At 46.6% G+C, this 288,358-nt stretch overlaps 1 protein-coding gene across 2 annotated transcripts; it reads left to right on the top strand.

The window, feature by feature from the left end:
- Positions 1–57,576: 57,576 nt before the first annotated feature.
- IFNGR1 (interferon gamma receptor 1) lies at positions 57,577–228,035 on the top strand. Of its 2 annotated transcripts, XM_063917412.1 has the most exons (7): positions 57,587–57,866; positions 161,263–161,377; positions 166,203–166,372; positions 187,114–187,271; positions 192,792–192,945; positions 195,885–196,009; positions 222,860–228,035. In XM_063917412.1, the coding sequence occupies exons 1-7, from the start codon at positions 57,752–57,754 to the stop codon at positions 223,334–223,336; spliced, it is 1,314 nt and encodes a 437-aa protein (XP_063773482.1). In that variant the 5' UTR covers positions 57,587–57,751; the 3' UTR covers positions 223,337–228,035. The 2 variants fall into 2 exon arrangements, with proteins under 2 accessions (XP_063773483.1, XP_063773482.1); XM_063917413.1 differs by lacking the exons at positions 195,885–196,009; positions 222,860–228,035 and adding an exon at positions 193,243–193,845 and having other exon boundaries at positions 57,577–57,866.
- The last annotated feature ends 60,323 nt before the right edge of the window (positions 228,036–288,358 follow it).

Below are 288,358 nucleotides of genomic sequence, written 5' to 3'. Positions count from 1 at the left end.
TCTCCAGCCCAATCCCACACTTTTACAAAATTCCCCTCTCTGCCCCCCTCACCCTCTGTGTCCCTAAAAATCACACCACCACCATCACCCTATAATTCCTTAACCCACTCTGAAAGTACCTCCCCCTTACATCCTGTCACACAATTGGACCCTCCTTCCCCCATCCTGCCTCCTTCCCCCATCCAGCACCCATCCCCCATCCAGCCAACCTCACCCCTCCAGCCTCCATCCCCCAGCCAGCACCTATCCCCCATCCAGCATCCATCCCCCAGCCAGCACCTATCCCCCATCCAGCCTCCATCCCCCAGCCAGCCAACGATGCCTACAGAATGGGCAGCAGAGGCCCCAGAGCCACTAGAGGGAGGTTGCCAAGTGTCAGAGGATAGTAAGTTCGCACACATTCCTTAATTTTTATTTTAAACAACAACAAAACAAAAAAAAAACATTGTTGTACTGTGGATAATCTTTTGTCTAGGTTAAATGCTTGTCTTCTTCATCATGGTATGGATGATGCATTCACATTTGTGTGCGGGACATTATATGTACAGTGTCTACATCTGGTTGTAAATCACTATGTCGACAGGTTTGCCTGCACAACAAGCTTTGTATGTGAAACATTATCTGCAACACATTTAGACCTGAGTGATATTTTTTTTAATATGTTTTTTTTTTGTTATGAAAGTTACACTCACAAAATGCTTATTTGCTTTATTAAAATCTGTTTGACCTTACTTATTTTGTAAGGCAGGCTTTCAGGGAGTGTGGGCATGCTAGGATATGTTGTCCTCCTGAAGATGTTGATATGCAGTGTGATGATGCAGGTCAAAACAGCACAAAAAAAACGTCTGCTTCACTACAGATGTGAATGAAGACCAGTATGGGGTTACATGTACTAATTTGGGGTTGTGATTCAAGATTGGATGTTTACCATAGCAAACAAACAAAAACAAAGTTACAGTTATTTTCCACCTTCGAGAAGAGAAGTAGAATGTGATTTGTTGCTATGGACAACATCACACCCTAAATAGAACTTCCATCTTAGTAAATGTACATCATGGTGTGGTAGACTTTTACACATTGTAATTTTGCTATGTCAAACATTGCTGAGTATGCTTGTGTGTTGGTATGCTACTGTTTAGTCATTTATACATACATGATGTATATCATTTGATATGAAAGTGTGCTTTGTGGAATTGTGATGTAATAGGAAATGTTTTTTTTTTTAAATTAATCATTTTTACTCTGCATTTCAGATGGTGCCATTGGAGATCCCACAAGCCTGGCAGGCATCGTTGTGCGTTTGAAAATGCAATTGGAGGCCATGTTGGCCGAAGTCAATAATTTGGCAAATTTAATTTAAGTTTTAAAAAAAATAAAAAAATTGTTATAAAAAATGGAAAAAAATTTTTGGACAAAATAAACAATCATTATTTACTGTTATGCGCTTGTGATGTTTTTTAAGCAACAATCTAAAAGCATATTGCAATGCAGAAATTGGTTACCTAACAAAAAAACAAAAACAACATTTATGAGTTTAATTCTTATTTATTACATACAAATTAGGTTAGTTAGGTTATTTTAGTTTTTAAAAAAGTAAACACATACATTCACACACTACACATACACACCAAATTATGCTATCTACATTTCTGTCAGGCACAGTTTATACATCTCTTGCACTTCTTTAAAAAAAAACATGGGGGGTCATTCCGAGTTGGTCGCTCGGTAAAAATCTTCGCATCGCAACGATTTTCCGCTTAATGCGCATGCGCAATGTCCGCACTGCGACTGCGCCAAGTAAATTTGCTATGCAGTTAGGATTTTTACTCACGGCTTTTTCATCGTTCTGGCGATCGTAATGTGATTGACAGGAAATGGGTGTTACTGGGCGGAAACAGGCCGTTTTATGGGCGTGTGGGAAAAAACGCTACCGTTTCCGGAAAAAACGCAGGAGTGGCCGGAGAAACGGGGGAGTGTCTGGGCGAACGCTGGGTGTGTTTGTGACGTCAAACCAGGAACGACAAGCACTGAAATGATCGCAGATGCCGAGTAAGTCTGAAGCTACTCGGAAACTGCTACGAGGTGTGTAATCGCAATATTGCGAATACATTGTTCGCAATTTTAAGATGCTAAGATTCACTCCCAGTAGGCGGCGGCTTAGCATGAGCAAATCTGCTAAAATCCGCTTGCGAGCGAACAACTCGGAATGACCCCCATGGTAATGACCAATTATGCCGACAAACTTTTCTTAAGGTATTCTTTGCAGACTTAACTGGTCATGCACATAATCAATTATTAGACTAATTGGATTTATAATTGAGGGACGCTTGCTGAGTTAGAATTGCAAGGTGTCATCTAAATTAGGTTTAAAAAACCATTGCTGTGCGTTTGTTTGCACAAAACTTAGCATATTTAAGAGGAATGCGTAAATCTACAATGACATCGTATTTTTGCGATGAGGTTTGTGTGTATGCGTTGGATTCGCTATAATGCGTTGTAATATGGGCCCTCATTCCGAGTTGTTCGCTCGCAAGCGGATTTTAGCAGATTTGCTCATGCTAAGCCGCCGCCTACTGGGAGTGAATCTTAGCATCTTAAAATTGCGAACGATGTATTCGCAATATTGCGATTACACACCTCGTAGCAGTTTCTGAGTAGCTCCAGACTTACTCGGCATCTGCGATCATTTCACTGCTTGTCGTTCCTGGTTTGACGTCACAAACACACCCAGCGTTCGCCCAGACACTCCTCCGTTTCTCCGGCCACTCCTGCGTTTTTTCCGGAAACGGTAGCGTTTTTCCCCACACGCCCATAAAACGGCCTGTTTCCGCCCAGTAACACCCATTTCCTGTCAATCACATTACGATCGCCAGAACGATGAAAAAGCCGTGAGTAAAATTACTAAGTGCATAGCAAATTTACTTGGCGCAGTCGCAGTGCGAACATTGCGCATGCACATTAAGCGGAAAATCGCTGCGATGCGAAGATTTTTACCGAGCGAACAACTCAGAATGAGGGCCATGGCATACGCCTACCTTGTGTAATACTGCGTACGAAATAGCAAAAATACGTTGGGGGCGGACGTTCGCAATTTTACAACGTAATCGCAACTTTGCGATTATGTTGTGCGAACGAAAATCTTAGCGACCAACTCGGAATGACCTCCATGAAGCGCTGCTGCTGGATGAAGCTTTTTGCTCACCTGGTCCTGAAGACGAGGGTGCCTGGCTGACCTTCTTCGCAGTCCCCGTCTGTCCCTCGTCGAGCGGCGCTCGTCCGCTACTTGATCCGACGATGCCCCCTCGGCCGGTTGGTTGCATCCTTCGCTGACTGGGACCTGCAATCTTGCAGAGGGAACATGTAAAGTATCCAGCGCTTGCGCCTGGGGCTGCTCTGCGGGGGGCTGCTGTTGCTGAGCAGCCCGTGGAGTAAGGGCTTGCGCCCCTCGGTTTTGCTCGCGGACTCCTGCCCCGGCCACTCCGTCGGCCCCTGCCTGATCTTGGTATGGCTGCGGGACGAGCACTAAGGGGTTGGCCGGAACGCTTGGCTGGGGGGGGGGGGGGGGGGGGCTGGGCTGGCTGCCGGACGGATATGGGTATGGGTATTGGTTGGTGTCGGCGTAGCCTGGGGGGTATGGTGGGGGTTGGTACCAGGTGGGGTGGGCAGCGGTGGGCCAGTAGTTCACCCATAGCGAGTAATGGGCTGGGGGGAAGTGCTGCCCTGCCTGCCACCATGGGGGGGGGAAAGCGCTGCCAGCTGCTGCCCCCCAACTCAATTGCGGTGCTTCTGCGTCTGCTGGCTGCGCAACTGCAGCCTGAGATGCCTGTGTGTGAAGGGGGTGGCCGCTGCGGGTAAGCTGCGGGGAACTCCTGCCTAAGTTGCGCCATTCTAGGTGGCGTGGGGAGCGTATGTGCGGGCTCCGGCGGGGGGGCCAGTCCTGCCGGAGCTGGGGTCTGCGGCTGCCGCTGGCCGGCGCCGGGCGTGACGCGATCGCCCGGCACTGGGGGGGGGGCCGAGGGATGCTGCTGCCGCTGGCCAGCGCCGATCGTGACGCGATCGCTCGGCACCGGGAGGGGGGTGGTGCGGCATCCGGTGTGCTGTGGGCTAGTGCGCCGGAGCCTGGCTCAGGCCCGGCACGCGCTAGCCCAGTGTGGAGGGGGAACCCGGCACTGGTCCCGCCGACCGGAGCCCATGCGGGGGAGCCGAGCCGCGCGCTGGCGTGGACGGCTCGCAGTCCGCTTGAATGAGCCGCTGGGGGGGGGGAGCAAGCCTCTTGGGCCTGGGCATGGTGGGGATGAGCCGCAGCCGGTACTGAAGCTGCAGTTATGGGGATGCCGGGCTGGCCTGTGGTGGAGGGCGCTGAACTTGAGATGGGGGGGAACAGGGCCGCAGGGTGGCTAATCCCAATGGTGCAGGAGAGGGAGATTATAGGTAAAGTACTTAATCCTTCCTTGAATCCTGGAGTGCCTTCTTGGATCCTTGTCCAGCGTGGAAGAGGAAGCCTGCCTGCCTTTCCTGACCTTTTGTACCTCACAGGTAACTCTCCTCCCCCTTGTCCTACAGGATGTGCTTAGGAATCTCTCTGTTCTCCCTCCCCTTCCCCCTCCCCTCCCCCCTTCCCTAATTCCCAGCTCCAGGCTTCCCTCCTTAAAAAACCAGGACGCTTATTTATTCTTCCGGCCTATTTGGCCCTTGAATTCTTAAAACGTTATACTGTAAAACACCCATGCAACTCATCCCACCACCCCACAAAAAAAACAAAAGACACTTACCAATATTTGTGGTCCACAACAGCCTGTAATATGATTGAGTGTCAGCCTTTCCTGTTAAAAAAAAGTCTGCAGGGTTGTCACGTAGGGCAATAATGGGGATGTGTGTCACATCAATTGCTCCTGCACACTGCGGATAGCCTCGCTTCACAAATCCTTTTATGGTATCCTGTAAGCGCTGTCCTTGTGGTAAAGATATGAAGCGCTTGTATAAGGTAGACACCATTGCCTGAGTCACCTAGTGGACTATGACACAGACTGTGGAGATCCCAACACTGAATAAGCACGAGATTGTGCGGTACTCTCCACGGGGTAGCATACCACCACAATGCAGTGGCTAGCCTTCTGCGTTCCCCGATGGGTCTCCTAAGCCTGGTGGTCTGCATGTCAAGTGCTGGGGTAAGTCCAGGATGTAATCAAAGGTTGCACGAGACATACGGAAGTTAGCCATCCACTCATCATCCTGGTAAGCTTCCACGGTCCCCATAAAGGCTTCTCCATGCCGGCGATCTCTGGACCACAATGATCGATTGGTCCCCATGTTAAGTTTCAGGATGGTACTTATTCTGGATGATATGAGGCCTCTCCTCCTGTGCAAATATTGGCGGCGACTAGCAGCCCTCTCCACCATAAATTGCGCCCTCCTCCTCATAAAACACATGTGCAGTATAGTGTGACAAGCTGCATCATGCTCTCACTGGCTGCATGAAGCTGCTGTAAAGTGCAAAGAATCACGAGCTCCAGCATACACACCGGTACTCCATTGGCCACGACTGCAGCAATGCTGTGAGCAGGCCCCACCCCTCCCTTTGCTTGCCTATTGTGACCTCATCTATGTGAGCCAGAAAAATGTCAATTTCTAATGACATACATATGCATTTGCAGGGATTTCCCGGGATCAGTGTAAACGGGGCTATCCCGGGTCGATCCCAGGTCTAAGTGCAGTGTGAAAGGGGACATTCCTGGGTTGTGTCCCGGGATGCGTCTGGGAACACATTCCTGGGTGTGACCCGGCTCTGTCAGTCTGAAAGGGGTATTAGTAAATCTAGGGATTGTATGCTTGGGTAAATGTGGAAAGCAACAGAAAGTTTTTAAGTCAATAAATTACTTTTTCACCATTGTGTTAATTTTTTTTTTAACAGGTGGACTGCTTTTCACAAATGTGACAGACTCCTCTGCTATGACCGGGATCATAGGTACATCGGTTATCGCTACCGCCATCCTTGCGAGTTACAGTTAGTACATAACAAGTCTGTCGTGAGACAGACTATTAAAAATCATGGCATTGCCGCCATAATTAAATCATAGACTCTTTTGGGAGCTTTTTTTTAAAAGCCCTTTTTTTCATAAATTGTTGTACAAAAAGCAGTTTCTGCATAATATTATGTACAAATGTAGCTATGCTTATCTAACCTGTAGCTTGCCGTATTCGGGGCAAGCCAGGCGCGGCATGTGTGACCATGACTAGGACATGCGCGTGCATCTAAGTACGCCACCCATAGGAATACATAAGTTTTCGGGGGCTAACCGCAAATACTAGGTATCCCCTGAATGTATGAAGGAGGGATCGCAGCAGGTATCGGAGCCTGCCCTCCATTTTCGCCTTCAGCCAGCCCAATGTATCAGTATTGGGAATGCGCAGCTACCACATTCTCCTGATTGCGGTAGCCCATTGTAGCCTATGGGATACATATCGCAGGATGTAGTTCCGGCAGGGTTCCCCAGGAACCCGCTGCCTGAAATGACCCCTGTGCACGGCTGTCACTCTGACTGCGCATGCGCAGAGGCCCGAACACTCCGCTCGGCACTGTCCCTGCATGTGCAGGGTGATACATGCCGCCGATAGGATCGCATAATGCAATGCGATCCTGGGTGGTAAGATGATGCCCAGATCTCATGCAATATGCAATCCTTGATAAATGAGCCCCTAAGAGAGAGTGTCAGGGAGATAAACAGGTAGAGAAAGAGAGGGAGAAAGAGAACGAGAGAGAGGGTTTTGGAGAGAGAGAAGGGGAAGGAGCAAGGAAGGGAGGGTAGTGAGAGGGAGTGAGAGAGATAGAGTGTCAGAGAGGGAGAGAGACTGTCAGGGAGAGAAAGAGAGAGAGAGAGAGAGAGAGAGAGAGAGGGGGGGTGTCAGGGAGAAAGTGAGAGAAAGAAAGAAAGAAAGAAAGAAAGAAAGAAAGAAAGAAAGAAAGAAAGAAAGAAAGAAAGAAAGAAAGAAAGAAAGAGAAAGAAAAAGAAAGAAAGAGAGAGAGAAAGAAAGAGAAAGAAAGAAAGAAAGAGAGTGTCAGGGAGAGAGAGACAGTCTCAGGGAGAGAGAGAGGGACAGAGACATTATCAGGGAGAGAGGGAGAGAAAGAGAGACAGTGAGAGAGAGAGAAATAGGGAGAGAGACAGTGTCAGGGAAAGAGAGAAACAGGAAGAGAGACAGTGTCAGAGAGAGGGGGAGACAGACAGTGTCAGGGAGACAGGGAGAGAGAAGGTTTCAGGGAGAGAGAGGAAGAGAGACAAAGTGTCAGGGAGGGAGAGAGACAGTGAACCTCTTCAGAGATGGACGCAGATCGTTGCATCCACAGCAAGATCTGCGTCCATCTCCTCACATGCTGGGGTCGCCCAGCACAGGGCAAGGCTGCCCAGCATGTGTGGCGCTGCCTCACGATGTGTTTCCAATTTAATTGCGGACACATTAATTTAAGGTCGATCCCTGCCTGCGCAGCCTGGCTGCGCTGGCAGGTGGTCCACCGCCATTTTCTTTATCAGAGTGGCTGAGTGTGACCTCACGCAGCCACCCCAAAAATGCTTGCAACATGACCACGTTGTGCCCGCCACACTCCGCAATGCCAAAACCCTGCCCCCGAATGCCCGCTGCAGACAATCAACTTGAGGCCACATCCTACCAGGATGCAGCCGCAAGGAGAAGGGTCACATGCGCACTGCGGCCTGTGCATGTGTGCAGACCAGATAAATGTGGCCACTGTGTACAGACGCGCAGCTGTGTCCATCTCTGAATCGCCCCTTGTGTCAGGGAGGGAGAAAGACAATGTCAGGCAGAAAGAAAGAGAGACAGTGTCAGGAAGAGAGTGAGAGAGAGTGTTGTCAGAGAGAGGAGAGAGAGTGTCGAAAAGAGAGAGAGAGAGAGACTGGGAGTGAGCAATACCTGACTCCAGTCCAGCAGAGGTCTCTAATGGGGCAGGTGAATGGGTATCCTCGGTAGTTATGCCACTGTAAGCAATGCAAATGCAGGAGGAAGTGCATACTACCTCCTCCCGACAATTGCGATGCTATTGCATGTCAGAACTCGCTACGCAGTCCTTGGCCACGCCTCCATTTTCCCAAAAGCCATCTGCCTGTGCCCCCTCTCCACGATTGACTCTGCCTGTCAATCAGCCAGAGGCGTTCACATACCTGTGCACCAGTCGCAAGGCCCCTTGTGCACAGGTATGTGAACGGGTCCTGTGTGTGCACTGGTGTCTGAAATCGGGGAAATGCAGTAAGGATCACTTATGCGATTCTTACTGAATCACCCCCATAGTTAGCTCCTTCTATCTATCTGGGGGGCGGGGGGGAGTGGAAGGAGAGCTGTAAGAGGGGAGAGAAATAGAGATGTGCACTTGAAATTTTTCGGGTTTTGTGTTTTGGTTTTGGGTTCGGTTCCACGGCCGTGTTTTGGGTTCGACCGCGTTTTGGCAAAACCTCACCGAATTTTTTTTGTCGGATTCGGGTGTGTTTTGGATTCGCGTGTTTTTTTCAAAAAACACTAAAAAACTGCTTAAATCATAGAATTTGGGGGTCATTTTGACCCCAAAGTATTATTAACCTCAAAAACCATAATTTCCACTCATTTTCAGTCTATTCTGAATACCTCACACCTCACAATATTATTTTTAGTCCTAAAATTTGCACCGAGGTCGCTGGATGACTAAGCTAAGCGACCCTAGTGGCCGACACAAACACCTGGCCCATCTAGGAGTGGCACTGCAGTGTCACGCAGGATGGCCCTTCCAAAAAACACTCCCCAAACAGCACATGACGCAAAGAAAAAAAGAGGCGCAATGAGGTAGCTGTGTGAGTAAGATAAGCGACCCTAGTGGCCGACACAAACACCTGGCCCATCTAGGAGTGGCACTGCAGTGTCACGCAGGATGGCCCTTCCAAAAAACACTCCCCAAACAGCACATGACGCAAAGAAAAAAAGAGGCGCAATGAGGTAGCTGTGTGAGTAAGATAAGCGACCCTAGTGGCCGACACAAACACCTGGCCCATCTAGGAGTGGCACTGCAGTGTCACGCAGGATGGCCCTTCCAAAAAACACTCCCCAAACAGCACATGACGCAAAGAAAAAAAGAGGCGCAATGAGGTAGCTGTGTGAGTAAGATAAGCGACCCTAGTGGCCGACACAAACACCTGGCCCATCTAGGAGTGGCACTGCAGTGTCACGCAGGATGGCCCTTCCAAAAAACACTCCCCAAACAGCACATGACGCAAAGAAAAAAAGAGGCGCAATGAGGTAGCTGTGTGAGTAAGATGAGCGACCCTAGTGGCCGACACAAACACCTGGCCCATCTAGGAGTGGCACTGCAGTGTCACGCAGGATGGCCCTTCCAAAAAACACTCCCCAAACAGCACATGACGCAAAGAAGAAAAAAAGAAAAAAGAGGTGCAAGATGGAATTGTCCTTGGGCCGTCCCACCCACCCTTATGTTGTATAAACAGGACATGCACACTTTAACCAACCCATCATTTCAGTGACAGGGTCTGCCACACGACTGTGACTGAAATGACGGGTTGGTTTGGACCCCCACCAAAAAAGAAGCAATTAATCTCTCCTTGCACAAACTGGCTCTACAGAGGCAAGATGTCCACCTCATCATCATCCTCCGATATATCACCGTGTACATCCCCCTCCTCACAGATTATCAATTCGTCCCCACTGGAATCCACCATCTCAGCTCCCTGTGTACTTTGTGGAGGCAATTGCTGCTGGTCAATGTCTCCACGGAGGAATTGATTATAATTCATTTTAATGAACATCATCTTCTCCACATTTTCTGGAAGTAACCTCGTACGCCGATTGCTGACAAGGTGAGCGGCGGCACTAAACACTCTTTCGGAGTACACACTTGTGGGAGGGCAACTTAGGTAGAATAAAGCCAGTTTGAGCAAGGGCCTCCAAATTGCCTCTTTTTCCTGCCAGTATAAGTACGGACTGTGTGACGTGCCTACTTGGATGCGGTCACTCATATAATCCTCCACCATTCTTTCAATGGGGAGAGAATCATATGCAGTGACAGTAGACGACATGTCCGTAATCGTTGTCAGGTCCTTCAGTCCGGACCAGATGTCAGCATCAGCAGTCGCTCCAGACTGCCCTGCATCACCGCCAGCGGGTGGGCTCGGAATTCTGAGCCTTTTCCTCGCACCCCCAGTTGCGGGAGAATGTGAAGGAGGAGATGTTGACAGGTCGCGTTCCGCTTGACTTGACAATTTTCTCACCAGCAGGTCTTTGAACCCCAGCAGACTTGTGTCTGCCGGAAAGAGAGATCCAAGGTAGGTTTTAAATCTAGGATCGAGCACGGTGGGCAAAATGTAGTGCTCTGATTTCAACAGATTGACCACCCGTGAATCCTTGTTAAGCGAATTAAGGGCTCCATCCACAAGTCCCACATGCCTAGCGGAATCGCTCCGTGTTAGCTCCTCCTTCAATGTCTCCAGCTTCTTCTGCAAAAGCCTGATGAGGGGAATGACCTGACTCAGGCTGGCAGTGTCTGAACTGACTTCACGTGTGGCAAGTTCAAAGGGCAGCAGAACCTTGCACAACGTTGAAATCATTCTCCACTGCGCTTGAGACAGGTGCATTCCACCTCCTATATCGTGCTGAATTGTATAGGCTTGAATGGCCTTTTGCTGCTCCTCCAACCTCTGAAGCATATATAGGGTTGAATTCCACCTCGTTACCACTTCTTGCTTCAGATGATGGCAGGGCAGGTTCAGGCGTTTTTGGTGTTGCTCCAGTCTTCTGTACGTGGTGCCTGTACGCCGAAAGTGTCCCGCAATTCTTCTGGCCACCGACAGCATCTCTTGCACGCCCCTGTCGTTTTTTAAAAAATTCTGCACCACCAAATTCAAGGTATGTGCAAAACATGGGACGTGCTGGAATTTGCCCATATTTAATGCACACACAATATTGCTGGCGTTGTCCGATGCCACAAATCCACAGGAGAGTCCAATTGGGGTAAGCCATTCCGCGATGATCTTCCTCAGTTGCCGTAAGAGGTTTTCAGCTGTGTGCGTATTCTGGAAACCGGTGATACAAAGCGTAGCCTGCCTAGGAAAGAGTTGGCGTTTGCGAGATGCTGCTACTGGTGCCGCCGGGGCTGTTCTTGCGGCGGGAGTCCATACATCTACCCAGTGGGCTGTCACAGTCATATAGTCCTGACCCTGCCCTGCTCCACTTGTCCACATGTCCGTGGTTAAGTGGACATTGGGTACAACTGCATTTTTTAGGACACTGGTGAGTCTTTTTCTGACGTCCGTGTACATTCTCGGTATCGCCTGCCTAGAGAAGTGGAACCTAGATGTCTAACACCAACATAGTTGTCAAGGCCTCAGTTATCCGCTTTGCAGCAGGATGACTGCTGTGATATTTCATCTTCCTCGCAAAGGACTGTTGGACAGTCAATTGCTTGGTGGAAGTAGTAAAAGTGGTCTTACGATTTCCCCTCTGGGATGACCATCGACTCCCAGCAGCAACAACAGCAGCGCCAGCAGCAGTAGGCGTTACACGCAAGGATGCATCGGAGGAATCCCAGGCAGGAGAGGAATCGTCAGAATTGCCAGTGACATGGCCTGCAGGACTATTGGCATTCCTGGGGAAGGAGGAAATTGACACTGAGGGAGTTGGTGGGGTGGTTTGCGTGAGCTTGGTTACAAGAGGAAGGGATTTACTGGTCAGTGGACTGCTTCCGCTGTCGCCCAAAGTTTTTGAACTTGTCACTGACTTATTATGAATGCGCTGCAGGTGACGTATAAGGGAGGATGTTCCGAGGTGGTTAACGTCCTTACCCCTACTTATTACAGCTTGACAAAGGCAACACACGGCTTGACAAATGTTGTCCGCATTTCTGTTGAAATACTTCCACACCGAAGAGCTGATTTTTTTGGTATTTTCACCAGGCATGTCAACGGCCATATTCCTCCCACGGACAACAGGTGTCTCCCCGGGTGCCTGACTTAAACAAACCACCTCACCATCAGAATCCTCCTTGTCAATTTCCTCCCCAGCGCCAGCAACACCCATATCCTCCTCATCCTGGTGTACTTCAACACTGACATCTTCAATCTGACTATCAGGAACTGGACTGCGGGTGCTCCTTCCAGCACTTGCAGGGGGCGTGCAAATGGTGGAAGGCGCATGCTCTTCACGTCCAGTGTTGGGAAGGTCAGGCATCGCAACCGACACAATTGGACTCTCCTTGTGGATTTGGGATTTCGAAGAACGCACAGTTCTTTGCGGTGCTTTTGCCAGCTTGAGTCTTTTCATTTTTCTAGCGAGAGGCTGAGTGCTTCCATCCTCATGTTAAGCTGAACCACTAGCCATGAACATAGGCCAGGGCCTCAGCCGTTCCTTGCCACTCCGTGTGGTAAATGGCATATTGGCAAGTTTACGCTTCTCCTCCGACAATTTTATTTTAGATTTTGGAGTCCTTTTTTTACTGATATTTGGTGTTTTGGATTTTACATGCTCTGTACTATGACATTGGGCATCGGCCTTGGCAGACGACGTTGCTGGCATTTCATCGTCTCGGCCATGACTAGTGGCAGCAGCTTCAGCACGAGGTGGAAGTGGATCTTGATCTTTCCCTAATTTTGGAACCTCAACATTTTTGTTCTCCATATTTTAATAGGCACAACTAAAAGGCACCTCAGGTAAACAATGGAGATGGATGGATACTAGTATACTTATGGATGGACGAGCGACTGCCGACACAGAGGTAGCTACAGCCGTGGACTACCGTACTGTGTCTGCTGCTAATATAGACTGGATGATAATGAGATGAAATTAATATATATATATATATAATATCACTAGTACTGCAGCCGGACAGGTATATATATTTATTATGTAATGACTGATGACGGACCTGCTGGACACTGTCAGCTCAGCAGCACCGCAGACTGCTGCAGTAAACTACTATAGTAGTATGTATCAAGAAGAAAGAAAAAAAAAACCACGGGTAGGTGGTATACAATTATGGATGGACGAGCGACTGCCGACACAGAGGTAGCTACAGCCGTGGACTACCGTACTGTGTCTGCTGCTAATATAGACTGGATGATAATGAGATGAAATTAATATATATATATATAATATCACTAGTACTGCAGCCGGACAGGTATATATATTTATTATGTAATGACTGATGACGGACCCGCTGGACACTGTCAGCTCAGCAGCACCGCAGACTGCTACAGTAAGCTACTATAGTAGTATGTATCAAGAAGAAAGAAAAGGAAAAAAAACCACGGGTAGGTGGTATACAATTATGGATGGACGAGCGACTGCCGACACAGAGGTAGCTACAGCCGTGGACTACCGTACTGTGTCTGCTGCTAATAAAGACTGGATGATAATGAGATGAAATTAATATATATATATATATAATATCACTAGTACTGCAGCCGGACAGGTATATATATTTATTATGTAATGACTGATGACGGACCTGCTGGACACTGTCAGCTCAGCAGCACCGCAGACTGCTACAGTAAGCTACTATAGTAGTATGTATCAAGAAGAAAGAAAAGAAAAAAACCTCGGGTAGGTGGTATACAATTATGGATGGACGAGCGACTGCCGACACAGAGGTAGCTACAGCCGTGGACTACCGTACTGTGTCTGCTGCTAATATAGACTGGATTATAATGAGATGAAATTAATATATATATATATATAATATCACTAGTACTGCAGCCGGACAGGTATATATATTTATTATGTAATGACTGATGACTGACCTGCTGGACACTGTCAGCTCAGCAGCACCGCAGACTGCTACAGTAAGCTACTATAGTAGTATGTATCAAGAAGAAAGAAAAAAAAAACCACTGGTAGGTGGTATTCAATTATGGATGGACGAGCGACTGCCGACACAGAGGTAGCTACAGCCGTGGACTACCGTACTGTGTCTGCTGCTAATATAGACTGGATGATAATGAGATGAAATTAATATATATATATATAATATCACTAGTACTGCAGCCGGACAGGTATATATATTTATTATGTAATGACTGATGACGGACCTGCTGGACACTGTCAGCTCAGCAGCACCGCAGACTGCTACAGTAAGCTACTATAGTAGTATGTATCAAGAAGAAAGAAAAAAAAAACACGGGTAGGTGGTATACAATTATGGATGGACGAGCGACTGCCGACACAGAGGTAGCTACAGCCGTGGACTACCGTACTGTGTCTGCTGCTAATATAGACTGGATGATAATGAGATGAAATTAATATATATATATATATATATAATATCACTAGTACTGCAGCCAGACAGGTATATATATTTATTATGTAATGACTGATGACGGACCTGCTGGACACTGTCAGCTCAGCAGCACCGCAGACTGCTACAGTAAGCTACTATAGTAGTATGTATCAAGAAGAAAGAAAAAAAAAACCACGGGTAGGTGGTATACAATTATGGATGGACGAGCGACTGCCGACACAGAGGTAGCTACAGCCGTGGACTACCGTACTGTGTCTGCTGCTAATATAGACTGGATGATAATGAGATGAAATTAATATATATATATATATAATATCACTAGTACTGCAGCCGGACAGGTATATATATTTATTATGTAATGACTGATGACGGACCTGCTGGACACTGTCAGCTCAGCAGCACCGCAGACTGCTACAGTAAGCTACTATAGTAGTATGTATCAAGAAGAAAGAAAGAAAAAACCACGGGTAGGTGGTATACAATTATGGATGGACGAGCGACTGCCGACACAGAGGTAGCTACAGCCGTGGACTACCGTACTGTGTCTGCTGCTAATATAGACTGGATGATAATGAGATGAAATTAATATATATATATATAATATCACTAGTACTGCAGCCGGACAGGTATATATATTTATTATGTAATGACTGATGACGGACCTGCTGGACACTGTCAGCTCAGCAGCACCGCAGACTGCTACAATAAGCTACTATAGTAGTATGTATCAAGAAGAAAGAAAAGAAAAAACCACGGGTAGGTGGTATACAATTATGGATGGACGAGCGACTGCCGACACAGAGGTAGCTACAGCCGTGGACTACCATACTGTGTCTGCTGCTAATATAGACTGGATGATAATGAGATGAAATTAATATATATATATATAATATCACTAGTACTGCAGCCGGACAGGTATATATATTTATTATGTAATGACTGATGACGGACCTGCTGGACACTGTCAGCTCAGCAGCACCGCAGACTGCTACAGTAAGCTACTATAGTAGTATGTATCAAGAAGAAAGAAAAAAAAAAAACACGGGTAGGTGGTATACAATTATGGATGGACGAGCGACTGCCGACACAGAGGTAGCTACAGCCGTGGACTACCGTACTGTGTCTGCTGCTAATATAGACTGGATGATAATGAGATGAAATTAATATATATATATATATAATATCACTAGTACTGCAGCCGGACAGGTATATATATTTATTATGTAATGACTGATGACGGACCTGCTGGACACTGTCAGCTCAGCAGCACCGCAGACTGCTACAGTAAGCTACTATAGTAGTATGTATCAAGAAGAAAGAAAAAAAAAACCACGGGTAGGTGGTATACAATTATGGATGGACGAGCGACTGCCGTCACAGAGGTAGCTACAGCCGTGGACTACCGTACTGTGTCTGCTGCTAATATAGACTGGATGATAATGAGATGAAATTAATATATATATATATATATATAATATCACTAGTACTGCAGCCGGACAGGTATATATATTTATTATGTAATGACTGATGACGGACCTGCTGGACACTGTCAGCTCAGCAGCACCGCAGACTGCTACAGTAAGCTACTATAGTAGTATGTATCAAGAAGAAAGAAAAAAAAAACCACGGGTAGGTGGTATACAATTATGGATGGACGAGCGACTGCCGACACAGAGGTAGCTACAGCCGTGGACTACCGTACTGTGTCTGCTGCTAATATAGACTGGATGATAATGAGATGAAATTAATATATATATATATAATATCACTAGTACTGCAGCCGGACAGGTATATATATTTATTATGTAATGACTGATGACGGACCTGCTGGACACTGTCAGCTCAGCAGCACCGCAGACTGCTACAGTAAGCTACTATAGTAGTATGTATCAAGAAGAAAGAAAAAGAAAAAAACCACGGGTAGGTGGTATACAATTATGGATGGACGAGCGACTGCCGACACAGGTATCTACAGCCGTGGACTACCGTACTGTGTCTGCTGCTAATATAGACTGGATGATAATGAGATGAAATTAATATATATATATATATATATATATAATATCACTAGTACTGCAGCCGGACAGGTATATATATTTATTATGTAATGACTGATGACGGACCTGCTGGACACTGTCAGCTCAGCAGCACCGCAGACTGCTACAGTAAGCTACTATAGTAGTATGTATCAAGAAGAAAGAAAAAAAAAACCACGGGTAGGTGGTATACAATTATGGATGGACGAGCGACTGCCGACACAGAGGTAGCCACAGCCGTGGACTACCGTACTGTGTCTGCTGCTAATATAGACTGGATGATAATGAGATGAAATTAATATATATATATATAATATCACTAGTACTGCAGCCGGACAGGTATATATATTTATTATGTAATGACTGATGACGGACCTGCTGGACACTGTCAGCTCAGCAGCACCGCAGACTGCTACAGTAAGCTACTATAGTAGTATGTATCAAGAAGAAAGAAAAAAAAAAACCACGGGTAGGTGGTATACAATTATGGATGGACGAGCGACTGCCGACACAGAGGTAGCTACAGCCGTGGACTACCGTACTGTGTCTGCTGCTAATATAGACTGGATGATAATGAGATGAAATTAATATATATATATATAATATCACTAGTACTGCAGCCGGACAGGTATATATATTTATTATGTAATGACTGATGACGGACCTGCTGGACACTGTCAGCTCAGCAGCACCGCAGACTGCTACAGTAAGCTACTATAGTAGTATGTATCAAGAAGAAAGAAAAAAAAAACCACGGGTAGGTGGTATACAATTATGGATGGACGAGCGACTGCCGTCACAGAGGTAGCTACAGCCGTGGACTACCGTACTGTGTCTGCTGCTAATATAGACTGGATGATAATGAGATGAAATTAATATATATATATATATAATATCACTAGTACTGCAGCCGGACAGGTATATATATTTATTATGTAATGACTGATGACGGACCTGCTGGACACTGTCAGCTCAGCAGCACCGCAGACTGCTACAGTAAGCTACTATAGTAGTATGTATCAAGAAGAAAGAAAAAAAAAACCACGGGTAGGTGGTATACAATTATGGATGGACGAGCGACTGCCGACACAGAGGTAGCTACAGCCGTGGACTACCGTACTGTGTCTGCTGCTAATATAGACTGGATGATAATGAGATGAAATTTATATATATATATATAATATCACTAGTACTGCAGCCGGACAGGTATATATATTTATTATGTAATGACTGATGACGGACCTGCTGGACACTGTCAGCTCAGCAGCACCGCAGACTGCTACAGTAAGCTACTATAGTAGTATGTATCAAGAAGAAAGAAAAAGAAAAAAAACACGGGTAGGTGGTATACAATTATGGATGGACGAGCGACTGCCGACACAGGTAGCTACAGCCGTGGACTACCGTACTGTGTCTGCTGCTAATATAGACTGGATGATAATGAGATGAAATTAATATATATATATATATATATATATAATATCACTAGTACTGCAGCCGGACAGGTATATATATTTATTATGTAATGACTGATGACGGACCTGCTGGACACTGTCAGCTCAGCAGCACCGCAGACTGCTACAGTAAGCTACTATAGTAGTATGTATCAAGAAGAAAGAAAAAAAAACCACGGGTAGGTGGTATACAATTATGGATGGACGAGCGACTGCCGACACAGAGGTAGCTACAGCCGTGGACTACCGTACTGTGTCTGCTGCTAATATAGACTGGATGATAATGAGATGAAATTAATATATATATATATATAATATCACTAGTACTGCAGCCGGACAGGTATATATATTTATTATGTAATGACTGATGACGGACCTGCTGGACACTGTCAGCTCAGCAGCACCGCAGACTGCTACAGTAAGCTACTATAGTAGTATGTATCAAGAAGAAAGAAAAAAAAAAACCACGGGTAGGTGGTATACAATTATGGATGGACGAGCGACTGCCGACACACAGGTAGCTACAGCCGTGGACTACCGTACTGTGTCTGCTGCTAATATAGACTGGATGATAATGAGATGAAATTAATATATATATATATAATATCACTAGTACTGCAGCCGGACAGGTATATATATTTATTATGTAATGACTGATGACGGACCTGCTGGACACTGTCAGCTCAGCAGCACCGCAGACTGCTACAGTAAGCTACTATAGTAGTATGTATCAAGAAGAAAGAAAAAAAAAACCACGGGTAGGTGGTATACAATTATGGATGGACGAGCGACTGCCGACACAGAGGTAGCTACAGCCGTGGACTACCATACTGTGTCTGCTGCTAATATAGACTGGATGATAATGAGATGAAATTAATATATATATATATAATATCACTAGTACTGCAGCCGGACAGGTATATATATTTATTATGTAATGACTGATGACGGACCTGCTGGACACTGTCAGCTCAGCAGCACCGCAGACTGCTACAGTAAGCTACTACAGTAGTATGTATCAAGAAGAAAGAAAAAAAAAACACGGGTAGGTGGTATACAATTATGGATGGACGAGCGACTGCCGACACAGAGGTAGCTACAGCCGTGGACTACCGTACTGTGTCTGCTGCTAATATAGACTGGATGATAATGAGATGAAATTAATATATATATATATATATAATATCACTAGTACTGCAGCCGGACAGGTATATATATTTATTATGTAATGACTGATGACGGACCTGCTGGACACTGTCAGCTCAGCAGCACCGCAGACTGCTACAGTAAGCTACTATAGTAGTATGTATCAAGAAGAAAGAAAAAGAAAAAAACCACGGGTAGGTGGTATACAATTATGGATGGACGAGCGACTGCCGACACAGAGGTAGCTACAGCCGTGGACTACCGTACTGTGTCTGCTGCTAATATAGACTGGATGATAATGAGATGAAATTAATATATATATATATATATAATATCACTAGTACTGCAGCCGGACAGGTATATATATTTATTATGTAATGACTGATGACGGACCTGCTGGACACTGTCAGCTCAGCAGCACCGCAGACTGCTACAGTAAGCTACTATAGTAGTATGTATCAAGAAGAAAGAAAAAAAAACCACGGGTAGGTGGTATACAATTATGGATGGACGAGCGACTGCCGACACAGATAGCTACAGCCGTGGACTACCGTACTGTGTCTGCTGCTAATATAGACTGGATGATAATGAGATGAAATTAATATATATATATATATATAATATCACTAGTACTGCAGCCGGACAGGTATATATATTTATTATGTAATGACTGATGACGGACCTGCTGGACACTGTCAGCTCAGCAGCACCGCAGACTGCTACAGTAAGCTACTATAGTAGTATGTATCAAGAAGAAAGAAAAAAAAAAACCTCGGGTAGGTGGTATACAATTATGGATGGACGAGCGACTGCCGACACAGAGGTAGCTACAGCCGTGGACTACCGTACTGTGTCTGCTGCTAATATAGACTGGATGATAATGAGATGAAATTAATATATATATATATATATATAATATCACTAGTACTGCAGCCGGACAGGTATATATATTTATTATGTAATGACTGATGACGGACCTGCTGGACACTGTCAGCTCAGCAGCACCGCAGACTGCTACAGTAAGCTACTATAGTAGTATGTATCAAGAAGAAAGAAAAGAAAAAAACCACGGGTAGGTGGTATACAATTATGGATGGACGAGCGACTGCCGACACAGAGGTAGCTACAGCCGTGGACTACCGTACTGTGTCTGCTGCTAATATAGACTGGATGATAATGAGATGAAATTAATATATATATATATATAATATCACTAGTACTGCAGCCGGACAGGTATATATATTTATTATGTAATGACTGATGACGGACCTGCTGGACACTGTCAGCTCAGCAGCACCGCAGACTGCTACAGTAAGCTACTATAGTAGTATGTATCAAGAAGAAAGAAAAAAAAAAACCACGGGTAGGTGGTATACAATTATGGATGGACGAGCGACTGCAGACACAGAGGTAGCTACAGCCGTGGACTACCATACTGTGTCTGCTGCTAATATAGACTGGATGATAATGAGATGAAATTAATATATATATATATAATATCACTAGTACTGCAGCCGGACAGGTATATATATTTATTATGTAATGACTGATGACGGACCTGCTGGACACTGTCAGCTCAGCAGCACTGCAGACTGCTACAGTAAGCTACTATAGTAGTATGTATCAAGAAGAAAGAAAAAAAAAACCACGGGTAGGTGGTATACAATTATGGATGGACGAGCGACTGCCGACACAGAGGTAGCTACAGCCGTGGACTACCGTACTGTGTCTGCTGCTAATATAGACTGGATGATAATGAGATGAAATTAATATATATATATATATATAATATCACTAGTACTGCAGCCGGACAGGTATATATATTTATTATGTAATGACTGATGACGGACCTGCTGGACACTGTCAGCTCAGCAGCACCGCAGACTGCTACAGTAAGCTACTATAGTAGTATGTATCAAGAAGAAAGAAAAAAAAAACCACGGGTAGGTGGTATACAATTATGGATGGACGAGCGACTGCCGACACAGAGGTAGCTACAGCCGTGGACTACCGTACTGTGTCTGCTGCTAATATAGACTGGATGATAATGAGATGAAATTAATATATATATATATATATATAATATCACTAGTACTGCAGCCGGACAGGTATATATATTTATTATGTAATGACTGATGACGGACCTGCTGGACACTGTCAGCTCAGCAGCACCGCAGACTGCTACAGTAAGCTACTATAGTAGTATGTATCAAGAAGAAAGAAAAAGAAAAAAACCACGGGTAGGTGGTATACAATTATGGATGGACGAGCGACTGCCGACACAGAGGTAGCTACAGCCGTGGACTACCGTACTGTGTCTGCTGCTAATATAGACTGGATGATAATGAGATGAAATTAATATATATATATATATATATAATATCACTAGTACTGCAGCCGGACAGGTATATATATTTATTATGTAATGACTGATGACGGACCTGCTGGACACTGTCAGCTCAGCAGCACCGCAGACTGCTACAGTAAGCTACTATAGTAGTATGTATCAAGAAGAAAGAAAAAAAAAAACCACGGGTAGGTGGTATACAATTATGGATGGACGAGCGACTGCCGACACAGGTAGCTACAGCCGTGGACTACCGTACTGTGTCTGCTGCTAATATAGACTGGATGATAATGAGATGAAATTAATATATATATATATAATATCACTAGTACTGCAGCCGGACAGGTATATATATTTATTATGTAATGACTGATGACGGACCTGCTGGACACTGTCAGCTCAGCAGCACCGCAGACTGCTACAGTAAGCTACTATAGTAGTATGTATCAAGAAGAAAGAAAAAAAAAACCACGGGTAGGTGGTATACAATTATGGATGGACGAGCGACTGCCGACACAGAGGTAGCTACAGCCGTGGACTACCGTACTGTGTCTGCTGCTAATATAGACTGGATGATAATGAGATGAAATTAATATATATATATATATAATATCACTAGTACTGCAGCCGGACAGGTATATATATTTATTATGTAATGACTGATGACGGACCTGCTGGACACTGTCAGCTCAGCAGCACCGCAGACTGCTACAGTAAGCTACTATAGTAGTATGTATTAAGAAGAAAGAAAAAAAAAACCACGGGTAGGTGGTATACAATTATGGATGGACGAGCGACTGCCGACACAGAGGTAGCTACAGCCGTGGACTACCGTACTGTGTCTGCTGCTAATATAGACTGGATGATAATGAGATGAAATTAATATATATATATATAATATCACTAGTACTGCAGCCGGACAGGTATATATATTTATTATGTAATGACTGATGACGGACCTGCTGGACACTGTCAGCTCAGCAGCACCGCAGACTGCTACAGTAAGCTACTATAGTAGTATGTATCAAGAAGAAAGAAAAAAAAAACCACGGGTAGGTGGTATACAATTATGGATGGACGAGCGACTGCAGACACAGAGGTAGCTACAGCCGTGGACTACCATACTGTGTCTGCTGCTAATATAGACTGGATGATAATGAGATGAAATTAATATATATATATATATATATATAATATCACTGGTACTGCAGCCGGACAGGTATATATATTTATTATGTAATGACTGATGACGGACCTGCTGGACACTGTCAGCTCAGCAGCACTGCAGACTGCTACAGTAAGCTACTATAGTAGTATGTATCAAGAAGAAAGAAAAAAAAACCACGGGTAGGTGGTATACAATTATGGATGGACGAGCGACTGCCGACACAGAGGTAGCTACAGCCGTGGACTACCGTACTGTGTCTGCTGCTAATATAGACTGGATGATAATGAGATGAAATTAATATATATATATATATAATATCACTAGTACTGCAGCCGGACAGGTATATATATTTATTATGTAATGACTGATGACGGACCTGCTGGACACTGTCAGCTCAGCAGCACCGCAGACTGCTACAGTAAGCTACTATAGTAGTATGTATCAAGAAGAAAGAAAAAAAAAAACCACGGGTAGGTGGTATACAATTATGGATGGACGAGCGACTGCCGACACAGAGGTAGCTACAGCCGTGGACTACCGTACTGTGTCTGCTGCTAATATAGACTGGATGATAATGAGATGAAATTAATATATATATATATATATATAATATCACTAGTACTGCAGCCGGACAGGTATATATATTTATTATGTAATGACTGATGACGGACCTGCTGGACACTGTCAGCTCAGCAGCACCGCAGACTGCTACAGTAAGCTACTATAGTAGTATGTATCAAGAAGAAAGAAAAAGAAAAAAACCACGGGTAGGTGGTATACAATTATGGATGGACGAGCGACTGCCGACACAGAGGTAGCTACAGCCGTGGACTACCGTACTGTGTCTGCTGCTAATATAGACTGGATGATAATGAGATGAAATTAATATATATATATATATAATATCACTAGTACTGCAGCCGGACAGGTATATATATTTATTATGTAATGACTGATGACGGACCTGCTGGACACTGTCAGCTCAGCAGCACCGCAGACTGCTACAGTAAGCTACTATAGTAGTATGTATCAAGAAGAAAGAAAAAAAAAAACCACGGGTAGGTGGTATACAATTATGGATGGACGAGCGACTGCCGACACAGGTAGCTACAGCCGTGGACTACCGTACTGTGTCTGCTGCTAATATAGACTGGATGATAATGAGATGAAATGAATATATATATATATAATATCACTAGTACTGCAGCCGGACAGGTATATATATTTATTATGTAATGACTGATGACGGACCTGCTGGACACTGTCAGCTCAGCAGCACCGCAGACTGCTACAGTAAGCTACTATAGTAGTATGTATCAAGAAGAAAGAAAAAAAAAACCACGGGTAGGTGGTATACAATTATGGATGGACGAGCGACTGCCGACACAGAGGTAGCTACAGCCGTGGACTACCGTACTGTGTCTGCTGCTAATATAGACTGGATGATAATGAGATGAAATTAATATATATATATATATAATATCACTAGTACTGCAGCCGGACAGGTATATATATTTATTATGTAATGACTGATGACGGACCTGCTGGACACTGTCAGCTCAGCAGCACCGCAGACTGCTACAGTAAGCTACTATAGTAGTATGTATTAAGAAGAAAGAAAAAAAAAACCACGGGTAGGTGGTATACAATTATGGATGGACGAGCGACTGCCGACACAGAGGTAGCTACAGCCGTGGACTACCGTACTGTGTCTGCTGCTAATATAGACTGGATGATAATGAGATGAAATTAATATATATATATATAATATCACTAGTACTGCAGCCGGACAGGTATATATATTTATTATGTAATGACTGATGACGGACCTGCTGGACACTGTCAGCTCAGCAGCACCGCAGACTGCTACAGTAAGCTACTATAGTAGTATGTATCAAGAAGAAAGAAAAAAAAAAACCACGGGTAGGTGGTATACAATTATGGATGGACGAGCGACTGCCGACACAGAGGTAGCTACAGCCGTGGACTACCGTACTGTGTCTGCTGCTAATATAGACTGGATGATAATGAGATGAAATTAATATATATATATATATAATATCACTAGTACTGCAGCCGGACAGGTATATATATTTATTATGTAATGACTGATGACGGACCTGCTGGACACTGTCAGCTCAGCAGCACCGCAGACTGCTACAGTAAGCTACTATAGTAGTATGTATCAAGAAGAAAGAAAGAAAAAAAAAACACGGGTAGGTGGTATACAATTATATATATATTATATACAATTATATATATATATATATTAAACTGGTGGTGATTAATTAAACTGGTGGTCAGGTCACTGGTCACACTATCAGCAACTTGCAAGTAGTACTCCTAAGCAGACAATCACAATATATACTGGTGGTCAGTGTGGTCACAATGGCAGTGTGGCACTCTGGCAGCAAAAGTGTGCACTGTACGTTAAAATATGTACTCCTGCTCTCAGACTCTAACTGCTCCCCACTGTCTCCCCCACAAGTCAGATATACAGTCACACTATCACTTCAGCAAGTAGTAGTACTCCTCCTAATGCTCCCCAAAATTACTAAAGTAAATACTGTGTCTCTCTCTACTCTAGTCTCACTCTCTTCTCTATAAACGGAGAGGACGCCAGCCACGTTCTCTCCCTATCAATCTCAATGCACGTGTGAAAATGGCGGCGACGCGCGGCTCCTTATATAGAATCCGAGTCTCGCGATAGAATCCGAGCCTCGCGAGAATCCGACAGCGGGATGATGACGTTCGGGCGCGCTCGGGTTAACCGAGCAAGCCGGGAAGATCCGAGTCGCTCGGCCCCGTGTAAAAAAACCTGAAGTTCGGGCGGGTTCGGATTCCGAGGAACCGAACCCGCTCATCGCTAGAGAGAAATGATGAAGGGAGAGCTGAGTGGTAAGATAAGAGGAACATGTGAAGTATGAGGTGGGAAGGGTGCAGGGTTGGTCCCAGAGGGGTAAGCCCATAGTAATAGTGATACACTGTAGGGGCTGGAGCTGGGTGCAGGGCAGAGACGGAAAGGGGGAGGCATCCGGAAAGGGGATTATCTTCATCCCGACACTGTCCGTGGTGAGTCTACATGACCACACTGCACCCTGCGACCCAGTAAATTGAATAGCACCTCTCAAATATTTGGGGGCGGGAGCCACCCCTTGCCCCACTCCGTTCCAACACCTATGAGTACAAAACTAAATTTAAAAAAATCCCATTAAATTTGGGTAAATGATAATTGCACTATGGGCCTAATTCGAGTTGATCGCAGTAGCAAATTTGTTAGCAGTTGGGCAAAACCATGTGCACTGCAAGGGGGGGGACAAATATAACATTTGTAGAGAGAGTTACATTTGGGTGGGGTGTGTTCAAACTGAAATCTAATTTGCAGTGTAAAAATAAAGCAGCCAGTATTTACTCTGCACAGAAACAAAATAACCCACCCAAATCTAACTCTCTGTGCAAATATTATATCTGCCCCCCCGCCCTGCAGTGCACATGGGGGGTCATTCCGAGTTGATCACTAGCTGCCGTTGTTCGCAGTGCAGCGATCAGACTAAAAATCGGCATTTCTGTGCATACGTATGCACCGCAACGCGCACGCGCGACGTATGCGTACAAAGCCCTTTGTGGTTTTGTACAGGTTCTAGCGAAGCTTTCAGTCGCACGGCACAACGCAAGAAGATTGACAGGAAGGGGGTGTTTCTGGGTGTCAACTGACCATATCCTGGGAGTGTTTGGGAAAACGCAGGCGTGCCAGGGAAAATGCAGGCGTGGCTGGGTGAACGCTGGGCGGGTGTGTGACGTCAAAAACCATCCCATCGACATTAGAATCAACGCACACGAAGAGTAACTACAGGGCTGGTCTTGTTCTGCACAAAATGTTTTTGCAGGCGCTCTGCTGCACAAGCGTTCGCACTTCTGCAAAGCGAAAATACTCTCCCCGGTGGGCGGCGACAATGCGTTTTCATGGCTGCTAAAAACTGCTAGCGAGCGATCAACTCAGAATGACCCCCATGGTTTTGCCCAACTGCTAACAAATTTGCTGCTGCAATCAATGCTGACTTACCCCCAATGTACTGTCTGAGCTTTTAGGTGTACGATTTATGATACAATGATTTAGGAATTACTGTAAAGCAGGAGGTTATTGAACTACACAGGAGATATAGTGGGACCAGAATAAAATATATACTAGGCCTTGGAGAGTGATGAAATGGAGAGGTCACTGTTTCAGTCATTAATCTCCTGCTGCCATGCATTGGTCTTCCTCAGCATGATGACAGCCATAGGCATTACGGGGGAGGGACAGGGGCGGCCGGTGTTTCTCTCCGTTTTCCAGGAGTGGTGAGGCCAAGGACTGTGTAGCGAGACGAAGTTTGCTTGGCCTCGCAAGCTGCCCTGCAACATAAAGCCTGAGTAAGTTTCACCTTGCCATCGCAGATAAACATAGCAACTGATGGTCGCAATGTTTGATCCCGGGGCTGCAATGCCTGATACTACTTGATAAAGTAGCATTTAATACACCGAAAGCATACTTATATGCTTAGGGATGAAGTCATATAAGGTCAAATTGAGGGATGTGCTGTGAACTAAATGGCTCAGGAGGCACTGGCTAACCCCAGAGCCAGATTTCCATGCAATATATGAGCCAAAGCGTACATCTGGTCGTTATACACAGGTGCAGCAGTATAAACTCCTGAAAATTTGATGAGTTTTGATTAGAGATGTGTGGAAAGGATACACAGATGAGGCACTGCCTCACCTGCCATAGACTTTTTACTCCAGAGTTTGGGCTATAAAAATTATTAGAATAATGCAAAGAAGATATTTCAAACAAATTATTAGTATTTTTCATATACTTTATTCAAAACTCTGGTTTAAACGTAAGTATAACAGGAAAGGATCTGCCTCACCTGCCTTACCCCACTGCACGTCACTGGTCAAATTGCACATTTGGAATTTATTGCATAACCATCACATGTATTATGTATATTGTGCTGAGTGAGAAGAAAATAAATATCACAGCGAATATATAGTTGCAAACAAGAAACCTTATATTACAGACAGCAATTTTAGTATCACCACTTGCAAAACTTCCCAAAATATGTTGTTATTAATGTTATCTAGAAATATTTCACAACAACAAGCATTTAAGCATATACACGCCCATATGTGGACCTAGACATGCCCCCTTGACAGCATCGGGATGCCGTCATTAGGTCGACAACACTTAGGTTGACCATTAAAAATGGTGATCACCAGCGCTAAGTTGTATAAAGTATATATAATACACTAGTTATATCAATAAAAAATCTAGGACGGTAGGTTATGTTGAAAAAGTATATATAGTATATTTAATAAGAACAATATCTTAAAATCGCAGATGTCTTTACAACACAATTAAAAATTAATTATTCATAGGAAATGACACATCCACACATCCCCTCAATAAGATATTATATCATACCCCGGCTAGGACTCCCTCTGGAATTATGTCCATAAAGATTGCTGGAGAATTGATGAAAACAATGGAGTTCAGAATGTCCCTTTTAAGCATACCAATGCAAGCGTTTCCAAGCAGATAGGGAAAAACTCCAATTCCTCCACAAATCCCCTCAACACCGTTGGACATTCTCTTTTTCATTAGCCATACGGCATCAATTGGACAGCATTTCCCTTGGACACTACCATCTGTGGTATGTGGTATGTGGTATGTGGTATGTATCCGTTTTATGAATTGGTATTATTTTGTGGCCACACCCCTTCCCCACGAAGCCACGCCCCTATGTATTTTTGCACGCGCCTACGGCGCGCACTGCCCTTGTTTTGTATGCAGGGGTGGGGCTCCGATGCCATTTCTTGCACACAGTGCTAAAATGTCTAGTTACGGCACTGTGGCTAGGTATCCATTTCTCTGGCCCTGAGCAGGTCCCCCTCACCAGATCCTCTCCAGGGGGGAGGGAGTGGACTTGAACGGGATGGGGGGGGGGGTCCAGAGTATTTTGTCGCACCTGGGCCCCCCTGCTCGCTAGTTCCGCCACTGTCTGTCAGTATAAACACACCTTTTCTGAAAGGCCCCAGAGGCTGCAATACCACTAAGCAAGAGGCATCACACCATGAAGACCAAGAGCTCTCCAAACAAGTCAGGGACTAAGTTGTTGAGAAGTACAAGTCAGGGATGGGTTATAAAAAAAATATCCAAATCTTTGATGATTCCCCGGAGCACCATCAAATCCATCATCTTCAAATGGAAAGAACATGGTACCACAACAAACCTGCCAAGAGAGGGCCGACCACCAAATCTCGCAGACCGGGCAAGGAGGGTATTAATCAGAGAGACAGCACAGAGACCAAAGGTAACCCTGAAGGAGCTGCAGAGTTCCACAGCAGAGACTGGTGTATCTGCGCATGTGACCACAATAAGCTGTACACTCCATACAGCTGGGCTTTATAGAAGAGTGGTCAGAAAAAAGCCTTTACTTAGTGTTAAAAATAAGAAGGCATGTTTTGAGTTTGCAAAAGGCATGTGGACGACTCCCCAAATGTATGGAGGAAGGTGCTCTGGTCAGATGAGACTAAAATTTAAATTTCCAGCAACAAGAAAAACGCTATGTAAAAAAATAGTTGGAAGGAATATGGCTCTGGCGCTATAAATTGTGTCAATGTATAGATGATCGACTAAAGTATAAAGGAGAACATGCATATAAGTATATACATATGTATTATGATGAATACAATATGTCCCTCCTAATTGATTTCCATGAATATTCTTTTCTTCTTCCAATATTCATCCTGTGGTGTTTCCAAATATTGCGAATAATATGAAAAAAAATAAAAAATACACATGTGTAGAACAGTCTCATTTTCACAATCTTTCCTGTTCGTTATTAATTATTGATTATTTCTTTCTTAAATAAGTGCAGAAACGTGATGCGTGCGTACCCCAACTCACACATTGAAACGTGAAGACATGTGCATAAAGGTATCTTTAAATTTCGCCACCCAAATATAATATTTATGATGTGCTTAAGTTAGTGTACCCCACTCACTGAATTTATGGAGTGGGAAAAGCTCATAAAGGTATCTTTATTCTCTATAGTGCAAACAGATGCGTACCTTACTCACAGGGTTGAAGGCGGAAGGCTGCCTAATACTGAAGCACCCTCAAACATCAAACCATATGCAACAACTAGTACAAGCATTCCTGGGGAAAGGTCTGCAGCAGACGGATTTGCATACGGTGATGTGCACCGTATGCAAAGGTATGTAGGTACATCAAGGTTTCTTTTCCATTGACTATCCTATGGAAGGTACTTGTCTCCCTCTCCTCGATCTCAGCAAGAGATTCGGTGCCGGATATGTGAAAAAATGTAAAAATCCCAATGTGTAGTATATACTAATGTACATGTAAATGTGTGTTATTTAGTAAACCCCCAAAACATAAACCCTCTCTTTAATCACTGATGGGGATATATGTGAAGAAAATTCTTAAGTGGAAACCGGAAGAACGTATCAACTTGTGCATGTATGTGACAATAAAATTGGTGACAATGCGTTTCGGTCTGTATTTGGACCTTTATCAAGATGACGTGATAAAGGTCCAAACACAGAGCGAAACGCGTCGACAGACGAGTGTGGACAGCCTTTTTTACTTTTTGGACTTTGTTTAAGGTAACACCTTAAGTTTTAAAAATATTTTCTTTTTATTTTAATTTTTTATCTGAGGAGGAAAGTTTTATCCGTGTGTTTTTGTATACATCTGGATGTTTTTCTTCAAATTGTACTAACATAGTAACATAGTATCTAAGGTTGAAAAAAGACAATTGTCCATCGGGTTCAACCTATTTGTGGTCTCCTATGCATGATTATTTTGTATAAAATTTTGACTAAAGTTGCTGACTGCCGTTCCGATTAACCCCTCTTTTTTATAATAACCATAGTGCGTGACTATGCCCCGTAACCCTGGATATCCTTATCCATTAGGAATTTATCTAACCCATTCTTAAAGGTGTTGAAACACTCCCATGTCGGGGGTTGGTTACACTCCTATGTTGGGGGTTGTTTGGAATAAATATATTTTTTATCTTCACGTGGATTTTTGACAATTTATGGAGTTACATATATGTGTCTGGAAGTTACACAGATGAGTTGCCTGTGGATGACAAAGGATAAAGAAACCTTGATGGGCGTGGATAGAATCCTCTTGACTGTGAGTGGGGTACACCTGTTGGAATAATCCATTCTTCTTTCACAAAGATACTGCTACGTGCAAGTTACTCCACATACTTGGTGTGAGTGGGGTACGCTTACCTCAAATTAATACCTCTGGCCTATAGGATTGAATTGGTTTATTCATCTTTTATAAAGATACCGCTATGTGAATGAAATTATACATATTTCTGTGAGTGGGGTACGCTAATTTTAGATCTATACCCCTGGGATTGAAAAAATAAGAATTTACTTACCGATAATTCTATTTCTCGTAGTCCGTAGAGGATGCTGGGGACTCCGTCAGGAACATGGGGATTAGCGGCTCCGCAGGAGACAGGGCACAAAAGTAAAAGCTTTAGGACTAGGTGGTGTGCACTGGCTCCTCCCCCTATGACCCTCCTCCAAGCCTCAGTTAGGATACTGTGCCCGGACGAGCGTACACAATAAGGAAAGATTTTGAATCCCGGGTAAGACTCATACCAGCCACACCAATCACACTGTACAACCTGTGATCTGAACCCAGTTAACAGCATGATAACAGAGGAGCCTCTGAAAAGATGGCTCACAACAATAATAACCCGATTTTTGTAACAATAACTATGTACAAGTATTGCAGACAATCCGCACTTGGGATGGGCGCCCAGCATCCACTACGGACTACGAGAAATAGAATTATCGGTAAGTAAATTCTTATTTTCTCTGACGTCCTAAGTGGATGCTGGGGACTCCGTCAGGACCATGGGGATTATACCAAAGCTCCCAAACGGGCGGGAGAGTGCGGATGACTCTGCAGCACCGAATGAGAGAACTCCAGGTCCTCCTCAGCCAGGGTATCAAATTTGTAGAATTTAGCAAACGTGTTTGCCCCTGACCAAGTAGCAGCTCGGCAAAGTTGTAAAGCCGAGACCCCTCGGGCAGCCGCCCAAGATGAGCCCACCTTCCTTGTGGAATGGGCATTTACAGATTTTGGCTGTGGCAGGCCTGCCACAGAATGTGCAAGCTGAATTGTACTACAAATCCAATGAGCAATCGTCTGCTTAGAAGCAGGAGCACCCAGCTTGTTGGGTGCATACAGGATAAACAGCGAGTCAGTTTTCCTGACTCCAGCCGTCCTGGAAATATATATTTTCAGGGCCCTGACAACATCTAGCAACTTGGAGTCCTCCAAGTCCCTAGTAGCCGCAGGCACCACAATAGGTTGGTTCAGGTGAAACGCTGACACCACCTTAGGGAGAAACTGGGGACGAGTCCGCAGTTCTGCCCTGTCCGAATGGAAAATCAGATATGGGCTTTTGTGAGACAAAGCCGCCAATTCTGACACTCGCCTGGCCGAGGCCAGGGCCAACAGCATGGTCACTTTCCATGTGAGATATTTCAAATCCACAGATTTGAGCGGTTCAAACCAATGTGATTTGAGGAATCCCAGAACTACGTTGAGATCCCACGGTGCCACTGGAGGCACAAAAGGGGGTTGTATATGCAGTACTCCCTTGACGAATGTCTGGACTTCAGGAACTGAAGCCAATTCTTTCTGGAAGAAAATCGACAGGGCCGAAATTTGAACCTTAATGGACCCCAATTTGAGGCCCATAGACACTCCTGTTTGCAGGAAATGCAGGAATCGACCGAGTTGAAATTCCTCCGTGGGGGCCTTCCTGGCCTCACACCACGCAACATATTTTCGCCAAATGCGGTGATAATGTTGTGCGGTCACCTCCTTCCTGGCTTTGACCAGGGTAGGTATGACCTCTTCCGGAATGCCTTTTTCCCTTAGGATCCGGCGTTCAACCGCCATGCCGTCAAACGCAGCCGCGGTAAGTCTTGGAACAGACAGGGTCCTTGCTGAAGCAAGTCCCTTCTTAACGGCAGAGGCCATGGGTCCTCTGTGAGCATCTCTTGAAGTTCCGGGTACCAAGTCCTCCTTGGCCAATCCGGAGCCACGAGTATAGTTCTTACTCCTCTCCGTCTTATAATTCTCAGTACCTTGGGTATGAGAGGAAGAGGAGGGAACACATACACTGACTGGTACACCCACGGTGTTACCAGAGCGTCCACAGCTATTGCCTGAGGGTCCCTTGACCTGGCGCAATACCTGTCCAGTTTTTTGTTGAGGCGGGACGCCATCATGTCCACCTTTGGTTTTTCCCAATGGTTCACAATCATGTGGAAGACTTCTGTGTGAAGTCCCCACTCTCCCGGGTGGAGGTCGTGCCTGCTGAGGAAGTCTGCTTCCCAGTTGTCCACTCCCGGAATGAACACTGCTGACAGTGCTATCACATGATTTTCCGCCCAGCGAAGAATCCTTGCAGCTTCCGCCATTGCCCTCCTGCTTCTTGTGCCGCCCTGTCTGTTTACGTGGGCGACTGCCGTGATGTTGTCCGACTGGATCAGCACCGGCTGACCTTGAAGCAGAGGTCTTGCTAGGCATAGAGCATTGTAAATTGCCCTTAGCTCCAGTATATTTATGTGGAGAGAAGTCTCTAGACTTGACCACGTTCCCTGGAAATTTCTTCCCTGTGTGACTGCTCCCCAGCCTCTCAGGCTGGCATCCGTGGTCACCAGGATCCAATCCTGAATGCCGAATCTGCGGCCCTCTAGTAGATGAGCACTCTGCAGCCACCACAGAAGAGACACCCTTGTCCTCGGAGACAGGGTTATCCGCTGATGCATCTGAAGATGCGATCCGGACCATTTGTCCAGCAGATCCCACTGAAAAGTTCTTGCGTGAAATCTGCCGAATGGAATCGCTTCGTAAGAAGCCACCATTTTTCCCAGGACCCTTGTGCAATGATGCACTGACACTTTTCCTGGTTTTAGGAGGTTCCTGACTAGCTCGGATAACTCCCTGGCTTTCTCCTCCGGGAGAAACACCTTTTTCTGGACTGTGTCCAGAATCATCCCTAGGAACAGCAGACGTGTCGTCGGGATCAGCTGCGATTTTGGAATATTTAGAATCCACCCGTGCTGTTGTAGCAGTACCCGAGATAGTGCTACTCCGACCTCCAACTGTTCCCTGGACTTTGCCCTTATCAGGAGATCGTCCAAGTAAGGGATAATTAAGACGCCTTTTCTTCGAAGAAGAATCATCATTTCGGCCATTACCTTGGTAAAGACCCGGGGTGCCGTGGACAATCCAAACGGCAGCGTCTGAAACTGATAATGACAGTTCTGTACTACGAACCTGAGGTACCCTTGGTGAGAAGGGCAAATTGGGACATGAAGGTAAGCATCCTTGATGTCCAGGGACACCATATAGTCCCCTTCTTCCAGGTTCGCTATCACTGCTCTGAGTGACTCCATCTTGAATTTGAACCTTTGTATGTAAGTGTTCAAAGATTTCAGATTTAGAATAGGTCTCACCGAGCCGTCTGGCTTCGGTACCACAAATAGTGTGGAATAATACCCCTTTCCCTGTTGTAGGAGGGGTACTTTGATTATCACCTGCTAGGAATACAGCTTGCGAATTGCTTCCAATACTGCCTCCCTGTCGGAGGGAGACGTTGGTAAAGCAGACTTCAGGAACCTGCGAGGGGGAGACGTCTCGAATTCCAATCTGTACCCCTGGGATACTACCTGTAGGATTCAGGGGTCCACTTGCGAGTGAGCCCACTGCGCGCTGAAACTCTTGAGACGACCCCCCCACCGCACCTGAGTCCGCTTGTAAGGCCCCAGCGTCATGCTGAGGACTTGGCAGAAGCGGTGGAGGGCTTCTGTTCCTGGGAAGAGGCTGTCTGCTGCAGTCTTTTTCCCTTTCCTCTACCCCGGGGCAGATATGACTGGCCTTTTGCCCGCTTGCCCTTATGGGGACGAAAGGACTGAGGCTGAAAAGACGGTGTCTTTTTCTGCTGAGAGGTGAGTTGGGGTAAAAAGGTGGATTTTCCAGCTGTTGCCGTGGCCACCAGGTCCGAAAGACCGACCCCAAATAACTCCTCCCCTTTATACGGCAATACTTCCATATGCCGTTTGGAATCCGCATCACCTGACCACTGTCGTGTCCATAAACATCTTCTGGCAGAAATGGACATCGCACTTACTCTTGATGCCAGGTTGCAAATATCCCTCTGTGCATCACGCATATATAGAAACGCATCTTTCAAACGCTCTATAGTCAATAAAATACTGTCCCTGTCCAGGGTATCAATATTTTCAGTCAGGGACTCCGACCACGCCACCCCAGCGCTGCACATCCAGGCTGAGGCAATCGCTGGTCGCAGTATAACACCAGTATGTGTGTATATACTTTTTAGGACATTTTCCAGCTTCCTATCAACTGGCTCCTTGAGGGCGGCCGTATCAGGAGACGGTAACGCCACTTGTTTTGATAAGCGTGTGAGTGCCTTATCCACCCTAGGGGGTGTTTCCCAACGCGCCCTAACTTCTGGCGGGAAAGGGTATAATGCCAATAATTTCTTAGATATCAGCAATTTTTTATCGGGGGAGACCCACGCATCATCACACACTTCATTTAATTCTTCTGATTCAGGAAAAACTACGGGTAGTTTTTTCACACCCCACATAATACCCTTTTTTGTGGTACTTGTAGTATCAGAAATATGCAAAGCCTCCTTCATTGCCGTGATCATGTAACGTGTGGCCCTACTGGAAAATACGTTTGTTTCTTCACCGTCGACACTGGGTAATGGGCGCTTTAGAGCCCCTGACGGTGTTTGAGACGCCTGGACAGGCACTAACTGACTTGCCGGCTGTCTCATGTCGTCAACAGTTTTTTGTAAAGTGCTGACACTATCACGTAATTCCTTAAATAAGACCATCCAGTCAGGTGTCGACTCCCTAGGGGGTGACATCACTAATACAGGCAATTGCTCCGCCTCCACACCATTTTCCTCCTCATACATGTCGACACACGCGTACCGACACACAGCACACACACAGGGAATGCTCTGATAGAGGACAGGACCCCACTAGCCCTTTGGGGAGACAGAGGGAGAGTTTGCCAGCACACACCAGAGCGCTATATATGTATAGGGACAACCTTATAAATAAGTGTTTCTCCCTTATAGCTGCTATATATGTTTTTATATACCAAATCAGTGCCCCCCCCCCCCCCCCCCCTCTCTTTCTTACCCTGTTTCTGTAGTGCAGGACTGCAGGGGAGAGTCAGGGAGACGTCCTTCCAGCGGAGCTGTGAGGGAAAATGGCGCTTGTGTGCTGAGGAGATAGGCTCCGTCCCCTTCACGGCGGCCTTTCTCCCGCTTTTTATGAGGTAAAATGGCAGGGGTTAAATACATCCATATAGCCCAGGAGCTATATGTGATGTATTTTTTACCATAAATAGTGTTTTCATTGCGTCTCAGGGCGCCCCCCCCCAGCGCCCTGCACCCTCAGTGACCGGAGTGTGAAGTGTGCTGAGAGCAATGGCGCACAGCTGCAGTGCTGTGCGCTACCTTTCTTGAAGACAAGATGCCTTCTGCCGCCGATTTCTGGACCTCTTCACTCTTCTGGCTCTGTAAGGGGGCCGGCGGCGCGGCTCCGGGACCCATCCATGGCTGGGCCTGTGATCGTCCCTCTGGAGCTAATGTCCAGTAGCCAAGAAGCCCAATCCACTCTGCACGCAGGTGAGTTCGCTTCTTCTCCCCTTAGTCCCTCGATGCAGTGAGCCTGTTGCCAGCAGGACTCACTGAAAATAAAAAAACCTAAGTCTATACTTTTATTCTAAGCAGCTCAGGAGAGCTACCTAGATTGCACCCTTCTCGGCCGGGCACAAAAACCTAACTGAGGCTTGGAGGAGGGTCATAGGGGGAGGAGCCAGTGCACACCACCTAGTCCTAAAGCTTTTACTTTTGTGCCCTGTCTCCTGCGGAGCCGCTAATCCCCATGGTCCTGACGGAGTCCCCAGCATCCACTTAGGACGTCAGAGAAATATAGATGTTAAAAGGGTCTATTCTAATAACTCACCAATTTTATTGTCACATACATGCACAAGTTGATACATCCTTCTGGTTTCCAGTTAAGAATTTTCTTCACATATATGCCCCTCAGTGATTAAAGAGGGGGTTTATGTTTTGGGGGTTCACTAAATAACACACATTTATATGCTCATTAGTATATACTACACATTGGGATTTTTTTAATTTTTTCACATATCCGGCACTGAACCTCTTGCTGAGGTCGAGGAGAGGGAGACAAGTACCTTCCATAGGATAGTCAATGGAAAAGAAACCTTGATGTACCTGTCATCACCTTCAACCCTGTGAGTAGGGTACGCACCTGTTTGCACTATAAAGATAATAGAGGATAAAGATACCGTTATGAGCTTTTCCCACTCCATAAATTCAGTGAGTGGGTACGCTAACTTAAGCTCATCATAAATATTATATTTGGGTGGTGAAATTTAAAGATACCTTTATGCACATGTCTTCACGTTTCAATGTGTGAGTTGGGGTACGGCCGCATCACGTTTCTGCACTTATTTAAGAAGAAATAATCAATAATTAATAACGAACAGGAAAGATTGTGAAATTGAGACTGTTCTACACATGTGTATTCTTTTTTTATTTTTCATATTATTCACAATATTTTGAAGCACCACTGGATGAATATTGGAAGAAGAAAAGAATATTCATGGAAATCCATTAGGAGGGACGTATTGTATTCATCATAATACATATGTATATACTTATATGCATGCTCTCCTTTATACTGTACTTTAGTCGACCAGCTATACATTGACACAATTTATAGCGCCAGAGCCATATTCCTTCCAACTATTTTTTTACATATTGTTTGTTCGAAAGTGTGGTGACACTTTAGGAAGGGACGTGACTCAGGGCAGCTTATTTAGGCGCCAGTGTGATAGGAGTCCCCCATTTTTTCTTGTTTTCAAGGAAAACGCTATGTCTGGTTCAAACCCAACACATCCCATCACCCCAAGAATACCATCCCCACAGTGAAACATGGTGGTGGCAGCATCATGCTATGGGGATGTTTAAACTGTTTCGAGTCAAGGTGGATGGTGCTAAATTCAGGGATATTCTTGAGCAAAACCTGTTTCAGTCTGCCTGAGATTTGAGACTGGGACGGAGGTTCACCTTCCAGCAGGACAATGACCGGCAGCATACTGCTAAAGCAACACTCAAGTGGTTTAAGGGGAAACATTTGAATGTGTTGGAATGGCCTAGTCAAAGCCCAGATCTCAATCCAATTGAGAATCTGTGGTCAGATTTGAAGATTGCTTTTCACAAGCAGAAACCGTTCAACATGAAGGAGCTGGAGCAGTTTTGCCTTGAGGAATGAGCAAAAATCCCAGTGGCAAATTGTGGCAAGATCATAGGGATTTATCCAAAGCGTTTTGCAGCTGTAATTGCCGCAAAAGGTGGCTCTACAAAGTACTGACTTTAAGGGGGTGAATAGTTATGCACGCTGAAGTTTTCTGTTATTTTGTCCTATTTGTTTGTTTCACAATAAAAATTAAAAAAAAACCTCCAGAGTTGTAGGCATGTTCTGTGAATGAAATGATGCAAACCTTCAAACAATCCATTTTAATTCCAGGTTGTGAGTCAACAAAACATGAAAAATGCAAAGGGGGTGAATACTTTAGCAAGGCACTGTAATTGGAGGTATAATATCCTCTACTATCCACTTCAATGCAAGGGTAATACTCTATATTCAGTTGTACTGAAAGGTTATACAGCATTGGTGTTTGTATCATGGGTGCAATGTGCGCTGTGCACATGTGCACCCATGTTGTTTTATTACTTACCAGCCACAGCAGCCATGGCAAAAATCACTGCCAAAATGGCCACCGTGCATGCGCAGTAGGTAATTAGAGGTCTATTTACTAAGCCTTGGATGGAGCTAAAGTGGATGGAGATAAAGTACCAGACAATCTGCTCCTGTCATTTTTCAAACCCAGCCTGTGACATGGCAATTAGTAGATGATTGGCTGGTACTTTATATCCATCCAAGGCTTAGTAAATAGACCTCTAATTAGTTTCTTGACCATGGCAGGCGCCTTGTTTCCGGAGACCTGCACATGCGCAGTAGACTCCGGCACAATGCACTACTGCACCATGGAGAGAAGGGGGCCCTCCTAGAGTCTGCCTACAGGCCCCCTCCTCTTTTAAAATACCCGTTATATAGTACATGTGATATCTGGGGATGCCGATAATTTACCAGCTGACGGGATCCCGACGGAATCCAGACAGCCGGTTAAATGCCGGCGGTTGGAACCCCATCAGAAGCCTGGTATTCCCATTTGGGTGGTGGTCCACGGCACCACCCGAGGGGAATATAATAGTGTGGTGAGCAAAGCCAACGGGCCCAAAGTGTGACATGCGCAGCGAGCCCGCGAAGGGACTCGCTGCTGGGATTGTTGTTCTCCTGACCGCTGGGATCCCGACCTCCCCCATTTCATACCGAATCCAAAATTTGTGTCATGAGACAAAGCTCAAGTATATAATTGAATCATTAATAAGCCGGTAAATTTAGGTGAAATGCGTGAAAAGTCACCTGTTTTAGTGCTCAAACAAGACTTTTCGCGTTGCGTCCCTTAGTTTGGTAGGGTGTAGCCACTCAACCTCTATGGGCGCAGTGTCGGACTGGGGCATGTAGGGCCCACTGAGGGAATGCAGTGGTTACGATCAGGTCAGAATGACCCCCTATGTCCTGCTGCCAGTCCGCCTGCCCCCTCCGTCATCAACAATCCCCACTCCCTAGCAGGTGGAACAAAAGCTGCTGCGGCCATCGGCATAGATGTGTATGAAAGCGACGCAGCGGTAGGCTTTCATAGCCCTCCCTGCGCCTCATACTCTCTGAGCCCCGGAGCCTCCTCTGCACGTGATGTCACAGAAGTGCCTCCCTGCCACAGCCGCGCACAGATCCCCAGAGGCCCTGACTCCGCAACACAGCACTTGGGCTGCCACCCTGGAAGCCCCGAGATGGCTAATGTAATGGATAGAGTGGGTGATATCGCGGAGGGTAATGTCTGGACGCTGAATCAATGTAAAAGGTGACAGTGATGTGCAGTGCAGTGGGTGTGCAGTGTCACTGACAATGCACAGCACTCTCACCTTTTACATTGGTTCTGCGAGTCAGTCAGTTCTGCCAGCCAGTCACTATTGTTAGCGCCGATGTCCCAATGCACCGCATTACAGGGAAGTAGACGCACTAAACTACAGCTCCCAGCAGCCCTTAGCGCCAAAGCATTCCATAAGTGCATCTTCTTCCCCGTAATGTGGCACGTTGGGACACCGGCGCTAACAACAGTAATTGGCTGCTGTGTGAGTCTCCGGGAGAGCCACTACCAAAGGGAGGACAGCGGCCTAGCTGCTTCCAGGAGGAGAAGCAGGAGAAGCATTACCCACCCCTCCCCCACTCGCAGTACCTCCGGGCCCCATCCGCGGCACCCCCCCCCCCAGTGGCTCCGGACCCCCTCCCCCACCCACAGCACCCCGCGGTGGCTCCGGACCCCCACCCGCGGCACCCGCACCTCCCCCACACCAGCCCCTCCCGTGTTCTGATAGGCATGCACGGATACATGCACGGATCCGTGAGATCCGTGCATGTTTATCAGTGGTAAGGGGTGTGAAAGTGTTAATTTTTTTTAAAAAAAATGCGTGGGGTCCCCCCTCCTAAGCAAAACCAGCCTCGGGCTCTTTGAGCCGGTCCTGGTTGACAAAATATGGGGGGGAAAATGACAGGGGTTCCCCCATATTTCATCAACCAGCACCGGGCTCTGCGCCTGGTCCTGGTTCAAAAAATACAGGGGACAAAAAGCGTAGGGGTCCCCCGTATTTTTAAAACCAGCACCAGGCTCCACTAGCCAGGTACATAATGCCACAGCCGGGGGACACTTTTATTGTGGTCCTGGCATTACATACCCAACTAGTCACCTCTGGCCGGGGTACCCTGGAGGAGTGGGAATCCCTTAAATCAAGGGGTCCCCCCCCAGCCACCCAAGGGCCAGGGGTGAAGCCCGAGGCTGTCCCCCCCATCCAAGGGCGGCGGATGGGGGGCTGATAGCCTTTTGAAAAAAATTAGAATATTGTTTTTAGTAGCAGTACTAGAAGTCCCAGCAAGACTCCCCCGCAAGCTGGTACTTGGAGAACCACAAGTACCAGCATGCGGTGGAAAACCGGGCCCGCTGGTACCTGTAGTACTAGTACTAAAAAAATACCCCCCAAAAAACAGGACACACACACCGTGACAGTATAAGTTTATTACATACACGCACACCTCCAAACATACATACTATGTTCACACGAGGCTCGGTCCTCTTCTCCATGTAGAATCCTAGGGGTACCTGTGAAAAAAATTATACTCACATAATCCATTGTACCTTCAGTTCTTTGTATAATCCACGGTGAGGTTACTTTCGGTCAACCGCTGACCACAAAGTTCCCACCATTGGATAAAATGGAGCGCATAGGCACTACACTGTATCTCTGCCGTGTGCTGCCTCACAGACACTACAGGAGCACACAGCCAATCAGGAGGGTGCCACGACGTGGCGCTCCCTGATTGGCAGAAGGGACCCTCTTTGACAGGAGTCAGGGGGGGTCCTGGCAGTCGGGGAAAGGGGTCCCATGTGTAAACATGGGGCCCCTTTCAGGGCGTGGTCGGGTTTCCGTTTTTTTATTTTGCCAAGTACGTGGATTATACAAAGAACAGAAGGTACAATGGATTATGTGAGTATAATTTTTTTCACAGGTACCCCTAGGATTCTACATGGAGAAGAGGACAGAGCCTCGTGTGAACATAGGTAAGTATGTATGTTTGGAGGTGTGCATGTATGTAATAAACTTATACTGTCACGGTGTGTGTGTCCTGTTTTTTGGGGGGTATTTTTTTAGTACTAGTACTACAGGTACCAGCGGGCCCGGTTTTCCACCGCATGCTGGTACTTGTGGTTCTCCAAGTACCAGCTTGCGGGGGAGGCTTGCTGGGATTTGTAGTACTGCTACTAAAAACAATATTCTCATTTTTTACACAAGGCTATCAGCCCCCCATCTGCCGCCCTTGGATGGGGGGGACAGCCTCGTGCTTCACCCCTGGCCCTTGGGTGGCTGGGGGGGGACCCCTTGATTTAAGGGGTTCCCACTCCTAAAGGGTACCCCGCCCAGGGGTGACTAGTTGGGTATGTGATGCCAGGGCCGCCAGGACCACAATAAAAGAATCCCCCGGCTGTGGCATTATGTACCTGGCTAGTGGAGCCTGGTGCTGGTTTAAAAAATAAGAATTTACTCACCGGTAATTCTATTTCTCGTAGTCCGTAGTGGATGCTGGGAACTCCGTAAGGACCATGGGGAATAGACGGGCTCCGCAGGAGACTGGGCACTCTTAAAAGAAAGTTTAGGTACTATATCTGGTGTGCACTGGCTCCTCCCTCTATGCCCCTCCTCCAGACCTCAGTTAGGGAAACTGTGCCCGGAAGAGCTGACATTACCAGGAAAGGATTTGGAATCCAGGGTAAGACTCATACCAGCCACACCAATCACACTGTACAACTCGTGATAACCATACCCAGTTAACAGTATGAACAACAACTGAGCCTCAGTAACAGATGGCTCATAACAATAACCCTTTAGTTAAGCAATAACTATATACATGTATTGCAGAGAGTCCGCACTTGGGACGGGCGCCCAGCATCCACTACGGACTACGAGAAATAGAATTACCGGTGAGTAAATTCTTATTTTCTCTGACGTCCTAGTGGATGCTGGGAACTCCGTAAGGACCATGGGGATTATACCAAAGCTCCCAAACGGGCGGGAGAGTGCGGATGACTCTGCAGCACCGAATGAGCAAAGGCAAGGTCCTCCTCAGCCAGGGTATCAAACTTGTAGAACTTAGCAAACGTGTTTGAACCCGACCAAGTAGCAGCTCGGCAAAGCTGTAAAGCCGAGACCCCTCGGGCAGCCGCCCAAGAAGAGCCCACCTTCCTTGTGGAATGGGCTTTAACTGATTTAGGATGCGGCAATCCTGCCGCAGAATGAGCTTGCTGAATCGTGCTACAGATCCAGCGTGCAATAGTTTGCTTTGAAGCAGGAGCACCCAGCTTGTTGGGCGCATGCAGGATAAACAGCGAGTCAGTTTTTCTGACTCCAGCCGTCCTGGCTACATATATTTTCAAAGCCCTGACTACATCTAGTAACTTGGAGTCCTCCAAGTCCCTAGTAGCCGCAGGCACCACAATAGGTTGGTTCAAATAAAACGCTGATACCACCTTAGGGAGAAATTGGGGACGAGTCCTCAATTCTGCCCTGTCCATATGGAAGATCAGATAAGGGCTTTTACACGACAAAGCCGCCAATTCTGACACCCGCCTAGCCGAAGCTAAGGCCAATCGCATGACCACTTTCCACGTGAGATATTTTAGCTCCACGGTCTTAAGTGGCTCAAACCAGTGGGATTTCAGGAAATCCAACACAACGTTAAGATCCCAAGGTGCCACTGGAGGCACAAAAATAAGAATTTACTTACCGATAATTCTGTTTCTCGGAGTCCGTAGTGGATGCTGGGGTTCCTGAAAGGACCATGGGGAATAGCGGCTCCGCAGGAGACAGGGCACAAAAGTAAAGCTTTCCGATCAGGTGGTGTGCACTGGCTCCTCCCCCTATGACCCTCCTCCAAGCCAGTTAGGTACTGTGCCCGGACGAGCGTACACAATAAGGGAGGAATTTTGAATCCCGGGTAAGACTCATACCAGCCACACCAATCACACCGTACAACTTGTGATCTAAACCCAGTTAACAGTATGATAACAGCGGAGCCTCTGAAAAGATGGCTCACAACAATAATAACCCAATTTTTGTAACTATGTACAAGTATTGCAGATAATCCGCACTTGGGATGGGCGCCCAGCATCCACTACGGACTCCGAGAAACAGAATTATCGGTAAGTAAATTCTTATTTTCTCTATCGTCCTAGTGGATGCTGGGGTTCCTGAAAGGACCATGGGGATTATACCAAAGCTCCCAAACGGGCGGGAGAGTGCGGATGACTCTGCAGCACCGAATGAGAGAACTCCAGGTCCTCCTTAGCCAGGGTATCAAATTTGTAGAATTTAGCAAACGTGTTTGCCCCTGACCAAGTAGCTGCTCGGCAAAGTTGTAAAGCCGAGACCCCTCGGGCAGCCGCCCAAGATGAGCCCACCTTCCTTGTGGAATGGGCATTTACATATTTTGGCTGTGGCAGGCCTGCCACAGAATGTGCAAGCTGAATTGTATTACACATCCAACTAGCAATAGTCTGCTTAGAAGCAAGAGCACCCAGTTTGTTGGGTGCATACAGGATAACAGCAAGTCAGTTTTCCTGACTCCAGCCGTCCTGGAACATATTTTCAGGGCCCTGACAACATCTAGCAACTTGGAGTCCTCCAAGTCCCTAGTAGGTGCAAGGCACCATAATAAGCTGGTTCAGGTGAAACACTGACACCACCTTAGGGAGAGAACTGGGGACGAGTCCGCAGCTCTGCCCTGTCCGAATGGACAAACAGATATGGGCTTTTTTGAGAAAAAAACACCAATTTGACACTCGCCTGGTCAAGGCCAGGGCCAAGAGCATGGTCACTTTTCATGTGAGATGCTTCAAATCCACAGATTTGACTGGTTTTAAACCAATGTGATTTGAGGAATCCCAGAACTACGTTGAGATCCCACAGTGCCACTGGAGGCACAAAAGGGGGTTGTATATGCAATACTCCCTTGACAAACTTCTGGACTTCAGGAACTGAAGCCAATTCTTTCTGGAAGAAAATCGACAGGGCCGAAATTTGAACCTTAATGGACCCCAATTTGAGGCCCATAGACACTCCTGTTTGCAGGAAATGCAGGAAACGACCGAGTTGAAATTTCTTTGTGGGGCCTTCCTGGCCTCACACCACGCAACATATTTTCGCCACATGTGGTGATAATGTTGTGCGGTCACCTCCTTTCTGGCTTTGACCAGGGTAGGAATGACCTCTTCCGGAATGCCTTTTTCCCTTAGGATCCGGCTTTCCACCGCCATGCCGACAAAACGCAGCTGCGGTAAGTCTTGGAACAGACATGGTACTTGCTGAAGCAAATCCCTTCTTAGCGGCAGAGGCCATAAGACCTCTGTAAGCATCTCTTGAAGTTCCGGGTACCAAGTCCTTCTTGGCCAATCCGGAGCCATGAGTATAGTTCTTACTCCTCTACGTCTTATAATTCTCAGCACCTTAGGTATGAGAAGCAGAGGAGGGAACACATACACCGACTGGTACACCCACGGTGTTACCAGAACGTCCACAGCTATTGCCTGAGGGTCTCTTGACCTGGCGCAATACCTGTCCCGTTTTTTGTTCAGACGGGACGCCATCATGTCCACCTTTGGTATTTCCCAACGGTTTACAATCATGTGGAAAAAACTTCCCGATGAAGTTTCCACTCTCCCGGGTGGAGGTCGTGCCTGCTGAGGAAGTCTGCTTCCCAGTTTCCATTCCCGGGATGAAACACTGCTGACAGTGCTATCACATGATTTTCCGCCCAGCGAAAAGTCCTTGCAGTTTTTGCCATTGCCCTCCTGCTTCTTGTGTCGCCCTGTCTGTTTACGTGGGCGACTGCCGTGATGTTTTTCCCACTGGATCAATACCGGCTGACCTTGAAGCAGAGGTCTTGCTAAGCTTAGAGCATTATAAATTTACCCTTAGCTCCAGTATATTTATGTGGAGAAAAGTCTCCAGACTTGATCACACTCCCTGGAAATTTTTTCCTTGTGTGACTGCTCCCCAGGCTCTCGGGCTGGGCTCCGTGGTCACCAGCATCCAATCCTGAATGCCGAATCTGCGGCCCTCTAGAAGATGAGCACTCTATAACCACCACGGGAGAGACACACTTGTCCTTGGATATAGGGTTATCCGCTGATGCATCTGAAGATGCGATCCGGACCATTTGTCCAGCAGATCCCACTGAAAAGTTCTTGCGTGAAATCTGCCGAATGGAATTGCTTCGTAGGAAGCCACCATTTTTACCAGGACCCTTGTGCAATGATGCACTGTTTTTAGGAGGTTCCTGACTAGCTCGGATAACTCCCTGGCTTTCTCTTCCGGGAGAAACACCTTTTTCTGGACTGTGTCCAGAATCATCCCTAGGCACAGCAGACGTGTCGTCGGGATCAGCTGCGATTTTGGAATATTTAGAATCCACCCGTGCTGTTGTAGCAGTATCCTAGATAGTGCTACTCCGACCTCCAACTGTTCCCCTCGACTATGCCCTTATCAGGAGATCGTCCAAGTAAGGGATAATTAAGACGCCTTTTCTTCGAAGAAGAATCATCATTTCGGCCATTACCTTGGTAAAGACCCGGGGTGCCGTGGACAATCCAAACGGCAGCGTCTGAAACTGATAGTGACAGTTCTGCACCACGAACCTGAGGTACCCTTAGTGAGAAGGGCAAATTTGGGACATAGAGGTAAGCATCCCTGATGTCCCGGGACACTATATAGTCCCCTTCTTCCTGGTTCGTCATCACTGCTCTGAGTGACTCCATCTTGATTTGAACCTTTGTAAGTGTTCAAAAAATTTTTTTTTTTAGAATAAGTCTCACCTAGCCTTCTGGCTTCAGTACCACAATATAGTGTGGAATAATACCCCTTTTCTGTAGTAGGAGGGGTAATTTAATTATCACCTGCTGGGAATACAGCTTGTGAATTTTTTCCCATACTGCCTCCTTGTCGGAGGGAGACCTTGGTAAAGCAGACTTCAGGAGCCTGCGAAGGGGAAACGTCTCGACATTCCAATCTGTACCCCTGGGATACTACTTGTAGGATCCAGGGGTCCTGTACGGTCTCAGCGCCATGCTGAGAACTTGTCAGAAGCGGTGGAACGCTTCTGTTCCTGGGAATGGGCTGCCTGCTGCAGTCTTCTTCCCTTTCCTCTATCCCTGGGCAGATATGATCTTATAGGGACGAAAGGACTGAGGCTGAAAAGACGGTGTCTTTTTCTGCAGAGATGTGACTTAGGGTAAAAACGGTGGATTTTCCAGCAGTTGCCGTGGCCACCAGATCCGATGGACCGACCCCAAATAACTCCTCTTCCTTTATACGGCAATACACCTTTGTGCCGTTTGGAATCTGCATCACCTGACCACTGTCGTGTCCATAACATCTTCTGGCAGTTATGGACATCGCATTTACTCTTGATGCCAGAGTGCAAATATCTCTCTGTGCATCTCGCATATATAGAAATGCATCCTTTAAATGCTCTATAGTCAATAAAATACTGTCCCTGTCAAGGGTATCAATATTTTTAGTCAGGGAATCCGACCAAGCCACCCCAGCTCTGCACATCCAGGCTGAGGCGATCGCTGGTCGCAGTATAACACCAGTATGTGTGTATATACTTTTTATGATATTTTCCAGCCTCCTGTCAGCTGGTCCTTGAGGACGGCCCTATCTATAGACGGTACCGCCACTTGTTTTGATAAGCGTGTGAGCGCCTTATCCACCCTAAGGGGTGTTTCCCAACGCGCCCTAACTTCTGGCGGGAAAGGGTATACCGCCCATAATTTTCTATCGGGGGGAACCCACGCATCATCACACACTTTATTTAATTTATCTGATTCAGGAAAAACTATGGTAGTTTTTTCACATCCCACATAATACCCTCTTTTGTGGTACTTGTAGTATCAGAAATATGTAACACCTCCTTCATTGCCTTTAACGTGTGGCCCTAATAAGGAATACGTTTGTTTATTCACCGTCGACACTGGATTCAGTGTCCCTGTCTGTGTCTGTGTCGACCGACTAAAGTAAACGGGCGTTTTAAAAACCCCTGACGGTGTTTTTGAGACGTCTGGACCGGTACTAATTGTTTGTCGGCCGTCTCATGTCGTCAACCGACCTTGCAGCGTGTTGACATTATCACGTAATTCCCTAGCCATCCATTCCGGTGTCGACTCCCTAGAGAGTGACATCACCATTACAGGCAATTGCTCCGCCTCCTCACCAACATCGTCCTCCTACATGTCGACACACACGTACCGACACACAGCACACACACAGGGAATGCTCTGATAGAGGACAGGACCCACTAGCCCTTTGGAGAGACAGAGGGAGAGTTTGCCAGCACACACCAAAAACGCTATAATTATATAGGGACAACCTTATATAAGTGTTTTCCCTTATAGCATTTTTTATATATATTTCTAACGCCAAATTAGTGCCCCCCCTCTCTGTTTTAACCCTGTTTCTGTAGTGCAGTGCAGGGGAGAGCCTGGGAGCCTTCCCTCCAGCCTTTCTGTGAGGGAAAATGGCGCTGTGTGCTGAGGAGATAGGCCCCGCCCCTTTTTCGGCGGCCTCGTCTCCTGCTCTTAACGGATTCTGGCAGGGGTTAAATATCTCCATATAGCCTCCGGAGGCTATATGTGAGGTATTTTTAGCCAAAATAGGTATTCATTTGCCTCCCAGGGCGCCCCCCTCCCAGCGCCCTGCACCCTCAGTGACTGCCGTGTGAAGTGTGCTGAGAGGAAAATGGCGCACAGCTGCAGTGCTGTGCGCTACCTTTAGAAGACTGAGGAGTCTTCTGCCGCCGATTCTGGACCTCTTCTTACTTCAGCATCTGCAAGGGGGCCGGCGGCAAGGCTCCGGTGACCATCCAGGCTGTACCTGTGATCGTCCCTCTGGAGCTGATGTCCAGTAGCCAAGAAGCCAATCCATCCTGCACGCAGGTGAGTTCACTTCTTCTCCCCTAAGTCCCTCGTTGCAGTGATCCTGTTGCCAGCAGGACTCACTGTAAAGTAAAAAACCTAAGCTAAACTTTTCTAAGCAGCTCTTTAGGAGAGCCACCTAGATTGCACCCTTCTCGGCCGGGCACAAAAATCTAACTGGCTTGGAGGAGGGTCATAGGGGGAGGAGCCAGTGCACACCACCTGATCGGAAAGCTTTACTTTTGTGCCCTGTCTCCTGCGGAGCCGCTATTCCCCATGGTCCTTTCAGGAACCCCAGCATCCACTAGGACGATAGAGAAAGGGGGCTGAATATGCAGCACTCCCTAAACAAACGTCTGAACTTCAGGCAGTGAAGCCAGTTCTTTTTGAAAGAAAATAGATAGGGCCAAAATCTGGACCTTTATGGATCCTAATTTTAGGCCCATAGTCACTCCTGACTGTAGGAAGTGCAGGAATCGACCCAGCTGGAATTCTTCTGTAGGGGCCTTCCTGGCCTCACACCAAGCAACATATTTTCGCCATATACGGTGATAATGTTGTGCTGTCACGTCTTTCCTAGCCTTTATCAGCGTAGGGATCACTTCATCTGGAATGCCCTTTTCCGTTAGGATCCGGCGTTCAACCGCCATGCCGTCAAACGCAGCCGCGGTAAGTCTTGGAACAGACAGGGCCCCTGCTGTAACAGGTCCTGGCTGAGAGGCAGAGGCCATGGGTCCTCTGAGAACATTTCTTGTAGTTCTGGGTACCAAGTTCTTCTTGGCCAATCCGGAACGATGAGTATAGTTCTTACTCCTCTCTTTCTTACAATCCTCAGTACCTTGGGTATGAGAGGAAGAGGAGGGAACACATAAACCGACTGGTACACCCACGGTGTCACTAGTGCGTCCACAGCTATCGCCTGAGGGTCTCTTGACCTGGCGCAATATTTTTTATTTTATTTTTAGCTTTTTGTTGAGACGGGACGCCATCATGTCTACCTGTGGCCGTTCCCAACGATTTACAATCAGCGTGAAGACTTCTGGATGAAGTCCCCACTCTCCCGGGTGGAGGTCGTACCTGCTGAGGAAGTCTGCTTCCCAGTTGTCCACTCCCGGAATGAACACTGCTGACAGTGCTAGCACGTGATTCTCCGCCCATTGAAGAATCCTTGTGGCTTCTGCCATCGCCATCCTGCTTCTTGTGCCGCCCTGTCGGAGTACATGGGCGACCGCCGTGATGTTGTCTGACTGAATCAGCACCGGTTGGTTTTGAAGCAGGGGTTCTGCTTGACTCAGGGCGTTGTAAATGGCCCTTAGTTCCAGAATATTTATGTGAAGGGAAGTCTCCTGACTTGACCACTGTCCTTGGAAGTTCCTTCCCCTTGCATGGAACCTGCCGAAGGGAATTGCTTCGTAAGAAGCTACCATCTATCCCAGGACTCGCGTGCAGTGATGCACCGACACCTGTTTTGGTTTCAGGAGGTCCCTGACCAGAGATGACAATTCCTGGGCCTTCTCCACCGGGAGAAACACCTTCTTCTGTTCTGTGTCCAGAATCATGCCCAAGAACAGCAGACGCGTCGCAGGAATCAGCTGCGACTTTGGGATATTCAGAATCCAGCCGTGCTGTTGCAGCACTTCCCGAGATAGTGCTACGTTGACCAACAACTGCTCCTTGGACCTCGCCTTTATAAGGAGATCGTCCAAGTACGGGATAATTATAACTCCCTTCTTCCGAAGGAGTATCATCATTTCGGCCATTACCTTGGTAAATACCCTCGGTGCCGTGGACAGACCAAACGGCAACGTCTGGAATTGGTAATGACAGTCCTGTACCACAAACCTGAGGTACTCCTGGTGAGGTGGGTAAATGGGGACATGCAGATAAGCGTCCTTGATGTCCAGCGACACCATAAAATCCCCCTCTTCCAGGCTTGCAATAACCGCCCTGAGGGATTCCATTTTGAACTTGAACTTCCTTACATAAGTGTTCAAGGATTTTAAATTTAGAATGGGTCTCACCGAACCGTCTGGTTTCGGCACCACAAACATTGTGGAATAGTAACCCCGTCCCTGTTGAAGGAGGGGAACCTTGATTATCACCTGCTGAAGGTACAGCTTGTGAATAGCCGCCAGCACTACCTCCCTTTCCCTGGGAGCCGCTGGCAAGGCTGATTTGAGGTAACGGCGAGGGGGAGTCGCCTCGATCTCCAGCATGTATCCCTGAGATACCACTTGTAGAACCCAGAGATCCACCTGTGAGCGAACCCACTGGTCGCTGAAGTTCCGGAGACGCGCCCCCACCGCACCTGGCTCCACCTGTGGAGCCCCAGCGTCATGCGGTGGACTTAGTGGAAGCAGGGGAGGATTTTTTTTCCTGGGAACTGGCTGTCTGGTGCAGCTTTTTCCCTCTACCCCTGCCTCTGGGCAGAAAGGATGCGCCTCTCACCCGCTTGCCCTTCTGAGGCCGAAAGGACTGTACTTGATAATATGGTGCTTTCTTAGGCTGTGAGGAAACCTGAGGTAAAAAAGTCGACTTCCCAGCTGTTGCTGTGGATACGAGGTCTGAGAGACCGTCCCCAAACAATTCCTCACCCTTATAAGGAAAAACCTCCATGTGCCTTTTAGAATCAGCATCACCTGTCCACTGCCGAGTCCATAATACTCTCCTGGCAGAAATGGACATTGCATTAATTCTAGATGCCAGCCGGCAAATGTCCCTCTGTGCATCCCTCATATACAAGACAACGTCCTTTATATGCTCTATGGTTAGCAAAATAGCCTCCCTGTTGAGGGTATCAATGTTGTCTGACAGGGTATCAGACCATGCTGCTGCAGCACTACACATCCATGCATCCATGCTGAAGCATTAGCAGGTCTCAGTATAGTACCTGAGTGTGTATATACAGACTTCAGGATAGCCTCCTGCTTTCTATCTGCAGGCTCCTTTACTGCGGCCGTATCCTGAGACGGCAGTGCCACCCTTTTAGATAATCGTGTGAGCGCCTTGTCCACCCTAGGGGATGTCTCCCAGCGTAACCTATCCGTTGGCGGGAAAGGGTACGCCATCAGTAACCTCTTAGAAATCACAAGTTTCTTATCAGGGGAACACCACGCTCCTTCACACAATTCATTTAATTCATCAGATGGGGGAAAAGTCACTGGCTGCTTTTTCTCCCCAAACATAATACCCTTTTTAGTGGTAACCGGGTTAATGTCAGAAATGTGCAACACATTTTACATTGCCGTAATCATGCATCGGATGGCCCTTGTGGACTGTACATTTGTCTCATCCTCATCTACACTGGAGTCAGACTCTGAGGGGTATATTTACTAAGCTCCCGATTTTGACCGAGATGCCGTTTTTTCATCAAAGTGTCATCTCGGTAAATCTCGGTCATTTACTAAACACTAATCACGGCAGTGATGAGGGCATTCGTAATTTTTTGCTAGTTCAGGTAAAAAATTACGAATGAATACACCATCGGTCAAAACGCGGCTGTTTAAGTATGAATCTCGGTCATTTACTAAGAAGTGCAAAGCAAAAAAACACAAAACACTGCCGTGAAAAATTACAACTCGTAAAAAAGTCCTAAAAAAAAACAGACCTGCTTTTTTTATCCGTGATTTGAGATGCATGCAGGGATCCATGAGATCCGTGCATGTATATCAGTGGGAAGGGGTGTGAAAGTGCTTATTTTTGCTAAAAAAATTGCGTGGGGTCCCCCCTCCTAAGCATAACCAGCCTCGGGCTCTTTGAGCCGATCCTGGTTGCAGAAATATGGGAAAAAAAATGACAGGGGTTCCCCCATATTTAAGCAACCAGCATCGGGCTCTGCGCCTGGTCCTGGTCCCAAAAATACGGGGGACAAAAAGAGTAGGGGTCCCCCGTATTTTTAAAACCAGCACCGGGCTCCACTAGCTGGACAGATAATGCCACAGCCGGGGGTCACTTTTATACAGCGCCCTGCGGCCGTGGCATCAAAAATCCAACTAGTCACCCCTGGCCGGGGTACCCTGGGGGAGTGGGGACCCCTTCAATCAAGGGGGGTCCCCCCCCCAGCCACCCAAGGGCCAGGGGTGAAGCCCGAGGCTGTCCCCCCCCATCCAATGGGCTGCGGATGGGAGGGCTGATAGCCTTTGTTGTAAAATAAAAGATATTGTTTTTAGTAGCAGTACTACAAGTCCCAGCAAGCCTCCCCCGCATGCTGGTACTTGGAGAACCACAAGTACCAGCATGCGGCGGAAAAACGGGCCCGCTGGTACCTGTAGTACTACCACTAAAAAAATACCCAAAAAAAGACAAGACACACACACCGTGAAAGTATAATTTTATTACTTACATACACACATACATACATACTTACCTATGGCCCCACGCAGGTCGGTCCTCTTGTCCAGTAGAATCCAAGGGTACCTGTTGAATAAATTATACTCACGAGATCCAGGGGTCCAGGCTCCTCGGCAAATCCAGGGTTAATCCACGTACTTGCCAAAAATAAAAAACCGGTGTCCCGACCACGAACTGAAAGGGGACCCATGTTTGCACATGGGTCACCTTTCCCCGAATGCAAGAAACCCACTTTGCCTTCTGGCTAAGTGGGTTTCTTCAGCCAATCAGGGAGCGCCACGTTGTAGCACTCTCCTGATCAGCTGTGTGCTCCTGTCTTCACTGACAGGCAGCACACGGCAGTGTTACAATGTAGCGCCTATGCGCTACATTGTAACCAATGATGGGAACTTTCTGCTCAGCGGTGACGTCACTTTAGGTCAACCGCAGGGCAGAAAGTTCCCATCATTGGTTACAATGTAGCGCATAGGCGCTACATTGTAACATTGCCGTGTGCTGCCTGTCAGTGAGGACAGGACCACACAGCTGATCAGGAGAGTGCTACAACGTGGCGCTCCCTGATTGGCTGAAGAAACCCACTTAGACATCAGTCAGAGTGGCTTTCTGGCATTCGTGGATAGGAGTCCCATGTGAACACATGGGGCCCCTTTCAGTTCGTGGCTCGGCTTTCCGTTTTCTTATTTTATGCAAGTACGTGGATTACCCCTGGATTTCCCGAGGAGCCTGGACCCCTGGATCTCGCGAGTATAATTTCTTCAACAGGTACCCCTTGGATTCTACTGGAGAAGAGGACCGACCTGCGTGTGAACATAAGGTAAGTATGTATGTATGTTTGTGTGGATGTATGTAATAAATCTTTACTTTCACGGTGTGTGTGTCTTGTCTTTTTTTGGGTATTTTTTTAGTAGTAGTACTACAGGTACCAGCGGGCCCGTTTTTCCGTCGCATGCTGGTACTTGTGGTTCTCCAAGTACCAGCATGCGGGGGAGGCTTGCTGGGCCTTGTAGTACTGCTACTAAAAACAATATCTTTTCTTTTACAACAAAGGCTATCAGCCTCCCCATCCGCAGCCCATTGGATGGGGGGGGACAGCCTCGGGCTTCACCCCTGGCCCTTGGGTGGCTGGGGGGGGGGACCCCTTGATTGAAGGGGTCCCCACTCCCCCAGGGTACCCCGGCCAGGGGTGACTAGTTGGATTTTTGATGCCACGGCCGCAGGGCACTATATAAAAGTGACCCCCGGCTGTGGCATTATCTGTCCAGCTAGTGGAGCCCGGTGCTGGTTTTAAAAATACGGGGGACCCCTACTCTTTTTGTCCCCCGTATTTTTGGGACCAGGACCAGGCGCAGAGCCCGATGCTGGTTGCTTAAATATGGGGGAACCCCTGTCATTTTTTTCCCCATATTTTTGCAACCAGGATCGGCTCAAAGAGCCCGAGGCTGGTTATGCTTAGGAGGGGGGACCCCACGCATTTTTTTTTATTATTTTACAGTGTTTAATTAAAAAAAAAAAAAAAATAAACCCCAGCACGGATCACACAGATCCGGCCGAGATTGATTGTAAAAAAAGTCGGCAGTGTTTTGCTAATCACTGCCGTAAAAATAGGTAAAAAACCACGAATGACATCGACATCGGAAGAAAAGAAAAACCCGAATACGACAGCTTAGTAAATCCATCGTAATCAATTCAAAAAGTTGCAGTTTTACACTGTCGATGTCATTCGTGATTGAACTTTGACCTTTTTTCGGAAATTACGAATCTTAGTAAATTTACCCCTGTGTCTGCCATCTGAGCTAGCGGGCGTTTTTGAGCCCCTGATGGCCTCTGAGACGCCTGGGCAGGCGCGGGCTGAGATGCCGGCTGTCCCAAGGCTGTTACGTCATCAAACCTTTTATGTAAAGAGTTGACACTGTCGGTTAATACCTTCCACATATCCATCCACTCCGGTGTCGGCCCTGTAGGGGGCGACATCACACTTATCGGCTCCTGCTCCGCCTCCACGTAGCCCTCCACATCAAACATGTCGACACAGCCGTACCGACACACCGCACACACACAGGGAATGCTCTGACTGAGGACAGGACCCCACAAAGTCCTTTGGGGAGACAGAGAGAGAGTATGCCAGCACACACCACAGCGCTTTATAACACAGGGATTTTCACTTTACTGAGTGATTTTTCCCAATAGCTGCTTATTAACACCAATTTGCGCCTAAATTTATGTGCCCCCCCTCTCTTTTTTACCCTTGTTGTACTGTATACTGCAGGGGAGAGCCTGGGGAGCGTCCTTCCAGCGGAGCTGTGAAGGGAAAATGGCGCTGGCTGTGCTGAGGAAGATAGCCCCGCCCCCTCAGCGGCGGGCTTCTCCCGCTTTTTATAATGTTAATGGCGGGGTTTTTTGCACATATACAGTGTTATACACTGTATTATGTGCTATTTGTGCCAAAAGGTAAACTAATTGCTGCCCAGGGCGCCCTGCACCCAACAGCGCCCTGCACCCAACGCCCTGCACCCAACAGTGACCGGAGTGTGTGGTGTGCTATGGGAGCAATGGCGCACAGCTGCAGTGCTGTGCGCTACCTTAATGAAGACAGGAGTCTTCAGCCGCCGTTTTTCATCTTTATCTTCCATCTTCTGGCTCTGCAAGGGGGACGGCGGCGCGGCTCCGGGAACGGACGATCGAGGTCGGGCCCTGTGTTCGATCCCTCTGGAGCTAATGGTGTCCAGTAGCCTTAGAAGCACAAGCTAGCTGCAAGCAGGTAGGTTTGCTTCTCTCCCCTCAGTCCCTCGTAGCAGTGAGTCTGTTGCCAGCAGATCTCACTGAAAATAAAAAACCTAACAAATACTTTCTTTTCTAGTGAGCTCAGGAGAGCCCACTAGGTGCATCCAGCTCTGGCCGGGCACAGATTCTAACTGAGGTCTGGAGGAGGGGCATAGAGGGAGGAGCCAGTGCACACCAGATATAGTACCTCAAACAAACAAATAACTTGGCGCTAGCAGCTAAACAGAAGGTGTGTGCATCAATTATTTATAAATTCAATTAAAGAACACTCTGTTTCAATCGCAGCTGTTTAATTAAGGGAGAGTACTCCACCCTTTAAAGTTTCATAAAAATAAAAACACACCAAAAACAGCGCTGATTTAAAACATAAGCGTGCTTTTTATTTAACACAATTAAAAACAACAATAAAAATCCCATTAATAGGACTAAATCCTGGATACCGGTTGTACTTACAAAGCATATCATAATTAGCACAGTTGGTATAGTGCAATTCTAAACCTTTATATTAAGGTTTAGTCCAAGAAATCATTCAATTAAATCTATTATGTAAAAGCTCTATCTAGCGTGGCAGTCTCTTGAAAAGCAGCAATTGATTATTGTTAGTGAGCCGTTCAATTAGTAGCAGCAGGTGAGGCAATGATTGGCAGTTCACACTGTGACAGGTTAAGCAGTTAGTTGCAGAAGATAGTTATAAGCAATATTAATAGGCTTGGCACATGCTGTAATTTCGACTGTCAGGCTTATATAGAGAGTCAATTGTTTAGAAGTGAATACAACCTGCTTCAAGGATCCAGAATTGACCCGTTATGGACCGATAATTGGTGTCTCCCGACTCCTGGTGCTTTCAATAACCGTTTTTAGTGGGTCTTATCCGGAGTATTCCAAAAAAAAGGTCCAGGCATAAGCAGATAAAAAACTTTAGCACATCCGGTACCGGACAACTGGTGAAGGTTCTTACGCGTTTCTCCGCCTAATAGTAACTCAGCGGCTTCCTGACAGTCGAAATTACAGCATGTGCCAAGCCTATTAATATTGCTTATAACTATCTTCTGCAACTAACTGCTTAACCTGTCACAGTGTGAACTGCCAATCATTGCCTCACCTGCTGCTACTAATTGAACGGCTCACTAACAATAATCAATTGCTGCTTTTCAAGAGACTGCCACGCTAGATAGAGCTTTTACATAATAGATTTAATTGAATGATTTCTTGGACTAAACCTTAATATAAAGGTTTAGAATTGCACTATACCAACTGTGCTAATTATGATATGCTTTGTAAGTACAACCGGTATCTAGGATTTAGTCCTATTAATGGGATTTTTATTGTTGTTTTTAATTGTGTTAAATAAAAAGCACGCTTATGTTTTAAATCAGCGCTGTTTTTGGTGTGTTTTTATAGATATAGTACCTAATCTTTCTTTTAAGAGTGCCCAGTCTCCTGCGGAGCCCGTCTATTCCCCATGGTCCTTACGGAGTTCCCAGCATCCACTAGGACCCCTACGCTTTTTGTCCCCCGTATTTTTTTAACCAGGACCAGGCGCAGAGCCCGGTGCTGGTTGTTGAAATATGGGGGAACCCCAGTCATTTTTTTTAACCCATATTTTTACAACCAGGGCCGGCTCAAAGAGCCCGAGGCTGGTTTTGCTTAGGAGGGGGGACCCCACGCATTTTTCCCCCCTACTTTTCATTTATTTAAAGATGCACAATGAAACCCTGCACGGATCTCACAGATCCGGCCAAATTTCATTGTTGTAATGTCGGCAGTGTTTTACTATTCACTCCCGTAAAACACTGCCAAAAAATACGAATGACATGGACATCGGTAAACACGAAAATGTAAAATACGGCAGCTTAGTAAATGAGGCGTAATAAATTCAAAAAGTTGCAATTTTACACATTCAATGTCATTCGTGTTTGAACTTTAACCTCATTCTGAAAATTACGAATTTTAGTAAATTTACCCCATAGACTCCAACATTTCTTATAGTTGTGATTTGCAAAGAGAAGAAATTAAGAGTTAAAAGGGTCATGTTTGATACATTTGATAAATAGGCCCCTTAGTGTGCACAACAGCAATAAGCAGGATTATTAAATATAAGCAATACATTTAGCGCAGGTCTCGTCGTGTGTACAGTCACACTGGTTACTATAACTTATACGCAGGGATAGTAGGGGCTGAGGAGATTCCCCTGTACTAGCAGCCGGGGTGGTTGTCTCTGAGGACTGGGAGTGCCCTCCCCCTATCACGGGACATGCGTGGCGGCTGCTGTGGGGAGTGAGGCACTAGTCTGGGCGCAGGGAATTTCCATTTCCTTCTTTTTCTTCACGGCTGAGTGTCTTGTGTCTCCACCGGCCATGGCAGCAGCTTCCCGAGTACAGCACCAGGCAGCGGCTCTCCTGCTCCTCTCCATTGCCCTCACAGCTCAGGCAAACACGGCGAGGCCCGACCCGACCAGCGGACCCCTGAGAGGTAAAGCGGCGCACCCACACTGGCTGCTGTAGCACGGGACAGCCTGGCGCTGAGAGGGGGGCATCAGATTCTCCCTCTGCTCGCTCTGTAACTTGTCTCTTGTCTCACCCAGTGTTTATTATTCCTGGTACATACAGGCGCCGTGTATGGGGCCTATTTACTGCCGGGCGTGCAATGTAGATACGTATTTCTACGTCAAACATGTCCGTGGATTGATGTGATTCTGAACATTTATAAGTGCTGCTGTGCTGTGTGGTAGGAGGTTTTCCCCAATAAAGATATACTCTCCATTATAATAGCTGCAGAGAGAACGTCAGCCTGGCCAGCTGTGCACAGTGAGCAGTGGGGATGGCCGCTAGGTGTGCTCAAGTTCAGAACATGGGCCTCCCCATACGTACACTGCCTCACATCATCAGTAAACTTGTTTAAAATATTATGTAAAGTAATTGTAACACTTTAAGGGGTCTATTCATGAAGAAGTGAGCCAGTGGAGAAGTTGCCCATGACAACCAATCAGCTGCTCTGTATGATTTTATAGTATGCAAATTATAAATGTTACTTCAATGCTGATTGGTTCTTCTCCGTTGGCTGAATGGTTAGTTCTAAATCCAGGTTGGGTAAGGGACCTCTGACGTCACCAGCAGGAGGAGACGTGTCACCAGGGGGAGGAGCCATGCCTCAACAGGGTACCCAAAATGTACCCTTGCGGGATCACAGGTCCTTTAGCCCACTTGTTTCTATCATCTACCCTGGCTGAATATTTAGAACAAGTTTACAGATGTTCTGTACCAGTTAAGTTATGCTAGTCCACTGGGTATTCATTTAGCAGCTTGGTTTACCTTGCAGTTCACGGGTATACACAGAATCAGTGGGTTTCTGGGCCTGAATCCTGCTTTTTATGCGGTAGAAAAAGGCTAAATGAATAGCGTTTCCTTGCACCTTAGGGATTTTAGTTGCCAACTAATGTAATACTCCCCACTAAGTGTAACAGTTTCTACAATGAAAACAAATAACTTTTTATATTGCATTGGTTCCAAAACTTACTAGAATCATGGCTCTATAGAGCAGGCATTTCCAACCTCAGTCCTCAAGGCACACTAACAGAACAGTGTTGTATTTATTTGGACCATAAGTGCCACAATAATAAACCAGGTCTGTATGTCCTTCTGTCCTTGTATGTCCTTCTGTTTATTTGTAAGCATAAATAAATCGGGTTTTTCTTTTTGCAAATATTGCTACTTCTACCTTCCTAAATACTGATCCTAAAGACAGCTTGAACGACATTTACGTTTTAAGTACAGAATTATAAGGGACTAAAGGGGATATCCAATTAGCCGCTATAATGCAATCTGCAATTTCAGCTAATGTAATCGCACCTAATACGCAAAAAAATCCGCTGTGCTCTCCTGTTTTTCAAACCTATCTTATTCCAAAATGGCAAATACAGGATTCGCGAAATAATTCTAGCTGGCAGGAGCGGTGTTAGGTATAGGAGAAAATGGGAAAATCTGCCTGTACCCCCCAAAAAGCCAAACTAATATAGGAAAACATTATAGAAGTCTATTAGTGGCCTTAAAAAAAAAAAAAAAATCATTTTTTTTTTTTGGTGTCATTAATGTTATTAAATTGGGTCAAATGGCTGTTATGCATTTTAAAAAAAATGATTGCAAATTTTTTTCAGCAAAATAAGTGCTCTCATTAAATTTGGGGTACATAAAAATGGATATAAATATATATTTGGGTCATTTTAGGGGACTTTAAAAAAAAAAAAAAAGTGGAAGCGGACAGATTACTCCCACCTGCAAGCCTAAAAACACTTGTCCCAATCATAAAGCACCCCAATATACCTGTCCCATACCTTGTACCCCAAGTTCCATCACTTTGCATTTTTTGACCCCAAAAATGTCATGTCATTAATGGCTAATTAAAAACTTTAAAGTGCAAAGTGCCACATTAGTCATTCAGGGGGGTGTCAAAGGGGTTCAGAACCAAACCCCGAATTTATTTGCTTAAAATAGGTATTTTTTGCTACTTATCGCCAGCTCTGAGCTGGTGAAGAGAAATCTGTGATAAGCCCTATGGAGACATATTGCCGATAAGTTATTGACAGTAATAGGACACCGGCGATAAGTTATCGCAAAACCGCCATATCGTTGCTGCATAACAATTTGTAGGCTGCCCGGTGATCTGCCATGACAGCATTAGATATTAACTGGAAGCTTTTAAATTACCGCTAATTGGGATCCTGGCGGTCACAATGCCGACGCCGGAATCCCGACTAGCGGTACTACCTGTGAAATGCCGCCGCCAGAATACCGGTGACATAGGCTATTCTCCGTAACACCTATAGAAGGAGAATAGAACCCGTGGCAAGCGCAGCGAGTCACCGTGCCCACAAGGGGCTTTCTAGTGCCCACCCTACTGCCGGCATTCTGGCGGCCGGGATCCAGTCCATCTGCAAATCATACTGGAAAAAAAAAATAAAAAAAAAATATAAATATATATATATATATATATATATATATATATATATATATATATATATATATATATATATATATATATATATATATATATATATATATAATTATTATTATGCCATGCAAGGCTTCACTTGCATTTCCTTTAGTGGACTGGCTGCTTGGCGATATAACTGCATTATGAATACAAATCTAACAGTTGTCAGCATTTATCCACGCAGTCCCAAATCAAGATATATCTAGATCAATAAACATATTAGATATTGGATCATATTTAATTTAAAAGATTAGGCAGACATTAATGATCTTCATTTATGGTCCAAATCTATACTCGCTTCTATGCTTGAAACATTCCTCAATGTTGTGTTGTGATCTTAAATGATTTGTTCACATTAGGAACCAATATCCCCTATTTCTCTATCGTCCTAGTGGATGCTGGGGTTCCTGAAAGGACCATGGGGAATAGCGGCTCCGCAGGAGACAGGGCACAAAAAGTAAAGCTTTAGGATCAGGTGGTGTGCACTGGCTCCTCCCCCTATGACCCTCCTCCAAGCCTCAGTTAGGTTTTTGTGCCCGGCCGAGAAGGGTGCAATCTAGGTGGCTCTCCTAAAGAGCTGCTTAGAAAAGTTTAGCTTAGGTTTTTTATTTTACAGTGAGTCCTGCTGGCAACAGGATCACTGCATCGAGGGACTTAGGGGAGAAGAAGTGAACTCACCTGCGTGCAGGATGGATTGGCTTCTTTGGCTACTGGACATTAGCTCCAGAGGGACGATCACAGGTACAGCCTGGATGGTCACCGGAGCCTCGCCGCCGGCCCCCTTGCAGATGCTGAAAAGAGAAGAAGGTCCAGAATCGGCGGCAGAAGACTCCTCAGTCTTCTTAAGGTAGCGCACAGCACTGCAGCTGTGCGCCATTGCTCTCAGCACACTTCACACGGCAGTCACTGAGGGTGCAGGGCGCTGGGGGGGGGCGCCCTGGGCAGCAATGAAAATCCTTTCTTTGGCAAAAAATACCTCACATATAGCCTCCGGGGCTATATGGAGATATTTAACCCCTGCCAGAATCCATTTTTAAGCGGGAGACGAGCCCGCCGAAAAGGGGGCGGGGCCTATCTCCTCAGCACACAGCGCCATTTCCTCACACAGTTCCGCTGGTCAGGAAGGCTCCCAGGCTCTCCCCTGCACTGCACTACAGAAACAGGGTTAAATCAAGAGAGGGGGGGCAAAATTTGGCGAAATTGTGATTTTATAAAAGCAGCTATAAGGGAGCACTTATTATAAGGCTATCCCTGTAAAATATAGCGCTTTGGTGTGTGCTGGCAAACTCTCCCTCTGTCTCCCCAAGGGGCTAGTGGGGTCCTGTCCTCTATCAGAGCATTCCCTGTGTGTGTGTGCTATATGTCGGTACGTGTGTGTCGACATGTATGAGGACGATGTTGGTGAGGAGGCGGAGCAAATTGCCTGTAATGGTGATGTCACTCTCTAGGGAGTCGACACCGGAATGGATGGCTTATTTATGGAATTACGTGATAATGTCAACACGCTGCAAGGTCGGTTGGCGACATGAGACGGCTGGCAAACAAATTAGTACCTGTCCAGGCGTCTCAAACACCGTCAGGGGCGTTAAAACGTCCTTTTACCTCAGTCGGTCGACAGACACGGACACTGATTTCAGTGTCGACGGTGAAGAAACAAACGTATTTCCCTTTAGGGCCACACGTTACTTGTTAAGGGCAATGAAGGAGGTGTTACATATTTCTGATACTACAAGTACCACAAAAGAGGGTATTATGTGGGATGTGAAAAAACTACCTGTAGTTTTTCCTGAATCAGATAAATTAAATGAAGTGTGTGATGATGCGTGGGTTCCCCCCGATAGAAAATTATTGGCGGTATACCCTTTCCCGCCAGAAGTTAGGGCGCGGTGGGAAATACCCCTTAGGGTGGATAAGGCGCTCACACGCTTATCAAAACAAGTGGCGGTACCGTCTATAGATAGGGCCGTCCTCAAGGAGCCAGCTGACAGGAGGCTGGAAAATATCATAAAAAGTATATACACACATACTGGTGTTATACTGCGACCACCGATCGCCTCAGCCTGGATGTGCAGAGCTGGGGTGGCTTGGTCGGATTCCCTGACTAAAAATATTGATACCCTTGACAGGGACAGTATTTTATTGACTATAGAGCATTTAAAGGATGCATTTCTATATATACGAGATGCACAGAGGGATATTTGCACTCTGGCATCAAGAGTAAGTGCGATGTCCATATCTGCCAGAAGATGTTTATGGACACGACAGTGGTCAGGTGATGCAGATTCCAAACGGCACAAAGGTGTATTGCCGTATAAAGGAAGAGGAGTTATTTGGGGTCGGTCCATCGGACCTGGTGGCCACGACAACTGCTGGAAAATCCACCGTTTTTACCCTAAGTCACATCTCTGCAGAAAAAGACACCGTCTTTTCAGCCTCAGTCCTTTCGTCCCTATAAGAGTCATATCTGCCCAGGGATAGAGGAAAGGGAAGAAGACTGCAGCAGGCAGCCCATTCCCAGGAACAGAAGCCTTCCACCGCTTCTGCCAAGCTCTCAGCATGACGCTGGGACCGTACAGGACCACTGGATCCTACAAGTAGTATCCCAGGGGTACAGATTGGAATGTCGAGACGTTTCCCCCTCGCAGGCTCCTGAAGTCTGCTTTACCAAGGTCTCCCTCCGACAAGGAGGCAGTATGGGAAACAATTCACAAGCTGTATTCCCAGCAGGTGATAATCAAATTACCCCTCCTACAACAAGGAAAGGGGTATTATTCCACACTATATTGTGGTACTGAAGCCAGAAGGCTAGGTGAGACCTATTCTAAATCTAAAAAATTTGAACACTTACAAAGGTTCAAATCAAGATGGAGTCACTCAGAGCAGTGATAACGAACCAAGAAGAAGGGGACTATATAGTGTCCCGGGACATCAGGGATGCTTACCTCCATGTCCCAAATTTGCCCTTCTCACTAAGGGTACTTCAGGTTCGTGGTACAGAACTGTCACTATCAGTTTCAGACGCTGCCGTTTGGATTGTCCACGGCACCCCGGGTCTTTACCAAGGTAATGGCCGAAATGATGATTCTTCTTAGAAGAAAAGGCGTCTTAATTATCCCTTACTTGGACGATCTCCTGATAAGGGCAAAGTCCAGGGAACAGTTGGAGGTCGGAGTAGCACTATCTCGGATACTGCTACAACAGCACGGGTGGATTCTAAATATTCCAAAATCGCAGCTGATCCCGACGACACGTCTGCTGTGCCTAGGGATGATTCTGGACACAGTCCAGAAAAAGGTGTTTCTCCCGGAAGAGAAAGCCAGGGAGTTATCCGAGCTAGTCAGGAACCTCCTAAAACCAGGAAAAGTGTCAGTGCATCATTGCACAAGGGTCCTGGTAAAAATGGTGGCTTCCTACGAAGCAATTCCATTCGGCAGATTTCACGCAAGAACTTTTCAGTGGGATCTGCTGGACAAATGGTCCGGATCGCATCTTCAGATGCATCAGCGGATAACCCTATATCCAAGGACAAGGGTGTCTCTCCTGTGGTGGTTACAGAGTGCTCATCTTCTAGAGGGCCGCAGATTCGGCATTCAGGATTGGATGCTGGTGACCACGGAGGCCAGCCCGAGAGGCTGGGGAGCAGTCACACAAGGAAAAAATTTCCAGGGAGTGTGATCAAGTCTGGAGACTTTTCTCCACATAAATATACTGGAGCTAAGGGTAATTTTATAATGCTCTAAGCTTAGCAAGACCTCTGCTTCAAGGTCAGCCGGTATTGATCCAGTGGGAAAAACATCACGGCAGTCGCCCACGTAAACAGACAGGGCGGCACAAGAAGCAGGAGGGCAATGGCAAAAACTGCAAGGACTTTTTCGCTGGGCGGAAAATCATGTGATAGCACTGTCAGCAGTGTTTCATTCCGGGAATGGAAACTGGGAAGCAGACTTCCTCAGCAGGCACGACCTCCACCCGGGAGAGTGGAAACTTCATCGGGAAGTTTTTCCACATGATTGTGAACCGTTGGGAAATACCAAAGGTGGACATGATGGCGTCCCGTCTGAACAAAAAACGGGACAGGTATTGCGCCAGGTCAAGAGACCCTCAGGCAATAGCTGTGGACGTTCTGGTAACACCGTGGGTGTACCAGTCGGTGTATGTGTTCCCTCCTCTGCTTCTCATACCTAAGGTACTGAGAATTATAAGACGTAGAGGAGTAAGAACTATACTCATGGCTCCGGATTGGCCAAGAAGGACTTGGTACCCGGAACTTCAAGAGATGCTCACAGAGGACTTATGGCCTCTGCCGCTAAGAAGGGACTTGCTTCAGCAAGTACCATGTCTGTTCCAAGACTTACCGCAGCTGCGTTTGACGGCATGGCGGTGGAACGCCGGATCCTAAGGGAAAAAGGCATTCCGGAAGAGGTCATTCCTACCCTGGTCAAAGCCAGGAAGGAGGTGACCGCACAACATTATCACCACATGTGGCGAAAATATGTTGCGTGGTGTGAGGCCAGGAAGGCCCCACGAAGAAATTTCAACTCGGTCGATTCCTGCATTTCCTGCAAACAGGAGTGTCTATGGGCCTCAAATTGGGGTCCATTAAGGTTCAAATTTCGGCCCTGTCGATTTTCTTCCAGAAAGAATTGGCTTCAGTTCCTGAAGTCCAGAAGTTTGTCAAGGGAGTATTGCATATACAACCCCTTTTTGTGCCTCCAGTGGCACTGTGGGATCTCAACGTAGTTCTGGGATTCCTCAAATCACATTGGTTTAAAACCAGTCAAATCTGTGGATTTGAAGCATCTCACATGAAAAGTGACCATGCTCTTGGCCCTGGCCTGGGCCAGGCGAGTGTCAAATTGGTGGTTTTTTTCTCAAAAAAGCCCATATCTGTTTGTCCATTCGGACAGGGCAGAGCTGCGGACTCGTCCCCAGTTCTCTCCCTAAGGTGGTGTCAGTGTTTCACCTGAACCAGCTTATTGTGGTGCCTTGCGCCTACTAGGGACTTGGAGGACTCCAAGTTGCTAGATGTTGTCAGGGCCCTGAAAATATAGGTTCCAGGACGGCTGGAGTCAGGAAAACTGACTTGCTGTTATCCTGTATGCACCCAACAAACTGGGTGCTCTTGCTTCTAAGCAGACTATTGCTAGTTGGATGTGTAATACAATTCAGCTTGCACATTCTGTGGCAGGCCTGCCACAGCCAAAATATGTAAATGCCCATTCCACAAGGAAGGTGGGCTCATCTTGGGCGGCTGCCCGAGGGGTCTCGGCTTTACAACTTTGCCGAGCGGCTACTTAGTCAGGGGCAAACACGTTTGTAAAATCCTACAAATTTGATACCCTGGCTAAGGAGGACCTGGAGTTCTCTCATTCGGTGCTGCAGAATCATCCGCACTCTCCCGCCCGTTTGGGAGCTTTGGTATAATCCCCATGGTCCTTTCAGGAACCCCAGCATCCACTAGGACGATAGAGAAAATAAGAATTTACTTACCGATAATTCTATTTCTCGGAGTCCGTAGTGGATGCTGGGCGCCCATCCCAAGTGCGGATTATCTGCAATACTTGTACATAGTTACAATAATCGGGTTATTATTGTTGTGAGCCATCTTTTCAGAGGCTCCGCTGTTATCATACTGTTAACTGGGTTCAGATCACAGGTTGTACAGTGTGATTGGTGTGGCTGGTATGAGTCTTACCCGGGATTCAAAATCCTTCCTTATTGTGTACGCTCGTCCGGGCACAGTATCCTAACTGAGGCTTGGAGGAGGGTCATAGGGGGAGGAGCCAGTGCACACCACCTGATCCTAAAGCTTTACTTTTTGTGCCCTGTCTCCTGCGGAGCCGCTATTCCCCATGGTCCTTTCAGGAACCCCAGCATCCACTACGGACTCCGAGAAATAGAATTATCGGTAAGTAAATTCTTATTTTCTGTTGTGCTAGTTATATTTATACTTGCACTGGTAAGGGTGAGCATTGGCAGCTGTTTGGTTAAAGACTTTTTGTCCATCTTGTATCATTTTAAAGGAGAACTTATGTTGAAATAACTTCCTCCCATCAGTCTCCCTTGATGACAATGATTCTTTATGCTGTCACTTGGAAACTGTTTGAATGTGAGTTCTTTAAATTCTATGTATACACGGAAATAGTCATTTTTGCAGACTTGTTTTTAGTGTTTCCTATAAGTCCTAACATTAGTTTACAATAATGACATAGCTGCTTTGTCATGAATGTTTTTCTGCATCATACACTTGAAGGCAAGACTTGTATAGTATTTGAATCTCACAGTTACATTGATATCCTGATGTCAAGTCCAACACGTTAACCACGGTAACATATGACTTATACTTTATGCAATAGAGAATCACAGTTTTATATCCCATACTGTAGTCCATTGGAAGATATATTATTTAGTATGCAAAGGTAGAAATATAATTTGGGATTATTTTTTTGTACTTATCATTTTTTGAGCTTTTCCCTTTCACCTCAGCTTGTTACCTGGGGAGTTGGAAATCCCTGTGATAACTATAGGGGACGTTTACTATTTATACATATTTTAGTGGTTTTGAAACACAGGCAATTTTGCCCACATTATTTAGAGGGTGAAAGCTCACACTGCCAGAGATGTGTGATGTTTTTAAAGCCCTTAAATCACATGGGTAAACCGGGAGGCAGTCAATTTACCGGCTGTCGGGATCCCAACACCCGGTGAAATACCGGCAGTCGGAATCCTCACTTGGGTGGTGGTCCACGCCGGTATCCCAGTGTTGGTCTGCTGACCGCCGCTATCCCGACAGCTGGGATATCATACTGATCCACATAGTAGAATTGCATGTAGAGCATATGCCTTAACATCAGGTTGGGTGTGTGTTTGTGTGTATATATGTGTGTGTGTATATATATATATATATATATATATATATATATATATATATATATATATATATATATATATATATATATATATACACGCGCTCTCACGGCATGAAGAAATCGGACAAAACGTCCAAGAGTCAATGTTATTCACCAAACATTTTCGTCAGGACAGATACACATACAAAGAACCAACTTGCCTATATACCCCTGCTCGCCTCTCTATGGTGCCGCACACCCATGTCATCCCGCTCATCTAATAATGTCATCATGGGTGGACGAAGGACAGTGTCACGGAGGGGGACCGGAGCACCTTAAACAGATACAAAACCATGAAATAAAACATATAGAAAAAAACACAATTCCTGCTTGCTAGAACTCAATCAAGTGTATGCATTGTAGCTTTCAGTTTAAATCAAACCTTGTTGTTATAATGCAACTTTAAATCATACTGTAGTCCCATACTGTAGTCCATTGTAACTCATTTGGTTTCACCACCTGCAACCATATGATCGCAGGAGATAGTTTTTGCCATCCATAAACGGGAAAAAGTTTTTAAAATTCGCCATCTGTTAACCTGTACCAATAGATTCGTAGTATATTTGCTCAGTTGTCCCTGCGGTTTACATTCTGTGGGGAAGACTGAATGCACATTTAAAGAGAGGACATAGGTCTTCAATTCGGGACAAAGTGAGCAACCCATTGCCCGACACTCTGTGGATGCTCATCATCTATTATCTTCTTTAAGATATCGGATAACTGTCAACCCCCTTCTCAGGAGAGGCGGTGATCGTGGCCTTTTATTACTAAAAGCGGAATCCAAGTGGATTTTTCTTTTGGACACCGTGTCTCCCAGAGCGGTAAATGAACATTTGGGCCTGGCTTGTTTTTTTATGACATGCATAGATGTAAGAGCTGAGTAATTAAGTGATCTTTTTGAATTTTATCTAATGTATATTTCTCTTACGGCCTAGAGGATGCTGGGGACTCCGTAAGGACCATGGGGTATAGACAGGCTCCGCAGGAGACATGGGCACCTAAAAGAACTTTTCCTATGGGTGTGCACTGGCTCCTCCCTCTATGCCCCTCCTCCAGACCTCAGTTAGATTCTGTGCCCAGAGGAGAAGGGTACACTGCAGAGAGCTCTCCTGAGTTTTCTGTGGAAAAATAATTTTGGTAGGTTTTTTATTTTCAGGGAGTCCTGTTGGCAACAGGCTCCCTGCATCGTGGGACTGAGGGGAGAGAAGCAGACCTACTTAACTGATAGGCTCTGCTTCTTAGGCTACTGGACACCATTAGCTCCAGAGGGAGTCGGAACACAGGTCTCACCCTGGGGTTCGTCCCGGAGCCGCGCCGCCGTCCTCCTCACAGATGCCGGAAGATAGAAGCCGGGTGAGTATGAAAAACAAGAAGACATCTTAGGCGGCAGAAGACTTCAGATCTTCATGAGGTTACCGCTGCGCGCCATTGCTCCCATACACAACACACAGACAGCACTGATGGGTGCAGGGCGCAGGGGGGGGCGCCCTGGACAGCAATAAACCTCGTTTTTGGGCAATAAGGTGCTATTAGGCTGCGGAGGCAGCAAATAGATAATCCCCTGCCATTTTTGTGAAAATTGAAGAGGGACTGAAGCCCGCCGCTGGGGGGGCGGAGCTTGATCCCTCAGCACTAACCAGCGCCAGAGCTGCATGAGAAACGCTGGCTCCCCGGACTCTCCCCTGCTGAACGCTTCAGAGGTTGGAAAAAAGAAAGGGGGGGCACATTGGCGCGCAGTGAGTGGGAAATTGGAGATATATATATATATATAATATAAAAGCGCTATCTGGTTTTTCCAGTGTCATTTGGGCGCTGGGTGTGTGCTGGCAACTCTCTCTCTGTCTCTCCTAAGGGCCTGGTTGGGGCTTTGTCCCCTTATAGGTATATCCCTGTGTGTGTGTGTGGGGGGGGGGGGGGGTCGGTACGTGCGTGTCGACATGTCTGAAGCGGAAGGCTTCTCCAAGGAGGAGGTAGAGCAGATGAGTGGTGTGTCCCCGTCGGTAGTGCCGACTTAGGAATGGATGGACATGTGGCATATGTTGAATGCAAGTGTGACATCTTTACATAAGAGGCTAGATGAGGCTGAATTCGGGGAGGCGTCAGGGGGTCAATCCTCGGATTGGACCGACTCGCAGGGCCCGTCGGGGTCTCAAAAGCGTCCCTTGGCAAAAATTGTGGACACAACTACTGACACGGACTCTGATTCCAGTGTCGACTATGATGAAGCTAAATTGCACCCTAAGGTGACAAAGAGCATTCAGTGTATGATTATAGCAATAAGAGATGTGTTGCATATTGCTGATGAACCCTCTGTTCCTGACACGAGGGTACACATGTTTAAGGGAAAGAAACAGATTATAAATTTTCCCACATCTCATGAACTTAATGAGTTTTTTGAAAAAGCTTGGGAGACTCCGGATAAGAGACCGCAGATTCCCAAAAAAATTAATATGGCATACCCCTTCCCTACACAGGACAGGGTACGTTGGGAATCCTCTCCCACTGTGGACAAGGCCTGTCAAAGAAAGTGACGCTACCGTCTCCAGACACAGCGGCCCTCAAGGATCCTGCGGATCGCAGGCAAGAGACTACTTTAAAGTCTATTTATTCACATACTGGAGCTTTGCTAAGACCGACAATTGCGTCGGCATGGGTATGTAGCGCAATTTCAGCCTGGACAGATAACCTGTCGGCTGACCTTGATACCATGGATAGAGTTACTGTTTTGTTAATTCTAGCCCATATCAAAGACGCAGTCTTGTATATGAGAGACGCTCAAAGGGACATTGGATTACTGGCTTCCAGAGCCAATGCCATGGCTATTTCAGCGAGAAAATCCTTATGGACCTGCCAGTGGATGGGTGATGCGGATTCGAAAAAGCATATGGAGGTTCTACCCTATAGGGGAGACGTGTTGTTTGGGGATGGGCTAGCGAACCTGGTTTCCACAGCTACCGCAGGTAAATCTAACTTTTTACCATTTATTCCCCAACAGCAGAAGAAAACTCCAACATATCAGATGCAGTCCTTTCGGTCACAAAAGTCCAGAAGAGGTCGGGGATCCTCCTTCCTTGCCAGAGGTAAGGGTAGAGGGAAATGAACACCTGCTTCGGCTGGTGCCCAGGAACAGAAGTCCTCCCCGGCTTCTAAAACCCACTGCATGACGCTGAATCAGCTCAGACTTGAATCCTTGGGCGTTGGAAATAGTTTCCCAAGGCTACAAACTGGAATTCGAAGAGGTGCCCCACGCCGATTTTTCAAGTCGGCCTTACCAGCTTCTACCCCAGACAGGGATGTAGTGTTAGCTGCAATTCAAACGCTGTGTCAACAGCAAGTAATTATCAGGGTTCCCTTGAACCAGCAGGGAAGAGGGTACTATTCAACCCTCTTTGTGGTCCCGAAACCGGATGGTTCGGTCAGACCTATTTTGAATCTAAAATCCCTAAACCTGTACATGAAAAGATGAAAAGATTCAAATTCAAGATGGAATCGCTCAGGGTGATAATAGCCAGCATGGAGGAGGGGGAGTTTATGGTGTCACTGGACATAAAGGATGCTTACCTTCATGTCCCCATATATCCTTCCCATCAGGAGTACCTGAGATTCGCTGTACAGGATTGTCATTACCAATTTCAGACGTTGCCGTTTGGGCTTTCCACGGCCCCAAGGATTTTCACCAAGATAATGGCGGAAATGATGGTGGTCCTGCGCAAGCATGGAGTCGCAATTATCCCATACTTGGACGATCTCCTGATAAAGGCGAGATCAAGAGAGCAATTGCTGAGCAATGTGACACTCTCTCTGAGAGTGCTCCAGCAACATGGTTGGATTCTAAATCTACCGAAGTCACAGTTGATTCCGACAACTCGACTAACGTTCCTAGGTATGATACTGGATACGGAACAAAAGAAGGTTTTTCTCCCGTTGGAAAAAGCCCAGGACATCCAGAACATGGTCAGAGACCTGCTAAAGCCAAAAAGAGTGTCAGTTCATCAATGCACTCGTGTTCTGGGGAAAATGGTGGCAGCCTACGAGGCCATCCCCTTCGGCAGGTTCCATGCAAGGACGTTTCAATGGGACCTTCTGGACAAATGGTCCGGGTCCCATCTACATTTACATTGGAAAATAACACTGTCCCCCGGGACCAGGGTGTCTCTTCTATGGTGGCTGCAAAGTGCTCACCTTCTGGAGGGTCGCAGGTTTGGAATTCAGGACTGGATCCTGGTAACCACGGATGCGAGCCTCTGAGGATGAGGAGCAGTCACCCAAGGAAGAAATTTTCAGGGACTGTGGTCAGACCAGGAGTCCTGTCTACACATCAACGTGTTGGAGCTAAGAGCCATATACAACGGCCTTCGACAAGCGGAGAGTCTTCTTCGCAACCTACCGGTTCTGATTCAATCAGACAATGTCACAGCAGTGGCTCATGTGAACCGCCAAGGCGGGACAAGAAGCAGAGCCGCGATGGCGGAAGCAACCAGGATTCTTCGCTGGGCGGAAAATCACGTAAGCGCTCTGTCAGCTGTCTTCATTCCGGGAGTGGACAACTGGGAAGCAGACTTCCTCAGCAGACACGATCTCCATCTAGGAGAGTGGGGACTTCATCAAGAAGTCTTTGCAGTGATAATGGGTCTTTGGGGAGTTCCTCAAATAGACATGATGGCGTCACGCCTCAACAAGAAGCTTCGGAGGTATTGTGCCAGGTCCCGGGACCCTCAGGCAGTAGCAGTAGACGCCCTGGTAACGCCATGGGTGTTCCAATCGGTCTACGTGTTTCCTCCTCTTTCTCTCATCACAAAGGTGTTGAGGATCATAAGGCGAAAAAGAGTACAGACAATACTCATTGTTCCAGACTGGCCTCGAAGGGCCTGGTACTCAGATTTTCAGGAGATGCTCACAGGAGATCCCTGGCCTCTTCCTCTAAGGGAGGACCTGTTGCAGCAGGGTCCTTGCGTGTTCCAAGACTTACCGCGGTTACGTTGGACGGCATGGCGGTTGAACGCCGGATCCTAGCTGAGTAGGGGATTCCGGAGGAGGTCATCCCTACTCTAATAAAGGCTAGAAAGGAGGTGACGGTAAAACATTATCACCGTATCTGGCGAAAATATGTGTCTTGGTGTGAAACCAAGAACGCCCCTACGGAAGATTTTCATTTGGGTCGTTTTCTCCACTTCCTACAGACAGGAGTGGATATGGGCCTGAAATTAGGCTCTGTTAAGGTACAGATTTCGGCCCTCTCGATATTCTTTCAGAAGGAATTGGCTTCTCTTCCAGAAGTCCAGACTTTTGTAAAGGGAGTGCTACACATCCAGCCTCCTTTTGTGCCTCCAGTGGCACCGTGGGACCTGAACGTGGTGTTGCAGTTCCTAAAATCACACTGGTTTGAACCACTTAACAAGGTTGAGTTTAAATTTCTTACCAAGGTGGTCATGTTGTTGGCCTTAGCATCTGCAAGGCGAGTGTCAGAATTGGCGGCCTTGTCTCACAAGAGCCCCTACTTGATTTTTCATGTTAATAGAGCGGAATTGAGGACACGCCCTCAATTTTTGCCTAAGGTGGTTTCTTTATTCCATTTGAACCAACCCATTGTGGTACCTGTGGCTACGAGTGACTTGGAGGATTCCAGGTCCCTGGATGTAGTCAGGGCCTTGAGGATTTATGTAGCCAGGACGGCTAGAATTAGGAAAACAGAGGCTCTGTTTGCCCTGTATGCTGCCAACAAGAATGGCGCACCTGCTTCAAAGCAGACTATTGCTCGCTGGATCTGTAACACGATTCAGCAGGCTCATTCTACGGCTGGATTGCCGTTACCGCATTCAGTTAAGGCCCATTCCACTAGGAAGGTGGGCTCTTCTTGGGCGGCTGCCCGGGGCATCTCGGCATTACAGCTTTGCCGAGCAGCAACTTGGTCGGGGTCAAACACTTTTGCTAAATTCTACAAGTTTGATACCCTGGCTGATGAGGACCTAGCATTTGCTCATTCGGTGCTGCAGAGTCATACGCACTCTCCCACCCGATTGGGAGCTTTGGTATAAACCCCATGGTCCTTACGGAGTCCCCAGCATCCTCTAGGACGTAAGAGAAATAAGATTTTAAACCTACCGGTAAATCTATTTCTCCTAGTCCGTAGAGGATGCTGGGCGCCCGTCCCAGTGCGGAAACTCTGCAAGACTTGTATATAGTTGTTGTTTACCTAAGGGTTATGTTACAGTTGGAATCGGTCTTGGATCGCTACTGTTGTTTGTTCATACTGTTAACTGGTTATGTATGTTCCGGGTTACATGGTATGATTGGTGTGGGCTGGTAGGAATCTTGCCCTTGGATTTATAAAATCCTGCCCTCGTATTGTCCATCTCCTCTGGGCACAGTTCTCTAACTGAGGTCTGGAGGAGGGGCATAGAGGGAGGAGCCAGTGCACACCCATAGGAAAAGTTCTTTTAGGTACCCATGTCTCCTGCGGAGCCCGTCTATACCCCATGGTCCTTACGGAGTCCCCAGCATCCTCTACGGACTAGGAGAAATAGATTTACCGGTAGGTTTAAAATCTTATTTTTGAGTTCTTGTTACAACATTTTTTATAACCCTGAACAAGCTCACTTGTGATTTAATGTTGCATTATAAAAACAAGGTTTGATTTAAACTGAAAGCTACAATGTATACACTTGTTTGAGTTCTAGCAAGCAGAAAATAAGAATTTACTCACTGGTAATTCTATTTCTCGTAGTCTGTAGTGGATGCTGGGTACTCCGTAAGGACCATGGGGTATAGACGGGCTCCGCAGGAGACTGGGCACTCTTAAAAGAAAGATTAGGTACTATGGGGCAGATGTATTAACCTGGAGAAGGCATAAGGAAGTGATAAACCAGTGATATGTGCAAGGTGATAAAGGCACCAGCCAATCAGCTCCCATATGTAAATTAATAGTTAGGATCTGATTGGCTGGTGCCTTTATCACCTTGCACATGTCACTGTTTTATCACTTCCTTATGCCTTCTCCAGGTTAATACATCTGCCCCTATATCTGGTGTGCACTGGCTCCTCCCTCTATGCCCCTCCTCCAGACCTCAGTTAGGGAAACTGTGCCCGGAAGAACTGACATTACTAGGAAAGGATTTGGAATCCAGGGTAAGACTCATACCAGCCACACCAATCACACTGTACAACTCGTGATCACTATACCCAGTTAACAGTATGAACAATAACTGAGCCTCTCTCAACAGATGGCTCATACAATAACCCTTTAGTTAAGCAATAACTATATACATGTATTGCAGAGAGTCCGCACTTGGGACGGGCTCCCAGCATCCACTACGGACTACGAGAAATAGAATTACCGGTGAGTAAATTCTTATTTTCTCTGACATCCTAGTGGATGCTGGGTACTCCGTAAGGACCATGGGGATTATACCAAAGCTCCCAAACGGGCGGGAGAGTGCGGATGACTCTGCAGCACCGAATGAGCAAACTCAAGGTCCTTCTCAGCCAGGGTATCAAACTTGTAGAATTTTGCAAAAGTGTTTGAACCCGACCAAGTAGCAGCTCGGCAAAGTTGTAAAGCGAGACCCCTCGGGCAGCCGCCCAAGAAGAGCCCACCTTCCTTGTGGAATGGGCTTTTACTGATTTAGGATGCGGCAGTCCAGCCGCAGAATGTGCAAGCTGAATGGTGCTACAGATCCAGCGAGCAATAGTCTGCTTTGAAGCAGGAGCACCCAGCTTGTTGGGCGCATGCAGGATAAATAGCGAGTTAGTTTTTCTGACTCTAGCCGTCCTGGAAACATAAAGTTTCAGGGCCCGGACTACGTCCAGCAACTTGGAATCCTCCAAGTCCCTAGTAGCCGCAGGCACCACAATAGGTTTTGTTCAAATGAAACGATGATACCACCTTAGGGAGAAATTGGGGACGAGTCCTCCATTCTGCCCTTTCCATATGGAAGATCTGAGATGGGCTTTTACATGACAAAGCCGCCAATTCTGACACACACCTAGTCCAAGCTAAGGCCAAAAGCATGACCACTTTCCACGTGAGATATTTTAGCTCCACGGTCTTAAGTGGCTCAAACCAGTGGGATTTTAGGAATCCAACACACGTTAAGATCCCAAGGTGCCACTGGAGGCACAAAAGGGGCTGAATATGCAGCACCCCTGTAACAACGTCCGAACTTCAGGCAGTGAAGCCAGTTCTTTTTGAGAGAAAAAAGGATAGGGACGAAATCTTGGCCTTTATGGATCCTAATTTTAGGCCCATAGTCACTCCTGACTGTAGGAAGTGCAGGAATCGACCCCCCTGGAATTCCTCTGTAGGGGCCTTCCCGGCCACACACCAAGCAACCTATTTTCGCCATATACAGTGAAAAAGTCTTGCTGTCACGTCTTTCCTAGCCTTTATCAGCGTAGGAATAACTGCATCCGGAATGCCCTTTTCCGCTAGGATCCGGCGTTCAACCGCCATGCCGTCCAACGCAGCCGCGGTAAGTCTTGGATCAGACAGGGTCCCTGTTGCAACATGTCCTGACTGAGAGGCAGAGGCCATGGGTCCTCTGAGAGCATTTCTTGCAGTTCCGGGTACCGAGTCCTTCTTGGCCAATCCGGAGCAAAGAATATTGTTCACACTCCTCCGTTTATTACAATTCTCAGCCCTTGGGTCTGAGAGGAAGATGAGGGAATATATAGACCGACTGGAACACCCATGGTGTTACTAGTGCGACCACAGCTATCGCCTGAGAGTCCCTTGACCCAGCGTAAAACCTTTTTTATCTTTTTATTGAGGTGGGACGCCATGTAGTCCACCTGAGGCAGTTTCCATCAATTTGCAAAACTGCGTGAAGACTTCCTGATGAAGTCACCACTTTCCCGGGTGGAGGTCGTGTCCACTCCCGGAATGAACACTGCTGACAGTGCGCTTACTTGATTCTCCGCCCAGCGAAGAATTCTGGTGGCTTCTACCCTCGCCACCCTGCTCCTTGTGCCGCCCTGGCGGTTTACATGAGCCCCTGCGGTCTGACTGGATCAGAACCGGTTGGTCGCGAAGCAGGAACTCCGCTTGACTTAGGGCGTTGTATATGGTGATGTGAAGCCAAGTCTGTTGGCTTGACCACAAACCTTGGAATTTTCTTCCCTGTGTAACTGCCCCCCACCCTCGGAGGCTTGCATCCGTGGTCACCAGGACCCAGTCCTGAATGCCGAATCTGCGGCCCTCGAGAAGGTGAGCACTCCGCAGCCACCACAGGAGAGACATCCTGGCCCTGGGGGATAGGGTGATTAACCGATGCATCTGAAGATGTGATCCGGACCACTTGTCCAGTAAGTTCCATTGTCCTTGCATGGAACCAGCCGAAGGGGATGGCCTCGTATGATGCTATCATCCTTCCCAGGACTCGAGTGCAGTGATGCACTGACACCTGTTTTGGTTTTCTTTTTTTTTTTAAACACATTTTATTGAGTGGATCATGAAATAGGTACAATGATAACATAACAGAGCACCCGAACATTTTGGGTGCTTAAAATACAAATGTAGGTACAGTAAATTGTTGCTACAACAGCATGGATCCTTTTTTTTTTGTTTTTGTGTTTTCCCGTGTTTAGAGATTCAAGTTAGAGCATAAAAAGTGGGAAACTCTCGGCAACGGAGTGGCCTTCCGTCAAGAGAGTCAGCAAAGGAAATGAAAAAAAGAGAGTGCTCGGAGAGCGATCAGAAGGGGACAGAAAAGCATAGGAGGCTGGGCACCTCCGGTTGAAGAAAAGAGGGGGGGGGGGGGAGTAGAGAGAGGGCAAAGAGGTGGAGGGGTAGCCTTCGGGGGCAAGAGGTGGATAGGACCTTGGCATGCCGTGTCAGATTATGAATGGGGAGGAAGCCTGTTGTAGGTTTAGCCATGGGGACCATACTTTATCGAATTGCTTCGCAGTATTGCGAATAACTGCGGTCATGTATTCCATTTTGTGGACATACCATATCCGAGAAATTATCCCCTGTATTGGTGAGGGGGTCGGGCTCTTCCAGTCTGTGGCAATTTGGCATGTCATTGCCGAGACTATATGTCGGAATAGTTTGTTTTGATGTCTGTTGAGGGTAGGAAGAGTCATGGGGAGCAAAAAGTATTGGGGGTCGGAGGGGATGGAGGTGTCGAATAAACGCGAAAGCATGGTGATGAGTTCACCCCATATTGTGTAGATTTTAGGGCAGGCCCACCATATGTGTAAGAATGAACCGATGTCCGTACAGCCCCTCCAGCATCTATCTGGAGTATCGGGGAACATAGTATGTAGACGGGACGGGACATAGTACCATCGGTAGAGTAATTTATAAATATTTTCTTTAATTCTTACACATATGGAGCTGGAAGCCGCATTGTCCCATATATCTACCCAGTCCTCATTGTCTATAGTGAATCCCAATTCCTTTTCCCATGCCACTTCATGAGGGGCCCGGGATGTTGTGGGGAGGTCGTCCAGGAGGGTGTAGATGTCTGATATGAGGCCTTTAGTGTTGGTGCGTTTCCAGCTAATGTGTTCAAAGGGGGATAAATGTCTGTGGAGAAGGGTGGTGGTGATGGTGGAGTGGAAATGTCTAATTTGTAGATAGCGGAAGAAGTCCGATGAGGGGATTACTGTTCCTTCACGGATATCTGCGAATTGTGGGAACGTAGCTGTGGAGGTGATATCATTAACATAGAAAATACCACTCATGCGCCAAGATGTGTGCGTGGCTCTGCTCATACCTGGTGGGAAGGCTGGGTTGTTAAATAACGGAATTAGCGGGGATGGGTATGGGGCCAAACTGAACCGTCTATTTGTCAGGTCCCATGTTGCCAGGGAGCGACTTACTACAGGGTGCAATAGGGCCGCACGGGGACGCTGGTTCCGGTGAAGCCACAGTAGGGAGGATAGTGTAGCTAGGCCCGTCTCCTCCGCCTCTATCCCCACCCAGACCTTCCGCGTCCCGCCTTCGTTGCACCATTGTGCACATTGAGCGAGTTGCGCGGCATAAAAGTATTTCTTAAAATCCGGGATACCCAGACCGCCGCCTCTGGAGGGGCGTTGAAGCAGTTTAAGTCTGACTCGAGGGCGTTTGTGATTCCAAATAAAGAGGGAAGATTGGCGTTGTAGGGTCTTGAAGACGTAGGTAGGGACGTAGATCGGGAGGGTCTGAAATAAGTACAGGAGTCGGGGGAGCACGCTCATCTTGACAGAGTTAATTCTGCCTATCCATGATATAAAATAACTGGACCAGTCCACCAAGTCCTCCTTAATTGTCTGTAATAAACGGGGATAATTTGCTTGGAAAAGTTGGTGGTGATGGTGGGTCAAGTACACACCAAGGTATTTAATTTTCTTGGTTTGCCAGTTACAGGGGAGAATAGTTTGAAGTTCTTGTTTGAGAGCTGCCGGGATATAAAAGTTAAGGACCTCTGTTTTGCTCACGTTTATTTTATAACCTGAGAGCTGTGAGTATGAGCTAATCTCAGATAAAAGCGCGGGGAGAGATTGGGCTGGGTCAGTGAGGGAGATCAGGACGTCGTCGGCATATAGCGCTATCTTGTGTTCAGATAGGCCTGTGGATATTCCATGGATAGCACTGTTATTCCGGATCCTTGCTGCTAGGGGCTCCATGACTAGGGCAAAGATTAAAGGGGAGAGGGGGCATCCCTGCCTGGTACCATTGGTGATCCCGAAACTGGAGGAGGAGACACCGTTAACCATAACCTGGGCCGACGGAGAGTGGTAGAGTGCTTTAATTCCCTCTAGAAAGTTTCCGGAGAATCCCATTTTGTCAAGGACTGCAAAGGCAAAAGACCACGATATGCGGTCGAAGGCCTTCTCCGCGTCAAGAGCCAAAATGAGAGAGGGAGGTTTCCGTTTTTGGATTGAGTATATTAGATCTATTGCCCTTCTAGTGTTGTCGGACGCCTGGCGTCCAGGAATGAAGCCGACCTGATCCGGGTGGACCAGGCCGGGCATCAGGGGACCCAGACGGTTAGCTAGTATTTTCGCGTATATTTTCAAGTCAACATTCAATAATGAGATTGGTCTGTAATTTAAGCAGCTAGTCGGATCTTTGTCAGGCTTTGGTATTACCACTATATCGGCCCGAGTCGTCTCCGGCAGGAAGGAGGCTCCCTCGAGGATACCGTTAAATAGGGAGGCTAGGTGTGGGGCCAGTTCCTTCGCGAAGAGTTTATAATATTGGGCTGTGAAACCGTCCGGACCCGGGGCAGCCGACGAGCGCATCGATCGTATGGCAGCTATTGTCTCCTCCTCCGAGATTCGACTATTTAGGGCTTCCAATTGATTGTCGGATAGGGTTGGGAGGGGGGTATCGGATAAATATGAGCGCACTCCCCCGGATCCGTCAGGAGACAGCAGGGGCGAGTCAGGTAAGTTATAGAGGGAGCTATAAAACAGGCGGAAATCTTCAGCCATCAATTCAGGGTCATATGTATAGGTTCCCCTTTGTGGCGAGTACAGTTTATCTATTGCACCCAACGCTTGCTTACGACGTAGTTTGTTGGCTAGTAGGGTATCTATTTTATCCATTTTGTCGTAAAAGCGTTGTTGCAACTTCCGAAGAATTGTTGCCGCGCGGGTGGATAGGAGAGTGTTGAGTTGTCCTCGGAGGGAGTCTATCTGGGTGAGTAAAGAGGGGTCGGGGGATGCTTTGTGTTTGGGTAGTAAGGTGGCTATTTCTGATTCGAGGGAGGCTATTTCCTGTGCGGCTTTTTTCTTGATTGCCGACGATTTTGCTAATAAGGTACCGCGAATCGTGGCTTTGTGGGCTTCCCAAAGGATATTAAGTGGAATATCGGGAGATATATTTTCAGTGAAGTATTGTGTAATCGCTAGTCTAGTTTCCTCTAGTGCAGAGGGGTGTTGTAGAAGCGAGTCATCAAGACGCCATTTAAATTTCCTATGAGGCGAGCGGTATATATCTATGAGGAGGTAGACCCCAGCGTGGTCCGTCCAAGTCAGTGGTGTAATGCCCGTGTCCGAGATCAGTGGCACTAGGGCAGTGGTGATGTGGATCATGTCAATCCTGGAATAGTGTTGATGTGGAGCTGAGAAGTGCGTAAAATCTTTGGTGTGGGGGTGTTGGGAACGCCAAGTGTCACAGAGACCGTGGAGTTTCATGGTGGCGGTAAGTGTGCGGGAAGCCCGAGGGAGGGTCGTCATGGAAGCATGAGGCGGAGGACCAGATCTATCCAGCAAGGGGTCTATTATGGTATTAAAGTCACCACCCATGATAATGCTTCCCTGTGCTTCTCGTGATAGGCGTTTGGAGAGAGAATCAAAAAACAAAGATTGGTCTTGGTTGGGGGCGTAGACGGAGACCAGGGTGAAAGCCTTAGAGCGGAGGGTACCCATTACCATGAGGAACCGTCCGTCTGGGTCTGTCACCGTCCTGGAGTGAATAAACGGGATATTACGGTGAACTAAGATGGCCACACCCCGTTTTTTGCAGTCTGCTGAGGCAAAGTAGGACTGGGAGAACCATTTGCCCGTAAGCCGAGTGTGGGGACCGGTGAGATGTGTTTCCTGCAGGAATGCTATGTCAACTTTCTCACGTCTGCAAGCACTCAGGAACACGGTACGCTTCCTAGGGGAATTCAGGCCATTTACATTGACCGAGAATATTTTAAGAGACATGATTATTTACGTGGGGGAGTACGGCATATTGCCAGGTATGGTCCAGCGAGGTACAATTTGTGCCAGGCAAAGGCCACCCCTCCAGGCCAAGCAAGAGAAGGAGCAGGAAAGTCAAGCAGAGGCCACAAGAAAAGAGAGAAAAGAAAGAACATAGAAAAGAAGAAGAAGAAGTACCCCAAACGGGGAAACATCCCTGAGGTTGTGGGTCCCGTTTAGGGGCCGCTAGGAAAAAGCATCGAGTTAGTAACATTATAAACAACAGTAAGGGATTGTAGGGGGGTAACTGAGCTACCATGTGGGAGGGTGAGCGTCACCCGGGCCATGAAGGCTGGGAATGGCTATGACCTTTTTACATTTATAGCAAACATAATATAATATAGGACATTGAGAACTGTGTCCATACAACAAAAATGCAAGCATGAAAACAAAAAAGAGAGAGAAAAAAATAAAAATTGGGGAGGGAGAAAGAAGGGAAGGGGAGGAGGGGGGTTGGAAGAAAGGGAGGGAGGAGGGGGGGGGGGGATTCAAACAGTTATAACTTGTTTATAACAGCATTAACCAAGGATAGTTACGATACTGGTAGTTGAACTGAGGTCGAATCTTCCACTGTTCACACTCGTTTCGAGTCGTGGAGAAGTTGCACCGACAGTTCATGCACTATACACATCGGGGGGTTTCCCCAGGTCAGGGAGGGTCCTTGTCCACATTGCGCTGTCGGGTCACCCGTGTCCAGTCGGGAAGAGGGGACTGAGGATGTGGCGGTTGGGATGATGAGGCCGCCATGTCTTATACTGCTGATGTTGGGAGGAGATCTAGCTTTGCCAGCAGTTCCTGTCCTTGGGGTAAGGTCTTGACCGAGTGAACAGAGTTATTGACCGAAACATGTAAGTGGAAGGGGAATCCCCATCTGTATCTGATCTGGTGTTGTCGTAGGATCCGGGTGACCGGTTGGAGGTCTCGCCGTTTTTGGATGGTGGAGGGTGCAAGATCCTGAAAGATCTGCAGCTGTGTGCCTTTAAACAGGATCTCCGATGTGTCTCGAACGGAGGACATGATTTTCTCCTTCGAACGGAAATAATGGAAACGGACAATAACATCCCTGGGCGGTTGGGCGGGAGATGGTTTTGCCCGGAGTGCTCTATGTGCCCTGTCGCAAAGGCATTCTTCGACTGTGAGGTCTGGTACCAAGTGTATGAAGAATTCTCTCAAGAATGTTGGTAGTGATGGGCCGAGGACCGTTTCTGGAACGCCACGTATGCGCAGATTATTTCTACGCGAGCGATTTTCTTGGTCCTCTTGTCGCTCCTTGAGGGACTCCATTTCCTCGTGCAATCTAGCGAGTTCACTGTCAATGCGGTGTTGGGAGCGGCAGAGATCGTCCGTCTTTGTTTCCAGTGCATCCGTCCGGTTACCGAGATCTGTAAGGTCCGATTTAAATTCGGCTATAGCGTTCGAGAGTTCTTGCTTGAACGCGGACTGCACTCCCTCCAATAGGCTCGACATAACCGCCTGTATCTGGGGATCGATACCCACTTCCGACGAACATGGAGAGGGGGGGGAGCTTGCGGCCATGGTGGGGTTCTGTGAGCCCTTGGACTTTGACCCAAAGAAGTTAGTCGGAGCTTGCGATGCTTTTTTGTTTTTGGACATAGTGGCTTATATCCATAAGAGGTAGGGTAGGAGTGGGGGTAAAAAAGAAAAAGGAAGGAAAAATTATTGCTGGGGGGACACAGGCCCGAGTCCGTTTAATGAACAGGTAATCCGGTCAGATCCGATCCTCCAACCGCGGAGCTGGGGGGGTAGGGTGCCAGAGTATTATATATGGGGTCTGATCATTTGGCTATGGCACATGTAGTATTTTATTATTTTGCGTTAAATCATCTTGAGAGTCATCTTAAGGTTAGGTCTGGGATGTGCGGATCCGAATATCATAACGCTGAGGCCATGACTCTTCCAGGCGCCAACTCCGACGTCGGGGCAGATCGCGGTTCGATCCCCTATTCAGTGGCCCGGGCGCACTTGGGTGGTATTAAAGCACTTCCATAGCCTTCGCCGATACTGGCGGTAGTGTAAATAGAATCTGTACTCCTGCGGGGGTGAGGAGTGTGTGGTATAGTGCGGGTTATCTTTACCCTGGCTGAGTGCCAGAAAGTAAAATGGTGACTCTGGGTTCCTGTCGTGGGCTTCTATGGAGCAGGGGTGCAAATGAGAAATGAGTGCTGTGGCAGCAGCAGGCACTCACAATATTCCAGGATGGTTGGGTGCTAAAGGTAATGCAGCCTTTTTGGATGTGCTGTAGAGATTCCTAGAGCTGCAGGTGTGCTCAGCCTTCTCCAGCTAAATCTCCAGGAATCCAAGATGGCCACCGCAGCACTTATAGGGCTGCTCCTTTCCCCTCTTTTATCCCTTGTGGGGCTGCTTGTGGCACAGAGGCTCTTTGGAGGTGCTTAAGAGTGTCCAGCCTCGCATGTGGGGGTGATCCGGGGTGTCGGGGAGCCCGTCGCGGCCGCGTTCCGATCCCGGAGCTCACGGCCGGGTCTTCCCCGAACTCGAGGTCCCGGCTTCTGGGCGCGTGTTAGGCCGCGGCGGCCGGAGGTAGCAGGGGGGCCGCAGGCCCGCTTCAGCTGCTGCACAGCTCCGCCGGAGGGGTCCGCAGGAGGGATGAGGCCACCACAAGCCGCTGCCAACGGTCCGGAGGGGAGGAGATGAGGGTCCCAAGTCCCGCGAGTAGCTCCGGAGCCCGGCCCCGCGAGGCGGCGAAATCGAGGCCCCGGTTTCACAGGAGGGGGAAGGCCACAATCCGCAAGGGCAGCCAAGGCCGCCCTCCGACTCCGCAGCACGCTTCCCCTGGTCGGGTTGATGTAGGCAGAGGCAGTGGGGTAAGTGCAGGGGGCACCAGGATACTAAATAGAGTTGTTTTTTTTATTTATGTTGGCCAGTTTGCAGGAGCTCCTAGGGAGTGCTTCCTCTCCCATTGCCAGCCAGGCCACGCCCCAGTGCGGGTGATTTTCAATTGGGAGAGTCGTCTTCTCGGGTCTCCTTTAACAGGAGCTCTAGCAGTGGCACAACTTCTCCCTTCTACGTCCCCCTGTTTTGGTTTTCAATGGATTCCTGACCAGTGTCATGAGCTCCTGAGCTCTCTCTATCGGGAGATAAACCCTCTTCTGGTCTGTGTCTAGGATCATGCCTAGGCGAGGCAGATGAGCTGTAGGAACCAACTGCGACTTCGGAATATATAGAATCCAGTCGTGTTGCCGTTTCACTTCCAGAGAAAGTGATACGCTGTCCAGCAACTGCTCTCTTGATCTCGCTTTTATGAGGAGATCATCCAAGTATGTGATAATAGTGACACCTTGCTTCCGCAGGAGCACCATCATATCCGCCATTACCTTGGTGAAATTGGTAATGACAATCCCGTACCGCAATTCTGAGGTACGCCTGATGAGGTGGATAAATGGGGACACGAAGGTATGCATCCCTTATGTCCCGATTCATTTCAGGCATGCAATGACCGCTCTTAGCGATTCCATCTTGAACCTGAACCTTTTCAGGTATATGTTCAGGGATTTTAATTCAATATGGGTCTAACCGAACCGTCTGGTTTCGGGATTATAACATGGTCGAATAATAACACCCTCTTGTTGAAGGAGGGGACCCTTGACCACCACCTGTTGAAGATACAATTTACGAATTGCAGTTAACACTGGCTCCCTCTCTTGGGGGGAAGCCGGCCGGGTCCTCGGTGAGGGGGCATCTTCTCACAGTCCAGCCTGTATCCCTGCGATACAATGTCTATTGCCCAGGGATCTAACAGGGAGTGAACCCACTTGTGGCTGAACTTACGAAGGCGTGTCCCCACCGGGCCTAGCTCCGCCTGTGGAGCCCCAGCGACATGCGGTGGATTTTTGTAGAGGCCGGGGAGGACTTCTGTTCCTGGGGACTAGCTGTGTTGTACAGCTTCTTTCCTCTGCCCCCGGCTCTGACAAGAAAGGACGCACCTCAGACTTTCTTGTTTCTTTATTCGAAAAGCTGCATTTAATAATGTCGTGCTTTCCTAGGCTGTGCAGGAATATAAGGCAAAATATCAGAATTACCAGCTATAACTGGGGAGACCAGGCCCGAGAACCTTTCTCCACACAATCCTCAGCCTTCCATATGCCTCTTAAGTCGGCATCATCTGTCCAATGTATATTCTACAGGACACGTCAAGCAGAAATCGACATAGCTTTTGTCTCTAGGACCCAGTATACTCATGTCCCTTTGGGCATGCTTTATAATTATATATCTATCACTTAAGATAGCATCTTAAAATATTTATATGCATACTAGGGTCTCAATCTCTGCTGATAAGGTACCTGTCCACGCTGCCACAGCGCTATAAACCCATGCCGACACAATCGCCGGTCTGGGTAGTATACTAGAATGTGCACGCTATCTGCAGGATCCCTGAGAATAGCTAGTGCAAACAGGACACCCAAGGGGAAGATTCTCAACACATCCTGGCCCTAGTGGGGAAAGGATACAGCCTGAGAATTCTCTTGTGGGAAGCTGCCGTCTCTTGTCTGGAGATTCCCGCTCTTTTTCCTCATGAGAGGAGGGAAATTTACCTCAGCATTCTTCCCCTTAACATGTGTACTCTCGTGTCAGGGACAGATGAGTCATCAGTGATATGCAAATCATCTTTTATTCCAATAATCATATGTTGAATATCTTTTAGCCCTCTTGGCTGTAACTTTGCATTATCGTAGTCGACAGTGGAGTTAAACTCCGTGTCGATACTTTGTTATCTTGGATAGTGAACATAGAGAGACTCTGAAGGACTTTATGACATAGGGACAGACCAGGGTAGATTTCCTTTCTGTTCCCTAACCTTTTGTGCAATAATTTTACCTCAGCACTTACACATATCCAAACAGGTGTCGGCGTTGTTGACGGAGACACCCTCCCACACACTTATCCGCTCTATCACCTCCTTAGAGGAGCCTTTTACCTCAGACATGTCGACACACGCGTACCGACACACCACACACACAGAGGATGCTCTATTTGAAGACCGTTCCCCCACCAGGCCCTTTGGAGAGACAGAGAGAGAGTATGCCAGCACACACCACAGCGCTATATAATACAGGGATGTACACTATACTGAGTGATTTTTCCCCTATAGCAGCTTATATACACAGTTTTGCGCCTAAATTTATGTGCCCCCCCCCCCCCCTCTCTTTTTTACCCTTTGTGTACCAGGATACTGCAGGGGAGAGCCTGGGGAGCTTCCTTCCAGCTGAGCTGTGAAGAGAAATTGGCGCTGGTGTGCTGAGGAAGAAGGCCCGGCCCCCTCAGCGGCGGGCTTCTGTCCTTTTATGTACTTTAATGGCGGGGGTTAATGCACATATACAGTTTATCAGACTGTATTATGTGCTTTTCGCCAAGTAAGGTAATCTAATTGCTGCCCAGGGCGCCCCCCCCCCCTGCGCCCTGCACCCATCAGTGACCGGAGTGTGTGGTGTGCTAAGGGAGCAATGGCGCACAGCTGCAGTGCTGTGCGCTACCTTAATGAAGACCGGAGTCTTCAGCCGCCGATTTTCAACTTCTCTTCATTCTTCTGGCTCTGCAAGGGGGGCGGCGGCGCGGCTCCGGGACCGGACGACCGAGGACTGGGCCTGTGTTCGATCCCTCTGGAGCTAATGGTGTCCAGTAGCCTTAGAAGCCCAAGCTAGCTGCAAGCAGGTAGGTTCGCTTCTCTCCCCTCAGTCCCACGTAGCAGTGAGTCTGTTGCCAGCAGATCTCACTGAAAATAAAAAAACCTAACAAATACTTTCTTTTCTAGGAAGCTCAGGAGAGCCCCTAGGGTGCATCCAGCTCTGGCCGGGCACAGATACTAACTGAGGTCTGGAGGAGGGGCATAGAGGGAGGAGCCAGTGCACACCAGATATAGTACCTAATCTTTCTTTTAAGAGTGCCCAGTCTCCTGCGGAGCCCGTCTATACCCCATGGTCCTTACGGAGTACCCAGCATCCACTAGGACGTCAGAGAAATTGTGTTTTTTTATATGTTTTATTTCACAAAGTTTTGTATTTGTATAAGGTGCTGGGGTCCCCCTCCGTGACACTGTCCCTCATCCTCCCATGATGACGTCCTTGTTAGCTGAGTGGGTCGAGACGGGTGTGTGTCGCCATTGACAGGCGAGCAGGGGTATACAGGAGAATTGGTTCTTTGTATGTGTATCTGTCCTGACAAAAATGTTTGCTGTTTAACATTGACTATTGGACTGATGTCTTCATGCCATGAGTGCCGCTGCCAACCTTCTTACATGCATTTTGTCCAGACGCCAGTGCTGAGACAATAGGGAAGGCACCGGCTAATATTACTTTTATTGTTAAGTGGAGTGCAGCTGACTGACTATTATATATTATCTATCTATCTATCTATCTATCTATCTATCTATCTATCTATCTATCTATCTATCTATCTATCTATCTATCATATAAAAGCGAAAATTTGTCTTTCTATACAAATCCACAGTTTACAAGCGAAAATTGTGAAATTTGACATACAAGCATATTAAAACACGGTGAAGGCAACTAAAACAATTAGAAATCCCTAGCACCCCTGGGGGTGGGAGACGAGACAGCAGCACAGAGTATATCAGCAGACAGCATAACTCTGGAATTCCTGCAGCAATTTACAACAAACTTGCTACACATATGACTTTCACTCTGGGAACAAACACTGTGGGAGTCAGACACCCCTAGCACCCCTAGGACAGCAGCACAGAGTATGTCAGCAGACAGCATAACTGTGGAAGGCGTGGAGCAATTTACACCAAACTTGGTACACATCTGATTTACAATCTGGGAACAAACACTGTGGAGGTTAGACACCCCCACAGCACCCCTAGGGGTGGGACAGTAGCACAGAGTATTTCAGGAGACAGCATAATTACCAAATGCCTGGACTAATTTATGACAAACTTGCTACACGTGTGACTTACAAGCTGGGAACAAACACTGGGGGTAAGACACCCCTCGCACCCCTACGGGTGAGGCAGCAGCACAGAGTTTTTCAGCAGACAGCTTAACTCTGGAATGCCTGGAGCAAATTACACCAACGTCGCTACACTAATGACTTACACTCTGGGAACAAACACTGTGGGGGTAACAGACAACTAGCACCCCTAGGGGTGGGCCAGCAGCACAGATTATATCAGAACATGCATGATATGTCAGTGATGACAGGGCTGCATGTGACAGGGCCAGTGACATGATGTGAGGAGAGGAATGTAGGTAGAACAAACCCATACACTGAGAGTTATATAGTGGTTGTAGCACGGTCCCCCAGCAGCACTGAGTATATCAGGAGATACATAATGTGCTGCGGTATATAAGAAACTGTAAAAAAAAAACGATAATTTCTCTAACGTCCTAGTGGATGCTGGGAACTCCGTAAGGACCATGGGGGATAGCGGGCTCCAAAGGAGGCTGGGCACTCTAGAAAGATCTTAGACTACCTGGTGTGCACTGGCTCCTCCCACTATGACCCTCCTCCAAGCCTCAGTTAGATTTCGTGCCCGGCCGAGGTTGGATGCACACTAGGGGCTCTCCTGAGCTCTTAGAAAGTTATAGTCTTAGAATTTGTTATTTTCAGTGAGACCTGCTGGCAACAGGCTCACTGCAGCGAGGGACTAAGGGGAGAAGAAGCGAACTCGCCTGCTTGCAGCCGGATTGGGCTTCTTAGGCTACTGGACACCATTAGCTCCAGAGGGATCGACCGCAGGCCCAGCCTTGATGTTCGGTCCCGGAGCCGCGCCGCCGTCCCCCTTACAGAGCCAGAAGCAAGAAGATGGTCCGGAAAATCGGCGGCATGAAGACATCCTGTCTTCACCAAGGTAGCGCACAGCACTGCAGCTGTGCGCCATTGCTCCTCATACACACTTCACACTCCGGTCACTGGGGGTGCAGGGCGCTGGGGGGGGGCGCCCTGAGGGCAGCAATAAAAACACCTTGGCTGGCTAAAATACCTCAATATATAGCCCCTGGGGCTATATATGAGGTAAATACCCCTGCCAGAATCCCATAAAAAGCGGGAGAATAGGCCGCGAAAAAGGGGCGGAGCCTATCTCCTCAGCACACTGGCGCCATTTTTCCCTCACAGCTCGGCTGGAAGGAAGCTCCCTGGCTCTTCCCTGCAATTCTACAGTACAGTAAGAGGGAAAAGAGAGGGGGGGCATTAAAATTGGCACTGTATACAGTATATTATATAAAAAGCAGCTATTAGGGACATAACTCAGTTAGTCCCTGTATATATATATAGCGCTCTGGTGTGTGCTGGCATACTCTTACTCTGTCCCCCCAAAGGGCTTTTGTGGGTCCTGTCCTCTATTTGAGCATTCCCTGTGTGTGTGGAGTGTGTCGGTACGGCTGTGTCGACATGTTTGAGGAGGATAATGATGTGGAGGGGGAGCAGATGCCTTTAGCAGGGATGTCACCCCCTGGGGGTCAGACACCTGAGTGGATGGTATTATGGCAGGAAATGAGTGCACGTATAGACTCCTTACATAAAAAATTTGCCGACATGCCGACTGTGGGACAGCCGAGTCTTCAGCTCGTGCCTGTCCAGGTGTCTCAAAAGTCATCAGGGGCTCTGAAACGCCCGTTATCTCAGGTGGCACAAGTAGATGTCGACACGGATACTGACACCAGTGTCGACGACGATGAGTCAAATTTAATGCCCGTTAAGGCCATTCACTGCATGATTGAGGCAATGAAAGAGGTGTTAAATATTTCTGATTTACATCCAGGTACCACAAAAAAGGGTATTATGTTTGGGGAGAAAAAACTACCTGTAGTTTTTCCCCCGTCAGATGAATTAAATGAAGTGTGTGAAGAAGCGTGGGCTTCCCCTGATAAGAAATTGGTAATTCCTAAGAAGCTACTAATGGCGTTCCCTTTCCCGCCAGAGGATAGGTTACGTTGGGAAACACCCCCGAGGGTGGATAAAGCGCTCACACGTTTGTCTACAAAGGTGGCACTACCGTCCCAGGATACGGCCGCCCTTAAGGAACCTGCTGATAGAAAGCAGGAGGCGATCCTGAAGTCTGTATATACACACTCAGGCATTATACTCAGACCAGCTATTGCGTCAGCATGGATGTGCAGTGCTGCCGCTGCGTGGTCAGATAAACTGTCAGAAAATATTGACACGTTAGACAGAGACATGATCCTGCTAACAATTGACCATATAAAAGACTCAGTCTTATACATGAGAGATGCACAGAGGGAAATCTGCCGGCTGGCATCTAAAATAAGTGCATTATCTATCTCTGCTAGGAGATGCTTATGGACTCGCCAGTGGACTGGAGATGCAGATTCCAAAAGGCACATGGAAGTCTTGCCTTATAAGGGGGAGGAATTATTTGGGGATGGTTTCTCCGACCTAGTTTCCACAGCAACGTCTGGGAAGTCAGCATTTTTACCCCATGTCCCCTCACAGCCTAAGAAGGCGCCATTTTGTCAGGTTCAGTCCTTTCGGACCCAGAAAAACAAGCGGGGAAAAGGAGGGTCTTTTCTGTCAAGAGGCAGAGGCAGGGGAAAAAGGCTGCAGCAAACAGCAGGTTCCCAGGAACAAAAGTCCTCCCCCGCTTCCTCTTCCAAGTCCGCCGCATGACGGTGGGGCTTCACAGGCGGAGCCAGGTACGGTGGGGGCCCGCCTCAGGAATTTCAGCGATCAGTGGGCCCGCTCACAGGTGGATCCCTGGATCCTTCAAATAGTATCTCAGGGATACAGGCTGGAATTCGAGGCGACTCCACCCCGCCGTTTCCTAAAATTCGCCTTGCCGATTGCTCCCTCAGACAGGGAGGCGGTGCTAGCAGCGATTCACAAGCTGTATTCCCAGCAGGTGATAATCAAGGTACCCCTACTTCAACAAGGCCGGGGTTACTATTCCACACTATTTGTGGTGCCGAAACCGGACGGTTCGGTGAGACCCATTTTAAATTTGAAATCCTTGAACACATACATAAAAAAATTCAAGTTCAAGATGGAATCGCTCAGGGCGGTTATTGCAAGCCTGGACGAGGGGGATTACATGGTATCCCTGGACATTAAGGATGCTTACCTGCATGTCCCCATTTACAATTCTCACCAGGAGTACCTCAGATTTGTGGTACAGGACTGCCATTACCAATTCCAGACGCTGCCGTTTGGACTCTCCACGGCACCGAGGGTATTTACCAAGGTTATGGCGGAAATGATGATACTCCTTCAAAAAAAGGGAGTTTTAATTATCCCATACTTGGACGATCTCCTAATAAAGGCACGATCCAAGGAACAGTTGTTAGTGGGAGTAGCACTATCTCAGGAAGTGCTGAGCCAGCACGGCTGGATTCTGGATATCCCAAAGTCACAGCTGGTCCCCACGACACGTCTAATGTTCCTGGGAATGATTCTGGACACGGCCCAGAAAAAAGTGTTTCTCCCGGAGGAGAAAGCCAGGGAGTTGTCTTCTCTCTAGTCAGAGACCTCCTAAAACCAAAACAGGTATCGGTGCATCACTGCACGCGGGTCCTGGGAAAGATGGTAGCTTCTTACGAAGCAATTCCATTCGGCAGGTTCCATGCCAGGATTTGTCAGTGGGACCTGTTGGACAAGTGGTCCGGATCGCATCTTCAGATGCATCGTTTAATAACCCTGTCTCCACGAACCAGGGTGTCTCTTCTGTGGTGGCTGCACAGTGCTCATCTTCTGGAGGGCCGCAGATTTGGCATACAGGACTGGGTCCTGGTGACCACGGATGCCAGCCTACGAGGCTGGGGGGCAGTCACAAAGGGAAGAAATTTCCAAGGACTATGGTCAAGTCAGGAGACTGCCCTTCACTTAAATATTCTGGAACTAAGGGCCATTTACAATGCCCTAAGTCAAGCAAAATCCCTGCTCCTACACCAGCCGGTGCTGATCCAGTCAGACAACATCACGGCAGTCGCCCATGTGAATCGACAGGGCGGCACAAGAAGCAGGACGGCGATGGCAGAAGCCACAAAAATTCTCCGATGGGCGGAGAATCATGTACTAGCACTGTCAGCAGTGTTCATCCCGGGAGTGGACAACTGGGAAGCAGACTTTCTCAGCAGGCACGACCTCCACCCGGGAGAGTGGGGACTTCATCCAGAAGTCTTCCAAATGATTGTAAATCAATCGGGTCGTCCACAGGTGGACATGATGGCGTCCCGCCTAAACAAAAAACTAGAGAAGTATTGCGCCAGGTCAAGAGACCCTCAGGCGATAGCTGTGGACGCTCTAGTGACACCGTGGGTGTACCGGTCAGTTTATGTGTTCCCTCCTCTACCTCTCATACCAAAGGTATTGAGAATAATAAGAAAGCGAGGAGTAAACACAATTCTCGTGGTTCCGGATTGGCCGAGAAGAGCGTGGTACCCGGAACTTCAAGAGATGATCTCAGAGGACCCGTGGTCTCTGCCGCTCAGACAGGACCTGCTGCAGCAGGGCCCCTGTCTGTTCCAAGACTTACCGCGGCTGCGTTTGACGGCATGGCGGTTGAACGCCGGATCCTGAAGGAAAAGGGCATTCCGGAGGAAGTCATTCCTACGCTTATTAAAGCCAGGAAAGATGTTACGGCAAAGCATTATCACCGCATATGGCGGAAATATGTTGCTTGGTGCGAGGCCAAAAAGGCCCCAACAGAGGAATTTCAACTAGGTCGATTTCTGCATTTCCTGCAAGCAGGAGTGAATATGGGCCTAAAACTGGGCTCCATTAAGGTACAGATCTCGGCTTTGTCGATTTTTCTTTCAAAAAGAACTAGCTTCAGTACCTGAAGTTCAGACATTTGTGAAAGGAGTGCTGCATATTCAGCCCCCATTTGTGCCTCCTGTGGCACCTTGGGATCTCAACGTGATGTTGAGTTTCTTAAAATCACATTGGTTTGAGCCACTAAAAACCGTGGATCTGAAATATCTCACGTGGAAAGTGGTCATGTTATTGGCCTTGGCTTCAGCCAGGCGAGTGTCAGAGTTGGCGGCTTTATCATGTAAAAGCCCTTATCTGATTTTCCATATGGATAGGGCAGAATTGAGGACTCGTCCCCAGTTTCTCCCTAAGGTGGTGTCAGCGTTTCACCTGAACCAGCCTATTGTGGTGCCTGCGGCTACTAAGGATTTGGAGGACTCCAAGTTGCTAGACGTTGTCAGGGCCCTGAAAATATATGTTTCCAGGACGGCTGGAGTCAGAAAATCTGACTCGCTGTTTATCCTGTATGCACCCAACAAGCTGGGTGCTCCTGCTTCTAAGCAGACTATTGCTCGTTGGATTTGTAGTACAATTCAGCTTGCACATACTGTGGCAGGCCTGCCACAGCCAAAATCTGTCAATGCCCATTCCACAAGGAAGGTGGGCTCATCTTGGGCGGCTGCCCGAGGGGTCTCGGCTTTACAACTTTGCCGAGCAGCTACTTGGTCAGGGGCAAACACGTTTGCAAAATTCTACAAATTTGATACCCTGGCTGAGGAGGACCTGGAGTTCTCTCATTCGGTGCTGCAGAGTCATCCGCACTCTCCCGCCCGTTTGGGAGCTTTGGTATAATCCCCATGGTCCTTACGGAGTTCCCAGCATCCACTAGGACGTTAGAGAAAATAAGAATTTACTCACCGGTAATTCTATTTCTCGTAGTCCGTAGTGGATGCTGGGCGCCCATCCCAAGTGCGGTTTATCTGCAATACTTGTACATAGTTATTGTTAACTAAATCGGGTTATTGTTGAGCCATCTGTTGAGAGGCTCTATTGTTTCATACTGTTAACTGTGTTTCATATCACGAGTTGTACGGTGTGATTGGTGTGGCTGGTATGAGTCTTACCCGGGATTCAAAATCCTTCCTTATTGTGTACGCTCGTCCGGGCACAGTACCTAACTGAGGCTTGGAGGAGGGTCATAGTGGGAGGAGCCAGTGCACACCAGGTAGTCTAAGATCTTTCTAGAGTGCCCAGCCTCCTTCGGAGCCCGCTATTCCCCATGGTCCTTACGGAGTTCCCAGCATCCACTACGGACTACGAGAAATAGAATTACCGGTGAGTAAATTCTTATTTTCACAGGGACACTGACCTGATGTGTGGAGGGGAATGGAGGCAGCAGGAAGCCACAGAGTGAAAGTTCTAGAGTTTTGGGCATATACCAGGGGATTTTGAGGAAGTAGTGGGAGCAGAATACGACAAAATCTCTACAGATTTTTTTAAAACCCGTGTTTCAGTCTCATAATGAGCAATCCTAGATGAAATCTGGGATATCATTCCCTTAATAGAAGCCACCCACTGGGGTTCGGATTCAGAAGGCTGAGACAGTATATTGCATTCCTGTGCACTGTGTACATGGAATTGACTCTTCTGGAGAAGATACATACACTGCAGCACAAGATACAGAGCCCCTAGACATAGTAATGTGAGATATATAACACACACACACACACACACACACACACACACACACACACACACACACACACACACACACAAATGTCAGACACAGTTTCCCCCCAAGTACCTTCAGAGAGACACAGAGTTAAGGAGCCAGCACACACAGCGCCTCAGTAGGCAGTTATAGAATAAAAGCCTGGTGCTGACTGAGTAGCCTTAATAGACTACACAGTACACTAATGTGATTAAACACTATCCCCCCGTCCCCCTTCTTTAACCCACTGGTACCGCACAGGATACCTGGAGTTATGTGGAGGGTCAGTGCTCCCCGTCGGCGTCTCTGTGGTGTGACTGCAGGGAGAAAATGGCGCTGGTGAGTGCTGGATCCGCTCTGAGAAGCTCCTCCCCCTAAAATGGCGCGTCTTCCCGAACTTCTAGAAATTATACTGGCTTGAGGTAATGGTTGCTAGCAGCAGTACGGTGTCCCTGATCGCTTCTGTGACCAGTGTAAGGGTATTGCGCTGGCCCAGAGCGCCCCTCACAGCGCCGCACAACAGTACCTCTGAGCCCACCGGAGCGCACCATCAGCGCTGCGTTCCCACACTGATGCCGCCTTTCTCACCGGCTCCCCGCTTGTCGGGGCTCCGGCGTCCTACTCACCACCGACGTCTTCTGGCTCTGTAAGGGAGTGGCGGCAGTGCTTTGGGAGTGAGCAGTCGCCTTGGGGGCTTGCGATCGACACCCTCAGGAGCTCAGTGTGCAGTCAGCGGAGATAGGGGCCATTAACCTCAGAGGGTTAGATCCTACTCCCCCCCCCCCAAGTCCCACGAAGCAGGGAGGTTGTTGCCAGCAGCCTCCCTGTGCCTAACTCTTTAATAAAATAATACAACTAAAAGAACTCCTAGGAGCTCCCCTAGCTGTGACCGGCTCCACCGGGCACATTTGTCTAAACTGAGTCTGGCAGAAGGGGCATAGAGGGAGGAGCCAGCCCACACTATTAAACTCTCAAAGTGCCCATGGCTCCCAAGGGACCAGTCTATACCCCATGGTACTAATGTGAACCCCAGCATCCTCTAGGACATAAGATGAATTTTATTTAAACATACTTGTACACTTACACACTCACACATACTTGCCTAGTGTCCCACGGAGCCCCTCGGTCCCCTTGTCTAGTAGACTCCAAGGTGTACCCGTAAATAAAAAAAATGATACTCTCCAAATCCGCTGTAGATCGGTCCTCTTCTTTCCATGTATGCATCCAAGGGTTTAAAAAAAAATGCAAAAAATATGGTCCACGCAACTGAAGGTGATCCATGTTTACACATGGATCCCCTTCAGTTGTATCTAAACAGAGCAACAACTGAATTGCTCCGTTTTGAGCCACCTAGTAGTAGCTGCAGAGAAAAACAAGTGAATCGTCCCCTTTAAGTGTTTGTCATTTTATTGGTATTGTATAAATTAATACAATGATATTATTTCAATTCTATAGAGATTAATTGAAATGTTTAATTTATCTTACTTTTTTCAGATATAGCTTTTGTTATATGTGTGCACATAATAAATGTGAGGTGATAGAGAAAAAAAAAAATCTGATTCTTCCACTGAATGCAGCATCCCTAAATTAGACGAAAACACATTCACAAGCCAATTTGTTGAGTAGTGAGACAATGTCAGAACTTCTAAAAGTTTTGTTTTCATGGTAACAACTACGCCTCTTCACCTCAAGGTGTGATTTGTGGTCTGACACCAATGAACGGAAACAGTGGTGCTTGCCTGCCACCCACTATATAAGTAACCATTATAAACAAATATCACTAAACACTAAACAAAGAAGAAACTGAAACAGCTGTGATTGTGAAGTTTGTGGGATTTAGTGTCAAACCATACACTTTCACAGAATGTAAACATTGGTCATAGGACAGAGTTTACCTACTAATCTTCATAAAGGGAACACAGAAAGAAACATAAAACAGTACAAAATACAGACCTGCAGGGTTTTACAGATGGTTAGCAGTTGATTTACCGACGGACACAATACCGACAGTCATTTACCGACACGGTCAAAATACCAGCATTCATTATGCCGATATAGTCAGAATACAGATATTTGAAATGCCAACATGAGTTTTTTGCCCAAAAACAGACTTGTTCATACTTTTACCATCACAGTGGACCTCGAGGGGCAATATAATAGCGAAGCACGGCATGCGCAGCGAGCCATGCAAGGGGACGCGGTACACTTAGTCGGTGTCCATGTCGACACTGACACAAATCCTCCCCCAGAAAAACTCATGTCGGTATTTTGACTTGTTGGCATTTCAAATGTTGGTATTCTGATTATGTCGGCATTTTGAACATGTCAGCATTATGAATGTCGGTATTTTGACAGTGTCTGTATTTTGACTGTTGGTCAATGGCTGTCGGGGTTATGACCGTCGGTATTGTGTCCGTCGGTAGATCATACTGAACCCACGCAGGTGACCCGATGCTGCGTCTACACAAAAGCATACAGTGGGCTTCTTTCTACTACAGATGTCGCCGCCTTTTACACATTTTCTCACAGCCGCTGCCCTGTGCATTTAAAGACCAAAACACTGCAGCATACCACTGAAGAAATAAATGCTTTATCTTTACCAGCACACGCTGGCAGCTATTTACACCATTGTGTAGACTAGTATTTGTCCTAATTACTGCACTATAGGAGCCAATGACATTACCCATATTCCCAGCACTAGCTGATGAACATTAACAGTTGCAGTGGATACTTTAAAACAAACTTCCTCTCGAACCCCCAGAGCTGCTGCATACCAATGTTACACCTTTGAACATTCCTAGGGGTAAATTTACTAATATGGGAGTTCTATTTAAGATGGGATGTTGCCCATAGCAACCAATCAGATTCCAGGTATTTTCTTCTAGAAGGTGTTAGATACAGTAGATGAAGTAGAATCTGATTGGTTTCTATGGGCAACATCCCATCTTAAATAGAACTCCCATCTTAGTAAATTTACCCCCTAGCGTTTTGTTTTTATCCTGCTATCTAAATGAACCATGCTTTTAACTGTCTGAGCTATACCACACCCTTGTTCGTCTTGCTGACTTTCCCATTACACTCGCTGCACTTCATGGTCGCTTGATCTTGCTCTAAAGTGTATGCTACTCCATCTTACATTTGCCTTTATAGCACAAAATACAAAACAAGCTTAACAATGGAGGCAATTACAAGAATGGTTCATTTAGATAGCAGGATAAAAACAAAACTCGGGTGTGGTATAGCTCATAGACAGTTAAATGATAGACAGTCGGTAGTTAGACACTATGGGGTATATGCAATTGCGGTTGAATTCCGGCTGGAATTCGACCGTTTTTAAATTCGGCACAATTCGACAGTCAGACACCCTCCCGTCGGGACCCAAATTCGACATATTCAATAAAAAACGGATTTGACAGTCCCGCTGTCGAAAAACGGACCAGTTGACTATAGTGTGCGTCCTGGATTCGACTTCATGGACGGCACAAAAGTGTGTAAAAAATTCTGAAAAAAAATGCGTGGGGTCCCCCCTCCTAAGCATAACCAGCCTCGGGCTCTTTGAGCTGGTCCTGGTTGTAAAAATACGGGGGGAAAAATGACAGGGGATCCCCCGTATTTTCACAACCAGCACCGGACTCTGCGTCCGGTCCTGGTGCAAAAAATACGGGGGACAAAAGACGTAGGGGTCCCCCGTATATTTCACAGCAGCGCAGGGCTCCACTAGCTGGAGAGATAATGCCACAGCCGGGGGACACTTTGCGGTCAGCGGTGAGGTTACTCGCGGTCAACCGCTGACCGCAAAATTCCCACCATTGAATATAATGGAGCGGCATAGTGCTATGCGCCATCTGACAGCTCAGACGCGCACAGCCAATCAGGAGAGTGCCACGACGTGGCGCTCCCTGATTGGCTGAAGGGACCCTCTGTGACAGGAGTCACGGGGTGTCCCGGCATTTGGGGAAAGGGGTCCCATGTGTAAACATGGGACCCCTTTCAGTGCGTGGTCCGGGTTTTGCGTTTTATTATTTTGCCAAGTACGTGGATTACAAACAAGAAGAGGACAGATCTACACAGGATTTTTGTGAGTATAATTTTATTTTCAGGTACCCCATGGATTCTACGTGGAGAAGGGGACCGAGTCGGCGTGTCAACATAGGTAAGTATGTGTGTGTCGGCGTGCATGTATGTAATAAAGTTTTACTTTCACGGTGTGCGTGTACTGTTTTTATTTGGGTATGTTTTTTGCAGTAGAACTACAGGTACCAGCGGGCCCGTCCCCCCCCCCCGCATGCTGGTACTTGTGGTTCTCCAAGTACCAGCTTGCGGAGGAGGCTTGCTGGGACTTGTAGTTCTGCTACAAAAAACAATATTCTTTATTTTGTCACTTGGCTATCAGCCTCGCATCCGCAGCCTTTGGATGGGGGGGGGGGACAACCTCGGGCTTTACCCCTGGCCCTTGGGTGGCTGGAGGGGGGCGACCCCTTGATTTAAGGGGTCCCCCACTCCTCCAGGGTACCCCGGCCAGGGGTGACTAGTTGGGGATTTAATGCCACGGCCGCAGGGACCGGTATAAAAGTGTCCCCCGGCTGTGGCATTATCTCTCCTGCTAGTGGAGCCCGGTGCTGGTGTGAAAAATACGGGGGACCCCTACGTCTTTTGTCCCCCGTATTTTTTGCACCAGGACCGGACGCAGAGCCCGGTGCTGGTTGTGAAAATACGGGGGATCCCCTGTCATTCCCCCCCCCCCCCCCCCCCGTATTTTTACAACCAGGACCGGCTCAAAGAGCCCGAGGCTGGTTATGCTTAGGAGGAGGGACCACACGCATTTATTTTCTTCAGGATTTTTGACCCATTCCCACCGCTTCCCACTGAAAAACATGCTCTGATCTCTCCATATTATTTTAGTCAGTAAAAAACAACAAAACAACAACAATATTCTTTAAAAAAATATATAAATAATACTTGTTGCTCCTAATAGACAAACCAAGTACATAATCCCTTCTAATATAAATAGATATGCTATTAGCAATAAAAAACACCCCAAAAAAACATGTTTTTAAAATTTAATAGATCCCGCCAGCAAAATGAGGCGGACTGAAATTGACGAAATGACTGTCGAAAAGCACTGTTGTCGAATCGACATTCTTCATTTGAATATACTTTTGTCGAAAAGCCGCATTTTTACCATTGCAGACATGTCGAATTTGACTACAGTCGAATTTGAAACGGCCGTTTTTTGTCAAAGTACTGTATTGCATTGTCGAATCATTTTTTTTGTGTCGAAAATGCCCCGTTTTTCGACATTTGCGGCAATTCGACCGCAATTGCATATACCCCTATATGGTCGACAGTCATAAGTCAGACACACAAAAAAAATGATTAGTTTTTTTGTGTTTTAAAACAGTTTTAACCCAGATTTGGGGAATTTCGTCCCCTCGCGGGCTCGCTATGCTCCCCATGCTTCGGACTTTACTAAAAGGTATTAATTTGTGACATGATTAGTAAATGAGGCAAAAGTTGTAAAAAGCACAGAAAAACAAAACTTTTTTTTTTTCGTGTCTAACCTGTCTGACTTATGAACCTGTCTGACTTATGAACCTGTCTGACTTATGACCCTGTCTGACTTATGACTGTCGACAGTCTAACTAATGACTGTTTATCTTTTAACTGTCTGCCTATAGACAGGAACCCGACGAACAAGTCACTGCCAACTGAATTTGCCTGTGAGTCCTAGTAGGAGAAAATTACTATAAAGACATTATAGTTATTAGATTTTTAGAGATTCAGTTAACTGAGAAGTTTAATTTTATACTGTATACTGATAATCAAATATTGACATTGTTTATGTATGTATCTCCAATATATTAGCCTAGATCTGTGACTCATTTCCTAACGCTGGGCGGAGTCAGAGTCAAAGAGTCACAGATCTGCCCAAATATATAGGAGTGGTGGCTGGATGCAGGCTATGATGCTTTTACTTTATGGCGAGTAGTTGATGGACCTGCCCCTCCCCCGCCCGCAGCGCCACCGGACCACCACCTGCGGCACCCCCGCAACCACCCCACCCGTGGCGCCTCCAGATCCCAAACCGTGGCACCCCTGCACCCGCCACTCCACCACCCGCAGTGCCTATGGACCCCATCCGCGGCACCCCTGCACCTGCCACTCCCCCACCCCCGTGTCAACCCAGCCCCTCCCCCACTCACAGCACCCCTGCACCCGCCCCTCCATCACCCACAGTGCCTCCGGAACCCATCCCCCATCCATGGCCCCCACTTCTCCGCCCCTGCCCCACCCGCAACACCTCCCGACCACCTCCCCTATCTGCAGCACCACCTCATATGTGCAGCACGTATGATCATTTGATGCGATGTACGACCTGCTGGGCCAAGCATTGCATCATAGGGGGTCCATAAAAACCTATACGATATGCACACGATGTGTCGTTTGACGCATCGAAATAGTGTATTCTTATAAGATTTTGCACAAGTGTATGGCCAGCTTAAGTAAACTCAGTGGGGTATATGTGATTTTTATCATCTACAGTATCTCTTGCTGCACATTTAGCGTCCATCTCTGAATCTAGCACTTTGTGCTGATACTTTCTAGAGAGGGTATTGCGTGTGTTGTCTGAAACCAATTTGGTTCCTGCATGCAGTACCCACTCATCTTCCCCTAGATCTCTGCGCACAGCTGAGTTTTAAGAGCACAAAACCACTTCTCCTTTCAATCATTCAGTGTGGTTTCAGCTTTCCTAACAAAGTTGGCAATTTCATCATACAGTATAACCATAGGTGCAGCCTCTGCTCTGTCCCAACTACTTTTTCAAGTTCCCTGACAAACAGATGCGCAAAGTGGACGTCAGAACATTTAAGTGTGTGTGGATGGATGGAGCAAATTGAACTTTTCCCACAAGCAGTAAGACATTGTACAACAGTACAGTATACTGTATATTAGTTCAAAACTTTGATTTCTTTTGTTTTCAAAATAGTTTAAAATGCCAGAAGCATGACATAATACTGCAATCTGATCTCTGGAGCAGATGCGGAAATCCTTGTTTATAGTTTAGTAAGACTATGCCAAATATTCAAAATACCTGTCATGAGAAAACACAATGTACTCTTAATACACACTCAATACATGTAAAGCATCCTAAATGATTTTCTGCTAAAGAATGAAATACTTCAGACTATAATGTCAAATTATAATTAAAATCATTTGACTAAGAAGCGGACGATGTCAATGAGGATCATTATAATTAAAGCTACACAGCTAGGAGTGATGCAGTTTCCACAGTTTCAGGTCTGGTCAGAGGATATGTAGGAGAGTGCTGAAATTATCAAGGGTAACAATGGTCAGTGCTAAAAAAATACTGTAGAACTATAACATCTCTACTATTAAATAGAACATTAAACCTCTCTACAGATATTTAAAAGAAGAATGAGAGAAACCTTGACTTGTCTGATTAGTATAAAAAAAAGTAAGGTACTTTGTTTCACATAATGTGTTCTTATATAGGGAGTTCACAAAGTCCCTCCAATGTGACTGTGGCCTAAAGTAGTCTTCCTGCAGAGAATGAGTGCTAGTAATATGATAAACACGGTTATGTTTAAACACTCCCCCCCCCCCCCCCCCCCCCCCCTTACATCAAATAGAGAGAATTCATTATGTATACCCATCTACATGAAGTGTTGAAAGTGTTATCCATCTCTAGCCTGACACAGCTGCAGACCGGTCATTGTTGAGGGCCTTTTTGAACTCCCTGTACAATCGGCTGTTTTTGGAATGAAGTGGTTGACTACTTGCATGATTTACCATATTACTGATTGAATCTAACATATGTTATTTTATGCAAAAAAAAAAGAAAAGGAGATATGTGGTAGACTTACCATGGTTAAATCTCTTTGTGCGAGGTACATTGGATTCCACAGGGAATAACATCGGGGTGTAGAGTTGGATCTTGATCCGAGGCACCTACAGGCTAAAGCTTTGACTGTTCCCAGGATGCACTGCACTGCCTCCTCTAGAGCCCCGCCTCCAGGCACTGTAGCTCAGTTTCGTTAACCAGTCCAATGCAGTAGCAGGTAAAATAGAGACGGTAGAGGTTAGCTACATAGAACCACATTCTCACGACAGGAGAAGGTACCAGCGGCTAATGCCATACAAACCTAAAGAAGCTAGGTGCGCAGGGTGGGCGCCCTGTGGAATCCAGTGTACCTCACAGAAAGAGGTTTAACCATGGTAAGTCTACCATAGATCTCCTTTTCTGCAGCGGGGTACACTGGGATTCCACAGGGAATAACATTGGGGATGTCCTAAAGCATTTCCTCATGGGAGGGGACGCACTGCAGCGGATACAAGAACCCGGCGTCCAAAGGAAACATCCTGGGAGGCGGACGTATCAAAGGCATAGGACCTGATGAACGTGTTCAGTGAGGACCACATAGCCACCTTGCACAATTGTTCTGCGGACGCGCCACTGTGGGCCACCCAAGAAGGTCCTACAGACTGAATAGAATGGGCTTTGATAGCAGCAGGAGCTGGGAGCCCAGCCTGCGCATAGGCTTGTGCAATCACAATTCTAATCCATCTGGCCAAGGTCTGCTTATTCGCAGGCCAGCCACGTTTGTGAAAACCATAAAGTAGAAAAAGAGAATCAGACCTCCTGATGGAGGCAGTCCTCTCCACATAGACACGGAGAGCCCATACCACATCCAAAGATATTTCTTTGGAGGACAGACCAGAAGAGGTGAAGGCCGGAACCACAAACTCCTGGTTAAGGTGAAAAGTTGACACCACCTTAGGCAAATAACCAGGGCGAGTTCGAAGAACAGCCCGGTCACGGTGAAAAATCAGAAAGGGTGGACGATAGGATAAAGCGCCTAAGTCCGACACCCTCCTAGCAGAGGCAAACCACACCGACAAGGCAGATGTATGAACCTTGAGGGAGGCCAGACGAAGGCCCAAGTCTAGGCCTTGCTGGAGAAAAGCCAAAAGTCTTGAAGTTGTGAAAGTATACGCATCATAATTCTTAGCAGCACACCAAGTGAAGTAAGAATTCCAGACCCTGTAATAAATCAGTCGAAGCTGGTTTACGGGCCTTCAACATAGTTTGAATGACCGCCTCAGAGAATCCTTTTGCTCTCAGGAGTGATGCTTCAAGAGCCACGCCGTCAAAGCCAGGTCCGGGTATAGACACAAGGGCCCTCAGTGTTCGCAAAAACGCGCTATAGCGCGTATTTTACCCCGTTTTCATGGCCAGGGACTCACTTGTCTAAAATGGGCGGGTCCCCAGGGACGCGCTCCGCTTGATGAATCCTGGCTTTAAAATGAGGAGGTGGAGCTTCGACTCCTCTCCTGGTCATGTGCAGCGGCTTCACACAAGGTCCCAGCATGATGGCTCAGTGTAGTGTGCGGGACCCCATGGAAGGCTGCAGAAGACGTTTGTATTTAACGTGGCTGCACTCAAGGGGGATCCAGTCAGCGGGTGACAGGCGTATGCTACGGGAGTCATCGTTAGTAACTGTATATGCTGCAAGGGGGGGGGGGGAGAGGAAGGGGGGAGCGGATCGCTGTGTATGTGCTGCAGGGGGGGGGGAAAGAGGAGAGTGGACAGCTGTACATGTGCTGCGGGGGGGGGGGAGATAGGGGAGCGGATCGCTGTGTATATGCTGCAGGGGGGGGGGGAGAGAGGAGCGGATCGCTGTGTATGTGCTGCAGGGGGGGGGGGAAAGGACGGCTGTACATGTGCTTCGGGGGGGGGGGATAGGGGAGCGGATGGCTGTGTATGTGCTGCAGGGGGGGAAGAGGAGAGTGGACGGCTGTACATGTGCTGCGGGGGGGGAGATAGGGGAGCGGATGGCTGTGTATATGCTGCAGGGGGGGGGAGAGGAGCGGATCGCTGTGTATGTGCTGCAGGGGGGGGAGAGAGGACGGCTGTACATGTGCTGCGGGGGGGATAGGGGAGCGGATGGCTGTGTATGTGCTGCAGGGGGGGGGGAGAAGAGGAGAGTGGACGGCTGTACATGTGCTGCGGGGGGAGGGAGGAAGAGGGGAGCGGATCGCTGTACATGTGCTGCAGGGGGAGAGAGAGGTGCGGATGGCTGTGTATGTGCTTCGGGGGGGGGGAGAGGGGAGCGGATGGCTGTATGTGCTGCAGGGGGGGAGAGGGGAGCGGATGGCTGTATGTGCTGCAGGGGGGGGAGAGGGAAGAGGTGCGGATGGCTGTATGTGCTGCAGGGGGGGGGAGGTGCGGATGGCTGTATGTGCTGCAAGGGGGGAGAGAGGTGCGGATGGCTGTGTATGTGCTGCAGGGGGGGAGAGGGGAGCGGATGGCTGTGTATGTGCTGCAGGGGGGGAGAGGGGAGCGGATGGCTGTGTATGTGCTGCAGGGGGGGAGAGGTGCGGATGGCTGTGTATGTGCTGCAGGGGGGGAGAGGGGAGCGGATGGCTGTATGTGCTGCAGGGGGGGGAGAGGGGAGCGGATTGCTGTATGTGCTGCAGGGGGGAGAGGGGAGCGGATGGCTGTGTATGTGCTGCAGGGGGGGAGAGGGGAGCGGATGGCTGTGTATGTGCTTCAGGGGGGGAGGAAGAGGAGCGGATGGCTGTATGTGCTGCAGGGGGGAGAGGGGAGCGGATGGCTTTATGTGCTGCAGGGGGGGGAGAGGGGAGCGGATTGCTGTATGTGCTGCAGGGGGGGAGAGGGGAGCGGATGGCTGTATGTGCTGCAGGGGGGATAGGGGAGCGGATGGCTGTATGTGCTGCAGGGGGGGAGGAAGAGGGGAGCAGATGGCTGTATGTGCTGCAGGGGGGGAGAGGGGAGCGGATTGCTGTATGTGCTGCAGGGGGTAGAGGGGAGCGGATGGCTGTGTATGTGCTGCAGGGGGGAGAGGGGAGCGGATAGCTGTATGTGCTGCAGGGGGGAGAGGGGAGCGGATGGCTGTGTATGTGCTGCAGGGGGGGAGAGGGGAGCGGATGGCTGTGTATGTGCTTCAGGGGGGGGGAGAGGGGAGCGGATTGCTGTATGTGCTGCAGGGGGGAGAGGGGAGTGGATGGCTGTATGTGCTGCAGGGGGGGAGAGGGTAGCGGATTGCTGTATGTGCTGCAGGGGGGGGAGAGGGGAGCGGATTGCTGTATGTGCTTCGGGGGGGGGGGGGGAGAGGGGAGCGGATGGCTGTATGTGCTGCAGGGGGGGAGAGGGGAGCGGATTGCTGTATGTGCTGCAGGGGGGGAGAGGGGAGCGGATGGCTGTATGTGCTGCAGGGGGGAGAGGGGAGCGGATGGCTGTATGTGCTGCAGGGGGGAGAGGGGAGCGGATGGCTGTATGTGCTGCAGGGGGGGAGGAAGAGGGGAGCGGATGGCTGTATGTGCTGCAGGGGGGGAGGAAGAGGGGAGCGGATGGCTGTATGTGCTGCAGGGGGGGAGGAAGAGGGGAGCGGATGGCTGTATGTGCTGCAGGGTGGGGAGGAGGGGAGCGAATAGCTGTGTATGTTATTTGATTAAAGGAATTTCGTCTTTCAGATTTGTTGTGCAATACATGTATATTCATGGAGTTGGGTATATGATCCCGGCGGCCGGGATCCTGGCGGACTCAGTATACTGACGCCGGGATCATGGCCGCCAGAATGCCTGCTGGAGGATGAGTGCAACGTAGCCTCTTGGGGGCTCTCTGCACTTGCCACAGGTTCTATTCCCACTCGATGGGTTTCGTTGACACCCACGAGTGGAAATAGCCCTGGCACAGCGGTCGGGATCCCCGCGTCAATATTTTGACCGCCGGGATCATAACTACAGACCTATTCATGATGTTTACCATACATTATATACAGCGCAGTTTTTGTGTTAGTTATACACATTTCGTGTTTGTAGTGTTGATTTCCCTTTTATATAAAACAGCAGTTTATAGGATCTGTGCAGGCATTATTATTATTATTATTATTATTATAGAAATAATAATAAATAGAAAACATTGCCAATTGACTGAACATTCCCCCTCCCTACCCCAATCCCTGCCTGTCCTTGGCCCCCTCTACCATCAGCTTTACCCCAAATGCTGCTTGCCTTTACCCGCTTTATCCCATGTTGCTGCCTCACCCCCTATATTATGTTATGGGACCCAGAAATCGTTAAGTAGGACCCCACATTTTCAAAGCAAGGGGTCCCTGGGACCCACAATTTTTTTCGCCCAGCGCGATCACTGGCCCTGAATGAGGAGGTCAGGGCGTTGAGGAAGTGGAAGAGGACGGCCTGTCGAGAGACCCCGCAGGTCTGAGGACCAATGCCGTCTGGGCCACGCTGGAGCGACTAGAAGTAGTAATCCTCCTTCTTGCTTGAACTTCCGTATTACCCTGGGCACGAGCGACACTGGAGGGAACACATATGGCAGCCAAAAGTTCCATGGAATTACTAGTGCGTCCACGAACACTGCTTGAGGATCCCTTGTCCTTGCTCTGAAGACCGGAACCTTGTATTGTGTCGAGACGCCATCAGGTCTACATCTGGTAGGCCCCACTTGTCCACTAGGAGTTGAAAGACTTCCGGATGAAGGCTCCACTCTCTGGCGAGTAGGTCCTGACCACTGAGGAATTCCGCTTCCAAGTTGAGGACTCCTGGAATGAACACTGCCGATATGACTGGCAGATGGCGTTCCGCCCATTGGAAAATTTTTGACACTTCCATCATTGCCATGCGACTTCGAGTGCCGGCTTGATTTATGTACGCCACCGTGATGGCATTTTCTGATTGTACTTGGACAGGCCTGTTCTGTACCAGAGGTAGGGCCAGTGTCAACGCATTGAACAATGCCCGCAATTCCATAATGTTTATCTGCTGGAGATTCCTCCTTGGTCCACCGACCCTGGGGAGAGTGATAGTGTAGGAGCTTCCGCAGTATAGCAAATATATATTGATTCACGCTTTTTCGCATTTATTAAGATATTTACTGTTAATCACAAAATGAGTTCGTGTCCTTAAGAAAAATGTGCAGAGCTGGTCAGAATACTATATTTGCTGAATATCTTGTTTTAAAGCATGACTTGTAAAAGACAAATGCAACATTAAATGTATCCAAGGCGGACAAAGCAACACCAGATATATCCAAGGCTAATTGAGAAGAATGCTGAAAGAAATCTTCTGAGTTTATGTCCGAAAGACTGATAAACGAAACAATAACCATTTTCAAGGCTGTTCTAGTTGCCACTTGGAACATTGTATGACAATCGATGTATTTCAAGACATACATGGTGTATTCTGATTGGCTAAATGTATTGGCAAACATGAATCCTTTGTCTTTAAGCTATAAATAATAAAGCTATGACGGCCCCTAGCAGGTCATTTATGATTTGCATAGGTTACACATGAACTTGTGTCATCTTATCATTCATTGACCTCCAACCGGTTGCTAAAGGAACAGAATTCTGACTGATGACTGCAGAGAGTTTATAGACCAGACCTGAATAGGTTAACATACCCTAACATTTGGGGGCATCGTCCGGGATATTCCAGCATCTCCTCCACTGGCAACAAATCCTCTGAACTTTCAGGAACCGCTGATGACAAAAACCGGTAAGTGAGACTTAATGTGTAGATTTCTACCTGCTCACTTGGCTCAGTGTTTTCTTGAATGCATCTGGGAAAGTCCAGTCGAGAAGATCAGAGAATATCTTAAAGAGCCCAGTATCAGTCAGAAGAAGACATTTTTTTTTAAGGTAAAATATATATTGTGATGTTATATTGTGGAATTGTGGGTAAATATCTTCAGCTAATTTGTCACAAGTGTACAGGGGGAATTAATCAAATATTCAGAAAAATTTTACATTTTTAAAAGGTGGCGTATGGCCAAGGTGTATTCTAATGCTGATAAACAGTTTGAATTGAGAAATAACCAAAGAGGTGTATGCAAATCTTGTACCTGTGTTGTTGTGTTAAGAAAATACAAAGTGTCTGTAGCACCGAGATTGGTGGCAATTACAAGCACTGAAGTCTCATTTGGTTATGTGGAAAATGATGATGAATTTTATTGTACAATAGGTTGTCATTTTAAAAAGAGAATTGTTGGAACATTACATTGAGAATGATTGGTCTAACATCATAACCTATTGGCCTAGGAACCACATAATCCCAGGTCTAAGACCCATTTGCCCGTGCAGCCTCAAACAGCTGCCGTGCACATAGAAAACAGATATAGCATTTACTGTCATCCTTGTTTTTGGATCCTTGCACTGTTGTATGTACTCTGTCAATATGCTTTTGAAAAGGTGGGGGGGAGTCGGGTTGTCTGCTGAATAATGAAACCAGTGTCAGTAACTAGATTCTCCTGCACACATTGTACTGTATATATTGTATGTCCCTATGCAAGACAGTTAAGGGGTAGGATTGGGTCAGTAATAAAGAACAGCTACTGTCTGAAAGAAAACAAGGGATAAACTTACATGGTAACCCCAATAGAAAGGAGTCTCAGGTATGATTGCCTGCGGTGCACAGGACACATAATTTTCCAGACACAAGGTGAACGAATTCCAAGAATAGTGGGGAGTTTACCAAGAACACAAGGAACAACAGGGGTACTGGTACAAGCAGGAATCTATATAGGCAGGGGGATAGACCCTTGGAGTAACTTAACAATAATATTAGGGACGCATCTCAGTGATCCAGAAGAAATAATCTATTATGCAGGTCTCACTTGGGGAGCAGTACTAACAGATTTTCCACTAATACAGGGAGGAAGGGGCAACACTACAACCCCAGTCATTTGTCCACAGACGGATTTAAGGAGCTATTTAGGTACAAGGATAGAAGAGATTCTTCAGAGTCAGCGTCTCACAAGGAGATTTTAAGTCCCTCATAAGGAGTTACTAAAATACCACATCAGGAGGGGTTCCGCGCACGTTCACCCAGGCATGGGAGCGCGGTCTGTAAAGATGTCAGGGCCCGACAAACCCGTGGATATTGTTAGTAACAGGGAGGGGAGAAAAGCTATGAAAGGAATAAGTTAAGTCCCTCATAAGGGGTTACTAAAATACCACATCAGGACGGGGTTCAAACCCGTGGATATTGTTAGTAACAGGGAGGGGAAGAAAGCTATGAAAGGAATAAGAAAAATTTACAAAACAGCAGGTTTTCCGTCAGAAGGGACACTAGACCTAGAGAAATGGAAAAAAAAACAAAAAACATTTGCCTCCTGTAACAAGAGTTGGATAATTAAGCATAATAGTAGAGATCAAGCATCCATCTGGATCACTGTAGCACAAGAATTGCAGAAAATACAAGGAATGGTGTGAAAACCAGCAAGAAAAACCTAAAGCATGAAGAAGTGGCTTCCCGAGGTACCTCCCTGCCAAAACACCATCTGAACAAGAAAATGATCAAGTGACCCTTGTACTGCCAACAGGTCACCAATATCAATGCATTATAGACTCGGGAGCAAGCCGAACAATTTTAAAGCAGCAAGAGGTACCAAGTGAATTAATGACCACTGAGACCTAGTCCAGCAACAGCACCTCCACACTATACCCCACCCCTATACCCAGACATGCATGCACACCCAGGTACCCCTAGTATGAACAGAATTGAATCATCTGCAAGCTCACTAACAGTGAAATTGAAAAGAGATGAAACAGGAAAATAGAACAACGTTTGAAAGTGGAAAGATGTACATGACAAGACTTAAGAGATGGTGTCATGCACAGACACTCAGGGCACCAGCAGCCCCAGACTTGAAACAGGAGAAGACTGAGTCCATCAGAACTTACTATGATAAAGTCACTATACGACACACAAGATGATAGAATATGAGGGTGTGCAACTCCCGTGTCGGCAACAGTGTACTCAGTCACCACTGGCAGTTCGATAAAAGTGACTTTACCCACAGGAGACACAAGGGTTTCAAGAGCTGTTTTTATGCACAACCAGATTCCTCTACATTTACTTACAGATCAGGCCATTGCAACGACTGGATTGGGAGGTTAAGCCCTACCCCTGCAAGAAAGCAAAGATGTAACCTGAAATACAAGCTTGCTATACAAGTCTATCTCTCACAGGAAAAGTAAGACAAAAAGGAACAACAACTACCAGCATGAACATCATTATGTTGAACACCAGCCTGGGTGGACTTGGACTAAGAAGATGACATGCCAGCAGCAGTGAGAGAATATGCAAGTGAAGAAAGGACAAAGTATGAAGAATAATGAATGAATCATAAAGAGAGGTGATTGGAAAAAGAAAAGTTGAGAAACAATATGAAGGTCGCATGAAAGTTTGGAGACTAAAGGAAGTCTGCTTTAAAAAGGACAAAGAAAGACATCTGACAAGTGGTCAGTACTACATGGCAAGATTACAGAGATAATGCCATGATTTAAAGCAACAGAAGCTCCGGGGCTTAAAGCAAATAATAAGGAACAAGACAGAAAAAGTTCCAAAAGACAAATAAATGATGCTTCTTCTGCCAATATGAAGTACAAGCTTCTTCAGGTACTCCCCAGTGAACATAATGTCTCCAGAGGAAACAGCAGAAGGTATAATTACAGTCACCTTGCCCACTGGAGAAATACGTTTGTGCCTAATGAATACTGGAGCCAGCACACGCAGAAGACAGCAGAGGGAGATACCACAAGAACTGATGAATTCAGAAATTCTTAAAAGGACAGGAGATGCAAGAACTACAGTCACCAATACCAGCCCAGTTCTTGACCTCGGAGTACATGTCCAGTGACTTTGCTGAAGCACAATGTACTAAAGCTTATCCAAGGAGAATACAGTACACACCAGTAGAAGTTTAACTTTCCAGCAGCTTATCAAAGAAAAGAACATAAAGCCATTTAGCAGCAAGTTAGAACAGAAGTTCAGTATTGGCTCATTCCCGCAGTACCAGTTGTAGAAGAAAGTAAGCAATACTACTGGACCAGGATAGCCCTGTGGAGGGGCTATATCACCAAGTGATTTATCCACAAAACACACAGCTAAATACAGGATGTGAATAAACTGTTGATTGCCACCACTACTAAAAGAAGCACCAAGAAGGGGCAGTGTCCTTAGTGAAGTTTCTGGAAGAACAAGACTGCAGAGCCTCAGAAGGAGAAATTGCAGCTAGTCAAGCAAGAGTTAATCTTCCTAGGACACTCAAGGTACCCGACATCTAACAAAAGTGAGAAGGAAAAGATTTATACTGTAAGCTAAGATGCCAACTAGTGTCAAGCAAGTCAGATGATCATTCCTGGGCCTAGTAGGACACTACAGAACATGGATACCTCTAGCACCAGTCTACATGCAAGCATTGTATGACAACACTGAAAGGGAGGAGGGTCCGCATCCTACATACAGCAACAGATGAATTAAGCTATTGAACAATTGGAAACAGCAGTTGCCTCATCTCAAGCCCTAGAACTACCTGACTATTAAAGAAGGAGGCCATACATAGAAGTCCTTACGCAAAATCATGGACTGAGGTGAAGACCAGTGGCCTACAACTCAAGCAAGCTTGACAGCAGTAATCAAAGAGCACAGACACAGTGCTGAATCAGTAGTCCTAGAAGAGGACAAGAGCACAGGCATAGTGCTGAATCATGAACTTATCATCCAGGGTCCACATGCAGGTACAGAGAAGCTTCAACAAGCAAGAACCAGACACATGTCAGTGGCAAGGCTGACCATGTATGAAGTAGCACTGCCAAAGTGCGACAAGTAACCATCAGAAGATGTATTACCCTCAACTCAGCAACCCTTTTCCAACATTAATCAATAAAGGTGTTGAATCTCAAGATTCAAAAGGAGGGAAAAACAGATTATCTACTGATGAATGGGAAAGCCAGAAGTTTCTAACATTCACTCACGAAGGTAAACAATATTGTTGGACACGATTACCCCAAGGGGGAGCAACCAGTCCATCAGATTTCTCAGAGGCAATGGCATTAATCCTGCAAAAAGGAAACAGCATCACTACTCATCTTTTTGGCAGAAGAAGATTGCAGAGTGTCAAATGCCAAACTACAGCTAGTACAGAAAAGAGTTATCTTTTTAGGACACTGCATATCCCAAGGAACAAGGCATCTTACTGATGAAATAACAAAAGCAATAACTCTAGCAAAAACCCCAAGAACATTAAAAGAAATCAGAGCTTTCCTGGGCCTTATTGGTTATTGCAGAGAATGGAGACCCTCAGCTTCATTACTGATGCAACCTCTATATGAATTAACAAAAAAGGAGGCGTCAGCAGAAAACAGGGACACCATTGAAGAAGCAGTAAGAAAACTAAAGCAAGTCATAATAACAGCCCCAGCATTAGGATTGCCTGATTACAAAGAGCCTTTTAACCTATTCTGCCATGAAAACAGAGGGCATTCTTTAGGGGTGCTCACCCAGAAATACGGACCAAAACAAAGACCAGTGGCATACTGTTCAGCCCAGCTGGATCTGATTATCAGAGGAGCACCATCCTGTGTCCGAGCAGTGGCAGCAGCAGCAATACTGAGGGAAAAGGTGACAGACCTTGTGCTTGATCATCCACTGTGTATACAAGTACCGCACGCTGTAACAGAAATACTAAGTCAAGAAAAAAAGCAAGCATCTTTCTGCAGCCAGACTTACCAAATATGAAGTAGCACTATTTAAGCGCCTCCCATGTCACCATCACAAGATGCACTGTACTAAACCCAGCTACACTCCTTCCAATCAACGATTCAAAAGAGGGGAGGAGAGGGGGAAATGGTAATGATGGTAAATCGTTAGATGAGGAGGAAAATGCTGCTACAGACGCAGAAAATACAACACAAACATTTCCACATGATTGCCTAGCCCTCATGGAATTAGAGACTTTACTTCTTCCTAATGTCCAAGATACACCACTGGACAATCCAGACATGAACCTGTTCGTCGATGGATCAAGATATTATGATAATGGATCCCCAAGGACAGGATATGCAGTAACAACTGAAACTGAAGTCATAGATTCTCGACCAAGAATGTCAGCACAAGAAGCAGAACTCATAGCAATGACCAAAGCCTGCATACATGCTGAAAACATGACAGCTAACATCTACACGGATTCACGCTATGCTTGGGGGGGTGTCCCAGGATTATGCTGTTATTTGGAAAAGTAGGGACTTCAAAGGTGCAAATGGAAAACCCATCAAACATGCCAGTTTGATTATGGAACTACCTAAAAGAATTGGCATAATCAAGGTACAAGCACATACTAAGAGCCAAACCATGGAAGCTAAAGGAAATGCATTTGCAGATGCAGAAGCCAAGAGAATTGCCTTACAATCAAAAGAACCTGAGCAAGTTTTAGTAGTTTAAGATGTGACACAAATGCCCAGTGAAGAGGAGTTGATCAAAATTCAACAACAAGCATCACAAGGAGAAAAGGAGAAATGGACACGATTGGGGGCAGAAGAAGATTAACATGGACTTTGGAAGTCAAGAGAATTAAAGTACTGTCTACCAGCAGCTCTATTTCCACCTATGTTACAAGTAGCTCATGGACAAGTACATCATTCAAAGGAAGCCATGGTAAATAGAGTACAAGAGCATTGGATAGCTCTAGGCTTCAATAAAGTTGCAACAAACTTTGTAGCAGGATGCTGGATCTGTGGAATCAGCAATCCAGGACAAAGAACCAAGACACCTCTAGGAACTATACCCAAAGCCTCTTACCCATTTCAAAGACTACAAATCAACTATATACAGTTGCCACGAAGCGGTCCATATGAATATGTACTAGTAGCAACGGACATGTTTAGTCACTGGGCCGAAGCCTGGCCAGTAGGCAAAGCCACAGAAAAAACCACTGCAAAGAAACTGATAGCAGAAGTAGTATGTAGATTTGGGATACCTGAGGTAATAGAATCAGATAGAGGTACACATTTCACAGGAGAAGTCATGCAGCATATAATGAAAGATTTGGGGGTACAGCAGGCCTTCCACGTGCCTTACCGTCCCCAGCCGAGTGGGGAGGGGGAACATCTGAACTTTGACCTTAAGCTAAAACTACAGAAAATAATGACAGAAACCAAAAGAACTTGGCCAGAATGCCTACCTATAGTCTTGTTCAATATTAGGACCACACCCATGAGACCTAGTAAACTGACTCCATATGAAATATTGTTTGGGTCAGCTCCAAGAACAGGTTGTTATTATCCACAACAATTACAACATAATCATGGTGATTTAACAGGTTATGTACAGGAGGTCTGTAAAACATTGACTAACCTCCATTGCCGAGTGTTTTCTTCCATTCCAGACCCAGAAGGATCAGCTACGCATAAGCTAAATCCAGGAGATTGGGTCTATTTAAAGAGACATGTGAGAAAGACCTTTGAACCAAGATATGATGGTCCATATCAAGTGCTGCTAACCACGCCTACCTCAATCAGGGTGAAAGGTCGTGATACCTGATTACACGCCTCCCACTCGAAGAAGCTGACAGTGACTCTCCAGCCAGAAGAATGAAGTTGCTTATCCTTTGGTTGTTGTTAAGGGTAATCCCCAAGGTTTGGACTATAAGTCCAGGCAACTGGTTTACTGAAAGGGAATAGTTCAGGCCTAGTGTAGGTAGAATAGGGAGAAAAAGTGGAATCAAAAAGAGGGGAAATGATAGTGTAGGAGCTTCCGCAGTATAGCAAATATATATTGATTCACGCTTTTTCGCATTTATTAAGATATTTTCTCTAACGTCCTAGTGGATGCTGGGGACTCCGTCAGGACCATGGGGATTAGCGGCTCCGCAGGAGACAGGGCACAAAAATAAAGCTTTAGGATCAGGTGGTGTGCACTGGCTCCTCCCCCTATGACCCTCCTCCAAGCCTCAGTTAGGTTTTTGTGCCCGTCCGAGCAGGGTGCAATCTAGGTGGCTCTCCTAAAGAGCTGCTTAGAAAAAGTTTTTAGGTTTTTTATTTTCAGTGAGTCCTGCTGGCAACAGGCTCACTGCATCGAGGGACTTAGGGGAGAGAAGTGAACTCACCTGCGTGCAGGATGGATTGGCTTCTTAGGCTACTGGACACCATCAGCTCCAGAGGGATCGAACACAGGCCCAGCTATGGAGTCCGGTCCCGGAGCCGCACCGCCGACCCCCCTTGCAGATGCCGAAGATTGAAGAGGTCCAGAAACAGGCGGCAGAAGACTTTTCAGTCTTCATGAGGTAGCGCACAGCACTGCAGCTGTGCGCCATTGTTGTCAGCACACTTCACACAGCGGTCACTGAGGGTGCAGGGCGCTGGGGGGGGGGGCGCCCTGGGCAGCAATGTATAATACCTTTTTTATGGCTAAAAATACATCACATATAGCCCTTGAGGCTATATGGATGTATTTAACCCCTGCCAGATCTCACAAACTCCGGGAGAAGAGCCCGCCGAAATAGGGGGCGGGGCTTATTCTCCTTAGCACACAGCGCCATTTTCCTGCTCAGCTCCGCTGTGAGGAAGGCTCCCAGGACTCTCCCCTGCACTGCACTACAGAAACAGGGTAAAACAGAGAGGGGGGGCACTTTTTTGGCGATATTACTATATTTAAGCTGCTATAAGGATACAACACTTATATAGGGTTGTTCCCATATATATTATAGCGCTTGGGTGTGTGCTGGCAAACTCTCCCTCTGTCTCCCCAAAGGGCTAGTGGGGTCCTGTCTTCAATATAGCATTCCCTGTGTGTCTGCTGTGTGTCGGTACGTGTGTGTCGACATGTATGAGGACGATGTTGGTGTGGAGGCAGAGCAATTGCCGGTAATGGTGATGTCACCCCCCAGGGAGTCGACACCGGAATGGATGGCTTTGTTTATGGAATTACGTGATAATGTCAGCACATTAAAAAAATCAGTTGACGACATGAGACGGCCGGCAAACCAGTTAGTACCTGCCCAGGCGTCTCAGACACCGTCAGGGGCTGTAAAACGCCCTTTACCTCAGTCGGTCGACACAGACCCAGACACGGACACTGAATCTAGTGTCGACGGTGAAGAAACAAACGTATTTTCCAGTAGGGCCACACGTTATATGATCACGGCAATGAAGGAGACTTTACATATCTCTGATACTGCAAGTACCACAAAAAGGGGTATTATGTGGGGTGTAAAAAAACTACCTGTAGTTTTTCCTGAATCAGAGGAATTGAATGATGTATGTGATGAAGCGTGGGTTAACCCAGATAAAAAAGTTATTGGCATTATACCCTTTCCCGCCAGAGGTTAGGGCGCGCTGGGAAACACCCCCTAGGGTAGATAAGGCGCTCACGGCCGCCCTCAAGGATCCAGCTGATAGGAGGCTGGAAACTACCTTAAAAAGTATATACACACATACTGGTGTTATACTGCGACCAGCCATCGCCTCAGCCTGGATGTGCAGTGCTGGGGTGGTCTGGTCGGATTCCCTGACTGAAAATATTGATACCCTGGATAGGGACAGTATTTTATTGACATTAGAGCAATTAAAGGATGCTTAAAGGATATTTGCACTCTGGCATCGAGAGTAAGTGCGATGTCCATATCTGCCAGAAGAAGTTTATGGACGCGACAGTGGTCAGGTGATGCGGATTCCAAACGGCATATGGAAGTATTGCCGTATAAAGGGGAGGAATTATTTGGCGTCGGTCTATCGGATCTGGTGGCCACGGCAACTGCCGAAAATCCACCTTTTTACCTCAGACCCCCTCCCAACAGAAAAAGACACCGTCTTTTCAGCCGCAGTCCTTTCGGTCCTATAAGAACAAGCGGGCAAAAGGACAGTCATATCTGCCCCGAGGCAGAGGAAAGGGTAAGAGAGGGCAGCAAGCAGCTCCTTCCCAGGAACAGAAGCCCGCCCCGGGTTCTGCAAAGCCCTCAGCATGACGCTGGGGCTTTACAAGCGGACTCAGGAGCGGTGGGGGGTCGACTCAAGAATTTCAGCGCGCAGTGGGCTTGCTCACAGGTGGACCCCTGGATCCTGCAGGTAGTATCTCAGGGTTACAGGTTGGAATTCGAGAAGTCTCCCCCTCGCCGGTTCCTAAAGTCTGCTTTGCCAACGTCTCCCTCAGACAGGGCGACGGTATTGGAAGCCATTCACAAGCTGTTTTCTCAGCAGGTGATAGTCAAGGTACCCCTCCTACAACAGGAAAAGGGTTATTACTTCACACTATTTGTGGTACCGAAGCCGGACGGCTCGGTAAGACCTATTCTAAATCTGAAATCTTTGAACCTGTACATACAAAAATTCAAGTTCAAGATGGAGTCACTCAGAGCAGTGATAGCGAATCTGGAAGAAGGGGACTTTATGGTGTCCCTGGACATAAAAGATGCTTACCTGCATGTCCCAATTTGCCCTTCACATCAAGGGTACCTCAGGTTCGTGGTGCAAAACTGTCATTATCAGTTTCAGACGCTGCCGTTTGGATTGTCCACGGCACCTCGGGTCTTTACCAAGGTAATGGCCGAAATGATGATTCTTCTGCGAAGAAGAGGCGTATTAATTATCCCTTACTTGGACGATCTCCTGATAAGGGCAAGGTCCAGAGAACAGCTGGAGGACGGAGTAGCACTAACCCAAGTAGTGCTGCAACAACACGGGTGGATTCTGAATTTTCCAAAATCTCAGTTGACCCCGACAACACGTCTGCTGTTCCTGGGAATGATTCTGGACACGGTTCAGAAAAAGGTGTTTCTTCCGGAGGAGAAAGCCAAGGAGTTATCCGAACTTGTCAGGAACCTCCTAAAACCAGGAAAAGTGTCTGTGCATCAATGCACAAGAGTCCTGGGAAAGATGGTGGCTTCTTACGAAGCGATTCCATTCGGCAGATTCCACGCACGAACTTTTCAGTGGGATCTGCTGGACAAATGGTCCGGATCGCATCTGCAGATGCATCAGCGGATAACCTTATCGCCACGGACAAGGGTGTCTCTTCTGTGGTGGTTGCAGAGTGCTCATCTGTTAGAGGGCCGCAGATTCGGCATACAGGACTTGGTCCTGGTGACCACGGATGCCAGTCTGAGAGGCTGGGGAGCGGTCACACAGGGAAGAAACTTCCAAAGGAGTATGGTCAAACCTGGAGATATCTCTTCACATAAATATACTGGAGCTAAGAGCGATTTACAATGCTCTAAGCCTGGCAAAACCCCTGCTTCAGGGTCAGCCGGTGTTGATCCAGTCGGACAACATCACGGCAGTCGCCCACGTAAACAGACAGGGCGGCACAAGAAGCAGGAGAGCAATGGCAGAAGCTGCAAGGATTCTTCGCTGGGCGGAAGATCATGTGATAGCACTGTCAGCAGTGTTCATTCCGGGAGTGGACAACTGGGAAGCAGACTTCCTCAGCAGACACGATCTACACCCGGGAGAGTGGGGACTTCATCCAGAAGTCTTCCACATGATTTTGAACCGTTGGGAAAAACCAAAGGTGGACATGATGGCGTCTCGCCTCAACAAAAAACTGGACAGGTATTGCGCCAGGTCAAGAGACCCTCGGGCAATAGCTGTGGATGCTCTGGTAACGCCGTGGGTGTTCCAGTCAGTGTATGTGTTTCCTCCTCTGCCTCTCATACCAAAAGTACTGAGAATTATACGGCAAAGGGGAGTAAGAACGATACTCGTGGCTCCGGATTGGCCAAGAAGAACTTGGTACCCGGAACTTCAGGAGATGCTCACGGAAGATCCGTGGCCTCTACCTCTAAGACGGGACCTGCTTCAGCAGGGACCGTGTCTATTCCAAGACTTACCGCGGCTGCGTTTGACGGCATGGCGGTTGAACGCCAAATTCTAAGGGAAAAAGGCATTCCGGAAGAGGTCATTCCTACACTGGTAAAAGCCAGGAAGGAGGTGACTGCACAACATTATCACCGCATTTGGAGAAAATATGTTGCGTGGTGTGAGGCCAGGAAGGCCCCCACGGAGGAATTTCTATTGGGTCGATTCCTACATTTCCTGCAAACAGGATTGTCTATGGGCCTCAAGTTGGGGTCCATTAAGGTTCAAATTTCGGCCCTGTCGATTTTCTTCCAGAAAGAATTGGCTTCAGTTCCTGAAGTCCAGACTTTTGTAAAAGGAGTACTACATATACAGCCCCCGGTTGTGCCCCCAGTGGCTCCGTGGGACCTTAATGTAGTTTTGGATTTTCTCAAATTCCATTGGTTTGAGCCACTCAAATCGGCGGATTTGAAATATCTTACATGGAAAGTAACCATGCTACTGGCCCTGGCTTCAGCCAGGAGAGTGTCAGAATTGGCGGCTTTATCGTATAAAAGCCCATATCTGATTTTCCATTCGGACAGGGCAGAACTGCGGACGCGTCCTCATTTTCTGCCTAAGGTGGTGTCAGCGTTTCACCTGAACCAGCCTATTGTGGTGCCTGCGGCTACTAGCGATTTGGAGGATTCCAAGTTGCTGGACGTTGTCAGGGCATTGAAAATATATATTTCAAGGACGGCTGGAGTCAGAAAATCTGACTCGCTGTTTATACTGTATGCACCCAACAAGCTGGGTGCTCCTGCTTCTAAGCAGACGATTGCTCGTTGGATTTGTAGCACAATTCAACTTGCACATTCTGTGGCAGGCCTGCCACAGCCTAAATCTGTCAAGGCCCATTCCACAAGGAAGGTGGGCTCATCCTGGGCGGCTGCCCGAGGGGTCTCGGCATTACAACTCTGCCGAGCAGCTACGTGGTCGGGGGAGAACACGTTTGTAAAATTCTACAAATTTGATACCCTGGCTAAAGAGGACCTGGAGTTCTCTCATTCGGTGCTGCAGAGTCATCCGCACTCTCCCGCCCGTTTGGGAGCTTTGGTATAATCCCCATGGTCCTGACGGAGTCCCCAGCATCCACTAGGACGTTAGAGAAAATAAGATTTTACTTACCGATAAATCTATTTCTCGTAGTCCGTAGTGGATGCTGGGCGCCCATCCCAAGTGCGGATTGTCTGCAATACTTGTACATAGTTATTGTTACAAAAAAATCGGGTTGTTATTGTTGTGAGCCGTCTGTTCAGAGGCTCCTACGTTGTCATACTGTTAACTGGGTTCAGATCACAAGTTGTACGGTGTGATTGGTGTGGCTGGTATGAGTCTTACCCGGGATTCAAAATCCTTCCTTATTGTGTACGCTCGTCCGGGCACAGTATCCTAACTGAGGCTTGGAGGAGGGTCATAGGGGGAGGAGCCAGTGCACACCACCTGATCCTAAAGCTTTATTTTTGTGCCCTGTCTCCTGCGGAGCCGCTAATCCCCATGGTCCTGACGGAGTCCCCAGCATCCACTACGGACTACGAGAAATAGATTTATCGGTAAGTAAAATCTTATTTACTGTTAATCACAAAATGAGTTCGTGTCCTTAAGAAAAATATGCAGAGCTTGTCAGAATACTATATTTGCTGAATATCTTGTTTTAAAGCATGACTTGTAAAAGACAAATGCAACATTAAATGTATCCAAGGCGGACAAAGCAACACCAGATATATCCAAGGCTAATTGAGAAGAATGCTGAAAGAAATCTTCTGAGTTTATGTCCGAAAGACTGATAAACGAAACAATAACCATTTTCAAGGCTGTTCTAGTTGCCACTTGGAACATTGTATGACAATCGATGTATTTCAAGACATACATGGTGTATTCTGATTGGCTAAATGTATTGGCAAACATGAATCCTTTGTCTTTAAGCTATAAATAATAAAGCTATGACGGCCCCTAGCAGGTCATTTATGATTTGCATAGGTTACACATGAACTTGTGTCATCTTATCATTCATTGACCTCCAACCGGTTGCTAAAGGAACAGAATTCTGACTGATGACTGCAGAGAGTTTATAGACCAGACCTGAATAGGTGAACATACCCTAACAAGAGTGTTGCTTCAACACCGCTCCCCAACCCCGCAGACTGGCGTCCATTGTTAGGAGGACCCAGTTGGAGATCCAGAAGGGAAGGCCCCTGCTCAACTGTAGGTCCTGTAGCCACCAACTCAGTGACAGACGAACCTCTGGAGTCAAGGAGATCTTTTGAAACCTGATCCGGTGAGGCAGGCATTTCCACTTGGAAAGGATTAATCGTTGCAGAGGGCAGGAATGAAATTGAGCGAACTCTACCATGTAGAATGTCGACCCCTTGAGGCCTAGTACCTCGATCGCCAAGTGTATTGAGACTTTCTGGCGAGAGAGGAAGTGTCTGATCCTATCCTGAAGTTTCAGGACATTCTCTGGAGACAAGAACAATCGTTGGTTGTGTGTGTCCAGCAATGCACCCAGTTGCACCATGCTCTGAGCAGGAACCAGCGAGGACTTCTTCCAGTTGATGAGCTACCCGTGGGCTTGTAGGAATTTGACTGTCCGTTCCAGATGACTGAGGAGAACCTCTGAGGCGTTCGCCAGGATCAGCAAGTGGCCCAGATACGGCATGATCCTGACGGCGGAGAAGAGCCGTCATGACTGCAATGGCCTTGGTAAAGATCAGAGGAGCCGTGGTCAGTCCAAAAGGCAAGGCCTGGAATTGATAATGTATGTTGCCAATAGCAAACCGCAGATATTGCTGAGGCGACATGGCAATAGATATGTGTAGGTAAGCATCCTGGATGTCCAGGGATACCATATAGTCCTTGGGCTCCGTAGCCAGTACAATATAGTGCAGTCTGTCCATACGGAATTTGGATGCCCTCACAAATTTGTTCAAAGATTTGAGGTTGAGTATAGGCCGGGAGGACCCATTTGGTTTCAGGACTAGAAACAGGGTCGAATAGTAACCCCTGCCTCTTTGAGACAGAAGTACCGGCACAATCACTCCAAGTGTAGAGTTTGTGCTTTCAGCGGATCTGAAGAGATAACCGTCTAGCAGAAGCGTTGAGGGGGGGCGTCTCTTGAAAGAGACCGTGTACCCATGAGAGACAACTTCCCGCACCCAGGCATCCAAAGTGGTCCTTAACCAGGCCTGGGTAAACTCCAGAAGTCTGCCTCCCACCCTGGGGTCCCTCAGGGGGAGGCCCGCCCCGTCATGCTGCAGGCTTGTCCTGTTTGGAAGCAGGCTGATGTGCGGCCCAAGATTGCTTAGACTTGGGCTTCGTGGTTTTGGAAGTACGAGCCTGTCTTGGATACGCCTGACCCTTTGCTTTACCTGGTGGTCGAAAGGAACGAAAAGTGGTACTCTTAGCCTTTGGAGCAGAAGGATTGGTACTTGGGAGACATGCAGTCTTGGCTGTTGCCAAGTCAGTCACGATCTTGTTCAGATCCTCCCCAAATAGTATGTCCCCATTAAAAGGGAGCACCTCCAAGGTCTTTTTGGAGTCTAGGTCCACTTTCCAGGACCTTAACCACAAAATCCAGCAAGCCAGGATAGACGTAATAGACGCCATGGCCGCCATTACACTGGCATCAGAGGCCGCCTCCTGAATATAGTGAGAGGCTGTGGTAATATACGTCAGATATTGTCTGGCAGTGTCAGAAAAAATTAGTTAGCTCATCCTCAACTGCCTGAACCCATGCTTCAATAGCTGTTGCAACCCAGGAGGCTGCCATAGTGGGTCTATGTACAGCACCGGTAAGTGTGTAGATAGACTTCAGGCATCCCTCCACACGCTTATCCGTCGGTTCCTTCAGTAAAGTGACAGTGGTGACAGGCAGAGTAGAAGACACCACTAGACGGGCGACATGAGAGTCCACCGGCAGTGGAGTTTCCCACTTGTTCCTCAACTCCTCCGGGATAGGATGATGAGCCAACATCCTTTTAGACAGGGAAAATGTATTTCCTGGAGAAGACCAGGCTTCCTGGTGTATGTCAATTAAGAGGTCAGAATGAGGTAAAAACTACTTTCTGACGTTTAAACTTATCAGGTTTCTTAGACGTAGTAGGAGGTTTAATCTCATCATCAATCTGGAGAATCAGCTTGATAGCCTCCACTAGTTCAGGAACATCCACCTGAGTTGTAGATTCCTCATCAGAAACAACTATCTGTATCAGAAGGATCAGTATAATCCCCATCCTCATCAGAGGAAATATTAGTGGATTGTGAGGAAGAAATGGCCCACTTAGAGGACCCTTTGGTCCCAGTAGGGCGAGGGTTAGGTTTGTGTTTAACCAAAGACTGACTTAGTTGCTGTAATTGGGTTGACAGAGTATCCACCCATGGCGGATTAACTACAGGGACAGTATGTGGCTGTAATGGCACAGGAGGTCCCACAGGGGGCGTAAGTCATGTTACAAGCATAGTCAGCATATTTGAAAAAGCAGCCCAAGGTGGGTCTTTATTAGCCACAGGTGCTGCAGACTGACTGGAAGGTGCAGGGCACCCAGTACTTGAATCCTCAGCTGAAACCTTTTCCTTAGTCAATTAAAATTATTAGAAAGAGATATGTGTGTGTGATAAACAGGAAATGTGCATCCAGGTGCCAATTAAGCCACCATCTTGTCTAGGGTATATAAAGCCCAAACCCGGACAACACAGTATACCTTTGAAAAAGCTGCAAGGCTGATGCAGCGAAACGCGTCAGACATTACCCTTTGGAGCAGGACTGTCTCTATTTGGATCCGAACCAGCCCTTATCTCCCAGCTATCCAGAGGAGTCCTAGAGAGGTACCATCCAGTCACCGCACTGCATGAGGTACTCATCATTTATGGGACACGCTATCTAATCCTCTAGCGGCATATTGAATTGTTATTGGACTCTCTAATATCATATAAAAGAGACTCTTCATAGTGGACCATTACTGGACTTTTACATTATTCAAGGGCAACATCTGGAACGGATCCTACAGATTTGATATATCACATGTCCTGAACTAACATCTAGGGTAAACTCTATCTTTTTATGAATGCATATGGCACAATATTATTGCACAGAATATTGTTTCTTAACGAGTTAGTCTTTATTAAATTGCTTTAAAATTAACACGTTTAGTGAATGATATTGTTCTTTCCTCTTGGAGCGCAGCCTCCCCCCCCCCTTTTTACCTATTTTCTTTGTTATATATTGGGAGTGACTTCCTTCTACACATTGGCTGCTGCTTAGCGGAGCACCTCGCCTCACAGCGCCCGAATACCCGTGGGTATTATTAACTACCTTATTTTTGCTCCTCCCCATTTAGTTACATGGAATCTGATTGCTAACAGTTATCACTAAGGCCAAGCTTTCTAGATCAGAGCGGATCTGTCTGAGCAAGTTTAAATTTGGCGCTCTAGAAGGCTGAGGTATGTACACAGCGTCCAGGGACATCATTTACATGCTGATGTTGGTGATCAGCAAACAGAGATCAATACAAAGTTCTATGCTCCTGTAGACACCGAGCTGTCTCCCCCAAGCACAGTATGAAACGGTAGCACTGGTAGAAGGATAAACCTGTTTCATGCAGTGCATGGCTCCCCAGGAGTTGCAAATCATGGACCAATTTTTGATACAACAAAAACCTAGTAACCAATGTTTGTTGAGCTCAGATGGAAAATGTGTTGATACTCTCATGTGCATACTGTTAGGCTGTACAGGATTATATAAAAAGAGATAAACAACCAGCTAGGCAATACATAAAATAGACACCAAAAAAGAGAGCAGCAAAAGTGCTTGTGACCCCCATCATCGGACAGGTACATTCGCTGCTTTAGTTTCTTCTCTGAGATCTCATTCCTTTGACAATGCCGTTGTGTCTATTGTGAATGTATTCAGAATTTTGAGAAGATAGAATAGAATGAATATATATATATATATATATATATATATATATACATATATACATACAGACACACACACACACACACACACACAATGGGATGTTGCCCATAGCAACCAGATTCCAGATATTATCTTCTAGAGGGTGCTAGATAAATTAGAAGTAGAATCTGATTGGTTGCTATGGGCAGCAACTCATCTTAAATAGAACTCCCACCTTAGTAAATTTACCCAGCAGCATTTTTTAAAGCACATTTCATATGAAAGTAACATAAGGCATTGCTTTGGACAGACTACAAGAAGGAAGCATGCAGCTGACCACAAAACGGAAGAATAGTTATGAGTTTGGAGATCATGCGACAAATAAACTGAAGGTGTAATGATGATGCAAACTTGTGCAATTACACTTCCTCTGATTTGTTTGAAGTTTTAAATTAGTAACAAGTACTGTAGATACTGTTTGCTTCTGTGTTTTGTCACAGTATTGCTGTCAACACTAGACTGCTAAGGCACGATTTTGCAACAAATACTGATATAGCGCTAGTTGGTGAGCACGGTATAAAATTAAATGTAAAAATGTAAGTTAGCAGATTCAACAGGGGTCCCATGCTTAGGTGTCCCCTGGAGCGCCATCAAGGGGGGACGGCGGGTACTCCAATCCCGGGCACGGGGTGAGATGGGGCCCGGGTGGTTGTAGTGTGGATCAGGGTGCCAGGTCAGCTGCCTGCCCGCGCATCGGCAGGCCACCACGGAAGAACGGAGGCAGAGGCAAGCCGCGGCCAGCGATCATATTCTGTATTCATATAGCTGCATTCGGCAGCTCCTGATTGGCTGCTGGTCCGTGAGCTCTGATTGGCTCATGGCCGGCTCTGTATAGAATATCACCGCGGCTCTCTCTCCGAGGCTGCCTGCCGATGGGGGGGGGGGGGGGGGGGGGGTCGGACGGAGGGGTCCCTGCCTTGTGAGGGTCAGTCCCGGGCCCCATCATTTCTGATGGCGGCCCCGGGTGTCCCACTGTTCAAGGGAAATCATGCCTACATCCTCCTGTAGTCCCATGATTTCTCCAGAGCAGCAACATCGGAATTCAACTGCTGGGGTTGTTCACAGCAGATTGAAGATGCTGCATTAACAACCTTCATCCGCAGAAGAACACATTCAAACTCCAGGCTGGAGTTGTGTGAGTTCTCCTTCGAGATCATTCCAGAGTTGTAAATGTTCTTTTACTGTAAATTAAGTTTTATAAGCAGTGCTCACCAAATACTTGTGGGATTTGCAACAAAGACTAGAGAACCGGAGGAAGGACAAATTTTCAGAAGTGGGCAAAAGAAACTAAGCGGTGCACAACAATTTTAGACATTAGGTGCAGTGTTTTATTTTTTTGGGGGGGGCAATGGACCCTATTCAGTAAGGGACTTAAAAGTAAAAAAATAGCAATCAATCGATTTTTGTACTTCTGAGCATGCGCAGCGGCCGCAACACGCATGCACAAACTATCAAAGTGCGATCGCAAACCTCAGGTCAGCAATGCGATAGTAATTAAAATTGTGATTGCAATACTGGGCGGGATTTGGCATGCTGGGTATCCCTCAGCATGTGATTGTACAGAGTAGCAGATTCTACTTTTTAGCAGAATCTACTGCTCAACCTGAATAGGGTCCAATGTCCACAACGTGCAGTTGGAAGGCTGAGGGAATAGTCAGTACACAGGCACCTTGCAGAGACCAACATCGCCAATTGCCTTGTAGTGCATATCAAAATGAGCATTGTTGGACTACAGTAATTCTTGGGGATGTGCGTAGTGGATTATTGCAGCCAGGACTGTAATACCCCCTTCTACTGCTATGTGCACCACGGAATTGCCTGTTAATGCCCAGGCACCTGCTATACATAGAATCCAAGCTTTCGGAGATTCCACTCTGATGACAGTTCCAATATGGCCACAAGAAGCAACACAAAGGTTATCTCTAATGGGTGTGCTGAATGCAATGCTTTCGTGCAGCACGAGTAGTGGGGCATTTATCAAAGTGTTATTTAGGGAAACTGCAATTTTTGGGGTGGCTTCCATACCACAGGTTTTATTGAAGGCAATACTATGACTAATGTGTACTTCCTATATTGAGTAGACCACCTTACCAGCAGACATTAACTAACTTTATGTCTGAAACTACTAGGGCATAGTTTGTGCCCTCAAAGAAGATTCCCAGGTAACATATCAATCCCACTACAGGGCTTCTCGAAGTGAGGGGCCTGACCTACAGCAATGGGACCAATTACAGATTAGCAAAAAAACGGTAGATTGCTGTATTTACTCTTTTTGCTAAATATATATATATATATATATATATATATATATATATATATATATATATATATTTTATAGTTGATGATAAAATGTACAGGTGCGCTGGTGACTCTTTGATAGACAATCCATAGATCAGCAATCCGCGTTTGAAGCACAGGTAAGGTTAATTACCGCAGCACATCTCTCCTATAGTTACTCCAGACTCCAAGAGAAATGCTTTCTAGAAATAAGAATAAGGAGAAAGTGCACTCATAGGGGGTCATTCCGAGTTGTTCGCTCGGTATTTTATTTTCGCAACGGAGCGAATAGTAGCCTATGCGCAATGTCCGCAGTGCGACTGCGCCAAGTAAATTTGCTATGCAGTTAGGAATTTTACTCACGGCATTACAAGGTTTTTTCTTCGTTCTGGTGTTCGGAGTGTGATTGACAGGAAGTGGGTGTTTCTGGGCGGAAACTGGCCGTTTTATGGGAGTGTGTGAAAAAACGCTACCGTTTCAGGGAAAAACGCGGGAGTGGCTGGAGAAACGGAGGAGTGTCTGGGCGAACGCTGGGTGTGTTTGTGACGTCAAACCAGGAACGACAAGCACTGAACTGATCGCACTGGCAGAGTAAGTCTCGAGCTACTCAGAAACTGCACAGAGAAGTATTTTCGCAATATTGCGAATCTTTCGTTCGCAATTTTGCTAAGCTAAGCTTCACTCCCAGTAGGCGGCGGCTTAGCGCGTGCAAAGCTGCTAAAAGCAGCTTGCGAGCGAACAACTCGGAATGACCACCATAGTGCATATCAGTACTTTAATGGATAAAACACTGGTATGAACAATCCAGCATAAATGGTTAAAACTCGTACCCTTGGCACCCACACTGTGGGCTGAATACCATATGGCGAGTGTTCCACAAGGCTACAGCTGTGATCGCCTACCGCTTGTAAAACTGTGCTGTATTTGATATACACCAGAGAATGGTGTCTAATTATGTAAAGTTACTACAGCCGCGGCAGGCTGAACGAGTGACGGCTTTGATAATTGAAGTGTGACGCTCTGAGGGGAAAGGGTCTTCTCCTATAAAATCCTTCTCTTCGTCTGACAGGCCATCCTCCTGACGAAGTGATACACGAAATGCGTTGGGGCGTGGCCTGTCAGACGATCTCTCCCTGCGAGTGCACTGCTTGTTCTGCTCGATCCCGCTGCACGGTGGCTTGACGGGTCTTGGTCGGCTCCACGGCCGGAGGCACAGTGTTTGGTCCCGGACAGCGGTAGGCGATCACAGCTGTAGCCTTGTGGAACACTCGCCATGTGGTAATCAGCCCACAGTGTGGGTGCTAAAGGTACGAGTTTTAAACATTTGTGCTGGATTGTTCATACCAGTGTTTAATCCATTAAAGTACTGATTTGCACTATGAGTGCACTTTCTCCTCATTCTTATTTCTAGAAAGTGTGTGTATGTGTGTGTATATATGTATGTGTATATATGTTTGTGTGTGTGTATGTATGTATGTATGTATGTATGTATATATATATATATATATATATATATGTATATATATATATATATATATATATATATATATATATACCAACAAAAGTAAAACCACAGCACTCACCACCCCAGAAGGGGGGTGCAGTATCTGCACTCACCACTCATAGGGTGGGGTGCATGTAGCCCATGGCCACCTACTTAAGAATATACAAACAGAAAGTTCAGCACTCACCAAAGCAAGCTCACTTATTTTCACAACATCAACAAATAAATGATGGGGGTTTAGTTAGTGAATTGGCCAATGCACGGAAGCCTGCAAACCGCTCGCCAAGGTACCCCATCTTCAAGCAGGTCCTACACTATCACAGAGTCTCAAAATTAAAACCTAGCAACTGTGTCACACATAATATAACTGCAAATATGCCCACTTGGTTTACTGTGTATCTGCCAAATACTCCATGGCTTTTAAAGGTACACTAGTCACCTGACACTGGCTGATAAATTACTAAAGAACAGCTGACTCAGGTTTAAGATAATTGGGCTTGCATAGGGGTGCATGAACAAAGCTTGTGGCCACAGTTAATATGAGTTAACCAAAGATTTGTTGATGTTGTGAAAATAAGTGAGCTTGCTTTGGTGAGTGCTGAACTTTCTGTTTGTATATTTTTAAGTAGGTGGCCATGGGCTACATGCACCCCACCCTATGAGTGGTGAGTGCAGACACTGCACCCCGCTTCCGGGGTGGTGAGTGCTGTGGTTTTATTTACAAAAATAAATGTAAATATTAAACACACATTATAAATATCATTGTAGATAGCTGAATACCCACGCTTTGCTAGGGGATGTTGATGGTAAATTAGAATGTTAGTTGTTCGTTAATGTACGTTGGTTGGAGATCTAGTATATAGGCATATCTTGCTTCCCTGACACACTTTGTGTAGTGGCCAGACCCCTTTTTGGTCCCCCAAGGGACCCTGCTCTTGCCCAGGTAATGCAAGTCGACACGGATACCAACTGTGATACGGAAGACTGCGATGGAGATATACTGGGGAGGGGGGGGGGTTAGGCATCCCTTGCTAAGGGGGTGCAACTCATGATTGAGGCCATTCGGGATGTTTTAGACATTGCTGACAAGATACCTGAACAGGTCGAGGAGGCTTACTTTACAGACAATAAGAAAGCCTCCCTTACCTGCGTCTAAGGAATTAAACGCATTATTTGGAAAATCCTGGGAAAACCTGGAGAAAAAATTTGAGATCCCAAAGAGAGTTCTTGTTGCTTTTCCTTTCCCTGAAGGGGATAGGAAAAAGTGTGAAAACCCACCTAAAGTAGACGCTTCTGTATCTAGATTATCTAAGAAGGTGGTTTTACCTGTAGCTGGGTCTACCGCTTTAAAAGAGGCGGAAAACCCCAAGATTGAGACTACACTCAAATCCATATACACTGCTTCAGGCGTGGCGCTAAGACCCACTATTGCTTGTGAATGGATTTCTAAAGCCATAGTGAAGTGGTCAGGCACATTACTAGAGGATTTAGATACTATGGATAGAAGTGACATTGATATGTTCTTACGTCACATACAGGATTCTGCAGGTTTCCTGGTGGGGGCCATGAAGGACCTTGGTCATCTGAATGCATGGACACCTTCTATGGCTGTCTCGGCACGCAGGGGACTCTGGCTGCGCCAATGGTCTGCAGATGCGGAATCCAAGAAGAGTGTGGAGAACCTACCCTTCACAGGTCAGGCTGTTTGGGGGAGATTTGGATGCGTGGATTTCCACGGCAACCGCGGGTAAGTCAACCTTTCTTCCCTCAGCCGCTCCGTCGATGAGGAAATCTTATCCTATGTCTACAATGCAGTCCTTTCGGAACGCAAAGGTTAGAAAGTCCAAGCCCCCTTTCACTTTCTTCAGAGGTGGTCGAGGAAATCCAGGAAACCTGCACCAACAGTGTCGCAGGAACAGAGCCTGGTTCTGTTTCCTCAAAATCCTCAGCATGACATTGGGCCTCCCAGCCTGGTACAGACTGTAGTTTCAAGAACTTCCACCTCACATATTTTTCAAATCTGGCTTACCAGCTTTGCTGACTGAAAGGGCTATCTGACAGGAAGCCATTCAAAAATTGGAAATGGCAAATGTAATTGTTCCAGTTCCTCCTCATCTGGAAAAAAAGGGTTACTACTCAAACCTCTTTGTGGTACCGAAACCGGACGTTTCGGTCAGACCAATATAGACCCTGAAATCTTTGAACCCCTATCTGAGGGAATTCAAGTTCAAGATGAAGTCTCTGAGAGCGGTGATCTCGGGTCTGGAGGAGGGGGAATTTCTGGTATCTCTGGATATCAAAGATGCGTACCTCCACATTCCGATTTGGCCGCCTCACCAGGCTTATCTCAGATTTGCACTGTTGGACTGTCACTATCCGTTCCAGACACTGCCATTTGGCCTATCTACGGCACAGAGGGTGTTCACCAAAGTGATGGCAGAGATGATGCTAATCCTGCGCAAGCAGGGAGTGAACATAATTCCATATCTGGATGATCTGCTGATAAAAGCATCTTCCAGGGAGAAGTTGTTGCAGAACATTGCTCTCACAACTCGACTACTCCAGGATCATGGATGGATCCTGAATCTTCCAAAGTCGCATTTGGAGCAGACAAGGAGATTGTCTTACCTAGGGATGGTCCTCGATGCGGAAGTGCACAGGGTGTTTCTACTGGTGGAAAAAGCGTTGGTGATACAATCAATGGTCCGGGATGTCTTGAAGCCTGCCCGGGTATTGTTCCATCAGTGCATTCGCCTTCTGGGAAAGATGGTTGCCTCCTACGAGGCTCTACAGTACGGAAGATTTCATGCACGGTCCTTCCAACTGTATCTCCTAGACAAGTGGTCGGGATCTCGCCTGCACATGCACCAGAGGATACGTCTGTCGCCGAAATGCAGGATTTCACTCCTTTGGTGGCTACAAATGCCTCACCTTTTCGAGGGCCACAGGTTCAGTATTCAGAACTGGATTCTTCTAACCACGGATGCAAGTCTCAGAGGTTGGGGCGTGGTCACCCAAGGGGAAAACTTCCAAGAAAAGTGGTCAAGTCTGGAATCCATCCTTCTGATAAATATTCTGGAACTAAGAGCCGTGTACAATGGACTTAGACAGTCGGCACATCTTCTACAAGATCAGGCCATTCATGTGCAGTCGGACAATGCAACGACGGTGGCCTACATAAACCGACAAGGCGGAACGAAGAGCAGAGCTGCAGTGTCAGAGGTAACAAAAATCCTCCTCCTGGGCAGAAAGGCACACGCTGGCGCTGTCGGCGATCTTCATTCCGGGTGTGGACAACTGGGAAGCGGACTATCTCAGCAGACACGATCTCCATCAATGAGAGTAGGGCCTCCACCCCGAGGTGTTCGCAAAGGTGACAAGTCTTTGGGGCGTACCTCAAATCGACATGATAGCCTCCCGCCTCAACAAGGAGATTTGCAGATACTGTTCCAGGTCAAGAGACCCACAGGCAGTGGCGGTGGATGCACTGGTGACTCCGTGGTTCTTCCAGTCGGTGTATGTGTTCCCTCCACTTCCACTCATCCCAAGGATTCCCAAACTTATAAAAAGAACAAGAGTTCAGGCGATCCTCATTGCTCCGGACTGGCCAAGAAGAGCTTGGTACGCGGATCTTCTGGAATTACTGATGGAAGACCCGAGGCCTCTTCCTCTTCGAGAGGACCTTCTGCAGCAGACTTACCATGGCTACGTTTGACGGCATGGAGGTTGAACGCCAGGTCTTAGCTCGGAAAGGCATTCCGAACAAGGTTATTCCTACCCTGATCCAGGCTAGGAAAGGAGTAATGTCTAAACATTACCATCGCATTTGGAAAAAGTATGTATCTGGGTGTGAATCCAAGAAGTTTCCTACGGTGGAGTTTCAATTTGGGCGGTTTCTCCTCTTCCTGCAAGCAGGTGTGTATGTGGGCCTACGTTTGGGCTCCATAAAGGTCCAGATTTCGGCCTTGTCCATTTTCTTCCAGAAACAATTGGCTTCCCTCCCTGAGGTTCAGCCTCCCTTTGTGCCTCCTACGGCACCTTGGGATCTTAACGTGGTGTTGCAGTTCCTGCAATCAGATTGGTTTGAGCCTTTACAGGATGTTGAGGTCAAGTTTCTCACTTGGAAGGCGGTCACACTGTTTGCATTAGCAACTGCTAGACGTGTGTCTGAATTGGGGGCTTTGTCCTGCAAAAGCCCCTGCTTAATTTTCCATGAAAATAGTGCTGAGCTCAGGAAGCGTCAGCAGTTTTTTCCAAAGGTTGTGTTGGCTTTTCATATCAACCAACCTATCGTGGTGCCAGTGACTACTGACTCCTCAATTACCTCAAAGTCCTTGGATGTTGTGAAGGCTTTGAAGAATTATATGAAGAGAACTTCTCGTCACAGAAAGTCGGACTCTCTCTTTGTCCTTTATGATCCAAACAAGATTGGGTGTCCTGCTTCTAAGCAGACGATTTCTCGCTGGATCAAGTTCACTATCCAGCATGCTTATTCTACGGCAGGATTGCAGTGTACAAAATCTGTTAAGGCCCACTCTACTCGTAAGGTGGGTTCTTCCTGTCTCTGCTTTACAGCTTTGCCGAGCGGGTACTTGGTCAGGGTCGAACACGTTTGCTAAGTTTTACAAGTTCGATACTTTGGCTTCTGAGGACCTAAAGTTTGCTCTATCGGTTCTGCAGGGGCCTCCGCTCTCTCCCTCCCTTACTGGGAGTTTTGGTACATCCCCATGGTACTAATGTGGACCCCAGCATCCTCTAGGATGTAAGAGAAAATAGGATTTTAATTACCTACCGGTAAATCCTTTTCTCGTAGTCCGTAGAGGATGCTGGGCGCCCGCCAGCACTTTGTTCTCCTGCAGTTGTTACTTGGTTTGGTACTACCTTGTTACTTGGTTAAGTACTGTTGTTCAGCTGTTGCTCAATTGTTCAAGCTAGTTAGCTTTGTTTGCCTTATGTGTGAGCTGGTGTGAATCTCACCACAATCTGTATATTTCCTTCTCTCGAAGTATGTCCGTCTCCTCGGGCACAGTTTCTAGACTGTGTCTAGTAGGAGGGGCATAGAGGGAGGAGCCAGCCCACACTATTAAACTCTCAAAGTGCCCATGGCTCCCAAGGGACTCGTCTATACCCCATGGTACTAATGTGGACCCCAGCATCCTCTACGGACTACGAGAAAAGGATTTACCGTTAGGTAATTAAAATCCTATTTTTACTTTCACGGTGTGTGTTTTTTTTTTTTTCTCTAACGTCCTAGTGGATACTGGGAAATGTAGTTACCATGTGGTATAGATCGGGTCCACTGGAGCCTGGCACTTTAAGAAAGCATTAGTATGTGCTGGCTCCTCCCCTCTATGGCCCTCCTGCAAACTCAGTTTAGAAAGATGTGCCAAAAGAGCCAGGTGCATTCTGTTGCTCTCCAGAGTTTTCTTCAGGACACTAAGCTCCTGAGGTGATGTTTCTCATGCCCCAGGGTGTGAGCCCACGCCGGCAGCATGCTGCCACCCCTAACAGATGCCGAAGACGCGGTGCATTGAGTACAGACACCGGGGTCCCGGTTAACGGGTCCCCGGTGAACATGGTGGGCGTGAAGAGACAGTGGTCATCCGGCTACAGGCTGCGGTACCAACACTGGTGATGCATATTCAAAAAGTGTTGCTAATTCTTTTTCATCCACTAGGGGTCACTGGAGTACTCTTGGGATATGGACGGGGCATAGCCGGGAATGGCACATTTAAATATTTAAATTAGTAACTGGTTACCCCCTCCATACTCCCATAGAGACTTCAGTATTTTTCTGTGCCTCCAGTCGAGAAGGTACTAGTGGATGTGAGCTCCACAGAAACTTCAAGGTTTTTTATTTTTTTTCTTACTTTTTTCCACACTCCCTTCCCAGTTTATAAAGAAATTTGGGTCCGGGTTTGTTGGTGCTGCAGAAGAGCAGCAGATGGTCTGCCGGTGCTCATAAAAGGAGCCCCGCCATTGACTACTATCAGCAGAGCTGACTGCAGCCTCCGGCTGCACATGGAAGCAGGACGGTGCTTAGCAGAGAAGCCCCGTCATGGCCTCCACGGGTGGTGCAGGTACTGAGCGGTTAGGCAGCTCTCACTGCCGCCGCTCACTCACTTCTATTACTTTACTGTTAATATTTATTTTTTATCAAAACTGCTATAATGTGAACTGTTTTGGGCTCCGTGTAGCCCTTTGGCTGAGACAGTTGTCATATGTAAAAAAAAATATATATATAAAGACGCTGCCTGCCACACTACCACCCGCTCCCTAGTCCCGCTCCCGGCCGCCGGCCACTTAACCCGGCGCCGCTGGACGCTTACAGGGGGAGCCAGCAAGCAGTCTCCGGCACTGCCGCAGGACCGCTCGCCGCTCCCCGCCTCTCCGGCGCCCACACACACCTCCTTCCTCCCACAGTTCACTGAACAGGCGGCTGTGGAGGGGAGAGCGGGCGAGCTAGCCGCGGACAGCTTCTGCCGCGGCAGGCTCTTTGCTCCGCTCCCCAGTCTCCGGCTTGCAGCGGAGAGGACGCTCCCTAGCCCGGCCACTGTCAGAACAGCGCCGAGCCGCTCCGTACACCTGCAGCTCCCCGGTCCCTGCTCCTGCCGATCAGCGCCGGCTCCTGGCAGCGCAGCTCCGACAGAGCTCAAAGAGTAGGTGAGTGCAGAGACCGCGGTCAGTTCTCATTGCTGCCGCGGTCCGATGCTGCAGTAGAGAGGGAGGGAGGAATGCCCGCAGGTAGGCCCCAGTAACTAAGCTGCGGTTAGGCAGCAGACAGCTCAGGATTTTAAGCCTGTGAGGGGTCAAAATTAGTTTCAGTCTGCTGGGCGATATTAGAGCCTCTGTTACCTCTCAATCAGTATTATATCTGGGTGTGTGTATATAAGTATGTAATATATATGTATATATATATACATACAGCTGGAGGTCCGGCTCTCCCGTCAATAGTAGTTATGCGCTGGGTGCCTGAACGAGGAAGCAAGTGGATGGTACGGCACTCCAAACGTCTCAATAAATCAAATTCAAACCAGCATAGGGAATGACAACGTTTCAGTGCTTTTAATATAGCACTTTCGTCAGGTCAGCTGACCTTACGAAAGTGCTATATTAAAAGCACTGAAACGTTGTCATTCCCTATGCTGGTTTGAATTTGATTTATTGAGACGCTTGGAGTGCCGTACCATCCACTTGCTGGTGATATATATATATATATATATATATATATATATATATTTACATTTACAGAGGTCTGAGTGTGTGTGCATATACATTTTTGTCTATGTATATATGTGTGTGTATGTATGTGTGTATATATATATATATATATATATATATATAATCTGCTAACATTAAAAGTCTATTCTTGCAATAAGCAAGCACATTGGCAGCCACCATTTTAACATTACTTCCTGGTTCTTCCCCGGAAGTTGCTGCCATACAACACTCAGCCTCTGGAGGAGCCTGGGTGTTGTTAGGAATTTTATTTTATTTTATTTGTTTTTTTGTACAGCATGGCTCTACAGGAAGATTCACTATTGCTGGTAACCACATGCACTGTAATGCATGTTTATACACATTCTATTTCCGTGGTGTACTTACTGGTCGGGGTACATGATCACGAAGTCTAATGCCTAGTCAAACAAGCAGCTTCGCTGCAAAGTCTGTAACACAATGTGTCGGACAAATACGACTGCACAGGCAGACCCTTACCGATCCTCTTTGGGGGGAATGCGGGCACCTGTACTGCTTGAGGGACAAATTGTGTTTATTTGTCTTATAAATTGACTGTTTCAGCTAGATTGTTTGCGGTCGATTCGCCGCCAGCTCTCATAGCACCAGGCCAGTACGTCAGGTTCTCAGCGAAGGCTGAACAATTTCCAATGAGAGACAATTGCAATTATTGGTGTTATCCCTTGTCTGTTTCAGTCTACGACGTTTAACTACCGTCGGAGTGTACCCTACACAGTAGTAGGGCTGTTGTTTCGCCCAGCTTTGGTAGGGGTTTTGAGTTAACAAGGCTGTAGGGGCAGGGCACTCCAGTTCAGGTTTGCCCTACACGATGACCACCTTACACTTCTTGCTGCTTACAGCTTCTGTGGACGTTGGCCAGTTGGTTCTCGCATTTCAGCTTCGCTAGTTGCGCACAACGTCCACTTTGGCTACGTTCCTAACAGGCGGAGTCGGATTCCAAACGAGAAAGAGGCATTACCTTACGCTGGCTAGAGGTTTGGTCCTGTCTTGGACACCTGCCTTTCGCAGACCACGAGGGTGAAAATCTGATTTCCTACCATTGTCTACGCGAATTCCTGAAGGGGCTACTCAGGATATTGTCTTTACACCTTAGTCCATTCGGCGCCGTGCTACAGGAGCAGCCATACACACATGTGGTAGACTACGGTTATGGTACTGCCACATACTTCGAGATATCTATAACCAAGTTCTGTGGCCTTTACACCTAAGCCCACTAGCAGGCCAGGGCCATAATGAGATTCCAGCATCTCCGATCGTCAGTTGTAGACATCCACAGTTAGGTGGAACCACAACTTTGAATTCACAGATTATGAAAATACGGTCGACGGTTTCCCATCATTGCCATTTGCAAGACGGTGGTTCTGCAGACAGGCTCGTAGTCTCAGTAGTTGATACCGCAGGCAACACCCGAGTCGTGGTTATATTTTGGTTTGGGATAGTTCCAAAACTGGATGACGCTGTCAGTTCGGTACTGACCCTGCAGACAGTACGTCGCTTGCTGTAGATTCAGCGTTGAATAATGGCAGTCGGTGACGGCAGGTGGGATCCGCAGTAATACCGGATTTCGATGAATCTCGTATTTCGACGAATCGGGCCTACTTATGGTTTGCTGTAAAAACCATTCTTACTTTCAAACGCTACCATTTGGCTTCGTATCGGCGCCTCGGGTAGTCACATATAGAAGATGGCATGATAGCTCATCTCAAATTCCTAAGAAGGATAACCGTTCCGTACTTTGGAGATCTGCTCGTCAACACTACGTCTCAACTCTTATTCCTGCAACGTGCATTACGAACGTACAATGCCGTCGTTCTCCACGGTTGGATTGTCAACCTCATAAAATCGTCCCTCATTCCGTCACAAAGGATTCATTCTTAGGAATGATTCCATGGATTAATGGTTTTCCCTGCCTGAACACAACACCGAAGTGTTCGTCATCGCATACAGTTAGTACGCAATCCACGGACTGTCTCGGTGCATTTGGGCATTCGACTACTAGGAAGGAGGGTGGTGGCGTCTTTCGACGTACTCCAGTACGCAGAAGTTCACTCATTACTTTTTCACCTGCATGTTATGGCACGCATCTACAAATTCATCAGATAGTGCGATTGTCTCCAAGGGCCAGAGTATCACGACTCTGGTGGCTCCAAGTACACAATCTTTCCGCAGGGAGAATGTTCGGCGTCTGGAATTGGATAATTATCACAGATCACGGAAAATTGCTGTCAATTAAATGACCTGGAACTCAGGGCAATTTCCAACGCGCTGCAACAAGCAGTGCACATGCTCCAGTCTCAGACTGTCCAGATGCAGTCGGACAGCGCCGCAGCGGTCGCATACAAAACAAGGAGGAATTCGAGGTCACATGGCATGCAGGAAGTTGCTCGAATCCTCAATTGGGCCGAGCGTCACCAAGTGATATTGTCGGCGGTGTTTGTTCTGGAGTGGACAGCTGGGAGGCAGATTATCCCGGCTGTCAGGTTTTTCATCCAGGAAACTGGGCATTGAATTCAGAAGCGTCCCAGATGTTAGTCCAGCAGTGGATTTACCCACAGGGGGATCTAATGGCATCTCGCAAAAAAAAAAAAAAAATCATCATCAAACATTCCAGTATGTGTCCAGAGTAAGAGATCCAAGGGCAGTGGATGCTCTCCCGATCGCGTGGCCGTACAGCTTTGTACATCTGTTTCTGCTGTTTTCTCGGTTGCTAAAGCGGACCAAACGGGAGTCAGACTAGTGGTGCCTTATTAACCTCGGAGAGCATGGTTCTCGGATTTCCGCAAACTACTCGCACCCAATCCTTCACCACTTCCGCCGCGTCCGGACCTGTTACAACACGGTCCGTTCCTTTACCCCGTTTTAGCGCGGCTGCGTTTGATGGGGTGGCTGTTGATACTGCCCCTTACGAAGAGAGGGCGTTCCAGAATCTGTTCTACCAACCATGTTACGTGCTAGGAAGCCAGTTATGGCGGCTTATTATCATAGTATTTAGCTATATAGGTTGGTGGGAAGCTCGGACATTTCCGACATCATCTATTCCGTTTTTTAATATTTTTACAGACTGGGTTAGGTGGAGGACTGTGTTTCTACACTCAAAGTGCAGGTTTTTGCCTTGTCAATTTGCCTTCAAAGGCATTTGGTTGTTTTTTTTTTTTTATTACCGATTGCACACAACTTCCTGCAAGGTGTCCTCAGACTACAACCTCCATTTCTACCACCTACAGCGCCATGGGTTTAGTTTTTTTTTTACAATCCTTATATTTGAACCCTTACATCAAGTGGATCTTAAGTTTCTCACTTGGAAAACAGTTTCTCTTAGCCTTAGCAAGGCGTGTTTTAGACTTGGGTGCCTTGTCATGCAAGCCACCGTATCTTGTGCTCACAGAGCGGAATTTCGCACAAATTCCTTTATCGCACCAAAAGATGTTACGCATCACTTAATCAATCGTAGTTCCTGTTTATCAGTATGTTCAGGAACTACAGTTACTTTAGATGTGGTACACGCACTACGCGTTTATGTAGCCCAAACATTAATTGTAAGTAAAACAGACACATTGTTTGTTCTCTATAATGTAGATAAGAGGGCTTGGCCAGCTTCCAAGCAGACCTTATGTCATACGTCAGGCTTAGCTTCATCATAGGCTACAACCGCCGACATCAGTGTCAGGCCATTCCACACGTTCTTGAGAACGTCATGGGCAGGCTACAAACGCCTACATCAGTGTCAGACTATTCCATACGTTCCTTGTGAACGTCATAGGCAGCAGGTCGTGGACCTTCTAAGAAACAACTTAGACGAGCTGCTACAGGGTCATCGGTGCATGACGATCAGTGCACACGTTTGTGCCCTTTTACAAGTTTGCTAAGTTTACGGCATCAGCATCTAGCTTTGGCTGTCTAGTGTTGCAGGTGCCAAACAGCTCTCCCGCCAAAGGGGGAAACTTTGGTACGTCCCAAGAGTACTCCAGTGACCCCTAGTGGATGAAAAAGAAAATAGGATTTTGGTACTTACCAGGTAAATCCTTTTCTTTGAATCCATAGGGGGCACTGGACGCCCACCCAGAGCAGTTTTACCTGTCTTGTGGTAAGCTCAGTGGATCTTATAGGAACACATTATCACCAATGGATACGATGTTACGGTGATATATATTATGGTGTCAACTGCTTAGTTGTCAGTTACGTTATGTGTCAACTTTAGTGTTGACCGTTATAATTTACGTTATGTGTCAACTTTAGTGTTGACCGTTATATTATAATGTTATATGTAATTCTCTATGGTTCATCCTCTCTCGCTCCTGTTCGGCTCAGTAAAAATACTGAAGTCTCTATGGGAGTATGGAGGGGGTAACCAGTTACTAATTTAAATATGTAAATGCGCCATTCCCGGCTACGCCCCGTCCATATCCCAAGAGTACTCCAGTGCCCCCTATGGATTCAAAGAAAAGGATTTACCTGGTAAGTACCAAAATCCTATTTTTTACACATTTATGGAGTGAAGCCAGTATAAATAACAGAGGTACCACGCACCATTGCGGGGGGCGGGGCTTCCCGGAGAGCGGGACCAGAAGCAAAAGGCTCCATTTCCTGCTGCTGCCGAGTTCAGACTGCATGCAGAGACTGCTCTGCTCCTCTGTAGAACCCACTGAATCACCAATTGTACTGGTACCAGGGGGTTATAGAGAAGGGGGAGCATATTGTCAGCGGTTATACTGCTCTAAGGTAAATCACACACATGTTTTTTTTTAACCAGCGGAGCGCTGCTCTGATCTGAGGTTTGTGTGCTGGTCCCATTCCTCTCTGTGTCACTCCATTCGGGGTTGTCTGGGATAAGTGTGCTGTCTCACTAATACTGCACTGTGTTTCCTCATTATCTCTGTAATTTCTGCTGCAGCATGTCTGAAAATAAGTCTATGTGTACTTCATGTAAGGATAGGTTTACACCTTCCTCACAAGGGTCTTTAATGTGTACCCAATGCTCTATACCTTCACAGGGTAGTAATATGCAGGAACTTGAGTGGATGTAATCATTTAAATCAATGATTACTAACATAAATTCAGAGTTGGCTGCGTCTAAGCAAGAAAGACAAACCCTGAAACAGTCTATGGACACTCTCATGATGACCACTGCCGACCACATACAGGCGCCTCAGCCCCTCCCCCCCTCCTGTTGGTCTCTCCTAAACGCATTCTCCCACAGATATTGCAGTCTGACTATGAATTACCAGAGTTAGATGAGGGAGAAATAGAGGTGGACGAGGATAATGCCCTGTCCCCAGGAGTTGAGGCCCTGATTTATGCTTTTAGGGAGATCCTCAACATTCCGGATAATGAAGCAGAACCAGCAGAGGAATTGTTTTTTAATGTGAAACCAAAGTCCTCTGCAACCTTCCCTGTTTTTAAGGCATTAAATTCCCTTTCAAGGGAAGTGTGGATAAATCCTGACAAAAAATTTACTATTAAAAGGGTACTAAATTCCTTTCCCTTTCCTGCCAAGGATAGGAAGGTCTAGGAAAACCCACCTACAGTGAATACGTCTGTGTCCAGGCTGTCTCGTAAAATTGTACTACCTGTACCTGGGGCAATCTCTCTCAAAGACCCAGCTGATCGCAAGATTGAGACCATACTCAAGTCAATTTATACTGCCGCGGGCGTAGCCCAACACCCTACCATAGTTTGCGGCTGGATTTCTAGAGCCATGGTAAAATGGTCTGATAATATTATAAAGGGGTTGTATACACTACCTCAGGATGAGATAGTCACATTACTGCAACATATTCAAACTGCAAACTTCATGAGTGAGGCTGTTAAGGAACTAAGTATCATGAATGGCTGTACCACTGCTATGGCGGTATCGGCTTGTAGAGCCCTGTGGTTGCGACAATGGTCAGCGGTTGCTAAATCCATGAAAGGTGCGGAGAAACTTCCTTTTACAGGTGATGCCTTGTTCGGAGAAGAACTGAACAAGTGGATATCTCAGGCGACAGCAGGTAAATCTACATATCTGCCGTCTGCTGTGCCTCCTGCTAGATGGGCCCTCTCTGCAGTCCTCTCGTGTGGCCAGATTCAGAGGCAAAGCCAGAGGTGCATCCAGTGCTGCTAGAGGAACTTGCAATAAGTCCTGTAAACCAGCGGCTGCTGGAACTTTGGACCTGGCCTTCGAATCCTCTTCCACGAAGCGCTCCGTGTGACGGTTGGCCACAGCAGCAAGGCGACTTTCAGGTAGGTGCTCGCCTTCAACACTTCGCCCACATATGGGCAGAATCCTGCCGGGATACTTGGGTGAGGGATCTCATATCCAAAGGATACCGGCTGGAATTTCAGGAACTACCTCCACTCAGATTCTTCAAGTCAGGCTTACCAGCTTCGCCTGTAGCAGGAGCTACCTTGCAAGAAACCATTCAAGAAATGCTTTCAGCGGGAGTTATTGTTCCAGTACCTCCTCTGTTACACACAAAGGGATTTTACTCAAGTCTCTTTGTAGTTCCGAAGCTGGACGGCTCTGTTCAGCTGATCCTGAATCTCAAATCCCTGAACCCTTATCTTCGGGTGTTCAAATTCAAGATGGAATCACTAAGAGCAGTGATATCAGGTCTGGAGGAGGGGGATTTTTTGGTATCCCTGGATAACAAGGATGCATACCTGCATATCCCAATCTGGCTCCCTCATCAAGGATTCCTCCGATTCGCTGTACTGGACCAACATTTCCAGTTTCAGGCCTTACCCTTTGGTCTCTCCATGGCTCCAAGGGTATTCACGAAAGTCATGGTACAGATGATGCTGCAATTGCACATGATGGGTGTCAACATAGTCCCATACTTGGACGATCTCCTGATGAAGGCAGTGTCCAGGGAACAGCTGCTACACAGCATAGACTTGACTACTCATCTGCTTATGGATCACAGGTGGATCCTAAATTTCCAGAAGTCGCTCCTGGAACTGTCTCAGAGAATTCAGTTCCTGGGGATGATCCTGGATACGGTGTCTCAGAAGGTGTACCTTCCAATGGACAAGGCCTTGACTATTCAGTCTATTGTCCGATTGGTGCTAAAACCACACAAGATCTCAATTCATCTTTGCATTCACTTGCTGGGCAAGATGGTAGCCTCCTACAAGGCAATTCATTATGGCAGGTTCCATGCACAGCCGTTCCAACTGAATCTGTTGGACAAGTGGTCAGGATCTCACATGCACCAGAGTATAACTCTGTCACCAAAAGCAAGGATCTCCCTGTTGTGTCTGGATACAAGTCTCCCATCTAGTGGAGGGTCAGAGTTTCAATACCCAGTCTTGGACTCTGCTAACAACGGGTGCCAGCCTCAGGGGTTGGGGTGCTGTGACCCAAGGGACCCAGTTCCAGGGGAAGTGGTCAAGTAAGGAATCTGCACTTCCAATCAACATCCTGGAACTCAGGGCAATTTACAATACTCTCCTGCAGGCCATATACCTCCTTCGGAATTGGGCCATTCAGGTGCAGTCGGACAACGCCACGGCAGTGGAGTACATCAACAGACAAGGAGGAACAAGAAGCAGGGCCGCAATGCGAGAGGTATCGAGGATAATCCTCTGGGCGGAAGCCAGCGTAAGGGCCATCTCAGCCATATTCATTCCGGGCGTGGACAACTGGGACGCGGACTTCCTAAGCAAGCACGACCTCCATCCGGGGAAATGGGGCCTTCACCCTCCAAGCATTTCTACAACTGATTCACCGGTGGGGTTGTCCACAAATAGACCTGATGGCTTCTTGTTTCAACACGAAGCTGAGTCGTTACTGTTCCAGAACGAGGGACCCGCAGGGAATCGCGGTTGATGCTCTGACAACACAGTGGACTTACCAGTTTGTGTACCTGTTTCCTCCAATTCCTCTCATTCCAAGAGTTCTAAAAAGACTGGAAAAGGAAAGAGTTCAGGCAATTTTAGTTGCACCAGATTGGCCTCGACGGGCCTGGTATGCAGACCTACTGACCTTGTCTCTGGAGGAACCCTGGCCTCGGACGCTTCTCAAGGACCTTCTTCAACAAGGACCGTTTGTCTATCCAGACTTACAGCGGCTACGTTTGATGGCTTGGAAGTTGAGAGGGAGATTTTAACTAAAAAGGGTCTCCCATCCAAGGTTATTTCAACTATGGTCATTACCACCGTGTTTGGAAGAAATATGTTTCTTGGTGTGAGGGTAGAAAATATTTCCCTGTGGAATATCGCAGGGCCGTTTTCTACTTTTCCTGCAAGCAGGAGTGGGTAAGGGCCTATGATTAGGCTCCATCAAAGTTCAGATTTTGTCTCTCTCTATCTTCTTCCAGAAACAACTATCTTCTTCCAGAAACAACTATCGATACTACCAGAAGTAGACTTTCCTAAAGGGTGTTCTTCTGTCCTTCCAACGGCTCCATGGGATCTCAATGTGGTCTTGACTTTTATCCAGTCGGACTGGTTTAAACCCTTGCATATAGGGTAGATTTGAAATATCTGACGTGGAAGACTGTCATGTTGCTTGCCTTAGCCTTTGCGAGACGGGTGTCGGTATTGAGGGCCTTATCCTATAAGAGCCCGTACTTGATATTTCACGAGGATAGGGCGTAGCTCAGGACTCGCCCACAGTTTTGCCGAAAAAGAGGCATTTCACGTAAATCAACCTATTGTGGTACCAGTGTTATCCGATACTGTTCTGGTTAGCTCTGCTATTATTATTATTATTATTATTATTATTATTATTATTATCCTTTATTTATATGGCGCCACAAGGGATCCGCAGCACCCATTACACAGTACATAATCAAATGCGCAAACAAGAAAACAGCACTTACAGTACAAGACAATATAGGACAGGTATATCTTTGTTATAATCGTGTGTTGGTTCGTTGCCTCACCGCTGTTTGTGTTATATCCTTCTGTCAAAGTATGTCCGTCTCCTCGGCACAGTTTTCCTAAACAGAGTCTGCAGGAGGGGCATAGAGGGGAGGAGCCAGCACACACTAATGCTTTATTAAAGTGCTAAGTTCCAGTGGACCTCATCTATACCCCATGGTAAGTACATTTCCCAGTATCCGCTACGGACTACGAGAAAAGAAATTACTGGTAGGTATTAAATTCCTATTTTTTTTAAATATTTATTTTACCGTGGAACTACAGGTACCAGCGACCCCTTTAATGCCCCGCATGCTGGTTCTTTTGGTTCTCCAAGTACCAGCACGTGGGGGAGGCTTGCTGGGATTTCTAGTTCCACAGGAAAAGACAATATTCTTTTTTTCTTTTACTTACACATTTTATGGCTATCATCCACAGCCCACAGATGGCAGGGACAGTCCCGGGCTACATTCCTGGCCCTTGGGTGTCTGAAAGGGGGGGAGCCCATTTATTGGAGGGGTCTCCACTCCCCAATGGAACCCCGGCCGGTGGTGACTAGTGGGGGGTGGGAGGGGGTACCTATATAAATGTGGCATTATCTCCTTAGCTAGTGGAGCCCGGTGCTGGTTTAAAAAAATACAGGGGACCCCTATGTCCTCCCCCCCCCCCCCCCCCCCCCCCTGTATTTTTGGAACCAGGACCGGTCCAAGTGCCCATTGCTAGTTGTTAAAAAACTGGGAACTCAACTTTCCCTCGGTATTTTAACAACTAGGACCGGCCAAAAGAGCACCGGACTGGTTGTGTTCAGGAAGAAGGACCCCACGCAATTTTTATTTTTCATTTTTAACTATTTAAATACTGTGCACAGTGAAGCCCTGCACGGATCTCACTGATCCAGCCGGGCTTCATTGTGTTATGTCCGGCAGTGTTTTTCTAATCTCTCCAGTAAAACACTGCCCGACAATACGAATTACATGAACATCAGTGAAAACTAATTGAAAACACCCAGTAGTTTAGTAAACTACCAGTTTTTGTTTTCAAAAAGTTGCAATCTTAAACGGCCGATGTTAGCCAAGATTGATCTCGGAATAAATCGGCTGCAACATGAATACACTGTGTGTAACGCAGCCGCTTCTGTGCATACACTCTGTAACGCATGAGTATAGACGGTTTTACAGATTTTGGCATGTGCACAGTTTCAAAAAAAGAACATGTGGATCTGGATCAGGCACTTTAAATCCTGTTTAGAGCATGATGAGTAGGCTATTCCCATATACCCAGACCATTAAGTTTCAGAGGCTGTTGTGGAGCAGATATGTTGTGGTAGGTGTGGTCACTTACTGTACATATGTTTTGGTGGGTCTGTCTGTGTAAGTCTGTGATATAGATGTCAGTATAGTGGTGCAAGTGTTGTGTTATCACAGTATGTCAGAGTATGCTGCAGATTATAATTCTTAGACATTATTTATTTTGGTAATGCAAAAGAAACACCATGCACAGTTCTGGGATCCGGACTTTGGGTCAACAGTAATTTGTTCGACATATGAAAGGTTGACACTGGAAAAAGCAGACAGGTTCATATGGTCGACACATTTTAAAAAAAGTTGTTCATGTTTTTGGACTTTTTTCATCCTTGACTATCCATGTTACAGATACTAACCTTTAGTAACCTTGTGGCGAGCAAAGCAGAGCAAGACACCGCACCCGAAGCGTGGCAAGTGGACTTGTTTTTACAAATGGTGGTCCCTGATGAAATAACTATCCACACTAACTCCAAAAATGCAACAAAAATGAAGTGTCGACCATTTTTGTGTTGACTCTTGACCATGTCGATCTTTTGACCATGTCGACCATATTGGGTCGACCTAATGACTGTAGACCTAATGTATGTAGAGCTTGTATACAACACCCCACAGTTCTCCTGGCACAGATCATTGATCATTTTGCAACCAGTGGGCCTATGCTATTCATCTCTTATGGGCCCTACACACTTCCCGATCCGCCGCTGAGCTGCCCGACGGCGGATACGGGGGACCCGGTGACGGGCGGAGTGAAGTTTCTTCACTTTCCCCGTCACCCGGCTCCATAGCAGTGCAGGCAAATATGGACGAGATTGTCCATATTGGCCTGCATGCACAAGCGACGGGGCACCAGCGATGAACAAACGCGGGGCCGCGCATCGTTCATCGCTGGTGCCTCCACACTGAAATATATGAATGGTATCTCGTTCATATCTTTCAGTATTCTCGCCCAGTGTGTAGGGCCCATTACTTGATGACCTAATGAAAGAGTGAGATGTCATGTCTGCATTTGTGTCTTCATCACCTTGTCTACCCTTCATGGTTCAAATGATGTTTCTTCTGTTTGTTTCTCCACAACTTCTGGAGGTCAAATATAACCATTATGCATTTATGGACATTAATGATTTTGGTACATTTTTAAATGAATGCAAACATGCATTTTTGTCTTGACATGTTGGAAGGTATGGTTTTAGTCATATTAGTTTGAACTACAGTGTATATTGTAGCTCATTAAATATAAAAAAAACGCAGTTAGTGTTATGCTTTGAAGGGGATGGTGAGATCTGTTTGAGTGAGTGGTAATATTATTCTTATCCCTACTGTATATGAGAATGTTTGTTATTTATAGCTTAGTCAATAATTTCACCAAGTTACGAGGTAATGACTAATTGGTGTTACACAATAGTAACATAGTAAATGAGGTTGAAAAAAGGCAAAATGCCCATAGGGTTCAACCTATATTTTATACTAAGCTGTGCACATTATAATGTACCTGCTGAAGTAATGGTTTTAGTACCAATTGACAACTATAATTCGTATCACTCCCAGATATTTAATGTCAATATATTAAATGCTATGGCCTTGGATACCTTTTTCAGTTAGAAATTTGTCCAATCCTCTTTTAAATGCATTTACAGAGTCCGCCATTATTACCTTCTCCTGCAGGGAGTTTCAAATCTTTATTGCCCTTACCGTGAAGAACCCTTTCCAATGTTGTGTACAGAATTCTCTCCTCTAGCCTCAGCGAGTGCCCACATGTTCTATACAGAGTTCTTTTAATAAACAAATCCCCTGCTAATCCCTTGTAATGACCCTTTACATATTTGAAGATATTAATAATGTCTCCTTTTAGATGCCTCTTTTCCAGTGTATACATATTTAACCTGGTAAGCCTTTCCTCGTACTCCAGTGTCTCTAACCCTTTAATCAATTTAGTAGCTCGCCTTTGAACTGTTTCGAGTTCCCCGATATCTTTTTTTATAATATATTCCAGGTGCGGACGTACCAATGATTTGTACAGTGGCAGGATTACATCCTCGTCCCTTGTCTCAATACCCCGTTTTATGCACGCAAGCACCTTAGTTGCCTTCTTTGATGCATTTTGACATTGTGTACTGTTATTAAGCCTATTGTCTATGAGCAACCACAAATCTTTTTCCACTACTGTTACCTCTATCTTTTCCCAATTTAATGTGTAGGATGCAAGTTTGTTTTTTTTATCCCAAAATGCATAGCTTTGCATTTTTCTATATTGAAACTCATTCTCCATTTAGGCGCCCAGGTATCAAGTTTAAATAAGTCATTCTGTAGAGACTCCACATTGATTTCCGAATTAATTTCCTTACACAGTTTAGTATCATCTGCAAAAATTAACACTGTGCTTTCCAGGCCTATACCTAGATCATTAATAAATATATTGAACAGTAGCGGGCCGAGTACGGACCCTTGTGGTATTCCGCTGACTACTGGTGCCCATCTGGAGAACATTCCATTGACCACCACTCATTGTACCCTGTTATTCAGCCAATTACTTATCCATGTACAACTAGTATTTCCTAGGCCAAGCTCCCTTAATTTGATGATCAGTCTCCTGTGAGGCACATTATCGAAGGCTTTTGCAAAATCTAAATAAACCACATCCACTGCTTTTTCCTGGTCAAGATTATCGCTCACTTCCTCGTAGAAGCTAATTAAGTTAGTTTGGCATAATCTGTCCCTCACAAACCCATGCTGACTCTTGCTAATAATCTTAGTAGTCTGCAGATGCTCCCCTATGCTATCCCTCAAAATTCCTTCCAATATTTGAACCGCTATAGAGGTTAAACTAACCAGTCTTTAGTTACCAGGATGATTTTTAGTTCCCTTTTTAAATATTGGTACTACCTCAGCTATATGCCAATCCTTCGGTACCATGCCTGATCTAATTGAACTATAGAAAATCAAGTATAGGGGTTTTGCTGGCTGTGACCTGAGCTCCATAATTAACCCTCGTGTGAAAACCATTTGGGCCAGGTGATTTATTAATCTTTATGATGCTTAATCTCTCCAGGACTACTTCCTCGCTTAAACAAGCATCAAGCCAAGAGTCATTACCTTCACTGTCATTATGCTCTACTATCACCGTCTGATCCTCCCTGATGAATACTGCTGAAAAAAAATTGTTCAGTATTTGCGCTTTTATTTTGTCATCATTTATCAAGGCTCCCAGTTCATCTTTTAATGGGCCTACGTTCTACTTTTTTAACCTTTTACTGTTAATGTATTTTTCTCTGACGTCCTAGTGGATGCTGGGAACTCCGTAAGGACCATGGGGAATAGACGGGCTCCACAGGAGACTGGGCACTCTAAAGAAAAGATTAGGTACTATCTGGTGTGCACTGGCTCCTCCCTCTATGCCCCTCCTCCAGACCTCAGTTAGAATCTGTGCCCGGCCAGAGCTGGGTGCTCCTAGTGGGCTCTCCTGAGCTTACTAGTAAAGAAAGTATTTATTAGGTTTTTTATTTTCAGTGAGCTTCTGCTGGCAACAGACTCACTGCTACGTGGGACTAAGGGGAGAGAAGCAAACCTACCTGCTTGCAGCTAGCTTGTGCTTCTTAGGCTACTGGACACCATTAGCTCCAGAGGGTTCGAACACAGGCACCTGTCCTCGGTCGTCTGTTCCCGGAGTCGCGCCGCCGTCCCCCTCGCAGAGCCAGAAGAACAGAAGCTTGAAGACGACGAAATCGGCGGCTGAAGACTCCTGTCTTCATTAAGGTAGCGCACAGCTGTGCGCCATTGCTCCCAGCACACTTACACACTCCGATCACTGTAGGGTGCAGGGCGCTGGGGGGGGCGCCCTGGGCTGCAATTGAAGTACCTTTTGGCATAAAAATACATATATACAGTCTGGCACTGTATATATGTAAAAACCCCCGCCATTTTTTCACACAGAAAGCGGGACAGAAGCCCGCCACTGAGGGGGCGGGGCCTTCTTCCTCAGCACACCAGCACCATTTTCTCTTCACAGCTCCGCTGGAAGCAGCTCCCCAGGCTCTCCCCTGCAGTATCCAGGTACAAGACGGGTTAAAAAGAGAGGGGGGGGCACATAAATTTAGGCGCAAATAAGACCTATAAAGCAGCTATTGGGTAAATCACTTATCAGTGAGAATCCCTTTGTTATATAGCGCTGTGGTGTGTGCTGGCATACTCTCTCTCTGTCTCCCCAAAGGACTTTGTGGGGTCCTGTCCTCAGTCTGAGCATTCCCTGTGTGTGTGCGGTGTGTCGGTACGGCTGTGTCGACATGTTTGATGAGGAAGGTTACGTGGAGGCGGAGCAAGGGCAGATAAGTGTGGTGTCGCCCCCGTCGGGGCCGACACCTGATTGGATGGATATCTGGAAGGTCTTAAATGACAATGTAAACTCCTTACATAAAAGGTTTGATGACACTGCAGCCTTGGGACAGCCGGGGTCTCAGCCCGCGCCTGCCCAGGCGACTCAGAAACCGTCAGGGGCTCATAAACGCCCTCTATCTCAGATGGTTGACACAGATGTCGACACGGAGTCCGACTCCAGTGTCGACGATGATGAGGCACATTTACAGTCTAAAATGACCAAGGCCATCCGAAACATGATTATTGCAATGAAAGATGTATTACACATTTCTGAGATTAACCCTGTTAATACCAAGAGGGTTTATATGTTTGGGGAGAAAAAGCAGCCAGTGACTTTTCCCCCATCTGATGAATTAAATGAATTGTGTGAAGAAGCGTGGAGCTCCCCTGATAAGAAATTAGTGATTTCTAAGAGGTTACTGATGGCGTACCCTTTCCCGCCAACGGACAGGTTACGTTGGGAAACATCCTCTAGGGTGGACAAGGCACTGACACGCTTATCTAAAAAGGTGGCCCTGCCGTCTCATGATACGGCCGCCCTAAAGGAGCCTGCGGATAGAAAGCAGGAAGCTATCCTGAAGTCAGTGTATACACACTCTGGTACTCTACTGAGACCTGCTATTGCTTCAGCCTGGATGTGTAGTGCTGTAGCAGCGTGGACAGATACTCTGTTAGACGACATAGATTCCCTCGACAGAGATACTGTTTTGTTAACCCTGGGCCATATCAAAGTCGTCGTCTTATATATGCGGGATGCTCAGAGGGACATTTGCCTGCTGGGCTCTAGAATTAATGCTATGTCCATTTCTGCCAGGAGGGTCTTATGGACTCGGCAATGGACAGGAGATGCTGATTCTAAAAAACACATGGAGGTTTTGCCTTATAAGGGTGAGGAATTGTTTGGGGACGGTCTGTCGGACCTCGTGTCTACAGCGACAGCTGGAAAGTCGACTTTCTTGCCTCAGGTTTCCTCACAGTCTAAGAAAGCACCGTATTATCAAATGCAGTCCTTTCGTTCCCAAAAAGGCAAGAGGGTCAGGGGCGCATCCTTTCTTGCCAGAGGCAGGGGTAGAGGTAAGAAGCTGCACCATGCAGCCAGTTCCCAGGAACAAAAGTCCTCCCCTGCTTCCACTAAGTCCACCGCATGACGTTGGGGCTCCACAGGCGGAGCCAGGTGCGGTGGGGGCGCGTCTCCGAAACTTCAGCAACCAGTGGGTTCGCTCACAGGTGGATCTGTGGGCTATACAAATTGTATCTCAGGGATACAAGCTGGAATTCGAAGCGACTCCCCCCCCCGCCGTTACCTCAAATCAGCCTTGCCAGCTTCCCCCATGGAGAGGGAGGTAGTACTGGCGGCAATTCACAAGCTGTACCTCCAGCAAGTGATTGTCAGGGTCCCCCTCCTTCAACAGGGAAGGGGTTACTATTCCACAATGTTTGTGGTACCGAAACCGGACGGTTCGGTGAGACCCATTCTGAATTTAAAATCCTTGAACACTTATATAAAGAAATTCAAGTTCAAAATGGAATCGCTCAGAGCGGTTATTGCAAGCCTGGAAGAGGGGGATTTTATGGTGTCGCTGGACATCAAAGATGCTTACTTGCATGTCCCCATTTACCCACCTCACCAGGAGTACCTCAGGTTTGTGGTACAGGACTGTCATTACCAGTTCCAGACGTTGCCGTTTGGCCTGTCCACGGCACCGAGAATATTTACCAAGGTAATGGCCGAAATGATGATACTCCTTCGGCAGAAGGGAGTTATAATTATCCCGTACTTGGACGATCTCCTCATAAAGGCGAGGTCCAGGGAGCAGTTGTTGATCAGCGTAGCACTCTCTCAGGAAGTGTTGCAACAGCACGGCTGGGTTCTGAATGTTCCAAAGTCGCAGCTGATTCCTACGACGCGTCTGCTTTTCCTGGGCATGATTCTGGACACAGAACAGAAGAAGGTGTTTCTCCCGGTGGAGAAGGCCCAGGAATTGGCATCTCTGGTCAGGGACCTCCTGAAACCAAAACAGGTATCGGTGCATCACTGCACGCGAGTCCTGGGAAAGATGGTGGCTTCATACGAAGCCATTCCCTTCAGCAGGTTCCATGCGAGGATCTTTCAGTGGGATCTGTTGGACAAGTGGTCCGGATCGCATCTTCAGATGCATCGGCTGATCACCCTGTCCCCAAGGGCCAGGGTGTCTCTTCTGTGGTGGCTGCAGAGTGCTCACCTTCTCGAGGGCCGCAGGTTCGGCATACAGGACTGGGTCCTGGTGACCACGGATGCAAGCCTCCGAGGGTGGGGGGCAGTCTCTCAGGGAAGAAACTTCCAAGGGCTGTGGTCAAGTCTGGAGACTTCTCTACACATAAATATACTCGAACTAAGGGCCATTTACAACGCCCTTAGTCAAGCAGAGCCCCTGCTTCGAAACCGGCCAGTACTGACTCAGTCAGACAACATCACGGCGGTCGCCCATGTAAACCGCCAGGGCGGCACAAGAAGCAGGATGGCAATGGCGGAAGCCACAAAGATTCTTCGGTGGGCGGAAAATCACGTGCAAGCACTGTCAGCAGTGTTCATTCCGGGAGTGGACAACTGGGAAGCAGACTTCCTCAGCAGACACGACCTCCACCAGGGAGAGTGGGGACTTCATCAAGAAGTCTTCACACAGATCGCAAAGTGATGGGAACTGCCACAGGTGGACATGATGGTGTACCGCCTCAACAAAAAGCTAAAAAGATATTGCGCCAGGTCAAGGGACCCTCAGGCGATAGCTGTGGACGCCCTAGTGACACCGTGGGTGTACCAGTCGGTATATGTGTTTCCTCCTCTTCCTCTCATACCCAAGGTACTGAGAATAGTAAGAAAGAGAGGAATAAGATCAATACTCATTGTTCCGGATTGGCCAAGAAGGACTTGGTACCCGGAACTGCAAGAAATGCGCACAGAGGACCCATGGCCTCTGCCTCTCAGACAGGACCTGCTGCAACAAAGGCCCTGTCTGTTCAAGACTTACCGCGGCTGCGTTTGACGGCATGGCGGTTGAACGCCGGATCCTAGCTGAAAAAGGCATTCCGGATGAAGTTATTCCTACGCTAATAAAGGCTAGGAAAGACGTGACAGCAAAGCATTATCACCGTATATGGCGAAAATATGTTGCTTGGTGTGAGGCCAGGAAGGCCCCTACAGAGGAATTCCAGCTGGGTCGATTCCTGCACTTCCTACAGTCAGGGGTGACTATGGGCCTAAAATTGGGGTCCATAAAGGTCCAGATTTCGGCCCTATCCATTTTCTTTCAAAAAGAACTGGCTTCACTGCCTGAGGTTCAGACGTTTGTTAAGGGAGTGCTGCATATTCAGCCCCCTTTTGTGCCACCAGTGGCACCCTGGGATCTTAATGTTGTGTTGGATTTCCTGAAATCCCACTGGTTTGAGCCACTTAGGACCGTGGAACTAAAGTATCTCACGTGGAAAGTGGTCATGCTGTTGGCCTTAACATCGGCTAGGCGTGTGTCGGAATTGGCGGCTTTGTCATGTAAAAGCCCATATCTGATCTTCCATATGGACAGGGCAGAATTGAGGACTCGTCCCCAATTTCTCCCAAAGGTGGTATCATCGTTTCATTTGAACCAACCTATTCTGGTGCCTGCGGCTACTCGGGTCTTGGAGGACTCCAAGTTACTGGACGTAGTCAGGGCTTTGAAAATATATGTTTCCAGAACGGCTGGAGTCAGGAAGACTGACTCGCTGTTTATCCTGAATGCACCCAACAAGCTGGGTGCTCCTGCTTCAAAGCAAACTATTGCGCGCTGGATCTGTAGCACGATTCAGCTAGCTCATTCTGCGGCTGGATTGCCGCATCTATAATCAGTAAAAGCCCATTCCACAAGGAAGGTGGGCTCTTCTTGGGCGGCTGCCGAGGGGTCTCGGCTTTACAGCTTTGCCGAGCGGCTACTTGGTCGGGTTCAAACACATTTGCAAAGTTCTACAAGTTTGATACCCTGGCTGAGGAGGACCTTGTGTTTGCTCATTCGGTGCTGCAGAGTCATCCGCACTCTCCCGCCCGTTTGGGAGCTTTGGTATAATCCCCATGGTCCTTACGGAGTTCCCAGCATCCACTAGGACGTCAGAGAAAATAAGAATTTATTCACCGGTAATTCTATTTCTCGTAGTCCTTAGTGGATGCTGGGCGCCCGTCCCAAGTGCGGACTTTCTGCAATACGTGTATATAGTTATTGCTTAAATAAGGGTTATTGTTATGAGCCATCTGTTGAGTGAGGCTCAGTTGTTGTTCATACTGTTAACTGGGTAAGGTTATCACAAGTTGTACGGTGTGATTGGTGTGGCTGGTATGAGTCTTACCCTGGATTCAAATTTCCTTTCCTTGTAATGTCAGCTCGTCCGGGCACAGTTTCCCTAACTGAGGTCTGGAGGAGGGGCATAGAGGGAGGAGCCAGTGCACACCAGATAGTACCTAATCTTTTCTTTAGAGTGCCCAGTCTCCTGTGGAGCCCGTCTATTCCCCATGGTCCTTACGGAGTTCCCAGCATCCACTACGGACTACGAGAAATAGATTTACCGGTGAGTAAATTCTTATTATAAAACCTTTTAGGATTGGTTTTACTCTCTATAGCGAATTTGCTTTTCGTTTACAATTTTAGCTGCTCTTATTACTTTCTCTTACGTCCTAGAGGATGCTGGGGTCCACATTAGTACCATGGGGTATAGACGGGTCCACTAGGAGCCATTGGCACTTTAAGAGTTTGAGAGTGTGGGCTGGCTCCTCCCTCTATGCCCCTACTACCAGACTCAGTTTAGAAAATGTGCCCGGAGGAGCCGGTCACAGCTAGGGGAGCTCTACAGAGCTTCTTTAGTAAAGTTTGTTTTAGAGTTAATTTTTTTACAGGGAGGCTGCTGGCAACAGCCTCCTGCATCGTGGGACTAATGGGGGGAGTAGTGTCCGCCCTGCGGGGTCTGAGCCACGATCTCCGCTGACAGGACACTGAGCTCCTGAGGGGATAGAACGTTCCCCGCCACAGGGAATGGCTCACCCCGGCAGCATGCTGCAACCCCCTTACAGAGCCAGAAGATCAGTGGCGAGTGAGTCACCGCCCCCCCTAGCAAGCGGGGAGCCAGTGTGAAGATGTCGGCAACAGGGTATGGAGCGCAGTACTAACTGCGCTCTGGGGCTCAGCGGTACATAGTGCGGCGCTGTGAGGGGTGCCCTGAGCCAGCGCCTACACCCTACACTGACCTCTCAAGCCTGTCAGGGTCCCGGGATCGCTGCCAGCACAATTCCTCAGGCCAGTATAATCTCTAGAAGAGCAGAAAGACCGCACCATTAAGGGGGCAGAGCTTCTCAGAGCGGACCCAGCAGCGTTCAGCGTCATTTTCCTGCCTGCAGAAACGCTGTCAATGAAGAGCAGTCCCTCCAGAGCAACTCCAGCTATCTCTTACGGTACCAGGGGGTTGTAGAAGGGAGGGGAGGCTGTGTAAAGACTGTGTAACCTATTAAGGTGCACAGTCAGCGCTGGTTGGGGCCTCCCTATACCATTGAAAGCGCTGTGTGTGGGTTGGCTCCAATCTCTGTGTCTCTCTTGCCATTCTTGGGGGTGAAACTCTGTCTAGTCTCCTGTGTGTGTGTGTGTGTGTGTGTGTGTGTGTGTGTGTGTGTGTGTGTGTGTGTGTCTGGTCTCCATTTAGCTATGTTCAGGGACTCTGTGTCATATGCTGCAGAGGATATGTCCTCTCAGGATGATCTGATTCCATGTAATCTGGATTGCACTGTTTTAGTGCAGATACCAGCAAGGGAGCCTGCATGGTTATCCTCTATCAAATCTATGATAACTCAGATTTCTACTAGGGTTGCACAGAATTAATCTGCAACTCAGATTTTACAGAACTCTATGGCAGTTTGGTCCGGTTCGGTTTCCTCAGGGCCCCCCTCTGTTGGTTCCCACAAACATGCTCTTGCCCAGATTATGCAAGAGGACACGGATACCGATTCTGACACGGCAGACGGTGATGGGGATGTGCTGTGTGGGGCCGCATCTCTTGCAAAAGGATTGCAGTTGATGATAGAGGCTGTCAGGGATGTGTTGAATATTGCTGATACAACACCTGAGCAGGTTAAGGAGGCTTGCTTCACTGACAGTAAGAAAGCCTCGCTAAACTTCCCTGCGTCCAAAGAATTAAAACCCACCCATAGAGGACGTGTCTGTATCCAGACTCTCGAAAAAATGTGGTTTTACCTGTCCCAGGATCTACCGCCTTAAAGGAGCCGGCTGATCGCAAAATTGATACTACGCTCAAATCCATATACACGGCTTCAGGGGCGATACTACATCCTACTATTGCCTGTGCATGGATTTCCAAAGCTATAGTAAAGTGGTCAGGCATGTTACTTGAGGATTTGGATACCTGGGTTCAGTGGCTGCAGGAATATCTTCCATGTCAGTCTCAGCTTGTCGAGGACTGTGGTTGCCCCAATGGCGGAATCCAGGAGAAGTGTGGAGACCCTACCCTACCCTACAAAGGTCAGGCTCTCTTTGGAGAAGCGTTGGATGCGTGGATCTCCACGTCTACAGCGGGTAAGTCCCCTTTTCTCCCATCAGCTGCATCTGCTACAAAGAAACCGTTTTCTTCAGCTGCTTCACAGTCCTTTCGGGTTGCTAAAACAAGAAAAGCCATACCGTCCAACACCTTCTTTAGAGGAGGTCGACCAAAATCCAAGAAACCTGCTGCTGCAGGTTCCCAGGAACAGAAGCCTATTTCAGGTACGCCAAAGTCCTCAGCATGACGATGGACCATGCGGCCCGAAGGTGGGGGCGAGACTCAGGCATTTCAGTCACGTCTGGGTGTCGTCCGGACTGGATCCCTGGGTACAAAATATTGTGTCCCAGGGGTACCGGCTGGAATTTCAGGATCTCCCTCCTCACCGGTTCTTCAAATCAGGCTTGCCAGCTTTGCCGTCAGACAGGACTACCCTACAGGGAGCCATCCAGAAGTTGGTTGAGGCACAGGTTATTGTACCAGTTCCTCCCCAGATGCAAAACAAAGGTTACTATTCGAACCTTTTCGTGGTACCGAAACCGGATGGTTCGGTCAGGCCCATTCTGAAATTAAAATCACTAAACCCCTTTCTGAGGGAGTTAAGTTCAAAATGGAGTTTCTAAGGGCGGTGATATCAAGTCTGGAAGAGGGGAAATTCCTGGTATCCCTGGATATCAAGGATGCGTACCTCCACATTCCGATTTGGCAGCCGCATCAAGCTTATCTCTGATTGGCACTGTTGGACTGTCATTTTCAATTCCAAGCCCTGCCTTTCGGCCCCTCCACAGCACCGAGGGTATTCACCAAGGTGATGGCGGAAATGATGGTTCTCCTCCGCAGAGAGGGGGTGAACATAATTCCATATCTGGACGATCTGCTGATAAAGGCATCATCCAAGGAGAAGCTGTTACAGTCCATAGCTCTCACGACCCAACTTCTCAAGGAACATGGTTGGAGCCTGAATCTTCCAAAATCACATTTGGAACCAACAAGGAGGTTGTCATTTCTGGGAATGATACTCGACACGGAAGTGCAGAAGGTATTTCTTCCAGTGGAAAAAGCGTTGGTTATACAAACAATGGTCCGGGACGTCCTGAAGCCAGCCCGGTTGTCGGTTCATCGGTGCATTCGCCTTTTGGGGAAGATGGTTGCCTCTTACGAGGCTCTGCAGTACGGGAGATTTCATGCTCTGTCCTTCCATCTGGATCTCCTGGACAAATGGTCGGGATCTCCTCTGCACATGCTCCAGAGAATACGTCTGTCGCCAAAGGCCTGGATCTCACTTCTCTTTTGGCTGCAATTACCTCACCTTCTGGAGGGCCGCAGGTTCGGGATTCAGGACTGGATCCTTCTACCCACGGATGCAAGTCTCCAGGGCTGGGGCACAGTCACTCAAGGGGAAACCTTCCAAGGAAGGTGGTCAAGTCTGGAAGCCGGCCTGCTGATGAACATTCTGGAATTAAGAGCCGTCTACAATGGGCTTCTGCAAGCGACCAATCTTCTGAGAAATCGGGCCATTCAAGTGCAGTCGGACATTGTAACGACAGTGGCTTACATAAACCGACAGGGCAATGTCAGAGGTAGCAAGAATCATCCTCTGGGTGGGAAAACACGCATTGGCGCATGTCGGCAATCTTCATTCTGGGAGTAGACAACTGGGAAGCGGACTTCCTCAGCAGGCACGATCTCCATCCAGGAGAGTGGGGCCTCCATCCAGAGGTGTTCACGGAGGTGACAAGTCTTTGGGGTGTACCTCAAATAGACATGATGGACTCTCGTCTCAACAAGAAGCTTCAGCGGTATTGTTCCAGGTCGAGGGACCCACAAGCCATGGCGGTGGACACCCTAGTGACTCCGTGGGTGTTCCAGTCTGTGTACGTGTTTCCTCCACTTCCACTTTTTAGAGTTCTAAAAATCATAAGGAGAACAAAAGTTGAGGCAATCCTCATTGCTCCGGACTGGCCAAGAAGGGCCTGGTACGTGTATCTTCTGGATCTACTGCTAGAAGAGCCGAGGCCTCTTCCTCTTCGGGAGGACCTGCTGCAGCAGGGGCCGTTCGCTTATCAAGACTTACCGCGGCTACGTTTGACGGCATGGAGATTGAACGCCAGATACTAGCTCGGATGGGAATTCTGAACAAAGTCATTCCTAACAGACTAGGAAAGGAGTAACATCTAAACATTACCATTGCATTTGAAAAAAATACGATTCTTGGTATGAATCCAAGAGGTGTCATACGGTGGAGTTTAATCTTGGACGGTTTCTCCTCTTCCTCCAAGCAGGTGTGGATATGGGGCTGAGATTAGGTTCCGTAAAGGTCCAGATTTCGGCCCTATCCATTTTTTTTCCCAGAAACAGTTGGCTGCCTTTCCTGAGTCAAAGACCTTTTTGAAGGGAGTTCTGCACATCCAGCCTCCCTTTGTGCCGCCTATGGCACCCTGGGATCTTAACGTGGTGTTGCAGTTCCTCCAGTCGGACTGGTTTGAGCCTCTACAGGAGGTTGAGGTTAAGTTTCTCACGTGGAAGGCTGTGACTTTGTTGGCTGTGGCTTCTGCTAGGCATGTGTCGGAGTTCGGGGCTTTGTCATGTAAAAGCCCATACTTTATCTTCCATGAAGATAGAGCTGAGCTCAGGACACGTCCGCAGTTCCTTCCGAAGGTTGTATCAACCAACCTATTGTGTGCCAGTTGCTACTGACTCCTCAATTTCATCAAAGTCCTTGGATGTTGTAAGGGTTCTGAAAATCTATGTGAAGAGGACTGCTCGTCACAGAAAATCGGACTCTGTTTGTCCTGTATGATCCCAAGAAAATTGGGTGTCCTGCTTCTAAACAGACGAACTCTCGCTGGATCAGGTTCACTATCCAGCATGCGTATTCTACGGCAGGCCTGCTGTGTCCTACGTCTGTTAAGGCCCACTCTACTCGTAAGGTGGGTTCTTCCTGGGCGGCTGCCCGGGGTGTCTCGGATTTACAACTATGCCGAGCGGCTACTTGGTTGGGGTCGAACATGTTCGCAAAGTTCTACAAGTTCGATACTTTGGCCTCTGAGGACCTGAAGTTTGGTCAATCAGTTCTGCAGGAGCCTCCGCGCTCTCCCTCCCATTCTGGGAGCTTTGTTACATCCCCATGGTTCTAATGTGGACCCCAGCATCCTCTAGGACGTAAGAGAAAATAGGATTTTAATTACCTACCGGTAAATCCTTTTCTCGTAGTCCATAGAGGATGCTGGGCGCCCGCCCTGCGCTTTGTGATCCTGCAGTGGTTACTTAGTTCAGTACTGCTTAGTTCTTGGTAAGTACTGTTTGGTTACTTGGTAAGTAATATTGTTCAGCCTTGGTTTGCCTTGTGTGTGAGCTGGTATGAATCTCGCCACTATCTGTGTAAAATCTTTTCTCGAAGATGTCCGTCTCCTCAGGCACAGTTTCTAGACTGAGTCTGGTAGGAGGGGCATAGGGGGAGGAGCCAGCCCACACTCTCAAACTCTTAAAGTGCAATACCCCATGGTACTAATGTGGACCCCAGCATCCTCTACGGACTACGAGAAAAGGATTTACCGGTAGGTAATTAAAATCCTATTTTATTGCAACTTTTGTTGCATTCCTTGTAGTATCGGAATGACTCCTCCCCTCCATTAGATTTAAATGCTTTGAAAGCAAGCCTCTTTTTAGCCATTTCTTCTTTGAGCTCCATATTAATCCACATTGGTTTGCGTTTAGTACTCCTGCTTTACTGCCCATGGGAGTGAATTTTTGAATATTGCTATCGAGCAACCCTTTTAAAGCATCCCACATTTCCGATGTGTCTTTACCATGTAACAAGAGTTCCCAGTCAATGTCGTTAATAGAATTTTGTAGAATTTTTTTAAACGGCGTCTATCTCCCTGGGAGGGGGGATTAGGGGCTGTTGGTTACTTGAAGTGGATCAACTTGGTTTACTTTAAATATATTATTTTGTGTCCATAATTGCCTTTCACTAATTATTTCATTTTGTAATGGGCACTTTGACAATGCTTGTAATGTATATTGATGTATTGTAGATTGTATATAAAATGCTAAAGAATTATGAATATGTATATTTTATATGAAACATCTTTAAAACAAATAATTCCAGAATAGGGATATATGATACATCTTTTTTGTTTTTTTCTCTTTTTCTTTACAGTTGACAAACCTTTTAATTTGACAATGAAATCATATAATTTTAATACTACTTTGTATTGGGATTACATCCAAACTTCTGTTACCCCTTATTTTCGTGTGGAAATCAATGATTACAAGTAAGAATTTTTTTTATTATTTTATAATTATCCAGAATTGTATCTTACCTTAACAGTGCTATGTTGAAATTTGACTTTCACCAAAACCTTCATTAGGTACTTACTGTAGCTGCTGTTATTCCCTGTCATTCCAGATTCTTCAGCATTTCAGTTTTCTAAAGTGGTTACTCAGATGTAGAAGCAAATCAAAAAAGCAAGCAACTGGGCAAACCCATGTTGCACTGCAGTGTGGCAGATTTAGCGGGATGCGGTCATTAGGTCGACACCACTTAGGTCGACAGTCATTAGGTCGACCACTATTGGTCAATATGCATTAGGTCGGCAGGGTCACTAGGTCGACAGGTCAAAATGTCGATATGAGTTTTTCAGATATTTTTTTTTACCGTTTTGGACTTTTCATGGTTTACGTTCCACATGGACTACGATTGGGAATAGTAACCTGTGCCGAGCGCAGCGAGGCACCTTGCACGGTGCACTAATTAGGGTTCCCCGTCACTTTACGAAGAAAACGACACCAATTCTTTTTTTTAAACTCATGTCGACCTTTTGACCTGTCGACCTAGTAAATGTCGACCTAATGACCCGGCCGACCTAATGCATGTCGACTTGAGTGGTGTCGACCTAATGACCCATACCCGATTTAGCTTTGCGTGAGTAATATTGTATCTGTGCATGGTAAATACTGTCTGATTTTATTTTTACACTGCAATTTAGATTTTAGTTTGAACACACCCCACCCAAATCTAAATCTCGCTGCACGTTATGTCTGCTCCACCTGAACTGCAACATGGTTTTGCCTAATTGTGTGCTTTTTGGTTTGCTTCCAAACCTGAATAAAGCCCTAAGGCCTGTAAAGTGTCATATAATATCTGAAAAAAAGATATTCCATACACATCCTACCCCTTATACTAGTGAATACAATACCTGTAGTAGCTAATATACAAAGCAGAACGTACTATGATGGCAACTTTAGAAACCTGGGCCAAATTTTGTGGGCCAGTATGCAACTGGGCCATCTTAACAGCAGTATAGGCCCCTGGGCAAAGCCATGCACTGGGGTCCCTACTCAACCTCCAGCAGTAGAGGTGGGGGGTGCTATCAGCAGGATCTTTGATGTCCAGCGGGTGGTAGGTTCGATCTTCTGCTCAGTATGTAGGATCTGGGGCAGTAATTTCTGCTAATTACTCCTTTACTACAAGCATGGTAGGAGATGGGGTGAGAGGGAAAACAATAAATTGTAGAAGGGGACATTGGGCTGAATGAAGGGGCCCTGGTACATGACTTCCAGGGTGGTAGGGGGTGTTTAATACGCAGGGGAGAGGTGGATACCAAGCGTGTGGAGTAGGAGCAGAGACCAGCTGCTGGAAGGCCGATATCTTTGGGCATCGTAGAGACAAGTTGCCAGTGTCCACCGAAAGGGGAGTGTCCCAGCTTTTTGAGTATTCCCTCAGAAAAATGTCTAAGTCAGACAGAACCCGAGATATCTGGCTGGGAAGAGCAATTAACTGGTTCGGATGGGGACCACTGCTTTGAAGTCGGATATCTCCAGTTCCCCTGGGCTGATTTTCAAAAATCTTGTATTCCTGGAAAAAGGGGACCCTCTGCTATAAGCCTAGGGCCTTTATACTCCTGGTACCATTGAGAAACTGCCCATTGAGCCCATACGAAGAGGGCCCTGGTATGCAAGGCAGGTGAATGCCCTGCTGAGTTCATTCTGGTGATATTTCTACAGTGCAGAGATCTTGGTTCAGCTACTGCACAAATCTGGTAACTCAGGGGTAGATGTAAGGAGGTGATAACGCCCCAGCCAGTCAGCTTCTGTCATTTTTCAAACCCAGCCCATAACTTGACAGTTAAGAGCTGATTGGCCGATGCGTTATCACTTTCCACTTTATCACTTCTTCAGGCTTGATACATTTGTCCCTAAGTGTATAAAATGCCAGCCAGCATCTAAAGCAATCATCCATTCTTTGGTTGCTAATATATAATAGACCTCTAATTTTTGAATTTTATTGGACAGAGGTCTTATGAAACCCTAGTCACGTATAAAAGTACAACATTGATGATAAATTTGAAGTTGAACCAGTTCTGACAGGCATCCGAATGATAGATCAACAGTGTATAGGTAGACAGTCAATACTTCAACATGCATTCGGTCAACAGATGAAAGATCAACAGGTTCAAAAGGCCAACATGAAAATGGTCGACACACAAATGGTTGGCCCATTTTTTATTTTTTTTTATTGTACGTGTTTTACCAACAGTTGCTCGATTTACTGTTATTGAATACAATTGGAAATAGTAACCCTTGTTCGAAGTGTGGCAAGTGAAGCAAGCTCGCAAGGGTACACGTTTCTACCGATGGTGGTGACATATCAAATATACTATAGTGCTTGATAATAAAATATACAAGATTTTACCAAAAAACTAAAATTAATGAAAAAACTTGTGTCAACCATTGTCATGTTGCCCTATTGCATATCGACCATTTGGTGTCAACCTATTGACTGTTGACCTAAACACTGTAGATCTAATATACCACACCCTTTCTAACGAGCTCTGGCTGTAAAGCAGTGCTTTTTTAATTTATTGATTTATACGGACACTTTGTTTTATTTAATAAAAAGACCATTGTATTTGACACCAATGGACACTGTACCAGCACTGTTAATAAACGCATTGCATTCTTTTGGTACTATTCATTATGGAGGTTCAGATGTTTACCATGGACCCCTGTAAGGAATGGAATTTGCAGCTAACACCTTGCAGGCTGCAAGCCCCATGTGAATCATTGACATGACAACAGGAATCGATGACAGTAAGGCACAAGGATATCTGAAACAAAGGCACAGAAACTGAGAAGCTGTATACCAAGTACCACGAAAACAAGTAAAATCCCAAGCGCAAGCAACAGCAGGAACCTTCAGTGTCCAAGGACCAAGCCAACTTAAACTGGCTTTGTAAAACCTGTGAAGTACTGAACAGGTTTAAATAGGCAGCTAACTGATTAGAAAATGGGCTCTCAATGGATTTGGTCATGTAGGCGAGTCTTTAAAGTGCACCATAAGGATGGGCTCTAGACCACCTAATTCTTATTTTATTTTTTATTTTTTTTAAGCAATTTTTGATGGATATTCTCCAAAAGTCCAAAGGCATTGAGATTTGTTGCATCAACTTAGGCGCATTCATGTGGCTATAACCTTTCAATTTGACCAAAACAGAACAATATCTCTGGGAATTCTAGCTTGAAGGACATTCTTGATCTCTCAAGGAGTTTCTACACTCTCAAGTTAGCTTTCAATTACTGGTAGAGGACTAGAAAAAAAAATATTAATCGTTTCAAGAGAGATGCATGGAAGACTTTGCGGATGCAAAGAGAAGGACATAACTGTAGTTCATAGGCCATTGGGTTGATTATTTTATAAAAATATGTAAAATAAATTCTAGCTTTTGGAGGATTTCTTGGCTCAAATAAGTAATCGATCGTTCAAATCTCAGATGGAGGCATAGAAAAAAACTTGAGGGGGAAAGGGTGCTTTTCATGCCTGATGAAGGTTGTGGACAAGGAAGACTCGTGGATGTTGTAAGCAAACTCTGCCCAAGGTAAAAGATCCACCCCAGTTGTCTTTGTTGACTGGATCCGGTCTGAAGATCAACAGTGTCTAGGTCGACAATGTTTAGGTCGACCCACTATAGGTCGACAGTCACTAGGTCGACATGTTTTCAAGGTTGACAGGGTTTTGTTAAATTCCTTTTTTTGAACTTTTTCATACTTAACGATCCACGCGGACTACAATTGGGAATAGTAACCTGTGCCGAGCGCAGCGAGGCACCTTGCCCGAAGCTCGCTCGCCATGCGAGGGGACACGGTGCACTAATTGGGCTTCCCGGTCACTGTACGGAGAAAACAACACCGCAAAAACATGAAAAACTCAAGTCGACCTTTTGACCTGTCGACCTAGAACATGTCGACCTAGAGACTTTCGACCTATAGTGGTCGACCTAAACATTGTCGACCTAGACACTGTCGATCTAATGATCCACACCCGACAAATACATAGATTCTAAAAGACTCCAAATACTGATTTACATGATCTGGTTGCCCAGTGAACTGAAGGTGGTAGCTGATGAAATACATAGAAATAATTGTGTCCTTGGTCTGAGGATGTAATGGTTGGATATTTTATTTAATTAATAACATTTACTTGTATACTGCTAACATATTCCTTTTAGGTACTTGATTGGGAACTCTGTGTTGACCAAAAACTGAACAGGCCACAACCAAAAACTAAGGAGAGGACCACCAGTATCCCTGAGCTCTAGGTTTTACGGACATCGACATGCCCGGAGAAGCAGGAAGAATACACCCAGGGCATATTTTCTCTGTAACCATGTAGTCATGAGAATTGCAAGGAGGCATTTTGGATCAATTATATGATATTCTGGAGAATCTGAATTTTCAGTGCCCTCAGTTGAGTGGGATAATGTACCTGGCACAAATTGATGCATTAAGCAATCTGTGAAACAATAGAATTATAGGGCCAGTATATATAGTCATCGGCTGCTGAGAACCCTCCACCAAATATCTCTATTCTTCAAGAGAAAATTTTATGGCAAGGAGCTCCTCATAACAAATTGTATAGTTGCTTTTAGCTGGCAATAGCTTGCAATACGTATGATTTATGTCTAACCATGTGGCTACACTCCTTGGGTCAATTAGCTTTCTAGAATCTTCAAATTAATATACTGCTGTTATGGCTATATTTTTTTATTTTTAAGAAAAATTCTGAATTTCTAACTTTATGTATCTCAATTTTTATTTCAGAATCAGTAAGTGGGTTGTTGTCAAGTCTTGTAGGAATATTTCACGTAATTACTGTGACCTTTCTGCAAATATCATTGAGCCTTATATTTATTATAATGTCCGAGTAAAAGCTTTTGTTGGATCTAACAGCAGTGAATATACAAAAATGGAGTTTTGTTTGATAACTGATGGTAAGTTGCTGCAATAAAAGGAAAAGTTGATGTGTTTTTATTATTGAATTTTATTGATTTTGGTGGCATTGATTTCTTTTGGACAATATATGAAGCATGCTGTATGCAGATTTGTAACATTTAGTAGAATGGTATTGTCTGTATTTGACTAATTGTTCATTTATGCCACACACAAAATGGACTGCTGCAGTGCATCATATGTATCCAACACTTATGGAATTCGAATACGAATTAGTTCCACTGTTTGTTTTTTCTAGCATCCATAAGGGATATTGGGGAGACTTACTACGATGAGGTATAGACGGGGCCCAAAGGAGTTGGTGCACTTTAAATTTCTGCAACTGGGTGTACTGGCTCCTCCCCTCTATGCCCCCTCTTACAGGCAGTTTAGAAAAAAGTGCCCTCAGGAGAGGATGCACATCTCTGCAGCTCCAGAGAGTTTTCTTCAATTTCATTTAAACTTTTATTATTTTCAGTATGTTGTTTGGGCAACAGCATACCTGCACCGTGGGAGTTGGGGGGGGGGGCGCGGTCACCGGCCTTGCGAGGTGTCAGAGTTGCTTCCTTGCTGCAGGACCACCGTCCGGAGAGGTTGTTTGTTCAGCGGGGCACTGCGCTATAGCTGTTGCAATCATAGCACGCCGCACACTCCTAACATATGCCTGAAGGTGACGACTTACACTAGCACTTGTGTAATGTTTTTAAACAAAATAGGAGACATTGCCAGTATAAAAATGTATATAGCTCCGGCACCATTGTGGGGGGGGGGTCGTGCTACCTCAGAGCGGGACCAGGGGCATTTTGTCGCCTTTCTCTGCTTAATGCAGTAGCAGCAAGCACACACGGCTCCTACTGACTCAAGACACGCTGGGAAACTGGCAAAAGGGGGAGATACGCTATTGTACACAATCTGTTTCCTCTATCATTAGTGTTTCACTGTGATATAATAAGCTGACAGCCTCACTGGGGCTGTATAGCTGAGTGTGCTGTTCTCTCTTTGTATGTCTGCCTCTCACATACAGTAAGGGCAGGCTTGATCAGTATTATTGTCTGTGTGTATGTAATTGTGATTACTGTAAACATGGGTAAACACAAACTATGCAGTGTCTGCCACACCAGATTCTCTCCCTTATCATCTGATTCTGTTTCATGTGAACAATGCAGCCAATCTTCTGGGGGAGAGCGTTCAGAACCCTCCTGGTTAGGGGCTCTTAAAACTATGATGTCTGATATGTCATCACAACTCACTGCCAATGTTCAGAAAACAGCTACTACAACAAGCTGTTGCAGACTTAGCTTCTAGGGCAGATATTACACAGCCCCCCTTCTCTAGCTCATGACCACAGAAGCGTGGTTTACCTGCTCTGCTCTCTGATTCAGATGAGGAAATACAGGAGGATGGGAATGACTTGCGTCCCGTTAGTGGGGATTCTGCTTCTGTTCAGGGTAGTGAACCCCTCATTCTGGCTATATGGGACATGTTAAAGCTCCCTCTAGAGGACGCTGCTTCACAGAAGTCGTTTTTCTTTTCACAAAACAAGCCTAATGTCACTTTCCCTGATTCTGCAGAGTTAGATGACCTATTTAAATTAGCCTGGAAAAATCCAGACAAAAAATACCAAGTATCAAAAAGATTTTTGCACACTTTCCCATTTGCTCCTGAAGGTAGGAAATTCTGGTAAGAACCCCCAGGGGTTGACGTATCAGTCTCTCGACTGTCTAAAAAGGCGTTGATGCCTGCCCCCGGCTCCTTTACCATAATGGACCCTGGGGACAGAAAAATAGAGACTACACTAAAGTCTATCTACATGGCAGCTGGTGTATCGCAGAGGCCGGTCATAGCGGGTTGCTGGATGACCCATGCCATTCACACTTGGCTTCTCAAATTCAGGAGGGCCTCTTCGGGGGTATGCCTCTGGTCACTACGGTGACTTCTGAAGCACATTCAGGACATTGCACGCGTCCTGTGTGACTCGCTCAAGGAGATGGGCAATATTAATGCTAGGACTTCTGCCATGGCAGTGTCATCATGCAGGGCCTTGTGGTTGCGTCAGTGCATAGCGGACGCAGAATCCAAGTGCAGTGTGGAATCGCTCCCCTTTTCTGGGAAATGGCTCTTTGGGGTTGAGTTGGATACGTGGATTTCCAAAGTCATTGCTGGGAAATCCACATTTCTCCCCTCTGGGGCCCCGCCGGCTAGGCGTTCCTGCCCGGAGCCGGCTGTTCAGTCCTTTCGGTCTAGCAGATTTCGATCTAGGGCCAGAGGTGCCTCCAACGCGAATAGAGTCAAAAAGACTTGCAACCACCGGTTCTCAGGAACAGAGCACCAGTTCTGCTTCCACTAAGTTCTCAGCATGACTTTGCCCACCCACCCCAAGGAGATCTCGAGGTGGGAGCTCAACTGCGTCACTTCTTCAGCCGCATCTGGGAATGCTTTTGCCAGGATACCTGGGTAAGGTACCTCATTTCTCAGAGCTACAAGCTAGAGTTCGACAGTGCTCCTCCCCAACGATTTTTCAAATCAAGCTTACCAGCTTTGAAGATACGCAAGTTACTTTGCAACATGCTTTCCGAAAGTTGGTTCAGTCCCACGTCATTGTTCCAGTACCAATACCACAACGAGGCAGGGGTTATTACTCCAACCTGTTTGTGGTACCGAAGCCGGACGGCTCGCTACAGCCTATTTTGAATATAAAGTCCTTGAACCCTTACATAGAGGTTTTCAAGTTAAAAATGGAATCCCTGAGGGCAGTGATTCCGGGCCTGGAAGAACAGGAATTCCTGGTTTCCTTGGATATCAAGGACGCATACCTTCATATTCCAATTTGGCCACCTCATCAGGCTTTTATCTGAGGTTTGCCCTACTTGGACGATCACTACCAGTTCCAGGCACTACCCTTTGGCCTGTCCACAGCTCCGAGGGTATTCACAAAGGTGATGGCAAAGATGATGTTCTAAGTCCGGGTCCAGGGGGTCAATGTTGTCCCTTACCTGGATGATCTTCTGATAAAAGCAAGATCCAGGGAGCTTTTATTGCTCCATGTTGACCACACTATCCAACTTCTGTCATGCCATGGGTGGATTCTCAATCTACAGAACTCCCACCTGGAGCCAACTCAGCGCCTCCTGTTCCTGGGGATGTTTCTGGAAACGGTGGCCCAGAAGGTGTTCCTCCCGGAGGATAAAGCGAGAACACTTTAGGTGATGGTTCGCATGGTGCGCAGACCTGCTCGAGTATCCATCCATCTTTGCATCAGATTGTTGGGGAGATGGTCGCCTCATCCAATATGGGAGGTTCCATGCCAGAACATTTCAATTGGATCTCCTGAGCAAGCGGTCCGGATCACATCTACAGATGCACCGGATGATTTGGCTGTCACCTCAGGCTAGGATTTCCCTCCTGTGGTGGCTGCAGTCCTCCAATCTCCTGGAAGGTCGGAGTTTTGGAATTCAGGATTGGACCCTCCTCACGACGGATGCGAGTCTGTGAGAATGGGGAGCTGTCACCCAAGGGGCAGTTCCAGGGCAGGTGGTCAGCCCACGAAGCCCTCCTTCCGATCAAGATTCTAGAACTTTGGGCGATCTACAATGCTCTGCTTCAGGCCTCTCCTCTGCTCACGGATCACGCAAGTTCAGTCGGACAACGCCACTTCTGTGGCGTACATCAATCGGCAAGGAGGGACAAGAAGCAGAGCCTGCATGCGAGAGGTGTTAAAGATACTCCTCTGGGCGGAAAGAAATGCAAGAGCAATGTCGGCAATCTTCATTACGGGTGTGGACAACTGGGAAGCGGACTTCCTGAGTCGTCACGTTCTTCACCCGGGGGAGTGGTATTCCAGCAGATCATCCACCGGTGGGGCTGCCCACCACAGATAGACATGATGGCTTCTCGACTCGGCAAGAAGCTTCACTGGTATTGCTCACGAACCAGGGACCCTCAGGCGAGGGCAGTGGATGCACTGACGTCGCCTTGGCCTTACCGTCTGGTCTACCTGTTTCCGTTGCTCCCAAGAGTGCTCAAGCAAATCAAAAATCAAGGAGTCCAGGCAATTCTGATTACACCGGATTGGCCTTGGAGGGCGTGGTACATGGATCTCCTGGACATGTCCATCGAAGACATTTGGCCTCTGCCACTAAGAGGCGATCTTCTTCAACAAGGACCGTTCGTCTACCCGGACTTACGGCGACTTCATTTGATGGCATGGAGGTTGAGCAGATCATCCTAGCTCACAAGGACCTTTCCAAAAAGGTTATTGCTACCATGGTTCAGGCCAGGAAACCTGTGACGTCAAAACACTATCATATCTGGAGAAGATATGTCTCTTGGTGCAAGGAATGCACGTATCCGCCTGCAGAGTTCCACTTGGGACGTTTCTTACCGTTCTTGCAGGCTAGTGTAGATAAGGGCTTATGTCTGTGTTCCAATAAGGTCTAGATTTTAGCTCTCTCAATTTTCTTTCAGAAGAAATTGGCAGTGTTGCCGGAAGTTCAGACTTTCTTGCAAGGGGTACTCCACGTACAACCTCCTTTTGTGCCGCCTACGGCACCCTGGGATTTGATTGTGGTATTGGAATTTCTACAGTCCTACTGGTTCGAACCTCTGACGACGGTAGAAGACAAGTACCTCACGCAGAAGACGGTGATGTTACTGGCCCTGGCTTCTGCTAGGCGTGTCTCAGAATTGGGGGCCTTATCGTGTAAAAGTCCATACTTGGTCTTTTACAAGGACAGAGAGGAGCTCCGGACTAGGCAGCAGTTCCTGCCGAAGGTAGTCTCTGCACGCCACTTGAATCAACCTATTGTGGTTCCATCAAGTTCTGGCGCTTCTGCTCCTCTGGAGACATTGGATGCTGTGCGAGCCTTGAAGTCTATGTCAAGAAACGTCTCCGATCAGAAAGATGGATTCCTTGTTCATGCTTTATGATGCGCAGAAAAAGGGTTGCCCTGCTTCGAAGCAGTCCATTCTATAGATTGTAAGCTTGCGAGCAGGGCCTTCCTACCTCTGTCTGTCTGTTTTTACCCAGTTTTGTTCTATTACTGTTGTTCTAATTGTAAAGCGCGCTGGGATATGCTGCGCTATATAAGAAACTGTTAAATAAATAAATTGCTCGTTGGCTTAGGCTTACTATCCAACAGGCCTATGTGTCGGCAGCCTTGCCTGTTCCTAAGTCTCTGAAGCCCCACTCTACAAGATCGGTGGGCTCTTCCTGGGCGGCTGCCCATGGAGTCTCGGCTTTACAACTATGCCGAGCTGCTACCTGGTCGGGGAAGAACACTTTTGTTAAGTTCTACAAGTTTGATACCCTTGCCAAAGAGGATTCCCAGTTTGGGGAGGCGGTGCTGCAGCAGTCTCCGCACATTCCCGCCCGTTCTGGAAGCTTTGGACGTCCCCATCGTACTAAGGGGATCATTCCGACCCAATCGCATGCTGCAGTTTTTGGCAGCGTGCGAATGTGTCAGAACTGCGCCGGCGCCGCAGTGTGCCGGCGCATGCCAGACGGCCGATGGCCATCGGTGCCTAGCAATCGCCTCTGCCTGATTGGGCGATGCTTTTGTAGTTGTGCGGTGGGGCCGGGCCAGACATGCGGGGTGGACTAGCCCTGTGCTGGGCGTCCCCCCGCATGTCTGTGTCGGTGATCCGAGGCACCTGATTGACAGGCAGAGGCGGGAGGGGGCGGCACGGCGGGGTTTGGCTGCCACTTTCGGGGCGCGGTCCGGCCAACGCAGGCGTGGCCGGACCATGCGGGGGGCGGGCCGCATCGGCTGCGTGACGTCACACGCAGCCGCTGCAACCCTGGCAGTGACAAGTAACTCCCGGCCAGCTGCAGGAGCTGCGCTGGCTGGGAGTTGCTCTACAAGTACAAAAGCTTTGTACTTGTGCGGTGGGGCCGGGCCAGACATACGGGGCGGACTAGCCTTGTACTGGGCTTCCCCCCCGCATGTCTGTGTCGGTGATCATAGCTGTCCTAAATTTAGCAACAGCTACGATCAGGTCGGAATGACCCCCTTAGTCTTCCCAATATCCCATATGGGTCCTAGAGAAAATAGGATTTTAATTACCTACCGGTAATTCCTTTTCTCGTAGTCCATAAGGGATGTTGGGCGCCCGCCTCAGTGCGTCGACTTTTCTGCAGGTTCTCTTTTGTGTGGTTTCCTGTTCAGCTGTTGCTGTTATTGTTACCAGACGTTGATGGTTGTTGTATGTTAGTGGTGTGCTGGTATATAAATCCCACCACTCCTTGTTATGTTCCTTCTCTCATATATGTCCTTTCTCCTTCGGGCACTGTTTTACCTATAACTGCCTGTGGGAGGGGGCATAGAGGGGAGGAGCCAGCACACCCAGTGAAGAAATTTAAAGTGCATCGGCTCCTTTGGACCCCGTCTATACCCCATCATACTAAGTCCCCCCAATATCCTTTAAGGACTACGAGAAAAGGATTTACCAGTAGGTAATTAAAATCCTATTTTTTCAACATTTCAAATGAAATGGCTCTTGCAAGTGAAAGGTCACTTACCCTTAAATGATGTCTAACTTTGTTTTTGCTGCAATTGAAAAAGCATGCAACCACATATGAAAATAAAATCTATTCCTGGCGCAGGTTTTTGTATGCTGTTTGATCCATTTTATTGTGTTTGTAGTTTCACAGCACTGCAATGAGCACATGTTGTGTACATACCCATTAGTGGTTAACAAGAGTGGTTACACAAGCTTTGTGCTTTTTTTGGCATTCTCGTCAAAGGCCCATTCTTTTCATTGGTCTATTCATTTCACTGGGGTTGTGTGCTACATGTACAGACCTAATTGAAGTGAATATGTCATTGAACAATTAATGGGCAACTGATGTGAATTGAGCTGCACAGCATTGTTAATTGTTCACCGTCTTGTTGGGTAACTGTGCTCTACTGTATCTGCATCTTTCCATGCATGATACTCAGGCTATGGCTGTCCTGCCATAGCTACTTCACGCCACATTGCCCCCCCCCCCCCCCCCCCCCCCCCCATTCTTTGTTCTTCCTCCTGTAAACAAGGCAAATTACCTTTCTACAGCGGGGTACACTGGGACTCCACAGGGAATACATTGGGGTGTAGAGTTGGATCTTGATCCGAGGCACCAACAGGCTAAAGCTTTTGACTGTTCCCAGGATGCATTGCACCGCCTCCAGGCACTTGAGCTCAGTTTGTAAGTTGGCGCCTGCAATGCAGGTCACTAACAGGTGGTGGTGCGCTAGGCAGCCCTGAAAAGAGCTTTTTCAGAAGACTTCAAAGGCTGCAGCACTATTTATGTCAGTCTGACATTCTGTGCTGAGGCACCATCACCTCCCCAGCAGCGCTGCATACTCCCGCGGCCTGGTTCCCGGGTACTTGCAGCGGAGGGGCACCGGACTTCAGGTGCCTTCAGAGACTTCAGAGACTGATGCTCTCCTGGATTGCATATCTGCACATCAGGGGGGAGGTAAGAGGGTCCCCCAGGTGGGACCCGCCGGTAATCGCAGTCCGGTCGCGGTCCCAGGAGACGGACCGCGCCGCTGGCGTGGACACTGTACTGCACAGGAACCCCACTATATCCACCAGGGCAAGGGAGCACAGGTCGGATTTACTAAATCCGTTTGATATAGGCTCCACAGTGCCCCGGTGGTGAGGATCAGCATAGGGGATAAGGCGCTGACCTGTAGCCCCTCCCCCAGCTCCGGGCGCCATCTACTGCTGGTGTTCCCGCCCTGGAGCTGCATTTCACTCTCCCTCACTCCCTGACTGAGATTTTTGGCGCCATCTTAACTCTACTAGCTGGGCTGATCTCCGAGACTGCAGGGCTCTGTCTCCTCTGTAAAGCCGCCTGTCTCATCAGCGCTGTGCATTTCCAGACTCTTAAGTATTCTACATGTCATTTTAGACAGTGTTAGTTAAGAACAAGTGTACTGCTATCTGAATATTTGGTACAAGTATTCTGTGATATACATCCAGTATCTACTGTGCATTGTTATATCTATACTCGTACATAGTTATATGTAAAACACCAGTCCTGTGCAGTTTTATTGTTTATGTGTAATAACTTCTGCATTGTACATGTGGCGGAGTGTGTCTGTGGCTGTTGAGTGGGATTCCATTCCCCTGTATCACATATTGCTAGTCAGGGTCCTCTATCTATCTATCTATCTATCTATCTATCTATCTATCTATCTATCTATCGTGTTGCACAGAATATACGATTTGTTATTTTTACTGTGTGTTTCAGTCACCTCTTACCGCTTAAATCCTCTGTTTTGTGTCCTGTATTTACTGTCGCATAACATAGGGGGTATTTGCAGATATTGTGTTTGTCTGGCTATATTGTACCGTTACACCCTATGGCTACTTTCCTAGTACTGTCTGCCACACAGGGCATGAAATCCGCGGACGCTTCTGCATCCTGCAGTACTGGCACCACGGATTTACCTGAGGTCGAAGTTTTAGCTGCTGGTTCAGGCGCTGAGTGCCATATATCCAGTCTACCTGCAGCACCTGTGGCTAATCAGGACCCACCTTGGGCAGCGTTATCAAGTATGCTGAGTACACTTGTGACACGTCTTGTGCCCCCTGTGGGACCTCCTGTGCCATTGCAGCCACATATGTCCCTGTAGTTAATCCGCCCTGTGTGGATACTCTGTCTACCCAATTACAACAATTAAATCAATCCTTGGTTAGACAAAAGTCTACCCCACGCCCCTCTGGGGCCAAGGGGTCGTCTAAAAGGGCCATTTCTTCCTCACAATCCCCTAATATTTCGGATAATTCTTCCGATGAGGATGAGGATTATACTAATCCGTCAGACACTGATACAGTTGCTTCTGATGAGGAATCTACAACCCAGGTTGATATTCCTGACCTAGTGGAGGCTATTAAGCTGATTCTCCAAATAAATGATGAGATCGAGCCTACTACTGCGTCTAAGAAACCTGATAAGTTCAAACGTCAGAAGGTTGCTAAGGTAGTCTTACCACATTCTGACCACTTAATTGACATACGTCAAGAATCCAGGTCGTCACCAGGAAAGAAATTTTCCCTGTCTAAAAAGATGCTAGCTTGTTATCCTATCCCTGTGGAGTTGAGTAACAAGTGGGAAACTCCACCGCCGGTGGACTCTCATATCGCCCGTCTTGTGGTGTCATTTACTCTGCCTGTCACTACTGTCACCTCAGTGAAGGAACCGACGGATAAGCGTGTGGAGGGATGCCTGAAGTCTATTTACTCTCTTACCGGTGCTGTACATAGACCCACTATGGCAGCCTCCTGGGCTGCGAAAGGAATTGAAGCATGGGTTCAGACAATTGAGCATGAGCTGCCTCAGGATTTTTCTGACACTGCCAGACAATATCTGTCTTTTATATTACCACAGCCTCCCACTATATTCAGGAGGCGGCCTCTGATGCAGGTGTAATGGTGGCCAAGGCATCTACTACGTCTATCCGGGCTCGTCAAATTATGTGGTTGAGGTCCTAGAAGGTGGACCTGGACTCCAAAAAGACCTTGGAGGCGCTCCCTTTTAAGGGAGACATCCTATTTGGGGAGCATCTGAACAAGATTGTAACTGACTTGGCTACTGCCAAGACTGCGTGTCTCCCAAGTACTAATCCTTCTGCTCCGAAGGCTAAGAGTACCGCCTTTCGGCCTCCAGGGAAAGCAAAGGGTCAGGCGTATCCGCGACAGGCTCGTGCTTACAAAATCACTAAGCCTAAATCTAAACAATCCTGGGACGCCCGTCCGCCTGCTTCCAAACAAGACAAGCCTGCCACATGACTGGGCGGGCCTCCCCCTGGGGGACCCCAGGATGTGAGGCCGACTTCTGCAGTTTGCCAGGCCTGGTTAAAGACCACTTTGGACGCCTGGGTGCGGGAAGTTGTCTCACACGGGTCCGCAATCTCTTTCAAGAGACCCCCTCGCCAATTTTGCACAACGGTTATCCCTGCGGATACGTTAAAAGTGCAAGCTCTACAGTTGGTTGTACAATCCCTCCTGGATACAGGAGTGGTAGAGCCGGTACCTCTGTCTCAGAGAGGCGTGGGATACTATTCGACCCTGTTTCTAGTTCCGAAACCAAATGGGTCCTTCCGGCCTATACTCAATCTCAAATCATTGAACAAGTTTTTGAGAGTATCCAAATTCCGTATGGAAACTCTGCGCTCTATAGTGCTGTCTATGGAACCCGAAGACTATATGATATCCCTGGACATACAGGATACTTACCGGCACATACCTATAGCCATTTTGCATCAGCAATATCTGCGGTTTGCTGTTGGCAACCTACATTATCAATTCCAGCCACTGCCTTTTGGATTGGCCACAGCCCCTCGGATCTTCACCAAGGTCATGATGACGGCTCTTCTCCGCCGTCAGAGAATCAGGATCCTGCCGTATCTGGACGACTTGCTGATCCTGGCGAACTCCTAAGAAGTTCTCCTCAGTCATCTGGAACTGACGGTCCACTTCCTTCAAGCCCACGGGTGGCTCATCAACTGGAAAAAGTCCTCACTGGTCCCTGCACGGAACGTGGTGCACCTGGGGGCACTACTGGACACACCCAACCAACGATTGTTTTTCTCTCCAGAGAAAGTCCTGAAACTTCAGGACAGGATCAGATATTTCCTCTCTCGCCCAAGAGTGTCGATACACTCGGCGATGCAAGTACTAGGCCTCATGGTGTCGGCTTTCGACATGGTAGAGTATGCTCAATTTAATTCCCGCCCTCTGCAACGATTAATCCTTTCCAAGTGGAACGGTGTGAATTTAAAATTATTTCTAAATAAACATTTCAATGCCAGCGTTAATATATACTGCGGACGCAAGGCGCACCTTATAATCATCTACGATAAAAGTGCGCTGAACGTCGCAACACTATATCCCTTAAGAGAAAGCAAGCAGTCACATACATTGTAATCGGAGGTCCAACGCTCAGAGAGATATATATTTGATATTAAAAGGGTATGCATACAAAATAACATCTTTACAGTATATCATTAAGTATAACATGTATATGGTTGCAGAGTTACAATTACACAAGAAGCAGTTGTAGTTACATATGAATCAGTTACAGCCAATATACATACAGGCAGCCAGTCATCAGGTAGGAGACTAATGATAAGTGTGTATGTGTATGAGAATGTATCAGAGAGACTTCCTGCTTCTGGGTCCCTATTTTTATACAGTAAAATAATGGGTGTATACAACAGTGGGTTCCATCTTCCATTGGTCCAGAGGCTAGACTTCTCAAGAACTCGAAGGCTCATAGGTCGGTGTGAGGGCTTTTGTCCTGTGTTGCAAGCACATGTGTCTGCCCCCAGGGCCATGACTGTGAATCCAGTTTCAAGTCTTCAGGAAGTCCTTTGTATTCATACATTTGGTCATAACTAATCGTTGCATTGTGCTACAATCTATCCATAGCTATCAAATTAATACACACATTCTGCTGATCATTTTGACACTAAGCATGATATATTTAACTTGTTCCGTTCCAATAATACATATATATCTGATGTTACTCTCTATTATATAAATACATTATAATGTCTGGTGCTTGTCATGTTTTGTCTATGTGTAATTTATGTTGTATGAAATATGTGTTGAATATATCTTTGTGGCTTGCCTGTGTGGATGCGTATGCTACCGTATATCCTGTGCACGCTGCGTGTATGCGCACGAACAGAGACCTCTCTGTTTGGAGTTTGTACGTTGTCGAAGTCAAAAATATTACATACAGATAACTGCCTGCCTCACCGGATCAGGTCTCAAATGATTTCCTTGACTCCGGAGGTTTGTCTGCCACTGAGCTGGTGGCTACAGGACCTACAGTTGAGCAGGGGCCGTCTCTTCTGGATCTCCAACTGGGTCCTCCTGACAACGGATGCCAGTCTGAGGGGTTGGGGCGCGGTGTTGGAGCAACACTCTCTCCAGGGTCGGTGGACCAGGGAGGAGTCTTTCCTCCCGATAAACATTCTGGAATTGTGGGCAGTGTTAAATACGTTGACACTGGCCCTGCCCCTAGTACAGAACAGGCCTGTTCAGGTATAATCAGACAACGCCACCATGGTGGCGTACACAAATCATCAAGGTGGCACTCGAAGACGCATGGCGATGCTGGAAGTATCAAAAATCCTCCGTTGGGCGGAACGCCGTCTGCCAGCACTATCGGCAGTGTTCATCCCCGGAAGCGGATTTCCTCAGTCGTCAGGACATTCATGCCAGAGAGTGGAGTCTTCATCCAGAAGTCTTTCAACTCCTGGCGGACAAGTGGTGCCTACCAGATGTGGACCTGATGGCGTCTCGACACAATCACAAGGTTCCGGTCTTCGGATCAAGGACAAGTGATCCTCAAGCAGCATTCGTGGACGCACTGGCAATTCCATGGAACTTTCGGCTGCCTTACATGTTCCCTCCAGTGTTTACTCCTGCCCAGGGTACTGCGGAAGTTCAAGCAAGAAAGAGGAATACTACTTCTAGTCGCTCCAGCGTGGCTCAGATGGCATTGGTTGTCAGACCTGCAGGGTCTATCTCTTCTACTTCCTCATCACCCAGACCTCCTCGTTCAGGGCCCTTGCTTCCATCCGGACCTGGCTAGACTGGCTTTGACGGCGTGGCTCTTGAAGCTTCACTCCTGAGGGCAAAGGGATTCTCTGAGGCGGTTATTCAAACTATGTTGAAGGCCCGCAAACCATCTTCTGCACAGATCTATTACAGGGTCTGAAATTCTTACTTCACATGGTGGGTGTGCTTATAAGAATTATGATGTATATTAGTTTAGAACTCCTAGGCTTTTGGCTTTTCTGCAAGAAACCCTAGATTTAGGCCTTCGTCTGGTCTCCCTCAAGGTTCATATATATGCTTTGTCGGTGTGGTTTCAGAGGAAAATTGTGTCTATTCCTGACATTCATACTTTCACTAAGGGTGTTCTACAGATTTAGCCTCCCTATGTTCCTCCTGTGGGTCCATGGGATCTGTCTGTTGTCTTAAGTGCCCTACAACAGTCTCCATTTGAACCTCTTGAGTCTGTGGATCTTAAATGTCTTACACTTAGGGTTGTATTTTTACTCACTATTGCCTCTGCTGGGAAGGTGTCGGACTTAGGCGTTTTCTCCTGTCGTCCACCCTTTCTGATTTTTCACCGGGACCGGGCAGTTCTTCGAACTCGCCCTGGTTATGTACATAAATTGGTTTCATCTTTTCATCTTAACCAAGAGATTGTGGTTCCGGCCTTTTATCTCTTCTGGTTTGTCCTCCAAAGAGCGGTCTTTGGATGTGGTACAGACTCTCCGTATTTACGTAGAGAGGACTGCCTCCCTCAGAAGGTCAGATACCCTTTTTGTACTTCTTGGTTTTCACAAACGTGGCTGGCCTGCGAATAAGCAAACTTTGGCCAGGTAGATTAGAATGGTGATTGCACAAGCCTATGTGCAGGCTGGGCTCCCAGCTCCTGCTGCTATCAAAGCCCATTCTACTCGGTCTGTTGGACCTTCTTGGGCGGCCCACCTTGGCGCGTCCGCTGAACAATTGTGCAAGGCGGCTGGTCCTCAGTGAACATGTTCATTAGGTTCTATGTCTTTGATACTTCCGCCTCCCAGAATGTTTCCTTTGGACGTCAGGTTCTTGTGCCCGCTATGGTGCGTCCCCTCCCATGAGTAAATGCTTTTGGACATCACCGATGTATTCCCTGTGGAATCCCAGTGTACCCCCGCTGCTGAAAAGGAGATTTATGGTAGACTTACCATGGTTAAATCTCTTTCTGCGAGGTACACTGGATTCCACAGGGCGCCCACCCTGACACACTTAGCTTTTTTGGGTTTATATGGCATTAACCGCTAGTCCCTTCTCCTGTCGTGAGAATGTGGTTCTGTATGATTAACATCTACCATCTCTCTTACCTGCTACTGCATTGGACTGGTTAACAAAACTGAGCTCCAGTGCCTGGAGGCGGTGCAGTGCATCCTGGGAACAGTTAAAAGCTTTAGCCTGTTGGTGCCTCGGATCAAGATCCAACTCTACACTCAGATGTATTCCCTGTGGAATCCAGTGTACCTCGCAGAAAGAGATTTAACCATGGTAAGTCTACCATAAATCTCCTTTTACTCACCGCTTGGGGGAACGCCGTGTCCGCAACAGTCTGAATCCGCAATACGGATTTTTCTCACAAAGGGGCACAAACCGTATAAGAAAACAGTCGGTCAGTGTGCCTGTGAAACATGTCACTAAAGTTTGTACATGTCCTATCCTGATGAGATTTATGTGATAAAGATAACCATACTCCTGTGTCTGTTACATAATTTTTAATAGTTGTTACAATTGACTATTCCAGAAGAGAGGTTTTGGAATCCCTCCCTTTTGGGCAGCAGCACTGACTATTGGTCTGAATTTTATTCCAATGTGTAGCAGCGGGGCGAGCGCTTGAGCCCCTTGCGGGCTCGCTGTGCTCACCACAGGATCTATTCTCCCTCTGTGGGTGTCGTGGAAACCCACAGAGGGAGAAACGCCTGTGGTGCGGGTATTGTGGCGGCATTTTGCCGCCTGTCGGGATTCAGGTGTCGCCATTGTGACCGCTGGGATCCTGACAGGCGTTATCTTCATCGCCTCCTATCTTCTATGGCTTGGGTTTTTATTAATTACTGTGGATTACAAAATTGGGGCATTGCCACACTCCTCTGTGGGCTTTATTGTATAACCTCCCAAACACCAAACACCCCCCCCCCCCCCCCCTTTCCCATGATCTCATGACAGTTCTCCAAAATGAACCTAGCACATTTATTATGTTATAATTAAATAACCATATTTAATCAAACAACATTGACCTCTTAAAACACCAGACATAAGGGCAGTAAGGACAGGATTCCAGGGCAGATGTAACATGTGTAGAGAGAGTTAGATTTGGGTGGGGTGTGTTCAAACTGAAATCTAAATTACAGTGTAAAAATAAAGCAGCCAGTATTTACCCTGCACAGAAACAAAATAACCCACCCAAATCTAACTCTCTCTGCAACTGTTATATCTGCCACACCCGCAGTGCACATGGTTTTGCCCAACTGCTAACAAATTTGCTGCTGCGATCAACTCTGAATTACCCCCTATGTCTTTAGAAATAATTGTAATTTCTCTGACGTCCTAGTGGATGCTGGGACTCCGTCAGGACCATGGGGATTAGTGGTGTGCACTGGCTCCTCCCCCTATGACCCTCCTCCAAGCCTCAGTTGGGTTTTTGTGCCCGTCCGAGCAGGGTGCAATCTAGGTGGCTCTCCTAAAGAACTGCTTAGAAAAAGTTATTAGGTTTTTTATTTTCAGTGAGTCCTGCTGGCAACAGGCTCACTGCAACGAGGGACTTAGGGGAGAAGAAGTGAACTCACCTGCGTGCAGGATGGATTGGCTTCTTAGGCTACTGGACACCATTAGCTCCAGAGGGATCGAACACAGGCCCAGCCATGGAGTCCGGTCCCGGAGCCGCGCCGCCGACCCCCTTGCAGATGCCGAAAAGTGAAGAGGTCCAGAAACCGGCGGCAGAAGACTTTTCAGTCTTCATGAGGTAGCGCACAGCACTGCAGCTGTGCGCCATTGTTGTCAGCACACTTCACACCAGCGGTCACTGAGGGTGCAGGGCGCTGGGGGGGGGCGCCCTGGGCAGCAATGATAATACCTTGTTCTGGCTAAAAATACATCACATATAGCCCCTGGGGCTATATGGATGTATTTAACCCCTGCCAGGTCTCACAAACACCGGGAGAAGAACCCGCCAAAATAGGGGGCGGGGCCTATCTCCTCAGCACACAGCGCCATTTTCCTGCACAGCTCCGCTGCGAGGAAGGCTCCCAGGACTCTCCCCTGCACTGCACTACAGAAACAGGGTAAAAAAACAGAGAGGGGGGGCACTTTTTTGGCGATATTGATATATTAAGCTGCTATAAAGGAAACAACACTTCTATAGGGTTGTTCCTATATATTTATAGCGCTTGGGTGTGTGCTGGCAAACTCTCCCTCTGTCTCCCCAAAGGGCTAGTGGGGTCCTGTCTTCGATAAGAGCATTCCCTGTGTGTCTGCTGTGTGTCGGTACGTGTGTGTCGACATGTATGAGGACGATGTTGGTGTGGAGGCGGAGCAATTGCCGGTAATGGTGATGTCACCCCCTAGGGAGTCGACACCGGAATGGATGGCTTTGTTTATGGAATTACGTGATAATGTCAGCACGTTACAAAAATCGACGACATGAGACGGCCGGCAAACCAGTTAGTACCTGTCCAGGCGTCTCAGACACCGTCAGGGGCTGTAAAACGCCCTTTACCTCAGTCGGTCGACACAGACCCAGACACGGACACCGAATCTAGTGTCGACGGTGAAGAAACAAACGTATTTTCCAGTAGGGCCACACGTTATATGATCACGGCAATGAAGGAGGCTTTGCATATCTCTGATACTGCAAGTACCACAAAAAGGGGTATTATGTGGGGTCAGAAAAAACTACCTGTAGTTTTCCCTGAATCAGAGGAATTGAATGAAGTGTGTGATGAAGCGTGGGTTAACCCCGATAGAAAACTGCTAATTTCAAAGAAGTTATTGGCATTATATCCTTTCCCGCCAGAGGTTAGGGCGCGCTGGGAAACACCCCCTAGGGTGGATAAGGCACTCACACGCTTATCAAAACAAGTGGCGTTACCGTCTCCTGAAACGGCCGCCCTCAAGGATCCAGCTGATAGGAGGCTGGAAACTACCCTGAAAAGTATATACACTCATACTGGTGTTATACTGCGACCAGCCATCGCCTCTGCATGGATGTGCAGTGCTGGGGTGGTTTGGTCGGATTCCCTGACTGAAAATATTGATACCCTGGATAGGGACAGTATTTTATTGACTATAGAGCAATTAAAGGATGCTTTTCTTTATATGCGAGATGCTCAGAGGGATATTTGCACTCTGGCATCGAGAGTAAGTACGATGTCCATATCTGCCAGAAGAAGTTTATGGACGCGACAGTGGTCAGGTGATGCGGATTCCAAACGGCATATGGAAGTATTGCCGTATAAAGGGGAGGAATTATTTGGGGTCGGTCTATCGGATTTGGTGGCCACGGCAACAGCCGGGAAATCCACCTTTTTACCTCAGGTCCCCTCCCAACAGAAAAAGACACCGTCTTTTCAGCCGCAGTCCTTTCGTTCCTATAAGAACAAGCGGGCAAAAGGACAGTCATATCTGCCCCGAGGCAAAGGAAGGGGTAAGAGAGTGCACCAAGCAGCTCCCTCCCAGGAGCAGAAGCCATCCCCGGCTTCTGCAAAGCCCTCAGCATGACGTTGGGGCTTTACAAGCGGACTCAGGGGCGGTGGGGGGTCGACTCAAGAATTTCAGCGCACAGTGGGCTCACTCACAGGTGGACCCCTGGATCCTGCAGGTAGTATCTCAGGGTTACAGGTTGGAATTCGAGAAGTCTCCCCCTCGCCGGTTCCTAAAGTCTGCTCTGCCAACGTCTCCCTCAGACAGGGCGACGGTATTGGAAGCCATTCACAAGCTGTATTCTCAGCAGGTGATAGTCAAGGTACCCCTCCTACAACTGGGAAAGGGGTATTATTCCACACTATTTGTGGTACCGAAGCCGGACGGCTCGGTAAGACCTATTCTAAATCTGAAATCTTTGAACCTGTACATACAAAAATTCAAGTTCAAGATGGAGTCACTCAGAGCAGTGATAGCGAATCTGGAAGAAGGGGACTTTATGGTGTCCCTGGACATCAAGGATGCTTACCTGCATGTCCCAATTTGCCCTTCACATCAAGGGTACCTCAGGTTCGTGGTGCAAAACTGTCATTATCAGTTTCAGACGCTGCCGTTTGGATTGTCCACGGCACCTCGGGTCTTTACCAAGGTAATGGCCGAAATGATGTTTCTTCTGCGAAGAAAAGGCGTATTAATTATCCCTTACTTGGACGATCTCCTGATAAGGGCAAGGTCCAGAGAACAGCTGGGGGACGTAGTAGCACTAACCCAAGTAGTGCTGCAACAGCACGGGTGGATTCTGAATTTTCCAAAATCTCAATTGACCCCGACGACACGTCTGCTGTTCCTGGGAATGATTCTGGACATGGTTCAGAAAAAGGTGTTTCTTCCGGAGGAGAAAGCCAGGGAGTTATCCGAACTTGTCAGGAACCTCCTAAAACCAGGAAAAGTGTCTGTGCATCAATGCACAAGCGTCCTGGGAAAAATGGTGGCTTCTTACGAAGCGATTCCATTCGGCAGATTCCACGCACAAACTTTTGAGTGGGATCTGCTGGACAAATGGTCCGGATCGCATCTGCAGATGCATCAGCGGATAACTTTGTCTCCACGGACATGGGTGTCTCTTCTGTGGTGGTTACAGAGTGCTCATCTGTTAGAGGGCCGCAGATTCGGCATACAGGACTGGGTCCTGGTGACCACGGATGCCAGTCTGAGAGGCTGGGGAGCGGTCACACAGGGAAGAAACTTCCAGGGAGTGTGGTCAAGCCTGGAGATGTCTCTTCACATAAATATACTGGAGCTAAGAGCGATTTACAATGCTCTAAGCCTGGCAAAACCCCTGCTTCAGGGTCAGCCGGTGTTGATCCAGTCGGACAACATCACGGCAGTCGCCCACGTAAACAGACAGGGCGGCACATGAAGCAGGAGGGCAATGGCAGAAGCTGCAAGGATTCTTCGCTGGGCGGAAGATCATGTGATAGCACCGTCAGCAGTGTTCATTCCGGGAGTGGACAACTGGGAAGCGGACTTCCTCAGCAGACACGATCTACACCCGGGAGAGTGGGGACTTCATCCAGAAGTCTTCCACATGATTGTGAACCGTTGGGAAAAACCAAAGGTGGACATGATGGCGTCCCGCCTCAACAAAAAACTGGACAGGTATTGCGCCAGGTCAAGAGACCCTCGGGCAATAGCTGTGGACGCTCTGGTAACACCGTGGGTGTTCCAGTCAGTGTATGTGTTTCCTCCTCTGCCTCTCATACCAAAAGTACGGAGAATTATACGGCACAGGGGAGTAAGAACGATACTCGTGGCTCCGGATTGGCCAAGAAGAACTTGGTACCCGGAACTTCAGGAGATGCTCACGGAAGATCCGTGGCCTCTACCTCTAAGACGGGACCTGCTTCAGCAGGGACCGTGTCTATTCCAAGACTTACCGCGGCTGCGTTTGACGGCATGGCGGTTGAACGCCGAATTCTAAGGGAAAAAGGCATTCCGGAAGAGGTCATCCCTACCCTGGTAAAAGCCAGGAAGGAGGTGACTGCACAACATTATCACCGCATTTGGAAAAAATATGTTGCGTGGTGTGAGACCAGGAAGGCCCCGACGGAGGAATTTCAACTGGGTCGATTCCTACATTTCCTGCAAACAGGACTGTCTATGGGCCTCAAATTAGGGTCCATTAAGGTTCAAATTTCGGCCCTGTCGATTTTCTTCCAGAAGGAATTGGCTTCAGTTCCTGAAGTCCAGACTTTTGTAAAAGGAGTACTACATATACAGCCCCCGGTTGTGCCCCCAGTGGCTCCGTGGGATCTTAATGTAGTTTTGGATTTTCTCAAATCCCATTGGTTTGAGCCACTCAAATCGGTGGATTTGAAATATCTTACATGGAAAGTAACCATGCTACTGGCCCTGGCTTCAGCCAGGAGAGTGTCAGAATTGGCGGCTTTATCGTATAAAAGCCCATATCTGATTTTCCATTCGGACAGGGCAGAACTGCGGACGCGTCTTCATTTTCTGCCTAAGGTGGTTTCAGCGTTTCACCTGAACCAGCCTATTGTGGTGCCTGCGGCTACTAGCGATTTGGAGGATTCCAAGTTGCTGGACGTTGTCAGGGCATTGAAAATATATATTTCAAGGACGGCTGGCGTCAGAAAATCTGACTCGCTGTTTATACTGTATGCACCCAACAAGCTGGGTGCTCCTGCTTCTAAGCAGACGATTGCTCGTTGGATTTGTAGCACAATTCAACTTGCACATTCTGTGGCAGGCCTGCCACAGCCTAAATCTATCAAGGCCCATTCCACAAGGAAGGTGGGCTCATCTTGGGCGGCTGCCCGAGGGGTCTCGGCATTACAACTCTGCCGAGCAGCTACGTGGTCGGGGGAGAACACTTTTGTAAAATTCTACAAATTTGATACCCTGGCTAAAGAGGACCTGGAGTTCTCTCATTCGGTGCTGCAGAGTCATCCGCACTCTCCCGCCCGTTTGGGAGCTTTGGTATAATCCCCATGGTCCTGACGGAGTCCCAGCATCCACTAGGACGTCAGAGAAAATAAGATTTTACTTACCGATAAATCTATTTCTCGTAGTCCGTAGTGGATGCTGGGCGCCCATCCCAAGTGCGGATTGTCTGCAATACTTGTACATAGTTATTGTTACATAAAAATCGGGTGGTTATTGTTGTGAGCCGTCTGTTCAGAGGCTCCTACGTTTGTCATACTGTTAACTGGGTTCAGATCACAAGTTGTACAGTGTGATTGGCGTGGCTGGTATGAGTCTTACCCGGGATTCAAAATCCTTCCTTATTGTGTACGCTCGTCCGGGCACAGTATCCTAACTGAGGCTTGGAGGAGGGTCATAGGGGGAGGAGCCAGTGCACACCACCTAGTCCTAAAGCTTTTATTTTTGTGCCCTGTCTCCTGCGGAGCCGCTAATCCCCATGGTCCTGACGGAGTCCCAGCATCCACTACGGACTACGAGAAATAGATTTATCGGTAAGTAAAATCTTATTTTTGTATTGTTTAAGGTATTATTGGACCACCTACTCTGAATGCATCTGTTGGAGAGAAAATGATTGTTGTTGATATTTTGCACCCATATGTTCCATTTATTGATGAAAAAAAGACAGTGGCTGACTATTTTGAAGATCTTAAATACATAATACATTATGGAAATGACACAGAGGTATGTTAACATGAAAGACTCCTTAGAAAAAATAAGAATAAAATTCACTTGGTAAAGTTAGGTATCCTATTAGCCCCAATGCCATTTTGGATGATGAAAACAGACAGATATCGCGATTAATGACCGATGGCTATTTTGATAGGCCGAACCCACGATCGCACGATAAATCCTCAATCCCATGTGCTATCGCGGCTCCGACAGCCCCTTATCACAAATTATGCTTTGTGTGCCTGAGGCACCTAAAGCATAATCTTCTATAGGTGCCGGCATCGGCGCTAATAGGATATCCCCCGGCGATCCTATTAAGAGCGGTAATTTACTGTCCTTTATGTATTATTTAATTTTATAGAAATATAACAATGGTGACATTTGTGTTGATGGTTATAATATATCTATATAATATACTGTAAATTCCAGTTTTTGTTTTTAGAACCTAATTATATTCATTTAAATTGCATATTTCTCTTACGTCCTAGAGGATGCTGGGGACTCCGTAAGGACCATGGGGTATAGACGGGCTTCGCAGGAGACATAGGCACTATAAAGAACTTTAGAATGGGTGTGCACTGGCTCCTCCCTCTATGCCCCTCCTCCAGACCTCAGTTAGATCCTGTGCCCAGAGGAGACTGGGTGCATTACAGGGAGCTCTCCTGAGTTTCCCTGAAAAAAGAATTTTGTTAGAAAGAAACCTGAGGTAACCTTTCCCCCATCTCATGAGCTGAACGAGTTATTTGAAAAAGCTTGGGAAACTCCAGACAAAAAACTGCAGATTCCCAAGAGGATTCTTACGGCGTATCCTTTCCCTGCACAGGACAGGGTACAGTGGGAATCCTCGCCCAGGGTGGACAAGGCTTTAACGCGCTTGTCCAAGAAGGTGGCGTTACCGTCTCCCGACACAGCAGCCCTCAAGGATCCTGCTGATCGCAGACAGGAGACTACCTTAAAATCTATTTATACACATACAGGGGCTTTAATCAGACCGGCAATAGCATCGGCATGGGTATGTAGCGAGGTTGCAGCTTGGACAGATACCTTGTCCGCTGACATTGAGACCCTAGATAGGGATACCATTTTATTGACTTTAGGTCACATTAAAGACGCAGTCTTATATATGAGAGACGCTCAGAGAGACGTTGGGCTGCTAGGTTCAAGAGCCAACGCCATGGGGATTTCTGCTAGGCGAGCCCTGTGGACCCGCCAATGGACGGGGGATGCCGACTCAAAAAAGCATATTGAGGTTTTACCTTACAAAGGTGAAGTTTTATTTGGGGAAGGTCTCGCGGACCTGGTTTCCACAGGTACCGCGGGTAAATCTACTTTTTTGCCTTTTGATCCCCCACAGCAAAAGAAAACTCCACAATATCAGATGCAGTCCTTTCGGTCGCATAAGTCCAGAAGAGGTCGGGGCTCATCCTTCCTCGCCAGAGGTAAGGGTAGAGAGAAAAGAACACCTGCTTCGGCTAGCTCCCAGGAACAGAAGTCCTCCCCGGCTTCTACTAAATCCACTGCATGACGCTGGGGCTCCACTGAGGGAGTCCGCACCGGTGGGGGCACGTCTTCAACTCTTCAGCCAGGTCTGGATTCTGTCAGACGTGGATCCTTGGGCGATGGAAATTGTATCCCAGGGCTACAAACTGGAATTCGAAGAGGTGCCCCCTTGCCGATTTTTCAAATCGGCCTTGCCAGCTTCTCCCCCAGAGAGGGCAGTTGTGTTAGCTGCAATTCAAAAGCTGTGTCAACAGCAAGTGATTGTCACGGTTCCCCAAATCCAACAGGGAAAAGGGTACTATTCAACCCTGTTCGTGGTCCCGAAGCCGGATGGCTTGGTCAGATCCATTTTAAATCTGAAATCCCTAAACCTGTACTTGAAAAGGTTCAAATTCAAGATGGAATCGCTCCGGGCAGTGATCTCCAGTCTGGAAGGGGGGGGGATTTTATGGTGTCACTGGACATAAAGGATGCATACCTTCATGTCCCCATATATCCTCCTCATCAGGAGTACCTGAGATTCGCTGTACAGGACTCTCATTACCAGTTTCAGACGTTGCCGTTTGGGCTTTCCACGGCCCCGAGGATTTTCACGAAGGTGATGGCGGAGATGATGGTGCTCCTGCGCAGGCAGGGAGTCACAATTATCCCGTACTTGGACGATCTCCTGATAAAAGCGAGATCTAGAGATCAATTGCTGAAAAGCGTGTCGCTCTCCCTGAGAGTGCTACAACAGCACGGTTGGATTCTAAATCTGCCAAAGTCGCAATTGATTCCAACGACTCGACTATCATTCCTAGGCATGATTCTGGACACGGAACAGAAGAGGGTTTTTCTCCCAATGGAAAAAGCCCAGGACCTCCAGAACATGGTCAGAGACCTGCTAAAACCAAAAAGAGTGTCGGTTCATCAATGCACTCGAGTTCTGGGAAAAATGGTGGCAGCCTACGAGGCCATCCCCTTTGGCAGGTTTCATGCGAGGACATTTCAGTGGGACCTTCTGGACAAGTGGTCAGGGTCCCACCTTCAAATACATCAGAAAATAACCCTGTCCCCCAGGGCCAGGGTGTCTCTCCTGTGGTGGCTGCAGAGTGCTCAGTGGCTGCAGAGTGCACACCTTCTACAAGGTCGCAGGTTCGGCATTCAGGACTGGGTTCTGGTGACCACGGACATGAGCCTCCGAGGATGGGGAGCAGTCACACAAGGAAGGAATTTTCAGGGACTGTGGTCAAGCCAGGAGGCTTGTCTACACATCAACATACTGGAATTAAGGGTCATATACAACGGCCTACGACAAGCGGAGAATCTTTTTTGCGACCTGCCGGTTCTGATTCAATCAGACAACGTCACAGCCGTGGCTCATGTAAACCGCCAAGGCGGGACAAGGAGCAGAGTGGCAATGGCGGAGGCCACCAGGATTCTGCGCTGGGCAGAAAATCACGTAAGCGCTCTGTCAGCGGTTTTTATTCCGGGAGTGGACAACTGGGAAGCAGACTTCCTCAGCAGACACGGTCTCCATCCAGGAGAGTGGGGTCTTCATCAAGAAGTCTTTGCAGAAATAACAAGTCTTTGGGGACTTCCTCAAATAGACATGATGGCATCACGCGGCACAAGAAGCTTCGGAGGTATTGTGCCAGGTCAAGGGACCCTCAGGCAGTAGCGGTGGACGCCCTGGTGACACCATGGGTGTTTCAGTCGGTCTATGTGTTCCCTCCTCTTCCTCTCATCTCAAAAATATTGAGAATCATAAGACGGAAAAGAGTACGAACAATACTCATTGTTCCAGATTGGCCTCAAAGGGTCTGGTATTCAGATCTTCAGGAGATGCTCACAGAAGATCCGTGGCCTCTTCCTCTCAGGGAGGACCTGTTGCAGCAGGGACCATGCGTGTTCCAAGACTTACCGTGGTTACGTTTGATGGCATGGCGGTTGAACACCGAATCCTAGCGGGGAAGGGTATTCCAGAAGAAGTCATCCCTACTCTGATAAAGGCTAGGAAGGAAGTGACGGCGAAACATTATCACCGTATCTGGAGGAAGTATGTACCTTGGTGTGAAGCCAAGAATGCTCCTACGGAAGATTTCCACTTGGGCCGTTTTCTCCACTTTCTACAGACAGGAGTGGATATGGGCCTAAAGCTAGGCTCCATTAAGGTACTGATTTCGGCCCTATCTATATTCTTCCAGAAGGAATTGGCTTCTCTCCCAGAAGTCCAAACTTTTGTAAAGGGAGTGCTACACATCCAGCCTCCTTTTGTGCCCCCAGTGGCACCATGGGACCTTAACGTGGTGTTACAGTTCCTAAAATCTCACTGGTTGAACCTCTTCAAACAGTTGAATTAAAGTTTCTCACTTGGAATGTGGTCATGTTGTTGGCCTTGGCATCTGTAAGGCGGGTGTCCGAATTGGCGGCCTTATCTCATAAGAGTCCCTATCTCATTTTCCATGAGGATAGAGTAGAGTTGAGGACTCATCCTCAATTTTTGCCTAAGGTGGTGTCATCTTTTCATATGAACCAACCTATTGTGGTGCCTGTGGCTACGGGAGACTTGGAGGATTCCAAATCCCTTGATGTGGTCAGGGCCTTAAAAATTTATGTAGCCAGGACGGCTCGGATTAGGAATACAGAGGCACTGTTTGTCCTGTATGCAGCAACAAGGTTGGCACTCCTGCTTCTAAGCATACTATTGCTCGCTGGATCTGTAACACGATTCAACAGGCTCATTCTACGTCTGGATTGCCGTTACCAAATTCAGTAAAGGCCCATTCCACTAGGAAGGTGGGCTCTTCGGCGGCTGCCGGAGGCGTCTCGGCCTTACAGCTTTGCCGAGCAGCTACTTGGTCGGGTTCAAACACTTTTGCAAAATTCTACAAGTTTGATACCCTGGCTGAGGAGGACCTCATGTTTGCTCAATTGGTGCTGCAGAGTCATCTGCACTCTCCCGCCCAGTTTGGAGCTTTGGTATAATCCCCATGGTCCTTACGGAATCCCCAGCATCCTCTAGGACGTAAGAGAAAATAAGATTTTAAACCTACCGGTAAATCTTTTTCTCCTAGTCCGTAGAGGATGCTGGGCGCCCGTCCCAGTGCGGACATATTTCTGCATGACTTGTATATAGTTATTGCTAACATAAGGGTTATGTTACAGTTAAGATCAGTAGTTGGCTGATACTGTTTTGTTCATACTGTTAACTGGTTGCGAATATTCCAGGTTATACGGTGTGGATGGTGTGGGCTGGTATGAATCTTGCCCTTAGGTTAACAAAAATCCTTTCCTCGTACTGTCCGTCTCCTCTGGGCACAGTTTCTCTAACTGAGGTCTGGAGGAGGGGCATAGAGGGAGGAGCCAGTGCACACCCATTCTAAAGTTCGTTATAGTGCCCATGTCTCCTGCGGAGCCCGTCTATACCCCATGGTCCTTACGGAGTCCCCAGCATCCTCTACGGACTAGGAGAAAAAGATTTACCGGTAGGTTTAAAATCTTATTATTTAAATAGTTTGTCAACTGCCCTTGCATTTCTTTGATGAAAGTATAATAAGTTAATTCTTCATACTGCACATTATTATACTGGATATAAGCATTCTGGTTGCTGTAGAGGTGGCTAGGATTGTGAAAGCACATCAGTGGCGGACAATCCGAAGGCAATGGAGTCAGTTGCTGCTGGGCTCCAACTCTGAAGGGGGTCACCCAGCCTGACTGTCTCCATTGTTTCTGGTCCAGCCCCTGTGCGCCAGCCACTTGTAGTGTGTATGAGTCTAGAGCAGAGCTGTAGTGCAGCAGTGTCGCACCAGAATCTGTGGGGGCAGGAGGTGGAGTTTGCCGTCAGCGTCAGGAAATGCGCCCGTTTCCTGACAGGCCTGCAGCCTGTCTCCCGGCAGCGCTCTCCTTTTTTTTTTTTTAGCAGTATTCAAGTGTATAAAAATGTACTTTTGCATGTTTGTTTTTTAAGTTTAGTGATTGTTAATGTATGAATACTTCACTGTTGCTAAATAATTTTTTACATTTTTTTCTTGGTTTGTTTTTTTACTCCAGTTAACAGACGATTGTGATGAGCTGGGATGTACAGCCAAAATTTTAACTACAAACTTAAACATTTACTGTATATCTGCACAAGGTGTACTGGACAATGACCCAATGACCATGGAACAGTCAAAGGAAATATGCATAGAGATTGTGGCAGCAAAAGGTCCGTTACTAATACTAATCGCACCAGAACAGGCATTTTTAAACCACAGAGGGGGAAGTTCAAATGTTTGCAAAGTTGGTTGGGTGTCTGTTTTTTCCTGTCTATTAGATAGGAAGAAACAGACCTCTAACTGACTTTTTAAACAATTTAATCTCCCCAAAGTATTAAGAGTCACTTATATACACAAACTGTACCAAACTATACAAGGCTGTTGTTCAGCTAAGGGGTTTATCTGAACAAGGAACAAACTTAAATAGCACTTCCTCATTTCTAATTCCATATTATATCCTCTATTAGGCGATTTCTGCACATGCGCACACCCTGCTGCGCGCATACGCGAGGACTTAAACTGCGGCGGAGCATCGTTTTCTGGGCATCGTTGGTGGTGGTGCGGTCCAGACAACGGAGGTGTGTCCGGACAGTTTGCGGGGTGGGCCACGGTGGCTGTGTCACACGCAGCTGCTGCGACACAAAACATGGCGGCCTGGCGACTGCGGGGCTACCTTAAAGATGCAAGACAGCTAAGCGCCCGCATTCTAGTGGGGAAGGGTGGGTTGGGGGAGGACCTGGCATGCGGGGGCGGCCTTTCCCTGTACTTGGTGGCCCCCGGCATGTTAGTGGACGGAGTTGTAGTTTTGTGATTTTTCGCAGAACTGTAACTCATGCTGAATTTATGAAGTTATATGTCAACAGCTGTGTTACAGAATTTGATTTTAAGTAGTTTTAAGTAAGAAACCACTTCAGACTTGAGATAATATTCTATGTTGTTACCTAGATAAGGTTGGTGCTAACTGTATATTATAATGGCCCTTTAATGCCAAAAATTATATGTATGCTCTGTACATTATGACTGAAGCAATGTGACCAGTGAAAAAATATCCTCTTGATGTGTTTATTTAATTTGTCTCTTATTTTGTTCAAAGAACCCTCATTTCTTGTCTATAAATGCAGACTGACTGAAGATTACCAAGAATGTTACAGGAAAAAAAAAAAAAAAGTGTTTCCTGCAACAAAGTATTTATTGTTGTAATTAGTTATGTGACAGCTGCAGACCACTTTTGCTTATAGCCCTTTCACATTACAAAGCTGGGTCACACACAAGATTTTATATACAGGTCCAACATGAATGCAACCTGGCTGGGACCCTTTTCAGACTGGCGGCTGGACCCAGTTTATTGCTGAGTTGGTGACATCACCGCACACAGGTGCAGTGCCGGCGCTTGCAGATGAGATCATCTCCAGTCGCCGGCTCTTCCTATGCAGTGAACAGGTCCTGGGTCACATCAACCCGGTTTACCCATTCACAGTTCGCCGCAACCCAGGTAGGTTCCGGGTTCAATCCTGGTAACTACCCGGCTTGAAATGCCAGGTCGCACGGAGCAGGATTTTTTTTAAGGACCCTTTCAGACTAAGCAAAATCCTAGGTTGCTACTCGTTCATGTGCAGTAACCCAGGAGATTTCTGCTAGTCTGAAAGAGGTATTAGATGCTTGTCTTGAAAGCTGAAAATGTTTTAGAAATAAAATGTCACATAAAATTTTAAGCTGTGTTACAATGTTTGTGCTGATTGAAAAAAATTGTGTGTTCCAGGGACCTCTCACATAGAAAAATTGGGGTCCTTCTCCACTATTTCTGGGTCCCATCACATTATGGGGGGTGAGGGCAGGCAGTAGTTGGGACATTGCTGGGGGGCGGGGGGCAAGGAGGGGGGTTAGGGGCAGGCAGTGCTGGCTGTATGGAAGGGGATTAGGGGTAGTCGGTGTTGGGGGTAGGGGGGGTGGTGAGGGTAGATAGCAGTTGGGCAGTACTGGAGAACAGGGAAAGTCTTGCTTATTTTACAACATGCATAAAATAAGTACTGTGCACAAGCTTACGTCCTGTACACCTCAGTGATCGCGTTGTATAGTGTGCAGGGAGGCAGCTGGGGTGTAGTATGAGTGGCCGGCGGTCGGGATCTTGGGGGCCAGTATACCGGCGCCGGCATACCGACAGCTGGGCAAGCGCTAATGAGCCCCTCGCTGCGCTCGCCACACTTCGGGCATGGTGGCGCACTAGGCGCGCCACGCTATTTATTCTCCCTCCAGGGGGGTGGTAGACCCCCAAGAGGGAGAATATGTGCCGGCGGTCAGGATCCCGGCGTCAGTATGCTGGTCGCCGGGATCCCGGCCGGCGGCATACTGATGGACCACCCGGCAGCTGCTGTCAAACTACACAACCCTGTGCCTGCTGCTGCTCGGAGCGCTCTCTCTCTCTCTTGCCTTGAGCCGTATGTTGGCGGGCAGGGAGGAGGGAGGTCTCAGGTGATGCTTGGATGGGGAGACGCTGGCGGCGGCTATTGGATGTTGAGGCACTGAGGAATGGTATTGGCTGATGTGCTACACAGATCAGTGATTTACCGCACAGCTCACCTTTAAAAATGGAGTCTGTCAAAATATGCGCTAGAGCGCGTATTATGCAGTCACTGGTGTCAGTAGTGGACACTAATTGTAGATGAACACTAAACATTTTAGATTTGCATAGTACATGTTCTGTTATATGCCTGTATAGGCTTCATATACCATTCCCTTGATATGCACTGGCTGCACTGTTTCCAGCATTATATAGAAGGAAATATTTTGATGGCAGGTTTCCACACTATGTTTATGTACTTCTGGCGTTATGATTATATAAATCTTTCCATAAGATTTTATGAAACAGTCTTTTACACAATTTTAGTTGTACTTCCTATCAGTTGTTCCACCAATTCCTTTCACTGATGTCATGAATAATTCCTCCTGCCCAGAAGGCTGACATCTGCAGTCTTGTAAAAGTTACCTGTAGACACTAATTTACTACTAACATTATTCCTGAACTTGGTCTCTATTAGTCTATGAGTTAAATGTGATTAGTTTAAACTGTAAATATGAATGTGTAATTAAATATTTTTTCTCTTCCTTCAAGATATTTCTAAACTGATGGCCATCATTTTCACTTCGATGATTTTGGCCATTGTGCTGTTAGGTATCTTAGCAATTTATGTGTTCAGAAAGAAGACAGCGGCTACAGATAAGATTCCTGAGTCACTGGTAAGTAGGCATATGTATTGTATGCTATTTTGCAGTATAGCAGTGACCAAGACAATTTGCATAAAAAGTGAGTTTGCAATGTATTCTGCTTATATGTCTTATAAAGGTCAAGTTTACATTAGTGGCCTACTAAGGTCCGTTAGTGCCTATTTAAGGGCATATGGGCAATATGAGACACTACCCATAAAGTAGAAATGCAGCTATGATGCTCAGCACAGTGGCGTAACTACTGCCCCCGCAGCCCTCGCGGTGGCTTGGGGGCGAGGGGCTGCGGGGGCGCCGCCACTGACTTAGAGCAGATTGACATGCGGACGAGCGTCCGCATGTCAATCTGCTGTCTCCTCTCCCTCCCTGCTGTAACGGGACACGGAGGGCACAGCGCGCCGCGCGCGCCTCTCCAGTGTCCATCCTGCGTCTCCGTCCGTCTGGTCTAATAATGGAAGTGCCGTTCGTGAGCTCTGATTGGCTCACGAACCGGCACTTCCTTTATTAGACCAGAGAGACGGAGATGCAGGAGGGACATGAGAGAGGCGCGCGCTGTGCCCTCCTTGTCCCTCCTTCACAGCAGCGAGGGGGGGGGGACACTGAGGGGACATGTATGGCACTGAGGGGGCATATATGGCAGTGAGGGGGCATGTATGGCACAGGGGGCATATATGGCACGGGACACTGAGGGGGCATATATGGCGCTGAGGGGGCATGTATGGCACTGAGGGGGCATATATGGCACTGAGGGGGCATGTATGGCACAGGGGGCATATATGGCACTGAGGGGGCATGTATGGCACAGGGGGCATATATGGCACTGAGGGGGCATGTATGGCACTGGGGGCACTGAGGGGGCATATATGGCACTGAGGGGGCATGTATGGCACAGAGGCACTGAGGGGGCATATATGGCACTGAGGGGGCATGTATGGCACAGGGGGCACTGAGGGGGCATATATGGCACTAGGGGGGCACTGAGGGGGTATATATGGCACTGGGGGGGAAGTGTGGTGGCATATATGGCACTGAGGGGGCATATATTGCACTGGGGGGGGTACTGAGGGGGATATATGGCACTGCATGTGTACCTGGCACATGGGGGGGGGCTATATTTGACACTGGGGGCACGTGAGCACCTGGCACTGTGGGGGAATATCTGGCACTGGGGGCATATGTGGCACTGGGGGAGGGGGGGCTATATTTGGCACTGGGGGCATGTGAGTACCTGGCACCGTGGGGGAATATGTGGCACTGGGGACATATGTGGCACTGGGAGCACAGCCCTAGCAACAAGCACTACCCCCTAGCAACGAGCATGACGCCCAGTGCATGAAACTCCTGGCAACGAGCATGACACCCAGTGCATGAAACACCTGGCAACGAGCATGACACCCTGAGCATGAAAACCCCTGGCACCGTGCATGGAACCAAGAGCATGAAACCCCTGGCAACGAGCAGGTAATTTAAAAGTAATTAGAAGCCTTACTGTAGGACTTAATGTGTAATGGGCATTACGGTGTGTGGCATAATGTATCACGGACATTGCGGTGTGTGTCATAATGTGTCACAGGCATTACGGTGTGTGGCATACTATATCACGTGCATTGTGGTATAATGTCTCGGGCATTGCAGTGTGGCATAATGTATAACGGGCATTGCGGTATGTGTCACAGGTATTATGGTGTATGGTATACTATATCACGGGCATTGTGATATGTGGTATAATGTCTCAGGGTCATTGCAGTGTGTGGCATAATGTATCACGGACATTGCGGTATGTGTCATAATGTGTCGGGCATTACTGTGTGTTGTATACTATATCACGGGCATTGTGGTATGTTGTATAATGTCTCAGGGTCATTGCAGTGTGTGTCATAATGTGTCACAGGCATTGTATGTGCTATAATGTATCAGGGGCATTGCAGTGTGTAGCATAATGTATAACGTGCATTGCGATTCCTGTCGTCATGTGTCACAGGCATTACGGTGTGTGGCATAATGTGTCACAGGCATTACGGTGTGTGGCATAATGTGTCACAGACATTGTATGTGCTATAATGTATCAGGGGCATTGCATTGTGTAGCATAATGTATAACGGGCTTTGCGATTCCTGTCATGTGTCACAGGCATTACGGTGTGTGGCATAATGTGTCACAGGCATTACGGTGTGTGGCATAATGTGTCACAGGCATTACGGTGTGCGGCATAATGTGTCGGGGGCATTATGGTGTGTGCATATTGTGTCATGTGCATTATTGTGCGTGGAATAATGTCTAAGGGCCATTGCAGTATGTGGCATAATGTATACTGGGCATTACTATAAGGAGGAAAAATTACAAATAATGTAAGGGGCATGAATCAGGATTATTTTTCTCTTCAGTGGTGGCTAACGTCTGGGCGTGCAGGTTGCAAAACTGGGGTATAAGGAAGTCTTTTCCTGCAATACCACGCCCCTTTATGCAAAGCCACGCCCATTCCAACGAAGCCACACACCCTTTTGGGCGGCGCGCGCCTTCAACGCGCGCATGTTTATCCCTTTCATGGTGCCATTGGGGGGGGGGGGCGCCGAAGAATTTTTTGGCTTGGGGGAGAAGAACTTCTAGTTACGCCACTGGCTCAGCATTTCATATGCCAACAGACAGTTAACACCTTGCTGTCACCACTAATACTGCTTATATACTAAAATGCAGAGTCACACCTGGGATTTGTGCACAGGTCCCTTCACGGGTGCGATTTGGTGAGACAGATGACCTGACGTCATAGCCGACGCGCGTGGATATGATCAGATGATCTCCAAGCGCCGTCTCTTCTCTAAGCAGTGAACGGATACTGCAACCCGAGTCCTTCCCGGGACCAACCCTGCAAACTAGCCGGGTTGGATTCCCAGGTAACTGGACCCAGGTAAACCCTTTTACACTGTGCTGCTCCCGGTTTATCTCTGCAATGTTTTTCTCTGACGTCCTAAGTGGATGCTGGGACTCCGTAAGGACCATGGGGAATAGCGGCTCCGCAGGAGACTGGGCACAACTAAAGAAAGCTTTAGGACTACCTGGTGTGCACTGGCTCCTCCCACTATGACCCTCCTCCAGACCTCAGTTAGAATCTTGTGCCCGGCTGAGCTGGATGCACACAAGGGGCTCTCCTGATCTCCTAGAAAGAAAGTATATTTTAGGTTTTTTATTTTACAGTGAGATCTGCTGGCAACAGACTCACTGCAGCGAGGGACTAAGGGGAGAAGAAGCGAACCTACCTAACTGGTGGTAGCTTGGGCTTCTTAGGCTACTGGACACCATTAGCTCCAGAGGGATCGACCACAGGACCCGACCTCAATGTTCGGTCCCGGAGCCGCGCCGCCGGCCCCCTTACAGAGCCAGAAGCAAGAAGTGTTCCGGAAAATCGGCGGCAGAAGACTTCTGTCTTCAACAAGGTAGCGCACAGCACTGCAGCTGTGTGCCATTGCTCCTCATGCACACCTCACACTCCGGTCACTGATGGGTGCAGGGCGCTGGGGGGGGGGGGCGCCCTGAGGGCAATATAAGACACCTTGGCTGGCAAATCTACACCATATATAGTCAGGAAGGCTATATAGGTGTAAAAATACCCCTGCCAGAATTCCAGAAAAAGCGGGAGAAGTCCGCCGGAAAAGGGGCGGGGCTATCTCCCTCAGCACACTGGCGCCATTTTTTCTTCACAGTGCAGCTGGAAGACAGCTCCCCAGGCTCTCCCCTGTAGTTTTCAGGCTCAAAGGGTTAAAAAGAGAGGGGGGGCACTAAATTTAGGCGCAATATGTGTATACAAGCAGCTATTGGGGGAAAAATCACTCAGTTATAGTGTTAATCCCTGCATTATATAGCGCTCTGGTGTGTGCTGGCATACTCTCTCTCTGTCTCTCCAAAGGACTTTGTGGGGTCCTGTCCTCAGTCAGAGCATTCCCTGTGTGTGTGCGGTGTGTCGGTACGGCTGTGTCGACATGTGGGATGAGGAAGGTTACGTGGAGGCGGAGCAGAGGCCGATAAATGGGATGTCGCCTCTTGTGGGGCCGATACCAGAGTGGATGGATAGGTGGAAGGTATTAACCGACAATGTCAACTCCTTACATAAAAGGCTGGATGACGTAACAGCTGTGGGACAGCCGGCTTCTCAGCCCGCGCCTGCCCAGGCGTCTCAAAGGCCATCAGGGGCTCAAAAAACGCCCGTTACCTCAGATGGCAGACACAGATGTCGACACAGAGTCTGACTCCAATGTCGACGAGGTTGAGACATATACACAATCCACTAGGAACATCCGTTGCATGATCTCGGCAATGAAAAATGTGTTACACATTTCTGACATGAACCCAAGTACCACATAAAAGGGGTTTTATGTTTGGGGAGAAAAAGCAGCCAGTGTTTAGTTCCCCCATCAGATGAGTGAATGAAGTGTGTAAAGAGCGTGGGTTCCCCCGATAAGAAACTGGTAATTTCTAAAAAGTTACTGCTGGCGTACCCTTTCCCGCCAGAGGATAGGTTACGTTGGGAGATATCCCCTAGGGTGGATAAGGCGCTCACACGTTTGTCAAAAAAGGTGGCACTGCCGTCTTGGGATACGGCCACTTTGAAGGAGCCTGCTGATAAAAAGCAGGAGGCTATCCTGAAGTCTGTATATACACACTCAGGTACTGTACTGAGACCTGCAATTGCCTCAGCATAAATAGTGCTGCTGCAGCGTGGTCTGATACCCTGTCAGATAATATTAATACCCTAGACAGGGATATTTTGCTAACATAGAGCATATTAAAGACGTCGTCTTATATATGAGGGATGCACAGAGGGATATTTGCCGGCTGGCATCCAGAATTAATGCGATGTCCATTCTGCCAGGAGGGTATTAGAGACCCGGCAATGGACAGGTGATGCTGCCTTTAAAAGGCATATGGAGATTCAGCCTTATAAGGGTGAGAAATTGTTTGGGGATGGTCTCTGGGACCTCGTATCCACAGCAACAGCTGGGAAGAAAATTTTTTACCTCAGGTTTCCTCACAGCCTAAGAAAGCACCGTATTTTCAGGTACAGTCCTTTCGGCTTCAGAAAAGCAAGCGGGTCAAAGGCGCTTCCTTTCTGCACAGAGACAAGGGAAGAAGGAAAAAGCTGCACCAGACAGCCAGTTCCCAGGATCAAAAATCTTCCCCCGCTTCCTCTGAGTCCACCGCATGACGCTGGGGCTCCACAGGTGGAGACAGGTGCGGAGGGGGCGCGTCTCGGGAACTTCAGCGACCAGTGGGCTTGCCCACAGGTGGATCCCTAGGTTCTGCAAGTAGTATCACAGGGATACAAGCTGGAGTTCGAGGCGACTCCCCCTCGCCGTTACCTCACATCAGCCTTGCCTGCTGCCCTCGGAGAAAGGGAGGTAGTACTGGCGGCAATTCACAAGCTGTACTTCCAACAGGTGAAATCAAGGTACCCCTCCTTCAACAAGGCCGGGGTTACTATTCCAAAATGTTTGGGGTACCGAAACCAGACGGTTCGGTGAGACCCATTCTAAAATTGAAATCCTTGAACACTTATATATGAAGGTTCAAGTTCAAAATGGAATCGCTCAGGGCGATTATTGCAAGCCTGGAGAATTTCATGGTATCACTGGACATCAAGGATGCTTACCTGCATGTCCCTATTTACCCTCCTCACCAGGAGTACCTCAAAATTGTGGTACAGGATTGTCATTACCAATTCCAGACGTTGCCGTTGGTCTGTCCCCGGCACCGAGGGTATTTACCAAGGTAATGGCCGAAATAATTATCCCGTACTTGGACGATCTCCTTATAAAGGCGAGGTCCAGGGAGCAGTTGTTCGTCGGAGTAGCACTATCTCAGGAAGTGATACAACAGCACGGCTGGATTCTGCATATTCCAAAGTCGCAGCTGGTTCCTACGACGCGTCTACTGTTCCTGGGTATGGTTCTGGACACAGAACAGGATAAAAAGGGTTTCTCCCGGAGGAGAAGTCCAAGGAGTTGTCGTCTCTAGACAGAGACCTCCTAATACAAATACAGGTGTCGGTGCATCAATGCACGCGAGCCCTGGGAAAGATGGTAGCTTCTTACGAAGAAATTCCATTCGCCAGGTCCCATGCAAGGATCTTCCAGTGGGATCTGTTGGACAAGTGGTCCGGGTCGCATCTTCAGATGCATCGGCGGATAACCCTGTCTCCAAGGGCCAGGGTGACGCTGTTGTGGTGGCTGCAGAGTGCTCATCTTCTAGAGGGCCGCAGATTCGGCATACAGGACTGGGTCCTGGTGACCACGGATGCCAGCCTTCGAGGCTGGGGGGCAGTCACACAGGGAAGAAACTTCCAAGGACTATGGAAAGTCAGGAGATTTCCCTACACACAAATATTCTGGAACTAAGGGCCATTTACAATGCCCTAAGTCAGGCTAGACCCCTGCTTCAACACCGGCCGGTGCTGATCCAGTCAGACAACATCACGGCGGTCGCTCATGTAAACCGACAGGGCGGCACGAGAAGCAGGATGGCGATGGCAGAAGCCACAAGGATTTTCCGATGGGCGGAAAATCATGTGTTAGCACTGTCAGCAGTGTTCATTCCCGGAGTGGACAACTGGGAAGCAGACTTTCTCAGCAGACACGACCTCCACCCGGGAGAGTGGGGACTTCATCCAGAAGTCTTCCAAATGATTGTACACCGTTGGGAAAGGCCACAGGTGGACATGATGGCGTCCCGCCTCAACAAAAAGCTAAAAAGATATTGCGCCATGTCAAGGGACCCTCAGGCGATAGCTGTGGACGCTCTGGTAACACCGTGGGTGTACCAGTCGGTGTATGTGTTCCCTTCTCTGCCTCTCATACCCAGGGTAATGAGAATAATAAGAAGGAGAGGAGTAAGAACTATACTCATTGTTCCGGATTGGCCAAGAAGAGCTTGGTACCCAGAACCTCAAGAAATGATCTCAGAGGACCCATGGCCTCTGCCGCTCAGACAGGACCTGCTGCAGCAGGGGCCCTGTCTGTTCCAAGACTTACCGCGGCTGCGTTTGACGGCATGGCGGTTGAACGCCGGATCCTGAAGGAAAAGGGCATTCCGGAGGAAGTTATCCCTACGCTAATTAAAGCTAGGAAAGAAGTGAACGCAAACCATTATCACTGCATATGGCGGAAATATGTTGCGTGCTGTGAGGCCAGGAAGGCCCTAACGGAGGAATTTCAGCTAGGTCGATTTCTGCTCTTCCTACAGTCAGGGGTGACTATGGGCCTAAAATTGGGTTCCATTAAGGTCCAGATTTCGGCTCTATCGATTTTCTTCCAAAATAGAACTGACTTCACTGCCTGAAGTTCAGACTTTTGTTAAGGGAGTGCTGCATAGTCAGCCCCCGTTTGTGCCTCCAGTGGCACCGTGGGATCTCAACGTGGTGTTGGATTTCCTGAAGTCGCATTGGGTTGAGCCACTTAAATCCGTGGATCTAAAATACCTCACGTGGAAAGTGGTCATGCTGTTGGCCTTGGCGTCGGCCAGGCGTGTATCAGAATTAGCTGCTTTATCATGCAAAAGCCCTTATCTAATTTTTTTATATGTATAGGGCGGAATTGAGGACTCGTTCCCAATTCCTTCCTAAGGTGGTATCAGTTTTTCATGTGAACCAACCTATTGTGGTGCCTGCGGCTACTTGGGACTTGGAGGATTCCAAGTTACTGGACGTAGTCAGGGCCCTGAAAAATATATGTTTCCAGGACGGCTGGAGTCAGGAAAACTGACTCGCTATTTATCCTGTATGCACCCAACAAGCTGGGTGCTCCTGCTTCTAAGCAGACTATTGCTCGCTGGATCTGTAGCACGATTCAACTTGCACTTTCTGCGGCTGGACTGCCGCACCCTAAATCTGTAAAAGCCCATTCCACGAGGAAAGTAGGCTCTTCTTGGGCGGCTGCCCGAGGGGTCTCGGCTTTACAAATTTGCCGAGCTGTTACTTGGTCGGGTTCAAACACTTTTGCAAGAGTCTACAAGTTTGATACCCTGGCTGAGGAGGACCTAGAGTTTGCTCATTCGGTGCTGCAGAGTCATCCGCACTCTCCCGCCCGTTTGGGAGCTTTGGTATAATCCCCATGGTCCTTACGGAGTCCCAGCATCCACTTAGGACGTCAGAGAAAATAAGATTTTACTCACCGGTAAATCTATTTCTCGTAGTCCGTAGTGGATGCTGGGCGCCCATCCCAAGTGCGGATTGTCTGCAATACTTGTATATAGTTATTGCCTAACTAAAGGGTTATTGTTGAGCCATCTGTTGAGAGGCTCAGTTATATTTCATACTGTTAACTGGGTATAGTATCACGAGTTATACGGTGTGATTGGTGTGGCTGGTATGAGTCTTACCCGGGATTCAAAATCCTTCCTTATTGTGTCAGCTCTTCCGGGCACAGTATCCTAACTGAGGTCTGGAGGAGGGTCATAGTGGGAGGAGCCAGTGCACACCAGGTAGTCCTAAAGCTTTCTTTAGTTGTGCCCAGTCTCCTGCGGAGCCGCTATTCCCCATGGTCCTTACGGAGTCCCAGCATCCACTACGGACTACGAGAAATAGATTTACTGGTGAGTAAAATCTTATTTTTACACTGTGCTGCTCCCGGTTTATCTCTGCAATAACCCCGGGTTTTTAGCTGCAGTGTAAGAGGGGTATTAATGCAAATTGCTGGATATTTGCTGGCCTACTATATAGCTTTGTAGATATGTATGACCCTTTTTACTTCAATAAAGCATTTAACAAATGAATATTTAGTGCATATATAATTATGTCCTCAAAATAATTGTTTTCTTACTGGCTTTTTTTTTTCTTACGTTTTCTGTTGCTTGACACTAAACCTTTGACAATCAGGTTTGTGTTTAAATTTCAGAGTGATGCTTTTGCATATGCAAAATATGTCACGCTGCTCTTTATTGAAATTACAAAGGAAGAGAAACATGGCTATACTGTAGCAAAGGAAGTAGAAAGATGTGTACCAACAATTCATATTATGTTTATCTGAATTCTGGGATTACAGATGTGTCATTACTGTGGTCACGCAAAACAGTCCTCTTTGCGCGCCAGATCCCGTGAGACTTTGCTAGCGACGGGTGTTTTTTGTTTTGTTTTTTTTGCCATAAATGCTTCTTAGTCACAATGCAGTTAGAGTGCACCAGGAGACTGTGCTGAATAAATTGATGTGACACTTGTATATTTGTGTGCGACTGAGTCTCTGAATCTGTATTCGAAGTGTTACAATGTAGCAGCTGCAGTTTTTATCCAGTACAAGTTCTGTTGTTCTCCTTATACAGAATCAGTCACGCACAATATACATGTATATATTAATCAAATTAATAGGTACAGTCTCCTGGTGTATCCTAGTCGGATCGCGTTGCAACTAATACCATGTTCACACTGACAATCGGCGGGTTGCACCCGGGACTCGTGCACGAGACCTTCCCAGGTGCAACCCGCTTGAGACCCCATTCAGACTGGCGGCCCCAACGCGGCATATTGCCGTGTTGATGACGTCACCGGGTCACATGCAGTAGCGGCGCTTGGAGATCAGATGATCTACAAGCACCGCCTGCTCCAATAGTGTTGATGGGTCCCGGATTGCATAGACCCGGGAACACTTAACACCGTTCACACTGCCATCAAACTGCGCCTGACCCGGTATTCACCCGGGAATAACCCTTCTTTATTCCCGGGTTGAAATACCGGGTCAGACGACCCGGAAATTTGTCAGGACCCCCTTTCACGCTGCACATAAACCCGGATTACTGCGCGTTCACGTGCAATAACCTGGATTTCTCATACGTCCTAGAGGATGCTGGGAACTCCAAAAGGACCATGGGGTATAGACGGATCCGCAGGAGCTTGGGCACACTATAAAGACTTAAACCGGGTGTGAACTGGCTCCTCCCCCTATGCCCCTCCTCCAGACCTCAGTTAGACTTTGTGCCCAGGAGTGATGGGTCACACACTAGGGGAGCTCTCCTGAGTTTCTCTGAAAGACTTTATTGTTAGGTTTTTTATTTTCAGGAAGAGCTGCTGGCTACAGGCTCCCTGCAGCGTGGGAGTGAGGGGAGAGAAGCAGACCTACTTCTGTGAGTTTCAAGGCTCTGCTTCTCGGCTACTGGACACCATTAGCTCCAGAGGGTTCGATCACTTGGTGCGCCTAGCTGCTTGTTCCCGGATCCACGCCATCAATCCCCTCACAGAAGCCAGAAGAAAGAAGCCGGGTGAGTATGTGAAGAACAGAAGACTTCAGTAACGGAGGTAACACTCCATGCTCCCACACACCAAAGCACTCTCAGGGTGCAGGGTGCTGGGGGGGAGCGCCCTGGGCAGCAGGTTACTGGGTTTTCCTTAGGGACTGACATAAATGTGGATCGGTGCCTGGACACTGTAGATCCTACCCCCGTCAGCATATAGCACATTCCCTCCCCCCCGCAGCCAGCTTCCCCGGGGTGCGGGGCGCTTGGGGGGGGGGCGCCCTGGCCAGCTTATTACTGTGGCCATTTTTATCTTATAACTGGTGCTGCCGGGGCTCCGGGTCCCGGTCCCCCGGCAGCTCACCGTGGCGCATTGCGCGCCGTTTCCTTCCCGCCGCCGGCTCTCCCAGGCGCTGGGGAGGGGAGCACCCTGGGCAACTTATTTTACAGTAAAACGTCCGCCGGGGCCGAGGCGTTGTGCCCCGTACCCCGCCAGCATGTTCCCGCGCGCTACGCGCCAACTTCCTCCGACGCTGGCTCCAGGGGTGCAGGGCGCCGAGACGGAGGGGAGCGCCCTGGGCTGCAGACTAGTCCCCGGCGCCGCGCACGATACCGCTGGGCATAAAGGCGGTCGTGCGCCGCACCGGTGCTCCCACACACCAACGGTTTACTTGGGTGCAGGGTGCAAGGGGACGCACTGAGCGTGAATGTTTAAGGATAAGGACCCAGTATATGATGGTTTCACTTATGGGGTGAAAAAACGCTGGGAGGAGGTGGAGCTTAGTCCTCGGAACGAGTCAGCGCCATTTTCCTCACATTCCCCCCAGAACTTGCTGTATAGTAAGATGGGGGGGGGGGGGGGCACAGTGGTTATACTGCTATATGGTTGTCATATAGCATGATGTTGGATATGGGTTGCATAATCCTGGTTGTACTACATACATTCCCTGTCCCTGTTAGTCTACCCACTATTGGTTAGTCGATATATGTCGACTGTGTGGGGGTTTAGCTACGAGCGGTTGTGAAAAAATCTGGTGGCTGCGCCGGCACACGGTGGTGCTTGATTCAGTGAATTAAGTGTTACCAAGTTGGTTGTTTGTGTGCTTAAAACAGTGAACACAGGAGGGAAGTCACAATGTTTTGTGATGCCCTGTCGGCATCAACGGTATTTCCTGGATGAAAGAATTAGCAGGCTGTTATTGCCTTGTACCTATATATATATATATATATATATATATATATATATATATATATATATATATATATAAAACATGTATACTCCTGCACTCGCATCAAAAGCTAACAACAGTGGGGTGCTCCTAGTGGGGTACTCCAAATACTGGTAGGCCCACAATATTCACGCAAGAGTCCAAAGAAATGGAGGTGCACTCATCCAATAAATGATTTGCAGCAACTTTTCATAATTCACATTCGTTTTATTGATAGAAATTCGGCTTATTCAGTCGACGTTTCGATCCTCAATTCGGGATCTTTCTCAAGACAAGCTTCGAAATATAATTCATGCTCACAAGGCATCAAGTATTGATTTCTACAACACAATAAACAATACATACATAAATTCACAAAACATTACAAAAATTACAAAAACTTAAAACACAAACACAAAAAGCATATTGTCGTGAGCCACCGCGTCATTAAAGATCACTACACACCCAGTGTGAGGCAAAAGGGACACAAAAGATGAAATTGGTGAATACCCTCACCATCCATGCACAATATCAGTAAATCTGTAGCACTCTATGGAACACAGGGGCCAAATGTGTGAAGATAATAAAAGCAAACTTACTCTGTTTAATCAATATATCCAGTTCGGACAATACCGTAGCTGCACGGCTTCAGTAGTAATATGAGATGTGGTTTCTAAAAAATTAGTAGCATCTACATCAATATCACAACAAACTGAAAGGAATATAACTCATCTCCACCCCTATTGTGCTAGTACAGATTAGAATACTCACACGTGTGGATAACAAACTCATGTAGACAACTTAGACAACTCCATAAGTCACTACAAAACAAGTGTGGAATATGTAATCAAACTTTCAGTCAGTGAAAAAATCACTGAAAAAGCATCACTGAAAAGGTGTCATTTCCACTCATCTGATGCATCAAGGTACTCACCCAATGTTAATCGTCATACCAGCCTCAGCAGCCACACTCCTGTACCCCTAATCGCCATTCCTTATATACCCACTCACCGGAAGTGGGTCGTGCATCTCTGAACAAAAACCCTTTAATCTCACAATAACGGGTACGGGAGGGCTTAAAGCCCAGCAAACTCACGCCACCGGCTCCAAAGGTCTAACTCACTCCGGCGTTCAAAAACCTCCTGTGGGGATACATAATCTATGTGATATTCAACTGAATACCGTCCGTGGAACGCAATGCGTTCCACGGCCCCGTGACCGGAAGTGCCAGGCATCCAGGACAAACATCTCTATTACACCACTCGTGGAGCGCACTGCGTTCCACGCCACAGGAAACGAGGGTGTCAGATGTCAATAGATGACGTGCGCACCTCTCGCCATAGCAACTCTGGAACGCGATTGCGTTCCACAGCCGGGTGCACGGACTCGCTCCTGTTCAGTACGCCCACTGGTACTGAACACTCGTGGGTGATACTCTAATCTAAACAATATGGATGTACCAACTTACTGTGTGCTGAAATACATATGAAGGAATGCAGGATATGTAGTCCTAAGCTGAGATATGCAAATACACTGGTTCAAACCAGGTCTCAATGTTCTCCACTGTGAGTGTTATAGTGATCAAGCTGACGCGGTGTCACGCAAAAAAGATATATTACAAAAAAAGGAATAAACAACATATTAAAATAGGACATATTTAGTCCGACACAACCTAACCTCTGCTTGACCCTGATGTATAATAGTAAAGTTTAACCCTTACAGAATAATAATAATGTTAGAAACTAGGAAAAAATAAATAATAATACAGAAATGGGTCTCAAAATCATCAAGGGAAAATAAGGCCTAGCAGTATATAGGTGGTGTCGTTCTGATATGTCCATAACAGATTGAGCTCACCGAGTCCCTAGCCTATTGTACTCCCAACTCTAGCATACTGGTGGACTATTGATAGGAGGTAGTTTAACCTTGGTATATTATCATAGATAAATTTAATTACTATATGAAATCAACGGGTAAGGAGCTGCTAGAGACCAGACGGCAAAGATGATTCACAGAAAGACATTCATGGCAGAATGTTCATTAAGGCCTTTTGGTGAAACTGTATTAAGGTGGGAGATCCAGAAACTCTCCCGTTGTCGTAAAGCAAGCGTACGGTCACCACCATGAGACAATGGTGGGACCCAGTCAATAAGTCTGCATTTAATATTAGCCACCTGGTGTCCTCTCTGTAGATAATGTCTGGCAACAGGTTTGTCAGTAGTACCCGTTTGGATAGCTGTACGAATGGACAGCCGATGATTGGCCATTCTTTCTCTAAAGCAACGGGTGGTCAGGCCTACGTAATGTAATCCACACGGACACGTTAGTGTGTAAACCACAAAGTCTAACCTGCAGTGAAGATGATATTTGATTTTAATGTTTCTCCCCGAGTGGGGATGCGGAAACGTAGGACCAGTGAGAAGAGATCTGTATGTGGTACATTTACCACACGAGAAGCAACCTGGTTTGCTGCTCATGATCTGGAGAAAATTCAATTTAGTCACGGGTACCGCTGTCGGTCTCATAAGGATCTGTCTCAGATTTGGTCCACGTTTATAGGCCATCATGGGTGGGTTCATATGCGTAAAAGGTAACCCAGGATCTGACTTTACAATTGGCCAATGTTTATGTAAGGTTTTACGTGTGAACTGTGCATAATTATCATACTTGGTCGTAAAGACCATACGAGTATCGATGCTCGAGGCTATAGGTGTAGTCTCATTAAATTTACGTCTAGCCTTACGTAGACTGTTGTTGATCACCTTATTTGAGTAACCTCTCTCAGTAAACCTCTCTTTCATTTCTGTCAGTTGTTTCTCTCTATTGTCCGCATCATTATTTATGCGCATAACTCGTAAAAATTGAGAAATTGGTAAATTATTTTTTAGAGAGGGGGGATGAAAGCTGCTGGTTAGTAGGGTAGTGTTTCGATCCGTTGCTTTTCTGAATACTGATGTCACAAATTTTCCATCTTTAATGGACACTTCGACATCCAAAAAATGTATGGTGTGATCTGAACTCTCACTAGTAAATTTTACAGGACTCTGTAGTGTGTTGAGGTTATTTACCATCTCTAAAAAAGCTTCCTGGGTATCTTTCCATATTAGGAAGACATCATCGATGAATCGTTTGTAAAACGCGATCTTAGAGCCATATACAGGCATGATCTGTGTCTCCTCAAAGTTGGACATATATAAATTCGCGTATGCGGGCGCCAGGTTGGAGCCCATAGCTGTGCCCGATACTTGCAGAAAATAGCTATCTTTGTACTTGAAATGATTCAAATCTAGTACAAGTTGGATTAATTCGAGGACAAATTCAGTCGGTATATTTTCCACTGGATTATGGGTGAGCACCACTTGAATTGCTTCAATCCCTTCCGTGTGTGGTATAATCGTGTACAAAGATTGTACATCCATAGTACACAGGAGGTATTTGCCCTTGGGTACCTCAGTCTGACCGAGTAGATACAGAAAGTCGCTTGTATCGCGAATGTAGCTGCGACTGGTGCGGACATGTGGTTGAAGTATAGAGTCAACCCACTTAGCTATAGGCTGTAGTAGGGAGCCTTCAGCTGCAATGATCGGTCGTCCCGGCGGTTTGATCAATGATTTATGTATTTTTGGGAGTGTATAGATAATAGGGCACTTAGGCTCCTCTATACTCATATAGTCAAACAAATCCTGGTCAATCCAATTACTCTCGAGTCCTCTCCGTAGACTCTGGTCGATAGTCTTCTTAATAGAGGGTATCGGATTGGTCATGACCTTACGATATACCGTGGTGTCTGCTAACTGCCGACTCACCTCAGAGTCATAATCGGTCCAATCCTGGACCACCACTGCCCCACCTTTATCGGCAGGTCTTATTACTATGGATGTATCATCTCTCAGGTTCTTGAGTGCCTGTCTTTCACCCGTGGTAAGATTGTCAAAGAGGCGTGGTGGTTTATACTTTTGAACATCATCCTTGACCAGTCTGAGAAAAGTCTTCATGCTGGAATTTTGGGTAGTGGGGTCAAACCTGGAACTCTTTTTAAAGAGCTTCCTGTCGTTGGATTTGGGCTGGCCAGCAAAATATTCTTTAAGTCTCAAATTACGTCCAAACCTATACTGATCCACAGCACCTTGAAATGTGTGGTGTGGAAAAGTGGGGACAAATGACAAACCTCGTGTCAGGAGGCTTAACTCAGACTGATCGAGAACGCGCCCAGATAAGTTAAATACCAGATCTAATTCTGTTTTCTGCGCCCCCTTCTTTTGGCAACCGCCCCTTCTAATGAGGCGTCTGTGCCTCGGGAGTCCCCGTGGGCCGGCGGAAGACCCTTCGGTCCCGACGTTTTGTCTAAAAAATGTTGAGTATTACCTTTCTGGGAGTCAGAGAGATCAGTGTCTGATGTGGTTAATGAGGAGGCAATCTCCCTCGGGAAAGGGGCTTGTCTGCGTTTTCTAAAAAAACGTCCTGTTCTTTCACCCTGTTGTGTGTTGCTGTTGCCTAGCAACCACCTATAGACAGTATGATTTTTATAATCTGCTGTTACCGTAGAAAGTTTCTTTCTTTTAAACGAGGTGAGTTCCTTTCTATAGGAATCTACCTGTGTTTGCAGTCTTTCAACCCAGTTACTGCTCTTGTCTTCCTTCAGGGTTGATAATGAAATAGTCTCTAGTTGTTCAATCTCAGTTTTCACTTTATTCAATTCCCCACCTACTTCCTCAATAACAAGTATGAGAAGATCAAGTGAGCATTTGTTCAAAATAGAACACCATCTGCTACAAAAGACTGGATTGTTGCGACCCAGGGTAGGTATATTATTGACCCTAAATCCACGGGGTATAAGTTTCCGTCTGTGGTACTCAGACAAAAACTGGCCGTGTAGCATAAGGTCTACCTCTCGTCGTTTCAATCTCAATGTCCGATAGAATATGTCTGCGGACGATTCAGCTGGTAAAGTATCGAAATCAAGTTTATCAAATAAAACTTTTTCAATGTCATCATCAGTAAAGGATATAGTACCTTGCTCAGCCTTAGATAACAACCCTTCGTCAAACATACATGAACCTCCCTGGGCCATGGCATTAAGGATGTAAGTGTTATTGGTGGTGCTCAATCACAATACAGACATGAAATAACATAAGACAATATTAAAACACTTAAAAACAATGTCCAAACGCTTAAGTGTACTAATGTTTGTCACTTTTATAATTCACAATCAGGTGATGGGTGTCAGAAGATATGGACACTTAAAGTAAACCATATAATATAAAACATGTATACTCCTGCACTCGCATCAAAAGCTAACAACAGTGGGGTGCTCCTAGTGGGGTACTCCAAATACTGGTAGGCCCACAATATTCACGCGTCAGCTTGATCACTATAACACTCACAGTGGAGAACATTGAGACCTGGTTTGAACCAGTGTATTTGCATATCTCAGCTTAGGACTACATATCCTGCATTCCTTCATATGTATTTCAGCACACAGTAAGTTGGTACATCCATATTGTTTAGATTAGAGTATCACCCACGAGTGTCAGTACCAGTGGGCGTACTGAACAGGAGCGAGTCCGTGCACCCGGCTGTGGAACGCAATCGCGTTCCAGAGTTGCTATGGCGAGAGGTGCGCACGTCATCTATTGACATCTGACACCCTCGTTTCCTGTGGCGTGGAACGCAGTGCGCTCCACGAGTGGTGTAATAGAGATGTTTGTCCTGGATGCCTGGCACTTCCGGTCACGGGGCCGTGGAACGCATTGCGTTCCACGGACGGTATTCAGTTGAATATCACATAGATTATGTATCCCCACGGGAGGTTTTTGAACGCCGGAGTGAGTTAGACCTTTGGAGCCGGTGGCGTGAGTTTGCTGGGCTTTAAGCCCTCCCGTACCCGTTATTGTGAGATTAAAGGGTTTTTGTTCAGAGATGCACGACCCACTTCCGGTGAGTGGGTATATAAGGAATGGCGATTAGGGGTACAGGAGTGTGGCTGCTGAGGCTGGTATGACGATTAACATTGGGTGAGTACCTTGATGCATCAGATGAGTGGAAATGACACCTTTTCAGTGATGCTTTTTCAGTGATTTTTTCACTGACTGAAAGTTTGATTACATATTCCACACTTGTTTTGTAGTGACTTATGGAGTTGTCTAAGTTGTCTACATGAGTTTGTTATCCACACGTGTGAGTATTCTAATCTGTACTAGCACAATAGGGGTGGAGATGAGTTATATTCCTTTCAGTTTGTTGTGATATTGATGTAGATGCTACTAATTTTTTAGAAACCACATCTCATATTACTACTGAAGCCGTGCAGCTACGGTATTGTCCGAACTGGATATATTGATTAAACAGAGTAAGTTTGCTTTTATTATCTTCACACATTTGGCCCCTGTGTTCCATAGAGTGCTACAGATTTACTGATATTGTGCATGGATGGTGAGGGTATTCACCAATTTCATCTTTTGTGTCCCTTTTGCCTCACACTGGGTGTGTAGTGATCTTTAATGACGCGGTGGCTCACGACAATATGATTTTTGTGTTTGTGTTTTAAGTTTTTGTAATTTTTGTAATGTTTTGTGAATTTATGTATGTATTGTTTATTGTGTTGTAGAAATCAATACTTGATGCCTTGTGAGCATGAATTATATTTCGAAGCTTGTCTTGAGAAAGATCCCGAATTGAGGATCGAAACGTCGACTGAATAAGCCGAATTTCTATCAATAAAACGAATGTGAATTATGAAAAGTTGCTGCAAATCATTTATTGGATGAGTGCACCTCCATTTCTTTGGACTCTTGCGTATATATATATATATATATATATATATATATATGAATATATGTATTCGGGTGTTTGGGGGGGAGTCTTATCAAAATTGTATTTTGTATGATTCCCTCAGACCTCTCGTGGTTCCCAGTTATTATTATTATTATTATTATTAATTTTTGCCCGCTTACTATCCCTTGCTGTCGACATTTACTAAGTTTCTGTCGACCATAACGTTACAGGTAATTCCACATCGGGTACATGTCAGTACATGGTCATACACATTCCCAACACATTACTGTCTCTAGGGACCTGGCTGGTCGGGACAATCCACTTGCATATGGGTTACGTCTATATGTTTATATAGGTAGATATGGGTTTATATATGCATGTTTTGGATATTTGTGTTATATCGTGTGTGGCAGGATGTTTATCAATGAATGCTGAAATAATGGTATTCTTATCCTGTCCTGACCGCTCTGTTGATTAAGCTCTAAATTGACCGTGACGAGTTGGTTTCGATCCTCTCAAGGAGTCCGAATATTATTCTCTTCACAACGCGGAGAGAAAATTATGACAGTCAACTCCTGGTCGACGCAGAGCCCGGTCGCAAAAGATCATACACAGGCAGCTAAGTGAAATTTTATTTCTATTGTTTGTCCTTATTTGCACTGTATACTTTTGAGAAAGTGTGGTATTTGGGTAGGCACCCGACAGTATTGTTCTAAATTATAACATTACAGCAGGCTGCCACGTGACAGCAGGAGGTGTGACCGGTAAATTGCGGATGATGTACCAGGGAAAGCTGGAGGGAGGTGTACAGCTGTGGGTGTGGCCTCTGTTCGGTAATTCTCGGCGGATTCCTCTGGTAAACCTAATTTCGTGAATTAACCTACTTCACGACGGTTGGTGATGCATTCTTTTATGCGGTGCAGTCATCGGTAACCGGTTCGATACCATTCTTGTTTTTCCTTTTCTGTGCAGACCGTGAAAGGCGAAAAGGTAAGGGTTCTGCAGCCTTGTTAGGTTCGCAGAAGTGGAGGATGTTTTCTTTTTTTTTCTACTACTTCAACCACTGGTCGCTGAGTCGATCTGGCGGGTTCCCACTCCGGTGACCACTTGTCTGATGAGTTTCAGTTGGTCCAGAATTAGACTAGGACCTGTGAGTTATTCATAGAATATAAAGGAGGACATTCTGGGTTCCAGTTGTTTTTCCTTACTGTTTTTCTAATAGTTTTGCCGCTACCCTCTGGGAGGGGAGGTAATACGCGACGCCATGCAGTGGTGCGTCAGGTTCAGGACAGTCTCTGGCTGTCCCTGTATTAAGGTGCATATTATTGGGTCTCTCTGACTGTTTTTGACACAGGGATTGGCTGTTGTTCCCAATGACGCAGATGTTGAAATTGAGGTTCAGAGTAGGTGCTGACCGGTTTTGGTTCAGTTTTGGGGTGACACCTCATCAATTTCTTCCGTCATAAAGCAGATGGCTGCGGCCTAAGAGGTTTTTTCCAGTGAGCAGATCTATTACCAGATGGGTTTTTAGGGGACCAGTTGGGAACGTGGTCTGGAGATGTGGGTCGCCAATTGGGCTCAGTGTGGAGTAACAGGAACTCTGTTCTATGGCATGTTTCCCAGCGTGGTTTAGAAGACTGTGTTATGCAGTCTGTTACAGGCTGAATCTGTGTTGCGGTTTGGCGTGTTTATTATACGGCTGGATTGCCGTCACCGAGGTAGGTGGAGGTCTATCCTTCTGGGAAGGTGGGCTTACTCTCGGGCGGATGCCCGGGGAGTCTCGGCAGGTCAACTTTGCCGAGAGGATTCTTGGTCGGGTTCAAACGCTTTTGCTTTGCTCTACAAGTTTGATTTCCTGATTGTTGGGGACCGTTTTGTTGGCTCATGCGGTGCTGCAGAGTCGTCCGCACTCTCCCGCCCGATTTGGAGCTTTGGTATAATCCCCATGGTCCTTTTGGAGTCCCCAGCATCCTCTAGGACGTATGAGAAAATAGGATTTTGGTACTTACCGGTAAATCCTTTTCTCTTAGTCCGTAGAGGATGCTGGGCGCCCATCCCAGTGCGTACTGTGTCTGCAGTTATTGATTTGGATTACACCCTGGTGATGTGTTTTTCTCTGTCAGGCGTTTGATACCGTTGTTCATGCCATGGCATGCGAGGTGTTATTGTTGCTTATGTGGACGCACGGTTGGTGTTACGTATTTCTTTTTCATCCACTAGGGGTCACTGGAGTACTCTTGGGATATGGACGGCTTCCACAGGAAGTAGGCACTGAATAAATTAATTTTGAAACTACACCTCCCCTCCATATCCCTGAGTACCTCAGTGTTTTTTCTGTGCTTGACACAGTTAGTAGGCTTGTGGCTTTGCTGCCACAGAGGTCCACATTTCATTGGAATTTTTTCTAAGTTTTTTTTCTTTTTTCAACGATTTACCACATCCCTCCCCCCCCCTTCCAATAGGCGTGGGTCCGGGATAGCGAAGGCTGCTTTAGCAGCTGTGGGTGTCGGACCTCTCTAAAAAGAGCTCCCTCACTACCATGTGCAGGACTAAAACCTGCAGTAAAGGCTGGACGGAACTTACAGAGAAGCCCCGTCATAGCCCTCACCACAGGGTCCAGGTATGTTGAACGGGGCGGTCAGCTCACGCTGCCGCCCCACTGTGTGGGATACTGTGTGTGTGGTCCCCCGCCGCTCTGAGCTGCGTCAGCCACATGGTTTTATGCATAGGCCGCTCCATGAGTAACTTTGCTGCCACAGTGATGTTCCCTGCACACAGAAATGTCAGGGTCACTGGATAAAAGCATGATTCAACTCTTATTGATAAAGGGAATACAGCAGCGCTGCATATGTATTACAATAGGCTATGAAGTCTTTGTTAAAACAGGATACAAGTTACATGTGCAGGTTTGAGTGCAACATAAGATGTTTATTAAATCTGCCTACATAATTATAAGTCGGCACTTTGTGTTATACTGTGAGCATGGGGACATATTAACCATGTTTCCTGTTGTTTTCCTGTTGTATTTCCAGAAATTTCCTGTGTTACATCTCTCCTCCATTGAAGGCGCAGGGGTGTTAAGGGGAATTTGGGATCAGGCATATTGCTGGCGTGCACTGCACTTGGCCAGATATATATTTATAGAGACACCTTAGTGCTATTTACTGAGTCGTGCAAGTTGTCTGTCTTTGTTTTTTTTTTGTATTGTCTGTCTGCATTGGTAAGACACCAGCAATTACTAATAAGCAGTTTCCCTGCCATGTCTAAAACATGGGTATACACTTACTAATTATTTATTTCATAAACTGTTTATAATGATCCTAAAGACTGCAAATCTGAATCATGGCTGTGGCAGCCAAATACTGGCTTGGTTCACTGTTGTAAAGTAAGATATGTTATATCAATTGGTCAGCACATGGTGCTTATACAACAGTATCTGTAGAGCACTGCAAAGCCTGCAGCAGCTTTGGCTTAATTCACTTGGCCACACCACACTGGATACGCCCAATCTCATCTGATTTTGGAAGCTAAGCAGTGTTGGGCCTGATTAGCCACCTGGGAGTACAAGGTGCTGTAGGTATTTTTAATCTACAGCCACACCACTCTGGATACGACCAAACTCATCTGAGCTTGGAAGCTAAGCAATGTGCATAGTGTTTTGCCATCTGGGGGAAACTGGTGATCCAACTAGATTGCATACTAATACATGCTAGTTCAAACTGTTAAAAATAGCTCAGTTGGGGCTTACACTATCAATATAAACCTACCATAGGTTTAACAGTCAGGATAGCTCTCCAGAGGCTGCTCCCAAGAGCGCGCTCCCGGCGCCGGCCACTAGATAGGGCCCATTAACTAAGCTGTGGTTAAGCAGCAGTCATCTCAGGTTTTAAGCCTGTGTGAGGTCACATTTAGTTTCAGACTTCTAAAAAATGTATTATACCTCTGTATCAGGATATATCTGGATATTTGTATATGGGTATATAATATATATGTGTATGTATACATATATGGAATATATATATATATTTATTAAGGTCTGAGTATGTGTGAATATACATTGTTGTATGTATGTATGTATGTGTATATATATATATATATATATATATATATATATAATATGCTGACATTAAAAATCTATTTTGCAGTAAGCAAGACTAATTGGTCAGCACACAGTGCTTATTAAACAGTATCTGTTGAGCACGGCAAACATGGTGAGTTCAGGCCTCATCTGCAGCAGCTTTGCTTATTGTTTTTACAGGTGGCTCTGTAGCTAAGTGGTTAGGCTTTCAGGCCACAGTGAACATTGTGATTGCATGGACACTGGTTCAGATCCTGGTTTAACAGGTGTTAAAAAAAACAAAAAAAAAAACATGGTAGGACACCATTTTCTTTTAACGTTACTTCCTGGTTCTTTCCCGGAGGTTGCTGCTCTACAACACTTAGCATCTGGAGGAGCGGTGTGTTGTTAGGAGTTTAATTTATTAATTGTTTTTTGTACAGCATGACTCTACAGGAAGATTCACTATAGCTGGTAACCACATGCACGGTAATGCAGGTTAATACACACGTTACTTCCGTGGTGTACTTACTGGTTGGAGTACATGATCACTAAGTCTAATGCATAGTCAAACAAGCAGCTTCGCTGCAAAGTCGGTCACACAGTGTGTCGGACAAATACGAATCTGGGCCAGTGGCGCAATGTATAACGCATCTGACTATAGATAACAAGATTGTAGGTTCGTCTCCTACCTGGCTCGTTTAAGTTGTCGTGATCGTATAGTGGTTAGTGCTCTGCGTAAAAACTGCACAGACAGACCCTTACCGGTCCTCTTTTGGGGGAATACGGGGGCATGTACTGCCTGGGGGGGGGGGGGGGGGGGGGGGGGAATTTTTTCTTTTTTTACTGTTTCAGTTAGATTGTTGCGGTCGATTTACCGCCAGCCCTCATAGCACCAGGCCAGTACGTCAGGTTCTCAGCGAAGGCTGAACGATTTCCAATGAGAGACAATTACAATTATTGGGTGTTTTACTACCTATCGGAGTGTACCCTACACAGCAGTAGGGCTGTTGCTTCGCCCTGCTTTGGTAAGGGTTTTGAGGTAACAAGGCTGTAGGGACAGGGCACTCCAGTTCAGGTTTGCCCTAAATAAAGACCACCTTACACTTCTTGCTACCTACAGCTTCTTTGGACGTTGGCAGTTGGTTCTTGCGTTTTCAGCTTCGCTAGTGGCGCATAACGTCTACTTTGGCTACGTTCCTAACAGGCGGAGTCGGATTCCAAACGAGATAGATCGCAGACCAAGTGGGGGGGGAAATCTGATTTCCTACCATTGTCTACGTGAATTCCTGAATGATTCCGTCTCAACGACTTCAATTCCTAGGCATGATTCTCGATACGGTAAATCAAAGAATTTACCTACCCGAACAGAAAGTACAGGTCATTCGTCATCTGGTACAATTAGTGCTCAAGCCACGCACAGTCTCGGTTCATTTGTGCATTCGCCTATTAGACACAATAGTGGCGGCTTTCGAAGCGCTTCAGTTCGGAGGACTTCACTCACGTCCTTTTCAATTGGATGTGCTCGCACAGTGGTCGGGCTCGTATCTGCAGATTTACCGCAGGGTGAGGTTGTCTCCAAGGGCCAGAGTGTCTCTACTCTGGTGGCTCAAAGTACAGAATCTAACCGCAGGGAAACGGTTCGGTGCCTGGAATTGGATAATTCTCACGGCGGACGCGAGTCTCAGAGGTTGGGGAGCTGTAGTTCAAAATTATAAGCTCCAGGGTCTCTGGGCGGTTCACGAAAGATTGCGGTCTATAAATGTCCTGGAACTCCGGGCAATTTACAATGCGCTACGACAAGCAGTGCACAGGCTGCAGGCTCAGGCTGTTCAGGTGCAGTCAGACAATGCGACGGCGGTCGCATACATCAACAAACAAGAAGGAACGAAAAGCCGTATGGCAATGCGGGAAGTAGCTTGAATCCTCTATTGGGCCGAGTATCACCAAATGATATTGTCGGCAGTAGTCATTCCGGGAGTGGACAACTGGGAGGCGGATTATCTCAGCCGTCTGAATTTTCAAGGAGAATGGGCATTAAATCCAGAAGTATTTCACATGCTGGTCCAGAAATGGAGTTACCCGCAGGTGGACCTGATGGCTTCTCGCCACAATCATCAAACGCCCCAGGTCGTGTCCAGAACGAGAGATCCAAAGGCAGTGGCAGTGGATGCTCTCACAATCACGTGGCCATACAGTCTCGTGTATCTGTTTCCACCGTTTCCACTGCTCCCTCTGTGGCTAAAACGGATCAAAGGAGAGACCGTCACAGTTATACTAGTGGCGCTTCTTTGGCCTCGGAGAGCTTGGTTCTCTGATCTCCGCGGTCTACTCGCAGTCGGTCTTTGGCCGCTCCCACTACGTTCTGACCTGTTTCAGCAGGGTCCGTTCCTTTACCCCGACTTAGCGCGGCCGCGTTTGACGGGGTGGCTGTTGAGACAGCCCTCTTAAGAAGAGAGGGCATTCCAGAATCGGTTATACCAACCATGTTACGAGCTAGGAAGCCGGTTACGGCAGCTCATTATTACAGAATTTGGCGTGCCTATGTAGGTTGGTGTGAAGCTCGGAAGTTTCCGACATCATCTTTTAAGTTATCCCGTCTTTTGTTATTTCTACAGATGGGGTTAGATAGAGATCTGAGTTTATCCACACTTAAAGTGCAGATATCGGCGTTGTCCATTTATTTTCATAGTAGATTGGCCCTATTGCCGTCGGTTCACACCTTTATGCAGGGTGTCCTCAGAGTTCAGCCTCCATTCACTCCACCTACTGCGCCATAAGACTTGAATCTGGTTTTTAGATTTCTTACAGTCTTTTTATTATGAACCCTTACAACAAGTGGATATTAAATTTCTCAATTGGGAAAACAATTTTTTTTTTAGCCTTAGCGTCAGCAAGGCGTGTTTCAGATTTGGGTGCTTTGTCGTGCAAGCCACCGTATTTAGTGTTTCATGATGACAGAGCGGAACTCCGGACGAATTCCGCTTTTCTACCAAAGGTAGTGTCATCTTTTCACATCAATCAACCAATAGTAGTTCCTGTGTTACAGGAGACTCTGGTAGGTTGGATGTGGTACGCGCATTACGCATTTATGTATCCCGAACGTTGACCGTTCGTAAGACGGATACGTTGTTTGCTCTCTCTGATGCTGCCAAGATGAGTTGGCCAGCTTCTAGGCAGACCTTATCCAGTTGGATTAAACTGACCATACGTCAGGCTTACCTTCATGCTAGGTTACAGCCGCCTACATCAGTAACAGCTCATTCCACGCGGGCTGTGGGAACATCATGGGCAGCGAGTCGTGGAGCTTCTACGACACAGCTTTGCCGGGCGGCTACATGGTCTTCGGTGCACACGTTTGTGCGCCTCTACAAGTTTGATACGTTGGCGGCATCAGCATCTAGCTTTGGCCGCCTAGTGTTACAGGTGCCAAACAGCTCTCCCGCCCACGGGGGGAAACTTTGGTACGTCCCAAGAGTACTCCAGTGACCCCTAGTGGATGAAAAAGAAAATAGGATTTTGGTACTTACCAGGTAAATCCTTTTCTTTGAATCCATAGGGGGCACTGGACGCCCACCCAGAGCAGTTTACCTGGTTTGGGGTAGGTTCAGTAGATCTTATGGTAACACATTTTCACCGACTGGTTCAGATTAACAAGTTCTAATCAGTTATGGTGTCAACTGTTTAGTTGTCAGTAATGTTGTGTCAACTTTATTGTTGTCCGTTATGTTATATGGAATTCTACACTGTCAACCTCTCTATCGCTCCTGTTCGGCTCAGTAAAAAACAGAGGTACTCAGGGATATGGAGGGGAGGTGTAGTTTCAAAATTAATTTATTCAGTGCCTACTTCCTGTGGAAGCCGTCCATATCCCAAGAGTACTCCAGTGCCCCCTATGGATTCAAAGAAAAGGATTTACCTGGTAAGTACCAAAATCCTATTTTTCTCAGCATGTGGCTGTGTTTTTGTGCATACCGTTGGCTGGTATTCTACTGAATGCCAAGTTCTACGGTGTGTTTGAGGTGTGAGCTGGTATGACACTCACCGTGTTTATAACAATAAATTCTTTCCTCGAAATGTCCATCTCTCCTGGGCACAGTTTTCTAACTGAGGTCTGGAGGAGGGGCATAGAGGGAGGAGCCAGTTAACACCCAGTTTAAGTCTTTATAGTGTGCCCAAGCTCCTGCGGATCCGTCTATACCCCATGGTCCTTTTGGAGTCCCCAGCATCCTCTACGGACTAAGAGAAAAGGATTTACCGGTAAGTACCAAAATCCTATTTTTTCATGGCAGTGTGAACGAGGTATAAGACACATTTTTGACAAAAAAAGACTACCAGCGCTAGCGGAGTTGCACAGGACTGGTCAGCTCACTCGTACCAGACATCTCGTGCTATGTGGTGTATTGAGGTTAGATGTGTAAGGACACATCTGTATCTCTGAAAATTTCTCTAGAGCTGTATAGTCACATAATGGTGACTACTTTGAATAGACCTGAAAAGTTATACCAAGAAGTCATTTAGATGAAAATGACTTTTTCTGCAAGCGATTCAGATTTTGATTTGTTATTTACCATGCTGAACAAGTTCTGCTAATACTTTATTGCTTCTTGCATTTCACAGAGGACTGTAGTAAGAACCATGGCACATCGTATTATGCCATCAGAGCCAAGGACAAAATATAATCATGTTGCTATATCACCACTTGAATCACCTGAGGAAAAACTGTGGGTGGAGGAGGAAAATATGGACATAAATGTGTCCCCCAACTCTGTTTCAGGAGAGAGTGTTGAACCTGGGTACCAAAGCTCACTGACAGAAACTGAACAGATATCTGATGAAGGCCAGGATGGAAATGCAGAGGAAGAGTCTAGCAGTGACAAATATTTTCGTACAAATAGTAGCAATAACGACAATGATTCTAGTGTTACTCCTGAATCGGAGGAGTTGCAGGATAATACCAAGCAGGAACCACCCAGAGATATTAAACCAGTCACAAACTCCTGTGGATATGACAAGCCACATTTTCCTTTGGACCTTCTTATACAAATGAGCAGAGAGAATCAGGAGATTGAGCCAAGCAGTTCAGATGACCACTGACTTGTTTTCTGCCCATGACTCTGATTTGTCAAAACCAGGCACTTGGTGAAGACTCTGAATTAATGCCAGAAGCAGGAAGAGAATTTCGTAAAGGATTATGACCGATATCACATCTTTGTGATTAATAGTTATGATTTATAACTTGCCTAAATATTACTAAATACTTTGTCAGATGACATTTTCATTTTTTAATCTAATTAGACTGCTTTATTTCCAATAATGCATGAAATATTATGTTCACAGAAATGGCACAGGGCCTGATTTACAACTTGAGTTTTGGCATAGAGTCTTCCACAACAGCTAGTAGGCCCCATGGTTGGCTATACTGTTGCCTGTCACACAGGCCATATAACACACCTGCTCTTCTCATCTTTGTCAGGTGGGTTATGGCATACTCAGGGGAAGGTACACAAGGCTTTGCTACCTGGTAATCATTCTAGAACTGGTGGAGGAGTTTAGGAGATTTGTGGTTCCTGTGGGTAGTGTGATTGATACTGGACAAGATGGTCACTCTATTAGACAAGCAATCTATAATTGGTAAGTGATAACGGTCACAAAGGAAAATTGTTTTGCTTACGGTGATGCTGTGACTAAAAAGTAGACTATTATTGTACCTGAAATGAGTTGTAAACATCATTATGACTATGCCAATGAAATATATATGTGCATGTTTGTATATATCTATGTGTATGCCTAAACTATAGATCTGTACTAGTAATCTTAAATTAACAAATTATTGCAGCATAACCTCACAGCCCTGAGTTATTGGATTTGATTCCCACCACTATGTGGAGTTTGTATATTCCCCCTGCGCTTGCTTGGGTACTTTCGATTTCCTCCCGCAATCTAAAAATATGGTGGCAGTCTATTTGACTCCCCTCACCCCCCCCCCCCCAAAAAGAAAATACATTTGCAATGTATGTGTGTGTGTGTGTGTGTGTGTGTGTGTGTGTGTGTGTGTGCGCGTGTATGTATGTGTGTTTGTGTGGGTATGTATGTGTGTGTGTGTGTGTGTGTGTGTATATATATATATATATATATATATATATATATATATACACACATACATATATATATATATATATATACATACACACACACACACACTCTGTACGCTTCATTGGGGCAGGGACTGATGTGAATGGCTAGATATTCTCTGTAAAGAGCTGCATTTTTTTCTTTCCCATTTTTTTAGTTAACACGTCTGTCTTAATATCTTCTGTAGTAAATTCAAGGGGGACGTTATTTAGGAAAATGTTTATTTTATTCAAGTGCAACAACATAGTGTGCAACGATGCACGCCAGTATAGTGGAGAGGAGGCAAGGGGGCGCCAGTCAGTGTTGTGGGGTGCAGTGCACTGAGGGACCTTGGCTGCATCTGCATGTCCCTGACTCCAGTGCTCCTGACTCAGACGGGCGTCGGATATCTTGTAGCTTTTGGCTAGCTGCTCAGGGTCCTGCACATTGTGTTACTGCACTTGAATAAAATAAAACTGTTCCTAAGTGACAGGGGGTGTCCCATAATTATGTGCCCTTTTACGCATGTGTGTCTTTGCACCGCTCCCATTACCCGTGTGTGGCTCTGACCCTCCGCATTACTTGCTCTGTGACGCGACAACAGACCATTCGATGTGTTGATGATTTTGTTCGCTAATTATCCAAATAACATGATAGCTAGATGATTCATAGCCTATGTTGCTCGGAATATCTCAAGGAACATTTCTGTGAAGACCCAATTAAAATTGGTATAGTAGTTAACAAGATTCACATACATACAAACAATTGTATTAATAGTATAGATTAATTTACACCAGGCTTTATTAATGCCAGACATGTACTACAGCTGATGGTATTGGTTACTGAACTATAATTTCTTTAAATAAAATAAGCAATATGTAGTTTAATTGAAGTGTCAGATATGTGGAAATAGGCAAAAATGAAGTAATAATAACATACTGCTCAAAGCCTCTTTTTGGCGTCATGATGTCACATGTTCTGGGGCAGGCGCAGGAGTACCCTGCTATGGGCCTGTGCTAAAAAGTAAAAAAAAAAGAGAGTGATAGAAGCATGTAGCTTCGGCTAGTCTTTATTATTATCCTTTATTTATATGGCGCCACAAGGGGTGCCCAGTGCCTTACTAAGTGCATTAACAGATAAAGTACAGACCTGGCAAGATATAGAAGTAAATGTAATAGGCTGCACAATGCAGGTATTGGCGAGTTTCCAGCGAGTGTGTTGAGGTTTTAAAGGGGTAATTATTCAAAGGGCAAAACCAGGTTGGTTTTTACTTTTTGAATTATTTACCCCTTTAAAACATTGGGCAATGTGTGGCACTCTATTACTTCCAATAATAAGGTATTGAACCTCCCAGCTTATATCCACACCATTTCAGTATTTTATTTGACTGATACCATTAACCTAGAAAGAGGAACAAACACCATATGCCACACACACACTGGGGATATATATAAGGAAACCAAACTAATAGAATTACAGATAATAAATTAACATAAATATAAAAAAAAATGCAAGCATAGGATCAGAATGTCTATTGCAATAGCTTGTTATCCTGCATGCGTGTGTGTATATGTATGTATGTATGTATGTATGTATGTATGTATATATATATATATATATATATTTCAATTTGTTTTTCTCAAATTTTTAATTGTGAATTGCACTACCCACAGGGGTTTATTTCCAAGAGCTTATTTATTTACGTGATTATTCAGCTTCTGTGGCCACTTTGAAAACATGCTTAAATGCTTGCAACAAACATCATAGGGTTTATATCACCGTTCTTATGAGTTCTTTAAACATATCATTGCAGTTTTGTTTTGTTTTTTATATATGCTGCATCACATATGTAAAAGTTTGTATATGTCAAAAAATTTTCTATGTTTATGCTGTTTAAATTGCATTAAAAACACACATGCACACGTCACCATGCAAAAAAAGATAAATGTTATGTGTGTCTATATATATTTCAAATGCTATGAAATCAAGATGCTGCTTTACATAATCTTATCCCTTCTCCAGAAATAAAAACAATAGCAATATCTTGCCTCATACCGCAGCTCTTAAGGGGGGTACACACGGAGAGATCCGTGCTTAAAATCTAAGCAATCTTGCTAGATTGCTTAGATTTTAAGCACGGATCTGCCGTGTGTATGCCCTCCAGCGATAGCGATGCGCGGACCCGCACATCGCTATCGCCGATGCTAGATTGAGCCTGCATGCAGGCTCAATCTAGCGGGTCGCTCACTTCACCGTTGTGTGAAGTGAGCGGCCCCCCGTCGGCTTTCCCCCTCGCTCAGCACATCGCGCTGTGCTGAGCGGGGTGAGAGATGTGTGCTGAGCGGTCTGTGTTAAGATCGCTCAGCACACATCTCTCCCGTGAGTACCCCCATTTATGACATGCATAGCTTGACATACAGTTTACAATAAGATAACAATATTAACTGTGTTTATATTGTGTAAACTCCACAATAATTATGTTTTCTGAAACATACAGATTGTGTAATGGTTAGCATTACTGCGTCACAGCATGGGTTCAATTCCCACCATTGCCTTACTGTGTGGAGTTTGTATATTCTCCCCATACTTACGTGGGTTTTCTACGGGTACTCCGGTTTCCTCCCACAATCCAAAAATATACTGGTAGGTTAACTGGATCCCAACAAAATTAACCCTAGCGTGAATGTGTGTGTGTACATGTGGTAGGGAATATAGATTGTAAGCTCCACTGGGGCAAGGGACTGATGTGAATGGGCAAATTTCTCTGTAAAGCGCTCCGGAATATGTGTGCACTGTATAAATAACTGGTAATAAATAACAGCTTTTTTACATTGTAGATGGTAAAATATATACTGAATTGTTATTATGTCTTTTAGTCATGTCTTTGCTGCATTGCTATCTACAGTTTTAGTCTTTATACCCGCTTAAAATAATTGATAATATAATCTAATATAATATAATATAATCTTTCATAGTGTGCTTGATGCACTTGTATTGTAAATTATTGATCTATTTACCTTTTGTCAGGCGATATGTGTAGAGTGTTATTTGCTACAGAGTGATATTTTTTTTATACACAGGTTATTTGTCTAAAGCCATATGCTGTATCATGCACTTTCTGACGGAGTATTCCTCTTTCCTGCTATGTTACATCCCAAACATCTCGGGGGTAATTCCAAGTTGATCGCAGCAGGATTTTTGTTAGCAATTGGGCAAAACCATGTGCACTGCAGGGGAGGCAGATATAACATGTGCAGAGAGAGTTAGATTTGGATGGGGTGTGTTCAATCTGCAATCTAATTTGCAGTGTAAAAATAAAGCAGCCAGTATTAACCCTGCACAGAGACAATATAACCCACCCAAATCTTACTCTCTCTACACATGTTATATATGCCTCCCCTGCAGTGCACATGGTTTTGCCCAATTTCTATCAAAAATCCTGCTGCGATCAACTTGGAATTACCACCTTAGTGTACACAATACTCATCACTGAATCAATACTGGTTTGTTACGTTTGCAGGAGTGTTCTGAATCTTTCTACAAAGCATATTAATAAATGTGTCTAGAATTGAATGTTTCATTGTATAAGATATGGATTATTATTGTTGTGCAAAGTGTTTCTCTGGGAACCAGTAAGAACCAATATATTTTAGTAATGAAATAAAGCATCATAAGAAACTTACATTTATTCTTAGAAGCATTCCTATATTCGGTTTATAAACTTTGGTATTGTGACATCATTTCTAGCCTGAGATATTGTCATTTCTGTACTATTTTTTTCATCTCTGGGCCTGATTCAGAGTTGTACACTAATACACTCGCAGCTGAGATCCCGTGTGCAGTGGATGTGCAAATAAATGCTAATGCTGCTGCTGCCGCTGCTTGGAAATGTACTAAGATTCCAACTGGTGGCATTGCAGATCCCAGCAACTATGTAGAAACACGCAGCGGCAGCCGCAGGGACTGAGACACTGGCGTCATGTTTTTTTAAAATGGAGTCGCAGTTGTACGCTGAGCCAGGCCTTGAAAATGGCCATGACACGCCTGCGTTTTTGCTGCCACTTCCTGTTACCTACACCAATTAGTCCCTGGATGTCAATCACTTGGCAAATAAATCCTCTCTGCCAGCAGCATCGTTCAGGTGCCTTGGTGGGTGTGACCACAAAGCGTGCATATCTTTGTCATTGCATGCATATCTGAACCAGGGTGGTCTTCAGTATGCCGAATGTCGGGATCCCGGCGCACAGTATACTGGCGCCGGAATCCTGACACCCGGCATACCGACAGCTATTCTCCCTCGTGGGGGTCCACGACCCCCCTGCGCGCCACCGTGCCCGCATTGTGGCGAGCGCAGCGAGCCCGCAAGGGTATGCTGGTCGCCGGGAGCCCGAGTGCCGGCATACCATACTACACCCCTGAACCAGGCCGTCTATTCACACAATAAGCAAATGGACGTTAAAATTGCTGCATGGTTTTCTAACAAATAATCACAGTTCAGAGCGGATTTTCATATGGCTAAGTCCCTATTACCCTCTCAGGAACTTTACATTGATTAGTGTTCTAGTAAAAAGGATGTTTCTCTGAATGCATTTGGCATTAACCCCTTCATTGCAGAGGAGTGGTACTAATCACACACATACACATTAAAGCTGTGGATGATCCTACTCGTAGTCCACTTTGTGGGGAGGAGAGGTTGGCTTTCAAGATGGTACTGGACAAAATCACTTTTTTAATATACATGAAAAAAGGATAATGAAAAAGGTGCGGTGAGGGTATATAAGCCATCAGTCTGCCTCACAGTGTAACATAGAAATATGGGGGCAACTACTATAAATAAATAAATTACAGAAAAATCTGAGTGATGTTACAGTAGATCAGACATCTGTTATCTGTACCACAGCAGCTCCTCTACCTACAGATAAGTAGTGCCAGACACTGTATGATAGCTATATAGTCAGCAGTAATGATAGTCTGGTGTACCACATTTATACCACACATTATATTGATGTGGTTACAGAAACAGACCTCATGTTAGACTCCATTTTATGTTCTATATCTGTGTATAGGTAATATGTGATAGATATAAATACTGCACGGGAGCATTGCAGCAAACAGCCAATTTTAGATTGGTGCACTACAAGTACTATATATCTTCAGATTACCACACATCATATTTATGTGGATACAGAACAGACCTCATGTTAGATTCCATTTTGTGTCCTATATCTGAGTATAGGTAATATGTGATAGATATAAATACTGTATGGGAGCATTGCAGCAAACAGCTAATTTTAGATTGGTGCACTACAGGTACCATATATCTTCAGATAAATCTATTCACAATATATTTTCTGTGCCAAATTCCACAATTTAGCGGTATGAACATGGTTCATGAGTGAATTCCCTATATCTAAACATAGAGAGACTTGTGGAATTATTTCCATCATATACAGTTCCCTGACCATCTCCTATATATATATATATATATATATATATATAGGTACTCACTCTCATTCCAGCAGCCGGGCTACTCTGCAATGCCACGTAGCAACAGAGGGCTCTGAGCAGCAATATTGGAAAAGCAGAAGTGATGCATCTACTTGTCTTCTTTCATACCGAGGTGAATGGAACGGGCCCCTCTCATCCCGAAATTCGATGCTGGTAGCAGATATTGGGAAAGCAGAGGGTCCAACCCTTCAAGTACCTCGGTACTAATTCTTCTCCATCTTAATTGGATAACTGTGTGATTTCTTTTCCATGTACGCACTCTCTCATTCCAGCAGCCGCGCTACTCTGCAATGCTTTAGCAACAGAGGGCTCTGAGCAGCAAAATTGGAAAAGCAGAGGTGGGTACCTCTATTTCTCCCATTCAATACCGGGGCGAAGGAGGCAGGCCCCTCTCATCCTGACATTCGATGCTTTAAGCAGATGTTTGAGACAGCAGAAGGTCTGCACCTTCCAATACTCCGGTATTCTTTTCTATCTTATTCAAGAAAACATCTCCAGAATCATTCCAATGCTGAATCTAAAACATTGATATAGGGTATTCAAAACTGTGTACTATTTCCCGTTGAGGGTTATTCTCCATGAAGAAAGCACCTGTTTTTTCATTTTTAGTTGTGGTTTGAAGCACATACAAACTCCACACAGTGATGAAAATAAGCATGAACAACATGCAATGCCATCCCCCTTTTTTCATATGGTGGGGTATTGATCGATATGAATTGTGAACTGAAATCAACGATATGTAGCACCTAACTCCACACTGTGATGAAATTAATTATGAATGACATACAATGTTATCCATTATTTATATTGTGGTGTATAGGAGCAGATGTATTAACCTGGAGAAGGCATAAGGAAGTGATAAATCAGTGATATGTGCAAGGTGATAAACGTACCAGCCAATCAGATCCAATATGTAAATTAACAGTTAGGATCTGATTGGCTGCTGCCTTTATCACCTTGCACATATCACTGGTTTATCACTTCCTTATGCCTTCTCCAGGTTAATACATCTGCCCCATAGTTTGATGTGAATTCTGAACGAATTTGTTTAATACCAATATATAGCACTCTCTATTTATTCACAGTATATTATGCAGATGAATATGAATTCTGAATGATGTTCTGATGTACATACAAACTCTACACAAACGACAAATTGTGCATCATTTTCTGTAGAGCTGCGCTCTCCAAAGCGGAGGCCTACGGCGCAATCCATTCACAATTGGGGTTGGAAGTATATAGCTTTCAACTCACCTTTACTCATGATATGGTGTACATATGAATTGTGTATGGTTGGTTTTTGAAATCATATCTGGTGGTTTAAAGTCGCGCACAGGGAAGTCCACTCTCCTTACTATTGTGGTAATTGGTTATAAACCGTGGGAGAGAGTATAATTTAAATTTTGGTGCTCGTTAAGTTTTGTGGTAAAACAGCATACTTACATATGATATCACTGATACGTGCTATGAGTACCTTTACCACATGAAAACTCAGAGCATTATTACTGATCAATATTGTCGCTCATGGCAGATAAAGGTCTGCCACATTAATTAGTAGTCATTCTTGATTATTTTTTTATGAATGGTCTTATGACCTGATACTTATGCATGCATTGATTTTGTTTTATACTACTACCTAGTGATTTTGTGCAATTTACAGTTTTATTAAGTGATAATAAAAGTTAAATTTTAATCTATAGATATAAAAAGTGTGCCCCGGGTCAGACTTTTAGTCTACTTTTGCCCTGCTCTCTTGCAGGTCTACCTCCTTTTCAGTTTGTTGATCTAATTTCTCGGGAGCACGACCAACCCAGTGCCATAGGTATTACACAAATTGAGCCTTTATGTTGGTCTAGACATTATTGAGTAACTCCTAGCGAGTTGAAATTTTCTGTGGCTATTTTCCACAGGTCTAGCGCGGTTTCAAATTCTTTTAATATTATTATCCTTTATTTATATGGCGCCACAAGGGTTCCGCAGCGCCCAATCACAGAGTACATAAATAATCAAACTGGAAAACTTACAGTTGATGACAGTATAGGACAAGTACAGGGTAAATAAACATAGTTACATCAGCAGATGACACTGGAATAAGTATCAGGTGGCAGAAGACTGAAAAAATAACAATCCAAACTGCGCTCACAATGAGGTTGCAGCCAGTGATACCACAAGGAGAGCCTTCACCAACAAACTCATAGATACATATAGAAAAAGTGATACCACACGGCGCTACCAACCAATGTAGCTCTTAAATATTCTTCACATAAATATGCGAATAAGCTTTTTTTTCCTTTTTCCCAGAGGATATTCTAAGGAACAAAGAAATACACAATTGTGCAATACAGAGAGACAGAAATAAGATCCAAGAGCGTTTTTATTGGTCCCACTCACAATAATACAAGTTATTGATTGCGTGTCACCCTCATGGGGTAAGTCATCCTCAGAATGAGTGATTCTCCTTCAAGGCTAAAACTCAAAAAAGACATATATAGTGCAATATTGTCTAGTATAAAAAACAGATTTTAATACAGAAATGCACTCACAAGATTAAAAAAATCAACAAGTATATCACCAAACTGTGTAATCCTCTCCAAAGACACCGTTTTAGTCCAATCTGGCACAATGAATTCCTCCACAACTCCGGAATCGTGGGAGATGGCACCAGTTCATGAACATCCGTGGCGTCCTTTTTAGAGGTCTTTCAGGAGGTGAGAAGTCTCACAGCTTAAACGCGTTTTCAGACCCAATGGTCCTTCATGAGAAGCATGGAGACCTTCCACCTAACTTCCCTTTTATACCCACTCCAATTATGGCCAGTAATAGAACCTCCTACATGGCAGAAGACTGCTGGATGTGGTACAGTTGAAGATTATTAAAGTAAGACAAAGGATAAGCACATGAAGGAAGAGGGCCCTGCTCATGAGAACTTACAATCTAAAGGGGGGGGGGGGGGTAGACAGACAGGGGTGACACAGATGGGGTACATAGAGAACGTGGAACAGAGGGTTAGGATGAGATTTGGCTGGGTTTGGTGAAGAAGTGGGTCTTAAGAGCCCGTTTGAAGTTTTGTAGAGAGGTGGAGAGTCTGAGGGGGAGAGGTAGAGAATTCCAGAGAAGTGGAGCAGCACGTGCAAAATATTGGAGGTAGGAGTGGGAGGAAGTAATCCATAGGCAGGAGAGTCGTCGTACATTAGCAGAGCGAAGAGGACAGGTGGGAGTGAGAAGGGAGATAAGATCAGAGATGTAGATGGGAGAGGAGTGGGTGAGGGCTTTGTAAGCAAGTGTGAGAAGCTTGAAATGGATTCTGAAAGGGAAGGGGAGCCAGTGAAGGTCTAGTAAGAGAGGAGAGGTAGACGTAGTTCGTTTGGTGAGGAAAATGAGCCGGGCAGCAGCATTGAGGATAGATTGGAGTGGAGAGAGGTGTTTGTCAGGAATGCCAGTCAGGAAGAGATTACAATAGTCCAGTCTGGAGATGACCAGTGAGTGGATAAGAGTCTTAGTAGCATCCTGGGTCAGAAAGGGTCTGATCCTGGAAATATTTTTTAGATGAAAACGGCAGGTTTGTGAGAGGTGCTGAATGTGTGGTTTGAAGGAGAGGGAGGAGTCAAGGATTACTCCAAGACAGCGTACTTGGGGGCTAGAGGAGATAGTAGTGACATCAATAGATAATGAGATTGCAGGAGGTGAGGTTATGCGGGAGGGAGGGAAGGAAGATGATCAGCTCGGTCTTAGACATGTTAAGTTTAAGAAAGCGCTGGGACATCCAGGAAGAGGTAGCAGACAGACAGTTGGAGATACGAGTGAGGAGAGCAGGGGAGAGGTCTGGAGAGGAAAGATAGATTTGGGTGTCATCAGCATAGAGATGATAGTGGAAACCAAAAGAACTAATGAGCTTACCTAGTGAGGACGTATAGAGAGAGAAGAGGACCAAGGACAGAACCTTGGGGTACACCTACAGTTAGTGAAAGTGAGGGGGAGGTGGAGTCATGTGAGGAGACAGAATGAACGGTCAGGTAGGAAGACAGCCAAGAGAGGGCAGTGTCACACAGACCAATGGAGTGAAGGATATGCAGTAGGAGAGAATGGTCCACAGTGTCAAAAGCAGCAGAGAGATCAAGTAGAATAAGTAGAGTAGTGTCCCTTAGATTTAGCAGCATGGAGGTCATTGCATACTTTTGTAAGGTCAGTTTCAGTGGAGTGGAGAGGACAGAAGACAGACTGGAATGGGTCAAGTAGTGAGTGTGAGGAAAGAAAGGAAGTAAGGCGGTTGTAGACCATACGCTCAAGGAGTTTGGAGGCAAAAGGGAAGAGAGAGATGGGTCGGTAGTTGGAGAGAGTGTTTGGATCAAGGGTAGGTTTTTTAAGAATAAGAGAGATGAGTGCATGCTTGAAGGCAGAGCGGACAGTGCCTGATGAGAGGGAGAGATTGAGAAGGTGGGAAAGATGGGAACAAGCAGAAGGAGAGAGGTAGCAGGGGAGGTGGGAGGGGATAGGGTCAAGTTGGGAGGTGGTGAGGGGACAGGAACGAATGAGTGTCATGACTTCCTCTCCAGATGCATGGGAGAAAGATGTCAGAGTTGGTGGGAGGGATGGGGAGGAGTGGTAAGGGATGGGAGAGAGCTGGTTACTGATGGGCTGGTGTGATGTGATGTCCTTACGTATGGAGTCAATTTTGGATGTGAAGTGGCAAAGTCAAGAGCAGAGATTGAGGAAGGGAGACGAGGTGGAGGTGGGCAGAGGAGTGAGTTGAGAGTAGTAAAGAGGCGCCGGGGGTTGGAAGACTGGGAGGAGATGAGGTTCTTGAAGTATGACTGTTTAGCAAGAGAAAGGGCAGCACTGAAGGATGAGAGCATGAGTTTGAAATGGAGAAAGTCTGCCTTAGAGCGTGATTTCCTCCAGTGTCGCTCAGCAGTACGTGAGCATTTTTGCAGATATTTGGTGTGCCAGGGTTGAGGTGTTAATTTGCGAGGGTGAATAGTGGTTGGTGGAGCAACAGTCAAGAGCAGAAGTAAGCGATGCATTGTATATGGAAGTGGCTTGTTCAGGGCATGAGAGAGAGAATAGGAGAGAGAAGTGAGTCAAACAGGGAGGAAAGGAATGTGGTGGCAATAGCCTCAATGTTACGCTTAGTGATGGTAGCCTTAGGAGGTAGAGATGGGGAAGTCGAGAGAGATAGGTTAAAGGAAAGCAGGTGGTGGTCAGAGAGGGGAAATGGGGAATTGGAAAAATCAGAAATATCACAGTGGTGAGTGAAGACCAGATCCAGTGAGTTCTCATTCACATGGGAGGGTGAGGAGGTCCACTGGGAGAGACCAAGTGAAGAGGTGAGGTTAAGGAGTTTAGAGGCACGGGATTGTGTGGGGATGTCAATCGGGATGTTGAAATTGCCTAGGATAATGGAGGGAATGTCAGAAGAGAGGAAGCCAGGAAGCAAAGTTGTCGATGAATTTGGAAGCAACGCCAGGGGGGCGGTAAATGACAGCTACTCTAAGATGGACTGGTTGGAAGAGGCGTATAGTATGGACCTCAAATGTAGAGAATGTAAGGGATGGTTCTGGTGGTATGAGTTGGTAGGAGTAACTAGAAGGTAAAAGGACCCCAACACCACCCCCATGGCGACCCCCAGGTCGGGGTGTGTGTGTGAATGAGAGGCCCCCAGAAGAGAGAGCAGCAGGAGAAGTAGTGTCAGAGGGCGTAATCCAAGTTTCAGTAATGGCTAGTAGGTGTAGGGATTTGGAAATGAAAAGATCATGAGTGGGGACCAGTTTGTTAAAAACAGATCTGGCATTCCAGAGGGCACAGGATAGGGGGTATGAGTTTGTGGGAGAGCTGTGAATAAGATTATCAGGGTTGCTGTAGCGATGAGGAGAGATTAACTTTGAGGGCAGGGATGATGAGAGAGTGGTGATGGTGCGGGTGCCTGAGCTAGGAGGGGAAACTGCAGGAGGTGGGCAGGGAGGGAGGTCAGTGTGATGTGGATGGGGGTGTGGGGAGGTGACGGAAGGGAGAGAGGGAGCAGGGCTGAGTTGTGGGGTAGCAGGACCATGGGGCAGACGTGAGTGAAAGTGGGGTAACAGGAAAAGAGGGGAAAGAATACAGAAAGATGGAGGGGGGACAGAGGAGGGGAGGGAGGAGGAGGTGTAGGAGACTATGGGGGAAGGATAGACACATGATTAGGTAGACTGAGGGATGTGGGAGTATAAAAAAGCCTTGACATAGTGTTTAGTAGGTAAATAGGTTGTGAGAAAGTGGAAGTATGAGTGGAGGCTGTAAGGGATTCAGAGCCGAAGAATTGCAGAAATGCAGATGAGAAAAGCAGTGTCGGCTCAATGGGTGTAGATTTAGTATGAAATGAATCAGAAGCGTAGATAAAGTGGGTGTTGAAATGTATTTGGACCGTAAGAAATGAAAAGATTGTGAGGTTTAAGAAGCAATGGTAATTCTGTAAGATTTTTTTAAGTGTTTGTAGGTAAGATTGAATTGGTGCAGATGTGCATTAAAAACAAAATTACAATAATACAGATACAAGCATTTGTTGGTGAAATGGATGGTTTATGAAATGTCCAAGTAAGGTAGTTTTGTGCTTTTTAATCAAATGCAACAATCAGGAGGTGAGTGATCTGAAAAGGAAGTAACTCACGTTTGTTGTTAGTTTCTCTGGTTTCTTTGTTTTGTTAGATTGGTGTGCTTCTGTTTTCTGTATCTATCTAGTGGTATCTAATTTCAGACATTACTGCCGTCTAATTCCAGATATTTCTCTGACGTCCTAGTGGATGCTGGGAACTCCGTAAGGACCATGGGGAATAGCTGCTCTGCAGGAGACTGGGCACAAAAGTAAAGCTTTAGGACTACCTGGTGTGCACTGGCTCCTCCCCCTATGACCCCCCTCCAAGCCTCAGTTAGATTTTTGTGCCCGGCCGAGAAGGGTGCACACTAGGGGCTCTCCTGAGCTTCTTAGTGAAAGTTTAGTTTTAGGTTTTTTATTTTCAGTGAGACCTGCTGGCAACAGGCTCACTGCATCGAGGGACTAAGGGGAGAAGAAGCGAACCTGCCTGCTTGCAGCCAGCTTGGGCTTCTTAGGCTACTGGACACCATTAGCTCCAGAGGGACCGAACACAGGCCCAGCCTCGGAGCTCGGTCCCAGAGCCGCGCCGCCGGCCCCCTTACAGAGCCAGAAGCAAGAAGAGGTCCGGAAAAATCGGCGGCAGAAGACATCAGTCTTCAACAAGGTAGCGCACAGCACTGCAGCTGTGCGCCATTGTTACTCAGGCACACTTCACACTTCGGTCACTGAGGGTGCAGGGCGCTAGGGGGGGGCGCCCTGAGCAGCAATGTAAACACCTTGGCTGGCATAAATACACCACATATAACCCCCAGGGCTATATGGATGTATTTTAACCCCTGCCAGAACTCACCAAAAAGCGGGAGAAAAGGCCGCAGAGAAGGGGGCGGAGCCTATCTCCTCAGCACACGGGCACCATTTTCCATCACAGCTCCGCTGGAAGGACGTCTCCCTGACTCTCCCCTGCAGTCCTGCACTACAGAAAAGGGTAAAAAAGAGAGGGGGGCACTAATTTGGCGCAGTTTTGATACTAACAGCAGCTATAAAAAGAAAAGCACATTTTATAGTGGTATTCCTGTCTATATATAGCGCTCTGGTGTGTGCTGGCATACTCTCCCTCTGTCTCCCCAAAGGGCTAGTGGGGTCCTGTCCTCTCAGAGCATTCCCTGTGTGTGTGCGGTGTGTCGGTACGATTGTGTCGACATGTTTGAGGAGGAAAATGAGATGGAGGCGGAGCAATTGCCTATTATAGAGTTGTCACCCCCTAGGGAGTCGACACCTGAGTGGATGAGCTTATGGAAGGAATTGCGTGACAGTGTCAGCTCTTTACGACAGTTGACGACATGAGACAGCCGGCTACTCAGCTTGTGCCTGTCCAGGGGTCTCAAACGCCATCAGGGGCTTTAAAACGCCCGTTACCTCAAATGGCAGACACAGACACGGATACTGACTCCAGTGTCGATGATGAGGAGACAAACGTGACTTCCACTAGGGCCACACGTTACATGATTGAAGCAATGAAAAATGTATTGCATATCTCTGATAATACAAGTACCACTAAAAAGGGTATTATGTTTGGTGAGAAAAAACTGCCTGTAGTTTTTCCTGTATCCGAGGAATTAAATGAAGTGTGTGATGAGGCGTGGGTTTCCCCCGATAAAAAACTGATAATTCCTAAAAGGTTATTGGCATCGTACCCTTTCCCGCCAGAGGATAGGGCACGTTGGGAAACACCCCCTAGGGTGGATAAAGCGCTCACACGCTTGTCTAAACAGGTAGCACTACCCTCTCCTGATACGGCCGCCCTAAAGGAACCTGCCGATAGAAAGCTGGAGAATATCCTAAAATGTATATACACTCACACGGGTGTTATACTGCGACCAGCAATCGCCTCAGCCTGGATGTGCAGTGCGGGCCTGGCGTGGTCGGATTCCCTGACTGAAAATATTGATACCCTAGATAGGGACAGTATATTACTGACTATAGAGCATTAGACGCCGTATTATCAGGCGCAGTCCTTTCGGCCCCATAAGGGCAAGCGGGCAAAAGGCGCCTCATTTCTGCCCCGTGGCAGAGGGAGAGGAAAAAGGCTGCAACAAACAGCCAGTTCCCAGGAACAAAAGCCCTCTCCCGCCTCCGCAAAGTCCTCAGCATGACGCTGGGGCTTTACAAGCGGACTCAGGCACGGTGGGGGCCCGTCTCAAGAAGTTCAGTGCGCAGTGGGCCCACTCGCAAGTGGACCCCTGGATCCTTCAGGTGGTATCTCAGGGGTACAAATTGGAATTCGAGACGTCTCCCCCTCGCCGTTTTCTAAAGTCTGCTTTACCGACGTCTCCCTCAGACAGGGAGGCAGTATTGGAAGCCATTCACAAGCTATATTCCCAGCAGGTGATAATCAAGGTACCCCTCCTACAACAGGGAAAGGGGTACTATTCCACACTATTTATGGTACCGAAGCCGGACGGCTCGGTGAGACCAATTTTAAACCTAAAATCCTTGAACACTTACATACAAAGGTTCAAATTCAAGATGGAGTCACTCAGAGCAGTGATTGCAAACCTGGAAGAAGGGGACTATATGGTGTCTCTGGACATCAAAGATGCTTACCTACATGTCCCAATTTACCCTTCTCACCAAGGGTACCTCAGGTTTGTGGTACAGAACTGTCACTATCAGTTTCAGACGCTGCCGTTTGGATTGTCCACGGCACCCCGGGTCTTTACCAAGGTAATGGCCGAAATGATGATACTCCTTCGAAGGAAGGGAGTTTTAGTTATCCCTAACTTGGACGATCTCCTGATAAGGGCAAGATCCAGGGAACAGTTGGAAGTCGGAGTAGCACTATCTCAGATAGTGCTGCGCCAGCACGGTTGGATTCTCAATATTCCAAAATCGCAGCTGATCCCGACGACATGACTTCTATTCCTAGGGATGATCCTGGACACAGTCCAGAAAAAGGTGTTTCTCCCGGAGGAGAAGGCCAGGGAGTTATCCGAACTAGTCAGAAATCTCCTAAAACCAGGCCAAGTCTCAGTGCATCAATGCACAAGGGTCCTGGGAAAGATGGTGGCTTCTTACGAAGCAATCCCATTGGCAGATTCCACGTAAGAACCTTCCAGTGGGATCTGCTAGACAAATGGTCCGGGTCGCATCTTCAGATGCATCAGCGGATAATCTTGTCACCAAGGACAAGGGTGTCTCTCCTGTGGTGGTTGCAGAGTGCTCATCTTCTAGAGGGCCGCAGATTCGGCATTCAGGACTGGGTCCTGGTGACCACGGATGCCAGCCTGAGAGGCTGGGGAGCAGTCACACAGGGAAGAAATTTCCAGGGCTTGTGGTCAAGCCTGGAGACATCACTTCACATAAATATCCTGGAGCTAAGGGCCATCTACAATGCTCTAAGCCTAGCAAGACCTCTGCTTCAAGGTCAGCCGGTGCTGATCCAGTCAGACAACATCACGGCAGTCGCCCACGTAAACAGACAGGACGGCACAAGAAGCAGGAGGGCAATGGCAGAAGTTGCAAGGATTCTTCGCTGGGCGGAAAATCATGTGATAGCACTGTCAGCAGTGTTCATTCCGGGAGTGGACAACTGGGAAGCAGACTTCCTCAGCAGACACGACCTCCACCCGGGAGAGTGGGGACTTCACCCAGAAGTCTTCCACATGATTGTGAACCGTTGGGAAAAACCAAAGGTGGACATGATGGCGTCCCGCTTAACAAAAAACTAGACAGGTATTGCGCCAGGTCAAGGGACCCTCAGGCAATAGCTGTGGACGCTCTGGTAACACCGTGGGTGTACCAGTCAGTGTATGTGTTCCCTCCTCTGCCTCTCATACCCAAGGTACTGAGAATCATAAGAAGGAGAGGAGTAAGGACTGTACTCGTGGCTCCGGATTGGCCAAGAAGGACTTGGTACCCGGAACTTCAAGAGATGCTCACAGAGGACCCGTGGCCTCTACCTCTAAGAAGGGACCTGCTCCAGCAGGGACCCTGTCTGTTCCAAGACTTACCGCGGCTGCGTTTGACGGCATGGCGGTTGAACGCCGGATCCTGAAGGAAAAAGGCATTCCGGATGAAGTCATCCCTACCCTGATCAAAGCCAGGAAGGATGTAACCGTACGGCATTATCACCGTATTTGGCGTAAATATGTTGCGTGGTGCGAGGCCAGGAAGGCCCCTACAGAGGAATTTCAACTGGGTCGTTTCCTGCATTTCCTGCAAACAGGACTGTCTATGGGCCTAAAATTAGGGTCCATTAAGGTTCAAATTTCGGCCCTGTCGATTTTCTTCCAGAAAGAACTGGCTTCAGTTCCTGAAGTTCAGACGTTTGTCAAGGGGGTACTGCATATACAGCCTCCTTTTGTGCCTCCAGTGGCACCTTGGGATCTCAATGTAGTTTTGGGGTTCCTAAAATCACATTGGTTTGAACCACTCACCACTGTGGACTTAAAATATCTCACATGGAAAGTGGTAATGCTGTTGGCCCTGGCTTCAGCCAGGCGTGTCTCAGAATTGGCGGCTTTATCCTATAAAAGCCCTTACCTAATTTTTCATACGGACAGGGCAGAATTGAGGACTCGTCCTCAATTTCTCCCTAAGGTGGTTTCAGCGTTTCACTTGAACCAGCCTATTGTGGTACCTGCGGCTACTAGGGACTTGGAGGACTCCAAGTTGCTGGACGTAGTCAGGGCCCTGAAAATATATGTTTCCAGGACGGCTGGAGTCAGAAAATCTGACTCGCTGTTTATCCTGTATGCACCCAACAAGCTGGGTGCTCCTGCTTCTAAGCAGACTATTGCTCGTTGGATTTGTAGTACAATTCAGCTTGCACATTCTGTGGCAGGCCTGCCACAGCCAAAATCTGTAAAAGCCCATTCCACAAGGAAGGTGGGCTCATCTTGGGCGGCTGCCCGAGGGGTCTCGACTTTACAACTTTGCCGAGCAGCTACTTGGTCAGGGGCAAACACGTTTGCTAAATTCTACAAATTTGATACTCTGGCTGAGGAGGACCTGGAGTTCTCTCATTCGGTGCTGCAGAGTCATCCGCACTCTCCCGCCCGTTTGGGAGCTTTGGTATAATCCCCATGGTCCTTACGGAGTTCCCAGCATCCACTAGGACGTCAGAGAAAATAAGAATTTACTTACCGATAATTCTATTTCTCGTAGTCCGTAGTGGATGCTGGGCGCCCATCCCAAGTGCGGATTGTCTGCAATACTTGTACATAGTTATTGTTACAAAAATCGGGTTATTATTGTTGTGAGCCATCTTTTCAGAGGCTCCTCTGTTATCATGCTGTTAACTGGGTTCAGATCACAGGTTGTACGGTGTGATTGGTGTGGCTGGTATGAGTCTTACCCGGGATTCAAAATCCTTCCTTATTGTGTACGCTCGTCCGGGCACAGTATCCTAACTGAGGCTTGGAGGGGGGTCATAGGGGGAGGAGCCAGTGCACACCAGGTAGTCCTAAAGCTTTACTTTTGTGCCCAGTCTCCTGCGGAGCCGCTATTCCCCATGGTCCTTACGGAGTTCCCAGCATCCACTACGGACTACGAGAAATAGCATTATCGGTAAGTAAATTCTTATTATTACTGGCGTATTTGCAGGAACTGGAGGCTTTTTGCCAAGAAGAATGGGCAGCTTTACCATCTGAGAAAATAAAGAGCCTCATCCACAAGTACCACAAAAGACTTCAAGCTGTCATTGATGTTAAAGGGGGCAATACATGGTATTAAGAACTGGGGTATGTAAACTTTTGATCAGGGTCATTTGGGTAGTTTCTGTTGTCATTATGATTTAAAAAGAGTGAACACAGTTGTTTGACAATAAATGGCTTCACCCAACCACTAAACATGAGTGAAAGAACAGTTTGTGAGTTCTCATTCATATTCTCTGACAAATGGCCAGAAAATCACAAATTCTGCTAGGGTAAGTAAACGTATGAGCACAACTGTATACCTGATGAGTGATAACCCTGATTACTATACAAGAAAGAGGTTTATTAAAGCTCTATGACTACTACATTCACCACTAGTGACATTGGTTTAGACCAGTGGTAGCCAACCCTGGTCCCCTAACAGGTGCAGCCATTACTCACTGACACATTTTAAAAGATCCACAGATGGAGCTAATTCCTTAACTTGTGATTCTGTGAGGAGACCTGGAAAGCGTTAACTGTTGGTAGCTCTTGAGGACCAGGGTTGGCTACCACTGGTTTAGAGTCATGTGACATTTGTTTTCTTTTATGAACTATGTTACTGAATCACGATTAGAAACAAGTGATTGTTTATAAATTGCAATCATAAAATTGTATCTACAGTATGTCAAACAGACACTTACATCCCTTTTCATACACAGTTCAAAAACCCAGGTATTTGCACATGAACGCACATTGACCCGGGTTTTTGGTATGTCTGCATGGAAACTATTCGACCAGCTCCTCGACCCTACTCTTTATCAGAGTCGGGCTGCAACCCCGGAATTTTCCAGCATGACGGACCCAGCAAATTCCCAGATTGCATGTCTGAAAGGGCTATAACCATTAGATATTTCTCATACCCCTTTTACACCAAAATCCCGGGTCTGATCCGGGATTTTGAAGACTGGAGTTTCCCGGGTCGGACCCAGCTTCATATCCCATTTACACTGCTCCACAACCTGGGTTAATCCCAGGTCAGCACCGTTTACACTGAAGCCGGGTCAGCCCTGCTTTTCCCTGTGGATGTCATTAAAAATGGCCTTTTAGGGCTGATAAAGATGAGGTCACAAAAGTTAACAAAAGGGAAGGGGGGGGGGGTGCCTGCTCCCAGCATTGCAGCAATGATGGCAGACGGAGTTGCTGTGTTTCAGTTCCTGCTGTTCTATACAGCAACAGAGAGCTTGAAGCAGCTTCTAACACTGTGCTACCTACTGCAGAGTTGTAGGAGGAGGGCACAATTCTTGGCTGAAAGGGTTAGATCTCGAAGCCAATATTTGTGCCGGTGGTGGGCGCTGATATTATCCAGCATCACCTCCATTTTGAGATTGTCCACCATGCCAGATCGCAGGATGTGGGCCAGAGACCATCGCCACGGAGAAGCTTTCATGCAGACCGTGGAAGCTTATCAGGAGGAGCAGTGGATGTCACGTGCTACCTTCTACTACATATTGGATCTACTGGCACCAGTTCTGACTATGCAGACCACCCACTACCGGCAGCCCATTGCCCCAAACAGGAGATTAGCCATTGCCCTTTGGTGGTATGCTACCCCCGGAGAGTACTGCACACTCTCCTGTTTATTTGGAGTTGGAATTGGCACAGTCTGCAAGATAATCTACCAGGTGACACAGGCATTTGTGGATGCGGTTCATCTGCTTGCCGGAAGGACAGCGCCTAGATGACACCATCAAAGGCTTTCGTAAGCGTGGGTATCCACAGTGTGCTGGTGCCATAGATGGTACCCACATTCCCATCATTGCTCCCCATGACAATCCCACTGACTATTATAATCGGAAGGGGTGACATTATATTATACTTCAAGCTATTGTGGACGACCAATACTGGTAAGTGCATTTTTACTGATTTGATTCATACCCACTTTTATAATTTTTTCAAGGTTTATTTCTATAGCTATAAAAATCTATTTTTTTAAATTTATTTCTTTTTAGTTTTACAGATGTCTTTATAGGGTGGTCTGGACGGGCACATGATGCCAGAGTCTTCGCTAACTGTGAGCTGTACCACATTGCAGTGGACAAGTGGGGGAGATGGCTTTCCATAGAGAGGTAAAAATAGATTGTAAACATTCTCTTTGTCTCCTCTGATAGCCCCAGGTATTACTTGCTAACACATATTTCCACGTGACATTTTGCTCATCTGCATGACCCCAATGTGAATACACTTATGCCTCCTCTGTATTAATAGTGAAAATCTAATTTTTAATAGAAATCGGTGACCATAGATGAGGTGGAGATACCGGTCCACATCATTGGCGATGCAGCATACCCCTTACAACATTGGCTGATGGAGGGTTACACCCAACATGTAGAGTTGTCCCCGGAAAAGGTCAGCTACACCCACACCTTAAGTTCTGCTCGGAAGGTAGTGGTAAACTCTTTTGGCCGTTTAAAAGGATGTTGGCGCCAGTGCCGTAACTAGGCATTTTAGCGCTGTGTGCAAGAAACGACATTGGCGCCCCCCCCCCCCATGCAAGATTGGGGCAGTGCGCGCCGTAGGTGTGCCAAAAATATATAGGGGCGTGGCTTCATGGGGAAGGGGCGTGGCCACAAAATAATAACAATTCATACTAAGGTACACAGTAGTCTCTATTATTCAAATTATGCTGCACAGTAGCGCCACTACACCAGGTAGAGCCCCTTTTATATATTACAGCAGACACCGTCCCCCTTTTTACACATTACAGCAGACAGTCACCCTTTTTACACCAATTTTTAGAGATAACAACACTTGTTATCAAGGGAGCGCAAAAATAAAATATACAAACTTTATTTTTAAAAAGTATATAAACAGAAAAAACCCACATTCAATAAATACATATGAGTCAATATACATAAACACCGCTATCCATATCTATATGAAAACTAATATATCTATTTCATATTGCCCTTTATGACAACGGAAAATGTCTATTAAAGTGTCCAAGAAATCCTCATGGATAAAGCTGTTGTAAATTTATAATCGTTACTTTCCAGTAGTAGTTGATACTTAAAGTTCCTTCTTGTGGATAAACAGCAACAATTGTAACCACCGCCTCTATTTAATGTTACTGCAGTTGAAAGTTCATATATAACTCACGTGAGTATTAGAGGGAAGCAGGGGGAGAACGCCGTGGTAGTTGGTAAATCACAGCGGTATGCTACGACCCCTGCTATTCGTGGCTGGATCTTAAGGACACTCGCGGTTGGAATATTTTTCTCTCGGGTGGGGCAAAGACCTCCTTTGCTCAGCCTCAGATTGCTTTTTCTTCCCCACCGCTGTCTTAGCAATGGACGTCCGCCGCAGTGTAGCTTGTTGTAAACGGGCTTAAAGTGTCAGCATTCAGAATGTCCAGTAAAGCACCTTCCTTACGCGTTTCTCCGCTGTTATCCAAGAGCGGTTTCGTCAGAGGATGACACATTACGGCAGACAGCGCCCCCTTTTTACACATTACGGCAGGCAGCGTCCCCCTTTTTACACATTACGGCAGACAGCATCCCCTTTTTACACATTACAGCAGACAGCGTCCCCGTTTTTACACATTACGGCAGCCAGTCCCCCTTTTTACACATTGCGGCAGCCAGGCCCCCTTTTTACATATTACGGCAGATGGTGTCCCCCTTTTTACACATTGCGACAGCCAGTCCCCCCCTTTTTACACATTGCGGCAGCCAGCCCCCCTTTTTACACATTACGGCAGACGGTGTCCCCCTGAGAGAGAGAGAGAGAGATATACTTACCATCTTCCCGCTGACAGGCTCCTCGTGCTGGCAGCTCCCTCGGTGCAGGCATCGGACAAGGAGGAGGAGGGAGGGGGACTGGAGCCGCAGCAGCGCTATTTCATTGGTAGTAAGCGCCACTGCAGCTTTCCCCTCTCCTTCCGTATTGGCTGCCCGGCGCTGCTGTGGATGCTGGGATGGAGGAACCGCATCCCAGAATCCACAGCAGCGCCGGGCAGCCAATACGGAAGGAGAGGGGACAGCTGCAGCGGCGCTTACTACCAATGAAATAGCGCTGCTGCGGCTCCAGTCCCCCTCCCTACTCCTCCTTCTCCGCTGCCCGGCGCTCTCTCCTACACAGTGCAGAGGTGGAGCACGGCACACAGCAGAGACGGCATGTAATGAGTCAATTTGACTCATTACATGCCGCTGGCCGTGCGCCCTCAGGGCAACTGCTCTGTTTGCTAGGCCCACCTGGCACACACGTAGTTACGGCCCTGGTTGGCGCTGCCTCATGAAGAGGAATGATGTGGACCTACAATTACTGCCCAATGTAGTAGCAACCTGCTGCATTTTACGGGTGGTCTTCAGTATGCCGACTGACGGGATCCCGGTGCACAGTATACCGGCGCCGGGATCCCGACAGCCGGCATACCGACACTTATTCTTCCTCGTGGAGGTCCATGACGTGCCCGTAGCGTGGTGAGCGCAGCGAGCCCACAAGGGGCTCATTTGCGCTCGCCACACTGTCGGTAAGCCGGCGGTCGGTCTCCCGGCGCCGGTATGCTGGTCGCCGGGAGCCCGACCGCCGGCATACCATAGTGAACCCGCATTTTACATAACATCTGAACTCCAAAAGGACCATTTCCTTCTGGAGTGGAATGTGTGGGACACTGAGGCAGGGGCCATTGCAAGTGATGCAGCAAATAATGATGGGGCGCATGACTACAGTGCTGAACTAATTCGGGCCACCATTGCAGCAAACCTTCCCTCAATGGTTTACAAGAAAAAAATGACAACAATATTCTTCATAACAAGCTTTTTGGTTTATTATGTTCAAAAGTTGTATGTTTTGGTTCCAAATTTTTTGATGTTTAAATATCCATTTTTTACATTCCCTGATATCATGTGAACTTTACTGTAAGTGCAGGTTACATTATGAGGAGGACAAATTGTAAAGTACATACAACATTAAATACTGGTAAAACTTGCCAGGTATAAAATTTGTGTGGCCATAAAAGGACGAGATCCTAGGCCACAGTATAAAACAGTTTTGTAACACACTATATAAAAACATTAACCTACCAATTCCCTGATATCATGGAGACTTTACTCTGAAGTACAGGTTGCTGATTATGAGGAGGACATATTTTTATGTATAAGCACCAAAAATCACATGATATGTAATACATACCATCTACAATTAGGTCCAATATATATTAAATTATGTCCTCATTCTAATCAGCACCCTGCACCTAGAGTTTCCAAGACACAGTTTTGAAATCCGTATCACTCATCCAAAAGCACAGAATTTAAATATTAAGAAGGTGGAACAATATAAACATTTTAGAATAGGCACGTTTATGACAAACTCCTGTACACAGAATATTCTTGTGACTCTTGGTTTTGTTGGGTGCTAGTAGTAGTGCTAGGAGTGCTAGTACCATAGTTAAAACTGGCCCCTCTATATTCTCGTGAATCTTGGTTTTGTTGGGTGCTACTAGTAGTGTTTAGCCCTCTAGTGTAATGTTCATTTGGGTTTTATAGGTAGACTGGGGGCTGTTGGAAATGCTGCATTGGCTGCATGAAAGCACGAGCAAATGTGTGCTCAAAAAAGGACATTTGTCTTTCCTGCGTAGCCATTAATTGAGACATAAATGCCTGCTGACTTTGCCTCTCAGTTCCCAAATATTTCTCCATGCGAGCATCCTCCTTGGCTTACACCTCAGAGTCCAATTCATGCAGATGTTCCACTATAACAGACGTCATCGCTTTAGCCGATTGCTCGGACCGGTTTGGCGCTTTCTTTTTGGCAGGAACGTTGTATACTGCAAGTGGGAGAAATTAAACATTGAGTCCTGAGGATATAAAAAAAAGCAGTAGTGTTTGCGTACATGTGCTTGTGGCATTCTCCCACCTGCACGCTAGCTACACTCTGCAACATATACCGTTTGGATTTCAGTGATTGTAGTGTGTGTAATAGGTGTTTTTTTTTTTTCATTTTATACTTACTATTAGAGCGTAAAGGCGTGGTCTGTTTGGGGAGCGCAGTCTCACTTTTTGCCTCTACTACCCCCTCTATTGTGGCTTGGATACTGTCTGAACGCAGTGACGAATCCATCCCACTATTTTCGGCACAGTCGTCGGAAAGTAGGAGCGGTGATGTTGGGCTGAACTGAGTTGACGGCAGAGTGGCCTGTGTAGCTGGTGAGAACTGAGTTGACGGCAGAGTGGCCTGTGTAGCTGGTGAGAACTGAGTTGACGGCAGAGTGGCCTGTGTAGCTGGTGAGAACTGAGTTGACGGCAGAGTGGCCTGTGTAGCTGGTGAGAACTGAGTTGACGGCAGAGTGGCCTGTGTAGCTGGGGAGAACTGTGTTGACGGCAGAGTGGCCTGTGTAGCTGGTGAGAACTGTGTTGACGGCAGGGTGGTCTGTGTAGTCGGTATATCCTGGCTATTCTCCATTTGGCTGCCAGATGGTGCAATTGAGGAGAACAGTGCTACAGGATTGTTAAGCGCTGAGTTTCCGAAAGCACTGTAGCACAAATCATAGTGCAACCAATCCTGCCTTGCAGCACCCTTTTTTTTAAGGTTCTGATCGTGCACTTTGTCAAACTGCTTCCGTAATGCTTTTAGCTTGTTTACGACCTGTTGTGAGTGATGTATTCTTCATGATGCCAGCATCTGGGAATTATTACGATAAACAGCTGCATCCTTAACGGTGCCGGTCATCTGACGCCTGATTACTTCTTCTGCCCTGATTAGCAGTATTACTCGGATCTCTGCATCGGACCAGTTGGTGGAACCAGACATAGGTAGAGAAAAACACAGGAAAAAAGCGCTCAGTGCCGTTTCACATCTAACAAAAAAAGGGAAAATGTATTGCGATACTTTAATGTCCAAATTGTCAAAACAGTCCAGTGGTTAGCAGAATCCCATCTAGTGATCCTCTGGAAATATTCTCCCAAGAAGTGATAACTGTCTTCAAAAATGGCTCATGATGATATGCAAAGAAAAACAATACAATATCATGGTGTAGTATGTCAGAAACTCTCTATTCAGATGCCAACCAACAAAAAGCAGGGATCCAATGCGTACCCCACTCACAATAAATGTGATATTGATCCACTCATAAAGGTATCTTTCATATGATGGTAATTCAAGTATATCGTACCATACTCACTTCTCCACAAGTGGGAACCCTCGTGTCAAGGTTTCTTTAAGTCCTTCAAAATCTCCTCAATGATGAGCAGAATAATATATGTAATAAAAGGTTTTATTTAAAAAAGGCAAAATCCATACATAATTATCCCAGACTGTACAAGATGCTGTTCTATACAGATAATGCCGGTGGCCACTCACAGCAATTTACTGCCTGATGTTATTGCATCTAGTAATAGAATGGGAAATACATGAAGGATATGCCTGTGAATACTCTTCCAACGCGTTTCTCCCCTTTAGCGGGTCTTTGTCAAGGAACAAGAGTGCTCACAAGATAGCCTTATTTAAGGTGACAAACAGGAAATTAAAACAATTAAAACGTCCTATCTAAATTGCGGGTTGCCGTGGCAACGTGTCTCCACGTGTACCCAGCATTCCCTATGCTTCCGTCTCTGGGAGGAAACATCTCTGGTCATTACACCAGTGAGTTCTTCCGCCCTCAGCCGTGACTGCTTCCGCCGCGTGTATTGACGGAACGTCACTTCCGCCTGCCGTTGCCATGGGGATACTCCGGGTTGTGTTCGCGCATACCTTGGTGCGCGTCACTCCCGTCCTCCATTGCTTTGATGATCTGTTTCCATGGTGACACACACTTATGGACACTGCTATGCACGGCAACAGAGCAGTCTTAACAGAAGTTTTTATACAGGCATACCCTTCTCATATTAGCCCGTATTCTGCATATAGATACTTGTAATAATGAATACATAGATACATAGACAAAAATACAAATATTAAATAAAATTATAAAAACCACCTCAACTCAAATTCATGATTTAGACCATCCGGTCTGAATTTGAGTTGAGGTGGTTTTTATAATTTTATTTAATATTTGTATTTTTGTCTATGTATCTATGTATTCATTATTACAAGTATCTATATGCAGAATACGGGCTAATATGAGAAGGGTATGCCTGTATAAAAACTTCTGTTAAGACTGCTCTGTTGCCGTGCATAGCAGTGTCCATAAGTGTGTGTCACCATGGAAACAGATCATCAAAGCAATGGAGGACGGGAGTGACGCGCACCAAGGTATGCGCGAACACAACCCGGAGTATCCCCATGGCAACGGCAGGCGGAAGTGACGTTCCGTCAATACACGCGGCGGAAGCAGTCACGGCTGAGGGCGGAAGAACTCACTGGTGTAATGACCAGAGATGTTTCCTCCCAGAGACGGAAGCATAGGGAATGCTGGGTACACGTGGAGACACGTTGCCACGGCAACCCGCAATTTAGATAGGACGTTTTAATTGTTTTAATTTCCTGTTTGTCACCTTAAATAAGGCTATCTTGTGAGCACTCTTGTTCCTTGACAAAGACCCGCTAAAGGGGAGAAACGCGTTGGAAGAGTATTCACAGGCATATCCTTCATGTATTTCCCATTCTATTACTAGATGCAATAACATCAGGCAGTAAATTGCTGTGAGTGGCCACCGGCATTATCTGTATAGAACAGCATCTTGTACAGTCTGGGATAATTATGTATGGATTTTGCCTTTTTTAAATAAAACCTTTTATTACATATATTATTCTGCTCATCATTGAGGAGATTTTGAAGGACTTAAAGAAACCTTGACACGAGGGTTCCCACTTGTGGAGAAGTGAGTATGGTACGATATACTTGAATTACCATCATATGAAAGATACCTTTATGAGTGGATCAATATCACATTTATTGTGAGTGGGGTACGCATTGGATCCCTGCTTTTTGTTGGTTGGCATCTGAATAGAGAGTTTCTGACATACTACACCATGATATTGTATTGTTTTTCTTTGCATATCATCATGAGCCATTTTTGAAGACAGTTATCACTTCTTGGGAGAATATTTCCAGAGGATCACTAGATGGGATTCTGCTAACCACTGGACTGTTTTGACAATTTGGACATTAAGTATCGCAATACATTTTCCCTTTTTTTGTTAGATGTGAAACGGCACTGAGCGCTTTTTTCCTGTGTTTTTCTCTACCTATATTTTTCCTATAAGGGTTTTAGTGGCCCTTTTCACCACAGGTAGCTGCATAGGTGTTTTTGCGCCTTGGGTAATTCATCACTCTATTTTCTGTATTTCGGTGGAACCAGACATGCTGCTGCAGGTCAGGATTTGGGTCTGGCAAAGAGTCTGGCTGAGGGTGAAGCTCTGGCTCACACTACGTGTCAGCAGTGTCTTGGTGCAGATCAGGCTGTGAGCAGACTGGGGATATTGTATGCAGGTCAGGCTGTGGCTGTAGTGAAGGGAGCAGGCTACAGAAGCTGCATAAACGCTGCTGGTATGCTCCATGTGCACTGTCTGCGGGGCACTGACAGATGACATCATCTGCCAGTGCCACAGAAGTTCCAATCAGCTTCTCTCTGCAAAAGCCGGGTCAAATAACCGGGGTTGGCAGCGTTTACACTGCCACAGAATCCGGGTCCGACCCTGAGCATTTCCTGGGGTGGATTCCCGGGAAACAGGGCCCGGGTTATATATTAGAGCCCATTTACACCAAGCCCTGGTCACCCGGATTGACTCGGCAATAACCCGGGTTATTTCTTTGGTGTAAAAGGGGTATCATTTACTTTATTGTGAATGGAGTGCTTCAATTTATACAAAAACTGTGTACAATGCAACAATTGCAAGGTTCCTGCGCCCTGCTCCAGTTGATTGTGTTATCTGTACTATAAATAAACTATGTGGTCAGAATTTTTTTATGTATTTGGTATCCTCATGTGTGCCATATTGAACATGAACCAGAGAAAGCAATGGTGAGAGATGACCAAGGATGTCATATAGAACGTTAGAACTATAACTGGGCGAGCGAACACCTACCCACCTATTGCTTGTACAAAAACTGCTTTACCCTTTGTAGGACAGGCAAACCATCATGTTAGTCATTGTTCCTTTACCTCATACGATTTCCGGATTTTACAAATATGCAGTCATGGACAAATTTGTTAGTACCCTTTCATGAAAAAGAAGAACCCATGTTTTTCACTGACATAAATTGAAAGTGACAAAAGGAATTGACATCTAGCATTGTCTTTTCCATATTTAATATAACTCAGAATTTACATTATAGTTTTGATTCAACAGAATATTTCAAATAATTAAACAAATAAAAATGGCAAAAACACTTTAAAGGTGATCACTCCAATCATTTTCTATAGCTTTAAAAGAGACTTCGGTACCTGTTAGCAAGTAGTTTGGGCCATTCTTCCTTAGCAATTATTTTTTTAGCATCATTCGGTCCTTAAACTTAATAGCCATAGTAATAGCTGCTTATACGTACTGCCCCCAGTAATGCAAACAGTAGTGCCGGACACACAGAATGCCCCAGTGTAGTGCCAGTTACCCATAATGTCCCCAGTGTAATGCCAGATACCCATAATGTCCCCAGTGTAATGCCAGATACCCATGATGTCCCCTGTACAGTGCCAGTTACCCATGATGTCTCCTGTATAGTGCCAGTTACCCATGATGTCTCCTGTATAGTGCCAGTTACTCATGATGTCTCCTGTATAGTGCCAGTTACCCATGATGTCTCCTGTATAGTGCCAGTTACACATATTGTCCCCCAGTATAGTGCCAGTTACACATATTGTCCCCCAGTATAGTGCCAGTTACACATGATGTCTCCTGTATAGTGCCAGTTACACATATTGTCCCTCAGTAGAGTGCCAGTTACACATATTGTCCCCCAGTATAGTGCCAGTTACACATGATGTCTCCTGTATAGTGCCAGTTACATATAATGTCTCCAGTATAGGTCCAATTACTCCAGGTCCTCTGATCAGCAGCAGCTGTTGGTGAACAGGTATGCTAGAAGCTGGGCACAGGAGTATCAAAACAGCAGGAGCCCAGAAGACACGCGGGAAGGGGGGGTAACGGACACTCATACAGACAGCACACCAAGCACCCACATAACCCACGTCCTGCTTGGCTGCCAGGCCACCACCCCTCCTAGTCCCAGCCGGGTAACACAGGTAATGCCCTCCTCCCCCTCTGTCAGATGTCGTCCACCTAGTGCCACATGCTGCCGCCCACCTAACTCACATCCTCCTCGGTCCGTCCACCTCCGTTGCATGCTATCCCCCTGGTTACTTGGCTGAGCCAGGTGAAATTACTTTGCAGGCCTTATACGGCTCCATACCCCTGGTTTAAATAAAAATCACAGAGACTCTGCACTCACCATAATGTACTCACCATAATAAGCAGTGGGGTTTATTTCAAATATTGATCACCCCACTCCCACTCTATCATTTAGAATTCTGAACATGGCAATTGCTATCACATTAGTATTAAACTTTAGCTATGCTAACTGGTTTAGAGCTCACAGCACATTGGCTTTTAGAGGTCAAACAGTCACCAGGCATACCGGTTATAAAGCACCTAAGACACAGGTTAGATTAAAAAAGTTAACAGCACATGAGAAGATGTGATCACAAGAAGAATAATAAAAAAATTAATTGAGTGCACTCTCCAATCCTAGATTTGGGGTTCTATATGGTATGTGACCACATTGTTTAACCACTTGTCTGGCATGGTTACTTCATTTGCGACCACACCAGCAAGTGAATTATCTGATGTGGCTGCAAACTATGCGACCAGTCAGATAAATAGTATGTGCGGCTGCAAGAAGAGAATCTTTACACAGCTTCTTTCTCAGAGGGACCTTCCAGTCCCTTTGCCTCCACGTCCATTCACCCTCTCCCTAGGGGCAAAAGCAGGTTTTGCAGAAGGGGTTTCCAGAGCGGGGTGGAGACTGAGGTGACCCAGTATATGGTGGGTCCATTAAATTAGTGTAGATAGATAGACCTACATGAGATGATAGGTTATAGCTAGGCTGGGGGGGGGGGGGGGGGGGTGACGGGAACGGAGGGTTGGATTCAGGCTGCAGGAGGGGAGAGTTAGGGGACACTGTTAGCATACTTGCCCTACACCTGTCAGGATCATGGCTGTCGGGATCCCGTCATCGGTCCTCTGACTGCTGACATTCTCAGTGCTGGAATCCCATAACCAACGCCTAAAAATTTATTCGAGAATCACCACTGTATAGAAACGTGACAATGCCAGGTGCTTGACCTTGAAGGGGATAACCAGAAGTCAGACTGAGGAAACCAATATTATCCATACACAGTATATATATTATGTGTATATATATATATATATATAAAACTATATATATATATAGGTAAGAGACGGTCCGGCACTCCAAAAACTAATACACTGTGCCCTGGTGCCCTCACTTTTCCAAAGGATAAATAGATTCTCAGCAGTGTGCGGCACTCAGGTTTACAGGGATGAATCAGCAACCACGGTCTGTCAACGTTTCAATTTTAATGCAAAATTGTCATCAGGATAAATAACATACTGAAAAACTCACCTTATATCCCAGAGACCCAAGTGCAGTGAAGTGTGAAGCGCTCGCCCGGCGGGGACCCGTTCGGCTGCTGTAGCGCTGGAAGATGACGTCATCGCGTATTACGCGGTGTGCGTCAGTGAGGCCGTCACCATGGAAACCCAGTGTGCAGTCCCTGGGAGGAGAGGAGCAGCATAGAGGCATAGTTGCTATGTGATCTGAAGCAGACAAGTGTATATTGCCATAAGCGATATGTATCTAAGTAGATCGTCAGCAATAAAAGAAATGTTATTGAATCCAAATGTAGTCTGTGTGTATATAAATTGCAATGCTACAGACAGGGGGATCCCCACAGATGGGCATAAGAGATAATGCATACCTGAGCACTCCATGATATGGACTTTGTTCTAAAATGTATTATTTGTTGATCCATAAAAAATGGAACAATTAGAGTGCTAATGTGTCTGCAGATCTATTTATGAAGGTCTATTGCTAAGTTGATGTGTTGCTAAGGCAATGTATTGAAAAAAGGTGTGTGCGGAAATGACAAACACTGAGATGGTGAAGGGGAGGCTGTGCAAGAATAAAAGCAGAACACTGCAGAAGAATTAAAGGTAGCAATAGATATTGAAAAGGTTAAAAGAAACAGGATAATGGTAAAGCTTCATTAAGTCCCTTCGGTATGATTACATCCAGTTTAAATATCCACCGTGATTCACATTGTAGTAGGGCTTTGTGCCTGTCTCCGCCTCTGATGGTAGCAGGTATGTGGTCAATCATGCGGTATCGTAAACTCGCCAAAGAATGTTTGAGGGTCATGAAGTGGCGTGCAACTGGCTGATCGCTCTTCCCTTTAGTCAGGGCCAGTCTGATGGCTGATCTGTGGACAGTCATTCTTTCTTTAAACTTCCTCATTGTTTTGCCAATGTAAGTCAGACCACAGGGGCAAATAATTTGGTAGACCACAAAGGATGTTTCACAGGTTAGATGGTATTTGATGGGTATTTTATAGCCCAAATGTGGGTGATGGAAGGTGTCTCCGGCAATGAGATATTGGCACGTTGTACATGTGCATCTGTAACAGCCCCTTTTGTAAGTTGAAAAGATAGTTGGTCTATCAATGGTAGTTCTCGTAGAGATATCTGATTTAACCAGTATATCCTTCAGGTTTCTAGACCGACGATAGCATGGCATGATGTTCGTGTCCTGTAGATTCAATTTATTATCAGTTTGGATCAAGTGCCAGTGTTTTTTGGTTATTTTGTTAGTTTCCTCTGAGGCCACATTAAAGGTGCTTTTCCATATGAACTTGGATGTTATGGTAGCTTTAGGCTTCTTCTGTAGTAAGGTATTTCTGTTCATGGTTAGCACCCTAAGTTTGGTCTCATGTAGATGCTGGACGTTATATCCACGTAGAGTAAAGCGAGTAATGAGCTCATCCATTTGTGCAGCTGCTTGTTTGATGTCTGAATTAATTCTGTGGATCCTAATCATTTGTGAATATGGAAGACCAAGCTTTAGTCCCTTGGGGTGGCAACTTGCATTGTGCAAGAAGGTATTCCTATCTGTCGGTTTGGTGAACACCGTGGTCTGAATGCTTGTATTTACAATGGATATCCTGACGTCCAGGAAGTCTATGGAGTGTTGGTCCATTTTGTAGACCAGTTTTACGGGACTGGGAGAGATATTATGAGCGTCCAGTATACTCAGTAATGTTGATTGTGGGCCTTTCCAAATAATGAATAAATCATCTATATATCTCTTGTATAGAATGATGTTAGATGAGACATTGAGATCTGAAAAGAAGATGTCTTGTTCCACTTGTACCATATAAATGTTGGCATAGGTGGGGGCCACGGCCGATCCCATGGCACACCCCCTTAGTTGTAAGTAGAACTTGTTGTCAAACAAAAAGAAATTCTTTGTTAAGACGAGTTCCAGTAAATGAACTAAAATCTCATTGTGTGTGGGATCCATCTTCAATTCGTTCAGCAGAACTTTGTTAACTGCATGGAGGCCCTCAGAATGCGGTATAATTGTGTATAAGCTGGTAACATCAGCTGTTACCAGCCATGTATCGGGAGGAATGGGTCCAATTTCACTTAGTTGATTGAGTAAAGATGTTGTATCCATCAGAGTATGGGGATGTTGTTGAACATACGGCTGCAATATGGAATCCAGCAGTACTGAGGTGGGTTGAAATAGTGAACCCTTGGCTGAGATGATCGGTCGTCCTGGGGGAGGGTTAATCCCCTTGTGGATCTTTGGGACTGTGTATAGGACCGGGACCACTGGATGTTCTGGAATTAGCAATTGCATGATTTCTTCTGTGATGATCCCTGCATCACACGCCCTCAGTAGTACTTCTTTGAGTTCTTTCAGGAAAGTGGACGTAGGGTTGCCATTCAACCTGGTATAAACACCCGGTTCCTCCAATTGGTGATAGATTTCTGCCCGGTAGTCGCAGACATCTTGCAGGACGATAGCTCCGCCCTTGTCTGCCGGGCGAATGATTATTTGTTTATTGTTGGACAAATTTTGAAGGGCTTCTGATTCAGACTTGGATAGATTATGCTTGAATTCCTTTTTCGTTGCTTTAAGATGTTGCGAATCAAGATCCACTAAACGCATATATGTTTTGATGCTGGCGTTATTTGATAGTGGATCGAAGGTAGATGGTGATTTGAACTGCATCAATTTGGATGGTATATCACTGACGCTTTGCATAGCTGTCTCAGCAAAGTGCTCCTTCAATTTCAATTTGCGATGAAGCTGATTTTTTGCCACTTGCCAATCTAGTTCATCGAATGGGGTTGCTGGGATAAATGATAGACCTTTTGATAGTAGACTACGTTCGCTTGCAGAGAGTTCGTGATGGGATAAATTGACTATTACCTCCGCTTGTTTGGCGCGGGTGGTTTCCTTCCACCTGCGGCTACGTTTGTATTGGCCCCCTCTGCGGGTTGCTTTGCTCTGCGTGGTCTTGCTTCGCGGGTGCCAACTCCTAAAGGGGCAATTCTTTTGGAGGGTAAGTCCTGGTCACTGTTCGTACTCTGACCTTCCGCCGATGTGTCCGTATCCATGTCGGTTCGTGGATAGCGTCGTCGTCTGAAGAATGGTTTTCTTTTTGCATCAGGATCATTTCCAGAAAGCCATCTGTATACTTGGTGATTCTCGTAATCTTGATCTACCTTGTCAAATTTTGCTTTTTTAAATTTGATGAGGTCACGCTTGTATATGGCTAATTGATTCTCCAGTTTGGTCAGCCAATCATTCTCTGAGTCAGCGGTCAGTATGGGAAGATGTTTCACTTCATAATTGTTGATTTTTTGTTTGGAATTGTCTACCTCCAAGTTAGCTTGCTCAATGACCAACAGCATAAGGTCTGCTGAGCACTTGTTTAAAATGGAGACCCATTTACGGCAGAATGCCGGATTGAATCTACCGATGGTGGGACAATTCCTCACCCTGAACCCCCTGGGGATTTTTTTGGCTCGAGTCCACAGTTGTTCTTTGTGCAATATAGCTTCTGTGTCTGATTCAGAATAGCTGAAATGTTCCTGTAAAGGTATCAGTGCTGGATTAAATAAGTTGAGAACTTATTTAATCCAGCACTGATACCTTTACAGGAACATTTCAGCTATTCTGAATCAGACACAGAAGCTATATTGCACAAAGAACAACTGTGGACTCAGGCTGAAGCACTGGCCCCAGAAGCAATATACAGGGATTTACTCCGCATGAAAAAGAAAGAAATCGATTTCACATATCACGCCATCACACTCAGTGATTATTACCGAGCCAAAAAAATCCCCAGGGGGTTCAGGGTGAGGAATTGTCCCACCATCGGTAGATTCAATCCGGCATTCTGCCGTAAATGGGTCTCCATTTTAAACAAGTGCTCAGCAGACCTTATGCTGTTGGTCATTGAGCAAGCTAACTTGGAGGTAGACAATTCCAAACAAAAAATCAACAATTATGAAGTGAAACATCTTCCCATACTGACCGCTGACTCAGAGAATGATTGGCTGACCAAACTGGAGAATCAATTAGCCATATACAAGCGTGACCTCATCAAATTTAAAAAAGCAAAATTTGACAAGGTAGATCAAGATTACGAGAATCACCAAGTATACAGATGGCTTTCTGGAAATGATCCTGATGCAAAAAGAAAACCATTCTTCAGACGACGACGCTATCCACGAACCGACATGGATACGGACACATCGGCGGAAGGTCAGAGTACGAACAGTGACCAGGACTTACCCTCCAAAGGAATTGCCCCTTTAGGAGTTGGCACCCGCGAAGCAAGACCACGCAGAGCAAAGCAACCCGCAGAGGGGGCCAATACAAACGTAGCCGCAGGTGGAAGGAAACCACCCGCGCCAAACAAGCGGAGGTAATAGTCAATTTATCCCATCACGAACTCTCTGCAAGCGAACGTAGTCTACTATCAAAAGGTCTATCATTTATCCCAGCAACCCCATTCGATGAACTAGATTGGCAAGTGGCAAAAAATCAGCTTCATCGCAAATTGAAATTGAAGGAGCACTTTGCTGAGACAGCTATGCAAAGCGTCAGTGATATACCATCCAAATTGATGCAGTTCAAATCACCATCTACCTTCGATCCACTATCAAATAACGCCAGCATCAAAACATATATGCGTTTAGTGGATCTTGATTCGCAACATCTTAAAGCAACGAAAAAGGAATTCAAGCATAATCTATCCAAGTCTGAATCAGAAGCCCTTCAAAATTTGTCCAACAATAAACAAATAATCATTCGCCCGGCAGACAAGGGCGGAGCTATCGTCCTGCAAGATGTCTGCGACTACCGGGCAGAAATCTATCACCAATTGGAGGAACCGGGTGTTTATACCAGGTTGAATGGCAACCCTACGTCCACTTTCCTGAAAGAACTCAAAGAAGTACTACTGAGGGCGTGTGATGCAGGGATCATCACAGAAGAAATCATGCAATTGCTAATTCCAGAACATCCAGTGGTCCCGGTCCTATACACAGTCCCAAAGATCCACAAGGGGATTAACCCTCCCCCAGGACGACCGATCATCTCAGCCAAGGGTTCACTATTTCAACCCACCTCAGTACTGCTGGATTCCATATTGCAGCCGTATGTTCAACAACATCCCCATACTCTGATGGATACAACATCTTTACTCAATCAACTAAGTGAAATTGGACCCATTCCTCCCGATACATGGCTGGTAACAGCTGATGTTACCAGCTTATACACAATTATACCGCATTCTGAGGGCCTCCATGCAGTTAACAAAGTTCTGCTGAACGAATTGAAGATGGATCCCACACACAATGAGATTTTAGTTCATTTACTGGAACTCGTCTTAACAAAGAATTTCTTTTTGTTTGACAACAAGTTCTACTTACAACTAAGGGGGTGTGCCATGGGATCGGCCGTGGCCCCCACCTATGCCAACATTTATATGGTACAAGTGGAACAAGACATCTTCTTTTCAGATCTCAATGTCTCATCTAACATCATTCTATACAAGAGATATATAGATGATTTATTCATTATTTGGAAAGGCCCACAATCAACATTACTGAGTATACTGGACGCTCATAATATCTCTCCCAGTCCCGTAAAACTGGTCTACAAAATGGACCAACACTCCATAGACTTCCTGGACGTCAGGATATCCATTGTAAATACAAGCATTCAGACCACGGTGTTCACCAAACCGACAGATAGGAATACCTTCTTGCACAATGCAAGTTGCCACCCCAAGGGACTAAAGCTTGGTCTTCCATATTCACAAATGATTAGGATCCACAGAATTAATTCAGACATCAAACAAGCAGCTGCACAAATGGATGAGCTCATTACTCGCTTTACTCTACGTGGATATAACGTCCAGCATCTACATGAGACCAAACTTAGGGTGCTAACCATGAACAGAAATACCTTACTACAGAAGAAGCCTAAAGCTACCATAACATCCAAGTTCATATGGAAAAGTACCTTTAATGTGGCCTCAGAGGAAACTAACAAAATAACCAAAAAACACTGGCACTTGATCCAAACTGATAATAAATTGAATCTACAGGACACGAACATCATGCCATGCTATCGTCGGTCTAGAAACCTGAAGGATATACTGGTTAAATCAGATATCTCTACGAGAACTACCATTGATAGACCAACTATCTTTTCAACTTACAAAAGGGGCTGTTACAGATGCACATGTACAACGTGCCAATATCTCATTGCCGGAGACACCTTCCATCACCCACATTTGGGCTATAAAATACCCATCAAATACCATCTAACCTGTGAAACATCCTTTGTGGTCTACCAAATTATTTGCCCCTGTGGTCTGACTTACATTGGCAAAACAATGAGGAAGTTTAAAGAAAGAATGACTGTCCACAGATCAGCCATCAGACTGGCCCTGACTAAAGGGAAGAGCGATCAGCCAGTTGCACGCCACTTCATGACCCTCAAACATTCTTTGGCGAGTTTACGATACCGCATGATTGACCACATACCTGCTACCATCAGAGGCGGAGACAGGCACAAAGCCCTACTACAATGTGAATCACGGTGGATATTTAAACTGGATGTAATCATACCGAAGGGACTTAATGAAGCTTTACCATTATCCTGTTTCTTTTAACCTTTTCAATATCTATTGCTACCTTTAATTCTTCTGCAGTGTTCTGCTTTTATTCTTGCACAGCCTCCCCTTCACCATCTCAGTGTTTGTCATTTCCGCACACACCTTTTTTCAATACATTGCCTTAGCAACACATCAACTTAGCAATAGACCTTCATAAATAGATCTGCAGACACATTAGCACTCTAATTGTTCCATTTTTTATGGATCAACAAATAATACATTTTAGAACAAAGTCCATATCATGGAGTGCTCAGGTATGCATTATCTCTTATGCCCATCTGTGGGGATCCCCCTGTCTGTAGCATTGCAATTTATATACACACAGACTACATTTGGATTCAATAACATTTCTTTTATTGCTGACGATCTACTTAGATACATATCGCTTATGGCAATATACACTTGTCTGCTTCAGATCACATAGCAACTATGCCTCTATGCTGCTCCTCTCCTCCCAGGGACTGCACACTGGGTTTCCATGGTGACGGCCTCACTGACGCACACCGCGTAATACGCGATGACGTCATCTTCCAGCGCTACAGCAGCCGAACGGGTCCCCGCCGGGCGAGCGCTTCACACTTCACTGCACTTGGGTCTCTGGGATATAAGGTGAGTTTTTCAGTATGTTATTTATCCTGATGACAATTTTGCATTAAAATTGAAACGTTGACAGACCGTGGTTGCTGATTCATCCCTGTAAACCTGAGTGCCGCACACTGCTGAGAATCTATATATATATATATAGATATAATATAAGACTGTGTAAGTGTGTGTGTGTGTGTGTGTGTGTGTGTACATACAGATAATTGAAATTATAATGCAGAAGAAACTAAATACATAAGTATTTTTGGAACAATCTAAACTTGAAATACCTTTAATAAGCACTTACAAGTGTCTCCAGGAAGAGGATCAGTTGGATGTTACAGCAGCTGGCAAGACAGACAGTGAGGACAAGTGCATAACCTGCGATTCCCGGGTCTATGAAAAGGGACGAAGCCAAATGCTGGAGGGGCAGGACTTAAATTGCAGGTAGTGGCAGCGGCTTCTGGGCTACTTCCCCCAGTGTCTGCTGTACTGCTGATCACTGCTGATTAGTCAGCGCAGCAGGATCCTAAGCCTAGCAGCTGCAGACTTCAGCAGCCGCTGGGGATATATAAATTAACCCCCCTAGTTCCCCCACTGTGTACCTGGTGGCAGCTGGGAAAGTCAAATCCGATGTTCTGATGTTTGATAACCCAAATTTTGACAAATATAAAAAAATATATATATCTGTTCCTTGTAAAATCATTTTGGATAAGTTTAAATACATGTTCTTTACCTAACTCACTCTTTTAAAAATATGACAATTTCTGAGCAGTTTTAAGAAAAAAAAAAGTTGCCCGATAAGTGGTTAAATAAAAATCACAGAGGCTCTCACATAAGGTCCATACACACTTAACGATAAAATGAGCGACGTTGCTCATTTTCCCCCTCCTTGAGCGACGTCGCTCATTTTATCGTCAAGTGTGTATGCCGCCAGCGACGACCGATGCGTGGCCCCGCGGGTCGGCAACGATTGTCGCTGTCGGTAGGGCATGCATGTAGGATGTGGACTGTCGTCCACGACCTTCATGCAGGGCTAGCGGGGGCGTGACGTCACTGAGCGATATGAGCGGTCATATCGCTCAGTGTGTGCAGTCGGCCGCCGACCGGCCGGCCCGGGAGGGGGAAACATTAGACGATGTCGCTCACAGAGCGACATCGTCTAATGTGTATGCACCTTAAGGGTGTGATGTAGCACTGGATGCATTTATACATCAGAGATACACATGTAAAATGCATCCAATAAGCAGATATGCCGTAGTATACTGTATGCACCTGGTTCAGGCAAGGAGATGTGGATGAACAGAAAGTAGCAAAATGCTGCAATACCCAAATTGTACACAATGTAGTACTTATCTGTCAAATAATTTTCGTCTTTAAACAAAAACGACAATATTATAAATTGTCAACATTCTTATGAATTAATTAGGTTAATAATATCTATTTAAAAACATATGTCACTATTTTAGTAAGAAGAATATACATAGCAGACATGTGTAGCATCCCACACGACTATGGGCCTGATTCTGATTTGGAAGCAAAGCCAAAAAAAAGCTTATTTCTCATACAAGACGTAGTCACTGTATGCTCACCGGCTGACCCAAGCTGTGCTGTCTTATACCCCTTTTACATTCGCAGCTTCTGGTCATTCCCGGGAATGTGTCCCGGTATATTTGCCGGGACACATCCCCGGGAATGACCCTTTTACATTAGCGGGCCGACCCGGCATATTGCCGCCGGAGACGTCACCACTGATGCTACCGGAGGCGGTGCTTGGAGATAATCTTCTCCAAGCACCGCCTCCTCCTATGCAGAGAACGGGTGCCGGGTCGCCTTGACCCGGTATACCTGTTCACACTGCACAGCTTCCCGGGACGGTCCCGGATTCAACCCAGGTCAAGACCTGGGTTGAAATCCTGAAATGCTCGACCCGGGAAATTGTCTCTGTACCCATTCACACTCACAAAAATCCTGGGATGATGCACGTTCACGTGCAATATCCCGGGATTTTTCTGCGAGTGTAAAAGGGGTATCGCCTATGATTCTTTATCAGTATGCTCCTTCTAATTGTGCCCTCTCCTATCCAATACAGAACTAACGCGTGTCCCTGATATGATTATGGGACAGAGGGTAGTGATGTTTCCAGAGCTGAAGGTTCTAACTGTATTACTGGAATTGCAGTACGTGTGGTCCTGCATTTCTCCGTGGTTCAGATTTAGCCAGAAGGTGTTTTCCTAATCCATGCATCCTCCTTAAATACTTTGTTTAAACTTATTATAATCATTATATTAAATGTCACAATAAAACTTTTAAAAGAGTACCGTATATTTGTTACTAAGCTTTAAAAAGAAAAAAAAAGGTACTGGTCCCAATATAAAATCGCTACCATAAGCTTATCACCAAGGCTTGCTGGCACACTTCCAGTACCATAGTAAAAAAGTACTAAGAAAAAAAAACACATGCTGTACATCCTTTTCAATGTCCTTTATTTAAAATACTCGCCGATGCCCTTGTCCTTTTTTATTACGTTTATCTTATTACAGTTATATCATTTTCTGTTTCTAAAGAAATTGATACACAATGCACAACTTGCAACAATGTTAAGGTCAACACTCATTGACATGGTCGACACATGAAAATGGCAATGCACAACTTGCAACAATGTTAAGGTCGACACTCATTGACATGGTCGACACATGAAAATGGTCGACGTGAGTTTTTTTTACTTTATTGGTGTCGTTTTCTGCGTAAAGTAACGGGGAACCCCAATTAGTGCACCGCGTCCCCTCGCACCCGGCACAGGTTACCATTCCCAGTCATAGTCCACGTGAAAATATTAAAAAGTTCCCCCCCAAAATTTAAAAACTCATGGCGACCTTTTCACGTGTCGACCATTTGTCCACGTCGATTATGTCAATGTCAACCAATAGTGGTCGACCTAATGAGTGTCGACCTTAACATTGTCGACCATCTGAACGGATACCAAACGTGATGTAACCAATCAGAATGCCTTCAGTCTGATAAGCTAGCGTACAAGAAAACCACTCCAATTAGCTAGTTGTATACACTGCATTGTATATGTACATGAACCTCATTACCAAAATTGTGGGGTTTTGCTTTTTATATTTTTATTTATTTTATTTATTCTTTTTTAAACACTGGATTACTACTGAAAAAAATGTTGTTAAAACAAATTTGCGGCCTCTTGAAAGATATGCTTGAACTGTGTATCTTTGTATGATTTGACCAAATCTTATTGTGAGCACATTATAAATGCAATTTAAAATAATGTGCTCAACTCTAAATAAAGTCCATCACCATTTATCTTTATTATCTATTTACATTTTTATTACTACGTGTCAATGTCAACCAATAGTGGTCGACCTAATGAGTGTCGACCTTAACATTGTCGACCATCTGAACGGATACCAAACGTGATGTAACCAATCAGAATGCCTTCAGTCTGATAAGCTAGCGTACAAGAAAACCACTCCAATTAGCTAGTTGTATACACTGCATTGTATATGTACATGAACCTCATTACCAAAATTGTGGGGTTTTGCTTTTTATATTTTTATTTATTCTTTTTTAAACACTGGATTACTACTGAAAAAAATGTTGTTAAAACAAATTTGCGGCCTCTTGAAAGATATGCTTGAACTGTGTATCTTTGTATGATTTGACCAAATCTTATTGTGAGCACATTATAAATGCAATTTAAAATAATGTGCTCAACTCTAAATAAAGTCCATCACCATTTATCTTTATTATCTATTTACATTTTTATTACTACGTGGAAGGACAATGATGACAAGGGAGAAAATATCAAGTTGCTGAACCAAATTCCAAAGCTATATCAAACACTACCAGTAGGTGGCAGGATGGTCTAATGATTTTTTTTTTATTACAGCTAATGTATAATTGCAAGAAGGCAGCTTACTAACTGTTGAAGCCAGTGTGGCATACTTAGAAACATTATTTATTTATTGCTGCATGAGGGTCCCAGGTATCTTAATTGAAAAGTTGAGAGGTATGCTATCTTTTATTTGTGTCGTGACCTGGGGTGGTTTGGGGGTACCCTGCACCCAAGAGATGAACCCCTATAATTTTAAAAGACATGATCCTCTCCAGGAGGGACAGAATGCTCTGCTCCTGGACTTCCCTCTTAATGTAAGATTGCCCTCACCTGTGCTGAACCACCCTCGTTATTCATTAACCTGTTCAAAAAAGGTGCCAGCAATCACAAATTAGGAGGGAAGTCCAGAAGCACAGCATTCTGTCCCTCCTGGAGAGGGTCATGTTGGGAGGTATGAATGAGGTTTACCTTGACAAATGGTGGGCAGGCTCATAATATTGGCCAATTTTATGCCAACAACCTCAGCTGTGATGCATAATTATTCCATTTATTATAATTCCAATGGTTTTATGGGTGCACCTGCTCTCTTTATGGGATGTAGTTATGTGACCGATGGTCAGGAGACCAACGGTCACAATAACTCCCCCTACATCCTGAACCCTCACAATACCGACAGTCGGCATGCCGTCTATAAGGGACTAATCCCACTCGTGAGTGTCCACGACACCCATAGAGTGGGAATAGAACCTGCAGCGAGTGCAGGGATTCTGTGGCCAGGATCCCGGTATTGGAATGCTGATCGCCGGAATCCCGGCTGCCGGTATCACAGCCTCAACCCCTCTTTACTACGTTGTATCATCTGTACAAAAGCAAGATACTACTGTGTAAAAAGCCTATGTTTGTAATGCTTGACAACCCACTCAGTTCTTGTAGTCTCACACACATACACATAATGCTCCCTGTAGTAGTACCGCTTACACACAATGCCCCCTGTGGTAGTGCTGCTTATACACAATGCCCCCTGTAGTAATGGCGCTTACACACGTAACACCCCCTGTACCAGTGACGCTTACACACGTAACGCACCCTGTAGCAGTGATGCTTACACACGTAACGCCCCTTATAGCAGTGATGCTTACACATGTAACGGCCCCTTTTCCAGTGATGCTTACACACATAATGCCCCCTGTACCAGTGACGCTTGTACACATAATGCTCCCTGTAGCAGTGCCTCTTATACACACAATAAACCCTACAGTAGTGATGCTTACACACGTAACGCTCCCTGTAGCAGTGACACTTGCACATGTAACGCACTCTGTAGCAGTGACACTTGCACACGTTACGCACTTTGTACCAGTGACACTTGCACATGTAACGCCCCCTGTACCAGTGACGCTTGCACGTGTAACGCACCCTGTAGCAGTGGCACTTGCACATGTAATGCACCCTGTAGCAGTGACACTTGCACATGTAACACCCCCTGTATTAGTGACACTTGCACAAGTAACGCACCCTGTACCAGTGACTCTTGCATTCATAACACCCCCTGTACCAGTGACGCTTACACACGTAATTTCCCCTGTACCAGTGACGCTTACACACGTAATGCCTCCTGTACCAGTGACGCTTACACACGTAACACTGCCTGTACCACTGACGCTTACACACGTAACGCCCCCTGTACCAGAGACGCTTACACACATAACGCCCCGTGTACCAGTGACGATTACACACGTAACACCCCCTGTACCACTGACGCTTACAAATGTAATACCCCTGTACCACTGACGCTTACACACGTAATGCCTCCTGTACCAGTGATGCTTACACATGTAACGCCCCATGTACCACTAACTCTTACACATGTAACGCCCCCTGTACCAGTGACGCTTACACACGTAACACCCCCTGTACCACTGACGCTTACACACGTAACGACCCCTGTACCAGAGACGCTTACACACGTAACGCCTCCTGTACCACTGAGGCTTACACACGTAACGCCCCCTGTACCAGTGATGCTTACACATGTAACGCCACCTGTACCACTGACGCTTACACACGTAACACCCCCTGTACCAATGACGCTTACACACGTAACGCCCCCTGTACCATTTACGCTAACACACGTAACGCCTCCTGTACCACTGACGCTTACACACATAACGCCCCCTGTACCACAGATGCTTACACACGTAACGCCCCCTGTACCAGTGATGCTTACACACGTAACGCCTCTTGTATCAGTGACGCTTACACACGTAACGCCCCCTGTACCAGAGATGCGTACACATGTAACACCCCCTGTACCAATGACGCTTACACACGTAATGCCCCCTGTATCAGAGACACTTACACACGTAACACCTCCTGTACCAGTGATGCTTGCACACATAGCGCTCCGTGTACCATTGACGCTTACACGCGTAACGCCCCCTGTACCAGACGCTTACACACGTAACGCCCCCTGTACCAGACGCTTACACACGTAACGCCCCCTGTACCAGACGCTTACACACGTAACGCCCCCTGTACCACTGACGCTTACACACGTAACGCCTCCTGTACCAGTGATGCTTACACATGTAACGCCCCCCTGTACCAGAGACGCTTACACACATAACGCCTCCTGTACCAGTAATGCTTACACACGTAACGCCCCATGTGCTACTGACGCTTACACACGTAACGCCCCTGTACCACTGACGCTTACACACGTAACGCCTCCTGTACCAGTGATGCTTACACACATTATGCCGCACAGTCACACACACACACACACTTTACATACATTACCCACATACACAGTCACACATGCATATACACAGATACTGTATACACACACACACATACATCATAGTTACCTACCCTCCCGATCCTGCGGGAGACACTCGATTCACAGTGGAGTCTTCCGCTGCCCTGGAAAATTAACTACTTCTCACGGATTAACACCTTCCCCGCCAAGAATTTAGACTGCACATGCGCGAGTCCCGATGCATCATGGGCGGGGCCTGCATGAGAGGATGACGGGATATACACAGTACGCGCAAGCCACTGAGTAGTTATGAGTAGCGGCAGTCCCTCTGATTCTGCATATCTTCCTAGCCTCCTGCCTACTACAATTGTGAAGAGGGAGAGAAGCACAAAGGGCCTAATTCAGATCTGTTCGCTCGCCAGCTATTTTTTGCAGCGCTGCGATCAGATAGTCGCCGCCTATAAGGGACTGTATTTTAGCTGTGCAAGTGTGCGATCGCATGTGCAGCCGCCCTGTACAAAAACAGCTTGTGCAGTTTCTGAGTAGCTCTGACCTTACTCAGCTGCTGCGATCACTTCAGCCTGTTCGAGCCCGGAATTGACGTCAGACTCCCGCCCTGCAAACACTTTGACACGCCTGCGTTTTGCCAACCACTCCCAGAAAACGGTCAGTTGTCACCCACAAACTCCCTCTTCCTGTTAATCTCCTTGCGAACGGCTGTGCGAATGGTTTCTTTGCTAGAACCAGTGCACAACAACGTTCCGCTTTGTAACCGTACGGCGCGCCTGCGCATTGTGGTGCATACGCATGCGCAGTAGTTACTATTGTTGAAGCCCTCTCCTCCTTTTCCTTCCACTTTCACTCACTATCCACGGACGTGTCCCTGTCTACTCAACCCCTCACCCCCACCCTATGTGGGTGTGGTATGGTATGCCGGGCTCCCGGCGACCAGCATACCGGCGCCGGAAGCCCGACCGCCAGCATACCGACAGCGTGGCGAGCACATATGAGCCCCTTGCGGGCTCGCTGCGGGCACGGTGGCACGCGTTATTCTCTCTCCGGTGGGGGGGTCGTGTACCTCCACGAGGGACAAAAATTGCTGTTATGCTGGCTGTCGGGATTCCGGCTCCGGTATACTGTGCGCCGGGATCCCGACCGTCAGCAACCTGAAGACCACGCCCCTATGTCACTACCTTTTGACTTGTGTACGAGACTGTCTCATGTTAATTGTTACACACCCTGCCCAGTTGTCATTTAGATTTATTGCAGCTGCAGTTCTGGTTTCTGGATTGTCCTGCTGGAGAAATAATTTATATAAAATACAATCAGCAGAACGAAACAGTTAACCCCCTGCTACACATGACAATGGACAAGTTGACTTCTAACAGGTTTATTATAAGTGAAAAAATATTGATCTGTAATAAGTTTTAGGCACTTGAATATAAATTCCTCTATAGATCTGGCAAATACACTAAATACCAGGTCCAACCTAGGGGTCCAGACTGTAAGCCAAAATCATACCTCCCAACTTTTGTCTCTTTGGAAGAGGGACACGCTGTGCTGAAGGCGCGGCTGTGGGCGAAAAGGGGATGGAGCTTTGAGTAGAGGGACGGGACCTCTCGGCAAGGGGGCGTGGCCTATTGCAGTGACCCCCGTTTTTGTCATTTTGGGAGGCGTGTCCAGCGCGGGAGGGACAGCGGGACAGTGTCCAATTAGCGGGACTGTCCCGCTGAAATCGGGACAGTTGGGAGGTATGCCAAAATCATAGATGCCTTACATTGCGATGCTGACTACATCATTGTAGTCCTTTCGTGTGTAGCCCTGCTGCTGTGTAATGTAGGTGTGATATCAATATGTAGCCTGCCATGTAATCCTACGGTGTAATGTACTGTAGATGTGATATCAGTATGTAGCCCTACCGTGTAATCCTGCCATGTAATATAATGTGCTTGTGATATCCGTGTGTAGCCCTGTAGTGCAATGTAAATGTGATGTCGGTGTGTAGCTGTGATGTCTGTGTGTAGCCGTGTAACATAGCTGTGATGTCAGTGTACCCAGTACTGTGTATTGTACTTTAGTTTTCACCTGCCACTGCAGGACACACCCCTGAGTGATAGTAGATATGCCCAAAGGTGGAGATAGACATGCCCCTTGGGTGGAATGTGAGACGCCCCCTCAATGCTGTGTGAGAGTGTAAACTATATTCTCCCTGAAACTAGTTTTTAAAAGAAGGCATGTATGACACATACATACTGTATATACAGATACTGTACACACACACTTTCACTCACTCACTTGTTTTACAGCCACTTACATAAGGAAGTCTGGCAGCTTATCCCCTGTGTTGCAGTCTGCAGCCTGGTCCAGTGTAGCTCCGTCCCTTATTACCGTGTAGCCCCGCACCTTTGAGGTCCACACACTGCACTGTGAGTCTGAGACAGGGGAGGAGAGGGCAGAGGAGGCTTGTAGCTGCCGGCGCCACTGCCTGTCATGGAGTGTGACAGGCGCAGCATCCGGCAGCAGCAAGGGGGACAGGGCGGCGCAGCAGTGACATCAGCTCAGCACAGCGATACAGAACAGGGAGATCGCTTCTCCTTCCTGGCGCCTCCGTGCTTTGCATCCCTTTGCTGAGCGCTTAGCGCCAGGCTTGGTTCCCAGGGAATGCAGCGCGTTCCCAGAGACCTGCGTATGCGTAGTAGACTCTGGCACAATGCAAAGTCTACTACACCACAGTAGAGGGGACCCTATCAGAGCGTGCACATGGGCCCCCTCCTCTCTTAGGGGGTCATTCCGTCCCGATCGTATGCTGCAGTTGTCGGAACTGCACATGCGCCGTCGCCACAGTGCGCCGACGCATGCCAGACGGCCGAAGGCCGTCATTACCTAGCGATCACCTCTGCCTGATTGACAGGCAGAGGCTGTCGCTGGGTGAGAGGGGGCAGCACGGCGGTGTTTAGCTGCTGTTTTTGGGGCGCGGTCCGGCCATCGCAGGTATGGGGGCCAGGCCGCAGCGGCTGCGTGACGTCACATGCAGCCGCTGCGACCCGGGGCAGCGACTAGTAACTCCCGGCCAGCTGCAGGAGCTGCACTGGCCGGGAGTTACTCTTCAAGTACAAAAGCATTGCCGCTGTGCGATGCTTTTGTACTTGTGCGGGGGGGTCCGGACTGACATGCGAGGCGGACTAGCCCTTTGCTGGACATCCCCCCGCATGCCTGGGAAGATGATTGTAGCTGTGCTAAATTTAGCACAGCTACGATCAACTCTATTGGTAGTTGCCTATCTGCAAATTTATGCAAGTGCTGCTACAAATACCTTCCCTTATGTGTGTTCGAATGTGCCCACTTTAAGCACTGATTGGTAGGAGCAGTTTTTCCATCAATGCGTGACCTCCTACATGAGCGTCAGTGCAGCTGTATACACAACCACTTTCACCAACATGACTGTGACACTTCCATCACACACCCATAAGACTGATCATATCTGCGTGCGTAAGACACCTGTCAGTGCCTAGGATCACTTACTACATATCCCTTACTACACCCAGGGGTCCGTGTGCACCGCACACCTTACACCCATTAGAGAAATGCTTGTGAGTACCAGAGAATTAAAGCAAAAAAGTTGTTGTTGTTGTTGTTGTTATTATTATTTTCTCTGACGTCCTAGTGGATGCTGGGACTCCGTAAGGACCATGGGGATATAGCGGCTCCGCAGGAGACAGGGCAAGCTTAAGGATCAGGTGGTGTGCACTGGCTCCTCCCCCTATGACCCTCCTCCAAGCCCCAGTTAGATTTTTGTGCCCGGCCGAGAAGGGTGCAATCTAGGTGGCTCTCCTGAGCTGCTTAGAATAAAAGTTTAGTTAGGTTTTTTTATTTTCAGTGAGTCCTGCTGGCAACAGGCTCACTGCATCGTGGGACTAAGGGGAGAAGAAACGGACTCACCTGAGTGCAGAGTGGATCGGGTTTCTTAGGCTACTGGACACTAGCTCCAGAGGGACGATCACAGGTTCAGCCTGGATGGGTCACCGGAGCCGCGCCGCCGTCCCCCTTACAGAGCCAGAAGAGACGAAGAGGTCCGGTGAAATCGGCGGCAGAAGACATCCTGTCTTCAGACTAAGGTAGCAATGCGCCATTGCTCTCAGCACACTTCACACTCCGGTCACTGAGGGTGCAGGGCGCTGGGGGGGGAGCGCCCTGAGACGCAATATAACAGAATACCTTAGGTGGCAAAACAGAATACATCACATATAGCTCCTGGGCTATATGGATGTATTTTAATCCCCTGCCATTTTACACAAAAAAGCGGGAGATAAGGACGTCGTGAAGGGGCGGATCCTATCTCCTCAGCACACAAGCGCCATTTTCCCTCACAGCTCCGCTGGAAGGACGGCTCCCTGACTCTCCCCTGCAGTCCTGCTTCAGAATCAGGGTAAAAAAGAGAAGGGGGGGCATTGTTGGCAGCAAATAACAATAATTAACAGCAGCTATAAGGGAATAACACTTATATAAGGTTATCCCTGTATATATATATAGCGCTGGGTGTGTGCTGGCAGACTCTCCCTCTGTCTCTCCAAAGGGCTAAGTGGGGTCCTGTCCTCTATCAGAGCATTCCCGGTGTGTGTGTGCTGTGTGTCGGTACGCGTGTGTCGACATGTATGAGGAGGAAAATTATGTGGAGGCGGAGCAGTTGCCTGCGTTGGTGATGTCACCCCCTAGGGAGTCGACACCTGACTGGATGATTGTATTTAAACAATTAAGTGATAATGTCAGCAATTTGCAAAAAACTGTTGACGACATGAGACAGCCGGCAAATCAGTTAGTGCCTGTCCAGGCGTCTCAGACACCGTCAGGGGCGCTAAAACGCCCGTTACCTCAGTGGGTCGACACAGACCCTGACACAGATACTGAGTCTAGTGTCGACGGTGACGAGACAAACGTAATGTCCAGTAGGGCCACACGTTACATGATCACGGCAATGAAAGAGGCATTGAACCTTTCTGACACTACAAGTACCACAAAGAAGGGTATTATGTGGGGTGAGAAAAAACTACCAATATTTTTTCCTGAGTCAGAGGAAATAAATGAGGTGTGTGAAAAAGCGTGGGTTTCTCCCGATAAAAAACAGCTAATTTCTAAAAAATTATTAGCATTATATCCTTTCCCGCCAGAGGTTAGGGCGCGTTGGGAAACACCCCCTAGGGTAGATAAGGCGCTCACACGTTTATCTAAACAAGTAGCGTTACCGTCTCCTGATACGGCTACCCTCAAAGAACCAGCTGATAGAAGGCTGTAAAATATCCTAAAAAGTATATACACACATACTGGTGTTATACTGCGACCAGCAATCGCCTCAGCCTGGATGTGCAGTGCTGGAGTCGCATGGTCGGATTCCCTGACTGAGAATATTGATACCCTGGATAGGAACAATATTTTGTTAACTATAGAACATTTAAAGGATGCATTATTATATATGCGTGATGCACAGAGGGATATTTGCACCCTGGCATCAAGAGTAAGTGCTATGTCCATCTCTGCCAGAAGAGCGTTGTGGACGCGACAGTGGTCAGGGGATGCGGATTCCAAACGGCACATGGAAGTATTGCCGTATAAAGGGGAGGAGTTATTTGGGGCTGGTCTATCGGACCTGGTGGCCACGGCAACGGCTGAAAAATCCACCTTTTTACCCCAGGTCACTCCACATCAGCAGAAAAAGACACCGTCTTTTCAATCTCAGTCCTTTCGTTCCCATAAGTACAAGCGAGCAAAAGGCCACTCCTTTCTGCCCCGGGGCAGAGGAAGAGGAAAAAGACTGCACCATGCAGCCGCTTCCCAAGAGCAGAAGCCCTCCCCTGCTTCTGCCAAGTCTTCAGCATGACGCTGGGGCTTTACAAGCAGACTCAGATATGGTGGGGGCCCGTCTCAAAAATTTCAACGCGCAGTGGGCTCACTCGCAAGTGGATCCCTGGATTCTACAGGTAGTATCGCAGGGGTACAAACTGGAATTCGAGGCGTTTCCCCCTCATCGTTTCCTGAAGTCTGCTTTACCAAAGTCTCCCTCCGACAGGGAGGCAGTTCTAGAAGCCATTCACAAGCTGTATTCCCAGCAGGTGATAATCAAGGTACCCCTCCTGCAACAAGGAAAGGGGTATTATTCCACGCTGTTTGTGGTACCGAAGCCGGACGGCTCGGTGAGACCAATTTTAAATCTGAAATCCTTGAACACTTACATAAAAAGGTTCAAATTCAAGATGGAGTCACTCAGAGCAGTGATAGCGAACCTGGAAGAAGGGGACTATATGGTGTCTCTGGACATCAAAGATGCTTATCTCCACGTCCCGATATACCCTTCTCACCAAGGGTACCTCAGGTTTGTAGTACTAAACTGTCATTATCAGTTTCAGACGCTGTCGTTTGGATTGTCCACGGCACCTCGGGTCTTTACCAAGGTAATGGCCGAAATGATGATTCTTCTACGAAGAAAAGGCATTTCAATTATCCCTTACTTGGACGATCTCCTGATAAGGGCAAGATCCAGGGAACAGTTAGAAGTCGGAGTAGCACTATCTCAGGTAGTGTTACGTCAGCACGGGTGGATTCTAAATATTCCAAAATCGCAGCTGATTCCAACGACACGTCTACTGTTCCTAGGAATGATTCTGGACACAGTCCAGAAGAAGGTGTTTCTCCCGGAGGAGAAGGCCAGGGAGTTATCCGAGCTAGTCAGGAACCTCCTAAAACCAGGACAGGTCTCAGTGCATCAGTGCACGAGGGTCCTGGGGAAAATGGTGGCTTCTTACGAAGCGATTCCATTCGGAAGATTCCATGCAAGAACATTTCAGTGGGATCTACTGGACAAATGGTCCGGATCGCATCTGCAGATGCATCAGCGGATAACCCTGTCGCCAAGGACAAGGGTGTCTCTCCTGTGGTGGCTGCAGAGTGCTCATCTACTAGAGGGCCGCAGATTTGGCATTCAGGATTGGATCCTGGTAACCACGGATGCCAGCCTGAGAGGCTGGGGAGCAGTCACACAGGGAAGGAATTTCCAGGGCCTGTGGTCAAGCTTGGAAACGTCTCTTCATATAAACATTCTGGAACTAAGGGCCATTTACAATGCCCTAAGTCAAGCAAAACCTCTGCTTCAGGGTCAGGCGGTGTTGATCCAATGGGACAACATCACGTCAGTCGCCCACGTAAACAGACAGGGCGGCACGAGAAGCAGGAGGGCAATGGCAGAAGCTGCAAGGATTCTTCGCTGGGCGGAAAATCATGTGATAGCACTGTCAGCAGTATTCATTCCGGGAGTGGACAACTGGGAAGCAGACTTCCTCAGCAGACACGACCTTCACCCGGGAGAGTGGGGACTTCACCCAGAAGTCTTCCACCTGATTGTAAACCGTTGGGAAAAACCAAAGGTGGACATGATGGCGTCACGTCTAAACAAAAAACTGGACAGATATTGCGCCAGGTCAAGGGACCCTCAGGCAATAGCAGTGGACGCTCTGGTAACGCCGTGGGTGTACCAGTCAGTGTATGTGTTCCCTCCTCTGCCTCTCATACCAAAAGTACTGAGAATCATAAGAAGGAGAGGAGTAAGAACTATACTCGTGGTTCCGGATTGGCCAAGACGGACTTGGTACCCGGAACTTCAAGAGATGCTCACGGACGAACCGTGGCCTCTACCTCTAAGAAAGGACCTGCTACTGCAGGGGCCTTGTCTGTTCCAAGACTTACCGCGGCTGCGTTTGACGGCATGGCGGTTGAACGCCGGATCCTGAGGGAAAAAGGCATTCCAGAAGAAGTCATCCCTACTCTGGTCAAAGCCAGGAAGGACGTAACCGCAAAACATTATCACCGCATTTGGCGTAAATATGTTGCGTGGTGTGAGGCCAAGAAGGCCCCTACAGAGGAATTTCAACTGGGTCGTTTCCTTCATTTCCTGCAAACAGGACTGTCTATGGGCCTAAAATTAGGGTCCATTAAGGTTCAAATTTCGGCCCTGTCGATTTTCTTCCAGAAAGAACTGGCTTCAGTACCTGAAGTTCAGACATTTGTAAAAGGGGTGCTGCACATACAGCCTCCTTTTGTGCCTCCAGTGGCACCTTGGGATCTCAATGTGGTGTTGAGTTTTCTAAAGTCACATTGGTTTGAACCACTTTCCACTGTGGACTTAAAATATCTCACATGGAAGGTGTCGATGCTGTTAGCCTTGGCTTCAGCCAGGCGTGTGTCAGAATTGGCGGCTTTATCATATAAAAGCCCTTACTTGATATTTCATTCTGACAGGGCGGAATTGAGGACTCGTCCTCAATTTCTACCTAAGGTGGTTTCTGCATTTCACATGAACCAACCTATTGTGGTACCTGCGGCTACCAGGGACTTAGAGGACTCTAAGTTGCTTGACGTTGTCAGGGCCTTGAAAATATATGTTTCCAGGACGGCTGGAGTCAGAAAATCTGACTCGCTGTTTATCCTGTATGCACCCAACAAGCTGGGTGCTCCTGCTTCTAAGCAGACGATTGCTCGTTGGATTTGTAGTACAATTCAGCTTGCACATTCTGTGGCAGGATTGCCACAGCCAAAATCAGTAAAAGCCCATTCCACAAGGAAGGTGGGCTCATCTTGGGCGGCTGCCCGAGGGGTCTCGGCTTTACAACTTTGCCGAGCAGCTACTTGGTCAGGGGCAAACACGTTTGCTAAATTCTACAAATTTGATACCCTGGCTGAGGAGGACCTGGAGTTCTCTCATTCGGTGCTGCAGAGTCATCCGCACTCTCCCGCCCGTTTGGGAGCTTTGGTATAATCCCCATGGTCCTTACGGAGTCCCAGCATCCACTAGGACGTCAGAGAAAATAAGATTTTACTTACCGATAAATCTATTTCTCGTAGTCCGTAGTGGATGCTGGGCGCCCATCCCTAGTGCGGATTGTCTGCAATACTTGTATATAGTTATTGTTACAAAAATTCGGGTTATTATTGTTGTGAGCCATCTTTTCAGAGGCTCCTTTGCGTTTATCATACTGTTAACTGGGTTCAGATCACAAGTTGTACGGTGTGATTGGTGTGGCTGGTATGAGTCTTACCCGGGATTCAATATCCTTCCTTATTATGTACGCTCGTCCGGGCACAGTATCCTAACTGAGGCTTGGAGGAGGGTCATAGGGGGAGGAGCCAGTGCACACCACCTGATCCTTAAGCTTTTATTTTGTGCCCTGTCTCCTGCGGAGCCGCTATATCCCCATGGTCCTTACGGAGTCCCAGCATCCACTACGGACTACGAGAAATAGATTTATCGGTAAGTAAAATCTTATTATTATTATTATTATTATTATTAATAATAATACAAGGAAAAATGCAGAACCAGCAGAGGAGTCAGGAATGAGCCAATGTCAGCAATAGAGAGGCAGGATGGGTACAGTGTGGATCAGGAAATGCTGAAATGTTTTTAGGTATCTAAAAACTTGGTCATTTTGCCTCCATTCGGGGCCATCTTAAATATTGTGTAATGCTGCAATCATTTGAAACCATGGGTGAGCAATTAGGCTGCTTGTGCACTTCATCTTTATTTTTCCTCATGGGGATCCCTGGGGGAGTGGGGACCCCCCCCCCCCCCCCAATAAAAGGGGTCCCCCCCGCTCCAGGCACCCAAAGGCCAAGGATGAAGCCCAGAGGTGGCGACTATATCCCTGGCCCTTGGGTGCCTGGAGGGGGGAGACCCCTTTATTGGGGGGGGTCCCCATTCCCCCAATGAACCCCGACCAGGGGCGACTAGTTGGGGGGTTTTGCTATGGCCACAGGGACCTATATAAATGTATCCCCCAGGTGTGGCATTATCTCCTTGACTAGCGGAGCCCGGTGCTGGTTTAAAAAATACAGGGGACCAGCGGCGGCTCCTACCTCGGAGGAGGCGGGCTACCGCTGGTCATACTGCCGTGTCTCTCCTCCCTGCCACGGGTCCCTGCTCCCTCGTCCCCGCTGGCGGCTGGGAACCGGTGCATGTGCAGTAGCGGTGACGGTATTGCGCATGCACAAACTCTGGCTTCTATGGACGGCATCGGCTACAGTCCGCAGAAGCCAGCTAGGGCTCTGTGCCTATTTCAGCCTGGTCTGGCAGTCCCGGAGGAAGATAACACATCCCAATGGGACTGCCTTTAGTGTCTGTCACTGGCAGGCACAGTGCAGTCAGTGCAGTCTCAGGGACTGCATCTGGCTTCACTGACACTGAGAGAGGTGGCAGATTTTATCTGGGGGGGGGGGGGGGCTATAAGCAAAATCCGCCACTGCAGGGGGAACCCTACATCCTTTTTCATCCGCATTTTTGGAATCCGCACTGGTCCAAAAGCCCAGTGCTGGTTGTTAAATTAGTGTGAACCCCTACAAATTGTTTTCGCTGTATTTTAGCAACCAGGGCTGGCTCAAAGAGCTCGGGGCTGGTTATGCTTTATGGGGATGAAGGGACTGCACTTTTTCTTTTTTTTTCTTTTTTTAACTGTTTTTTTTTTCTTCTACTTTTACAGACAGAAGCATGCATGGATCTCACTGGTCTGTACATGTTTCCGTCAAGCTCGCCAGCCAGGGGCTGGTCTATTTATTGGGGAGATTTTGGTAATGTTTTAGGTGCGAGTTGTAAAAAGGTGTGAGTTTAGCGCTAAAACTCACACCACATTACATCCCGCCATTGATGTGTGTTCTGTACACAGTGCAGTTAAGTAAAGGGTAAACTGCACATCGCAATGCAGGGCTCAGCTGTTTTAATCTTAGACCATTATCTTGATTTATTGATTTAGTTTTATTAAATGAGAAGCATACAGATTGGGCAATGTATTAAGAAACAGTTTTCCAAATTGCCAGGCAAATTGTTGCTCATTAGTCACAGTGGCATCACTAGGGTGGTAACTTATGGTGTCACCTGCCTCCCTTTCCCATACCCCCAAATACCTTACAGAGGGAGCCAGGATGGTTCAGAGCAGCCTCTATAAAGTAGGTGGCCCACGAGGCAGGCACAATCGTCTCCTACCGGCCAGGCCCCAGACAGGAACGCTTTCAAATTACTAACTTAATTTAAACAATCCCCCAGTTGCTCCCAAATATTAAGTATCCCTGGTACTATTGGAGATATCTGCTATGGACCACCAAGTCACAAAAGCAGCCACATAGAGCTTAGCCCTGGTACTTAATGCCAACTCCAGATATCTTTGGCATATGGACTACACTCAGGGATCCCTCCCTGGTACTCTCCACTCACACATGCAGGGTCATCACACATGCAGAGTAGTGAGTGCGGCTCCTGAAGGAGACGTCAAGGGATCACATCAGAAATCCTTCACTTCTTACATATGCGGATACAGGCTTCTTTTGCAGGCAACATCTGGGCAATCCATAATTTCTTATTTCTGCAACTAGCAGCAATAAGAAATTCTACATATTAGGTCTGCTGTAGTATCTGATATTTAATACATATGCCCCATATGCATTACTGTACATAGTGGGTACATCATTACTATTATAGTTGTATTTCCATGTGAATAATAAAGATAAACCTGCTTATTGAAACACTTGTAAAGTGATATAAATGTCATTCTGTAGCATTAAATGACCTGCAACAAGCAGTTAGCCGTTCTACACATAACAAAGAACAAGAATAACTCTACGTACATGCAATATTCCACATAGGAGGGGTGTAGAGAGCTATGCCAGGACCTGGTAAAGAACAGGGTGCATGGCCTAAAATGGGGCGTGTCCACACCTCCTAAAAATATTAGAATGTAAAAAATTAATAATTGCGGTGCTGCATCATCCTAATCCAGGGAGGGGGTTTGGAAAGATGACGTACAGTATGTGTACTAAAGGCAAAGACTCTGGCACAGTGCCAGAGTCTTTGCTTTCAATGTGCAGGTGCCATCTTCCAGAAGATATCACTGGGAAGATGGAGCCGGTTTTAAGAATAGGTATACCCGGGAGAGATCAGGGCAGCAGATCGAGCCCATGTAATTAGTACCCAACTCCCCCCTCCCCTTCTGGGGACCCCTGCGCATAATAAGAGACATACAAAGCAAAGCATGTCCTGTGGTCTGCGGCTAACTGCAAGGTTAATTGAGGTCACTCTGGGTGACCTCAATTAACCTCACGGTTAGCCACAGACCGCAATTTTCCCATCATTGACTATAATGGAGGACTGCAATCCTCCGTTATAGCCTATGCACTCTGGCTGACCGTTCCTGGCCTGTCAATCAGACAATCAGGAGAGCGCTATGACCTGGCGCTCCCTGATTGGCTGCCGGGTCCTCTAGTGACAGGATTCACGGGGGGTCCTGGCATTCGGGGAAAGGGGATCCATGTGTAAACATGGATCCCCTTTAGTGTTGAGGGTCATTTTTTATAACGTTTAACTGTGGATGCCTACTTGGACAGATGAGAACCGATCTACACAGGATTATAGGTGAGTAAATTGGGGATTTTTTTCACAGCCCACAGATGGAGGGGACAGCCCTGGGCTTCATCCCTGGCCCTTGGGTTCCTTTATTTTATGGGTCCTCACTCCCCCAGGGAACCCCGGCCAGGGGTAACTAGTTGGGGAGGGAGTGATGCTGCTGCCGTAGGGACCTTTATAAAAGTATCCCCCGGCTGTGGCATCACATCCCTGGCAAGTGGAGCCCGGTGCTGGTTTCAAAAATACGGCGGGCCCCTACTTCTTTTGTACCCCATATTACTACTTCATGACTACATCATTTGCATATATTTGCACAACCGCTGCATATAATTTGCAGCAGCAAGTGCATTTGCATACATCTCTAAATCAGGCCCAAAAACATATAAGTAAAAAATGCCATTCAGAGTACTACTCTAAGAAAGAGGAATTAACACAGTAGTGTTTCTTAGATGTGGCAAATGCTTGCTGTGTAAGTCCTTTAAAAGCAGTAAGTTCTTTAAGTTTTCTTGTAGAGCCACTAATAACTATAAAACTAAAAATGTACTACTTGCAATAGACTATAGGTGCTGTCTCCAGTATGTAGTAAAGATGAGCGGGTTTGGTTTGAAGAAAACCAAATCAACCCGAATTTACCGATAATGATTGGATCCGAACTGGGACTCAGATCACCACACCATTTTCAGATTCCAAAATGAGAAAAAACGTCATCCTCCTGGCATCGGATTCTTGTGTGTTTTGGATTCTTTGCAAGGGTGTTGCGGTCGGTACTCATGCCATTTCACTCTCAGGCATGTATGCAGCACTGTATTCTGATGTAAATTGGCTGTGCTGAGGCTCCAATGCTTTGTATTCGTCGGTAATGTATAGGGGCATGCTGCTGTATACTGCACTGATATATAGTCATTACTGAGGGGTGCAGTATTGGATATTATAAGGGATGGGGGAACTGCTAATAGGGGATAGGTGACGTGTTACAATCAGGGTGTGTGTGTGGGGGGGGGCACTGATATATAACGCAGGGACTATTCCCACTCTGGGTGTCCTCTAAGAATCTCAAATTGCTTTCTCACAAATATTTAAAATGCCCGCTCTAATATATATTGTAAACGCCTGCACCTCTTATTACCATATCCCATGAATGTGCGCTATACATCGCAAAACACTGCATCCCATAAGAGAAAACAATACACCCACACATTATCTGAGTTCCAAAGCTCATTGATGTATATATTTGTTATTAAAAAGGATATGGATTCAATATATATTGCAAAGTACAGTATACCTATAGTTACATGATTACAACTCACACAGTAAGCAGTTAATACATAAAGTTACATACAGTTACATGCCAGCATACAATACCATTATCCTTAAGTTATATAAATTCGTCTTTCCATATCACTCTCTCTCTCTGTAAAGTTTACTGGGACTCCATCTTCCTCTGAGACCAAAACAGGAACTGAGCTGGTAATAACTCCATCATCATCTCAGACCTTACAGCAACTCTGAGACCAAAACAGGAACTACCTTCCTGTGTGATCAGCTATCTGTTATCTAGTTTCTGGGGGAGGGATTCACGATGAGTCACCAGTTCCTTTGTATATGCTGAACAGGTTCAGCCTTGGGGACGTCCAAAAGGCTGGCCTGAGTTTCCTGTTTATTACCTGTTTGGAATATCTATTGTTCTAATAAAAGTGATTTTAGCTTTTATACATTTAATCATAATTCCGTGTTGCAATGTCCTACAACTTAATAACAAGTATCAAATGAATCTACTCATTAATCTGGTTGCTTCAATAGTAAACATGACAGGTCTATCTGGTTCCATTCAAATAATACACATACATGACACCACTCCATCATATACAATTCTAAATCATCATGATGTTTGGCGCTTGATATTATTATAATTATGTACTGTATGAAATAAGTGTCGAATCCATCTCTGTGGCATGTCCGTGTAAATGCGTGTGTTACCATATATTGCTGTGCTCGCTGTGCGTATTTGCAAGTATAGCAACTTATATGTGTGTAGTTTGTATGTTCTCTTTATGTAATATTTTTTTTTTACTTCGACAGTCCACCCTTTGGTAGTAAACAATAACTGCCATCAATTATTAACATAAGAAAAAATATTTCATACCATAATCGGTGACCTAGACACAAGTATGTATGCATTTCACAAATCAGACACTTGACTATATTTGGGGAAGACAGGGAGGAGGACGAGACATCCTCTGTATGCACTCGGCGGTCACGGGACCACTGGTTGGGTGTGGGACAACATTCAACCTATAGAGTATGCTGGGACAGTGCTTTGGCCTATAATGTCTGATTTGCGATGAACATTTCACACATATATGTACCTACGTCCTTGTACACTGATGTTTGGATTCGATTGAGGTTCTGCTGGGTAGATGAAGAAGACACAAACAAATCGTGAAAGTGACATATAAAATTTTCATGATCTATATATTCCTATCATTTTCTGAACATTGTTTCCATTTCTGGAACGTATGCTAGGTCTGTTTAATCATTGAACAAGGGTTATAAGTAGTGTCCTTCCTAAATAACATAAACCTTCTGAGTTCGGGGAGAGCCACTCATAAACCTTTCTTCCACATATATTAATGAGCTTTTTATCTGCAATGTGTGAATAGCCATTGACTGACTGTTCCTGATTACCTCTGAACTCCATAACTACTAGAACTTTGATTTTTCTCTGACTTTAACAAACTGATCGGCTAATCCTGGGATCCTATAAGGAAATCACTCCTTCCTACAGAACCAGTTCTAGTCCCACACTCGACTCCTCATAAAAAAAAAAACCTCACAAAAATAGAATATCCTGAAAGAAAATGTTTGTCAGCTGGAAAGAGAGAAAAGAGAAATAGAACAAAACAACTCTTGTTCATAACAAATCAATTACAATGCAGTCCTTTAGTACGCTCAGGTAGTGTTCAACAGTGCCGCCTCTCAGTCTTCACGGAACAGAGTCTCTGGTGATACTTTTGCGATCTCTTTGCCTTGCTCTTTGAATACACAGTTCACTTGGATCACACAGTTACCAAACTACACAAACTCGATGAATGTGAGCAATAAACTACTTTGTAACGAGTTCTCTCCGGGTCAGCGACCTTCTTGCAGTGGGACGAGTGAACCCAAATCTCTCTTTCGGTGACCTTTAGTGCTGTCAACAAATCTTGGTATGGTCCTTACCACCTGTCTATTAGGCAATCTGAGCGTAAGAACAATCACACAGTCTCTTGGTTCATAATCAAGACAGTTAGTATTTGGCATACCAGCAATCAACAGTTTCAAGTTCTTTTGTCAAGTTCTCAAATGCTGGCTCACCTCAATAAGGTACTGTAATGTCACCTCATTGGTGTATTTCTGATCATTGTGCGGATCAATCATGACATGAGGTTGTCTTCCAAAAACAACCCAAAAAAAACACAAATATCAAAACCAAAACAACAAATTTCGAAGAGGGTGATTCGTTGAGTGAAGATCTGGGAGTGGTTCCGAAGCTACATAATACTAGTGGCAGTATCTATTATCACAATAGTACAATTTCAGGCTTTGCTCCTACTTCTAGGGGTACCATTATCTACACACAAATTTCTGCGCAATTTTTCTTTGCGGTAAACACAGCAGCATCCATGGTGGCAGGAAATGCCTCTACCCAGTTTGAGAAAACATCAGTGCACACCAATACATAACAATAATTCCTAAAGGGTGTTGACTGTACGAAGTCGATTTGTATTTCCTGAAAAGATCCGTCTGCAGGAGGGATATGGGATGGCTCTGTTGGTATTGCTTTACCAATATTCTTCCTCAAGCAAGTAAGACAGGTCATTGCTCTCTTACCTGCATGAGAATAGAATCCTGGCGCACACCAGTAGGCTCTCATCAGCCTGCACCTACCCTCTTTGCCTAGATGAGTCAGACCGTGTGCCACCTCAGCTAGACTTGGAAGGTATGCTCTGGGGGCTACTGGCTTACCGTGTCCACCTGCCCACAGTCCTGAGGACTCCTGGCCATACTCCTTTGTCCTCCAGACTGCCTTTTCCTGTAAGGGAACACAATTTTTTTTATCTTAATTTAACTATCGTGTGTTTGCAATGTAGAGTACCATGAGCATAACTCAAAAAAGAAAAAGAAAAAAGAAACATCTCTAGAGGAGAGAAAGAAGAAGAAAATGAAAAAGAAAATGTCAGGTTTGCCATTCACCAACAGGCATATCAGTGTCTATACAAAATTTCCCTTCACCAGTATTCCCATTCTCCACCCTTTGTGCATGACAAGGCACACTGCAGTAATACTGGTGTCATCGTGCTGTTGAGATATACTGGGTTTGGGCAGAACTCTGACAAACCTAGGCATGTGGAGTTTGAACTGTACTTGGGTCCATGCATTGTACCACCCTGTGTGAATGCAAAAGATGAAGAGGAAAACTGTAGAGAAACAGAACAGAGGTTGGTGACATGAGTTTGTAGAGGTGGAGAAGATTTTATAAAAATTTGACAACTGGATTGGGCACTACAGGGAAGTGATTCTCTGCTTGGTCTACTCCCCTTAAAAAAAAATTCTGTGTGTCTTAACTCTACTGGGACTATCCCAGCCATCAATCCAGTGTCCTGTCCATCCTAAGTTCATAGGGAACCCGGTATATGTGAGTTAATTTCCTCTACCTGTGATGGACATGCATCTAGAACAGTGAAATGTAACATTAGTAAATTGCATTTATTCTGTTCTTCCCATTAGCCGAATCTGTGTTTTCTATATGGCTTATGATTCCTTACTATATGTCCCTTGGTCCCGTCTATGTGTTTAATAATGTGGCTTGTGTTTTCTGTCTAGGGGATCTATATTGACTATGTGTCCTACTACTCCTACAATCTCTGGCAAAATGCCCTTCCTTCCTACAATTGTAACATATTATTGACCATTAGGGATCTGGGGTTTGGACTGATGGGTATTTCCTGTATGTGCCAGTATACTTACCGTCCTCAACCTCTCCACCTGTTGTTCTTTGCACCTAGCACTATTCTGGTGATGTTCAATAGCACACTATCTAAGATTAGCTACTGTGACCTTTCCAATTTTGCAAAGAAGTCTGTACCCTGACACTCAATGCCTTATTGAGCCTGTCCATTTGCACAGAGACAGCCACCTCCCATTTGCCGAATTGGTGTTTACCAGTGATCTTATCCAGATGGAGAGTTTTCTATTTCTGCAAGAGACAAAAACAAAAATTTTTTAACAAGCTTCTAGGTCATGCGAAGTATTTCATTCAATCCTTCTCATCCCGTATTAAGGGTCTGTACATGGTCCAACAAACATTTCCAAGCTCATCTTTACTAGGGGCATTACTAGGAATGAATACTTCTTATATGGTAACTGAAAGAAATACCCTGGGGTTACCTTGTCTCTGTCCGCTTTCCTACTGGCAAATACTAATGTGTGGACAGGTTTTTCTCCATTTCTGACGTTACTTTCTTGATTTTTTTGTTTTATTTTTGGGTTTTACTATATATGTACACGAATGATACCATACTTACCTGTTCCACTGGTCTCAGCCACTTCCCCCACAGGCTACTGCTCTTCTTTTACCGGTTGGATACTCCTCTGGGTGCATGAGAAATGGCTGAAAACGATCAGGTCACCTTCTCCTCCTAAATAAAACTTCAACATTCATTAGTACATATATAGGTTACAGTCATATTTTTCATATTTTTATTATTTTCTATAGTTTGTATGCTGGCCGTAACTGCTTCCACATCTAATATGGCGGTGTACTTGCATTCTCTTTTTTTTTTTTTTTTTTTTTTTTTTTTTTTTCCTACTTATTTATTGTTGCTACAAATTCAAACTTCTTATATTTCCATTCTTGTCTTATATGACTTTGGTTAAACATACCACCTGCAATACCTTAGGATTAAACTCACCAACCCCTCTTGCGGTCACAGGTTTAAACAATTTGTATGTCTGACCCTTTGTTTTCGGGATTTTATCAGACATATTCTTATCCTTAAGTTCTGCAATACCTCTGGTTCAAAGCTGCCCACTTTAGGGAATGGTACCCTATCTTTGTCAGTCATACGTACCCATTTAGACAAAAAGTCTTCTGTGTGTGAACCCTATTTTCCACACATAACAAACCTCGCTGACCTCTTGGGCCGCGGCTCTTCAACCTGAACCCTGGTTACAAAACGTCCACCGCTTGTGCAATTGGATCCCATCACAGACTTTCCTTTTACGCAATCCCCAATGCACAATACGAATAGACGGTGAAAGTTCTCAGAGCGCTTTCACCCACTCACGCCCACGTTGGCCAGTACTACCATACACTGTCGATAGTGAAGGCAATGTACCCAACCTAGGGCCCTATCTGACCTATATTTACTGGAAGTTTTTAGGAATAACTTACCCTTTCCAGTAAAGTATCGGTCGTTTGAGATTTTCCTGAGAGAGACCAGCGAAAACTTCCTATGCACTTTTTTTTACACAAATCACGCTTGCGTATGCTCTATATAGCGCTAATGATACCGCGATTTTACGCAAAAGCTCGTAAAAGGATATCACGTTGCACTATGTATTGCACCCACAAAAGCGCGGTCCAATCGCACAGCGTATAGGTACTTGTTACTTATCTGCCGTACGACCACGGGTCGTTGTACAAACTGGGACCCTCAGTCCGGAGCATAATACCAAAAAAACCTTTTTACTTCAATACTTCGCAATACAATGCACTATCACGCTCCTCTACAAATCACCTCACGATTTGCGTATTAAACCTTATGCTGACTCACGTTAGTATTTCTCACGCCACCAAGCCTTCACTCACTTGATGTACCAAACGACGGGATCCCGAATTCCGGGGTTCGAATTTCACTCACTCCTACGTTCGCTCACTCAGGTATACTTTGTTTTTCTGTACAGAAAATTTTCATTCATTCAGATAAGCAGCTTTTCCCCCAGAGGCAATACAGTTTTTAAACTAAATTTAGAGTAAACCTGCTTTTGAAATCTGATAGTTATGTGCTATTGTATTAAATGTCTACTATCCCACCTTTGAACTAAACGACACTATTGTATAATTTGTACTTAGCGCCCGCATTCTTACGCACTTGCGCAAACACGCGACCGTGCGTGTCCCTTACGCTGCGTGCGCAGTCCTTTACTTTGTCCGAGACACGTGTACAAAACCCTGCGTCCGCAATAAAACAAATCACACAGCTTCTATAAATGTGAGCAATACTAACTACTATTGCCCACTAGACACAACTTGTTCTGTATAAACTTTTATGCAGACCTGCGTTTGTGTCTTTATACTTACTTCCTTAAACACTGTTATTTTAGTTTTAACTATATAGAAACAAATGTATCCTATTTCACACAGATCTATAATGAATCTAGCAATAATCAATAATTTAAATGATATGATTCAGATTGG

The sequence above is a fragment of the Pseudophryne corroboree genome, chromosome 4, assembly GCF_028390025.1.
Source record: "Pseudophryne corroboree isolate aPseCor3 chromosome 4, aPseCor3.hap2, whole genome shotgun sequence".
NCBI lineage: Eukaryota > Metazoa > Chordata > Amphibia > Anura > Myobatrachidae > Pseudophryne > Pseudophryne corroboree.
This window is presented reverse-complemented; position numbering and strand designations above follow the sequence as displayed.

Coding starts and splice junctions, on each gene's coding strand:
- IFNGR1 (XM_063917412.1), top strand. CDS start 57,752: ATGGCAGCAGCTTCCCGAGTACAGCACCAGGCAGCGGCTCTCCTGCTC. Junction 57,867..161,262: donor GACCAGCGGACCCCTGAGAG/GTAAAGCGGCGC, acceptor TTTTCTTTACAG/TTGACAAACCTTTTAATTTG. Junction 161,378..166,202: donor GTGGAAATCAATGATTACAA/GTAAGAATTTTT, acceptor TTTTTATTTCAG/AATCAGTAAGTGGGTTGTTG.